Source organism: Jaculus jaculus, chromosome 1, assembly GCF_020740685.1.
Source record: "Jaculus jaculus isolate mJacJac1 chromosome 1, mJacJac1.mat.Y.cur, whole genome shotgun sequence".
Lineage (NCBI taxonomy): Eukaryota > Metazoa > Chordata > Mammalia > Rodentia > Dipodidae > Jaculus > Jaculus jaculus.
This window is the reverse complement of record NC_059102.1, coordinates 263,156,972-263,398,865: the sequence shown is the minus strand read 5'-3', so window position 1 is coordinate 263,398,865 and position 241,894 is coordinate 263,156,972. Positions and strand designations below refer to the sequence as shown.

Genomic DNA, 241,894 nt, shown 5'->3' with positions numbered 1-241,894 from the left:
CCATAATAAGCTTCAGATGCCCTCCATCATCATCTTATCAGACTCTCTTGGACCGAGCCCAAGGCTCCCTGCACATCACAAGCACTCGGGGCAAGACTCAAGGTGAGTCTTCTCTCAGAGAGGGCTCCAGGCAACCTCAGAGTAAACCTGTACTGGGTTCAGGGCAAAGTCAATGGGTGGCTTGGCTGACTGACAAAGCTGGGAACCAAGAGGAGATAGATGCTTGTGTTGATGGTTGTATCTGCCTGTCACTCTGCCAGACTGTAGTTACAACTGCCTTCTAGGTTAGTTGGGAACATTATAACCAATGAATAATCAAGGGCTCCGTGTCAGCACTACTACATGACTGAACCTCCTGCTACCAAGAGGTAGAGTCTCTATTCCCCCCACTGGGTATTGGCTAGTCCTATAACCTGCTTTATCCAGTTTAACATAAACTCCAGCACACCAATCCCAGCCTAGACCTTGTAGGAGAAGCATCTTGGGTTTTCAGCTAGGGCTGTGTAAGAAAAAGATAGATGAAAGGGCTGGAGAGAGTTGGCTTAGTGGTTAAAGCACTTGCCTGCAAAGCCAAAGGACCCAGGTTCAATTCCCCAGGGCCCATGTAAGCCAGATGCACAAGGTGGCACATGCGTCTAGAATTCCTTTGCAATGGCTGGAAGCCCAGGTGCACCCATTCTCTCTCTCTCAAATAAATAAATTAAAAAAATTTTTTAAAAATACAGCTAATGTGGGTGTGGTGGCATGCGCATTTAATCCCAGCACTCAGGAGGCAGAGATAGGAAGATCGCCATGAGTTTGAGGCCACCCTGAGACTCCATAGTGAATTCCAGGTCAGCCTGGGTTACAGCGAGACCCTGTCTTGAAAATCAAACAAACAAACAAAAAAATACAGCTAGGCTGGGCATGGTAGTACACGTCTTTTTTATATTTTTTTAATTTTTATTTATTTATTACAGTCAGAGAGAGAGAGAGAATGGGCGCACCAAGGCTTCTAGCCACTGCAAACAAACTCCAGATGCATGCACCACTATGAGCATCTGGCTTATATGGGAAATGGGGACTCGAATCTGGGTCCTTAGGCTTTGCAGGCATGCACCTTAACCACTAAGCAATCTCTGCAGCCCTAGTGCACATCTTCAATCCCAACATTTGGGATGCAGAGGTTGGAGGTTCCTGTGATTACATAGTAAATGCCAGGTCAGCCTGAGCTAGAGGGAGACCCTACCTCAGAAAACCAAGAATTTTTTTTTTTTTATTTTTGGCTGGAGAGATGGCTTAATAGTTAAGGCACTTGCCTGCAAAACCTAAAAATCCAAATTCAGTCCCCCCATATCTATGTAAAGCCAGATGTACAAAGTGGCGCATGCATCTGGAGTTTGTTTGCAGCAGCTAGAGCCCCTGGCACACCAATTCTCTCTGTCTCTCTCTCTCTACCTTAAAATAAAAAAGAAAATTTAAATCATTTTATTTTGATCACCCCCTCAGCCTTGACCAACTCAGGCCCCCTCCCTGTCCATTCCCTGCTCCTGTTTACTCGGTGTGGTGGTTTGATTCAGGTGTCCCCCATAAACTTAGGTGTTCTGAATACTAGGTTCCCAGCTGATGGATATTTGGGAATTAACGCCCCCTGGAGGGAGTGTATTGTTGGGGGCGGGCTTGCGGGCTTATGGGCTTTATAGCCAGTTTCCCCATGCCAGTGTTTGGCACACTCTCCTGTTGCTATGGTCCACCTTATATTGGCCAAGGGGTGATGTCCACCCTCTGCTCATGCCATCGTTTTCCCCTGCCATCGTGGAGCTTCCCCTCGAGCCTGTAAGCCAAAATAAAACTCTTTTTTCCCAGAAGCTGCTCTTGGTTGGGTGATTTCTACCAGCAATGCGAACCGGACTGCAACACTCCGGAACCCCTTAGTCATCCGCTGGCTGGCTTTGCTGTTCTCCTGAATACCCCTCCTCCCTTGGCTCTCAGTCCTTGCCCAGGGGACCCAACGCCTCTTGCCTTCCGTCTAGCCATGCCTGCTTTGCCTGCCCTTCCTCCCTTCTCTGCTCCAGGGTGGGGCTGAACTTGGGCTTCTCTTCTGCTTGGAGCTGCTTCCGCAGAGCCCTCCAGGTCTGGAAACTGCTCTAGAAAGGACATTTAGGAGAGGGTCCCTAGGAGCCACCCATCAAGGAAAGAAATTGGCTGTAGAAAGATAAAGTGACTTGTACAAGGTCACATGCTAACCAGTTATAGGCTCTGAGGCCTGAATGTTTCACTACAAATCCAGTGCCTCTCTCTGAACCCACCACCTTTCTGTATCTCCTCTCCTCTTTTCCTGTCTGTCTTGCGTATCTCTCAACTTCAACTTCTCTCTGGTCAGTCTTCATGCCTCTACATGCCTTTGGTTTCCCTTTCACATCTGACCTCTTAAGTACCCTCTGTTTCTTCATGGCTCAGTGGCAATGATTTGCTGTGATGACTGACTCTTATTAATTATGTATGGTCTGCTCAGGGATGGAAGCACAGAGGATGAAGGACAAGGCCAGGACAATCACCAAGCTCCTGTCACCAGCTTGCTTACCCTGAAGGCTGCAGTTTTATAAGGGGGAAGGGTGGAAAGCATGAATAAAAGTATTTAACATGCTCTGTGCTGGGCTCCGGGCTGACTCTTCACCAGCCTCTCTCATTTACTCTTCCCAAGGACCTGGCCCTCAAAGTATGACGATCTTCATTTTACTGTCAGAAATTTGAGACTCAGCGGAGTGACCAGGAGAGTCCCAAAAAGGAAAGGACAGAGGGAATCAAAAGATAATCCCTGGCCGAGCATGGTGGTGCACACCTTTAATCCCAGCATTTGAGAGGCAGAGGTAGGAGAATCGCCATGTGTATGAGGCCACCCAGAGAATACAAAGTGAATTCCAGGTCAGCCTGGGCTAGAGTGAGACCATACCTTGAAAAAAACAAAATAACAACAACAACAAAAGCCACAACCAAACAAGTAAAAAAGACAATCCCAATTGGCATGCCTTTAATCCCAACTCTCAGGAGGCAGAGGTAAAAGGATTGCAGCAAGTTCGAGGCCAGCCTAAGACTGCAAAATGAGTTCCAGGTCAGCCTGGGCTAGAGTGACATCCTGCCTCAGAAAAAAAATAAAAACTTAGGGCTGGAGAGATGGCTTAGCGGTTAAGCGCTTGCCTGTGAAGCCTAAGGACCCCAGTTCGAGGCTCGGTTCCCCAGGTCCCACGTTAGCCAGATGCACAAGGGGGCGCACGCGTCTGGAGTTCGTTTGCAGAGGCTGGAAGCCCTGGCGTGCCCATTCTCTCCCTCTCCCTCTATCTGTCTTTCTCTCTGTGTCTGTCGCTCTCAAATAAATAAATAAATAATTTTAAAAAAATAAAAATAAAAAAATAAAAAAAATAAAAACTTAAATAAATAAACAATCTCTGGGCCAGCACTAGGGAGGCAGCAGTAAAGGCATTTGCCTACAAAGCCTAACAACCTGAGTTCAATTCACTAATACCTACATAAAGCCAGATGCACAAGTGGCGCATGCATCTGGAGTTTGTTTTAAGCAGCTGGAGGCTCTGACATGCCCATTCTCTCAGTCTCTGTTTCTCTGTCTTCTTTTTTTGGGGGGCTTCAGTCTCTCTGTTTTTGAGGGGGTGGCTTGAAATAGGGTCTCGCTCTAGCCCAAGCTGGCTTGGAATTCACTATGTAGTCTCATGGTGGCCTCAAACTCATGGTAATCCTCCTACCTCTACCTCCCGAATGCTGGCATTAATGGCGTGCGCCACTACATCCGGCTTCTTCTCTTTTTGATTACACCTACGCAGGTACTATCAGTCAGTCTGAACATTTCGTTTTTTGGTGCTTCAATTCCTTTGATTTCTACCACAATCTGGGAGGCATGATTCCTTCCAATTTAGGAAACCAGTCAGTCAAGTCAAGCAATCATAGGTATTGACTGAGTTCATAGATAAAACAACAGGCCTGTATGGTGGCACTAAGAGGAGGACCCTACCTCGAAAAACAAGCAAGCAAACGAAAGATGAAACAACAAAAACAGGGGCTGCAGAGATGGCATAGTGAGTCAAGCGCTGTCCATACAAGCCTGAGGATCTGGGTTTGGAGCCCCAGCACCCATTAAAAGCTGGAGCTGCACACCCCTCAAGTGCTGTGAAAGTGGAGATAAATTTGCTAGGTAGATACTTCAGCTGAATCAAATCATTGAGCTCCAGGATCAGAAGGAAATCCTGTCTCAAAAACTAAAGTGGGGCTGGAGGGATGGCTTAGTGGTTAAGGTACTTGCCTGCAAAGCCAATGGACCCAGGTTCGATTCCTCATAACCCACATAAGCCAAATGCACAAGGGGGTGCATGCACCTGGAATTCATTTGCAGTGGCTAGAAGACCTGCAGTGTCGATTCTCTCTCCCTCTACCTATTTCTCTCCCTTTTTCTCTCTCTCAAATAAATTAAAAACAAAAACAAAAACAAAAACAAAAACAAAAAAACAAACAAAGTGAAAGCCCAGTGTGGTGGCTCATACCTTTAATCCCAGCACTCAGGAGGCAAAGGTAGGAGGATAGCCATGAAGCCACCCTGAGACTACATAGTGAATTCCAGGTCATCCTGAGCCTAGAATGAAACCCTACCTCGGAAAAGCAAAATAAATAAAGTGGACAGCTTAGCGGTTAAGGTGCTTGCCTGCAGAGCCAAAGGACTTAGGTTTGATTCCCCAGTACCCACATAAGCCAGTTGCACAGAGTGGCACATGCATCTGGAGTTCAATTGCAGTGGCTGGATGCCCTGGTGCACCCATTCTCTCTCTTTCTCTCCTTTTTTTTTTTTTTTTTTTTTGAGGTAGGGTTTTGCTGTGACCCAGAATGACCTGAAATTCTCTATGTAGACTCAGAGTAGCCTTGAACTAAAGGCAATCTTCCTACCTCTGCCTCCAAGTGCTGGGTTTAAAGGTGTGCACCACCATGCCCCGCTTGTTTTGGTTTTTTGAGGTAGGGTTTCACTCTAGCCCAGGCTGACCTGAAATTTACTAGGTAGTGTCAAGGTGGCCTCTAACTCAAGGTGATCCTCCTACCTCTGCCTCCCAAGTGCTGCAGTTAAAGATGTGTGCCACCAGGCTTGGCTCTTTTCTCTGTTTTCTTTCCACAGTTTTTCCAAGCACTCCACATGGATCTCTAGCCACATGGGTGCCTTTACTTGGCTCTGTACTTCCTTCAATAAATATAATAATTTAATTTAAAAAATAATAAAAATTTTAAAATGATAAAGCGTAAAGTGATTGAGGAAGACAACTAAGTCTACCTCGGGCCTCCACATACATTTCCAAACACACACACATGCCAAACATTAAAAAAAGAAAAGCAACAAACAATTACAGTAGATACAAGGCAAACTATTATTTTTCTCTCCTTTGTTTAATTTACTGAGATAGTGATTCATGTAGCTCAGGCAGAACCTGTTGGCTCTCCGGCTTTGCTCCTACACCCTAAGGGGAAGTGCAAATGTACGTCGCCATTCCCAGCTTCAATGTACTTTTAAAAAATACTTTACGGAAAATGTTGGTAAAAATTGAGAAAAAAGCCAGGCGCGGTGGTGCATGCCTTTAATCCCAGCACTTGGGAGGTAGAGGTAGGAGGATTGCCATGAGTTTGAGGCCACCCTGAGACTCCATAGTGAATTCCAGGTCAGCCTGGGTTAGAGTGAGACCCTACCAGTAAAAAAATAAAAAAATTGAGAAAAAAATTAAAAAATATATATTTTATATGTATTTATTTATTTATTGGCAGAGAAAGAAGGAGAGAAAGAGAGAGAGAGAAAGGGAATGGGTATGCCAGGGCCTCCAGCCACTGCAAACAAACTCCAGACTTGTGTGCCCCTTATGCATCTGCCTATGCCTAACGTGGGTCCTTTGGCTTTGTAGACAAACGCCTTAACTGCTAAGCCATCCCTCTAGGTCTCAATGTACTTTTGTATGAGGAATCATAGAAGAGCCCTTTGGCAGGAAAATGTTGAAATTTTATTTATTAGCCAGGAGTGGCAGGACATGCCTTTAATGCTAGCACTCAGGAGGTAGAGGTGGGAGGATCACTGTCAGTTCAAGGCCACCCTGAGACTCCATAGTGAATTCCAGGTCAGCCTGGCCTAGAGCGAGACCCTACCTCAAAAACCTAAACATTTTATATATACATGGGATAGAAAGCTAGTTCAGTGGTTAAAGGACCTAGATTCAAGTCCCCAATATCCAGGTAAAACCAAATGCACAAGATAGTGTGTGTGTCTGCAGTTCAGTTACAGTGGCAAGAGGCCTTGGCATGCCCATATTCTCTCTCTCTCTCCCTCTCTTTTGGTGAACCAATGAGTTTATTGGGGTTACTTATAGAACGGGGTGAGGGCTTCTTACAGAAGCACTACATGACTCAAATGCAGCCTCAACACTGGAAGTCTTCCATTCTGGATGACGACCTCCCTGTGGCTGCTTGTACTCACAGCAGCTGCATCACAGGAGGCCCACCTCAGCATAGGGGAGGGCTCACGGAAGCTGCATCTCGAGCTCTCTACATCACCTGAAGGCAGCTCCGTCAGGAGTGTCTCTCTAGCACACTCATTCAGAGAATCTGGAACACATTGCGCCATTTGCAGGCAGCTCTATCTGAGTCTCCTCTCTCTCTCTCTTAAATAAATAAATGGAAGCCAGGCATGGTGGCACACACCTTCAATCCCAGCACTTGGGAGGCAGAGGTAGGAGGATCTCCAAGAGTTCAAGGCCACCCTGAGACTACATAGTGAATTTCAGATCAGCCTGAGCTAGAGTGAGACCCTACCTCCAAAAACAAAACAAAACAACAAATAAAATTGTGCATTCTCTTTGTAAAAAACATTATTTACTTGTGTGTATGTGTGTGTGTGTGTGCTTATGTACCAGGGGCTCTTGCCATTGTAAAAGAATGCCACACCCATGTGCTACTTTTTGTTTGGATGCTGGGGAATTGAACCTGGGCCAGCTGGACTTGCAAGCAAGCACCTTTAACCGCAGAATGATCTCCCCAGCACAACGAGAAAATATTTGATTTGAATAAACAAATGATGAATAGGGATTAATCATGCACCGGATTAAGTCACAGAAGCAGAGAACTGAGCATTTGGGATTTAGCTCAGGGAGCTGTCACTTCTTCCTGGTCCCCTTGGCTTGGTTCCCCTGGTCCTTTGATTAAATAAAAGACTTGCTCTGAGGAAACCAGGCAACAGAGTGGGAGAAGTCCTTATGACATCACCCACTTTGTGTATGTTAGTGAAGATTGCTAAAGGTGAATGTCTTTTTTTTTTTTTTTTGGTAGGGTCTCACTCTGGTCCAGGCTGACCTGGAATTCACTACGTAGTCTCAGGGTAGCCTCAAACTCACAGCGATCCTCCTACCTCTGCCTCCCGAGTGCTGGGATTAAAGGCGTAAGCCACCACACCCGGCTAAAGGTAGAATTTCTGGATTAAATATTATTTGTTTTAAATATGGAACTGGGGCTGGAGAGATGGCTTAGTGGTTAAGCGCTTGCCTGTGAAGCCTAAGGACCCCGGTTCGAGGCTTGGTTCCCCGGGTCCCACGTTAGCCAGATGCACAAGGGGGTGCACGCGTCTGGAGTTCGTTTGCAGAGGCTGGAAGCCCTGGCGCGCCCATTCTCTCTCTCTCCCTCTATCTGTCTTTCTCTCTGTGTCTGTCTCTCTCAAATAAATAAATAAATAAATAAATAAATTAATTAATTAATTAATTAAAAAAATAATAAAATAAAATAAATATGGAACTGCCAAAATACTAATAACCAGAGTACTAATTATACTATCTGGAACAATTTCAAGAATGCCTCTGTCAGCTGAAAGTGGTGGTGCACACCTATTATCAATCCCATGAGCCAGGCATGGTGGAATATGCCTTGTCGCAGCACTCAGAAGGCAGAGGTAGAAGGATCACCATGAGTTCAAGATTAGACTGAAAATAAGTAAATAAAATCAGCAGAGTATGGTGGCACATGCCTTTAACCCCAACACTTGGGAGGCAGAGGTAGGAGGATTGCCATGAGTTCAAGGCCACTCTGAGACTACAGAGTGAATTACAGGTTAGCCCGGGCTAGGGTGAGACCTTATCTCAAAAAATAAAAAATAAAATAAAACCAATCCCAGCACTTAGGAGGCTGAGACTACCTTGAAACAGCCAAAAAATTAAAACAAGAGCTAAGATGGCTCAGTAGTTAAAGGTACTTGACTACAAAGCCTCCCAGCCTGGATTCAAGTCTCAAGCCATGCAAATAAGGGAACACAAAACCTGGCACAGGGCTGGAGAGATGGCTTAGCAGTTAGGGCACTTGCCTGCAAAGCCAAAGGACCCAGGTTTGATTTCCCCAGGACCCATGTACAAGGTGGCACATGTATCTGGAGTTCATTTGCAGCTGCTTGAGACTCTGGTGCACACATTTTCTCTATCTCTGTCTGCCACTCTCTCTCAAATAATTAAAAATTAAATATTTATTTATGAGAAAGAGAGAGAGAATGGGTATGCGAGGGCCTCTAGCCACTATAAATGAACTTTATTTTATTTTTAAAAATTTTATTTTTACTTATTTATTTGGGAGAGACATATACCAAAATAGGCAGGCAGAGAGAGAGAGAGAGAATGGGTGTGCCAGGGCCACCAGCCACTGAAAACAAACTCCAGATGTGTGCACCCCCTTGTGCATCTGGCTTATGTGGGTCCTGGGGAGTTGAACCTGGGTCCTTTGACTTTGCAGGCAAACGCCTTAACTGCTAAGCTATCTCTCCAGCCCTAAATGAACTTTAGATGCATGTGCCACCTTGTGCATCTGGCTTATGTGAGTCCTGGGGAATCAAACCTGGATCCTTAGGCTTCACAGGTACCTTAGCCACTAAGCCATCTCTCAGCCCTGAATAATTTTTTTTTAAACTAGCACAAACAACCAGACGTGGTAGCCCATGCCTTAAATCTCAGCACTAAGGAGGCCAAGGTAGGAGGATTGCTGTGAGTTCAAGACTACATAGTGAATTCTAGGTCAGCTTGGGCTAGAGTGAAACCCTACCTTGAAAAACAAACAAAAAAAAATGTAATTATTTCTTTGAGAGAGACAGACAGACAGAGTGAGTATGGTTATGCTAGAGCCTCTTGCCACTACAAATGAACTCCCGGTGCACGCACCACTTTGTGCATCTCTACGTGGGCACTGGGGAATTAAACCTGAGTTGCCAGGCCTTGCAAGCAAGTGCCTTTAACCATGGAGTCATCTCTCTACCCCAACTACAATTTTTTTCATTTTTATTTATTTATTTATTTATTTGAGAACAACAGACAGAGAGAGAAAGAAGCGGATATATATTGAGAAAGAATGGGCGCGCCAGGGCCTCCAGCCACTGCAAACGAACTCCAGACACTCGCGCCCCCTTGTGCATCTGGCTAACGTGGGACCTGGGGAATCGAGCCTCCAACCAGGGTCCTTAGGCTTCATAGGCAAGCACTTAACCACTAAGCCCTTTCTCCAGCCCCCAACTACAATTTTTTTAACTTTCTTTTTTGAGGTAGGGTCTTGCTCTAGTCCATGCTGACCTGGAATTTATTCTGTAGACTCAGGGTAGCCTTGAACTCATGACAATCCTCCTACCTCTGCCTCCTGAATGCTGGGATTAAAGGCGTGCACCACAATGCCCCACTCTCTTTTTATTTACTTGTTTACTTATTTTGGGTTTTGAGGTAGGATCTCACTTTAGCCCAGGCTGATCTGGAATTCACTATGTAGTCTCAAAGTGGCCTCAAACTCACAGCAATTCTCCTACCTCTGCCTCCCAACTGCTGGGATTAAAGGTGTGTGCCACCAAGCCTGACTTCCTTTTCTTATTTTAAATATGTTTTTTTTTAATTTTTTGGTTTATTTTTATTTATTTGGTAGTGAAGACAGAGAAAGAGGCAGATAGGGAGAGAAGAGAGAGAATGGGTGCAGCATTGCCTCTAGCCACTGCAAATGAACTCCAGACACATGCACCCCCTTGTGCATCTGGTTAACATGGGTTCTGGGGAATTGAGCCTCTAACCGGGGTCCTTAGGCTTCACAGGCAAGCGCTTAACCGCTAAGCCATCTCTCCAGCCCCTTTTTCTTTTAATTTTTAATTTATTTATTTGAGAGTGACAGACAGACAGAGGAAGAAGCTGATAAAGAATGGGCGCTCCAGGGCCTCCAGCCACAGCAAACGAACTCCAGACATGTGCGCCCCCCTGTGCATCTGGCTTACGTGAGTCCTGGGGAGTCAAGCCTCGAACCCGGGTCCTCAGGCTTCACAGGCAAGCCCTTAACCGCTAAGCCATCTCTCCAGCCCATGAAGAGACTTCTTAATGTTCCTGGGAATCAATGTAAACCAAAAAATGACCCAATAAGTGTCTCCCCAATGATACACAGTTAAATGTGAATTCTTTTCTTAAGGCATCTAGGTTTTGTATTTTACTCTGAAGACTTTGTCCTGCTCAGGATGATAAAAGTAGTCTTTACATTTGCTTCCTATGTGTTTAGTACTTTTGCATTAACATCTGTAGTTACAAAGAATTAATATTCCTGACTAGTTTGAAGTGAGGCAGGGTTTCCTGTCTTTTCATACTTGGATAGTCCTTTGTCCCATCGCCCTCTACTGACAGATCTCTTCATTATACTCCACTCCAGTTCTCACCTGCATGCCTACTCTCCACTCCAGTGGACTAGCTGGACCATTTCTTTTTTTTTTTTTTTTTTAATTTTTTATTTATTTATTTGAGAGCGACAGACACAGAGAAAAAGACAGATAGAGGGAGAGAGAGAATGGGCGCGCCAGGGCTTCCAGCCTCTGCAAACGAACTCCAGACGTGTGTGCCCCCTTGTGCATCTGGCTAACGTGGGACCTGGGGAACCGAGCCTCAAACCGGGGTCCTTAGGCTTCACAGGCAAGCGCTTAACCGCTAAGCCATCTCTCCAGCCCTGGACCATTTCTTTATGATCCATATGTCAAAAATCAGATGTAGGCTACAGCAGCTTCTGCCTCAGAGTTCGCAAGTCTGAACCTCAAGCCACTGAGCATCTTCCCATCTCTGAGCGGTCATCAGCCTGGAAAATAAATCTGCAGAAATGAACCCGTGTGTCACTGGCAACAACACTACTCCGCCTTCCATGCAGGGTGTGCTCCAGCAGAGTGGAGATGGAGTCCCCAGTCCCATTCCTATAGGGGCAGAGAAGTGCTGGCAGGACAGCCCTGGGGCCTCGAGCGTGAAGGGGAAGGAGGACTGTGCAGGAGCGTGTGGCACCCACAGGATGAAACTGACGGTGGTGATGAAGGATGGCCTGGCACCCAGATTTGAAGAAGGAACTCCGTGTGCCTCGAGCTCTTCTGAGGATCCACCTCTGACAGGATGTGAGCCAAATGATACTGATCTGGAGACTGATGAGGACCCTGAGTTGTACCCAGGGGAGGAGGATTCATGTGTATGGAGCAAGTGGGAACTGACACGTTCTGCAGGCCCGCTTGGATCACTTGAATGGTGCCCCGTGCCTCCTGAAGAGTTGACTAAGGCATTTGATTTCTGAAGAAATAACTCAGGAAACCAAGAAGCAAAGGAAGAACTGCACAAGAGGTAGGCACAGTGGCCCAGGCCCGTAAGCCGAGCTTCCAGGTCATCTGAGGTGGAAGTGTCACTTGCCTCCAGCAGTTTGAGTCAAACCTATCTTGAAGAACTAACCCTATATTTTAAAAGAACAATAAATTCCTAAATGTAAAAAAAAAAAAAATCATATGTACTACTCCCTACTTTTGTATTTAAGCACCACGTTCTCTTAGGAGAATCTTTCTCCTTTCCCCCCCCCTCTCTCCTTTAAAAGCTTTTTATTTATTTACTCAAGAGAAAGAGAAAGGACACACCAGGCCTCTTGCGGTTGCAAACCAATTCCAGATACATATGTCATTTTGTGCATCTGGCTTTATGTGGGTACTTAGGAATCAAACCTGGGTCAACGGGCTTTACATCAGGACCTTTAACTGCTGAGCTATCTCCCTAGACCCTCCCTATCCCCCCTCTTTTTTTGAACAGTGTCTTACTCTGTAGCTCTGATTGGCCTGGAACTCATGATGTAGCCCTAGGTTGACATTGAACTCTTAGTGGTCCTCTTGCCTCAGCTGTGGAGTGAGCTCCCAGAAGTCTTTTATAACATATGTTCCCTCACAGAGCAACTCTGCATTCATGAATGACAATATTCAGATACTATTCAAACACTAGAGCAAAATGATAACACACATATAAAGAAAGAGGGAGGGCTGGAGAAATGACTCAGAAGTTAAGGTGCTTGCCTGCAAAGCCTAATGACCCTGGTTCAATTCCCCATTACCCATGTAAAGCCAGAAGCACAAAGTGCATCTGGAGTTTGTTTGCAGCAGATGGTGGCCCTGGCGTGCCCATTCACTCTGCCTGTCTATCTTCTATCTCTCTCTATTTGCAAGTGAATGAATAGAAATTTAAAGAGAGAGAGAGAGAAGTTTTCATGTATCTCAGGCTGACCCTTGAACTCATTATAGATGTCCAAGAATGTTGTTAAACTTATAATCATCATGCCTCCATCACCTAAGGGCTGGGATTACAGGCTTGTGCCACTATACCATGTCTATGCAGTGCTGGAGATCAAACCCAGGGCCTTGGGCACACTAGCCAGTCACTCCACCAACTGAGCTACATCTCCAGAGCCCCCAGTGTATTTTTGCATGTGTGTGTGTGTTTGTGTGTGTGTGTATGTGTGTGATGTTTCTGTGTGGTTTAGACAAGCCTGTTTGGAGGCCGAGGAGAACATCAGGTGTCCTTTATTGCTCATCCATAGATTCCCTTGAGATAGAGTCTCTCTTTGAACCTGAGGCTGCAGTTTACATGTATCTCAGAGACTTTTTGATTTCTGTTTCCAACAAAACTGGGGCTACAAGTATGTGTGGCCATGCCCAGCCATTTACATAGGTGCTTGGAAACCAAGCTCAGGCAGTCTCAGGCCCTATGCTTGTGGTGGCAAACACTCTTAATGCTGAGCTATATGTCCCCATGCCACCCTCACCACAATTTTCTTAAACTTAACAAAAGCCTTGGTATCCTCCAGAGAACTGCTGAAATGGACAGAATTGACTAGCACCATGTCCTTCCTAACAATTGAATCTTTTTTTTTTTTTTTTTTTTTTTGGTTTTTCAAGGTAGGGTCTCACTCTGGCCCAGGCTGACCTGGAATTCACTATGTAGTCTCAGGGTGGCCTCAAACTCATGGTGATCCTCCTACCTCTGCCTCCCGAGTGCTGGGATTAAAGGCGTGTGCCACCACGCCCAGCGACAGGTGAGTCTTTTCTCCCTTAGACCTGCCCTGCCCTGCAGTTCTTGTGTTAGTCTTGTGTTTGCCAGATCCTGGTTTTCAAGAGCTCCACACTGAAAGGTTAATAGTCATCCCTGGAAACTAGAGGGAACTAAAGAGTTAATGACTATCCCTAAAACTAGCAGGCAATAAAGAAGTCACAGAGGCATGTGGCTTAGACAGGCTACTCCTATTGATAAACCTCCCTTAACTCAGAAAACCTTGAGGGAACAGAAACAGTCTAGTGGGATATCTTCCCCAGACAATTTGGCTACAAAAGCTTATTCTGAGCAAGAACACAAATAACTACAGTTTCTTATCTACAGCACCTGGTACAGTCTGTTTTTCTTAGGATCCTCTTTATAAACTTACCCCCTAGCCTGGCTCAGTGCTTCAGCCTTCATCCCACAGGAAGGCTACTGCCCCTCGCTGTTGCTCTCAATAAACAGTCTGTCTGTAGAGATCAAATCTGGTGTTCTCTTTTGCTTTTCTATTACACTTCCCTTACACACACATCCCTCCATATTATGAACTGAGCACCAAGGCCATTGTTGGTGGAGTGACAAGCAAAAGACAAAACCCTTGCCTTTCTGGAACACACATTCTGACAATGGAGAGAGAGCCAATGAACCATGTGATCAATAGTTAAATACAGAGAATAGTGGAAAGTGTTAAATCTGGTCATGGTAGCATAAACAATCTTGGCAGGAGAGGCAATGAAAGTTTGAAGTTAGCCGGGAGTGCATGGCAAGTATTGGGCCAGCTTGAGCTACATAGTGAGATACTGTCAAAAAGACAGAGAGCCAGCATGGTGGCATATGCCTTTAATCCCAGCACTTGGTAGGCAGAAGAAGGAGGATCACCATGAGTTCGAGGCAAGCCTGAGACTACATAGTGAATTCCAGGCCAGCCTGGGCTAGAGCAAGACCCTACCTCAGAAAAACAAAAACAAAAGAGAGAGAGAGAGACAGACAGACAGATAGACAGACAGAGAGCCAGGTATGGCGGTGTACACGTTTCATCCCAGCACTTGGGAGGCCGAGGTAGGAAGATCGCCATGAGTTCAAAGCCACTCTGAGACTATAGAGTGAATTTCAGGTCAGCCTGGGATACAGTGAGACCCTACCTTGAAAAAGAACAAAAAACAAAAACAGAATTTGGGCTTAGCCATTAAGGCATTTGCCTGCAAGACCAAAGGACCCAGGTTTGAATCTCCAGGAGCCAGATGCACAAGGGGGCATAGGCATCTGGAGTTTGTTTACAATGGCTAGAGGCCTTGGTGTACCCATTCTCAATCTCCCTCTTTCTCTGAAATAAATAAACAAAAATAAGATATTTTTTAAAACCAAAGAATTTATCATAATTGCTGGCAGGAGAGGGGCAAGGAAATAGGCTCAAAGATGGTGAGCAGGGCCGCAGATGTTTTGTCGTTCTTTTCTTCAGTTCTTCAGATCCCTCATCAGCCGCCCCTCGCCCTTGCTCCACAGTACAGTAACACACTATTGCAAGCTACGGAGCATATTCTGGGCTCTCCAAGGTCCTCACCTTCACACAGACATGCAGCTGTCTTCTCTGTTTTGTGGAGGCCCTTACCACAGTTAAGGTAGCTCTTAGCTAGCATGGGATAGAGTGAGATCTTACCTTGAAAAACAAAGCAAAACAAAAATAAACAAAAAAGGCTGTTTTTATTTTTTAAAAAAAGTTATTTAAATTGGGTGTGGTGATACATGCCTTTAATCCCAGCACTCAGGAGGCACAGGTAGGAGGATCACCATGAGTTCGAGGTCACTCTGAGACTCCATAGTGAATTCCAGGTCAACCTGAGGTAGAGCAAGACCTTACTTCGAAAAACCAAAAAAAAAAAAAAAAGTTATTTATTCATTTAAGAAACAAATAGAGGAGAGACTGGGTATGCCAGGGCCTCCTGTCAATTCATATGGAATCCAGACACACAAAACTACTCTGTGTGTCTGCATTTTTGTGGGTAGCAGGGAATCAAACCCAGGCTGGCAGACTTTGCAAGAAAGTGCCTTTAGCTGGGCATGGTGGCACTTGCCTTTAATCCCAGCACTTGGGAGGCAGAGGCAGGAGGACTGCTGTGAGTTTGAGGTCACCCTGAGACTACATAGTGAATTCTAGGTCAGGCTGGACTAGAGTGAGATCTTACCTTGTAAAAACCAAAAATAAATAAATAAATAAATAGTGCCTTTAACCACTGATCCATCTCCCCAGCCCTGAAAAATGGCTTTTTAAAAGTATTATATTTATTGGGCTTGAGAGATGGCTTAACAGTTAAGGCATTTGCCTGCAAAGCCAAAGAACCCAGGTTGGATTCCCAAGTACCCACATTACGCCAGATGCACAAGATGGCACATGCTTCTGGAGTTCCTTTGCAGCAGCTAGAGACCCTGGTGCACCCATTTTCTCTCTCTCTTTTTCCCTCTCTGTCAGCATCTCTCTCTCTCTCTCTCAATAAATAAAACTAAAATATTTTTAAAATAAAAAAAAAAATCCCAGCACTCGGGAGGCAGAGGTAGGAGGATTGCCGTGAGTTCTAGGCCACCCTGAGACTCCATAGTGAATTCAAGGTCATCCTGAGCTAGAGTGAGACCCTACCTCGAAAAACCAAAACAAAAAAAAACAAACAACAACAACAACAAAAAAAATATATATATATATATTATACTTATTTATTTGAGAGAAGATGGATGGTGGGAGAGAGAGAGGAAGATGTAGATAGATAGACAATGGGCACGCTAGGGCTTCCAGCTACTGCAAAAAAAACTCCAGACGCATGTGCCACCTTGTTCATCTGTCTTACATGGATTCCAGGGACTCGAACCTGGGTTCGTAAGGCTTCACAGGTAAGCATCTTATCCATTAAGCCATCTCCCCAGCCCTGAAAATGGCTTTGAGCAAAGTCTTTTCACTTTGTTTGTTGTTGCTTTGTTTTTTCAAGGCAGTGTCTCACGCTAACCCAAGCTTACCTGGAACTCACGTTGTAGTCCCAGACTAGCCTTGAACTCAGTGATCTTCCTACCGCTCTGCCTCCCAAGTGCTGGGATTAAAGGCACACTCCACTAAGCCTGGTTTATTTGTTTATTTTAAAGTTTACAGGTTTTATTAGATTACAGATAGAATTTATGGAAAAGAAGGAAGACAGAACTTATGCCTCAGAAGCATGAGCAGGGTTCCCAGAAATGGGGAAGCCCAGAACTTAAGAAAAGGAAAAATATGAAGAGTTCTTGCCCAGGGAAGCAAAAGGGGTTTTGAGAGGCCCATCTAGAAAGAAGGAAGGAGGAATACAGAGCTAGCTTCTGCCCATGAGAAGGCAAGAGTAGGGTAAAGCTTCACCTTATTTATTGAGACACTGTCTCTCACTGAACCTGCAAGAGCTCGCCATTGGATTAGCCTGGCTAGCACATATGTAATACAAGTTATACTGGGAAATTGTTATTTGTTTGTTGAGAGCTGACTCTGGGAACAGGGTAAACCCTCAAACCCCATCTCAGACCCAAGTATATTTATAACCCTAAGGTTGCAAACATTGTATGTGCCCTTGAGCACACCTGAAAGGTAAACCATTTTCCAGGGGGTCTGGTGTCCTCCTTCCCTGAATCTTAAGACTTGAGCAGAGGTCACTATTGTTTATATCATGGTATAATAATGTCTAGCCGGACATGGTGGCACACAGCTTTAATCCCAGCTCTCAGGAGCCAGAGGTAGCAGGACTGACATGAGTTTAAGGCCAGCCTGAGCCTATATAGTGAATTCCAAGTCAGTCTGGGCTAGAGTGAGACCCTACCTCCAAGAAAAAAAAAAAAAAAAAAAAAAGGCCTGGAGAGATGGCTTAGCAGTTAGGGCACTTGCCTGCAAAGCCAAAGGACTCAGGTTCAGTTCCCCAGGACCCACATAAGCCAGATGCACAAGGTGGTGCATGTGCCTGAAGTGTTTGCAGAGGCTGGAGGCCCTGGCCCACCCATTCTCTCTCTCTCTCTCTCTCTCTCTCTCTCTCTCTCTCTCTCTCTCTCTGCTTAAGAAAAGTGAGATAAAAGCAAAAGAGAAGCCAGGTGTGGTGGTGCACACCTTTAATCCCAGCACTCAGGAGACAGAGGTAGGAGAATCACTGTGAATTCAAGGCCACCCTGAGACTACAGAGTGAGTTCCAAGTCAGCCTGGGCTAGAGTGTGACCCTACTTGAAAAATGCAAAAAAAAAAAAAAAAAGGCAAAGAGAGCACCAATTCAATCACTATAGACTATTTTTATTATTTTTTTTAAATTTTTGAAGAATTTAGTCAGGTATGATGGTGTGCACCTTTATTTTTATTTATTTGACAGAGAGAAAGAGGGAGAGGGAGAGGGAGAGAAAGAAAGAGAGAGAGAGAGAGAATGGGCATGCCAGGGCCTCCAGCCACTGCAAACCAACTCCAGATGAATGAGCCCTATTGTGCATCTGGCTAACATGGGTCCTGGAGAATCACACCTGGGTCCTTTGGCTTTGCAGGCAAATGCCTTAACCGCTAAGCCATCCCTCCAGCCCCAGACAATTTATTGAGAGGAACAGTGAGGGGCAGCAGTCTTCCTGTGGGCTGAAGGCCGAAGCACTTGGCCAGGCTGGGTACAAGCTTATAAGGAAACTGGATCAGCTGCAGGTCCAAGAAAGTAGATAAGAACTACAGCTATTTATGTCTTTACTCAGAATAAGATTTCTTAGCAAAATTGTCTAGGTAGGATATCCCACCAGATGGTTTCTGTTCCCTCAGTTTTCTGAGCTAAGGGAAGTTTATCAATCAGGAGTAGAAAGGCCTGTCAAAGCCACATGCCTCTGAGGTTTCTTTATTGCCTGCTGGTCTTAGGAATAGTTATTAACTCTTTAGTTTCCTCTAGTTTTCAGGAAAGGCTATTAACACTTCAGTCTGGACTCTAGAAAGATTAAAAAAAAAGATTGTGGGGGGACTGGGGGTGAGTGGGGCATTTAGGGGAGGACTGCATGGGCCAGAATGAGCTCTTCTCTACTTTGTGCTTGGGAGGGCAGGAGGTCTCTTGCAGTCCTATAGAAGTTGGATGTTCAGGGGCTGGTATTTGGTGGCCATGAAGAACTCAGTGACTTGCTGTGTAGTGAAGGTGAGGATTTTGTCTTGGAGGAATTCAGTGAGGCATCTGAACATGCAAGGACCAAAAGAGAGGTGAACATTGTCATAATCAGGGGATTAAGTACATGTCACAGACAGGGTAGGTTTAACTTGAAGGGAATAGAGCTGTGAGATATTTTTGAACTTATAACAATAGGTGTCTTAGTTGGTCATAGAGAGATGTCAGGTCATTTATAGATAAACAATATTATTGGCCATGAAAAAGGCTAATATAGCCCAAAATATTATTGACTCTGGATTGGTTACATTACCTCTCCACAATCATTGTAGTCCATCATTGTAGTCTTAGTCACACAGGTGTGGATTTGGGGAGTTTTAGCTTTGAGTTTTCCATTTGCCAAACTTACATAGTAGGCTATTATCCCATGTCAATCTTTTTTTTGTTTTGTTTTTTGTTTTTTTGAGGTAGGGTCTCACTCTAGCCCAGGCTGACCTGGAATTTACTATGTAGTCTCAGGGTGGCCTCGAACTCATGGCGAACCTCCTACCTCTGCCTCCCTAGTGCTGGATTAAAGGCGTGTGCCACCATGCCCAGCTTCTAATGTCAATCTTATGAACAGGCAAGAAGGCAGCTCTTCAGGAGAGTGATAATTATCAGAGTCATTAGGAAAGAAACACCTAGATCATGTCAAATCTATTAGCCATTATGATCTGGTTATTATCCATGTGTGAGTTTTCTTGCATGTGACAGACATTTACAGGTAACATGAACATTATATTTACAATACAAAAAATAATATAGAAGATAGGTAAGGAAGAATTATTAACTTCGATGGAAAGTTAATTGGAATTTGTGGAAATATAAAGATTTGGTTTGGGTAAGGTAGGAAGTATAAGAGATTAGTATTGAAGCATTCAGGAGGCAGAGGTAGAAGGATCCCCGAAAGTTCGAGGCCACCCTGAGACTACATAGTGAATTCCTGGTCAGCCTGAGCTAGAGTGAGACCCTACTACAAAAAACCAAAAACATGAAAAATAACTTAATCTTTTTTTAAATTTAATAATTTTATTTTTATTTATTTATTTGACAAGAGAAAGAGGGGAAGAGAGAGAGAGAGAGAGAGAGAGAGAATGGGTGTGCCAGGGCCTCCAGCCACTGCATATGAACTCCAGATGCGAGCGCCCCCTTCTGCATCTGTCTAACGTGGGTCCTGGGTCCTTTGGCTTTGCAGCCAAACACCTTAACCGCTAAGCCATCCCTTCAGCCCTCAAATCTATTTTAGTAGATATAATTCCCATGATATCAGCACTGGTATAAAAACCTGAGTATGCATTGGTAAAGAAAAATGAAGTTATGAAATTTGCAGAAAAATGGATGGACCTGGAAAGGATTATACTAAGTGAGGTAACCCAGGCCCAGAAAGCCAAGCGCCACATGTTCTCTCTCATATGTGGATCCTAGCTACAGATGACTGGGCTTCTGCATGAGAATGAAAATACTTAGTAGCAGAGGCCAGTAAGGTAAAAAGGAGACATAAAGGGTAGAGAAAGGAAGGGATGAGGATACTTAATAGGTTGATGTTGCAGTCCGGTTCGCATTGCTGGTAGAAATCACCCAACCAAGAGCAGCTTCTGGGAAAAAGAGGTTTATTTGGCTTACAGGCTCGAGGGGAAGCTCCACGATGGCAGGGGAAAACGATGGCATGAGCAGAGGGTGGACATCACCCCCTGGCCAACAGAAGATGGACCATAGCAACAGGAGGGTGTGCCGAACACTGGCATGGGGAAACTGGCTTTAATACCCATAAGCCGGCCCCCAACAGTACACTCCCTCCAGGAGGCATTAATTCCCAAATCTCCATCAGCTGGGAACCTAGCATTCAGAACACCTAAGTTTATGGGGGACACCTGAATCAAACCACCACATTTGATATTGTATATATGTAATTACAATGATTGTAATGGGGAGGTAATATGATGGAGAATGGAATTTCAAATGGGAAAGTGTGGGGGTGGGGAGGGAGGGAATTACCATGGAATATATTTTATAATCATGGAAAATGTTAATAAAAATTAAAAAAAAAAAACCTGAGTATGATCCAGGCATGGTGGCACACGCTTTTAATTCCAGCACTCAAGAGGCAGAGGTAGGAGTATTGCCATGAGTTTGAGGCCACCCTGAGATTACACAGTGAATTCTAGGTCAGCCTGGGCTAGTGTGAAACCCTACCTCAAAAAGAATATATATTGCTGAGTATGGTCACACATGCCTTGAACCCACTGCTGACAGGGACAAAGACAGGAGAATCACTGGGCTTGCCAGTCAGTCTGACTAAAAAAGTGGCAGTTCCAGATTCTATGAGAGACTCAATCTCAAGGAAATAAAGTGGAGGAACAATAGAAGGGGATACTATACATGCTCCTTCGGCCTCTGCATGAGTGCACATCTATATACACAAGTGCATCTATACATACCACACACACCAAAACAGGTGGATTTTTAAGGATACTGTTTGCATTAAAAATTCAGAAGCTTTCCTAATTTACATTACACACCATTAATAATTGCATTAGTTATTGCTTTATTTTTGTTCTTCCTTGGCTGGGTACCCTGGAATCACTGAGAAGTTTGGTGTAAATATGGATCCATGGGGGCTCAAATCATCCTCTCATTTTTTTTTTTAATGAAATTTAAAATTTCTCCTAACATCCAACCTGTCTTCCTACTTGTCCTGAAATACTTGCTTTTAGAATAAATATTTTGAGTTCATCTAAAGAGGCAAAAGCATCTCTGAAAAGTTGTATATGTGGACAAAGAAAGGGCCAAAACCATCATGAAAAGATCAGAGAACAGCCCCACGGTGTATGGACAGAGGCATTGCATAGCAGAGGGTATTAGCAACTGAGTGAGGCAGGCCCTTTATGAGGACACTCCTACACACTCTTGGCTACAGCTAAACCATTTGGGGGAAAGCTAAACATGCCCAGCAGTATTCCAATTGTTATCTTTATGATTTAAGTGAGCTGTCAGCCACTTTGTCCATTTATTTATTTATTTATTTATTTATTTATTTATTTATTTATTTATTTATTTTCGAGATAGGGTCTCACTCTGGTCCAGGCTGACCTGGAATTAACTCTGTAGTCTCAGGGTGGCCTTGAACTCACGGTGATCCTCCTACCTCTGCCTCCCGAGTGCTGGGATTAAAGGCGTGCGCCTCCACGCCCGGCTCATTTTGACCTTTTAAACATGTGCTTCGTGAATTTGAGCTAAGAATGCCCAGGAATGTGTCTGACATCTTCTTGAATCATGTCCTTAAACTGACCATGCTTGGTAATGCACATCTTAAATTGAGCACACTTAGAATGTGCCCACACCAACAGTTTTCCTAGATGAATATGTATAAACTCTGAATAATAGGCTTATAGAATGTTGGCAAAATTCTATAATGTTTAGAGTTATACAAGCATTCTATTTATAATTATTCTTGAAATTTTCATATGTTATTTGGACCAGATACAGTTACATTTTTTGTTTTTTAAACATGATCCTGCCAGTAGCTTGCATCTGCCAGTCTCTACTTCCTAAAGTGGTGAAACAAATAGGGATTTTAATAAGTATAATGTAAAAGATAATATGAGTTGATTTATGAGGAAAAAAGTTATAAAGTATCTATAGCAGATAAGATACTTCTGTTCCATCATATTGCATCCCATTTCCACTATATTTTTTTTTAATTTTTATTTATTTATTTATTTGAGAGAGACAGACACAGAGAGAAAGACAGATAGAGAGAGAGAGAGAATGGGCACGCCAGGGCTTCCAGCCTCTGCAAACGAACTCCAGACGCGTGCACCCCCTTGTGCATCTGGCTAATGTGGGACCTGGGGAACCGAGCCTCGAACCGGGGTCCTTAGGCTTCACAGGCAAGCGATTAACCGCTAAGCCATCTCTCCAGCCCTCCACTATATTTTTTAATGTTACTCCTTTATTTAACAAATTTATTAAACATCTGTTATGTGGTAATCATGAAGCTAGACCCTTAAATAATAAATAAAGAGTCCTCCTATGAACAGACTACTCAGTGGACAGATTACAACATTTTACAAAAGGTGTAACTGGTGCTTAACAAAATAAATTTTTGAAATTTGGGGAGTCTCAGAAAAGGAGCCACCCTAAGTTATGACAGCGCACAGGAATTAACTAGGGCACTAAGAAAAAAACAGGATTATCATCCTAACGGGTTCATAAAGAAAACACTGCAAGGGGGAGGAACTGATGACAAATGCTAGCCTGAAAAATATGAGTGCTTTCATTTACAAAAATATCCTTTTTACCTGGGCGGATGTTTCTTTTTGCCCCTAGGAGTTTTCAGTAATCCCTCAGGACTAATTGGAAAGACTGGCACATCAGGCACACTTGGTGGGCTGCACGCATGTGGCATATCTGGCATATCAGGACACACATATACATCTCTGATTTTTCCATCCCTTTTCACTGGTTGTTCCACCTCAGACACAGCCTCTCCACCAGATGACGTTTTAGCTGAGATTTCTAGCTCAGCCTCAGGATCAAGATCCCCTTTCTTGTCATCATCATCAGGTGAACCATATTGAGAAATAGCACATTCCTCTACCTCTTGTTTAATTTTTAAAATGAGACCTTTATCACTGGATTTCCCTTCTTTACTTTAGAACCCTTCACACTGATCTTGCTTTTGCCATTATCATCAATAACAATAACTTCCTGAGGCTTCACGGTGGTGGGCTGCTTTCCAGTGTCAAGATTCTCTTCCAAAGCCTCATCTTCGCTGCTAACTTCCCATATTTTCGCTTCCTTTTTCTCAGGGCCAGACTCATCTTCAGAGTCTGAGTCAATTACCGCGCAGCTGGAAGGTCTCTTCAGTGCTTCCTTATCAGATGTAAATGACTCTTCACTGCTGCTTGAAGCCAAAGTAAGAATATAGCAATCATCATCATCTCCAGTGGTTGCCTGGCCAGACTGGCTGGGCTTTTCTTGGGACTTGTCCATGTCCGCCTCCTGCACCCCAGCTCCTCAACCGAAAACCCCTAACTTACACCATACCACATGTGGCTTTCATACAACCCTCCACACACCAGTTCCACTCAGCCCAAACCCCCCATTTCCACTATTTTATACTGCGCCATGCACGGTACAGTCCATACCATCACTGTCTGCAAAAGCATGAAAAATAAAAATTAATCTTGATTTTGTTAAACATTTAGTTTTATTTTCAGTAGTCAGAGTTTAACAGTAGGAAATATAGGTATAGCATAGTCTAATTTTTTTTTTAGGAGGATTGCCATGAGTTCGAGGCCACCCTGAGACTCCATAGTGAATTCCAGGTCAACCTGGGATAGAGTGAGACCCTACCTCATAAAAAAGAAAAAAATAATAAAGTTATTATATATACTTATATATAAATATATATACATACATATATATACATGTATATCTATCTATCTATATTTATATCTATATCTATCTATCTATATGGAGAATGAAAAAAAATTTTTTTGCTTTCCATATTTTATTTAAAAAAATACAGAATGGATCAAAAAGAATCATCAAGGATATAGGTGCCAGACACAGGCCAAGAGGGTAGCAAGCAAATGTATTTCAGCAACACGAGGAACTTCATCATGCCTTATTTTAAAGGCTATCCCTAACACAGCTAGCTCAGTTTTTCACTGACTGAGCTGCTACAACCCACAACCATTGCCCCACAAGGCAGCAGCTAAAGGACCCCATGTTCACAAAGGCTTTTCTTTACAGCAGTACTCTTGGCCAAAAGGACTGCCATATGGTTTCATTCACTGTCCAATGCAGACTACCTTCATGGTGTTGTGAAAACTGTTTTCATTCTGATTAAAATGTAGCCACTTGAGCACAAACCATATATTTTTATAATGATTGGTAAATAGTCTGACCCCAACCCCTTACATGCAACTGCAAAATAATAGGCTAGGGACTGAACATTGTGAACTTGCTACTGCTGGCTTTACCGACCATTTAATGAGTTAGTTAATTGTCACTAAATTTACATATTAAGGAAATTATATATAGAATACTGCAAAAATACAGTAAAAAGACTAAAGTTTGCCCCTTTCTGCTCAGGAAGTCCCTTCACTCCCAAGCTATTTCATAGTACCTTGTCCTTTCATCGTATAATGTTCTATAATAAACTACTGTTTCTCCTCTTTTTGATCTTCCTTTTGTTCACCAGTGCCAGAACTTCCAGACCCTTCTCGTTCAGAAGCCATCTTTTTACATGCCATTTCGAAGAGCTTCAATGATGCCTGCTGAAGGGATGATGCTGCCTGCCTAATGTTTTCTCCTGTTTCACTGTCTTTTTGAGCCAGGAGATCCCTCATTTTGGAAATCTCTTCTTCTAGCTTGTTGCACTCATCAGCAGGCAACTGGTCTTTGAATTCTTCCATCTTCGTCTCTGCGTCATGAATAATTCCTTCGGCCATATTAACTTGCTTCAACTCGTTCCTTCTTTCTTCGATCTTCTTCAGCATCCTTTTCTGCATTTTTAACCATATTTTCAATATCATCTTTGCTTAGTCCACCAGAAGACTGGATTACAATCTGTTGTTCATGTCCCGTGCCCTTATCTTCAGCAGAAACATGTACGATCCCATTGGCATCAATATCAAATGTAACTCCAATCTGAGGGACTCCACGAGGGGCTGGGGGAATTCCAGTCAAAGTAAACTGTCCAAGAAGTTTGTTGTCTCTAGCCATCTCTCTCTCACCCTGACACACTTTAATTTCTACTTGAGTCTGTCCATCAGCAGCAGTAGAAAATACCTGGCTCTTTTTGGTTGGAATAGTGGTGTTCCTGTTAATAAGCTTGGTAAACACACCTCCCAGAGTCTCAATACCCAGAGGCAGTGGAGTAACATCTAACAGCAGAACATCTGTGACATCACCAGCCAACACGCCTCCCTGAATGGCAGCTCCAATGGCTACTGCCTCATCAGGATTAACAGCTTTACTTGGTGCTCTGCCAAAAAGTTCTTGCACAGTCTGTTGAACCTTGGGCATCCTTGTCATACCACCAACAAGAATCACTTCTCCAATGTCACTCTTGCTGACTTCTGCATCTTGCATAGCTTTCTGACATGGAGCAATAGTCCTCTTGATTAAATCAGTAACAATACCTTCAAACTGAGATCTAGTCAGCTTATATTCAAATGCTTGGGTCCAGAAGCATCCATTGTAAGATAGGGCAAGTTGATATCAGTCTGTGCAGATGAGGAGAGTTCGCATTTAGCCTTCTCAGCAGCTTCCCGCACCCTCTGCAGGGCCATGTTGTCTTTGGTCAAATCCACCCCTGTCTCTGTCTTGAATTCTTTCACAATGTGCCGTAATAAGGCTTGGTCAAAGTCTTCACTGCCTAAGAAAGTGTCCCCATTTTTTGGATTTCACCTCAAACACACCTTTCTGAATTTCCAGGATAGAAATATCAAAAGTTCCACCACCTAAATCATACACAGCAATAATCTTATCTTCACATTTGTCTAGACCGTAGGCCAGAGCAGCAGCTGTGGGTTCATTAATAACCCCAAGTACATTCAGTCCAGATATTTGACCAGCATCCTTAGTGGCCTGTCTCTGTGAGTCACTGAAATAAGCAGGAACTGTTACCACAGCAAAAAATGTAATTTTCTGCAGTCTCCTTCATCTTCATCAACACAAATGCTCCAATCTGACTTGAGAATAGTTTTCCATGCATCGCCATTGGAGGCACGAACAATTTTAAATGGAACGTTCTTAGTGTCTTTCTGTACTTCAGGGTCATCATAACGGCGGCCAATGGGACGCTTAGTGGCATGGAATGTGTTATTTGGGTTGGTGACAGCCTGTCGCTTTGCTGGCATGCCAACAAGCCGTTCTCTATCTGCTGTAATGACAACAACGGAAGGGGTGGTTCTGGCACCTTCGGCATTCTCCAGCACCTTTGCTTGTTTGTCCTCCATAACTGCAACACAGGAGTTCGTAGTACCCAAGTCAATGCCAACCACTGCACTGCCATCCTGACTGCGGCACGACTGGCGCTTATCACGGCGGCGGGGAAGAGGGAGGACGAGGCGGCAGACAGGCTACGCAGGGCCCGAGCGGCGCGCGCGGCGGCGGTGGCGCTTCTCGAGAATGAAAAATTTTAAGTTAACCCATTTTACCACAGGCAACCCAGACCTTCAGTTTAAGTTCCACAATCTTTCTATATCATTTTATAACTCTTTTAAAATATTTATTTATTTATTTAACAGAGAAAGAGGGGGAGAGAGAGAGAGAGAATGGGCATGCCGGGGCCTCCAGCCACTGGAGCCAAACTCCAAAACCATGTGCCCTCTGTGCATCTGGCTAACGTGGGTCCTGAGGAATCGAACCTGGGTCCTTTGGCTTTGCAAGCAAATGCCTTAACCGCTAAGCCATACTTCCAGCCTATCATTTTTATATCTTTTAATAACATACTTTACAACAATCTTTTACCTTATGAAGTATTTTCTCATCCCAAAATACATCTCTTTCTATTAAAGCAGGTTTAGAATTCGGTATACAAATATATCTATATATATAATATATATTATATATATATATAATATTGGATAAGCACTCTGTCAAAAACATAAAGGTTAATTATTTTAAATATGTTGTAAGCCTGATTTTAATAATTTGACATCATTTTAAAATATATGAGCACCAGAATATTTAATGACCATAAGTATTGGAACAATTAATAACCATAAATTTAGACATACATAAGGACAGACTACAAGAAACATAGAACACATAGAACACATGACATGACATAGAACACATGACATGACATGGTTGTCAACATTAGACATGACACCATGAAACATGGAGAGACATCCTTTTAAGATTTTTGTCATGTTTTAAGCTGGTGAGGACTTAACCTTTTTTTTTTTTTTTTTTTTTAAGAGGTAAGATTTCACTCTAACTCAGGCTGACCTAGAATTTACTATGTAATCTCAAGGTAGTCTTGAACTCACAGCAATCCTCCTACCTCTGGCTTCCAAGTACTGGGATTAAAGGCGTTCACCACCATGCCCAACTGTGAGGGTTTAATCTTAACTGGGCAACAGCCAGTGGTTTGAATTTAAAGGTTTTGTTTTTTTTTTCTTTTGGTAGCTTGTAATGCAAAGAAGGGAAAAGAAAGGAAAAAAAGAAAAACCTAGAAGTTGTATAGTGATTTTAGCTTCTAGCAAGTAGAGAAAAATTAGATAAACAGAGTAAGTTAAAGAGGCCCAGTAAAGACGGGCGTTTAAGAGGGCAGGGTTTGTATTTGATTTAGTGAAATGGCTTGTATTTGGAGTGAGAGGCCCTAGCAAGTCACAACCAGATGGCAAAATTGTGTGAAAGAAGTAGAGTTTCAGAAGGGGCAGGATTTTCCAGGGCTTTTGGTGACAGAGGAGGATTTGGTAGGTAGAACAAGAGGTCTAAAGGGAAGGGCAGGAAAAAGAGGACAAAGAAGCCCTGAAGGTAAGGAACCTTGGACCATTCGCCATGTTTTCTCAGGAAGTTATCAAGATCAATAAGACTGTTAAAATCCGGGGGCTGGAGAGATGGTTCATTAGTTAAGGCGTTAGCCTGCAAAGCCAAAGGATCCCAGGTCGACTCTCCAGGACCCACATGAGCCAGATGCACAAAGAGGCACATACGTCTGGAGTTCGTTTGCAGTGGTGGAGGCCCTGGTGTGCCCATTCTCTCTCTCTCTCCCTCTTTCTCTCTCTCAAATAAGTAAATACAAAAATATTTTTAAAAGAATATTGAAATCAAAAGTACCAAATTTAGGCCAGTGGTAGCCATTATCTAAGGAATTTTGTGGTCATATTTGAACAGAGCTGAGTTGGCAGGCAGGTGCCCAAGAAGTTCGATTTTGTTTAAATTAGCCTTGGGACATGCCAATAGTGTGTGTTTTGGAACAGACAATTTAGAGCTTCCCTACCAGATTTGGGATACAGATGACATGCTCAGGCTGACCTGGAACTCACTCTGCAATCCCAGGCTGGCCTCAGACTCACAGTGATCCTCCCAGCTCAGCCTCCCTAGTGCCACACCTAGAGGTGTGGGCTACCTGGGTTTTATGTGGATCCTGTTTCTCAGGCTTTCTCCAGCCCTTATGCTTCCACAGGAAGTACTCTTAACCACGAAGCCATCTCTCCAGCCCTCCAAAGCAGTTCTTATTCCTTTTTATATCCTTAGGAAGAGGCCTTGTGAATCTTGGAAGTTTCAACAACCTTCCTGATACTTGTGAGGTGTTTCCTTCCTCCTGAGCCTTAAGGACCCTGTGTTTCAGTTTGGAACTTCCTAATTACCAGTCCTCCAGGATATAATGTTTGTTTCATTTTTTTCCCCCAAGGTAGGGTTTTACTTGAGCCTAGGCTAACCTGGAACTCATTTGGTAGCCCCAGGCTGGCCTTGAACTCATGTTAATCCTCCTATCTAAGCCTCCAGTGTAGTGTGGGGGTGGCAGGCTACTGCCAAATATTGATCCCTGGCTATCCTGAGAAGGCTCAATCTGTACCAAGGTCTAAGAGGCACAGAATCATTCCTCAGCCCCCAGAGAATTGACTCCAGAGGCGGAGTGTTCCTGTAAACAGTTAAAGGGCCACTCTTACCTGTGCTTCAGCATTGGGTTTGCCCATCCAGTCTGAATTTTCCTGGTAAGTAAGTGAAAGAAAGGGAGTCCTACTACAGCATCCTGGAGCATCTTAGTAAAGCTCTTGGACTCCTAGTACAGTACCTGTGGGGCAATGAAATAGAGAACTAGATCAAGTTGCTAAGGGATGACCAGGATGCCTCAGGGCCATAGCAGCAGTAGGAATTTTTATATCTGAAGCACAAAAGCTAGTCTTTGGCCGACCTCTTACCACCCTAACTCCCCATGACATTGGGGCATTTTGAACCTTAAGAGTCATCTATGGCTATCAGATAACTGCCTGGTACAATCTCAGGCCTTGCTCATGGAGGGACCCAATATAGTCGAAGGGTACGTCCTAATATATTTTTTATCGACAGCTTCCATAATTGTAAACAATGTCCCATGGTAATTTCCTCCCTCCCCCCTTTGAAACTCCATTCTCCATCATATCCCCTCCCCTTGTCAGTCATTCTCTCATTTATTTATTTATTTTGGTTTTTCAAGGTAGGGTTTCACTCTAGCCCAGGCTGACCTGAAATTCACTATGGAGTCTCAGGGTGGCCTCAAACTCATGGTGATCCCCCTACCTCTGCCTCCCGAGTGCTGGGATTAAAGGCGTGTGCCACCACGCCTGGCATAGTCTCTCTTTTATTTTGACGTCATGATCTTTTCCTCCTATTTTGATGGTCTTGTGTAGGTAGTGTCAGGCACTGTGAGGTTATGGATATCCAGGCCATTTTGTGTCTGGAGGAGCACTTTGTAAGGAATCCTACCCTTCCTTTGGCTCTTACATTCTTTCCACCACCTTTTCTGCAATGGACCCTGAGCCATGGAAGGTGTGATTGAGATAGTTCAGTGCTGAGCACTCCTCTGTCACTTCTCAGCACCATGGTGTCTTCTGAGTTATTCCAAGGTCACTGCCTAATATGTCCTAATCTTAACCCAGCTACATACCTCCCAGAAGAGGAAGGGCCCTTTCATTCTTGTGAAGTTGTGATGGAACTTCAGGCAGACAGGCCAGACCTTAGAGGTCAGTCACTAGACTACCCTGATCTAGAGTTAATACACAGGTGGAAGCTCATTTTTTCAGAAAGGGACAAGAAGAGCTGGGTACACTGTGGTAACTGAATAATATGAGGTGCTCAAGTCTGGTCGTCTTTCTGTCAATACTAGCAGAACTAATATACATATTAAAAGAACAGGTAGGCTGGAGAGATGGTTTACAGGTTAAGGTGCTTGCCTGAGAAGTCTAAGGACCTAGGTTCAATTCGTGGTACCCATAGAAGCCAGATGCACAAAGGGGCACATGCATCTGGAGTTCATTTGCAGTGGCTAGAGGACTTGCAGTGCCTGTTCTTTTTCTCTATCTGCCACTCTCAAATAAATAAATAACCCAGACGTGGTGGCACATGCCTTTAATCCCAGCTCTCGGGAGGCAGAGGTAGGAAGATTGCTGTGAGTTCAAGGCCCTCCTGAGACTACATAGTGAATTCCAGGTCAGCCTGGGCTACAGTAAAACCCTACCTTGAAAAAACTAAAAACAAAAACAAACAAAAATAAATAATATTTTCTTTAAGTACAGGTAGCAGGAGACAGTTGGCTTAGTAGTCTCTGCTCCTCAATAGGACATTTAGTATTTCTATGGATTCTGCTGTTCCTGGTACCCATCATAATAATGAGGCTAGTTCTTTGTTTTAGGCCCTGTATTCTAATCATATAACCTGATTTGTTTCCTCTCATGTAGAAACAAGAAGATACTTTGTGGTTTTGAATCAGTCTGAAAACCTCCCAAAGAGGGCCACCCGACTGTCATTATTGAGGCCCCTTTCCAACTAGAAGCACCCAGAGCAGTCATCATCCCATAGACTCAGGGGTGGGGGGGAGATGAGGGAGAAGTAGAGGGCTGATAGGCAGTTAGGGAGAGGAATTTGAGCCATGTGGAGGTAAAAGTGACCTTATCCTGCTAAGGGATGAGGAAAAAGCCCACAGAAAAGATGCTCTCCAGGGGTAGGGAGATGGCTAAGCAGTTGACGCTTGCTTGCAAAGTCTAATGACCTGAGTTCCATTCCCCAGTGCCCATGTAAAGTGCAGAGTGGTGCATGTATCTGGACTTCGTTGTAGCAGCTGGAGGCCTTGGCATGCCTATAGTCATACTCTCTCAATCACTCCCTCCTTGAAAATAAATAAAATAAAATCTTAAGGCTGGAGTGATGGCTTAGTGGTTAAGGCACTTGCCTACAAAGACTAAAGACCCAGGTTTGATTCTCCAGTGCCCATGTAAGCCAGATACACAAGGTGGCACATGTGTCTGGAGCTCATTTGTAGTGGCTAGAGGCCCTGGCATGCCCATTCTCTCTCTCTCTCTTAAAAAAGATATTAAGAATTATAAAAATAAAAATTTAGCCAGGCATGGTGGTGCACACCTTTAATCCTAGCACTCAGGCAGCAGTGGCAGGAGGATCACCATGAGTTCCAGGCTGGAGACTACATAGTGAATTCCAGATCAGCTTGGGCTAGAGTGAGACTCTACCTTGAAAACAAACAAAGCCAGACATGATGGTGCACACTTTTAATCTCAGCACTCGGGAGGTAGAGGTAGAAAGATCACAGCGAATCTGAGGTCACCCTGAGATTACATAGTGAATTCCATGTCAGCCTGGGCTAGATTGAGATCAAACCAAAAAAAATAAAAGGTTCTCCCCACCCTCAAAGTCCAAAACCAAGGCCATTAAGTTGAGGAACCATTTCTTACTTGCATGTGCCACCTTGTGCATCTGGCTTACTTGGGACCTGGAGAATAGAACCTGGGTTTTTTGGTTTTGCAGTCAAGCACCTTAACCTCTAAGCCATCTCTCCAGCCCACGTTTTTTTTTTTGCCCTGCCCCGCCCCGCCCTGCCCTTTTCTTTGGCCTTCTATGTATCCCAAACTGGCTTGGAACTCTCTAGGATGGTCTTGAACTTGCAGAGATCTTACTTTCTCTGCTTCCAGAGGGCTCAATTCATAGGTGTGCTCCACTATGCCCAGCTTCTGTGGTCAGCTTTAGAAAACCTACACGTTCTTTTCACAAAAACTTCAAAGATTAATATTAGACTCCAGGACTACCTGAACTGTTATAAAAGATTTTTATTTTTTATTTTTTTGGTTTTTCGATATAGGGTTTCACTGTAGCCCAGGCTGACCTGGAATACACTATGTAGTCTCAGGGTAGCCTCGAACTCACAGCGATCCTCGTACCTCTGCCTCCTAAATGCTGGGATTAAAGGCCTGCGCCACCACACACGGCCTGTTACAGATTTATTATGACCCTTGTTTTGCCAGATGCGTTTTCTATCTACATCTCTGGTCAGGTTGCCTTACTTTCTCGTAGGCACCGCAGACAAGTGCAACCACAGACGGAAAGAGACTGGTCCAGCAGGGGGCGCAGCACATCATGGGTGGGTCATTGCGAGCCGAGCGCAGCGTCAGGGGCGGGAACCACTGTAGCTCCGCCCCTTCCATTTGCGGCACCCTGTGATTGGAGGAAGGAGCTATCACTAGGCAGCGCCGTTGAGGTGGGAGGAAGAGGCCCTTGGAAGAAGGTGACGCTGAGGCGGCGCAGGTGTGAGGGACTGCAGCTCCTTGGTCGCCTTTCCCCTCATCGCTGCGGTGGATGGCGGCGGGATGGAGCGCGAGGGGGGCGGCGGCAGCGGGGGATCGGCGGGTCTCCTGCAGCAGATCCTCAGCCTGAAGCTCGTGCCGCGGGTGGGCAACGGGACCCTGTGCCCCAACTCTACTTCTCTCTGCTCCTTCCCAGGTACGGCCCCGCCCCGTCCGCGCCTGCGCCCCGCGCGCCGCCCGACCGGCCTCCTGCAGGCCGTTTCGGGCTCCGGAGTCCAGGAGCCTCTTCCCAGGGGTTCTTCCTGACTGGTCCCGCCGGCCACCCGCGGCACTGTGGGCGAGGCCCGAGCCGAGGCCGCCGGCCCACCCCGCGACGGCCCCTGGGAGTTTGCGAACGCTCGCGGCGGCTTCCGAGTCGCCCCCGGGTCGATTGAGGCGCCTGGCCTCTCCTGGCGGGCGGTCGGCTCGGGGTGTACCCTCCCTTTGTGTCTAGCGCCCGGGACCTGCCTGCCGGGCACTGGCACCCAGTCCAAACCCACCTCGTCCCGCTGCTCTTTCTAGGAATCCCTTTCTGAGACCTGTTGCCGGGTCTCCCACCCACACGACATCGCTTTTTGATTTATTTATTTGTCTCCTATCCGACCTTCGGCTGGGTCTGGTGGGAAGGTTTCAAAGTTGTAATACAACGTAGAACTGCCTGTCCCCCCCCCCCCCCGAAAACGCATAGTGGCTTTGTGAGGGGTTATTTGGGTTGGATCTTCTGTTTTGTTTTGTATATTTTCAAGGTAGGGTCTTAACTGTAGCCCACGCTGATCTGGAATTCACTATGGAGTCTCAGGGTGGCCTCGAACTCACAGTGACCCTCCTTCGTCTGCCTCCTGAGTGCTGGGATTAAAGGCGTGTGCCACCATGCCTGGCACTTGTGTGTTGGATCTGTAAAGGCAAGGCGACAGACCAGTGGTGACAAGGGGAAATTTGGGGTTCTCCAGCAAAGTTGGCAATCTTAGTACAGTGCGAGAACTGGGCCTGAGACCCTTCAAAGGGAAAGCAGATGAGATTGTTGACTAATCTTTTTTATTTATTTATTTATTTCAAATTTTTATTAGCATTTTCCATGATTGTAAAAAAACTCCATGTTAATACCCTCCCCCAATTTATTTATTTATTTTTGATGTTTCGAGATAGGTTCTCAACTCTGGCCCAGGCTAACCTGGAATTAACTATGTAGTTTTAGGATGGCCTTGAACTCACAGCAATCCTCCTACCTCTGCCTCCCAAGTGCTGGGATTAAAGGTGTGCGCCACCACGCCCAGCTCTGACTGTACTGTTAAATAAGGCACCTGTGATTTCTTATCCCCTGAGCAGCGACTATCAGGTGCTCTTCAGTGGACACCTGAGACGTGCTGCCTTGTAGACTCTGTTGTGGCAGATTAAGATGTTAGTTTGTAATCCTGCCCAAATGAGAAGCGGGAAGATGAACTTGTTTAAAAAGGCATCAGGATCACAAATTACAGTGATGAAAATATGTACAACGCTGGACACCCTCCAAACAATTAAGTGTTCATACTTTGCTAGGAACTAGGTTAGTTTGTTTTTGTTCCCTTGTTTATCCAGTTCTGTATTTGGGACATTTCCGAGCTTTACAAAAAGTTGAAAAACAGTAAAGCAAATATCCATATACTTAGGTTCGATGATAGAGCTGTGCATCGCTAAACAGTGGGGGTCCATTTAGGAAGTTGTGTGATCATGTACTTACATAAGTCTGGGGGGTATCCCTACTACACACCTGGAGTAGATTAGGTCATGAGACCAGAGTTGTGTATTTGTCATTGGGCAAAGCTTAACCTTTGGTTCTGAGGCTTTCTCTATTGCATGTACATGTGCATATACATCAGTGTAACTTCCCTGCATGTGTGTGTGTGTATATTGTTTTGATTTTTGAGGTAGGGTCTCACTCTAGCTCAGATTGACCTGGAATTCACTATGTAGTCTCAGAGTGGCCTTGAACTCACAGTGCTCTTATACCTCAGCCTCCCAAGTGCTGGCATGTGCCACCATTCCTGGCTTATTTTAATATTTGTGTTTTTTCTTTTTTTCTTTTTTGTTTTTTTGAGGTAGAGTCTCACTCTGGTCCAGGCTGACCTGGAATTAACTCTGTCATCTCAGGATGGCCTTGAACTCATGGCAATCTTCCTACCTCTGCCTCCCGAGTGCTGGGAATAAAGGCGTGCACCACCATGCCCGGCTGTTTTTGGTTTCTTGACATAGGGTCTCACTGAAGCCCAGACTGACCTGGAGTTCACTATGTAGTCTCAAGGTGGCCTTGAACTCATGGTTATCCTCCTACCTCTGCCTCCCAAGTGCTGGGTCTAAAGGCATACGCCACAATGCCCGGTTTATTTTTATTTTTTAAGACAGTCTCATTCTCATTCTAGTCCAGTCTGACTTGGAATTCACTCTAGCTTCACTGCCCTTGAACTCACAGAGATCTACCTCAACCTTCCAAGGGCTGGGATTAAAGGCCTGTGCCACCTGCATACCTCTGCCCCCTTCATTTTAACCTCTTGTGGAGCCTTTTCAAAGGAAGTTGCCGAAGGTCATGGCATTTTGCCTGATTCTTCAATCCTCAATGTGTATCTTACAAGCAGGGGTGATTTTGTTTTTCTTTCTTTTTTTTGGTTTTTCGAGGTAGAGTCTTGCCCAGGCTGGCCTGGAATTCACTATGTAGTCTCAGGGTGGCCTCGAACTCTTGGTGATCCTACTATCTTTACTTCCTTAGTGCTGGTATTAAAGGTGTATGCCACCACTCAGGGATAGCAGGGAAAATTTCTATTCTAATCATTTCTAAAGTATTTAACACTGATAGGTATTGTTATTTAATATAGAGATTTAATTAAATTTCTCTCAGGTGACCTAGCCCTGTAGGTGCATAAACCTGGACAAGGATTGCCCTGGACCTCAGGTTGATCAGAATGTGGTTGTAATCACATCCCCTCTCTGCCATGTCTCACCTTTAGTTGGAATACTGGGTATAATAGGTACATGAAGTTTAACACCTATTTGAGGTATCAGAGCCCTCTTTACATGAATTTTCAATGTCCTGAATCTGGCATCATTTCTATTTTAGTTCCATAGGTTACTTATAGATTATGCCAACTCATTACGCCCATTATGGCAGAATCATTACTGTAGAATATTCTGAGTCTAAGAAGCTTTGAATTGATTTTTTTTAAACCTACCTTTCCAATTTAGCCATTTAAGTTTCTGCCAAACCTTCCATTATTTTAAGTTGCTTAGATTCGTGTCTGTCTCTTTTTGTTTGTTTGAGACAAGGTCTTGCTTTGTAGCTGAGGCGGGCTTAGAATCTGAGGATCCTCCTGCTTCAGCCATCCAAGTGCATGCACCAATCACATCCTCCTCTTTTTTTTTTTTTAATCTTTTTTTGTTTAATTTATTTATTTGAGAGCGACAGACAGAGAGAAAGACGGGGGGGCGGGGGGGGGAATCCCAGACACATGCGCCCCCTTGTGCATCTGGCTAACGTGGGTCCTGGGGAATTGAGCCTTTAACTGAGGTCCTAAGGCGTCACAGGCAAGTGCTTAACCCATCTTTCCAGCCCCTCCTACTCTTACTGAACCCCTTCTTCCCAGTTAGTCCTCCTTCTTTATTCTTCTTTATTGATGTCTTTTTTTTTTTTTTTTTTTTTTTTTTTTGAGGTAGGTTCTCTCTCTAGCTTAGGCTGGCCTGGAACTCACAAAAATCCTCCTACTTTGGCCTCCCAAATGCTGGGATTAAAGGCATGAGCCATCATGTCCAGCTTCTGTGTGTGTGTGTGTTCCCGAGTTTAATTAGGGTTGCTTGTATGAGCATAGGTGGGGTTTATTTACCAGAGCACAGGTAATTTACTAGTGGCCACACCCCCTCTCCCAGCAGAAATAGAGTGGTATTTTACGTAAGTGTACTTTTTCCAGTTCTGGAGATCAGAAGCTCAAAATGGGTCTCACTAGGCTAAAACCAAGGTATTAGTTTATGGTCCTATCCTTTTTTTTCAAAGTCAGCAGCATATGAGCCAGGTGGCTCAGCACTTACTTGCAAAACCTCTTTAGCCAGGGTTCAATAGTAACATAAAACCAGATACACAAAGTGCCATATGTGTCTGGAGTTTGCAGCAGAACTGGTATGCCTATACTCACTCACTCACCTTCTTGCTCTTTTTTTCACAAAATATTTTAAAAAACAACAGAGGAGGTCTGGAGAGATGGCTTAACGGTTAAGCGCTTGCCTGTGAAGCTTAAGGACCCTGGTTTGACCCATGTTAGCCAGATACACAAGGGGGCGCACGTGTCTGGAGTTTGTTTGCAGTGGCTGGAGGCCCTGGCGCATCCATTCTCTCTATATATATCTGCCTCTTTCTCTCTCTCTCACTCTCAAATAAATAAGTAGAAATAAACAAAAAATGTATTAAAAAAAAAAACAGAGGAGCCAGCTGAGCGTGGTGGTACACACTTTTATTCCTAGCACTCAGGAGGCAGAGGTAGGAGGATCACCATGAGTTCAAGGCCACCCTGAGACTACATGGGGAATTGTAGGTCAGCCTGAGCTAGAGTAAGACCCTGCCTCAAAAAACAAAACAAAAACACTAAAAACAGAGTCAGTAGCATAACATCTAACCTTTCTGAGTGACTGCCTCCCTTTCCCACTTCTTTATGGTTGCATTCGGTTCACCTGGTGTGGGGGAGCTTTTCTCCTAGGGAGATACAGGCACACCTCTTCACCCCAAATAGGGCAAAGATGGCAGACCAAAGTAAGAGTACACCAATACCAGTGTGGTGAAACAATGAGTTTATGGGAGGGGAGTCACTTACAGAGCATAAAGGGAGGTTACTTATAGGAATGTGGGCCCCCCAAGCAGCCACTTTGATAGAGCTTCCCATGTCAGAATTACTCCTTGGATGTTCCTCCCTCAGTCTCAGGATGAGGGCTCAACATACAGAGAGCATCAGGACCCCAGAGGAGCCCACCACCGAGAAGTCTCATTCCACCCTGAATGACGACTTCATTGTGGCTGCTTCTAGAAGCTCCTTGTCCCTGTCCAGGAGTATGGTGGTTTTTTTTTTTTTTTTTTCAAGGTAAAGTCTTGCTCTAGCCCAGGCTGACCTAGAATTCACTATGTAGTCTCAGGGTGGCCACATGGCGATCCTCCTACCTTTGCCTCCCAAATGCTGGGATTAAAGGCATGCGCCACCACGCCGGGCTTGTTCAGGAGTATGGGACCACAGAGCGGCGCTTCAGTGGAGTTCACTATATCAGAATTACTTCTGCAGATACTCTCCCTTAGCCTCTGGGTGAGAGCTTACATACAGAGCATGGAGAATCCAAAGAAATCACCTTGGATGGAGCTCATTATATGGGGATTACCGTGGATGCTTCTCCTTCAGTCTTGGGGTGAGGGCTTACTTACACAGCATGGAGACTCCAGAGACACCATCTCATTGGAGCTCATTGTTCCTTGATCTTTTGTCCTCTATGTACTTTATCTCCCCGAGTCCACAAGACCTTGTGCATTTATTGTATACAGTTGGCCTAGGGGGTGCTGGAATCTCAGATGTGGGTCTGATGACCCCATGCATTCACTTGTGAGTTGACCTAGGTTTTTTTTTTTTTTTTCCAAGGTAGGGTCTCACTTTACCTCAGGCTGATCCGGAATTCACTGTGTAGTCTCAGGGTGGCCTCAAACTCATGACAATCCTCTTGCCTCTACCTCCTAAGTGCTGGGATTAATGGTGTGCACCACCATGCCTGGCCAGCCCCTAATTTTATAGAATCACATCTGCCAAAGGGGTTAGGGATGTAACTTAGTAAAGTGCCTTGTTAACATGCATGAAGTCCTGGGTTCAATCTGAACCTGCCTCAAGTTTGACCCTCAGTGTGTGGTGTTGCTCTGTGACTCACGTGGGGATGACAGATCCCCAGTACCACATAAAACCAGGCAAGGGGGCACATACCTGTAAACCTAGCACTCTGAGGGTAGAAGCAGGAGCATCAGTAATTCTGAGTCATTGGCTACTCAGGGAGTTCGAGGTTCAGGGAGTTCAGCCAAGGTTATAAGAGACACAGTCAAAACAGACAGGAAGAATCACATCAGTTGAGGGGTTGGAGAGAGTTTGGCTCAGTGGCCAAAGGGTCTTGTTTGCAAAGCCTGCCAGCCTGGGTTAAATTCTCCATCCAGCCACATAAGCTTTACACAAGGAGTGACCAAGAATCTGGCATTACATTGCAGTGGCAAGAGACCCTGGCACCCTTTCCCACAACACACACACATGCGTGTGCGCATGCCTAAATAAATAAAGATCAGTTTGAGCTGACTTTTTTGTTGTTGTTGTTTTTTGAGGTAGGGTCTCACTCTAGCACAGGCTGACCTGGAATGGCCTCAAACTCACATTGATCCTCCTACCTCTGTCTCCCCAGTGCTGGGGTTAAAGGCGTGCCACCACGCCCGGCTTTTGTGTCTGGAGGAGCACTTAGTAAGGAATCCTACCCTTTCTTTGGCTCTTACATTCTTTCTGCCACCTCTTCTGCAATGGACCCTGAGCCTTGGAGGTGTGATAGAGATATTGCAGTGCTGAGCACTCCTTTGTCATTTCTTCTCAGCATCATGTTGCCTTCTGAGTCATTCCAAGGTTACTGCCAACTGAAAAGAGAAGGTTCTCTAACCAAAAGTGAGAGTAGCATTAATATATGGGTATGAACATTAAAAGAAGTGCTTAGTGGGGAGTTTGGTGAGCATAGTATATGCATTTAGCCAGATACCAGCAAATGTTATACCCCTAGGGCTCATGACTACCTGTTACAGGTTTTCAGTGTCAGGGATGTATTCCCTCCTGTGGAGCAGGCCTCAAGTCCAATTAGAGTGGCTGTTTTCCCCCATAGCAGACATGCCACTATTGCGCCTGTTGGGTCCTTAACCTCTAAGCCAGCTCTCCAGCCCAACAAATAGTTTTAAAAAATTATTTTTTGAGAGAGAGGTAGATAGGGAGAGAATGGGCATGCCAGGGCCTTCAGCTACTGCAAACAAATTCCAGAAGCATGTGCCACCTTGTGCATCTGGCTTATGTGGGTCTGGGGGAATTGAATCTGGGCTCTTTGGCTTTGCAATCTAGCACCTTAACTGCTAAGCCATCCCTCCAGCCCCAAACAAATACTTTTGGCAGTATATTGAGCCAGGAAAATGAAAAGTATTATATGACGATCAATAAATAGCTATTAAATACATGGCAAATTTGGGATGTAGATTAAAGAGAAATCACTTGGTTTTTAAAGAAGTGTTTTATAGATCTGGGTTTATATTGCTTTTAAAGTCTTATCCATCTGAGAAGTACTCATCTAATATAATAAAGCTTTTTTTCCTCTCATACTTAAAGTGACTTAAGTGGTGCTATATAAAATTTGTCAGTCCTGAAGTAGCTAATGGATGTGGCTCAGGGCTGTCGGGGCACTGTGTACTTCTTCTCCAGAATTCAGGAAGGTGCTGACCTGCAGTGGCTTTACAGCTTTAGGGAAATTGAGTTGTGTATTAGTGGCCTTCCTTGGGGGTGTGGTGGAGGATGGGAGTGAGTAACTATTGGTGTTGTAGCCACACTGCTGTTACAAAATTCCACACTAGCCAGCCATGGTAGTGCACATCTTTAATCCCAGCACTGGAGAGACAGAAGTAAGAGGATTACCATGAGTTCAAGGCCACCCTGAGACTACATAGTAGTTCCCGGTCAACCTGGAGTAGAGCAAGATCCTACCTCAAAAAAATAAAAAATAAAAAATAAAAAATAAAAAATAAAAAAAAATTCCAGACTAGATAGTTTGAGTCCTAGTTTAAATAACAGTGATTTATTTTTTCAGTTTCTAGAGGTAGGTCTGGGGACCAGTGTGCCAGCATGCTCTAGTTGTGCTGAAGGTTCCCTTTCTGTTTTTCAGATAGATCGATGTCTTGTCACTGTGTTTTCACATGGCAGAGGAGGGTGGGATTGGGACACAGAAGAGAGAGAATGAATAAATGAATCTTTTTTTTTTGAGGTAGGCTTAGCTGTTTCTGGGTGGCCTCGAACTCATGGCGATCCACCTACCTCTGCCTCCCAAGTGCTGGGATTAAAGGCATGTGCCACCACAGTTTTTTTTTTTTTGTTTGTTTGTTTTTTTTAAGGAAGAGTCCCCCTCTAGTCCAGGCTGATCTGGAATTCACTATGTAATCAAAGGCTGACTTTGAACTCACAGTGATCCTCCTACCTCTGCCTCTTGAATGCCATAAAGGCTTGTGCCATCATGCCCTGTGAATCTTTCTCTTAAAACCAGAGTCCCATCAGATTTTAAATGAATTTTGGGGAACAAATTTGGCTGATAGCTATAGGGTGGTACCTATGTTCAAACCCACTTTTTTATTTTTTATTTTTGGTTCTTCAAGGTAGGATCTCCCTCTAGCCCAGGCTGGCCTGGAACTCATTATGGAGTCTCAGGGTGGCCTTGAACTCACAGGTGATCCTCCTACCTCTGTCTCCCTCCCAAGTGCTGGGATTAAAGGTGTGTGCCACCACACCTGCCTATAAACTTTTTTTAAAACAAGGGTTTTGTTTTGACTTGATTTAATTTTTTTGTGTGTGTGAGGTAGGGTCTTACTCTAGCCCAGGCTGATCAGGGTAGGGTTTCATTCTAGCCCAAAGTGGCCTGGAATTCACTATGCAGCCTCAGGCTGGTATCAAACTCAGGGTGATCTTACATCTCTGCCTCCTGAGTGTTGGGATTAAAGGTGTGCGCTGCCATACCCAGCCTTCGTGTGGCTATTTTGATTGTAATACCCTCCCATCACTCTCTTTTGCTCTCCACTCATACTCCTGAACTCCTTCCTCCCTCCAACCAGGCTTCCTCATATTTTTATGTCTTATTCATTCATTTGTTCATTTAGAGAGGGTGAGAGAATGGGCACTCCAAGGCCTCCAGCCACTGCAAACTCCAGATGCATGTGCCACCTTGTGCATCTGATTTACATGGGTCCTGGGGAATCGAACCTGGGTCCTTTTCCTTTTAGGCAAGTGCCTTAACCACTAAGCACACTCTCCAGCCATTTTATTTCTTTTTATGTTTTTTGCCTTCATCATCCAGATCGACATGTTGATGGGCCCAGTATTGTGCAGGTAACAGCAGGTGCTTTGAGGTCATGAAGGTACTGGCCACCTGATGTCCAGAATACAAAGCATTCCTTCCCATCCTCTGGCTCTCTTAATCCTTCTACCACCTTTTCCAGGAGGGTCCCCAAGTCTTGGCGAGTATGAGAGTGATGTCTTCTTTAATGCTCAGAGTTTAACTGTTACTGCTTCTCAGCACTTTGATGAGTTTTGTTTTTTGTGTGCGTGGTGAGTTTTTTGCGCATGTGTGCGTTCCTGTGTGCATGCGCATGCACGTGTGGCCTATACACATGTGTAGTTCCTTGCAGGGCCCCATGTGCTCTCCTGCGGCAGCAGGTGTTTTTGCTAGCAGTGGTCGGATTGAACACAGGTTGTTTCCATCCATTCCTTTACCATCAGTTTTGTTTTTTTTTCTTTCAAGGTAGGGTTTCACTCTAATCCAAGCTGACCTGGAATTCACTATGTACCCTCAGGGTGGCCTCGAATTCTCAGTGATCTTCCTACCTTTACCTTCTGAGTGCTGGGATTAAAGGCATGCACCACCACACCCGGCTTCTAGGCTTCTACCAGTTCTTGTTTGAGTCAGAGTCTGTACTGATCCTGCTCCATCATGGGACTAGTTACAGACATGGTGGCTTTGCCAGCTCTTTAACATGGGATCTGGCCATATCAAGCCCCCTCTGGGCCTTAGTGTGCACAGGAAGCATGCTTCATCACTGAGCCATCTCTGTAGTCTTTTCATGAGTTTTGAGTCTACTCAGTTGTCACTGTTGTGAAAAATCTACACACATGCACATACATGTATGTATGTGTGTGTGTGTATACACATATATATATATAATTTATTTTTATTTTATTATTTGAGAGGGAGGGAGGAAGGGAGAAAGAGAAAGAATGGGAATGGGTAGGCCAGGGCCTCTAGCCTCTGTAAACAAACTAGATACATGCACCACCTTGTGCATCTGGCTTATGTGGGAACTAAAGAATTGAACCTGAGTCTTTTGGCTTTGCAGGCAAGCGCCTTAACCACTAAACAGTCTGTCCAGCCCTATATGTATGTTTTAAATGTGTGTATGTGTGATATACATGATGCTTAGAGGCCAGATGTTGATTGACATCCAGCGTCTTCCTCTTCTGTTCTCTACTTTATTTACTGAGTCAGTCTCTTTCCTACTTGAACCTTAGAGCTCGCTGATTGAACTAGTCTAGATAGCCAGCTTGACCTGGGACACCGCCTGTCTCCACCTCCTTGAGTGCTTGAGTTATAGGCAGGTCACCATGCCCAACCTGCAGTGGATTTGGGAATCTGAATTCTGGTACTCAAACTTGTATTGTAAGTACTTTATCTACTGAACCATTTCCATAGTCCCCCCCACACACACATGTTTTTTTGTTGTTTGTTTTGTTTTGTTTTTTGAGGTAGGGTCTCATTCTTGCTCAGGCTGACCTGGAATTCACTATGTAGTCTCAAGGCAGTTCTCCTACTTCTGCCTCCCAAGTACTGGGATTAAAGGCATGCACCACCATGCCCGGCCCATAGTCCCTTATTTAAAAAATAATATTTAACTGAGAGAGAGGCAAAAAGAAAGAGAGAGAATAGTCACACCAGAGCATCTAGCCACTGCAAATGAACTCCAGATGCATGACATTGTGTATCTGGCTTACATGAGTATTGGGAATTGGAACCTGTGTCCTTAGGCTTCTTAGGCAGGTACCTTAACCACTGGAGCCATTTCTCCAGCCCCCCTTTTGCTTTTTTTTTTTTTCCCTTTGGTTTTTCAAGACAGGGTCTCACTCTGGTCCAGGCTGACCTGGAATTCACCATGTAGTCTCAGGGTGGCCTTGAACTCACGGCAATCCTCCTACCTCTGCCTTCCGAGTACTGGGCCCAACCCCTTTTGCTTTTTGAGACTGTGTATTATGTAGTCCACAGTGGCTTCAAACCAAGGTTGAACCTTCAAAGCCAAGGTTGACCTTGAATTGCTGATCCTCCTACCTCCACTTCTCAAGTGCTGGGATTAAAGGCTTGTACCACTAGGCTCAGCTAAAAGCTTTGTTGTTTTAACAAAGCAAAAAGTGAGTTATTGCCTGGTGTGGTGGTGCATGAGTCAGAGATAGGAGGATCGCTGTGAGTTTGAGACCACTACATTAAAAAAAAAAAAAAAATTTAAGGGCCATGACTGTTCCTGGTATTGATTGCATTTGTTACTTGTACAATGCAACTATAAACAGTTACATCAGACATAGACAGTCTATATAGTTAACAGATTTTCTGTGCAATGGCTCCATACAGGACAATGTATAACCCCCCAGAGTCTCTCTTCCAGTGAATAATGTCCTGTAGCTAGCTAGTCCCTACCTCCTAATGATGCAGGATTTGGGGTTCAGGAAGGGTCTCCTAAACTTGTGAACCCCAATTTTGGGTCCTTATCCTATTTTTAAAATTTCTATTTATTTTCTTAATTTTTTTTTTTTTTTTTTTTTTGGTTTTTCGAGGTAGGGTCTCACTCTAGCCCAGGCTGACCTGGAATTCACTATGGAGTCTCAGGGTGGCCTCGAACTTATGGCGATCCTCCTACCTCTGCCTCCCGAGTACTGGGATTAAAGGCGTGCGCCACCACGCCCGGCTTAATTTTTTTGTTTTGTTTGTTTTTCAAGGTAGGGTTTCTTTCTGGTCCAGGCTGACCTGGAATTCACTATATAGTTTCAGGGTGGTCTCAAACTCATGCAGATCCTCCTACCTCTGCTTCCTGAGTGCTGGGATTAAAAGCGTGTGCCACCATGCCCAGCTAAAATTTCTATTTATTTAATTGAGAGAGAGAGAGAGGTAATTGGTGCACCAGGGCCTCTAGCCACTGCAGATGAACTCCAGACACATGTGCCACCATGTGCATTTGGCTTATGTGGGTTCTGTGGAATTGAACCTGGGTCCTTAGGCTTCGCAAGCAAGTGCCTTAATTGCTAAGCCATCTCTTCAGCTCCCTTATCCTATTTTTAAAAAAAATTTATTTATTTTTTATTTTTATTTATGTATTTGAAAGTGACACACAGAGAGAGAGAAAATGGTCACCCCAAGGCATTTAGCCACTGCAAACGAACTCCAGACATGTGTACCCCCTTGAGCATCTGGCTAACGTGGGTCATGGGGAATTGAGCCTCGAACTGGGGTCCTTAGGCTTCACAGGAAGCTCTTAACTGCTAAGCCATCTCTCCAGCCCCCTTATCCTATTTTTTAATGAAAATATTGCTAAAATTAACTCAAGAAGGATAAATTTATTTATTTATTTTGATTTTTTTGAGGTAGGGTCTCACTGTAGTCCAGGCTGACCTAGAATTCACTATGGAGTCTCAGGGTGGCCTCAAACTTGCCATAGTCTTCTTACCTTTGCCTCCCGAGTGCTGGGATTAAAGGCGTGTGCCACCACGCCCAGCTTGTTTTATTATTTTTTTATTGACAACTTTCATGATTGTAATCAGTATCCCATGGTAATTCCCTCCTTCCCTTCACTTTCCCCTTTGAAACCCCATGTTCCGAGAAGGATACATTTTTATGAATTACTGAATTTTTTTGGGAGTAATCATAATTCATGAGGTTTATTTATAGGAAATTGGGGCAGTTCCATCAGGCTGGCCTCCAACTCACAGTGATCCTCCTACCTCTGCCTGTGCTGGGATTAAAGGCATACACCAACACACCTGGCTTAATTTAAGTTTTTGTGTTTTGTTTCTTCTTGTTTTGAGGCAGGGTCTTACTCTAGCCCAGGTTGATCTGGAACCTGCTTTGTAGTCCTATGCTGGCCTTGAGTTTACAGCAATCCTCCTATCTCTACCTCCTGTGTGCTGAGATTAAAGGTGTGTGCCACACGCCCAGCCATTTACAGTTATGGTAGTTCGAGGTGGAATCTCTCCCAACACTTCCTAGTTTAAGGGTAGAGTTAGCTTGTAAGGGACTGGCCCTTGTAGCTGGGAAGCTTTCAGAAGCAATACTAAACAAAGTGAGCCAGCATGGGCTCAAATATTTTTTTTTGGTTCATTTGTATTTATTAATGGGCATGCCAGGGTCTCCAGCCATTGCAAATGAATTCCAGATGCATTTGCTCCCTTGTGCATCTGGCTAATGTGGGTCCTGGGGAATCAAGCCTTGAACTGGGGTCCTTAGGCTTCATAGGCAAGTGCTTAACTGCTAAGCCATCTCTCCAGCCCTCAAAGAATTTTTGTATGTACAGGCTAAGGCCTGTGAGGAGTAGGCCTTTGTAGGCCATTTAAAACAATCACTGATAAACTAGTGTGCCACTGAATGGCTTTGCAAACAGAAATTTTGGGTGTGCTGGGTGTCCTTTGCAGGGGTTGCACTGGCAGTCAGTGATTCCAAATGTTTCCTTCTTCCCCTCACAGAGATGTGGTATGGTGTGTTCCTGTGGGCACTGGTGTCTTCTGTCTTCTTTCATGTCCCTGCTGGATTACTGGCCCTCTTCACTCTCAGACATCACAAATATGGTAGGTTCATGTCTGTAAGCATCCTGTTGATGGGCATCGTGGGACCAATTACTGCTGGAATCTTGACAAGTATGTTAGACATTAAAATACCAGTCAAACATTTTTTTAAATACTTTGATTATTTATTTATTTGCAGCTGGAGAGATGGCTTAATGATTAAGGCGCTTGCCTGCAAAGCCAAAGGACCTACGTTCAATTCACCAGAATCCATATAAGTCAGATGCACAAGTTGGCACATGGATCTGGAGTTCATTTGCAGCAGCTGGAGGCCCTAAATACCCATTCTCTCTTTCTCTCTCGAATAAATTAAAAAAATATTTATTTGCAAGCAGAGAAAGAGCGGGAAAATGGACACACCAGGGTCTCTAGTCGCTGCAGATGAACTCCATATACGTGCACCATTTTGTGCATCTGGCTTTATGTGGGTTCTGGGGAATTTAACCTGGGTTGTCAGGCTTTGTAGAAAAACACCTTAATCACTGAGCCATCTCTCCAGCCCCCAGTCAAACTTGGGTTTTTCGAACTCAAGGCACTCCTACTACCTCTGCCTCCCAAGTGCTGGGATTAAAGGTGTGTGCCACAATGCCTGGCCTTTAATTTTATTTATTTATTTAAGAGAGAGAGAGAGAAAGAGGCAGATAGAGAGAATGGGCATTCCAGGGCCTCTAGCCACTGCAAACAAACTCCAGGCTCATGCACCACCATGTGCACTTGGCTTCCATGGGTACTGGGGAATTGAACCTAGGTCATTAGGCATCACAGGCAAGTGCCTTAATCACTAAACCATCTCTAGCCCCCACTCAAACATTTTTAATGTGACTAGTCAGTTCATTTCAGGATTTTCTTTAGAAATTTATCTGCATGGAATGAATAGAGTATCTTTGAATTGTAAAACTTACTTTTAATGTATTAGGCGCTTTTTTTTAACCTTGAATCAAAAAAAACAAAATCTTTTCAAAATTCAAAACAAAGAAAGAAAAAGAAGAGGTTGCAAGGAGTATTGTCTAACCATAAAGTTACTCATAAGGGTACAAGGTCTGGGTGTGGTGGTACACACCTTTAATCTCAGCACCAAGGAGGCAAAGTTAGAAGGATCGCTGTGAGTTCGAGGCCAGTCTGGGACTACGTAGTGAATTCAGGTCAGCCTGGACCAGAGTAAACCCTACCTCAAATAAACCAAAGGAAGCCTGGTGTGGTGGCACATGCCTTTAGTCCCAGCAATTGGGAGGCAGAGGTAGGAGGGGTGCCATGAGTTTGAGGCCACCCTAAGACTACATAGTGAATTCCAGGTCAGCCTGAGCTAGAGCGAGACCCTACCTTTGAAAACCAGAAAAAATAAAAAATAAAGGTGCATGCAAAATCTGCAGATCTGGTTTCAGTTTCCCAGTACCTACTATGTGGTGTATAGATCTGGAGTTTTTTTGCAGCATCCAGAGGCCCTGGTGTGCCCATACACAGTCTTTCTATCTCAAGTAAATAAGTAATTTTTTTTTAATTATAAGGAAGCAACATAAAAATAAAAATTATAGGAGACTGGAAGATGGCTCAGTGTTAAAGGTGCTTGCTTGTAAACCCTGCTGGTCTGGGTTCAATTCCTAAGCTAGCCACCAAAAGATGTGCAAGTGTCAGTATTTGTTTGCAGCAGTAAAAGGCCCTGGCATGCATGCATACACACACATACACATACACACACATATTACACATATCTAAATAAATAAATAAAATAAAAAGTATAAATGATATTAATAGTTGTTATTTGCATTTTGGCAGTTAATGCCTTTTCAGTGTGGATAAGATAGATAGGGAGAGAGAGACAGTGGCCTGACTATGTCATTTTTTGGGGGGGGGTTCGAGGTAGGGCCTCACTCTGGCTCAGGCTGACCTGGAATTCACTATGTAGTCTCAAGGTGGCCTAGAACTCACGGCGATCCTCCTGCCTCTGCCTCCCGAGTGCTGGTATTAAAGGCATGTGCCACCACACCTGGCTGGTCTCACTTTCTATCAGTAACATAGGGATAATACCACTACCTTACATCCTTGTATGTTCTACACAAAGCACTTAGCATACTATCTGATACACAGTAATTCTGCATAAATATTTTGTGCATTTCTGATTGTAAGGCTCTAGAATAGAGTTTATTCCCTGTTGTAGTTACCTTCTGGTTGCTGGGATAATGCACTAGATCTAAAGCAGTGATGGGAGAAAAACAAAAAAAAATTTTTTTTTGAGGCAGGGGCTCACTGTAGTCCAGGCTGGCTGGGATTAAAGGTGTGCACCACCACACCTGGCTAGGAAGAAAGTTTTTTTCATTTTGGGTTACAGGCTCAAGGGACAGCTCCATGATGGCACGGGGGGGGGGGGGTGGTGGAGTACATGACATGAGCAGAGAATGGACATCACCTCTGCCATAGCAGGTGGAAACAGCAGCAGGAGAGTAAGCCGAGCTAACACTGGCAAGCTTTGTTAACATCAAGGTCCACCTCCAGCAACACACCTCCTCTAGCAAGGCTCTGCCTCCCAAATGCCACTAAGCTTGGGACTCAGCAGAACACATGAGTTTAAGGGGCGCCTGATCCAAACCACCACATTCCCTTCCCATTCATTGCTCTCTATTCCACATCATGCAGATCTCACAGTAAGGCCTAGAGCAAATTCTTTAAATTGAGAATGGAACCCATAGCCTTATGTATGCTAAGTATATGATCTACCACTGAATTATAACCCTAACCCTGTATAGACATTTGATTGAGATATTGCATATTAATGAGTCTCTGTGGCAACTCAGATTAATATCTGGATAGATACAGGTGTTTGGTTCTGTGGTCTGTGCATAGTGACTAGCATAAGGAAAACAGTGATTTGGAAATAGAATGGAACCTCTCAGTTTCTGTGTCCTTATGCCTTTGAATAGTTTTTTTTTTCAAGGTAGGGTCTCACTGTAGCCCAGGCTAACCTGGACTTCACTATGTAGTCTCAGAGTGGCCTTGAACTCATGGTGATCTGCCTCCCAAGTGTTGGGATTAAAGGCGTGTGCCACCACACCCAGCTTTTTTTTTTCTTTCAGTTTTTTTTTCCCAAGGTAGGGTCTTGCTCTAGCCCAGGCTGGCCTAGTTAGTATTCACTATGTAGTCTCAGGCTAGCCTTGAACTCATGGCGATCCACCCACCTCTGCCTCCTGAGTGCTGGGATTAAAGGTGTGTGAGAGCATGTCTGGCCTAACACTTGACTTTTAATGTAAAAATTTTAAACAGCCACATGGAGTGGCACACATCTTTAATCCCAGCATTCAGGAGGCTGAGGTAGGATGACCAGTGTAAATTGGAGGCCCGCCTGAGACTAGTGAATTTCAGGTCAGCCTGGGCTACAGTGAGACCTACCTCGAAACACCAAAAAAAAAAAAAAAAGAAAGAAAGAAAAAGAAAAAAGGAAAGAAAAAGGGAGGAACAGAAGGAAGGAAAACATTCTATTTACAGTAGAATACTTTAAGTGTTAAATATTCATGATTTTTTAACTTACTTTTTTTTTTTTAACACATTCCATTTTGAACAGGCGCAGCAATTGCTGGAGTCTACCGAGCAGCAGGGAAGGAAATGATACCCTTTGAAGCCCTCACCTTGGGCACTGGACAGACATTCTGTGTGTTGGTGGTCTCCTTTTTACGGGTTCTAGCTACTCTATAGCACACACTCTTGCTCTGAGTTTTTTGACTCTTCAAAAGGAATCCACACATGTTGGTGGCTTCTTAATTGTTCAGCTGGAACCACAGGGGGGATCAGGAATGTGAACGGCATCTCAGCCTTTGTTTCAGGCCACGCTTCCCGGATGAAGACCTGAAGACATCACTCTCAACCCAGGCACACAAGCTGTCCGTTTTCTTGGTACTTAGCTGAAGAAATTTTATGCGCACCTTCTTCACCTGAGCCAAGGCAAGGCAACAGCCTCTGGGCCTCTTGGCTAGAGTCCTTCATGCTGCAGTTTTCAGTATTCTTTGAAATACTGCATGTTTCACAAAAATGATAAAAGATGGAGGTTGATATCAAGTGAGCAGCCTATGTTTTACTAGCTTTTTAATTAATCTGATCTTAGTTGAAATTTAGCAGACTCTTCTTTTGCTCAGTTTTCATGACAGAAAAGCCAAGTTGGTGTTGGTTGGATAGAGCTTGGAGAACAAATTGGTGAAGTAGAACAGGAAAAATACTGAAGGGTGCCTCAAAGTAATGGCTTTAGTTCCACTGTTGCAGTACATAACTACTGAGAATGTGACATTTTATGAATATCTTTTTTTAAAAAAATATTAATTTTTAGATAACTATCTTGGCCTCTTTAATATATTTTAAGAGATGTGAATTTATATTTGATCAAAATAAGCTAGATAATTGAGACTTGCTATTTTGTCCAGGCTGGCCCCATACTCCTGGGCTCACATGATCCTCCTGCCACATAAGTTTCCAGAGTAGCTAGCACTGTAGGCATAATTCATCATGCCTGCTTAGGGCTCTTTTCCAAAGAATTTCTATGCCACCTTTTCCTATGACTCTTAATTCTATTAATTTTAGGTACTTTAATTGGAAACATACATTTTTGTAGGTTGAGTTTATCTTTTTTTTAATTAAAATATTTTTTTTATTATTGACAACTTCCATAGAGTTCATCTTTTTAAGCCAGATCAGTTAGGATACATTTTGGACATTCAGGCGCAAATGCTATACTTCAAACATTGTATTATAGTTTTCTTAGTGACTTGATTGATTTGAGAAACTGTGTGAGTACAGCTGAGACTAGACTAGTGGTGGCTGACCTCTTAGTCCTGATGTGTTTATTTAGTAGCAGCTCCTCAGTCCACTTTGCAGTATTTGAGCATCACCAACTCCCAGAAAGTGCCTAAAGTTCCTCTGTTAGATGTGTCCCCACTGTCTTTTCATTTTTTTTTTTAATGAGAGAGAATTAGCATACCATGGCCTCCAGCCACTGAAGTTGAACTCTAGAAATGTGTGCCACCTTGTGTGCACGTGCAACCTTCCTTGACCTTGTGTGTCTGGCTGATTTGGTGTCTGGGGAGTCAAACATAGGTCCTTAGACTTTGTAGGAAAGCGCCTTAGCCACTAAGCCATCTCTCTAGCCCTGCCTTTTCATTTTATTCAAGAGAATTTATATCCTTACAGAGAATTAAATATAAAAGTCTTTAAAATCTCAGTTTTAGCTATTTTACTTTTTGTTTTGCTGTGTAGCTTGCTTTCTCATTGAAAGGCCTGAAAACTGTGACCTTCAAAAGGGAAAAGATTATAAAAGTTAAATAGCTTGTATAACTTGAACTGTGTTGTATAGAATACAAAGTTCTTGTCATCTGTTTTCAGAGTAGCTGCTGATACTTAACACTCACATTTTCAAAGAAGACCTTTCTTTATGAGATTAAAAACTGTCAACCCATGAGGGCATGCATTTATCATAAAGCAGAGTGCTCTCTGGTTTCTGGCTAAAAATAGCTGAGAAGTCCAATTTGCCCAGGAATGTCTGGGGGAAAAAATTGCAAAGGGAGCACAAAAAAACTTGCTATTTCCTTTGGACTAATTAGGTTACTTATCAAAATTATAGTGCCATGTATTAGGTGAGAAGGACACTTTCAAATGTAGCTAAATGTCCTTTTCAGTTCTCCAGCAAGAGCTCAAATCTTTTAACAGAGTTTTAAAAATTCCAATTTCCAGTTCAAGGAGCTGTGATTTTGGAAAGTATCCCTTAGCTTGAGAAATTTGGAGCACTGAATCCTGCATTATGGTTTTGGTCATCTGTATAAGGATGCCTTTTATTATTTCACGGAAACATTCTTTTGAATATAACTTCACAAATTAAGCATGTAGGCCAGTAGTTGGTGGGCTTTCCCACTGACCGAATACTAACCTTAGAACATACTCACCCATGATGAAAATGACAGGCTTTTTTCTTTTTGTTTTTTATTTAGAATCGAGACACAAGAATGTAGACATTTTTGAAAGATGGTTTTTATGTTTCTTCTGTTTTGGTTCTCTGCGCTCTTAAAGAACTTCATTTATAAAATGAGTCTTCAAATGATTGAATATTTTATCCATCCCAGTATGTGAAGCATTCTTTTGTGAATAAATGTGCATACACTATATAGATTGAGCTTGTAGGTTGAGATGTTTTCAGGGAGAAACTTTGATACAGAATGTATTCCCCTTGGTCTTTCTGTCTTTATTTCTTGTCTCAAAGACATTTATTTATGGATGGCTTATGTTGAATATTTTACCTTATAGTTTGAGAGATTTTTTTTTTTTTTTTTTTTGAGGTAGGGTCTTGCTCTAGCATAGGCTCACCTGGAATTCACTATGTAGTCTCTGGGTGTCCTTGAACTCATGGTGATCCTTCTAGTTCTGCCTCTTCAGCACTGGAAATAAAATATACGCCACCACGCCAGACTAGTTTGAGAATTTTTGCCAACAATGTCTTTTATAGAGACATAAAGCCATCATTCCCAGAGTTGTTCCCACCTCTTTCAACTTTTTTTCCTAAGTGCCAAGAGGGATGTAGCCCCTAACCCTAAGAACTGATTTCTTGATTCCTTAACAGGGTTTTGGGGGTGAAAATTAAGTTCATATACAAAAGTGTAATGAATATTGTGTAGGAAAGATGTCTCTGTGCTATAAACTTTTTTTTTGCAGGAAGATACTAAGGAACTGTGTCCTGGACTGTGAAGCCCTGGTGCCATTAGCCATTCACATGCAGAAAGTCCTGTGAAATTGTGTTTCCTTCGTGTACCCCATGAGGCTGGTTATGATCTGGACCAGCTTAACGTTTTATATTAGGTTACTTCATTAGCTACTTTAGTCAATATGATCAAATCTTTGTATAATAGAAAGTTATTTAAATTTTATTTTTCTACTGACATTTCTAATGCTGGTGTAAATGTTTATCAATAAAGAATTACTTTTAAAATCTGCGAGTTAGAATTTTATTTTTTTAAGGTGCAAACATCCTTTATTTGTTCTAACAGTAGATGGATAAAGGAGGGAACACATCAGCAATCAATCACCACAGCCGCACTCTGAAAAGCTTCTTTTCTTTTTTTTTTTTAAATTTTTGTTTATTTATTTTCAAGCAGAGTGTGAGAAAGAAAGAATAGGCAAATGGGTATGCCAGGGCTGCCTCTACTATAGAGAGACTCCAGGTACATGTGCCACTTTGTGCATCTAGCTTTTCCTGGGCACTGGGGAATTGAACCTAGATTATCAGGCTTTGCAAGCAAGTGGCATCTTCTCAGCTCCAGAATTTTATTCTTTTAGCTTCTTTCTCTCTTTTTCTTTTTCTTTTTTCTTTTTTTTTTGTGGTAGTGTCTTGCTCTTCAGCTCAGGCTGACTTGGAATGAGTCTCAGGCTGGCCTAGAACTCAAAGTGATCTTCCCATCTTAGCCTCTCAAGTGCTGGGATGAAAGGTGTGTTCCACTATGCCCTGCAGAGAGAGAGAGAGAATGGGCGCCCCAGGGTCTCTAACCACTACAAATGAACTTCAGTTGCATGTGCCATCTTGAGCATCTGGATTTACTTGGGTCCTGGGGAATTAAACTTGGATTGTTAGGCTTTACAGGCAAGGACCCCATCTCTCCAGCCCATTTTTTTTTATAACTTTTTTTTTTCTTTTAATTTATTTGACAGAGAAAGGGAAAGAAAATGGACACGTCTGGGCCTCCAACCACTGCAAATAAACTCTAGATACATGCACCATCTTGTGCATCTGGTTTACATGGAATCGAACCAGGGTCCTGTGGCTTTGCAGGCAAACACCTTAACTGTTAAGCTATCCCTCCAGCCCGTTTGTTTCTTTTCTTTTCTTTCTTTCTTTTTTTTTGTTTTTTGAGGCAAGGTCTTGCTGTAGCCTAGGCTGACCTAGAATTCACTCTTTAGTCTCAGGGTGGCCTCGAACTCACAGCAGTCCTCCTACCTCTGCCTCCCAAGTGCTGGGGTTAAAGGCATGTGTCACCACACCCAGTTCCCATTTTGTTTCTTTTTAGTTGTTTGAGAAAATGTCTTGCTATGTAGCCCTGTAGCTCTCTACAAAGCCTAGATTGGCCTTGAATGTGCAGTAGTTCTGCCTCCTATGAGCTAGAGTCACAGTTAAACACCACCGTACTCAGCTCTGGAATTGTATTTCTTTTGTAGTTATGAGTTTGTTTTGGTTTGGGGTATGTAGTGGTTTGATTCAGGTGTACGCCATAACTTCTGACTGCTAGGTTTCCAGCTGATGGAGATTTGGAAATTAATGCCTCCTGCTCATGCCATTGTTTTTCCCCACCATGATGGATCTTCTCGAGCCTGTTAGCCAAAATAAACCTCTTCCCACAAGCAGCTCTTGGTTGGCTGATTTCTGCCAGCAATGTGAACCTGATTGCAACAGTACAGTTGGTACTGAGGAGTCGGATTGCTGCTAGACACCTGTGTGGCTTTGGTCTTTTGGAGTTGATTTTCAAGAGAAATGTGGAAGGATTTGAAACCTTGGCCCAAGAGACACCTTGCAGTGTGGTTAAGTACAGCTTGATGGACTATTCTGGTTAGAGCTGCAAGACCTGACTATAGTAAGAACTTTGGACTGTGAGGTTTGGCTTGTGAGGGTGAGAAAGAGCTTTGCTTGGACTGGACTAGAAGCAGTTTGTGTGAGAGGCTTGTTGTTATGCTTGTGTCCTGAGAATGGGTGTAGGGTTGCTCTGTGTAGAAACATACTGATGTGAGCAGAGGGATATGGCACGGAAAAAAAAAAAAAATCTTTGGGCCAAAATTTAGGCTTGTTCAGTTGTGATTATATGAGATTACAACCATTGAGACTGGGCCATCTGGCATGCATTGGGATGACAGAAACAAAACAAAAAACACAGAATCTTTTGAAAGAGCGGAGAATCCTGTTCTTCAAAGTCTTGTTTTATTCCCTCTTGGATTAACAAAATTGGCACTCCACATGGTATTATGGTATATAAGAAATGCAGGAAAGAGAGCATCATTAAGTTTGCAATGCAGTCTTGTGTTTTGGATACAGCCATGGGCAGTGTAAAACAGGATTGCCTGCATGGAGACCTGATGGAGCTGTGAGGATGAACTGTGGGTTGCAGTGGAGACCCAGTGGAAATGCCGGGATCATGAGATGGCTGGCAAGGAGAGCTACCAGCCCTGATGAAGTTTTCCAGGTTTGTGAGTAGCCTAGCTGGAGGGGTGGTATTGAAACTCCAGATACTTGTTGCTGGTTAGAATTACTGGGCTTGGAGATTTGTCACTGACTAGAGTTGTTGGACTTGGAGCTACAGAGTTTTATGTTTGCCCTATTTAAATCTTGTATTGGTTGAATATTTCTTTGCTATGCCCAATGCCATCTTTTGCAGTGTGAATTTTTATTCTGTGCCATTATGTTTTGGGTTGTTTTTTAATGACCCAGTTAAAATGCCTTGGGGGTGGGGGAGGATTGGAGGAATGCTTAGCTGTTAAGGCATTTGCCTGCAAAGCCAAAGGACCCAGGTTCGATTTCCCCAGGACCCACGTTAGCCAGATGCACAAGGGGGTGCATGCGTCTGGTGTTCATTTGCAGTGGCTGGGGTCTCTGGTGCACCCATTATCTCTCACTCCCTCTTTCTCTGTCAAATAAACAAACAAACAAACAAACAAACAAACCTTGGATTAGCCAGGTATGGTGATGCCTTTAAATCCTAGCACTCAGGAGGCAGAGATAGGAGGATCACCATGAGTTCAAGGCTACTGTGAGACTACAGTGTGAATATCAGGTCAGCCTGTGCTAGAGTGAGACCCTACTTCGGAAAGAAAAAAAACAACAACAACAACAAAAAAAACCCTTGGATTATGGGAATGTTTGAACATCATTAGGATTGATAAAAAAAAATGTGGGGACTTTGAAAGTTGGACTGAATCTGATCGCATTGCATTTTAGATCATGGATAACAGTTTAGCGGGGCCAGGGGCTGTATGTGGTGGTTTGATTCAGGTGTCCCCTTCCCCCATAAACGTAAGTGTTCTGAATGATAGGTTCCCAGTTGATAGAGATTTGGGAACTAGTGCCTCCTGGAGGGAGTGTATTGTTGGGGCAGGCTTATGGATTTTATAGCCAGTTTCCCTATGCCAGTGTTTGGCATGCTTTCCTGTTGCTATTGCCCACCTTATGTTGGCCAGGGGGTGATGTCCACCCTCTGCGTATGCCATCATTTTCCCCTGGCATCATGGAGCCTGTTTGCCAAAATAAACCTCTTTCTTCCCACAAGTTGCTCTTGCTTGGGTGATTTCTACTAGCATTGTGAACCTGACTGCAACAGGGTGTGTGTGTGTGTACATATGTGACTGACAGCATGTGAGCGAGTGCACACACCGGGGCATCTTGCCATTGCAAATGAATACTAGACATTTGCACAATATATATATATATATATTTTTGGTTTTCGAGGTAGGGTCTCACTGTAGCCCAGGCTGACCTGGAATTCACTGTGGAGTCTCAGGGTGGCCTCGAACTCATGGCAATCCTCCTACCTCTGCCTCCCAAGTGCTGGGATTAAAGACGTGCGCCACCACGCCTGGCATTGCACAACATTTTTTATGTTTGGCTTATGTGTGGGGAATCTTGGAAATTAAACCCAGGACAGCAAGCTTTGCAAACAATTTCCTTTTTTTTTTTAAAGTGAGAGAGAGAGAAAGAGAGAGAGAGAGAATTGGTACACCAGGGTCTCAAGCCACTGCAATCAAACTCCAGATACATGCACTCCCTTATGTGCATGTGTGACATTGCATGCTTGTGGCCTTGAACACAGTGGTGTCTGGCTTACGTGGGACCTGGAGACTCAAACATAAGTCCTTAGGCTTCACAGACAAGCACCTTAGCCGCTAGGCCATCTTTTCAGCCCCACAAAAGTTCCTTTAACTGGGGTGACGGAATGTTTTAAAATTGATTTGGCATTGATTGTACAAGCCTAAATGTGTAACAAGCTGAGCTGTGCAATCTCAGTAGATTTGATGATGCATCAGTTAAGTTTCTTTTTTTTTTTATCAAAATTTTCAAAATTTTTATTAGCATTTTCCATGATTATAAAAAATATCCCATGGTAATTCCCTCCCTACCCCCCCCCAACTTTCCCTCAGTTAAGTTTCTAAGTCTGTTTTGTTTAAAAGTTTGCTGGAAGCCATGTGTGGTGGTGCATGCCCTGAATCCTAGCACTCAGGAGGTAGAGGTAGGTGGGTCGCTGTGAGTTCAAGGCCACCCTGAGACTACTACTGGTACTACTGAATTCCAGGTCAGACTTGGTTAGAGAGTGCGATCCTACCTCGAAAAAACAAGAACAGCAAAAACAAAGAATACAAAAGTAAAAGTTTGTTTGAAATAGGGTTGGAGAGGTGGCTTAGTGGGTAAGGCACTTGCCCGCAAAGCCTAAGGACACAAGTTCAATTCCCCAGAACCCATGTAAGCCAGATGCACAAAGTGGGGCATGCATCTGGAATTAATTTATTTATTTCAAGGTAGGGTCTCACTCTAGCCCAGGCTGACCTGGAATTCACTATGGAGTCTCAGGGTGGCCTCAAACTCATGGCAATCCTCCTGCCTCTACCTCCCAAGTGCTGGGATTAAAGGCATGTGCCACCACGCCCGGCTAGATTTTCTCTTTTTAATAAATAATTTTTTTAAGGTTGTAGGAAACCAATAAAACTCTAAAAAATTTTTTTTCTTTTGCAGTTTTTCGAGGTATGGACTCACTCTATCCAGGCTGACCTGGAATTCACTATGTAGTCTCAGAGTGGCCTTGAACTCATGATTGTTCTCCTACCTCTGCCTCCCAGGTGCTGAGATTAAAGGTGTGAGCCAGCACACCAGGCTGAAATTTATTTTTGTTTTCTTTTGTTTTTTAGGTAGGGTCTCACTCTAGCCCAGGCTGACCTGGAGTTCACTTTGTATTCTCAGGGTGGCCTCAAACTTATGGTGATCCTCCTATCTCTGCCTCCTGAGTGCTGGGATTAAAAGTGTATGCCACCACGCCCAACTAATTTTTTTTATTACTTATTATTTTTTTTTCAATTTTTATTAACGTTTTTCATGATTATTAAAAAATCCCATGGTAATACCTTCCCTTCCCCCCCCAACTTTCCCCTTTGAAATTAATTTATTTGTTTTATTTGAGAGGAGGCTGGGAAAGAGGCAGATAGAGAATGGTTGTACCAGGGCCTTCAGCTGCTGTAAATGAACTCCAGATGTATGCACCACCTCATGCATCTGGCTTATGTGGGACCTGGGGAGTTAAATTTAGCAGGTGCCTTAACCGCTAAACCATCTCTCCAGCCCGTTCTTTTTTTTAATTTTAACTTTAATTTTTTTTTTTATTTGAGAGTTACAGACACAGAAAGAGGCAGAGAGAGAGGAGAATGGGCGCACCAGGGCTTCTAGCCACTGCAAACAAACTCCAGATGCGTGTGCCCCCTTGTGCATCTGGCTAACATGGATCCTGGGGAATCAAGCCTCAAACCAAGGTCCTTAGGCTTCACAGGCAAGTGCTTAACTGGTAAGTCATCTCTCCAGCCCTTTTTTTTTTTTTTTTTTTTTTTGACACATAAGAGCCATTACTTTATTTATTTTGTTTTTTTCAATGTAGATTTTCAATATAGCCCAGGCTGACCTGGAACTCAATTCTTTAGTCCCAGGCTGGTTTCAAACTCACAGTGATCCTCCTACCTCTGCCTCCCAAGTGCTGGAATTAAAGGTGTGAACCACCACACCTAACCTATTCACTTTTATTAATTAAGGAAAACTCACACAAAATATGCACGGTATTTTAAAATGCATTCTATGGTCTGTTAAGAAAACAGTAGGAGGACCCTTCAAGAGATATCCAAGAACTATAACATTCTAGTTCTTTCAACCTCATTAATGATGTTGTGTAAATTATAAGCAATTCAGTGCTTTGACATTCTGTATGTAGCTATGGGGTTTCACTTGTAAACAAATTATTTCATATATATTAAGAGTGGAGTTTCAATTTTTCAACCTTCTGTACTGTGTAAAAGGACTTCATGTATATCCTTTGGCTGTTCTGGGAGAGGAGGCATGACTGGATTGTAGGTCCCTCTCCACTATGGACTGTTAGGTGTCTAGTAAGTGTTAAGTCTTGAAAGTTCTCTCACAGTCCTTATATTTGTAGTGTTTCCCTCATGTACTGATTAAGACTCTGGTAAATGCTGTGCAATGTTAAAGGTTTTGATATTTTCTTTGTATGTACAGGGATTTTCTCATGCATTGAGTAAGGGTTGAACTACTATTGAAGGCTTTGCCTTTCTTCACACTGGTAGAGTTTTGCTCAAGTAAGAATCATCTAGTGCTGTTTAAGGCTTGAAGAAGCAACAAAACCTTTTCAACATTTTTACAGGTATAGTCTTAACCCAGTTTGAATTATTTGATGTCATTTAATCTGAGAACAATAGTAATGGGCTTGGCCACATTCCATACAACTACAGAATTTCTCTCCACTATGGATTCTGTGGTAGACATTAAAGATTGAGCAATTATTAAAGAATTTGCCACTCTTTACAAGCATGGGGTATCTTTCCAGTATGAATTTTCTGATGACGTTTAAGCTGAGAAGAACAGAAATATGCTTTGCCACACTCCAGACAGCTATAGGGTTTTGCTTCAGTATGAGTTTTCTGGTGTACAAGAAGGGTTGACCGATTATTAAAGGCTTTGTCACATGCTTGACAATGGTAGCGTCCCTCAACATGGATCTTCTGATGTCGTTTAAGATGGGAAGAACAGTAACAGGCTTTGCCACATTCCTCACATCTATAGGGTGTCTATCTAGTATGAAGCATCTGATGTTTATTAAGACATGAAGAATGACTAAAGTCTTTGCCACATTCTTTACATATATAGGGTCTCTCTCCAGTATGAATAATCTGATGATCATTAAGGCGTGAGTAATACTTAAAGCGCTTGCCACACTGGTTGCATCTATAGGGAAGTCCTTCCCAGTGAATTTTCAAATGTTGAATCAAGTGTACAGAACACTTAAAGGCATTGTCACATTCATTGCATTTGTATGGTTTCGGTCCAGTATGAATTTTTTCATGTGTGATAAGGTTTGGACAAGATCTGAAAGCTTTGCCACATAGTTTACATTTGTATGGTTTCTCCCCTGTATGAATTAAACGATGCTGGTTAAGGTTTGTGTTACTCCTGAAAGTTTTGCCACACTCTTCACATTTGTATGGATTATTTACTGTATGAAGTATACGATGTTGATTAAGTTTTGTGTTACTCCTGAAAGCTTTGTCACATTCCTGGCATTTGTACGTCTCTCTCCAGTGTGAATGAGATGATGTTCTGTAAGTTTTATAGACCTACTGAAGCCTTTGCCACACTCGTCACATTTGTATGGTCTCTCTCCTGTATGAATTAGATGGTGTTGTCTAAGGTTCCCATCAGTTTTGAAGCTTTTGCCACATTCTTCACATTTGTATGGTTTTGCTCCAGTATGAACCACTTGGTGTATACTTAAGACTGAGTGATATTTAAAATCTTTGCCACATTCTTTACATCTGTAGGGCTTATCTGCTTTATCAGCCTGCTGATGTTGGTTTGAGGATGAGTCACTGATAAAATCTTTTCTACATTCTTTATATTTGTAAGGCATCTCTTGAATATGGATGCCAACATTTTTGGATGCTTTTGGAGGTTGCAAGTCTGTTGCAGATTTGCTGTATTTGCCAAAGTTTGCATGACCGGGCTGTGGGCGGTGCCGGCGTCCGCTACCGTCACCGCCAACGGGTCCCAGCTGCACGCGGAACTTGTGTTCCTCCCGCCTCCACTTCCTCAGGGAATTCCTACCAACCCGCACCACCTCCAGCCCATTTTTTAAAATATATTTTATATTTATTTATTTATTTGAGTGAAGGAAAGAGAGGGAGAGAGGGAGAGAATGGGCACGCCAGGGCTTTTAGCTATTGCAAATGAATTCCAATTCCAGATACATGTGCCACCTTATGCATCTGGCTTACGTGGGTCCTGGGGAATCTAACCGAGGTCCTTTGGCTTCACAGGCAAGCACCTTAAGTGCTAAGCCATCTATCCAGTCCTTTAAAAATATATATATATATATATACATATATATATATATAATTGAGAGTGACAAAGAGGCAGAGAGAGAGTGAGAGAGAATGGATGCACCAGGGCCTCCAGCCACTGCAAATGAACTCCAGGTGCCTGAGCCACCTTGTGCATATGGCTTACGTGGGTACTGGGGAATCGAGCCTTGAACCAGGGTCCTTAGGCTTCACAAGCAAGCGTTTAAGGGCTGGAGAGATGGCTTAGAGGTTAAGGTGCTTGCCTGCAAAGCCTAAAGACCCAGGTTCAACTCCCCAGAACCTGCATAAGCCAGTTGCAGAAGTGGTACATGTGTCTGGAGTTTGGGTGTACTGGCTAGAGGCCCTGGTGTGCCTATTCTCTCTCCCTCTCTCTAATAAATAAAAATAATAAAGTATTACAAACATGTTTGTTGGACTGGAGAGATTGCTCAGTGATTGACAAATGACTTATTGTCGTATGGATGAACATGAAGGAAATCATGTATATGTCTGAATTCTAGAACATAATAGATCCTAGTTCACAGTAGTGAGGTTTATAAAGGTGTCTCTAATGCTGAATTAGTAAATACTGAACTGAGGCTTTTGGTAAGGTTTCTTTGAGTCTGCTGATAACTCATAACCTTGTTATGTCTGATCTTGGAAACTAAGTAGGGTTGGGACTAGTTAGTACTTAGATGGGAGACCACCTGGGAATGAATACTAAACACGGGGGCTGAAGAGGTGGCTTAGCAGTTGTTGCCAATCTTACAGACTTAGATTCAATTTCCCAGTACCACCTGTGTAAGCCAGATGTACATGGTGGCACATGCATCTGGAGTTTGCAGCGGCTACAGACCCTGGCGTGCCCCTTCTCTCTTGCCAGGACCTCCAGCCACTGCAAAGGAACTCCAGGCGCCTGCGCGTCCTTTTGTATCAGCCTCATGTGGGTCTTGGGCAATCAAACCTGGATCCTTTGGCTTTGCAGGCAAACGCCTTAACAGCTAAGACATCCCTCCAGCCCCCACTCCCCCACCACAGCCAGGCATGGTGGTGCACGCCTTTAATCCCAGCACTAGGGAGGCAGAGATCTCCATGAGTTCGAGACCACCCTGAAACTACATAGTGAATTCCAGTTCAGCCTGAACTAGAGTGAAACCCTACCTCGAAAAGCCAAAAAAAAATAGTGAGTAAGAGAATTTGGAAATACAAGATACAAACAATGGGAGAGAATTGTATTTCCACAGATGTGTAATTTTATTTAAAGGCGTTTATTCAATTAAGACAGCGCGAGAGGTTGAAGACTACAAGTTCCAGCATGCATCGCTTCCAGACGGTTCAGAATCCCACAGGGGCCAAGGGCGTGTCGCCGGAAGTGTCGTGATTTGACCACGTGGCGCTGTCTGCGCCTGTGCAGACACCACCAGGGCTACGCTAGCTGTTGCCGCTGTAGCTCTATGGTCTCTCTCGCTGGACCTTAGTTGTGGGTTAGCCGCTGTAGTCGTGTGCTTTGCGGGTCTCCCAAGCGGCAGCAACATGGAAGAATTCGACTCGGAAGACTTCTCCACCTCGGAGGAGGACGAGGACTACGTGCCGTCGGGTGAGCGATTCTGCTTGTGGCAAGAGGCGGATTGCCGCACACCACGCTTCGCGCGAGGCGCTGCCGGTCTCCCTGCACGGGCCTGGGCTCGGGGGCCCTGGGGGCGCGTGGGCTCGGGCCTCGCCGTCCTCGTGCCGGGTCGCTGCCCGCCTGGGCCCGAGGCGCGTGCGCGGCCCGCGCTGTGCAGATGTCCTCCGTGAGCCAGCTGCGGCCGCCGCCCCCTCGCAGCGCGGGAACCGGCCGGTGAACAAGGAGTCTCCGGGGACGCCTTCCGTCCTCCGGGACGACACCGCGGCTTCTCGAGTCTTCAGGAAGCCTACCGTAGCGTTCCAGGTTGTTCTCAGACCTGGCCTGAGGAAGTTGCTAGCTACCATCTCGTCCAAGACAGATCTGACCACTTTCTGGGCGCACAAGGGATCCATCCGGTTGTTAAAAAGTTTACAAGCTTATGATAATTTTTTTTTTTTTTTTGCTTTTTTGCAATGTCTACCCATTAATGCCTTTTCAGATCTAATTTATTTTTGCTAACCACAAACCTGAATGGGGCCAACATAAATCTTATTACCCAAACACCCCTTTCTTCCTCATTTTGTCTGTTCTGGTATGGTTGCTTTGGTGAAAAAACAGCCACGCCTCCTCCCCCAAATCCTTATTTTGTCCATCCAATCAAAAAGTTCCATGTTGTCCCTAGTAATCCCAGCATTTGGGAGGCTGGGATCACAGCAGATTAGAGGCCACTCTAGTCAGTATCGTGACTCCGTAGCAAGAACCTGGCCAAAAGATGAAAATAAAAACTTGTGTGTACGTGGAAAATTAATTTCATTTCTTGCTCTTTCATTGTGGACTACCCTTGCCTTTCACTAGGAATCTCCATAGTTTCTCCTACGTGCTTTCCTTGATTTCATTCTCATCTACCAACACTGTCTGCTCTGACCTTACTCCCAGAATTGAGGACCTCCCACATGCTAGGAACATACTTTACCTCTCAGCTACACTCCTAACTTCCCCGGGGAAGTTAGAAATGTAGTCTGTGATCATTTTTGCAGATTACTTTTGTTGTTTTTCGAGGTAGGGTCTCACTGTAGCCCAGGCTGACTTGGAATTCACTGTGTAGTTTCAGGGTGGCCTCAAACTCACAGTGATCCTCCTACCTCTGCCTCCCAAGGGCTGGGATTAAAGGCGTGTGCCACCACACCCAGCTTAGTTTACTTTTTTGCTGTTGACTTTTTTTCAAGGTAGGGTCTTTAGCCCAGCCTGACCTGGCACTCTGTAGTCCCAGGCTGACCACCTCCTGCCTCCTGAGAGCCAGCTGGGATTAAAGGAGTAGGCCACCAAAGACATGGTCTAGTTTACATCTTAATTGAAGTTATGCATTCATTTTAGTCCATGGAGGAAACTGCCTTCCACTTTTCCACTGTAATATTGCTAGTTTCTTTTAATCCATAAGTAGTCTCTTTCTAACAACACATGTTTCCAACACACACACACACACTTCAACCGTGCAGTCCACAACCCCTTAGCCCGTCATTGCAGATAGGCATTCAGTGTTTTCTTTCTTTTCTTTTTTTTGGTTTTTCGAGGTAGGGTCTCACTCTGGTGCAGGCTGACCTGGAATTAACTCTGTAGTCTCAGGGTGGCCTTGAACTCACGGTGATCCTCCTACCTCTGCCTCCTGAGTGCTGGGATTAAAGGCGTGTGCCACCACACCCGGCTGTCTGAGGAAAGACACATGGCAAAATCTTAGAGACCTCCATTATCTAAAAGCTGTTGTTTCCCTCAGACTCGCCTGTTTGGTTGATACAGAATTTGAGGTTGAAAATAATTTCCCATCAGAATTTTACAGGTGTTGCTTTGCTTTCTGGTTACCAGCGTTGCCATTTAGAAGTCTGCTTTGGGGACTGGAGATGTATGTAGCTCAGGTGCTTGCCTGGCCTGTTCAATGCCCTGGGTTTGGTCTTCAGTCCTTGGCACTGTAAAGGAAAAAGTGTTTATAGTATCTGTGTGCAGAAACTAACAGAATCTTCTCTTTGCTCCCATTGTCAGATACGTGGTATTTTTTTTCCTCAAGGTAGGGTCTCACTTTAGCTCAGGCTGACCTGGAATTCACTATGTAGTCTTAGGCTGGCCTTGACTTTATGGTGATCCTCCTACTTCTGCCTTCCGAGTGATGGGATTAAAGGCATGTGCCACCATGCCTGACTTGATATATATTTTGGCATAAGTCTGTTTTCAATCATTAAGCCTCTGGGAACATTTTCTGCCCTCTACTTTATTTTTTGAGAATGTCTTGTCTTTATTTTAATTTTATTTATTTGAGAGAGGAGGAGGGAGGGAGGGAAAGAAAGAGGCAGATAGAATGGGTGTGCCAGGAGGACCTTCAGCCACTGCAAACAAACATGGGTCCTGGGGAATCAAACCTGGGACCTTTGACTTCACAGGCAAACACCTTAACAGCTAAACCATCCATTCAGCCCCTTTTCTTTATTTTGAAGCTTCTAATTTTTATTTTTCCAAGTAGTGTCTCATGCTAGCCAAGGCTGACATGGAACTCACTCTGTAGCCTCGAACTCACAGCATCCTCCTATAGCCTCCCCAGTGCTGGGATTAAAGGTGTATGTCACCACACCTGGCTTAACCTCTTTGTTTTTTTACTTATTATTTTATTTTTTGGGTCTCAGTCTAGCTCAGGCTGACCTGGAATTCACTCTATAGTCTCAGGGTGGCCTCAAATTTATTGTAATCCTCCTACCTCCGCCTCCTAAATGCTGGGATTAAAGGCGTGCACCACCATGCCCGGCTGTTCTTTTTTTTTTTTTGTTTTTTTTTTTTTTGAGAGAGTATATGGACATGCCAGGGCCTTCTGCCACTGCAAATGAACTCCAGACATATGCACCACTTTGTGCATTTGGCATTATGTGGGTATTGGTGAATCAAATCCAGGTTGTGAAGCTTTGTTTTATTTGTTTACTTACTTTGTTTTTTTGAGGTGGTGGCCTCCAACTCATGGCGATCCTCCTACCCCTGACTCTGAAGTACTGGGATTAAAGGTTTGTGCTACCACGCTTGTCTTGGTTGTCAAGCTTTTAAGCAAGCACCTTTAACTGCTGAACTATCTCTCCAGCCACTTCTTTTTGTATGTGTGTGTGTGTGTTTGTTTTCAAGGTAGGGTCTCACTCGAGCCCAGGCTGACCTGAAACTCGTTTTGTGGTCTCATGCTAGCCTTGAACTCACATCAGTCTTCCCACCTCTGCCTCCAAGTGCTGGGATTGAAGGAGCATGTGCCACTATAACCTGGTATTTGTTCTTTGAATACTCCTTTTTTTTTTTTTTTTTTCGAGGTAAGGTCTCACTCTGGTCCAGGCTGACCTGGAATTAACTCTGTCATCTCAGGGTGGCCTCGAACTCATGGCGATCCCCCTTCCTCTGCCTCCCGAGTGCTGGGATTAAAGGCATGCGCCACCACGCCCGGCCTCCTTATTTTTTTAAAAGTAGTATCTTGCTCCTGTTTCATAAGGATATCAATAGCACTATTTTTTCCTGGGTGTATATAGTATTTGTGGTGGGTGTGGTATGTGTATGGTGTATGTTTTTTTTGTGTAATATGTACATACTGTGGAGAACATTTAGTGTCTTCTCCCATCCAAGGCCTGCCCCTGCTTCGCTTCCGAGATCAGATGATCAGGTTTGTTCAGGGTGATGGGGCCATAGACCACTTAGTGTCTTCTATTGCTTTTCTGCTTGTTTCCTTGAGACTAAGGCTCCCACTGTACCTAGGGCTACCATTTTGGTTAGACTGGCTGACCAGCAAACTCCATCAATTCTCTAGTCTGCTCCCCACAAGACTAGGGTTACAGGTGTGTGTGGACATTCCTAGCTGTTTACGTAGGTACTGGGGATCAAGCCTAGATGGTCTCAGGCCCTCATGCTTACATGGTGAGTGCTCTTATCCATCGAGCCATCTCCCCAAAGTTAAAGCTTCTGCTCTCTACCCAACCAGAATTTACTGTGCTGTTCTTTGGCAACCAGTGGTTTGCTTTAAAGCTACAGTGTTGCTTTTTTCAGAAAGTAATGGAAATGAAGTCAGAACAGTATAGCTCTTTGTGTCCAGATTCTTGTTCTGATCATGAAATGTTGTTTGAGATTCACCGAAGTTGTTTTGCTTATGTAGAATTTGTTTTATTGTGTTGCCGAGTAGTGGTTACCATGTGTATGTGCCAATGCTTATCCATCTCCCCCCCCCCCTTTTTTTTTTTTGGTTTGGTTTTCGAGGTAGGGTCTAACTGTATCTAGCTCAGGCTGACCTGAAATTCAGTATGTACTCTGGAACTCATGGTGATCCTCCTACCTCTGCCTTCTGAATGGAGGAACCATTTTCTTTTCTGCGTTCTTTGTGACTGCAGAAAAGGTGTTTTTTTTTTAATGTATAATTTTTTCATTGACAACTTTTGTCCTTACAATAAACGATGATAATTCCCCCCCCCCATTTCCCCCTTCATAATTACACTCTCCATCATATTCCGTCATTATGAGGGTCTTGTGAAGGTATTGCTGGCACTGCAAGGTCATGGATATCAAGGCCAATTTCTGTCTGGACAGTTGTATGTAAGGAGTGGTACCTTTCCTTTGGCTTTTACATTCTTTCCACCACCTCTTCTGCAACAGACCCTGAGCCTTGGAGGGTATGAGATGTTTTTGTGCTGGACGTTCCTCCCTCTTCTCAGCACTGTGTTGCCTTTTGGGTCATCCTAGTGGTCACTGCCATATGAAAAAAAGAAGCTTCTGTAATCAAAAGTGAGAGTAACATTAACATAGGAATGTGAACATTAAGTGTAGTGCTTACAGGGCAGTTTGGTGAGCATAATACATATATTTAACCAGACAAGAGCAGGTTTTATATCCCTAAGGCTCATACTCTCCCCTGCCATAGGCTTTTTTTGTTTGTTTGTTTGTTTTTTGAGGTAAGGTCTCACTCTAGCCCAGGCTGCCATAGGCTTTTGATTAGGTTTTCAGTACCAGGCATGTATTCCCTCCCATAGAGTGAGCCTCCAGTCCTAATTGGAGCAGTTGGTTTCCCCCAGAACAGACATGCACCTATGTACCCGTTTGGTCATTTGGCCTGTCTGGCCAAACTTGAGGCTTCCAGTGTCCACTGTTTTAAAAATGTGTTTATAAAATACTTAAACAGCTTTATGTGAGTGTGGGCTTTCACTTCTCTTGGCATAAAAATATTTTACCTAGAAATGGGTTGCTAGGTTAAATATGTATTTATTTGTGTGCATGTGTGTGGGGGGGGGGCAGGTTCTCTTACTGCTACAAACGAATTCCAGATGCATGTGCAACCTTGTATCCAGCTTTTTGTGGCAGAATTAAATGTGTACTGGCAGACTTTGCAAGCAAGTGCCTCTAATCACTGAGCCCTCTCCTTAGCCCTGGTTGTTAGGTGTATATTTAATTTTATAAGAAACAGCTAGGCTTTTCTATACTATCATTCCTGTTGATAATGAGAGTGATAGCTGCTCTTCATCATCCACAGAACATGAGTTGACAATTGTTTTTTTTTTTTTTTTTTTTTCCTTCTTCGAGGTAGGGTCTCACTCTAGCCCAGACTGACCTGGACTTCACTATGTAGTCTCAGGGTGGCCTTGAACTTATGCTGATCCTCCTACTTCTGCCTCCCAAGTGCTCCACTTCTGTAATGACTAATGTTTGACCCCACCCCCCTTATTTTTGGTATTTAGAGGTAGGGTCTCACTCTAGCTCAGGCTGACCTGGAATTCACTCATTTAGTCTCAGGGTGGCCTTGAACTCTCAGTGATCCTCCTACTTCTGCCTCCTGAGTGCTGGGATTAAAAGTCTGCGCCAACACGCCTGGCTTTTTTTCCTTCCATTTTGTGTATGTACATGTATATGGTGGATGTGTGGGCACACGTTCCATGATGTGCATATGGAAGTCCGAGGACAGGCTCAAACTATTGGTTCCACCTTGTTTGAGGCAGGGTCTTTCTTACTCTTTGCCACCAGGAAGGCCAGACCAGTTAGGCCATGAGCCTTGGGATTCCTGATTCTGTCCCCCATTGCTCTAGGCACATCTCCCCAGACCTGTTTTGCTTTTTAAAACATATTCTTTTGTGTGTGTGTGTTTTTGTTTTGCTCTTATTCTAGCACAGGCTGACCAGGAAATCTCTATGTAGTCTCAGGCTGGCCTCAAGCTCAGAGAAATCCTCCTACCTCTGCCTCCTGAGTGCTGGAATCAAAGGTGTGTGTCACCACTCCTGGCTTGAAACATTCTTGTGAAAAAATATATGTGTGTGTGTGTGTGTATTTTTTTTGTTTGTTTTGTTTTGTTTTTGGCTTGGCTTACTGTATTTGATAGTTCTGTTGTGGGAGAGGGTGGCATGGGAGAGAGAACCCGAGGATCCTTGCCTGCAGCAAGTTGTGGAAAGAAAAATCTTACATTTGATTTTGTATCAAGAAAGACCTGGCCGGGTATGGTGGCACACGTCTTTAATCCCAGCACTCGGGAGGCAGAGATAGGAGGATCACCATGAGTTCAAGGCCACCCTGAGACTACATAGTTAATTCCAGGTCAGCCTGGACAAGAGTGAGACCCTACCTTGAAAAACCAAAAAAAGGAAGAAAGAAAGAAAGACCTATTGAAGGGGCTGAGAAGATAGCTCAGTTGGTAAAGTGCTTGCCTTGAAAGTGTGAGGACCTGAGATTGGTTCCCAGAAGCCACATAGAAAATCTGGTTTTGGTGGCACACACCTGTAATCCCAGCACTGGGGAGGAGGAGAGAGGTAGATAGATCCCTTCATGTAGCTGGCTGGCAATTCTAGCCAAATTGGTGAGCTCCAGGCCAACAGAGACCCTATCTCGAAAAAGGTGATCACCCCTAAGGAATAAGCTGTCCTCCAGCTGCAACATGCATTTATACATACATGCACACATCCACCCATGAACACAGTCAAAGAAAGCCTTTGACAACATTATTATTGAAGAAAACAACATACTAGAACTGGGAAGATGGCCCACCAGTTAAAAGCAGTTGTTGGGCTGGAGAGATGGTGCAGCGGTTAAGGCACTTGCCTGCAAAGCCAAAGGACCCAGGTTCAATTCCCCAGGACCCATGTAAGGCAGATCCACAGAGGGGCACATGTGTCTGGGATTCATTTACAGTGGCTGAAGGCCCTGGCATGCCCATTCTCTCTCTCCCCTTCCCTCTCTCAAATAAATTTAAAAAAAAAGTATTTTAAAAAAAGCACTTGCTTGTAAAGCCTGCTGACCCAGGTTCATTTCCTCAGACACTCGTGTAACTTGAAACTCTTGCCTCAGATTAGTGAGCACTGGGATTGCAAGTATGTGCTACCATGCCAATACAAAACAGTATTTTTTTTTTTTTTTTTTTTTTTTTTTTTGAGGTAGGGTCTTGCTGTAGCCCTGACCTGGAGTTCAGCCATCCTCCCACCTGTGCCTCCCAAGTGCACCACCATACTCGGCTCAGTAACTTTTTTTTTTCAGGTCAATATTTTTTAGTAGTAGTTGGAGTTGTATTTTTTTCTCTTAAAAAGTATTAAAGAGGGGCTGGAGAGATGGCTTAGTGGTTAAGTGCTTGCCTGTGAAGCCTAAGGATCCCGGTTCAAGGCTCGGTTCCCCAGGTCCCACGTTAGCCAGATGCACAAGGGGGCACACGCATCTGGAGTTCGTTTACAGAGGCTGGAAGCCCTGGCGCGTCCATTCTCTCTCTCTCCCTCTATCTGTCTTTCTCTCTGTGTCTGTCGCTCTCAAATAAATAAATAAAAAAATTTTTAAAAAAGTATTAAAGAAATCACAGATTTTTATTGTTTTAATGTCGATTAGTCTCTAATCTCTTAATAGTCTAATAGTTTTTTTTAAATTATCTTATTTGTATAATTGATACAAAGACAGAATGGGCGCACCAGGGCCTCCAGCCAGTGCAAATGAGCTCCAGATGCATGCACTACCTTGTCCATCTGGCTTACATGGGTTCTGGGGAATCGAACCTGGGTCCTTAAGCTTCTCAGACAAGCACCTTTATCATCACTAAGTCATCTCTCCAGCCCCTTATAGTTATTCTTTAATTATTATTATTTTTAATGTTATGTTGGGGATTGAGTGCAGGGCTTTGTGCATGCTAGGTAAGAGTTTTGCCAATAAACTATATCCCCAGCCTAGTTAACTTTTTTTTTTTAGTTTGTTTTTTCAAGGTAGGGTTTCACTCTAGCCCAGGCTGACTTGGAATTCACTATGTAGTCCCAGGGTGGCCTCAAACTGTTGGTGATCCTCCTATTTCTGCCTCCAGAGTGCTGGGATTAAAAGCCTTCAGTACCACACCTGGCTCTTTATTTATTTATTTATTTATTTATTTATTTATTTATTTATTTTTTGAGGTAGGGTCTTACTCTAGCCCAGGCTGACCTGGAATTCACTATGTAGTCTGTAGTGCTGGGTTTAAAGGCATATGCCACTACACTCAGCTTCTGGCTCTTTAATCCCATCACTTGGGAGGCAGAGGTAGGAGGGTTGCCATGAGTTCAGGCTACCCTGAGACTACATAGTGAATTCCAGGTCAGCCTGAGCTAGAGCGAGACTCTACCTTGGAAAACAAAACAAAACAAAAAGTTTTAAAATTATCTTTCTTCTTTAAATTTCATTTTAATTTTATTTGACTTATTAGAGATAGAAAGGGGGAGAGAGAGAGATTGGGCGTGCCAGGGCTTCATCTACTACTGCAAATGTACTTCAGATGCTTGCGCCACCTTGTGTATCTGGCTTATGTGGGTCCTGGGTCATGGAACCTGGGTCCTTTGGCTTTGCAGGCAAATGCCTTAGCCACAATGGTAGTTTGAATATATTCAGTGCTTTATTAGTTTGTAGTTTGGATCCGCAGCCACCTGGCTGGAGGAGGTGTCACTTGGCAGATCTTAAGGTATGGTGGTTGATTTGAATTTCCAATCTAAAGATAGCAAAGTGCCTACTAGTTCTACCTGAAGTGTGCTATGTGGCTTTTGGCATCTTTCTTTCTCTGCTTGGTCCTTTAAGAAGGGTCCAATTTCTGCCATTATAGAACTTCCCCTGGATCTGTAAACTTTAATAAATCTCTTCCTCTATAATTTTGCCTGGTCTGGAAGTTCATCTCAGCGAACCTGAAGCTGTCTATGATAACAGCTAAGCCATCTCTCCAGCCCTCCAGTTAAATCTTTTTAAAGCTTAAGTACAGCTTTGTTATTTGGGAACTCTTATGGTGAGTCCTGTAACCTTTTGGTATATATTTTTTTCTTTTTTAAACAGGATCTCACTCTTGCCCAGGCTGACCTGAAACTTACTCTGTAACCCAAGCTGGCCTCAAATTTCACAGTGATACCTTAGTTTCACAAAGTGTGGGGATTCCTGACTTGAGCCATTACACCAGTTCCTACAGCCTCTAAATAAGAGAGATTCTTTTTTTTTTTTTTTTTTTTTTTAAAAGGTAGGTCTCACTCTAGCCCAGGCTGACCTGGCATTCATTTGGTAGTTCCAGGTTGGCCTTCTCACAGTGATCTTCTGCCTCCTGAGTGCTGGGATTAAAGGTGTGCACCACCATGTCCTGCCAGGACTTTCTCTTTAAGGGAAAAAAAAAATTTGAGAGAGAGAAAAAATTGGTTGTACCAGGGCCTCCAGGAACTGTAAGTGCTTGTGCCACCTTGTGCATCTGGATTTACGTAGGTACTGGGGAGTTGAAACTGAGTCCTTAGGTTTTGCAGGTAAGCACCTTAACCACTGAGGCATCTCTCCAGCCCCAAGACTTTTTTCTTAACTTTTTTTTTTTTTTGGGCTTTTTGAGGTAGGGTTTCACTGTAGTTCAGGCTGACCTGGAATTTAATATGTAGTCTCAGGGTGGCCTCAAACTCACCGCAATCCTCCTACCTCTGCCTCCCAAGTGCTGGGATTAAAGGCTTAACAAAAATGTTTTGATGTGAAAACCTTTGTTTCTCTTTGTCTGACCACTCTATAACATGATTTCAGGTGGTGAGTATAGTGAAGACGATGTCAATGAATTGGTGAAGGAAGATGAAGTGGATGGTGAAGAACAGACACAGAAAACCAAAGGGAAAAAAAGAAAGGCTCAGAGCATTCCAGCCAGGTGAGGCTGCCCTCAAGGGCCTTAGAATCTGGGACTGTTATCTGAATCCTCCTCATTGCTCACATTGGTCTCTTGGTACATATCACCAGGATGGGTATGTATGTATCTATCTATGTATCTATCTATCTGTCAATCAATCAATCAATCATCTATCTACCAGCAAAAGAGAATAAAAGTATGGGGGGGGGCAGGGCCTCTTGCTGCTGCAAACTAACTCCAGACACATATCATTTTGTGCAACTGGCTTTAAGTGGGTACTGGAGAATTGAACCTAGGCCAGCAGGCTTTGTAAACAAGTGCCATTAACCATTGAGCCATCTCTCTAGCCACCTCCTCTTCCCCCCTCCCCACATCATTTTTTGAGGAAGGGTCCCACCCTGTAGCCCAGGCTCACAGTGTCCTGCTTCACCTTCTCAAGTGTTGAGATTTGACATGAGCTACCATACCTGCCTTTATTGCCAGGGTTTCTAACCCATTTTTCTTTGAGGAAAGAATAATTTGCTGATACTGTAGAATGCTTGGTCTTGGTCAAGTCTTTAAAGAAATTTAGGCCGGGCGTCGTGACACATGCCTTTAATCCCAGCACTTGGGAGGTAGAGGTAAGAGGATTGCCATGAGTTCAAGGCTACCCTGAGACTACCAAGTGAATTCCAGTTTAGCCTGGGCTTCTGTGAGACTCTACCTCAAAAACAAACCAAAAAAAACCCCAGAAAACAAAGAAATTTAGATCTTAATTTAAAACAAACAACAAACAAAAACCTATTAGCTAAATTTTGCATGTCATTAAAACAAAATTATTATTATAAAATGTATATCCTGGGGCTGGAGAGATAGATGGCTTAGCAGTTAAGGCACTTGTCAGCAAGGCTAGAGGACCAGGTTCAGTTCCCTAGTACCCAGGTAAAGCCAGATGCACAAAGTGGCACATGCGCCTGGAGTTTGTTTGCAGTGGCTACAGGCTCTGGTTCATCCATTCTTTTTATGTCTCTATCTGCCTCTTGTGTGTCTGCTGGGATTAAAGGCATGCACACCACACCCAGCTAAATTAAAAAAAATTTTTTTTTCTGTTTTTTGATTTTTCGAGGTAGGACCTTGCTGTAGCTCAGGCTGACCTGGAATTCAGTCAATCTCAGCGTGGCCTCAAACTCATGGTGATCCACCTACCTTTGCCTCCAGAGTGCTGGGATTCAAGGCATGCGCTGCCACGCCCATCTTATTTTATTATTATTATTATTTGTTATTTTGTTTTTCAAGATAGGGTTTCACTCTAGCATAAACTGACCTGGAATTCACTATGTAGTTTCTGGGTGGCCTTGAACTCATGGCAATCCTCCTACCTCTACCTCCCAAGTGCTGGGATTAAAGGTTTGTACTACCATGCCTGGCCAAAGAAATTTTTTTTTAATGTTTTTGTTTATTTTTATTTATTTGAGAGCAACAGACAGAGAAAGAGGCAGAGAAACAGACAAAATGGGCTCACCAGGACCTCTAGCCACTGCAAACGAACTCCAGATGCATGAGCCACCTTGTGTATCTGGCTTACGTGGGTACTGGGGAGTTGAGCCTTGAACCAGGGTCCTTAGGCTTCACAAGCAAGCGTTTAACTGCTAAGCCATCTCCCTAGCCCAATATTTTTTTCCCCCCAAAGCTTTAAACTCACAGTGATCATCCTACCTCTGCCTCTGAGTGCTAGGATTTAATGTGTGTACCACCATACCCAGTTTAGAATACTGTTTTTGCAAAGATTGCTTATGTAGAAACTTTCTTTTTAATTTTTTTTTATTGACAACATCCATAATCTTGGGCAATAAACCATAACTCCCTCCCCTTCTTCCCTTTCCTCCCTCAAGGACATCTCTCCATCATATCCCCTCCCCCTCTCAATTTGTCTTTACTTTTGATGACATCATCTTTTCCTTCTATTATGAGGCTGTTGTGTAGGTAGTGCCAGACACTGCAAGGTCATGGATATCCAGGACATTTTGTATCTGGATGATTACATTGTAAGCAGTAATACCTTTCTTTTGGCTCTTATCGTGAGCCTTGGAAAGTGTGATAGAGACATCTTAGTCTGAACACCCCACTATCACTTCTAAGCCCTATGGTGACTTTTAAGTCTTCCCAGTGGTCACTGCCATCTGAAAAGAGAAGCTTATCTAACCACAAGTAAGAGGAGCATTAATATATGGGTAAGGACATTAAGAAAAGTATTTACAGGGCATTTTGGTAGTATAATATATGTGTTTAGCCAGACAGCAGCTGATGTTATTTCCCTAGAGCTCATGACCTCCCCCACCCTAGGCTTTTGACTAGGTTTTCAGTATCACACATGTATTCCCTCCTGTGGAGCAGGCCTCCAGTCCAATTAAAGAGTGGCTGGTTTTCCCCTAACCAACCACTATTGCCCCTGGCTGGCTAATCTTAAAGCTTACAATGTCCACTACTGTTTATCAGTGTTGATGACTTCTCTCTCCCATAGGGCAGCATGTAATGTAGCTTTTTCCAGGTTTCTGTCAGCTAGTCATAGGGAGGAGGTTTTTTAGCACCCCTTCAGTTTGATTTCTCAGTGATCTGCAGCCCAAGCATGTGAAATCTGCAGCAGTGGTGTGTTACCATCTAGTTTTTATGGGAAACCAAGAGCCTTGGCAATTGCCTGTAATGTTTAGGGGGCATTAAAGACCTCCTCAGCCAATAACTCACTGGAAGGTATCCCATCCCTGACACTGAGATTTTTCTAGTAACAATCTCTGGCTTCTGGTACGCCATTATCCAGGGAAGTAGGTTTCCATTTGGCTTATTCATAACATCTTAAATTTGATTCATCCTTTACTCATTCCCTTCCCCTGATCTCACTTAGGCCATTTGCACCCCCAGTAATATGTTCATCTACATACACACACACACACACACACACAGTACTTTCTCCTTGTGTAGACATTTTCTTAATGAAGTAGCTAGTCCTGTCAGGATACTCTTATTTATTATATTATATATATATAATATATAAGTATATACTATAATATATAATAATAAATATATGATATAATTATAATATATATTTATATATAATATTTATATATTATATATTATTTTGTATATACACTATATTACTCATACTAAGAACCTTTTTTTTTAATGAAAGAGAGAATTGACACACCAGGGCCTCCAACAACTCTAATCAAACTTCAGGTGCATGTGTCACCTTGTGTGTTTGGCTTACATGGGATCTGGGGAGTCAAACATGGATCCTTAGGCTTTGCAGGCAAGTGCCTTAAACTCTAAGCCATCCTTCCAGCCCTCAAAAGTATTTTTACTCATTTATTTGTAATTAGAAGAGAGAAGCCAGGCCTGGTGGTACACACCTTATTTATTTGTTTGTTTGTTTGTTTGTTTGTTTGTTTGATTTTTTGAGGTAGGGTTTCACTCTAGTACAGGCTGACCTGGAATTAGTCTCAGGGTGGCCTTGAACTCACTGTCATCTTCCTGCCTCTGCCTTACTAGTGCTGGGATTAAAGGTGTGCGCCACCACATCTGGCTAAACATCTTTAATCCTTGGGAGACAGAGATAGGAAGATCACCATGAATTTGAGGCCACTCGGAGACTGCATGGCTAATTCAGGTCATCCTGAGCTAGACGGAGACCCTATTTTGAAAACCAAAACCAAAAAAAAAGGAGCCGGGTATGGTGGCTCACGCCTTTAATCCCAGCACTGAGGAGGCAGAGGTAGGAGGATTGCCGTGAGTTCGAGGCCAGCCTGAGACTACACAGTGAAATCTAGGTCAGCCTGGGCCAGAGTGAGACCCTACCTTGAAAAACAAACCAACAAATAAGCAAACAAAAAAATAAATATGGAAGAGAGAAAGAGGTGAATGAGCATGCCAGAACCTCTTACCATTGCAATGAACTCCAGATGTATGTACCACTTCATTCATCTGGTTTTATGTGGATACTGGGGAATTGATCCTGGGGTGTCAGGCTTTGCAAGAAAGTACCTTTAACCAATGACCCATCTCGCCATCCCCCAATTTTAACAATAACTCTATTTATGTGCAGTGTGCACATGCCTGCATGCATGTCTGTATTTATGGGTGCATCAGAGTCTCTTGATAGCGCAGACAAATTCCAGATGCACAACATTTTGTATCTGGCTTTACGTGGTTGCTGGGGAATTAAACCTGAAGTCTACAGGGTTTGCAGTCAGGTGCTTTTAACCACTGAGCCATCTCCCCAGGCCCCTTAAAAATATATTTTTTTTCGAGGTAGGGTCTCACTCTAGCCCAGGCTGACCTGGAGTTCACTCTGTATTCTCAGGGTGGCCTTGAACTCATGGCAGTCCTCTGACCTCTGCCTCTCAAGTTCTGGGATTAAAGGTATGTGCCACTGCACCCGGCTTCCTTTAAATTTTTTTTAGAATATGAAATATCCGGAATTGGTTAGCAGTAGGAATTCATTTTGCATTGTCTGTTTTACCACTCCTTCTGGTGACTCTTGGTGATTAGGAAAAGAAAACAAAGTGGCCTCTTGTTAGACGATGAAGAGGAGGATGGCAAAGAAGAATCTGGAGGAAGTAGCAGTGAAAAAGAAGGTGAAGAAGAACAGGACAGAAGCATTGGGTCAGAGAATGCAAGGAAAAAGAAGGAAGATGAACTGTGGGCCAGCTTCCTCAATGATGTACGACCAAAGCCAAAAGTGTCCCCTGCTACTCAAGTTAAAGTAAGCTTAAAGATTTTATGCATGTGCCACCTTGTTCATCTGGCTTATGTGGGTACCAGGGAATCAAACTTGAGTCCTTCGACTTTGCAGGCAAGGGCCTTAACTACTAAGCCATCTCTCCAGCCCCTAGAGATTTGGTCTTGTGTTGTCTTTTTGTTTTGTTTTGTTTTCGAGGTAGCTCAAGCTGACCTGGAATTCACTATGTAGTCTCAGGATGGCCTTGAATTCATGGTAATCCTCTTACTCTGCCTCTTAAGTGCTGGGATTAAAGGCTTAACAAAAGTGTCTTTGTTTTGTTTGAGGCAAAGTCTCACTAATTTACACAGCTGGAACTCACATACAATGTAGATCTAGAACTTATGTCAGTCCTCCCACTTCAACCTCTGAGTGCTGGGACTAAAGGCATATGTCACTATGCCTGGCTTTTTTTTTTTAATTAAAAAAAAATATATTTATTTATGAGAGAGAGAGAGAATGGGTATGGGCATTCCAGTGCCTCTAGTTACTGCAAAAGAACTCTAGACTCATGTGCCACCTTGTACATCTGGCCTTATGTGGGTACTAGGGCATTGAATTTGGGTCCTTAGGCTTTGCACGCTAGTGCCTTAACCACTAAGTCATTTCTCCAGCCCGAAATATTTTTATTTATTTGCAAGCAGGGAGAGAATGAGAGTTAGCAAGCCAGGGCCCAGTGCTGCTGTAAATGAACTCCAGATGCATGCTACTTGGGTACTGGGGAATCAGACCCAGGCCAGAAGACTTTGTAAGCAAATACCTTCAACCCCTGAGCAGTCTCTCCAGCCCTTTTTCTTTTTAAATTTACCATCAGATTTGAATCTTACAGCAATAAACAAACTAGATGCTTCCTTTTTTTTTTTCCCCCAAGGTGGGTTAGTCCAGGCTGACCTGGAATTCACTCTGTATTCTCAGGGTGGCCTCAAACTCATGGCAGATCATCCTACCTCTGCCTCCCGAGTGCTGGGATTAAAGGTGTGTGTCACAATGCCCAGCCTAGATAACTTTTAAGTTAATGTAGTTATTTATTTGAGAAAGAAAGAGGCAGATAGAGAATGGGTGCACCAGGGCCTCTAGCCACTGCAAATGAACTCTAGACAAATGTGCTACCTTGCGCATCTGGCTTTACATGGATACTGGGGAATTGAACCTGGTCCTTTTGGCTTTGCCAGTAAGCACCTTAACTGCGAAGCCATCTCTCCAGTGCCTAGATGCCTTTTTTTTTTTTTTTTTTTTTTTTTTGGTTTTTCGAGGTAGGGTCTCACTCTGGGGGGGGAGGCAGAGAGAAAAAGAGAGTGGGCGCCCTAGGGGCCTCCAGCCACTGCATACAAACTCCAGATGCATGCACCCCCTTGTGCATCTGGCTTATGTGGGTCCTGGGGAATCAAACCGGAGTCCTTAGGCTTAGCAGGCAAATGCCTTAACTGCTGAGCCATTTCCCCAGTCCCCTAGATGCCTTTTGATAGTAACTTTAGATAAAAGCAAGATATTATTTTGGGCAGGAAAATTAGTTTTTCTGATCAAATAAATTTCCAGTAGGTATTGAACAGTTTAGAGGAGAAGCGTTAAAGAACAGCCATCAATAGCATTTTACATGGTTTTTCTGGGCTTAGACTTGGATGAAACTTATTCCATTTCTTGGTCTTTTCCTAGACGGGAGAGGAGACTGAAGAAACGAATTCAAGTAAATTGTTAGTCAAAGCAGAAGAACTAGAGAAACCTAAAGAAAAAGCAAAGGTCAAAATCACCAAGGTGTTTGATTTTGCTGGTGAAGAAGTGAGGTAAGAGGACCTTTGCCTACTTAGAAATTAGCATTTTAAACTAGATAGTGTTAGCCATCTATTCTCATTCCTACCTTCTTAATAGTTTGGAGAAGTACATGAATTTTGGAAGAATTTGTATTTCTACTTACTCATTGTTATGCTTTCTGACTTTGGGTAAATCATTATTCCCCTATTACTTTATGTGACTGAAATAGCCCTAGTGAGGTCTCTAAAATCAGGTAAGAATTAGAAATACTAGAAGTTTGGTTCCAATATAATTTTGTCACCTTAGAATTTAAAAAAAAAATTTATTTATTTGAGAGAGAGAGAGAGAGAGAGAGAGGTAAATAGAGAGAGAGAATGGGCATGGCAGGGCTTCCAGCCTCTGCAAATAAACTCCAGATGCATACACCACCTTGTGCATCTAATGTAGGTCCTGGGGAATCAAACCTAGGTCCTTTGGCTTTGAAGGCAAGTACCTTAATTCCTAAGCCATCTCTCCAGCCCTTTGCATGTTTGTTTTTTTTTTTTTAACCCTAATATTATTGTTTAAATTGGTTGATAGGGTTTGTTTACTATAGTTTAAAAAAAAAACAGTTTGGTTTAGAGGCACTTGACTAGTCTTTTGGCTATTTCAGATAAAAGTCATGTGTCTGGAAGTTTTACTCTCCTCTTTTATATAAATTTATAATGTGAAAATAGAAGTTCTATAATTTATAGCTAAATGAGAACAAATGAAATTCCAATCAATAACTATATAGGTGGTCACATTTTCCTTGAAAGTAACAAATTAGACCTAGATGCTGTGAAGATACATTTTCCTCTATGTTGCAATCCGCTTCACATTGCTGGTAGAAATCACCCAACCAAGGACAGCTTCTGGGAAAAAGATTTATTTTATAGGTTCGAGGGGAAGCTCCACAATGGCAGGGGTAAACAATGGCATGGGTAGAGGGTGGACATCACCCCCTGGCCAACATAAGGTAGACAATAGCAACAGGAGAGTGTGTCAAACACTGGCATGGGAAAACCGGCTACAACACCCATAAGCTCGCCCCCAACAATACACTCCCCCCAGAAGGCATAAATTCCCAATTATCCATCAGCTGGGAAACTACATTCAGAACACCTAAGTTTATGGGAGGACACCTGAATCAAACTACCACATTCTGCCCCAGCCCCCATAAACTGATAACCATACATGATGTAAAATGCGATGCATTCATCTAACTTTAAAAGTCCCATAGTTTTTACCAATTCCAATGATGTTCATACATCCCCATAGTCCAAGATCTTTTAACTGAGCCATAATATCAAAAAATAACCTCAAAAAACTCAATGGCACAGAATAAATATTCACACTGCAAAAGATGGCATATGGCATAGCAAAGAAGCATTCAACCAATACAAGATTTAAGACAACCAGAGCAAACATCAGACTGTGTAACTTCCAAGTCCAACAACTATAGCCAGTGACAAATCTCCAAGTCTGATAATTCTAACCAGCAACAGGTCTCTGGCATTCCAGTTCCACCCCTCCAGCTAAGCTACTCACAGACCTGTAAAACCTCATTGGGGCTGGCAGCTCTCCTTAGCAGCCATCTCATGGTCCCAGCATCTCCACTGGGTTTCCACTGCAATCCACGGTTCATCCTCGTGGCCCCATGGCCATTTCCAAAACACAAGACCGTGTTGTAAACTCAGTGACACTCTCTTTCCTGCATTTCTTATACTCCACAATACCAGGTAGGGTGCCAGTTTGTGAATCTAGGGGGGAATAAAAGCAGACTTTGAAGAACAGGACCCTTCTTGAGCACTCAGGCCCCTTCAAAAGAATCGACATTCTTCCTGATGGTCCAACGCAGGTCAGCTAGCCCAGTCTCAAAGGTTTTACTCTCTCAGTTGCAGCTGAATGGGCAAGAGTTCACCCAAAGATTTTTCTTTCTGTGCCATATCTCTCTGCTCACACCAGTTCATTTCTACGCAAAGCAACCCTGCACCTCAGGACATGGGCATAAGAATGCAAGCTTCTTACACAAACTGCTAGCCCAGTCTAAGCAAAGTTCTTTTCTCACCCTCATACGCCAAACTTCACAGTCCATAGTTCTTACTGCATTCAGGCCTTTCAACTCAGACCAGAATAGTCAGTCCTTCAAGCTGTACTTAAACAGCACTGCAAGGCATCTCTTAGGCCAAGGTTTCAAATCCTCCCACATTCCTCTTGAAAATCAGCTTTGAAGGCCAAAGCCACAGAGTCAGGTGTCTAACAGCAATCCCACTCCTCGGTACCACTTTACTGTTGCAGTCCGGTTCGCATTGTTGGTAGAAATCACCCAACCAAGAGCAGCTTGTTGGAAAAAGAGGTTTATTTTGGCTTATGGGCTCAAGGGGAAGCTCCACAATGGCAGGGGAAAACAATGGCATGAGCAGAGGGTGGACATCACTCCCTGGCCAACATAAGGTGGACAATAGCAACAGGAGAGTGTGTCAAACACTGGCATGGGGAAACTGGCTGTAACACCTATAAGCCTGCCCCCAACAATACACTCCTCTCCAGGAGGCATTAATTCCCAAATATCCATCAGCTGGGAAACTACATTCAGAACATCTAAGTTTATGGGGGACACCTGAATCAAACCATCACACCCTGTTGCTCTCAAAAATAGTACCTGTTAAGCTGGGCATGGTGGCACATCCCTGTAATCCCAGCACTTGGGAGGCAGAGGTAGGATTGCCATGAATTTGAGGCCAGCATGAGATTACATAGTGAATTTTAGGTCAGCCTGGACTAGAGTAAGACCCTACCTCAAATCCACCACCCCTCCCAAAGAAAAGTACCTGTTTTTTAGCAGCTTCAGTCTTCTCTCAATGTTCATGGATATTAGTTCTAGGACCCCCCTCCAGGGGATGCTGAAATCCTCAAATACTTAAGTCCCACATATGTCATACCATTTGCATATAACCTGTGCATAGCTGCTATAGACATCAAATCATGTCTAGATTATTTGCACTATCTGATACAGTATAAATGGTATGTAAGTATTTACATTGCTTAGGAAGTAGTGACAAGGGGAAGTCTGTACATGTTCTCTACATATGCATATTGTTTCTTGAATATTTTTTTTCCACAGTTGTGTGAATCCATGGATATAGAACCCATTGAAACAGAGGGTCACCTGTATTTTGTCCAGTGAAAATAAATTTTGGAAAATGGAATTTTTATAAACAGTATGGAGCAAAACTTACTGTTTGCTTGCTTGCTTTTTTTTGTTTTTTGTTTTCATTATAGCCTAAGCTGACTTGGGACTCATTCTATAGCCCTTGAAGTTTGACATTCCTCCTGTTTCATACTTCCTGGTGCTGAGACTACATGCATAAGCCACCATGCATGGCCAAACTCATTAATTTTAAAGAATTTTCTCTCAAAACATTTTTCTTTTGAGAAATATCCTACTTACAGAAATGTTGCGAGAATGGTGTTACAGTGTGCACACACACATACCTAACCTTATCATTGCGGGGCACTTCTGTATAGTGTCTTGTTGCTTAACTGTGTGTTCATTGTGTTTCATTACTTTGTTCTTTGGGTGTTTTTTTGTTTTTGTTTTTGTACTACATAGTTTCAGGATGGCCTTGAACTCAAAGCAGTCCTCCTACCCTTGCCTCCCAAGTGCTGGGATTAAAAGTGTGCACCACCATTGCCTGGCTCTGTTTTTTTTTTTTTTTTTAATATATTTTATTTTATTTTTTTGTTTATTTGAGAGAGAGAAAAAGAGGCAAAGAGATTGAGAGAGAGAATGGAGCCTCTAGCCACTGCAGATGAACTCCAGATGCTTGCACCACCTTTTGCATCCGTCTTAATATGATCCTAGGGAATTCAACCTGGGTTCTTTGGCTTTGCAGGCAAGCGTTTTTACCACTAAGCCAATCTCCAGTCCCCCCTTTTATTTTTTTATTTTTTGGTTTTTCGAGGTAGAGTCTCACTCTAGCCCAGGCTGACCTGGAATTCACTATGGAGTCTCAGGATGGCCTCGAACTCACGGCAATCCTCCTACCTCTGCCTCCCAAGTGCTTGGGATTAAAGGCATGTGCCACCATGCCCAGCAAGCCCCTCCTTTTAATTTAATTTATTTATTTGTTTATTTGAAAGAGGGTTGGAGGGAAGGCTTAGTGGTTAAGGCTCTAGCATGCAAAGCTTAAGGACCCAGGTTTGATTCCCCAGGGCCCACATAAGCCAGATGTACAAGGTGGTGCATAGTTCTGGGGTTCGTTTGCAGTGGCTGAAGGCCCTGGTGCACCCATTCTCTCTCTCTCTCTTTCTGCCTCTTTCTCTCTCAAATATAAATATAAATAAGATAAAATATTTATATGAGAGAGACAATGAGCACAACAGGGGCCTCTAGGCACTGCAAATGAACTCCAAACGTATGTGTCACCTTGTGCATTTGGCTTTACATGGTACTGGGGAATCCAATCTGGGTCCTTTTGCTTCACAGACAAGTGACTTAACCCCTAAGCCATCTTTCCAGCCCCCCCCCCCCTTTTTCTTTTTACTTGAGGTATGGTCTCACTCTAGTACAAGCTGACCTGGAATTCACTGTGTAGTCTTAGGCTCGTCAGTCCTATCTCTGCCTCCTGAGTGCTGGGATTAAAGGTGTGCACCACCACGCCAGCCTTGTTTTTTTTTGAGATAAGGCCCTGCAATGTGTCCATATTGGCCCAGAACTCATTATCTGTATAGTCCAGGCTGGTCTTGAACATGCAATTATTCTACCTTTGCCCCTGACTGTTGGGATTATAGGTTTATATACCACCAGGTTTAGCTGACTGTAGCACTTCATTCTTCAGTATTTTAGCACAAGTCTCCTGAAACAAGGACATTCTTCTTTCCAACAAATTATAACTTAAAAATTTTTTACATATGTATGTATTGCCTTTATAAATAAATGCCAAAAGCTTGTACCATTTTTCTCTTTTTTTTGTTTGTTTGTTTTCAAGGTAGGGTCTCAATGTTAGCCCAGGCTGACCTGGAACTCACTCTGTAGTTCTAGGTTAGCCTTATACTCACAACAGTCCTCCTACTTCTGCTTTCCCAGTGCTGAGATTAAAGGCATGCACTACCACACTTGGCTTACACCACATTTTTGCATCTGACTTACATAGGCACTTTAAGAATTGAATCCAGGAGGAGCAAGCAAGTGCCTTTAACAGCTGAATCATCTTCTCAGCCCAAAGTAACACATAATAATTCTTAGATCAGATCACTATATATGATTTTAAAACGTTAGTGTGCAGTCTGTGGAAATACCTCAGTGTTTGAGGCACTTGCTTGCAGAGCCTTCAAGCCCAAGTTCAATTCCTCACATCCTTGTAAAGCCAGATACAGAGTGACACAGGCATCTGGCATTCATTTGCAGTGGCAGGTGATCCTAACATACTCATACACATATGCACGTACTCACACACACACACATATACATACACAAATAAAATTTTTAAAGATTAGCTCTATTGGCTGGGCATGGTGGTGCATGCCTTTAATCCTATCCCTTGGGAGGCAGAGGTGGGAGGATCACTGTGAGTTTGAGGCTGTCTTGAGACTACATAGTGAGTTCCAGGTCAGTCTGGGCTAATGTGAAACCCTACCTCGAAAGAAAAAACAAATATTTGCTGCGTTGATCATTTATTTTTATTTTTTGGTTTTTATTTTTATTTATTTATTAGAGAGAGAATGGGCACATCAGGGCCTCCTGCCACTGCAAACGAACTCCAGATGCATGCGCCAACTTGTGCGTCTGGCTTAAATGGGTACTGGGGAATCAAGCCTTGAACCAGGGTCCTTAGGTTTCACAGGCAAGCACTTAACTGCTAAGCCATCTCTCCAGCCCCAGATCATTATGTTTTTTAAGTATATTTTATTTGTATTTATTTGACAGAAAGAGGGGGAGAGAGAATGTGCATACCAGGGCCTCCAGATGCATGTGCCACCTTGTGCATCTGGTTGGGTTCTGGGGAATCGAACCAGGGTCCTTTGGCTTTTCAGGCAAGCGTCTTCACTGCTAAGCCATCCCTCCAGCCCAATCATTACCATTTTTTATTTCTTTGGGTTTTTAAGGTTAGGGTCTCACACTCTAGCCTAGGCTGACTTGAAATTCACAGTATAGTCTCAGGGTGGCCTTGAACTCATGGTATTAAAGGCATGTGCCACCATGCCCGTATTCATTTTATTTATTTATTTGATAGAGGGAGAGAGAATGGGAGTGCCAGGGCCTCTAGCCACTGCAAAGGAACTCCAGACACATGTGCCCCCTTGTACATCTGGCTAATGTGGGTCTTGGGGAGTCAAACCTGGGTCTGCTACTACTACTACTACTACTGCTGCTGCTGCTACTGGTTTTTCAAGGGAGGGTCTCAGTCTAGCCCAGGCTGACCTGGAATTCACTCTGTAGTCTCAGGGTGGCCTTGAACTCATGGTGATCCTCCTATTTCTGCATCCCAAGTGCTGGGATTAAAGGCGTGTGCCATCATGCGTGCCTCAGATATTTTTCTTTTAAGAAACACACTTATTTATTTGAAAGAAAAAGAGAAAATGGGTGTGCCAAGGCCTCTAGCCACTGCAAACGAACTCCAGATGCTTGTGCTACCATGCGCATCTGGCTTAGGTGGGTACTGGGTAACCGACCCTCAGTCCTTAGGCTTTCCAGGCAAGTGCTTTAGCCACTGAGCTATCTATCCAGCCTGATCATTATTTTTGTAAAGCCCAATGGAAAGGAGTTTCTAGAAAATAACTTGAGGCCAGGCGTGATGGCGCATACCTTTAATTCCAGCACTTGGGAGGCAGAGGTAGGAGGATCACAGTGAGTTTGAGGCCACCCTGTGACTAGAGTGAATTCCAGGTCAGCCTGAGCTAGAGTGAAACCTTACCTCAAAAAACAAACAAACAAACAAACAACAACAACAAAAATGAGAAGATACATAAAATAAGCCCAAAATTTTAATGAAATTCAACAGATATAAAATTACACTTCAAAGCTGGGCGTGGAGGTGCATGCTTTTCATTCCAACACTTGGAAGGCAGAGGTAGGAGTACCACCATGAGTTCGAGGCCACCCTGAGACTTCATAGTGGATTCCAGGTCAGCCAGGGCTAGAGCAAAACCCTACCTTGTAAAACCAAAAAAAGAAGGTGGGGGGCCGTTGGTGGGTAGGGAAGAGAAAGAGAGGGAGGGAGGAAGGAAGGAAAGAAAGAAAAGGGTTGGGAAAGTTGCCTCACTTTTGCTCCTGAGTTGAGTCCCTATCACCATAAAACAAAACTCAATATAAACTCATTGTAGAGATATTTTTGTAGAAATTAAAATAGTAATTAATATTGACTTAAATATTTACAATCATATACATACATAGGTTGTCAATGTGTTGCCCTGGCAGACCTTGAACGTGGAATTCTCATTTCTTCTTCTGCTGAGTCCTGGTTTTACAGGCATGCATCAGCCCCTGCCTGGTATGGAAGTATAAATTTAAAAGCAATTTCATGTTCTCAATTTTTTACTCCCCCCCCCTTCCTCATGCCCACCCCTCAATTTTTTACTCTTAATTTTTAAAATTTTTTTACTCTTTTAAAAAGTTTTTTATAATGGACATGCCAAGGCCTCCAACTACTGCAAGTGAACGCCAGATGCATGTGCCACCTTGTACATTGGGCTTACGTGGGCCTGGGAATTACGTGGGCCTGGGGAATTGAACCTGGGTCCTTTGGCTTTGTAGGCAAGCACCCTAACTGCTAAGCTCCAGCCCGTTTTTGTTTTTTCTTTCTTTCTTTTGAGGTAGGGTCTCGCTGTAGCCCAGGCTGACCTAAAATTCACTATATAGTCTCAGGATGGCCTTGAACCCATGGCCATCCACCTACCTCTGCCTCCTAAGTGCTGGGATTAAAGGTATATGCTACCGTCCCTGACAAAAACTTTCTTAAGGAGTTAATTTATTCATTTATTTTTTATTTGCAAGCAGAGAGAGTGAATGAATGGGCATGCCAGGGCCTCCTGCTGCGGCAAACAAACTGCAGGTACATGTGCCAATTAGTTCATCTGGGTCTATGTGGCCACTGGGGAATCAAACCCTGGTCATCAAGGTTTGCTTGCAAGTAACTACTTTACCACTGAGCCATCTCTCCAGCCTCTTTTTTAAATTTATTTTTATTTTTTACTCTTTTAAAAGTATTTTAGCGCCTCTTATCCCAATACTAGGGAGGCAGAGGTAGGAAGATTGTCATCAGTTTAAGGCCAACCTAGATAAGAGCAATCTTCTATCTTTAAAAAAAAAAAAAAAAAAAAAAAAAAAATTTTTTTTTATTTATTTGCAAAAGACAGATTGTGACTATAGGTGCACCAGTGCCTCTTACCCATGGAAACAAGTTCTAAATGAATGTGCCACTTTAAACTTAGGACTTGATCCTGGGCCATTAGGCTTTGCAAGCACCTGCTGACCCACCTCTCCAGTCAATTTTTGTTTGTTTTTTTGAGGTAGGGTCTCACTCTCGCCCAAACTGACTTTGAACTCACTCTGTAATCCAGGGCTGACCTTGATTTCACAATGATCCTCCTACCTCAGCCTTTTGAGTGCTGGGATTAAAGGTGTGCAACACCATGTCCAATGGAGAGAGAGAGAATGGGCACACCAGGGCCTGTAGCTGCACACAGAACCCCAGACTCATGTGCTACTTTGTACATCTGGGTTCATGTGGGTACTGGCAAATTGAACTTGGGTCATTGGGATTTATGGACAAGCACCCTAGCTGCTGAACCATCTATCCAGCCTCAAATTTTTTACTCTTATCTCCGGTCCTTTATTTTATCATTTTATTTTTTATGTTTTTATTTTTTTGTTTTTCAAGGTAGGGTCTTAATCTAGCCCAGACTGACCTGGAATTCACTAAGTAGACTCAGGGTAGTCTCGAACTCATGGCAATCCTTCTACCTCTGCTTCTCGAGTGCTGGGATTAAAGGCATGTGCCACCACGCCCAGCTCATCAAGTTTTTTAAAAAATGTAAGTTATGTTTTAGTGGGGAAAACTAATTCTGGATGCATTTATTTCCTGTGTGTGAATATTCTTTTCATAGAAATGTACTTCACACTGCTGTGGAGGGCTGGGGACATGGCTCAGTGGGTGCAGTGCTTCTGCACAGCATGAGGACCTGAGATTGGATTGCTAGCACCCATGCATGCTCCTGAAATGCCGGTGCTGCGGAGGTGGAGACCAGAAAGCTGAATTCATTAAGTACTGGGGTCAGTGAGAGGCTCGAAAAAGGAAGGCGGAAGAAGAGTGATTGAGGAAGACACACTACACTGACTTCTGGCCTCCCCCATGTGCATACAAACATACATACTTGTACACAGTCCACACACACATGCACATACAAAAAACAGCAGCAAGCTAACCTTTAGCAGCCTCTTTATTAGAGGACCATAGTACACTGTTAGCATGTGGAATTTTCTATCTCTTTCTAGTGGTTGCTTTGGTTTAATACTCTGTTCAAGATAATTCTTTTGATTTTGAACTTGTTTTCTGTGTAAATACTATGGAAGTTTGGTGGATTTGTTCATTTGTTAGCCAAAACAGCTCTGTAAAGAGCTCACCATATGGTTTTAGCACTGTGTGACCAAAACCCAAACTCAGTATGTGAAGATCAGAGTCAAGTCAGTATGATGTTGATTGTTCTGCACTGTTTTTGGAATCCCTTTTGTTATCATGTTATTTACTGCTGTTGCTGCATTCAAAACTCTTGTGTTCATCATAGAAACATCCAATAAGGCTTGTTTGCAGATCTTGCTGGCTTGGGTTTGATTCCTGAGTACCTATGGAAAGCCATATGCACAAAGTGGTGCATGCTTCTGGAGTTTGTTTGCAGTGGCTGGAGACCCTGGCTTGCTCATTCTCATTTTCTCTCTCCTCACAAATAAAAATATTTGAAAAAAAAAGATTAATAATTTTTCTTTCTTAATTTAGTTACTAATTTCAAATTATTTGAAAAATCATACTTGGTTAACAAAATGATTGTAAAAATAAATTGTAAAGGTAAATGCTATTATTTTATTTTGGAGTTTTGACTGACCAAAAATAAAATATAATAATCATACAAGTTGTAATGAGTCTTACTGCACATGGTTGATACACAATTAATGTGATGCCTGACTCAACTTGAAAGTTTGACACTAGCTGTCTGTTTAGTGCAGTTATGCCAATGATCATGTCTTGAGTCATAATGATATGATCAGAGTGCTAAAGAGTTTTCTACCATTCACAATTTCTATACATCTTGTTTTGGCTCAATGACAGGTGGTTTTTGTTTTATTTAAATTTGTAGTTTCCATCAGTAACAGTTTAGAAACTTTTTTTCTTCTTCAAGATAGAGTCTCTCTCTAGCCCAGGCTGACCTATGTAGTCTCAGGATGGTCTTGATCTCATGGTGATCCTCCTACCTCTGCCTCCCGAGTGGTAGGATTAAAGGCGTGCACCACCACGCCCAGCTTAGCAACATATTTTGAGCTTTACATATTATTACTTATTATTACATGATATTACATATTATTCAACCTCTCATTTGTTCCAGTGGTGTCCTTTCTAGTTGTAGTTTTTGTGTACTCAAGATCTAGGCAGAGTATTGCTGTGAGTTGAGGCCAGCCTGAGAGTGAGTTCCTGGTCATTTTCACTAAGACCTTGCTTTGGGTTAGGGGGATAGAGTTCAGTGGCTGAGTCGTAGAATTCCTGCCTAACATGACGGAGGACATGAGTTCAGTTCCCCCTGGGGGTGGAGGGAAATCCAATTTGGTATCCAATTTGGTACTAATTTGGTCTTGTATTACAGAATGCACCTCAATTTAGATTCTTTTTTTTTTTTTTTTTTTTGGTTTTTCGAGGTAGGGTCTCACTCTGGCTCAGGCTGACCTGGAATTCACTATGTAGTCTCAGGGTGGCCTCGAACTCTCGTCTATCCTCCTACCTCTGCCTCCCAAGTACTGGGATTAAAGGCGTGCGCCACCACGCCCGGCTGGATTCTTTTTTTTTTTTTAAGGTTAAGTGTGGCTCACCCTTCCCCTAAAAAAAAATTTTTTTTTAAATTTATTTGTTTAAGAGAGAGAGGAAGAGGCAGAGAGACAGAATGAGTGTGCCAGGGCCTCAGCCACTGCAAACAAACTCCAGACACTTGTGTCACCCTGTGTATTTGGCTTATGTGGGTTCTCAGGGATTGAACCTGGGTCGTTAAGCTTCACAGGCAAGAGCTTTAACCACTAAGCCATCTCTCCAGACCCCCCCCCCCTTTTTTTTTTGAAGGCAAGCCCAACAGGCTGGCCTTTTTTGTTATGAGAGAGAAAGACAGTTGGCATGCCAAGGTCTCCAGTCACTGTAATGAGGTAGTCTTTCACTGTAGCCCAGGCTGACCTGGAAGTCACTATATAGTCTTGGGTTGGCCTTGAACTCAGTGGTAATCCTCCTACCTCTACCTCTGGGATCAAAGGTTTGCACAATCTCCCGTGGCTTCAATTTGGATTTATTTTCATGTTTCAGATTGATTGTGGTATATGAAAATACAAAAATCCTACATTGAGCTGTGCATAGTGGCACACACCTTTAATGTCAGCACTCAGGAGGCAGAGGTAGGAGGATTGCTGTGAGTTCAAGGCCACCCTGAGACTTCGTAGTGAATTCCACGTCAGCCTGGACTAGGGTGAAACCCTACCTTGAAAAACCAAATATTTAAAAAAAAATTTTTAATCCTATATTGATAATCAGGAAACCTAAAATTAGTGATAAATTAAATGCCATAGGCAACATCTGTTAGAATTCCCCATTTTCACAAGGCAGCCCTTCCTTGGTACTTAGTAATTTTGGGGATCCATCCAATAATTAATTATGATGTGGATTACTAATGTTTCCTGCCTCCAGAAATCATACTAGAGTTGTCCAGTAGGGCATAACAGAACACTGACAGTAAATCTTCAATGATTTAGAAATTTTATAAAAATAACATAAGGCTGGAGAGAGATGGCTTAGCAGTTAAGGCACTTGCCTGCAAAGCCAATGGGCCTCGTTTCATTTTCCCAGTACCCATGTAAGCTGGATGCACAGGTGGTACAGGTATCTGGAGTTCGTTTGCAGTGGCTAGAGGCATTTGTGTGTCCATTCTCTCTCTCTTAATTAAGTAAATATTAAAAAATAATGTAGACGCAAATGAGAAGAAACTACATTTAAAAACAAAACACTAAGCTGGGGGAGATGGTACTTGCTTGCAAAACTTGCCAGCCTGGGTTCAATTCCCCAGTATCCTTGTAAAGCCAATGCATAAAGTGGCACATGTGTTTGGAGTTCATTTGTAGCAGTAGGAGGTCCTGGTGCACCCTGGGGACAAATCTATTTTTTAAAATACTCAAATAAAAAGAAGCTTCATAACAATAATGTAGAAAGTTGGGCTAGAGAGATGGCTCAGCCTTTAAGGCACTTGCCTGCTATGCCTAAAGACCCAGGTTCAATTCACCAGTACCCATATAAGCCAGATTCACAAGGTAGCACATGCATCTGGAGTTTATTTGCAGTGGCTGGAGGTCCTGGTGTGCCCATTCACTCTGTTTTGCTCACTCTCTCAAGTAAGTATAAAATTAAAAAAAAAAAAAAAGTAAAGCGTATTAACATACCATGAAAAATCCAGGGTTAAAATTGTTTAGAAGGTGAGTCCATGTTTGGCTTGGCTTATTTCCTCATGCTATGTAGGAGATACAGCTTTGATGTTTTTTGTTCTCTGAGGTAGGGTCTCATTCTAGCTCAGGCTGACCTGGAATTCATTGTGTAGTCTTCAGGGTGGCCTCAAATTCAAGGTGATCCTCCTACCTCTGTCTCCTGAGTGTTGGGATTAAAGGCATGTGCCACCACACCTGGCTAGATCTAGCTTTTTGTTTTTAAAGTATTTTTATTTGTTTGCAAGCAGAGAGGTAGAATAGACACAGACAGGATTGGTGTGTCATGGCCTCCAGTTGCTACAAATGAACTCCAAATGCATGTACCACTTGGTGTATCTGGCTTTATATAAGTACTAAAGAATCAAACCTGGGTTGTTGGGCGTTGCAGGCAAGCACCTGAAACTGCTGAGCCATATCTCTAGCTCCATGTAGGGTATCCAGTAAGATTTATTTTTATTTATTTGTTTTTTAATTTTTATTTATTTATTTAACAGAGAACGAGAAAGAGTAAATGGGCACAACAGGGTCTCTAGCCACTGTAAATAAACTCCAGATGCATGTGCCCCTTGTTTATCTAGGTAACATGGGTCCTAGGGAATTGAACCAGGGCCCTTTGGCTTTGTAGGCAAATACCTTAACCACTAAGCCATCCCTCCAGCCCTTATTTTTGTATTTTGAGGTAGGGTCTTTCTCTAGTCCAGGCTGTTCTGGAATTCACTATGTAGTCTCATGGTGGCCTCACTCACAGTAATCCTCCTACCTCAGCCTCCTGAGTGCTGGGATTAAAGGTGTGCAGCACAACACCCAGGTTATACCCACAATTTTTTTTTTTTCCGAGGTAGGGTCTCACTCTAGCTCAGGCTGACCTGGAATTCACTATGTAGTCTCAAAGTGTCCTCGAACTCACGGCAATCCTATCTCTGCCTCCTGAGTGCTGGGATTAACAGCGTGTATCACCATGCCTGGCTTTATAAACCCACTTTTTTTTTTGTTTTGTTTTTCGAGGTAGTGTCTCACTCTAGCCCAGGCTGACCTGGAATTCACTATGTAGTCTCAGGGTGGCCTTGAACTCATGGCAATCCTCCTACCTCTGGCTCCCGAGTGCTGGGATTAAAGACATGAGCCACCACGTCCAGCTATACCCACAATTTTTTTGTTAAATTTTTATTTATTTATTTGAGAGCGACAGAGAGAGAATGGGCGCGCCAGGGCTTCCAACCTCTGCAAACGAACTCCAGATGCGTGTGCCCCCTTGTGCATCTGGCTAACGTGGGACCTGGGGAACCGAGCCTCGAACCGGGGTCCTTAGGCTTCACAGGCAAGCACTTAACCGCTAAACCATCTCTCTAGCCCCATATACCCACAATTTTTAATAAATATTTTATTTATTTGCAAGCAGAGAGAGAGAATAGGTGCGCCACGGCCTCTAGATGCTACAAATGAACTCCAGATACATATGCCACTGTGCATCTGGTTTTATGTGGATACTGGGGAATTGATCTCAGGTCTGTCAGGTTTGCAAAGCAAGCCTTAACCTCTGAGCCATCACTCCAGCCCTCAATTTATTTTATTTTTTTTTTTAAGGTAGAGTCTCACTCTATTGAGTGTTGAGATTAAAGGTGTTCGCCACCACGCCAGGCCTCTCTCTCTCTCTTTCTTTCTTTCTTTCTTTTGTTGATTCTTCAAGGTAGGGTCTCACTCTAGCTCAGGCAGATTTGGACTACCTGTGTAGTTTCAGGGTGGCCTTGAACTCACATGATCCTCCTACCTCTGCCTCCCAAGTGCTGGGATTAAAGGCGTGCACCACCACGCCTTTTATGCTGTGTGAATTATTTTTTATGCTGTGTGAATACGTGTTGAAGTGTGTAAGCACATGTGTTTGGAAGCTAGAGAACAACCTCCAGTGTCCACTTCTTTTGGGGGGGATGGGTCTCTCATTGTCCAGGAACTCATTTTTTATTTGAGAGAGAGTGAATATAGGTGTGCCAGAGCCTCTTCCTACTGCAAATGTAAACTCTAAATGTGTAATGCAACTTTGTGTATCTGGCTTAACATGGCTACTGGGGAATTGAAACAAGTGCTTTTAACTGCTCTGCGATCTCCCCAGTCCATGAGTGGCTTTTTTTTTTTTTTCTTGTTTTTTTGAGGTAGGGTCTCGCTGTAGCTCAGGCTGACCTGGAATTCACTATGTAGTCCTAGGATGGCCTCGAACTCATGGCAATCCTCCTACCTCTGCCTCCCAAGTGCTAGGATTAAAGGTGTGCGCCACCATGCCCAGCTCATGAGTGGCTTTTTTATGTGGGCTCTGGGGATTGAACACAGTCTTCATGCTTATAAGGGAAGTACTTTATTAATTAAGCTATCTTCTCAGTGCTCTCCCCCAATCCTTGTTTTTGGTTTTTTGAGGTAGGGTCTCACTCTACCCCAGGCTGACTTGAAATTCATTATGTAGTCTCAGGCTGGACTCAAACTCACGGTGATCCTTCTACCTCTGCCTCCCGAGTGCTGGGATTAAAGGCGTGTGCCACCACTCCCTGGCATCTCCACCCTCCCCTTTTTGATACAATCTAATTTAGCCAAGACCTTGAATTCACTGTGTAGCTGAGGGCAGCTGCTGTTTCCACCGTTTGTCAGCAGAGGGCAGCAAAATATATTGTCAAAAAGAACATACCTTGTCAAAAAGAACAGGGCCACCCTGAGACTAGTGAATTCGAGGTCAGCCTGAAATAATGTGAGATCTTACCTTAGAAGACAAAAACAAACAAAAAAAATAAAATGGGGAAAGCACCTTTACTATAAATTACACCTTGACACCCATTCATTTTATCTGTACTTCAAAGTTACACATGATATTTAAAAAAATTGTACAGTCAGAAATGTGTAACAATAAGTGAGTGTCATCTAACTGCTTTCTCGTAATGAGTAACTACAAAAAATAAAACCTCTTAATAGTTGGCAGGTCAGGCTGGAGGGATGGCTTAGTGGTTAATGCACTTGCCTGCAAAGCCAAAGGACCCAGGTTCAATTCCCCAGGACCTATGTAAGCCAGATGCACAAGGTGGTGCATATACTTGGAGTTCAGTTGCAGAAGCTAGAGGCTCTGATGTACTCATTTTTATCTGCCTCTTTCTCTCTCAAGTAAATAAAAATTTACCTTCTTGAGGAAAAAATAATTTAAAAAAAATTTTTGTTCATTTTTATTTATTTATTTGAGAGTGACAGAGACTTAAAGAGGCAGATAGAGAGAGAGAGAATGGGCGCACCAAGGCTTCAAGCCACTGCAAGTGAACTCCAGACGCGTGCGCCCCCTTGTGCATCTGGCTACTAATGTGGGTCCTGGAGAATTGAGCTTCGAACCAGGGTCCTTAGGCTTCACAGGCAAGCGTTTAACCACTAAGCCATCTTTCCAGTCCTTTTTTTTTTTTTTTTTTTTTTTGGTTTTTCAAGGTAAGGGTCTTTCTCTAGCCCAAACTGACCTGGAATTCACTATGTAGCACTAGGGTGGCCTTGAACTCATTGTGATCCTCCTACCTCTGCCTCCCAAGTGCTGGGATTAAAGGCGTGCTCCACCACACCTAGCTGAAAAAGGAACTTTCGTGAGGAACTTGGGAGATCTGAAGTTTAGTTGACGACCTAGATAAAATTTAGTGTATGGATTTGAGCATGGGTTTTAATTAGTTGATGTGATCAGTTTGTTTTTTCTTTTTGTATGAAGTTAAGGGGTTTATATGTTTAAGAAACATGATAGGTGACATCAAAATAAAAGAGAGACTGATTGAGATGGGGAGGGGATATGATAGAGAATGGAATTTCAAAGAGGAAAATGGGGGGAGGGAGGGCATTACCATGGGAGATTTTTTATAATCATGGAAAATGTTAATAAAAATTGAGAAGCAAAAAAAAAGAAACATGCTAGGGCTGGAGGGATGGCTTGCTGGTTAAAGCGCATACCTGTGAAGCCTAAGGACCTAGTTTTGATCCTCTAGGTCCCATGTAAGCCAGATGCCCATGATGGCGCTTGTGTCTAGAGTTTACCGGCAGTGGCTAGAGGCCCTGGTGCGCCCGTTCTCATGTATGCTCTCTTTCTCCCTCCCTCTCTGTCTCTAAAATAAATCCTTTTAAAAAATGTGAGGCTGGAGAGATGGTTTAGCAATCAAGGCATTTGCCTGCAAAACCAAAGGACCCAGGTTCAATTCTCCAGGACCCATGTAAGTGATCCTCTTACCTCTGTCTCCTGAGGGCTGGGATTAAAGGCGTGCACTACCATTCCCGGCTTTCTCTTAGATTTTGATTAGCCCTCCCTCCACTTTTCCTTTACTCAATCTCTTCCCCTGACCTCACTTGGGCATTTTTACCCCCATTAATCTATTCTTCTACTTACATATTTACAATACCATCCTAATAATTACTCCCTCCCTTCCTTTCTCTTTCCTTTATATCTCTTTTCTAGCTTACTGGCCTTTGCTACTGAGTTTTCTTCCTACTCACATAGAAGTCCAATCATCTGTAGCTAGGATCCACTTATGAGAGAGAACATGCAAAACTTGGCTTTCTGGGCCTGGGTTACTTCACTTAGTATAAACTTTTCCAGATTTCTATCCATTTTCCCGCAAATTTCATAACTTCATTTTTCTTTACCACTGAGTAGAATGCCATTGTATATATGTGCCATATCTTCATTATCCACTCAGCAGTTTAAGGACATCTAGGCTGGTTTCATTTCCCAGCTATTTTGAATTGAGTGGCAATAAACATGGTTGAGCAAGTATCTCTAAGGTAATGAAATGAGTCCTTAGGATATATGCCTAGGAGTGCTATAGCTGGGTCATATGGTAGATCAATCTCTAGCTGCTTTAGGAACCTCCACACTGTTTTCCACAATGGCTGGACCAGATTGCATTCCCACCAGCAGTGTACAGAAGGGTTCCTCTTTTTCCATATCCTCGCCAGCATTTATGGTCATTTGTTTTTATTATGGTAGCCAATCTTGACAGGAGTGAGATGGAATCTCAATGTAGTTTTAATCTGCATTTCCCTGATGACTAGGGATGTAGAACATTTTTTAGATGCTTATATGCCATCCATATTTCTTCTTTTGAGAACTCTCTATTTAGTTCCATAGCCCATTTTTTAATTAGGTTGTTTGATTTCTTATTATTTAATTTTTTGAGTTCTTTGTATATCCTAGATATTAATCCTCTATCAAATATATAGCTGGCAAAGATTTTTTCCCATTCTGTAAGTTGCCTCTTTGCTTTATTCACAGTGTCATTTGCTGTACAAAATCTTTGTAATTTAATGAAGTCCCAGTGGTTAATCTGTGGTTGTATTGCTTGAGCAATTGGGGTTGTATTCAGAAAGTCTTTGCCAAGACCAATATGTTGAAGGGTTTCCCCTACTTTTTCCTTTAGCAGTTTCAGAGTTTCAGGTCTGATATTAAGGTCTTTAATCCATTTGGACTTAACTCTTATGCATGGAGAGAGATAATTTATTTTCATCCTTCTACAGATACATATCCAGTTTTCCCAGCACCATTTGCTGAAAGGGCTGTCTTTTTTCTAGTGAGTATTTTTGGCATTTTTATCGAATATCAGGTGGCTATACTTACCCAGACTTACATCTGGGTTCTCTATTCTGTTCCATTGATCTACATATATATGGCCTCAAACTCATGGTGATCCTCTTACCGCTGCCTCCCAAGTGCTGGGATTATAGGCATGTGCCACTACGTCTGGCTTCCATTTTTATTTTTTTTTATTTATTTTTATTTTTTGATTTTTCGAGGTAGGGTTTCACTCTATCTCAGGCTGACTTGGAATTCACTGTGTAGTTTCAGGGTGGTCTCGAACTCATGGCGATCCTCCTACCTCTGCCTCCCAAGTGCTGGGATTAAAGGCGTGTGCCACCATGCCCGGCTTATTTTTTTTTTTTTTTTTAATGGTTATTTATTTGAGAGAGACAGCGAGAGTGGGCATGCTAGGGCCTACAGCCACTTTAGACAAACTCCAGAAGCATATACCTTTTGTGCATTTGGTTTATGTGGGTTCTGGGGAAATACACCGAGGTCCTTTGGCTTTGCAGGCAAGTGCCTTAACCACTAAGACATCTCTTCAGCCCCCGTTTTTATTTATTTTTTTAATGTTTTTATTTATGTGTAAGCAGAGAGAAGTAGAAGAGAGAGAATGGGAACACTTGGGCCTCCAGCCACTGTAAATGGTTCTCAGATGCATGTGCCATTTTGTGCATTAGGTTTTATGTGGGTACTGGGGAATTGAACTTGGGTAGTTAGGCTCTGTAGGCAAGTTCCTTAATTGGATGAGCCATCTCTCCAGCCCAATAGAGCAGTTTAAAAGTCTAGTGTCCTAGGACTCTGTATGGAGACTAAGATTTGGATGTGCATTTCAGTTATCTGTATAGCACTGTAAGAAATTAACCTAATATCAATAGCTTAAATAAAACAATCGTTATAATATCTCATAGTTCCAGGCATAGCTATGGTAAGCTAGAGTCTCTTGACAGTGGCTGGTGCTAGAGCTGTCTCAAAGATGCTCTCATTTCTTTTTTTTTTTTTTTAATGTATCTGTCCTGCTTTTTATTTTTTAAATAGTTTTATTTATTTGAGAGAGAGAGAGGTACAAAAATAAGCAGGTAGAAAGAGAGAATAAGTGCACCAGGGCCTCCAGCCACTGAAAATGAACTCCAGATAGGTGTGCCCCCTTGTCCATCTGGCTTATGTGGGTCCTGGGGAGTCACAGCTGGGTCCTTTGGCTTTGCAGGCATGTGCCTTAACCACTAAGCCTTATCTCCAGGCCCAGATGCTCTAATTTCTATGTCTATGTGATCGTCCTATATGTCTCTCCAGCACAGTGGTTGTAGGGTAGATTTCTTGTATGGTGGTTTGGAGTTCCAAAGGTGCTTTCTCAGAGAAGGAGCCAGGTGGGAGTTATATCACCTCCTATCAGTCAGCCTTAGAAATCAAAGGACCATTCTCACAGAACTCTGTTAAGCCAGGAACAAAGCCCCACTTAATTTCAAGGAGTAGGCTTCGTGTCTGGAAGAGCATGTAGGATGGAGAGTATGTGACAACCATTTTTGGAAAATCCCGTCTGTTGCAAGATGCTTACTAGGATTGCTGCATAACTTCTGGACAGTTTTTTTATCTCCACACCCCCTCCAACCCCAAGGCAAGGTTTCACTCTAGCCCAGGCTGACCTGGAACTCTCTCTTTAGTCCCAGGCTGACATTGAACTCACGGTGATCCTCCTATCTCTACCTCCGGAGTGCTGGGATTAAGGCATGGACCACCTTGCCTGGCATGGATAGTCTTGAATAAGTTAACGTAAACCCCTTCGATTTCAGTTTTAGTGCTCCTGAATTTAAATGTTTGCCACCTGTTGGTGCAGTAGTGCTGTGTATCTGTCCCAGACTCAGCAGTATATAACAAATAATAGCATTTGCTTGTTGCTGTGTGTCTTTGCATGACTGGGTATGGCTAATCTTACATTGGTTCTAAGCTTAACCCTATCTGTATGTATTATACACAGTATTGAGTTCAAGAATGTGGAGGTTATCCTGGAAGGTAGATAGATTTGAATTTTCTTGAAGACAGAATTTATAGACCTTACCTGTCATTCTTGGCCAGTCTTTTTATTGGTGACCAGGTTAAACATTCATAATACAATGATGGTAATTATTTTTCTTTTCAAATTTATTTTTATTAACAACTTCCATGATTATAAAAAATATGCCATGGTAATGCCCTCCATTCCCCCACCTTCCCCTTTGAAACTCCATTCTCCATCATATCCCCTCCCCCTCTCAATCAGTCTCTCTTTTATTTTGATGTCATGATCTTTTCCTCCTATTATGATGGTCTTATACAGGTAGTGTCAGGCACTGTGAAGTCATGGATATCCAGGCCATTTGTCTGGGGGGAGCATGTTGTAAGGAGTCCTACCCTTCCTTTGTCTCTTACATTCTTTCCGCCACCTCTTCTGCATTAGACCCTGAGCCTTGGAAGATGTGATAGAGATATTGCAGTATTGAGCACTCCTGTCACTTTCCAGCACCATGATGCCTTTTGAGTCATTCCAAGGTCACTGCCATCTGAAATCTCTATCAAAAGTGAGAGTAACATTACTATAAGGGTATGAACCTTAAGAGAAGTACTTACTGGGCAGTTTGATAGGCATAGTATATACATTTAGTCAGGCAGCAGCAGACGTTGCACCCCTAGGGTTCCTGACTACCCCTGTTTTAAGTTCAGTATCAGGGATGTATTCCCTCCCCTGGAGCGGGCCTTGAGTCCAGTTAGAGGGCAGTTGGTTTCCACCATGACAGATGTGCCACTATTGTACCCATTGGCTCATTTGGCCTGACTGGCCAAATATAAGGCTTGCAGTGTCCACTGTTGAGTATTTATTTATTTATTTGAGAGTGACAGAGAGAGAAAGAGGCAAATAGGTAGATAGAGAATGGGCACGCCAGGGCCTCTAGCCACTGCAAAGGAACTCCAGATGTGTGTGCCCCTTGTGCATCTGGCTAACGTGGGTCCTGGGGAATCGAGCCTCAAACCAAGGTCCTTAGGCTTGACAGGCAAGCACTTAACTGCTAAACCATCTCTCCAGCCCCACTGTTGAGTATCTTCACTGGTGATTTCTCTCTCTCCCATTGAACTACATGCAGAATGGCTTCTTCCAGCTTTCTGTCAGCTGGTCTGCATGGAGGAGGTTATCAGCTCAGTTCCAGCAGGATTTCTCAGTGGCCTTGCAACCCAAGTATGTGGAGTCTTCAACAATAGGGTCTTACCATCTATTCCTGGTGGGAAACCAAGGGCCTAGGCAATGGCCTATAATATTTTGGGGGCATCAGGGACCTCCCTGGCCAAAAACTCCCTGCAAGTTATCCCAATTGATGGTAATTTTTGGCTCTCTTACTGATAGATTGGAATTTAAGCAAAATTCCTCAGATGTTTTTGTTGCCTTGTCAAGCCCAAACAGACAGTAGATAATTCTTCTTTATCAGAAATTTCAAGCACTTTAAGGTTCTTTCCCCCCCGACCCTAACAGGTAGGGTTTCACTCTAGCCCAGGCTGACCTGGAATTCACTATGTAACCTCAGGGTGGCCTCAGACTGATGGCGATCCTCCTACCTCTTCCTCCCAAGGGATAGGATTAATGGTGTGTGCTACCACACCCGGCATTTTATTTTTTGGTTTATTTTTATTTTATTTTGTTTATTTATGAGAGAGAAAGAGGCTGATAGAAAGATAATGAGCATGCCAGGGCCTCCAACCACTGCAAATGATCTCCAGACGTATGAGCCACCTTGTACATCTGGCTTACATGGGTCCTGGGGAATTGAACTTGGGTCCTCTGGCTTCACAGGCAAGTGCCTTAACCACTAAGCCATCACCCAAGTCCCCCCCCCTTTTTTTGAGGTAGGGTTTCACTCTAGGTCAGGCTGACCTGAAATGCACTATTGGTCAGGGTGGCCTTGAACTCTTGGTGATCCTCCTACCTCAGCCTCCTCAGTTCTGGGATTAAAGGTGTGCACCACCATACCCGGCCTTAGAACACATAAGTTTTTGGGGACACCTGACTCCATCCACCATGGAGATTATCTGGCTAATCTACATGGGTCTTATGTAGTCACAAGGACCTGAAAAGTAGATGAATGGATAGAGGAGAGTCAGGAAGCGATGTGACAAGAGAAGCAGAGTTAAAGAAATGCTGTGGTGTTGTAGTTGAAGATGAACAGTGATGTGAATCAACGAACAAGGTCATCCTTAACAATATGAATAAGGCATCTGGAGTCCTTCCCTCCCAGCCTCCTGAAAGGACCACAGCTTGGTTCTGCCCCCACACCTCCATATTAGCTCAGTGAAACTCCTGTCAGATCTCTGAGTTGTAGAACAATAAGAAAACAATTGTGCCACATGGTTTATGATAATTTGTGATAGCAGCAATCATAAACTAACAGGGTGTGAGCTGGATGTGTGGATTTTATGATCAAAGATAATTCACTTATTAAGGTATTTCATTTATTTTGGGAAGTATAAAACCAAGGGAAGGACAATGGATGCACCCATATAGTCTGAGAGACCCTGTGATGTCCTGGAAGAAATGTGAGAAGGGATAGAGAGGAAAGAGAAGACAGTGTCGAGAACTTCTGCCATGAGGAGGGCAAGCGGGAGAGAGTCCATGTGGGAGTCGGGTCAGGAGGACGTAGCAGGACCTGGAAGTTGAGGAGAGATGAATGGCCAGCAAAGAGCTGGTTAATATTTTTGTTATTCCTCTTGTCAAATTGATGTCTTTTCCTTGGAACAGGGTGACTAAGGAAGTGGATGCTGCATCTAAAGAAGCCAAGTCCTTTTTGAAGCAAAATGAGAAAGAAAAACCACAGACTGAGGTTCCTTCAGCTGCACCTTCGCTCCCTGCTGGTTCAGGGTGAGTATTTGCGCTCAGTCCCAGGTGTACTTGGTACCCTGGAAACACTGTTCTCTGTGCAAGGACTGCAGATGTCATGATCCCTTTCCTGCTGTTCTCCCTCAGTTGAAGTATTTACCCAGATGAAAGATGCAAGAAACGCCGGGCGTGGTGGCGCACACCTTTAATCCCAGCACTCGGGAGGCAGAGGTAGGAGGATTGTCGTGAGTTCGAGGCCACCCTGAGACTCCATAGTGAATTCCAGGTCAGCCTGGGCTGGAGTAAGACCCTACCTTGAAAACCAAAAAAAAAAAAAAAAGATGCAAGAAGAAACATTAGCCATAGGTTGTTTGTTTAATGCCACACTGAAAGAAGTCCTGAGCTGTAGTACTGATCATAATGCTGAGCATGTCAGATACACACCTAAAAATTCTTGAGTGATAATATCAGTAGATCCTGAGAACATTTACTTATTTAGTTCTTTACTTATTATTCTTTTGTTTTGTTTTAGTTTTTCCGAGGTAGGACCTCAACTCTAGCCCAGGCTGACCTGGAACCTACAGTGTAGCCCAAGCTGGCCAATATTTCATGGTGGTTCTTCTACCTCAGTCTCCTGACTGCATGAACCATCATGCCTGACTCATCAGAACTTCTAATGAAGATTTGAATTGATTACTTTCTTCTGTGCCCATGACCTCAAAGGAACATGAAAAGGTCAAATAGGCACACTGCTGTGTATCTGTACTCTCAGGTGCTTGAGGGGTTGAGATAGGTGGATTGCTTAAGCCCAGTTTGAAGGCTACTTGGTCAAACCCTTTCTCAAAACAAAGGTATATGTATGAAAATGTCAAAAATGGGAAAATAGCCGGGCATGGTAGTGCATGCCTTTAATCCCAGCACTTGGGGAGGCAGAGGTAGGAGGATCACTGTGAGTCCATACCATCTGGAGACTACACAGTGAATTCCAGATCAACGTGGGCCAGAGTGAGAACCTATCTTGAAAAGACAAAAACTAAACAAAACAAAAGGGGAAAGGGAGAGAGGCAAGTCAAGTAGTTACTGCTATTGATGTGCTGGGAATTCTGACAGATTATGAAATACCTAGTGAGGGACTAGGGAATTGAGGTGTTCACCCTCCAGCTCCAGTCTGGCCTGAGCTCAGAGCTGCTTCCTCATCTCCCCTGCTCTCAGTGCTCAGGCTGCACATGCTTTGCATCATTATGCTGCTCTCAGCACATACCGTGCCACACCTGCTACCTAATGTATTTTAAAAAATCATTTAAAAAAAGAGGGGCAACTTCCATGAGTCTTCATCTATACTTGGGTGGGCTTTTCAGTGGTAACTAACCTACACCCATGCTCTATTAGTAACACCAATAAACTCATTGGTTCACCAGCAACAACAAAACATTTTAAAGATTATTTAAAGCATTCTTTTTTTTTCGAGGTAGGGTCTCACTCTAGCTTCGACTGACCTGGAATTCACTATGTAGTCTCATATACATATACATGGGTGGCCTCAAACTTATGGTGATCCTCCCGCCTTTTTTTTTGAGTCACTGTTTAGCCTTGGCTGATGATCTGGAACTTGTAGTAATCTTCCTACAGTAGGACTAGGATGTGCATCACCTCCTCCCCAGTGCTAGGTTGTGCATCACCATGACCTCCTTCTAATACAAAATATTGATCTGCTTATTCAAAATTCTTCTCCTCTGTCAGAGCCAAAGTCCCATGGTAGTTATACAAAAGTCTTCAAAGGTAAAGGATTTGACTGTATGCAGAAAAGAGGTCTGCAAATAGAAAATCTGAGTTGTCAAAGGCAAAGTTCTTGTTAATGTAGCTAGGACATGGACAGTCTCTCTAAATTGACAGCAGGACTCCTGCTAAGCCTAGACTTTGCAGGCGCAGTACAGACAAGGACCATTTTCAAGGCTTTGTTGAAAATAGTGCTAAGAAGAGTTTGAGGGCTGGAGAGATAGCTCAGCAGTTAAGGTGCTTACCTGCTGTTGCAGTCAGGTTCTCATTGCTGGCAGAAATCACCCAACCAAGAGCAGCTTGTGAGAGGAAAGGGTTTCTTTTGCCTTACAGACTGTAGGGGAAACTCCATGATGGCAGGGAAAACAATGGCATGAGCAGAGGGTGGACATCACTTCCTGGGCAACATCAGATGGACAATAGCAACAGGAGAGTGTGCTGAACACAAGAGAAAGCTGCCTGTAACACCCATAAGCCTGCCTCCAACAATATACTGCCTTCAGGCGGCTTTAATTCCCAAATTGCCATCAGCTGGGGACATAGCATTCAGAGCACCTAAGTTTATGGGGGACACCTAAATCAAACTTCCACATTCTGCTCCTGGCCCACCATAAACTGAACCATCCATGATGTAAAATGCAATGCAGGGCTGGAGAGATGGTTTAGCGGTTAAGTGCTTGCCTGTGAAGCCTAAGGACCCCGGTTCAAGGCTTGATTCCCCAGGACCCATGTTAGCCAGATGCACAAGGGGGCGCACGCGTCTGGAGTTCGTTTGCTGTGGCTGGAGGCCCTGGCGCGTCCATTCTCTCTCTCTCCTCTCTCTTTCGCCTCTTTCTCTGTGTGTATGTTGCTCTCAAGTAAATAAATAAAAATAAAAATAATTAAAAAAAAAAAGTAAAATGCAATGCATTTATCCCAACTTTAAAAGTCCCATAGTTTTTATCAATCCCAGATGATGTTCAAACATCCCCATAGTCCAAGGTCTTTTTTTTTAAATTATTATTGACAACTTCCATAATTATAGACAGTAAGCCATCATAAGTTCCTCCCCCCCTCGACTTTCCCCTTCTCAGCTCCACTCTCCATCATATCCTTCCCTCTCTCATTCAGTCTTTCTTTTTTTTTTTTTAATTTTTTTTGGCTTATTTTTATTTATTTATTTGAGAGTGACAGACAGACAAAGAGGCAGAGAAAGAGAGAATGGGCGTGCCAGGATTTCCAGCTACTGCAGATGAATTCCAGATGCATGCGTCCCCTTATGCATCTGGCTAACGTGGGTCCTGGGGAATCGAGCCTTGAACCAGGGTCCTTAGGCTTCACAGGCAAGCGCTTAACCACTAAGCCATCTCTCCAGCCCTCAGTCTTTCTTTTATTTTGATGTCATTATCTTTTCCTTCTATTACACTAGTCTTGTGTAGGTAGTGTCAGGCACTGCAAGGTCATGGGTATCCAGGCCATTTTGTATCTGGAAGAGTGCATTGTAAGGAGTCCTACCCTTCCTTTGTCTCTTACTTTGTTCTTGCCACCTCAGCCGCAATGGACCCTGGGCCTTGGAAAGTTTCAGTGCTGAGCACTGCTTTGTCACTTCTCAGCACTATGATGCCTTTTGAGTCATCCCAGAGGTCACTGCTATCTGAAAAGAGAAGCTTCTCTAACCAAAAGTAAGAATAGCATTAATATATGGGTGTGGTTCCCAGCCACCCTGGGGCCGCTGCACATCGATCTCCCAGGGGTGTCCAGGCAACTGCGGAGCACAGTCTTGAATGGCTAATTGGAGACTGTGTCAAAAGACAGAATGGGTTTATAAGCGTTTATGAAAGACCAGGAAGAGGTGCGGGTGGGTACAGGTCATAAGGGGATTGGTTAGTACAAAGGTCCCACTGATGCCTAATTACCATGTAGGGACTTTCTGGGTGAGCAGAGAAAGGGTCACATGGTCTAAGTAGTTGTGGGAAAAGGTATAGGGTACAGGTCGTAGGAGGATTGGCTGTGCAAAGGCTGCTGGCTGATACCTCATTAACATATAGGGACATTCTGGGCAAGTGGCAAAAAGTCAGGAGGCTCTGGGGAAAGGGAAACCTTAAGTCTTATCAACTTGTCCAGGCACCCCCGGGGGCAGGTTTGTGGGGGAGGGGTGGGTAGCGGCCTCCTACTGGACTTGAGGCAAGATTATTGGGTTCTAGGTCTGCTGCAGCCTCCAGGGTCCGGAGCCCTTAGTCATGCCTGAAAACTCAGGCCTGCTTAAACCTCCAGTGGCCCAGGGCCCTCAACCATGCTGACATATGAGCATGAACATTAAGAGAAGTATTTACTAAGCAGTTTGGTAAGCATGGTATATGCATTTAGCCAGACAACAGCAGATGCTACACCCCTAGGGCTCAAGGTGTCTTATATACAAAAAAAACAGATTGTAAGAGTAGGCCTGTCAAATGTCTGAATGAAAGGGCTTGGGGTTATACATGAAAATGGGGACACATTTAATTAAGGTACTCTATGCCTGAATTTCTTTTTGTTTTGGTTTTTCGAGGTAGGGTCTCACTCTAGCCCAGGGTGACCTGGAATTCACCATGGAGTCTCAAGGTGGCCTCAAACTCACGGTGATCCTCCTACCTCTGCCTCCCGAGTGCTGGGATTAAAGGTGTGCGCCACCACACCCGGCTCTATGCCTGAATTTCTGATAAATCCAGAGTGACCTGCAAGGTTTGGTCTCCTTTAAAAAATTGTTTCTCGTATTTATTTACAAGCAGAGAAGAAGAGAGAGAGAATGGGTGCACCAGGCTCTCCAACTGATGCAAACAAACTCCAGATGCATGTGCCACTTTATACATCTGGCTTTATAGTTATAATTATGCTTGAAAAGAGGCAGGGCCCAAGAAATGCAGCTGCTCTGGGTGTCAAAGTAGACTTATTTTATTAGTGCATATATTAGGATTCACAGCTCATTCCACATACTCATTATAGGAACTCTTTTCAAGTGAAGAATCTGTAGGATCATCTGATATCTCAAAAGAAAATAATACAGTAAAATATTTTTCCACAGACTTTTTTTGGGGGGGCAGGAGCTACTTCAGTTTATAGATACTGTGTAGCAGAAACACTTTATTTATTTTTCTTTTCTCTAAACAGATTTAAGTAATACAGGAAAACCAGAGCAGGAGAGTAAAACATCCTGTCCCACATCTTTTACTAACAAATAAGAACAGATTCAAAGGAGCAAATGTTTGTAACTGAAAATCCATTTCCTCCACATGTTTAAAATAGCACAGTGCTTAGGCTATAAAAAGTCAGTTTATGTTTTGGGAATGGAGTAAACCCTCTTTTAATTAGAAGCCTAAATGAGGCTACAAGAGAAACATTGCCTACATATGGTAGTAGAAAGCACAGTGCTGCTTAATGTGTCTGAATTCCCATGGTTTTATCATTCCAAGCTCTTGATCCACGTCATCCCCAGGCTGAATCCTCATTACCAGTACTGGTAGCTGTTTGCATCCTGCTTATACTAGCTGGTAGCTGGCTGCCAGGCTGTAACTCCACAGTTTGCTACTTACTTCCAACCCAACATTTATTCTTATTTCATTGGTCTCATCAACATTTAAAATCCTAGCCAGGCGTAGTGGCGTACACCTTTAATCCCAGCACTTGGTTTTTCAAGGTAAGGTTTTACTCTAGTCCAGGCTGACCTGGAATTCACTATGTTTTCTCAGGGTGGCCTCAAACTCACCGTGATCCCACTACCTCTGCCTCCCAAGTGCTGAGATTAAAGGCGTCCACCACCATGCCCAGCTTTCTTTAAATATTTTACTTATTTATTTACGAGAGAGAGGGAGGAGGTGGGAAGGAGGGAGAGAGGGACAGAGAGAGGCAGATAGAGAGAATGGGAGCACCAGGGCCACCAGCCACTGCAAATTAACTCCAGACATATGTGCTACCTTGTGCATCTGGCTTACAGTGGTACTGGGAATCAAGCCTGTGTTCTTAGGCTTCACAGGCAAGTGCCCTAATTGTTAAGCCAGCCCTCCTTTTATTTTCTTTCTTTTTTTTAAATTGTTTTTTCAAGGTAGGGTTTCACTCTAGCCCAGGCTGACCTGGAATTCACTACGGAGTCTCAGGGTGGCCTCAAGCTCACAGCAATCCTCCTACCTCTGCTTCCTGAGTGCTGGCATTAAAGGCCTGTATCACCATACCCAGCTTTTTTTTTTGAGGTAGGGTCTCTCTCTAGGCCAGATTAACTTGGAATTCACTATGTAGTATCAGGGTGGCCTTGAACTCACAACAATCCTCCTACCTCCGCCTCCTGAGTGCTGGGATTAAAGGCGTGTGCCATCACACCTGGGATCCTTTTATAGTTTTAAAAAATATTTTTCCTGGGCTGGAGAGATGGCTTAGCAGTTAAACGCTTGCCTGTGAAGCCTAAAGACCCCAGTTCAAGACTCGATTCCCCAGGACCCACGTTAGCCAGATACACAAGGGGGTGCACACACCTGGAGTTTAGTTGCAGTGGCTGGAGGCCCCGGTGTGCCCATTCTCTCTCTATCTGCTTCTTTCTTTGTCTGTCACTCTCAAATAAATAAATAAAAATGAACAAAAAAATTAAAAAATATTTTTCCTTGTTATTTGCAAGGTAAGGGAGGATGGGAGAGATGGCTCAGTGGTTAAAGATGTGTGCTTCTGAAGCTGACAGCTTGTGTTCATTTCCTCAGTACTTGTGTAAAGCCAAATGCACAAAGTGGTACATGCATCTAAAAAACAAGAATGACAAAATGCAACTCTCCTAAAGCTGTGTATAGTCCAATGGAAGAATGATGCTTAGAATTCAAAAAGCCCTGCATTCAATCTCTTCTGCCCTCAAAAAATAAATTATGCTAAAATACACCTTCATAAGTTTAGTAAGTACAACATAAATAGATTTGAATAAGGGAAATAATTCTTTAAAGATTTCCATATACATAGTTGAAATACTTTAAGACTATTAAAGGTGATTTCATTTCTTTTTTAAAATTTTTAAAATTTAATTTATTTATTTGAGAGAGGGAAAGAGGCAGAATGTGTATGTGTGTGTGTGTGAGAGAGAGAGAGAGAGAGAGAGAATGGATATGCCAGGGCTTCCAGCCACTGCAATCAAATTCCAGATGCATGCGCTGCCACCTTGTGCATCTGGCTTACATGGGTGTTGGGGTATCCCAAGGTCCTTTGGCTTTGCAGGCAAGCGCCTTAACCACTAAGCCATCTCTCTAGCCCCTCATTTTTTCTTCTTGGTATAGCGGTCCTGTGTGAGCCAAGCTAATAACTGAAGGAAATGTAAGTGGGAATTTTTTTTTTTTTTTTTTTTGAGGTAAGATCTCACTCTAGCTCAGGCTGACCTGGAATTTACTATGGAATCTCAGGGTGGCCTCGAACTCACAGAAGTCCTCCTACCTCTGCCTCCCAAGTGCTGGGATTGAAGTTGTATACCACCATGCCTGGCCCTTTTCTATTTCTTAAAATATTTTTTATTTATTTAAGGGAGAGAAAGAGAATATGGGTGCCAGGGCTTCTTGTTGCTGCAGATAAATTCCAGACACATGTGCGACTTTGTGCATATCAATACTAGAGAATTGAACCTGGGCTGCCAGGCTTTGCAATTAAGTGCTGTTTACTGCCAAGCCATTCCCACTGCCCCTCTAGAACTATTTTTGTTGGGCTGGAGAGATGGCTTACCAGTTAAGTGCTTGCCTGTGAAGCCTAAGGACCTTGGTTCGAGGCTCTCTTCCCCAGGACCCACATTAGCCAGATGCACAAGGGGTTGCATGTATCTGAAGTTCGTTTGCAATGGCTGGAGGCTCTGGCGCACCCATTCTCTCTCTCTTTCTATCTGCCTCTTTCTCTCTCTATCACTTTCAAATAATAAAAATGAAAAAAAAAAAACCCTCTTTTTGTTGAGTTCTTATAATTTCAATTGTGCCAGTTTTTCTTTGTATGAAAATTAGTTGGCTGGGTGTGGTGGCACATGCCTTTAATCCCAGCACTCCAGAGCCAGAGGTAGGAGTGGGTTCAAGGCCACACTGAGACTACATAGGGAATAGTTCAAAATCACCCTGAGACTACACAGGGAATTCCAGGTCAGCCTGGGCTAGAGCGAGATCCTTCCTTAGAAACACAAACAAACGTGGTGGCCCAAGCCTTTAATCCCAGCACTCGGGAAGCAGAGGTAGGAGGATTGCTATGAATTTGAGGCCACTCTGAGACTACATAGTGAATTCCAGGTCAACCTGCACCAGAGTGAGACCCGACCTCGAAAAACCAAAACCAAACAAAACTGCTTTAGATGCTTCTTGGGTGTGTGGAACAGACTCTTGAGTTATTACAGCCTTACAAAGCTTACTCAGTACAGTAGAAATTAATTTGTGAATAATGAGGTAAAGACTTAGATTTAAGGAGAATTATGATACTCTATGAATGAAGTGACAGTATCCTGGCCAACTTTTCTAATAGTGATCTAGGTCTAGTAGAGTAATTGCTCCACGGGCTTTATCATGTTTTAGTGTGCACTAGAGGGCAGAAGTCTCCCTGAAAAGATAATTTGTCTTTGGCAAGCTCTCAGAAACTTGAAGACTGAGTTTATGAGTACTGTACATTTTGCTTTGCCTCATTAAATTCATCTTTTGATTTTTTTTTCTTTGTTGTATTTCCAGATACATTTTATTTTTTTTTTCTTTCTCTCAATTTTTATTAACATTTTCTGTGTCCAGGTACATTTTAAATTAGAGCTTGTTTTCAACTTTTTTTACTTTAAAAATAAAATGTGATTTTTTTTCTCATATTTCTGTCTTTGTGATATAGGTTTTGTGTTTTTTTCTTTTTCTTTTTTGTAATTTTCATCACAGTCCCAAAGACATTCTTCTCAGAACTAGAAGAAAACTCCAACAATTCATATGGAAATGCAAAAGACCATACAAACCAAAGCAGTCCTAAGCAGAAAGAACACAACAGGAGGTGTCATACATCCTTGACCAAAAATCATACTATAGAGACATAGTGACAAAGACAGCATGATACTGGCGCAAAAACAGACACATAGACAAATGGAATAGAATAGAGGACTCAGAAATAAACCCACACAGTTAAGATCCTAATTTTCAACAAAGGCATCAAAAATATACACTGGTGAAAATCTCATTCAACAAGTGGTTCTAACAAAACTGGATATCCATCTGCAGAAGAATGAGGTTAGATACATATTGTCTCAAAAAACAAACAAAAATTGTTTTTTGTTGATTGATCTTTTTTTAATAAACGTTATACTGTTATATTACCTTTCCCCCATTCTACTGAGGGTCTTCCTGGGTGGGTTTATTGGTATTTATTGTGGGGTCCCAAATCCCTCAGTCTCTGAGGGGAGGGGCAGTTGCTACCTCAGGCTATTCCTACGTACTCTGAGGCTCTTACTCTGTCCATTCTTCCACAAAGTTCCCTGAGTCTTAGTGATCATATTAGAGATCTGATGTAGTCTATAGACTCTGGATCTCTGTTTTTTTTTTTTCTTAAATCCTCCTATCTCTGCCTCCCAAGTGCTTGGATTAAAGGTGTGTGCTTCCACACCCTGGTTCCTGAATCTTTGTTTTGATGAGGTTTGAACGACCACAATGTCTATCACTATCTCTCTGGAAGTGGTTTTCAGGCTAGCAGTGAGAACAGTACTTGTGTCACTACTTCCTCTGCAATGACTCCTGGGCCCCAGCAAATGTGGTAGAGGTGACCTGTCTCATGGTAGGTTGATGGATATCTATTCTTTAAAAGAAAAATTGTTAATTTTTATTTATTTATTTATTTGAGAGCCACAAAAACAGAAAGAAGAAGATAGAGAGAGAGTGGGTGTGCCGGGGCCTCCAGCCACTGCAAATGAACTCCAGATGCGTGTGGCCCCTTGTGCATCTGGCTAACATGGGTCCTGGGGAAGAGAGCCTCAAACCGGGATTCTTAGGCTTCACAGGCAAGCACTTAACTGCTAAGCCATCTCTTCAGCATCTATTCTTGATGTATCAATGTATTCTGGATCTCCCCAGTGTTCTCCACTATCTGTAAGATAAAACAGGTTCTCCAACTAAAAGTGAGAATAGGGCTGGAGGGTTGGAGAAATGGCTTAGTGTTTAAACGCTTGCCTGTGAAGCCTAAGGACCCCGGTTCAAGGCTTGATTCCCCAGGACCCATGTTAGCCAGATGCACAAGGGGGCGCACGCGTCTGGAGTTCGTTTGCAGTGGCTGGAGGTCCTGGCGCGTCCACTGTCCTCCTCTGTTTCTCTCTCTGTCTGTCGCTCTCAAATAAATAAAAATAAACAAAAAAGTTTTTTAAAAAAAGAGAAAAAAAAAGAGAATAGGGCTGGAGAGATGGCTCAGCGGTTGAGGCACTTGCCTGCAAAGTCTAAGGACTGGGTTTCACTTCCTCAGTCCCCATGTAAAGCCAGATGCACAAAGTGACACATACATCTGGAGTTTGTTTGCAGCAGGTTGAAGCCCTGCCATGCCCATTCTCTGTCTTTCTGCCTCTTTTCTTTCTCTCTGCTTACAAATAAATAAAAATATTTTTTTTTTAATGAGAGCAGCTTGGACTGAAGGGGATAAGCATAGTATTAGAGAGACTTATTGATGTGTATGTCTACTATTCTTAGCCAAAGAGCAATGGAGGTGCTCTCTGAAGTCTGTTGGTTTCCTGTTCTAGGAAGTCTAGCTTGGTTCTCGGTATTAGATATGCATTATTCCCCACTGAGTGGGTCTAATGTCTAATCTGAGAGCAGTTGGTTACCTGCACAGGCTGTGTGCCACTGTTGCACAGATATATACTTCTTTCCTGGCTAGTTGATTTAGTATCTGGCAGAACTTACTTACTCTATTGGCAACCATTATTCCTCAGCAGCTCCCATAGTACTTTCCAGTGCTATAAGGGCTAGCCTGGAGGGAACTGGCTTACCTCTCAGACCTAGTGTGGTCTATATCCTATGACTGCAGTCTGGGATGTCTTCAGCAATAGGTTATTACCTTTCAGCTCTGGCATGTAACCAACTGCATGGACAGTGGCCTACATTGCCAAAGCAAAAGAACTACAAGAATTAAGCACTAGAATAACAAAATGGTCCATCAATAAATGAGCTAATGAAATGAATAGTCACAATAAAAACACAAATGACCAACGCTCTTTGCTTTTAAGTGTTCAATTTTCTTAGCCATCAGAGAAATGCAAGTTAAAACCACTTTCAGATTCTATCTTGTCCACGTCAGAATGGCTGTTATCAAGAAAACATAATGCGAGTAGCATGGTGGCGCACGCCTTTAATCCCAGCATTCAGGAGGCAGAGGTAGAAGGATTACTAGGTGTTTGAGGTTAGCCTGGAGCTACAGAATGAGTTCTAGGCAACCCTGGGCTAGAGTTAGACACTACCTCAGTCCCCCACCCAAAAAAAGAAAACATAATGCTGGGGTGGGAGAAGGCTCAGTGGCTTAATTTGATGTGCTTCCTGACCTGGGTTTAGTTCCCCAGTACCCAAGTACAGCCAGATACACAAAGTACCAAATGCATTTGGAGTTTGTTTTCAGTGGCAAGAAGCCCTGGGACACCCATTCATTCTTTTTCTCAAATTAAAATTATTTATATATATATATAGAGAGAGAGAGAGAGCCAGGCATGGTGGCACATGAATTTAATCCTATTACTTGGGAGGCAGAGGTAGGAGGATCACCATAGTGATTTTCCCGGCAAATAATTTTTTTAATTTAGTTTTTTAATATACCATAATGAGCCGGGCTTGGTGGCGTTCGCCTTTAATCCTAGCACTCAGGAGGCAGAAGTAGGAGGATCACCGTGAGTTCAAGACCACCCTGAGCTACATAGTGAATTCCAGGTCAGCCTGAGCTAGAGTGAGACCCTACCTTGAAAATCCCCCACCCCCCAAAAATACCACAATGAAACCTAACTATCTGTATGTGTGTATATTAAAAAAAGTGATTAAGAGGTGGGATTAGAGGTGTGTGCCACCACACCTGGCTTGTTCTCACTTTTTTTTTTAACTAATTTATATGAATTTTAATTTATTTATTTGAGAGTGACAGACAGAGAGAGAGAGAGAGAGAAGTGAATTCCAGATGCATGTGCCACCTTGTGCATCTGGCTTATATGGGTCCTGGGGAATCAAGCTTCGAACCGGGGTCCTTAGGCTTCACCAGATAGCACTTAACAGCTAAGCCATCTCTTCAGCCCTCACATGTTTTAATGTCAGCGAAGAATGTCACTTATTCAAAGCATGACAATCAGTGATTCTTATGTTCTGATAATGGTTTGATAAAGGAATCATAATACTATTTTATGGATGGTTATACAGAAAGACATATTAGATAAGTGGTTTAATTTTAGTTAGGGAATTTTTGTTATAGAGAGGCTGAGCAGCTGTGTTCTGATTATTTTGGTCAGAGATTGAGAATCAGGCCAGTCTAAAGTACGTACTTACTATATTTAGTTATATTCGGTTACGTAGTCCTGGATTCTTGCCAAAATTCTGTTAGTCAAGCAAATCTGTGGTACATTTAAGATGAGATAATTTAAAGTTGAAAACTAGGATGATACTTCCTTGAGCAACTGTTCTTTAAAATAATTTGTGTGTGGGTGCACACATGTATGTGTGCACGCACGCCAGTACATCTTGCTGCTGCAAGTGATCACTGGACATTTGCACCACTTTTTACTCTCAGCTTGAGTGGGTTATTGGTAAATCCTCAGCCATGCAGCTTTATAGCTAAGCACCTTTGATAATTGAGCCATCTTTCCATCCCTAAATTCAAAATTTTTAAATATATTTTATTTGTTTATTTGAGAGAGCCTTCCTATGTGCTAACAACAAACACACAGAGGATGAAATCAGAGAATCAGTCCCATTCATAATTGCATCAAAAAAAATAAAGTACCATGAAATAAACCTAACCAAGGAAGTAAAGGATCTCTACAATGAAAACTTTAAAACACTCAAGTGAGAAATTGCAGAAGACACTAGAAAATGAAAAGACATCCCTCGTTCCTGGATTGGAAGAATCAAAATTGTGAAAATGGAAATCTTACCAAAAGCAATTTACACATTTAATGTAATCTCCATCAGAATTCCAACGGCATTCTTCAGGGAAATAGAAAAAACAGTCCAAAAATTAATTTGGAATCACAAAAACATCTTGAATATCTAAAACAATACTGAGCAACAAAAGTAAGGCTGGTGGTATCACCATACCTGATTTTAACCTATACTATAGAGTCATAGTAACAAAAACCACATGTTACTGGCACAAAAGCATACATGTAGATCAATGGAACAGAATAGAGGATCCAGATGTAAGTCCGGGTAGCTATAGCCACCCTGATATTCGATAAAAATGCCAAAAATACTCATTGGAGAAAAGATAGCAAATGGTGTTAGGAAAACTGGATATGTATCTGTAAGAAGGATGAACATAGATTCTTATCTCTCTCCATGCACAAGAATTAAGTCCAACTGGATTAAAGACCTTAACATCAGACTTGAAACTCTAAAACTGCTAGAAGAAAAAATAGGGGAAACCCTTCAACATATTGGTCTTGGCAAAGACTTTCTAAATATAACCCCAGCTGCTCAGGTAATAAAAGCACAGATTAACTGCTAGGACCTCATGAAATTACAAAGATTTTTCACGGCCAAGGACACTGAATAAAGCAAGGAGGCAACCTATAGAATGGGAGAAAATCTATGCCAGCTATACGTCTGATAGAGGATTAATATCTAGGGTATACAAAGAACTCAAAAAATTAAATAAGAAATCAAATAAGCCAATTAACAAATGGGCTATGGAACTAAATAGAGTTCTCAAAAGAAGAAATACGGATGGCATATAAGCATCTAAAAAATGTTCTAGGGATGGAGAGATGGCTTAGCGGTTAAGCACTTGCCTGTGAAGCCTAAGGATCCCGGTTTGAGGCTTAATTCCCCAGGACCCACATTAGCCAGATGCTTAAGAGGACACACGTGTCTGGAGTTTGTTTGCAGTGGCTGGAAGCCCTGGCATGCTCATTCTTTCTCTCTCTCTCTCTCTGCCTCTTTGTCTGTGTCGCTCTCAGGTAAATAAATAAAAGTAAACAAAAAAATTTTTTTTTAATGTTCTACATCCCTAGTCATCAGGGAAATGCATATTAAAACTATGTTGAGATTCCATCTCACTCCTGTCAGATTGGCTACCATCATGAAAACAAATGAACATAAATGCTGGTGAGGATGTGGAAAAAGAGGAACCCTTCTACACTTCTACACTGTATGCAATCTGGTCCAGCCATTGTGGAAGTCAATGTGGAGGTTCCTAAAACAGCTAAAGATAGATCTACCATATGACCCAGCTATAGCACTTCTAGGCATATATCCTAAGGACTCTTCTCATTACCTTAGAAATACTTGCTCAACCATGTTTATTGCTTCTCATTTCACAATAGCTGGGAAATGGAATCAGCCTAGATGTCCCTCAACTGCTGAGTGGATAATGAAGATATGGCACATATATACAATGGAGTTTACTCAGTGGTAAAGAAAAATGAAGTTATGAAGTTTGCAGGAAAATGGATGGATCGGGCTGGAGAGATGGATTAGTGGTTAAGTGCTTGCCTGTGAAGCCTAAGGACCCTGGTTTGAGGTTCGATTCTCCAGGACCCATGTTAGCCAGATGTACAAGGGGGCGCATGTGTCTGGAGTTCATTTGCAGTGGCTGGAGGCTCTGGTGTGCCCATTCTCTCTCTCTCTTTCTCTATCTGTCTCTTTCTCTCTCTCTCGCTCTCAAATAAATAAATAAAAATGAACAAAAAAAAAATGGATGGATCTGGAAAGGATTATACTGAGTGAGGTAACCCAGGCCCAGAAAGCCAAGCATCGCATGTTCTCTCTCATATATGGATTCTAGCTACAGATGACTGGACTTCTGTGTGAGCAGGAAGGAAACTCAGTAGCAAAGCCTAGTAAGCTAGAAAAGAGATATAGGGGGAAGAGAAAGGAAGGGAGGGGGCAACTTCATAGGATGGTATTGTATATGTGTAAGTAGAAGAATAGTTTAATGGGGCTGAAAAAACCCAAGTGAGGTCAGGGGAAGAGATTGAGTAAAGGAAAGGTGTTGGGGGGGGGGGTTAACCAATATCCAAGAGGATATAAATAAATCATATGGAAACCTTCTTTTTTGGACAATGGAACACTCAGGAGCCATAGATTGTTGCTAGAAAATTTTCAGTGCTGGGGATGGGATACCTTCCAGGGAGTTTTTGGCCAGGGAGGTCCCTGATGCCCCCAAAACATTATAGGCCATTGCCAAGGCCCTTGGTTTACCACCAGCAATAAGTGGTAAGACTGTATTGCTGAAGACTCCACATATTTGGGCTGCAAGGTCACTGAGAAACCCTGCTGGAACTGAGCTGATAAACTCCTCCATGTAGACCAGCCTACAGAAAGCTGGAAGAAGCCATTCTGCATGCAATTCAATGGGAGAGAGAAAAAATCATCAGTGAAGATACTCAGCAATGGACACTGCAAGCCTTATAATTGGCCAGCCAGGCCAAGTGAGCCAATGGGTGTAATAGTGGCATGTCTGTCATGGTGGAAACCAACTGCCTTCTAATTGGACTTCAGGCCCTCTCTGTGGAAGGGAATACATCCCTGATACTAAAAACTTAAAACAGTCATGAGCCCTAGGGTTGTAATGTCTGCTGCTGTCTGGCCAAATGTATATACTGTGCTTATCAAACTACCCAGTAAGTACTTCTCTTAGTATTCATAACCTTATATTAATGCTACTCTCACTTCTGGTAGAGAATCTTCTCTTTTCAGATGGCAGTGATTTTGGGATGACTCAGAAGGTATCATGGTGCTGAAAGAAGTGACAGGAGTGCTCAGTACTGCAATCAATATCTCTATCACACCTTCCAAGACTCAGAGTCTATTGTGGAAGAGGTGGCGGAAAGAATGTAAGAACCAAAGGAAGGGTAGGACTCCTTACAACATGCTCCCTCCAGACACAAAATGGCCTGGATATGCATGACTTCACAGTGCCTGACACTACCTACACAAGACCTTTATAGTAGGAGGCAAAGATCATGACATCTCATGACATCAAAATAAAAGAGAGACTGATTGTGATGGGGATGGGATATGATGGAGAATGGAGTTTCAAAGGGGAAAGTGCGGGGAGGGAGGGTATTACCATGGTATATTTTTTATAATCATGAAAGTTGTTACTTAAAAAATTTTTTGAAAAGAAAAAAAAAGACTTAAATATTTAGCCAGGGTCTGGAGAGATTGCTTAGTGGTTAGGCACTTGCTTTTGAAGCCTAAGATCTGTTTGAATCTCCAGTCCCACGTAAGCCAGATGCACAGTGAAGCAAGGGCACAATGTCACACATGCACACAGGGGCCCACGTAACGAGTTTGCTCACAGCGGCTGAAGCCCCTGGCACTCCCATTCTCTCTTTCTCTCAAAATAAATAAGTGGTAAAAAAATAAATAAATAAATAAATAAATAAATAAATGCATAACTCTTTGAGGCATAGTCTTACTAGGTAGCTTACGTTTGTCAAGAATTCTCTATGCAGCCCAGGCTTGCTTTGAACTAGCAATTCTGCCTCCACCTGATTGCTAGAGTTATAGAGTACTGAAATTATGATATGCATCACCATACCCAGCTATGAATAGTGATTTATTGACTATTATTTTTTTTTTTTGGTTTGTTTGGTTTTTTTTTGGTTTTTGTGAGGTAGGGTCTCAGTCTAGCCCATGCTGACCTGGAATTCACTATGTTATCTCAGGATAGCCTCCAACTCATGGGATCCTCCTACCTCTGCCTCCCAAGTGCTGGAATTAAAGGCATGTGTCACCACACCCTGCTAATGATTATGTTTGTTTGTTTTTTAGTTAATTTTTTTTTTTTTTTTTTTTTTTTTTTTTTAGTTTTTCAGAGGTAGGGTCTCAGTCTAGCCTAGGCTGACATGGAAGTCAGTCTGTAGTCTAAGGTTGGCCTCAAACTCACAGCAATTCTCCTACCTCTGCCTCCCAAGTGCTGGGTTTAAAGGCATGTGTTAGCTGATTGTCTTTTTTTATTTGTTTGTTTTTCTCAGGTAGGGTCTCACTCTAGCACAGGCTGACAAGGGGGCACATACGTCTGGAGTTCATTTGCAGTGGTTAGAGGCCCTGGCGCACCCATTCTCTCTCTCTCTCTCAAAAAGAAAAAAAATTTTTTTTAGTTGTTTTTGAGGTAGCGTCTCACTATAGCCCAGGCTGACCCGGAATTCACTCTGTATTCTCAGGGTGGCCTCGAACTCATGGTGGTCTTCCTACCTCTGCCTCCGGAGATTAAAGGTATGTGCCACCACATCCAGCTCTAAATAAAATATTTTTTAAAATAGTCATGAGTAGGGTCAAGAGCACCCCTCATTAACAGTACTTGTGCTAGTCCTGTTTTTGCTATCCAGCACTACATTTTAAAAAAGTAACATGTAAATTTTAGTTTATGGAGACTGAATTTTTATCCCTTCCCTTGTTTTGTAAAATTTTATTTTATTATCAGAAAAAAAGGGTGGGGAAGAATTGGCACATCAGGGCCTCCAGCCATTGCAATGGAACTCCAGATGCATGTGCCATCTTGTGTGCATGTACGACCTAGCGGGCTTGTGTCACTTTGTGCATCTGGCTTATTGGGGGCCTAGAGTGTGGAACATGAGTCCCTTAGGCTTCTCAGGCAAGCACCTTAACCACCAAGCCATCTCTCCAGCCCTGTTATCTCCTGTATATGTATCTTGTCTCTTTGGTCTTATCAGCAGAATGGTTTGGCTTCCATAGCTTATGTCCAGCAAGTAACTAAACCTGGAAACAGACTGTAATGTCTATTATGTGATTGGAATGACTCTTAACTTAATCATGCAATTGTTCAAGCATAGACATGTGGGAGTTCCTTACTCATTCCACAAGACTTATGTTGAAATTCCTGCTATTTCCTTTTTTTGGGGGGGGGGGTTTGACTTGTCCCCTTGTAGAAGTGTTTCCACAGTAATACATTTCACAATGTCATCCTTGCTGGAGTCTGCAGAAGTCCTGCAGTATGCCTGGAAGCCTTGTTTCCCAGTCAGGAAGCACATGGTATTCCCTTAGCCTTTCCTGTGCTTAACCTTGGGCTTCCTTGTGGCTAACAGGAAACCCATTCATTTATTTTCTTCTGGTTAGCATAGGTGCCAGGTTAAATTGTACTGGAAGGATTTTGTTGTGTAGTGTGCCCCATTATCAAAGTGTTCAGACTGTGATTAGTGACCATGAACAGAGTTGCTATTTGGAATAGATGGAGTAGATGTAGGATCATTATTGAGATGTGAGCTAAAACATCTGTCACTTACATAAATATCTTATTTATTGTTAAAGCAATTTATAATGAATATTTGTATCTTGCTTTAGTGTTCCTCATTTGTGGGGAGAGGCATAAACTTTTGATTTATTTTTATTTTTTATTTTTTTTGGTCATTTTGAGTTAGGGTAGCCCAGGTTGACCTGGAACTCATTCTGTAGTCGTAGACTGGCATCAAACTCACAGTGATCCTCCTCCTTTGCCTCCTGAGTGCTGGGATTAAAGGTATGTGGCATCACACCTGACTAAACTGTTGACTTTTTTGAGTGTTTATCCTGACTTTCATTTATAAACATTTTTTAAATTTTATTTTTTATTGATAACTTCCATAATTATAGGCAATAACCCATGGTAATTCCCTCCCTTCCCCACTTTCCCTTTTGCAACTCCACTCTCCATCATACCCCCTCCCCCTCTCAATCAGTCTCTCTCTCTCTTTTTTTTTTTTTTTTGGTGGTTTTTCAAGGTAGGTTCTCACTCTGGCCCAGGCTAACCTGGAATTCACTATGGAGTCTCAGGGTGGCCTCGAACTCATGGTGATCCTCCTATCTCTGCCTCCTGAGTGCTGGGATTAAGGACGTGCGCCACCACGCCCGGCTAGTCTCTCTCTTACTTTGATATCATCATCTTTTCCTCCTGTTATGATGATCTTGTGTAGGTAGTGTCAGGCACTGTGAGTTCATAGATATCCAGGCCATTTTGTGTCTGGAAGAGTATGTTGTAAGGAGTCCTACCCTTTCTTTGGTTCTTACATTCTTTCTGCCACCTCTTCTGCAGTGGACCCTGGGCCTTGGAAGGTGTGATAGAGATGTTTCAGTGTTAAACACTCCTCTGTCACTTCTTTTCAGCACTATGGTACCTTGTGAGCCATCTCAAGGTCACTGACATCTGAAAAGAGGTTCTCAACCAAAAGTGAGAGTAGCATTAATATATGGATATGAACCCGACATGGTGGTGCACACCTTTAGTCCCAGTACTTGGGAAGCAGAGGTAGAAGGATTTCCATGAGTTTGAGGCCATCCTGAGACTGCATAGTGAGTTCCAGGTCAGCCTCGGCTAAAGTGAGACCCTACCTCAAAAAACAAAAAACAAAACAAAGTATATATTTATATTTATGTCTATATATCTATATCTGTCTATCTAAACATTAAGAGAAGTGCTTCCTGGGCAGTTTGGTGAGCATAGTATATACATTTATGAACATTTTGAGTAGCTTTACATCTTTCCTTCTTTGCAACTAGATTGTTCTTGGACATAAGTGTCTTCTATAATTTTTTCTTATACTTCAGTTTCTTCTGGTCACGTTCTTATTTCTTTTTCCCTTTTTCCATTCTTTTCCTTTTCTTGGTTACCTCAGCCAGTAATCTTGTTATATAGACACTCATTGGAAATATTCAATATTAAATATTAAATATTTATATATATTAAATGTTCAATATTAAATATTCAATATTAAATATTCTTTGTAGGAGCAGTTTATAGGAGCCTTACCATTCAGTGAGGTTTTTTTTTTTTTTTCCAACATTTTTTATTTATTATTTGAGAGAGAGAAAGAAAGCAAGATAGAGAGAGAATGGGTGTATCAGGGCTTGCAGCCCTGAAAATGAACTTCAGATCCATGCACCACTTTGTACATCTGACTTATGTGGGTCCTTGGGAATGGAACCTGGGTCCTTTGGCTTTGTAGGCAAGTACCTTAACTGCTCAGCCATGTCTCCAGATTTTTTTTTTTTTTTTTTTTTGAGGTAGAGTCTCACTTTAGTCCTGGCTGTCCTGGAATTCACTATGTAGTCTCAGGGTACCCTTGTACTCACAGCAATCCTCCTACCTCTGCCTCCCAAGTGGTGGGATTAAAGGTGTGCGCCACCACGTCCGGCTTTGTTCAGTGACTTTTGACAATTGTATACATTCATGTACTACCTGAAATAAAGTATGTTTTTGCCAGCACTCCAGAAAGTTTTTTTATACTTTTCTATTTGTTTCTGCCTGTGTCTTCCATTCCTGGCATCTGCTGATTTTTATTATGCTAGATTCATTCTGCCTGTTCCAGAGCTTAATAGAAAACAAATCAAACATTGTATTGCCTGTTTGCTCCTGGCCTCTTTCATTCAACACTATATATTTTTTTAGATCTGGCCAGGTTGCTTTATATATTACTAATTCATTCCTTTTTATTTCTACTGTATAAATATAGCACACTTTATCCATATTCTTCTATCCTCTTGATGGGCTTATGGGTTATTTCTCAGTCATATACAAGGTGGGGTAGAGATGAGACAGTGTTTCATGTAACCCAGCTAGCCTTGAACTTGGTATGTAGCTGAAGCTAGCCTTGAACTCCTGGACCTCCTGTATCCATCTCCAAGTGCTGGGATTCCAGGCATATACCACCATACCTGGCCTTTCAATCTTTTTGGTTTTTTGAGGGTCTCACTCTAGCCAAGGCTGACCTAGAATTCATTGTGTAGTCTCAGGGTAGCCTCGAACTCACAGTGATCCTACTACCTCCACCTTCCAAGTGCTGGGATTTAAGGCATACGCTGCCATGCCCAGCCTTCAATCTTTAAGTTACACATTTTATTTCCGTTGGGTAAATAGTTAAGAATGGGCTTGCCAAGTCATAAAATAAAAATGTTTAATGTAACAAACTGCCAAACTGTTCTCTAAGATAGTTGTGCCATTTTATTTTCCTGTCACTGGCCCATGAGAGTTCTAATTGCTCCTTATTTTTGCCTGTATTTGATGTTGCTAGTCTTTTATTTTAGTAAGTATGAGATAGTACCTCTTGTAACTTTTTTTTTTTAGTTTTTTTTCAATTTTTATTAACATTTTCCATGATTATAAAATATATCCCATGGTAATTCCCTCCCTCCCCACCCCCACACTTTCCCATTTGAAATTCCATTCTCCATCATATTACCTCCCCATCCTGTAACTTTTTTAAATATTTTATTTATTTGTTTATTTGAGAGAGATGGAAAGAGGCAGGTAGAGCTGGGTGTGATGGTGCACACCTTTAATCCCAGCACTGCAGAGGGTAGAGTTAGGATCACTGTGAGTTCAAGGCCACCCTGAGACTACATAGTGTCAGCCTGGGCTAAAGCGAGACCCTACCTCAAGAAACCAACAACAACAAAAAGGCAGATAAAAAATGGATGCACCAGACCTCCTGCCACTGCAAGTGAGCTCTAGACACATGCACCACTTTGTGCATATGGCTTACGTGGATAGTAAAGGGATCCATGTCACACCTATTCTCTCTCTCAAATAAATACTTTTTTTTTTTTTAAAGAAAAGGATGAGTGGGATATTATTTTTATACATTTTAACATCTGCTTATAAAGGTGTAGAAACAAGTCATGATGTTATTTTCTTAAGTGTGGCTTAGGAAATATACCTTCTTTTCACTTAGCACATGTAACTGAGTAAACCCAGACCTAGTAATGAGCTTTTAGAGTAAGTAGAGAATGTGGGTAGATGAGAGCATTTGCTTCAACTGAATGTGTAAAGCAAATCATAATCGTTTTATCTCCAGGCAGAGCTGTTTAAGTCCCTAGCTTTGGAATAAGTATGACCTGCTCCCATGTCTGTTGACTCCTTTAAAATAGTGAGGTCATGAGCTTTTTTTATTTTTCTTACAGTTGGTAAGGTTGATTTTCCTTTTCAGCTAACGGTGTGCCTTTGGAATGTTGGAACTAGAATGTTTCTTGCTAAGACTTATTTTCTCCTAATTGACACATGTGTTATATGGTTCCTTCAGAATTAATCAGATTCTTGAAGGTTGTGTATATGAGAGAAAAAAAGAGATTTTCTAAATATGTGAGTGATAAGATTTCTTCCAAGAAGCAAAACAAGGAATGAGAAATTAAATGAAGTATGCCAGTAGTTGGGAAAAATGAACTAATTTCCAGATCTTAATCTTGACTGAGGCACAATTATAGTACTTACATTTTCTGTTAATTCTTTCATGAAGAGGATAGTTGATAACCAGAGCTTGATCTGCTTTTTTTTTTTAATTTCTGGTTCTGATTGGATTCTGAGCCATTTGCATGGAATTGTGTATTACTTCCTTAGAGAAAGGGAAAGTTTCACTGATCTGGATCCTTTAGTAGCCAGTTGACATTTCCGAAGGCTGGTTTGCAGTCTTGTAAACACAGGTGTGTCCATGTTGAGTTATTCATGAACAGATAAGAAAATCATGTACATCCAGATTGTGTTACCATTAGACTGATGAGTTATTTATTTGGGGATTCTTAGCGTTTTAGAAATTTTTTTTTTAATTTTTATTAACATTTTCCATGATTATAAAATATATCCCATGGTAATTCCCTCCCTCCCCACCCCCACACTTTCCCTTTGAAATTCCATTCTCCATCATATTACCTCCCCATTACAATCATTGTAATTACATATATACAATATCAACCTATTAAGTATCCTCCTCCCTTCCTTTCTCCACCCTTTATGTCTCCTTTTCAACTTACTGGCCTCTGCTACTAAGTATTTTCATTCTCACACAGAAGCCCAGTCATCTGTAGCTAGGATCCACATATGAGAGAGAACATGTGGCGCTTGGCTTTCTGGGCCTGGGTTACCTGACTTAGTATAATACTTTCCAGGTCCATCCATTTTTCTGCAAATTTCATAACTTCATTTTTCTTTACCGCTGAGTAGAACTCCATTGTATAAATGTACCACATCTTCATTATCCACTCATCTGTTGAGGGACATCTAGGCTGGTTCCATTTCCCAGCTATTATAAATTGAGCAGCAATAAACATGGTTGAGCATGTACTTCTAAAGAAATGAGATGAGTCCTTTGGATATATGCCTAGGAGTGCTATAGCTGGGTCATATGGTAGATCAATCTCTAGCTGCTTTAGGAACCTCCACACTGTTTTCCACAATGGCTGGACCAGATTGCATTCCCACCAGCAGTGCAGAAGGGTTCCTTTTTTTCCACATCCCCGCCAACATTTATGATCATTTGTTTTCATGATGGTGGCCAATCTGACAGGAGTGAGATGGAATCTCAATGTAGTTTTAATCTGCATTTCCCTGATGACTAGTGACGTAGAACATTTTTTTTAGATGCTTATATGCCATTCGTATTTCTTCCTTTGAGAACTCTCTATTTAGCTCCTTAGCCCATTTTTTGATTGGCTTGTTTGATTCCTTATTATTTAACTTTTTGAGTTCTTTGTATATCCTAGATATTAATCCTCTATCAGATATATAGCCTGCGAAGATTTTTTCCCATTCTGTAGGTTGCCTCTTTGCTTTTTTCACTGTGTCCTTTGCGGTGCAAAATCTTTGTAATTTCATGAGGTCCCAATGGTTAATCTGTGGTTTTATTGCCTGAGCAATTGGGGTTGTATTCAGAAAGTTTTTGCCAAGACCAATATGTTGAAGGGTTTCCCCTACTTTTTCCTCTAGCAGTTTCAAAGTTTCCGGTCTGATGTTAAGGTCTTTAATCCATTTGGACTTAATTCTTGTGCATGGCGAGAGAGAAGAATCTCTTTTCATCCTTCTGCAGATATTTATCCAGTTTTCAAAACACCATTTGCTGAAGAGGCTGTCTCTTCTCCAATGAGTATTTTTGGCATTTTTATCGAATATCAGGTGGCTATAGCTACTTGGGCTTACATCTGGGTCCTCTATTCTGTTCCACTGATCTACATGTCTGTTTTTGTGCCAGTACCATGCTGTTTTTGTTACTATGGCTCTGTAGTATAGGTTAAAATCAGGTATGGTGATACCACCAGCCTCTTTTTTGTTGCTCAGTATTATTTTAGATATTCGAGGTTTTTTGTGATTCCAAATGAATTTTTGGATTGTTTTTTCTATTTCCATGAAGAAAGCCTTTGGAATTTTGATAGGGATTGCATTAAATGTGTAGATTGCTTTAGGTAAGATTGCCGTTTTCACGATATTGATTCTTCCAATCCAGGAACAAGGGATGTTTCTCCACTTTCTAGTGTCTTCTGCAATTTCTCGCTTGAGTGTTTTAAAGTTCTCATTGTATAGATTCTTTACTTCCTTGGTTAGGTTTATTCCAAGGTATTTTATTTTTTTTGATGCAATTGTGAATGGGAGTGATTCTCTGATTTCATCCTCTGTGTGTTTGTTGTTAGCATATATGAAGGCTACTGATTTCTGTGTATTTATTTTGTATCCTGCTACATTGCTGTAGGTTTTGATCAGCTCTAACAGCTTGCTAGTAGAGTCTTTAGGGTCCTTTATGTATAGAATCATGTCATCTGCAAATAATGATAACTTGATTTCTTCCTTTCCAATTTGTATCCCTTTTATGTGTGTCTCTTGCCTTATTGCTATGGCTAAGACTTCCAAAACTATATTAAATAGAAGTGGGGACAGTGGACACCCTTGTCTTGTTCCTGATTTTAGTGGAAAAGCTTCCAGTTTTTCCCCATTTAGTAATATGTTGGCTGTAGGCTTGTCATAAATAGCCTTTATTATATTGAGATATGTTCCTTCTATTCCCAGTCTCTGTAGGACTTTTATCATGAAGGGATGTTGGATTTTGTCAAATGCTTTCTCTGCGTCTAATGAGATGATCATGTGATTTTTGTCCTTCAACCCGTTTATGTAATGTATTACATTTATAGATTTGCGTATGTTGAACCATCCCTGCATCTCTGGGATAAAGCCTACTTGGTCAGGGTGAATGATCTTTTTGATATACTCTTGTATTCTGTTTGCCAATATTTTGTTGAGAATTTTTGCATCTATGTTCATGAGGGAGATTGGTCTGTAATTTTCTTTTTTTGTTCTATCTTTGCCTGGTTTTGGTATCAGGGTGATGCTGGCCTCATAGAAGGAGTTTGGTAGGATTCCTTCTTTTTCTATTTCCTGGAAAAGCTTAAGAAGCAATGGTGTTAGCTCTTCCTTAAAAGTCTGGTAAAATTCAGCAGTGAATCCGTCCGGGCCTGGGCTTTTTTTAGTTGGGAGAGTATTGATAACTGTTCAGATCTCCATGTTTGTTATAGGTCTATTTAAGTGATTAATCTCATTTTGATTTAATTTAGGTAGGTCATATAGATCAAGGAAATCATCCATTTCTTTCAGATTTTCATACTTTGTGGAGTATATGCTTTTATAGTATGTACCTATGATTTTTTGAATTTCTCTGTCATCTGTTGTGATGTTACCTTGTTCATCTCTGATTTTATTAATTTGTGTCTCTTCTCTCTTTCTTTTGGTCAGATTTGCTAAGGGTTTATCAATCTTGTTTATCCTTTCAAAGAACCAACTCTTTGTTTCATTAATTCTTTGGATTGTTCTTTTTGTTTCTATTTCATTAATTTCTGCCCTAATCTTTATTATTTCTTCCCGTCTACTGATTTTTGGTTTGCCTTGTTCTTCTTTTTCCAAGGCTTGAAGGCGAAGCATTAGGTCGTTTACTTGCGACCTTTCTAATTTCTTAATATAGGCACTTAAGGCTATAAATTTACCTCTTAGAACTGCCTTCATTGTGTCCCAGAGATTTTGGTATGTTGTGTTCTCATTATCATTTGACTCTATAAATTTTTTGATTTCCTTTTTGATTTCTTCATTGACCCACTCATCATTTAGTAGTGTATTGTTTAGTTTCCATGATTTTGTGTATGCTCTATAGCCTTTCTTGCTACTGATTTGTAGTTTAATTCCATTGTGGTCAGATAGAATGCAAGGAATTATTTCAATTTTCCTGAATTTGTTAAGATTTGCTTTGTGTCCTAATATATGGTCTATTTTAGAGAATGTTCCATGTGCTACTGAAAAGAATGTATATTCTGCAGCCTTTGGATGAAATGTCCTGTATATATCTGTTAGGTCCATTCCTTCTATGACCTCATTTAGTCCAGATGCCTCTCTGTTTATTCTTTCCCTGGATGACCTGTCAATTGATGAGAGTGGGGTGTTAAAGTCACCCACCACCACTGTGTTTGGTGTTATCTGTGACCTTAGTTCTAATAGTGTTTGTTTGACGAATTTGGGAGCCCCCATGTTAGGTGCATATATGTTTAGGATTATAATGTCCTCCTGTTGGAGTGTGCCCTTAATCAATATAAAGTGACCTTCCTTATCTTTCTTGACTAACGTCGGACTAAAGTCTACCCTGTCTGATATTAGGATAGCAACCCCTGCTTGTTTTCTAGGCCCATTTGCTTGAAACACCGTCTTCCAACCTTTCACCCTAAGATAATGTCTATCCTTTGTAGAAAGGTGAGTTTCTTGGAGACAACAAATTGTAGGATCCTGCTTTTCTGCAAATCTATGTCTTTTCGTTGGGGCATTGAGACCGTTGATATTAAGAGATATTATTGAAAGGTGTGTATTTATGTTTGCCATTTTTTTGTGTGTGTGTGTTTCTGGTTCTACCTGTGCTCTCTTCTGTTAACTGGTATTTGAGTATAGCTTGTTTTTTCTAGGTTCCTTATATGTGTGCTTTTCCTTTTGTTCAGCATGGAGGATTCTATCAAGTATTTTCTGTAGAGCTGGTTTTGTCTTCAAATACTCCTTTAACCTGCTTTTGTCATGGAATGTCTTTATTTCTCCATCTATTTGAATGGATAACTTTGCAGGATAAAGTAACCTTGGTTGACAGTTGTTATCTTTCAGAACTTGGAATATATCACTCCAAGCCCTTCTGGCTTTAAAAGTTTGTGTTGAATAATCTGCTGTAATCCTGATGGGCTTGCTTTTGTAGGTAACTTGATTTTTCTCTCTAACTGCTTTCAATATTTTTTCTTCGGTGTGTGTGTTTGGAAGTTTGATTATAATATGGCGAGGAGAGGTTCTTTCTGGGTTTTGTCTGGCTGGGGTTCTAAAGGCTTCCTGTATCTGTATTGGCACCTCTTTCCCAATTTGGGGGAAATTTTCCTCTGATTTTGTTGAAGATGCCTACTATGCCTCTGGAGTGGAGTTCTTCTCCTTCTACTATGCCCTGAATTCTTATATTGGATCTTTTCATAGTGTCCCGAATATCTTGAAATTCCCACTCATACTTTTCTATAAGTTTGTCTTTCTCTTTGTTGGACTGCATTAGGTCTGCCACCTGGTCTTCTAGCTTAGATATTCTGTCCTCTCCCTCATCCATCCTACTGGTGAGATTTTCTACAGAGTTTTTTATTTCATTAACTGTGTTCTTCATTGCTAGTAATTCTGACTGGTTTTTCTTTATTATTTCTATTTCCCTATTTATGTCTTGTATTGCCTTCTTTATTTCATTAAATTGGTGTCCTGCCTCTTCTTTGATTCCTTTGATTTCCTCTTTGATTTCTTCTTTGATTGTTTTCATGTGTTCTTTGACCTGTTTGAACATATTTATAATTATTCTTTTGAACTCTTTCTCAGGCATTTCCTCTAACTCTTCTCACTGGAGGACATTTCTGATGCATTAATACTTTTAGGTGGATTTATATCGTCTTGCTTTTTAGTGTTTCTTGTGTTATAATGTATATATTTTTGCATCTTGGATTAAGCTAATGCTTGGATTTTCTAGCTAGCTGTGTATTCTTAGCTGTATCAATTGATTTGATGTAATATATTTTCAGGGTAGGACCTTAAGGTATTAGGTGTGGCTCTTAAGACTTTCAGAGTATCTACAAATATGTTCTTAGGGGTTGAGTTTCCCTGCTATGGGAGTATTCAAGCAGGCTGAGTGGAATAAAATACAGGTAGATTCTAAAATTTAACTAAACACTGTACACATTCAATCAAAAACAGCCCCGAGTATGTATGCAAGAGTAGTTATTATAATGACCAGATCCTCTATCAACAAAGAGGTTAAGATTTCTGGTCTGTTGAGGGATCCAAGTCAGCTTGTGACCAAGTGAGACCCTTCCCTGGTGCAATCCCAGTTACCTTGGGTGATTTTGGTCTCAGTCAAGTTGCTGCCTGGGTCGTCGGGCTGCTGTTCTGATTTCTGGAGCTGGGCACTTGCTTTTCCTACGGGGCAAACTGAGCCGCTGCTGCTGCCTCTGCTGCTGCTGTAGCTGCCACTGCTGGAGCCACTGCTGCTGCTGTGTCCACTGCCGCTGCTCCCCCTGAAGCTGCTGCTGCGGGATCTGCCGCTGCTGCTGCTCCTGGGTCTGCTGCTGCTGGGGCCGCTGGTACCGGTGCTGGAGCCGCTGATGTTGCTGCCGAACTCTGCTCCTGCTTGGGTCCCGTTGTCAGCCCAAGTTGGCGTGGCTGGGTCCCGGGCCTCTGCTCTGTTCGCTGGAGCTGGGTTCAGGCGGTGGGGGAGGGGAGGGAGCCGCGGCTGCTCTGGTTGTCTCGCTGTTCCACGTGTTCTTCTACCTCGCGGTCTGCTCCTCCGTTGCTCGCTGCCGCTCTCCCCTCACTTTTCCCGAGTTGCGGAGAGCACGGTGTGAGGGGAAAATCCCGCACCTGGCTTTTCCTGCGGCTCGAGCCGAGTCTGGCGGATTTCTGCTGCTCCGCTGCCGCGGCGGTTGGCCGAGCTGCCGGAGCCGCTTTTCCCGCCTGTGCAGGCTCTGGATGCTCTATAACTCTTCTACTTCTCCGCTGCCGCTTTAATTTCCTATACACCTCACTTTTTAGTAAAAGTGTGTATTTTGCTGAGTTTTTTGGTCTTTTTCCCCCCTAGGCTGCTTTGGCGTGGTACCTACGCCACCATCTTAACCGGAAGTCCCTCATACAAACCTTAGAAAATGTTTTATTTATTTATTTGAGAGAGAGAGAATGGGCATGCCAGGGCCTTCAGCCACTGCAAATGAACTCTAGGCAACTAAAAATTTGTTTTCTTTCTTTCTTTTCTTTTTCTTTTTTTCAGAGGTAGGGTCTAACTCTGGCCCAGGCTGACCAGGAATTAAGTATGACATCTCAGAGTGTTCATGAACTCTCAGCAGTCCTCCTACCTTTGCATCCTAAGTGCTGGGATTAAAGGTGTGCACCACTACACCCAGCTTACTTATTTATTTATTTGAAAGAGAGAGAGAGAATGAGAATGAGCATGCCAGGGTCTCCAGCCACTGCAAATGAACTCCAGATTCATGTGCCACCTTGTATATCTGTCTTATGTGGGTCCTGGGGAATCGAACTAGGGTCCTTTGGGTTTACAGGCAAGTGCCTTAACTGCTAAGCCATCTCTCCAGCCCCAGACTAAACTTTTTTATGTCTATTATTTTGTGCCTCTTCTGTTTTACAGTGGAGGGAAGGAATGTCTTTTTGAGTGGTACTGGCTCCTTTGGAAGTAGAGTATAATTATGTACTTTGGACTTGGACAGGCATGCCTGGTTCACTTTGAGGTTTTTTTTTTTTTTTTTAAATGCAAGAGAGAGAGAATATATTGGTATGCCAGGGCTTTCAGCCACTACAAATTTGAGACACATGCACCCCCTAATGGCATGTGTGACCTTGCACCCTGTGTCACTTTGTGTGTCTGGCTTATGTGGAATCTGGAGAGTTGAGTATTAGACCTTAGGCTTCACAGGCAAGTGCCTTAACTGCTGAGCCATTTCTCTAACCCTACTTTGAGTTTTGCTTGATTCTTTTAGCTGTAAAATAGAAATCATAGAGCTGTTTTAAGGATGAAATAAGGTAGACTGTCTTTTTTTAATTAATTTTTATTTATTTATCTGAGGGAGAGAGGGAGAGGCAGACAGAGAGAGAGAGAGAGAGAATGGGCATTCCAGGGCCTACAGCCACTGCAAAAAACCTCCAGATACATGCTACCTTGTGCATCTGGCTTACACGGGTCCTGGGGAATCGAACTTGGGTCCTTTGGGTTTGCAAGTAAGTACCTTAACCACAAAGCAATCTCTCCAGCCCAAGAGAGAGTATCTTCATGCACATTCTGGTCCAAAGGAGCTCAATAAGAATAACTTTTTTTTGCTGGGCATACTGGTACAAGCTTGCAATTTAAGAATGTAGCGGGTGAAGGATCAGGAGTTCAAGGTCATCCTTGGCTACATAGTAAATTCCAAGCTTGGACTACATGAGAATGTCTCAAAAAAACAAAAAACACAAAAGAGCTGGACGTGGTGGTACATGCCTTTAATCCCAGAGCTTGGGAGGCAGAGGTAGGAGGATTGCTCCGAGTTCGAGGCCAGCCTGAGACTACATAGTGAATTCCAGGTCAGCCTGGACTAGAGTGAGACCCTACCTCAAAAAAATATATTTCTCCCCTTTTCCTGTTCTTTCCTTTTCATTTTGAATATTTATTTATTTGAAAGAGAGAGAGAGAATGAGCACACTAGGGTCTCCAACCACTGCAGATGAACTCTAGACACATGTGCCACCTGGTGCATCTGGCTTACATGGGTACTGGGGACTCAAACTGGGGTCCTTAAGCTTCACAGGCAAGCACCGTAACTGCTAAGCCATCTTTCCACTCCCGTTTTCCATTTTAAATAACAAGGTTGAACCAGGCATGGTGGTTCATGCCTTTAATCCCAGCACTTGGGAGACCAAGGTAGGAGGATTGCCATGAGTTCAAGGCCACCCTAAGAGTACAGAGTGAATTCCAGGTCAGCCTAGGCTATAGCAAGACCCTATTCCCCCCCCCAAAAAAAATAAAAAATTAAAAATAAATAAATAAATAAATAACAAGGTTGACTAGACAAGTTCATGTTGGAACAAGAAAATAGGGATTAGATTTAACAAATATATGAAATTTAAAGCTATGAAAAGCACACAGAGAACTAATGTTTTCATGTTTTTCCTACTGAATTAAACTTTTGAGTTGGAGGAGACTACTTACTCTCTGTGGTAGTTTGAATGTGAAGCGTCTTTCATAGCCTCAAGTGTTTATAATTAATCCTCTACTTCGTCCCAGTCTGGTAGGAACTTTAGGAGGGGGAGCCTTGCTGAAGGTGTGTCACTAGAGATTGATTAGTCCAGCGCACTGGGAGTTCAGAGCCAGCTCACCCCCGCTGCTCTTTCTGCTGTAGATGTGTGATGGAGTCAGCTGCTTCTGCCCTGATGAAGCTTCCATTCAAAAGTAGAAGCCTGTGGGCTGGAGAGATGGCTTAGCGGTTAAGTGCTTGCCTGTGAAGCCTAAGGACCCCGGTTCGAGGCTCGGTTCCCCAGATCCCACGTTAGCCAGATGCACAAGGGGGCGCACGCGTCTGGAGTTCGTTTGCAGAGGCTGGAAGCCCTGGCGCGCCCATTCTCTCTCTCTCTCCCTCTATCTGTCTTTCTCTCTGTGTCTGTCGCTCTCAAATAAATAAATAAAAATTAAAAAAAAAAAAAAAAGTAGAAGCCTGACAAATCTTTTCCTCCGCTAAGCTGCTTTTGGTCAGCTGTTTTTTCCCAGCAATGAGAACATAATTACAACACCCCCTGACAGATGTTTCATTTTCTTTCCTGTGCTCATCCTAATTCATAACACAATAGATGAAAAGGACTCAGAAACAGTGATGCTTGGGCTGGTGAGACACCTCAGTGGATAAAGCACTTGCGTGCAGGCATGAGTACCTAAATTTAGGTGGCCCAGAAGCTGCATAACAGCCAGACTTTAATCAGGTGTGGTGGCGCACGCCTTTAATCCCAGCACTCAGAGGTAGGAGGATCACCTTGAGTTAGAGGCCACCCTGTGACTGCATAGTGAATTTCAGCCTGGGCTAGAGCGAGACCCTACCTTGAAAAACCACATATACACTAAAGTAATTAATTAATTAAAAGCCAAGTGGTATAGTGAAGGTCTGTAATCATAGGTGAGTGTGGTGAGAAGTTATGCAGAGACAGAATTACTACCTGGAAGCTTGCAAGGCTAGCTAGCTTGGCATTCAGAGCAGTGGAATGAGAAACAAGGGTTCTGGGGAATCGAACTTGGCTCCTTTGGGACCCTTGCCTCAAACAAGGTGGAAGGTGAGGACTGACATCTGAAGTTGTCTTCTTAACTTCCCACACATGCACCATGATAAACATGCCCATACTCAGAAACATGAATATATGTACACATACATATATTTAGAAAGTGGGTCTAGAGAGATGGCTTAGCAGTTAAGGCACTTGCCTACAAAGCCAAAGGACCTCAGTTCAATTCTACAGGACCCACATAAGCCAGCTGCACAACATTGGGGCACCTGCATCTGGAGTTCCTTTGCAGTGGCTGGAGGCCCTGGCGTGCCCATTCTCTCTCTCTGTCTCTCTCTCACTCACTCACTCTGCCTCTTTCCCTCTCTCAAATAAATAAATAAAAATAAAATATTTTAAAAAGAATGACAACATAAAGAAACGGGTTCTTTCAGGGATGTTAAGCAGTACTAATGTTTTTATGTATTAAAACCTGTGACCGATCTGGAAGATGGTTTAACAGTTAAGGCACTTGCCTGTGAAGCCCACAGACCCATATTTGACTGTTCAGATTCCACATAAGCCAGTTGCACAAAGATGAGGCAAGCACAAGGTTTCACGTACCCACTAGATGGCACAAGCTTCTTGAGTTCAGTTGTAGTGGCTGAGTCCCTGGTGCGCCAGTTCTCTCTAAATATATATTTTTTTCTTCAAATTTTTATTAACAACTTCCATGATTATAAAATATATCCCATGGTAATACCCTCCCTCCTCCCACTTACCCTTTGAAACTCCATTCTTCATCATACCCCTCCCCATCTCAATAAGTCTCTCTTTTATTTGATGATCTTTTCCTCCTCTTATGATGGTCTTCTGTAGGTAGTGTCAGGTACTGTGAGGTCATGGATATCCAGGCCATTTTGTGTCTGGGGAAAGCATGTTGTAAGGGGTCCTACCCTTCCTTTGGGTCTTACATTCTTTCTGCCACTTCTTCCACTTTTATATATATTTATATTTATATATATTTTAAGCCTGTGACCCTGCAATGACCCCTTTAGCTACTACTCACTCTCTCCAGAGTATCTCATGTTCCTCTGTAATAAACTCTTGCATCTTTTTTTTCCCCTAAGGGAGGGTCTCACTGTATCCCAGGCTGGCCTGGTACTTACGGCAATCCTCTTGCCTCTGTCTTCCAAGTGCTGGGATTAAAGGTATGCACCACCATGCTTGGCCTTCTACTAATCTTCTATACTAAAAAATAAAATGTGCTGGGTGTGTTAGCACACGCCTTTAATCTCAATACTTAAGTCTCAGGGTGGCCTAGACTACATACTGAATTCCATCAGCCTGAGCTGGAGTGAGACTCTACCTCAAAAATAAATAAATAAAACAAGGGCTGGAAAGATGGCTTAGAGGTTAAGCGCTTGGCTGTGAGACCTAAGGACTCCGGTTCAAGGCTCAGTTCCCCAAGACCCAACATTAGCCAGAGGCACAAGGGGGCACACACGTCTGGAGTTTGTTTGCAGTGGCTGGAGGCCCTGGTGCACCCATTATCTCTCTGTCTCTCTGTCACTCTCAACTAAATAAATAAAAATTAAAAAAAATAAACAAGACAAAATGTGGCTCTGGGAAGATGGCTCAGCTGTTAAAGGCACTTGTTTGCAAAGCCTGCTGGGTTCAATCCCCCAGCCACCTATGTAAAGTCTGATCCAAAAAGTGGCATAAGCATTTGGCATGGCAAGAGGCTTGGCACACACATGTGCATATGTGACAAACAACCCTGAGAACCTGTATTTAGAAGACAGCCTGAATTAGCAGAATAAGTATTTGTCAACTATAGATAATGTTTAACCAGAGGACTTTTCAATATGGACATTCTAGTCTGCTTGCTTGTGTTTCATTGCTAGGGATTGAACTCAAGAGCTTCGTGCATTGATAGGTATGTGCTCACCATTGAGCTATATCCCTTTAATTTTTATATGTGTATATGTGTGCATATATATACACACACACACACACATATATAGGGCAGATAGAGAATGGGTGTACCAGGGCCTCTAGCTACCTGCAAACAAACTCCAGACACATGCACCACCTTGTACATATGGCTTACATGGGTTCTGGGGAGTGAACCTGGGTCCTTAGGCTTCACAGGCAAGCACCTTAACTGCTAAGCCATCTCTCTAGCTCTAGTCCCCCCCCCCTTTTTTTTTTTGTTTGGTTTTTCAAGATAGGGTCTCACTCTAGTCCATGCTAGGCCTTTAATTCATCATGTAGTCTCAGGTTGGCTTCGAACTCATGGCGATTCTCCTACCTCTGCCTCCTGATTAAAGGCGTGCGCCACCACGTCCAGCTACCCCCTGTTTTTTGAAACAAGTTCTCACTCTAGCCCAGGTAGACATGGAAGTCACTCTGTAACCCTAAGCTGGCCTTGAACTCAGAGCAGTCTTCTTACCTCAGCCTCCCAAGTGCTGGAATTGAAGGTGCGTGCCACCATGCCTGGCTGTTTGCCTGCTTTTGAAACTGGACTCAAACTTGCTTGGTAGCCAAAATGACCCTGAGCTCCTGATCCTCTGCCTCCACCTTCCAAGTATTGAGATTGTGGTTTTATACCACCATGCTGACTGGGCCATCTATCTAGGTAGCTTGTTAGACTGTAGCCAGCAGGGGATGTTATAGATCAGGCTTTATCAGATACCAGTTCCATTTCTTTTTTCTTTTTCAATAATTTTTGTTTATTTATTTGAGAGATACAGACAAAGAGGTAGATAGATAGAGAATTGTTGCACCAGGGCCTCCAGCCATTGCAGACAAACTCCAGACATATGTGCCACCTTGTACATCTGGCTTACGTGGGTCCTGGGGAATCGAGCCTCAAACCAGGATCCTTAGGCTTCACAGGCAAGCCCTTCACCGCTAAGCTCTCTCTCCAGCCCACCAGTTCCATTCTGAAAAGAGAAGATTCTCTAACACAAAGTGAGAGTAGGATTAATATATGGACATGAACATTAAGAGAAATGCTTACTGGGCAGTTTGGTGAGCATAGTATATACATTTAGCCAGATAGCAGCAGACATTATACCCCTAGGGCTCATGACTATCCCTGTTGTAGGTTTTTAGTGTCAGGGATGGATTCTCTCCCATGGAGCAGGCCTCCAGTTAAATTAGAAGGTGGTTGGTTTCCCCCATAACAGACTATTACACCCGTTGATTCATTTGGCCTGGCTGGCCAAATATAAGGTTTGCAGTGTCCACTGTTTTTGTCTTCATTGCTGATTTCTCTCTCTCCCATTGAACTGCATACAGCATGGCTTTTTCCAGCTTTCTGTCAGCTGGTCTACATGGAGGAGGTTTTCAGCTCAGCTCCAGAAGGATTTCTCAGTGCCCTTGCAGCCCAAGTATGTGGAGTCTTCAGCAATAGGGTCTTACCATCTATTCCTGGTGGGAAACCAAGAGCCTCAGCAATGGCCTGTAATGTTTTGGGAGTATCAGGGACCTCCCTGGCCAACAGCTCTCTGGAAGGTATTCCATCCCTGGCACTGAAAACTTTCTACCAACAATCTATGGCTCCTGTGTGTTTTGTTGTCCAAAAAAGTAGGTTTCCATATGAACTATTTATATCCTCTTAGATGAAAATTTTTTGTTTATTTATTTATTTGAGAGTGAGTGAGTAAGTGCGCGTGCGAGAGAGAGACTGGGGGAGAGAGAGAGGAAGAATGGGCCCACTAGGGTTCCTAGCCACTGCAAACAAGCTCCAGATGTATGTGCCACCTTATGTATCTGGCTTATGTGGGACCTGGGGAATCAAGCCTTGAACCAGGGTCCTTAGGCTTCACAGGCAAGTGCTTAACCGCTAAGCCATCTTTCCAGCCCTCCTCTTAGATTTTGATTAGCCCTCCCTCTACCTTTCCTTTACTTAATCTCCTCCCCTGACCTCACTTAGGCCTTTTCACCCCCATTAATCTGTTCTTCTACCTACATGTATACAACACCATCCTATTAAGCCCCACTCCCTCCCTTTCTATTCCCTTTATATCTCCTTTCTAGCTTTCTGGCCTCTGCTACTGAGTTTTCTTCCTACTCACACAAAAGTCCATCATTTGTATCATTTGTAGCTAGGATCCACATATGAGAGGAAACATGCGACGTTTGGCTTTCTGAGCCTTTCCAGATCCATCCATTTTTTTGCAAATTTCATAACTTCATTTTTCTTTACTGCTGAGTAGAACGCCATTGTATAAATGTGCCACATTTTCATTATCCCCTCATCATCAATTGAGGGACATTTAGGCTAGTTCCATTTCCTATCTATTGTTAATAGAGTGGCAATAAACATGGTTGAGCAAGTATCTCTAAAGTAGTGAGCCGAGTCCTTAGGATATATGCCTAGGAGTGCTATAGCTGGGTTATATGGTAGATCTATTTTTAGCTGTCTTAGGAACCTTCACACTGATTTCCACAATGGCTGGAGCAGATTGCATTCCCATTTACAGTGTAGAAGGGCCTCTTTTTCCTCATTGTTGCCAGCATTTATGGTAGACAATCTAACAGGAGTGAGATTATAATCTCAACGTAGTTTTAATCTACATTTTGCTGATGACTAGGGATGTAGAACATATTTTTGATTTTTTGAGGTAGGGTCTCACTCTAATCCAGGCTGACTTGGAGTTTACTATGTAGTTTCAGGGTGGCCTGAGTAACTCATGGCAGTCCTCCTACCTCTGCCTCCCTGAGTGCTGGGATTAAAAGTGTGAGCCACCATACCTGTTTTTTTGTTTTTTGTTTTGTTGTTGTTATTTTTAGAGGTAGGATCTTGCTCTAGCCCAGGCTGACCTGGAGTTCACTCTGTAGTCTCAGGCTGACTTCAAACTCACAGTGATTCTCCTATCTCTCTCTTCTGAGTGCTGGAACTAGAGGCTTGCCACACCATACCTGGTTTACCTTGTTTTGAATCCTATATAATAGATAATTAGAAACAGGAGATGACCCAGAACTGTCCCACCTGACTAATGCCACCCATTTGTGTAGCTCTTATGATGTATGAAATGACATGTTTACGATTCAACAGAAGCATGTCAGGGAACCAGTGACTTCACTGAGCTCTCGGATTTTCCAAATTTCTTGTATATAAGGGAATTATAGTCAAGATAGGCAGTTTTTCTTGTTTGTCTTAGGCAAGCTTTCCAGCCCATGCCATAGTTGCACACACTGAAGAATAGGAGAAGGAAGAGGTCAAAGAAATAACAAAGTTCTCAGAACAAATACAAGGAAACCAGAGGAAACAGACATTGAGAAATTCCAAAAGAAACCAGACAAGTAGAGAACTTGTTCATGAGTTCACAGTTATTTTTTACAGTGTATTTATGGAGGGTACAGGTGCCTAGGCAGTTCCATTGTGTATTGTAAAAACAAAATTGTTTTCATAGTTGTAGCCTTTTTGTTTTGTTTTGTTTTGTTTTGTTTTTGTTTTTGTTTTTCAAGGTAGGATCTCACTTTAGTCCAGGCTGACCAGGAATTCACTGTGTTATCTCAGGCTGGCCTTGAACTCAAGGCAATCACCTACCTCTACCTCCCAAGTGCTGGGATTGAAGGCATGTACCACCACGCCTGGCAGTTGTAGCCTTTTATTTTATTTTTAAATTTTATTTATTTGAGAGAGGAAAAGAGGCAGAAAGTCAGAGAGAGAGAGAGAGAAAGAGAGAGAGAGAGAGAGAAAGAATGGGCACACCAGGGCCTCCAGCCACTGCAAACAAACTCTAGACGCATGCACCACCTTGTGCATCTGGCTTACGTGGGACCTGGAGAATCCAGCCGAGGTCATTTGGCTTTGCAGATAAATGCTTTAACTGCTTAGCCATCTCTCCAGCCCAATCATACCTTTTAAAAGGTTATCCCTTTTTATGTTTTTGTAATATCTGACCTAACATTCAGTTTTCAAATGGGATATATAGTTCTAGCTGTATCTCTTGTCCCAAAGCAGCAAATTCTTTAATAATGCTAACATTGCTATTCTATACTAGCACCAGGGAGGCATTTATAGAGACATGGATCCATAGCTTGAACCCAGCTGTTCACCTTGGACAGTTTGCATCTAGTGGGCAGGGTCAAGTATTATAAGTGTATGCAAGGCCCTTTTTATATAAGGAGTTTGTAAGCCCCAGGACAGTGGGAATCCAGTGTGCTTGGTTTGTTTACTTCTGATTCAACACCTAGAGCAGTATTATGTTAACCTTGGGCACTCAAGGGGCAGGGGAGTTTGCTCAGTGGATGTTGTAGTCAGAGAGGCATTGCTGGCACAAAGTACCCAACCAAAAGCAGCTTGTGGAAGAAAAGGGTTTATTTTGGCTTAAAGATTCTAGGGGAAGTTCCATGATGACAGGGGGAAACATGACATGAGCAGAGGCTGGACATCACCTCCTGGCCAACATCAGGTTGACAACAGCAATAGGAAAGTGTGCCAAACACTGGCACAGGGAAGCTGGCTATAACACCCATAAGCCTGCCTCCAACAAAACGCCTCAGTGAAAGCTCCAATTCCTAAATTGCCACCAGCTGGGGACCTAGCATTCAGAACACAGTCCAAACCACCACAGTGGATAAAGTACTTGCCATGCAAGCATGAAGATAAGTGCAAACCTCACCACCCACAAAAATATCAGGTATTGGTTTGTTGTTGTTATTGTTGGTTTTGGTTTTTTTGCTGGGATTAAAGGCATGCACCACCTCACCCAGCTCTCAGGTATTGTTTTTTGAGACAGTGTTGCTTGGTGTATTGCTCAGTTTGGTCTCAAACTCATAGAGTAACCAACCAGTCATCTGCTGCAGCTTCCCAAGTAGCTGGAAGAACAGTTGTTCCCCACTGCTGGCTCAGGATGGTCCAAGTGGTAAATGATAGAAACCCAGATGACTCATCCAGCCGCAGTACTGTTTTCTCTCAGCGCTTCATTTTCAGCTTAATTGGAGATAATCCCTTAGCATTGTGGCTATGAGATTTGAATCAACAGCACCACAAATAAAACATCAAAAACACTGGCACTCAGGAGAACCTGCTGTGGTGGAATAGACAGCCAAGTTCATTGCTGTTGGGTTGTTATTCTTCTGTTAGGAACTCAGATTTGCTTAGGACTGTTAACCCTGGGAAAAAGACAGGAGAATCTAATGGAAAGTGAGTACTAGTGACTAGTTCTGGTAGAGGTGATGGGTTACTTACAGGTGTTATCTACACTGATATTTCAGGAAAGACTGGGTGTATGATTTGGCAAACTGAAGGCATGTGTGTTTTGTGCTTTTTATCTCTCTTTTTGCTCTTCAGGAGTCTTGGGTGGAGTGACAGTGCACAGATTGACTAAAATTCAACACTTAATGCATAGCATATTTGTCTTCACAATGCTGTGCTATTTTGGAACCATGTGTGAATTATTCCCTGTTAATAAGAGCCTAGCTTTTTTTTCCCCCCTACTGGTGAAAAGAAGTTTATGGGCACATCAGTTGAATCAACAGCTCTGAAATTGTGTTCTCGACCTCTTTTCACTCTTCAGAGTTGAGTGAGTTTTAACTATTATTTATAGTACATGATATTAAAAGTTGAGAAAATTCAAAATATTCAGCAATTTTTTGCTTGTTTTATTTGTGTGTGTGTATGCTTATTTGTATGCATATTGATGTATGCATACATATGTGTACATGTGGGGGCCAGAGGACAACCTCGGGTTTTATTCTTGAGTATGGCATCCACCATTTTTAGAGACAGGGTCTCTCATTGGACTGCTATTTCCACCTCCCTAATGCTGAGATTTACAGGTACATACCATTATAGCCAGCATTTACATAGGTATTAGGCATTGGACTCAGGTCGTCATAAGTGCAAGGCAAATATATTACTGACTGAGCCATCTCCCCAGCTTTGTTTCTGGAAACAAGGTCTTACTGTGTAGCTCTGGATGGCCTGAAATTTGCTATAGACCAGGCTGGCTTCAACTGTGGTAGTCCTCTTACCTATATCTCCCTAGTGCTGGGATTACAGGTGTGAGCCATCATGTACAGCTTGCATTCACTTTAAAATGACAGTAATGCCAGGTTTGGTGGCGCATGCCTGTAATCACAGCACTTGGGAGGCAGAGGTAGGAGGATCGCTGTGAGTTCGAGGCCATCCTGAGACTACATAGCGAATTCTAGGTTAGCCTGGGCCAGAGTGAGACCCTACCTCGAAACACCAAAATAAATAAATAAAATAAAATGACAGTAATAAACCCATTCGACATGACATAATATGACTATATAAATGTTTTTTCTTATTTTTCTCTTTTTAAATTAAAAAAAAAATTATTTATTTGCAAGCAGAGAGAGAAGAGAGACAGATAGGGAGAGAATGGGCATGCTAGGGCCCCTAGTCACTGTAAATGAACTCCAGGTGCGTGTGCCCCTTGTGCATCTGGCTTACGTGGGTCCTGGAGAATCGAACCTGGGTCCTTTGGCTTTGCAGGCAAACACCTTAACTGCTAAGCCATCTCTCCAACCCTGTTTTTTTTTGTTTTTTTTTTTTTTGATTTTTCAAGGTGTAGGGTCTCACTGTATAGCCCAGGCTGACCTGGAACTCTGTAGTCTCAGGCTGGCCTTGAATTCACAGTGATCCTCCTCCTATCTTTGCTGGGATTAAAGACATGTGCCACCATGTCTGGCTTAAAACGACTATATTTTTAAAAATTAGTAGAGTAAGATTGTGGTTTTGTAAATCTCTTTAATATCTGGCTTAATACAACATAGCTGGACTTTTATATCTGGATCTCCATGTGATGTTTTGACAGACTGCTAATGTGGATAGGTAGTTAATAGCATTTTGCTGTTCCACAATAAAATGTGTACAGTGATAGTTTCTTAAATTTAGTTGTAATTTGGAAACTAAACTATGTCAATAAACTTTATAGTTTCATTAAAATAGTTTGGTTTCTAAATGAACTTTTTGCCAATATGCATGATTTATAACATCATGCATTAGTTATTTGGAAAATACTCATTCTCTGGATTATGCACATCTTCTAATGTTGACTAACTTCATTAGATAGTTTCAGCAAGTCACTTTCATTAATGTCACTGCCAATACCATCAGAAAAGTCTTTAAAGTACTGGGAAGCTGTCCAGCTCATAGTGGTATATACACATTTTCCAAATTCTAAAGTTTAGAGTTTATCATTGGCAACTAATACTGTCAGTCGTTCTCCTTGAAGTGACAGACACTTTGTTCATTTTTGAGAAATGACATGTTTGTCAAGTACCCAAGCATGAATAACTGCAGTTTGTCTGCCAGTCATTCTCTGAAGTAAACATGGTGTTCCATTTCCCAGGCGGGTAATTTCACTTACTGCCTGGTGCATGGATGCTTTCCAGGAGGCACTGCTCTTGGCAGAAGTACTTTATGATTAACTTCCCATTTACAAAAGAAGTATTTAAAAGATAGCTACTTAGTAGCTAAGATGTAGCCAGGTATGTTGGCTCATACCTGCAGTTCCAGCAGTAGAAAGACTGAAGTAGGAAAATCATCATGAGTTGAGTCCAGCCTGGGTTACAGAGTGAGTTCCAGAACAGAACCAAGGCTTAATTAATTATCTGATTTTTTTTTTTTAGAGTTTCAGTTCATTACAAATTCAAAATCAAATTATACCTTAAATGTATAAATATGTGTTTTATTAAGCTTTTACCCACCCCCCTTTTTGTTTTGGTTTTTCGAGGTAGGGTCTCTAGGTGGCCTTGAACTCACAGCAATCCTCCTACCTCTGATTCCTAAATGCTGGGATTCAAGGTGTGTGCCACCATGCCCGGTACCTCTTCTTTTTTTACAAAAATAAATGTCTTAGGATAATTTTATTTTAAGTTAACTTAATAGGTTATATCAGAAAAACTTGTAAAATGATAAGGAAAGTTCCCATATGTGTTAACCTAGCTTCCTCTAATGTTAGCATCTAACATGACCATGGTACACTTGTCAAAATTAGGAGATTAGCATTAGAACACAACTGTTAACCAGACTCTACACTTTGATTTCCCCAGTTTTCCCATAAATGTTCTTTGGCTGTCCTAAGGATCCAGCCCAGGACCTCTTGCCTATAGGCTGCAAGTTTAGATGGTACTCTTTTCTTTTTTCTTTTCTTACCTATACTTAAAAATGAATAAATTTGGAAGTGGTTATAGTGGCACATGCCTTTACTCCCAGGACTGGGGAGGCAGAGGTAGGAGGATCACCATGAGTTCAAGGCCACCCTGAGACTACATGGGGAATTCCAGTTCAGCCTGGGCTGGAGCAAAATCCTACCTCAAAAAAGGGTGGGGAGCAGCTGGAGGAATGGCTTAGCAGTTAAGGCATTTGCCTGTAAAGCCAAAGGATCCAGGTTCGATTCCTCAGGATCCACGTTAGCCAGATGCACAAGGGGCACATGCATTTGCAGTAGTCAGAGGTCCTGGCACGCCCATTCTCTTTTTCTCTCTCCCCCTCTTTCTCTGCCAAGTAAATAAAGCTGAAGTATTTTTTTTTTCATTAATGTTTGTGTATTGGTGGGGGAGTGGTCAGAAGACAGCCTCAGGTGTCAGTCCTCCCCTTGCACGTGTGTCAAGCTGAGTCTCTGTTACTCACTGTGGAGTATACTAGGCCCTTGAGCTCCCGGGTATTCTGCTGTTTCCACCTCCCATCTCACCGCAGTAGTGCTGGGATTACCAATGCATGGAACCAGGCCCACTTTCCATGGGTTCTGAGGATCGAAACTCAGATCCTCATGCTTGCACAGCAAGCATTTTTGCCCAGTGAGCCATCTCTGCAGCCCTCAAGAGTGGATCATAAAGGCAATTGCTTTTTGTCGTAGGTTGTTCCTTGCCTCCCCCAAATCTAATGGACTCTTTGCCACCTATCAGGTCATGATGGCAATAATGGCTTAGCACTCTATTTCTTCATCAAGACATAAAAGAATAATAGTAATAGTTACTTAGTGAGCACCTACTGAGGCTTCCTAATGTTCATCATCTAATCTTAGGGAACATTTTATCTCCTTCTACACATTAAGAAGCAAATTTACAGGTTGATTAACTTGCCCAATATCATAAGTCACTGTAAAGAGGGTGTAAGAGAAAAGTGAAAGAGAACACCAGACTTGGTCTGTACAGACAAACTGTTTATGGAGAGGTACAGTGAGGGGCAGCCGCCTTTTTGTGGGATGAAGGCTGAAGCACTGAGCTAGGCTGGGGTTCAAGCTTATAAGGAGAGGATCCTAAGAAAAACAGACTGTACCAGGTGCAGTAGATAAGGAACTTGTAGCTGTTTGTGTCCTTCTTCAGAATAGGCTTCTTAAGTCAGAATTGTCTAAGGGAGGATACCCCAGATGGTTTCTGTACCTTCAAGTCCTTCTAGCTAAGGGGAGTACATCAGTCAGGGGAGATGCCAGGCTTATCTGAGGCTGAATGCCTCTGATGTTTATTTAAGGCCTTCTTGTCTTAGGGATAGTTATTAGCTCTTTAGTTCCCTCTAGTTTTCAGGGAAACCTATTAACCTTTTCAGTCACAAAGAACCCAGATTCTCTTTCTCAAGCAAACAAACAACAAAACCAAAAGGAATTGCAAAACCAAAATATAAAAACAGCCCAACCTAAACCACTTGTACTGATCACAGAAGGGAAAGGTGTTGGTGCTGTCATCCTAAGGTGAGTGCCTATTGTGAAATAAAGTAAGTGAGTACTTATGTGACATTCTACCATGGCTATTCTTGGCTTGGGAAGAAAAAAAACTTCAAATTTAAGATGACCTAAGACTAAGAAAGAGAATGGGCATGCTAGGACCTTCAGCCATTGCAAAGGAACTCCAGATGCATGCACTACCATGTGCACCTGGCTATCGTGGGTTCTGGGGAGTTGAACCAGGGTCCTTAGACTTCCCAGTCAAATGCCTTAACCTCCAAGCCATCTCTCAACCCTATTTTAGATTTCACCTGTAGTGACGGCTATTGTTTTCATTTAAACTTTATTTCTCCTTGGATTAGCAGTAGTTTATATAACCTTTTCTACTTTTTTATTTTGGTATGTTTTTCTTTGTTGTTGTTTTGTTTTGTTTTTGGGGGGGGAGGGGAGTTTGAGATAAGGTCTCACTCTATTCCATCTAGACCTGGAATTCACTATGTTGTCTCAGGGTAGACTTAAACGCACAGTGATCCTCCTACCTCTGCCTCCAGAGTGCTAGGATTAAAGGTGTGCACCACCACCCCCAGCCCTTCTCTACTTTTTCTTAACTTTCACTTCATATATTCTGGCAGTCACTTTAATAGTAATATTCAGAGAGCTTGTATTTTTTTCTTTACATATAAGGTATCTCATGGTATGTTACTAAAGTTTATCCAGTTACCTTTCTTTATAAACATTTGGGTCATTTCTTATCTTCTGTTATTACATAAACCTGCAATGAATATCTTATGCTACATATTTTTGTGGTTTCTGGCAAAGATTTCAGTGTGATTTGAGATTATCCTCTACTTATGTTGTGGCCAATTAAATTCTGCAGTAGTTTTAAGATAATAACACTTTTTATTTAAAGAGCTTGCAGTACATAATTATTCACTAGGGAAATGCAAATTAAACCACAAAGACACTACATTACTTTATGCCCACCAGGGATGACTATAATAAGTTTATTAAAAAATGAGCCAGGAATGGTGGCACATACCTGTAATCTCAACTTTAGGGAGGCATGGGATTGTGAGTTTGAGGACAGCATGGAACACATAGGCCCTTGCTTTTAAACAAAAAAGGGGGTGCCAGGGAATGGCACAGTGGTTAAAGATACTTGTTTACAAAACATGTTGGCCCTGTGTTCAACCCCCCAGCACCCATGTAAAGCCAGAATTAGTGTTCATTTGCAACAGAGAGAGACACACATATACATGTAGGTATGCACACACATACCTATACAGACAGACAGATAGACAAAGTCCTTTTTTTTTTTTTTTAGGAGGAAAATAGGCATTGGCCAGGATGTGGAGATATTTGAAATCCTTATGCATTGCTAATGAGATACAAAATGGCATAGTCACTTTAGGAAAAAATTTGGCAGTTCTTCAAACAAATAAACATAGAGTTGCTATATGGCCCAACAGTTTCACTTATAGATATACACCCATGAGAAATGCAAATATGTCCACATAAAAACTTGGCACACAAATGTGTCAGAAAGTGGAAACGCCCAATCAATCATCAACTGATGGGTGGGTAAACAGAATGTTACATGTTCATGTGTTGAACATTATTCATCCATAAGAAGGAATGAAGTAATACTTAACAATGTAGGAATAGAAGTGAACTTCCTCAACCTAATAAGGAACACTTTACAAATCTACAACCAACATCATAACTTAATGATGAAAAGATGGGCCAGGATATCCACTCATGCTGTTTCTTTTTGTTTGTTTTGTTTTGGTTTTTCAGGTAGGGTCTTGCTCTAGCCCAGGCTGACCTGAAATTCACTATGTAGTCTCAGGCTGGTCTCGAACTCACAGCAATCTTCTTACCTCTGCCTCTTAAGTGCTAGGATTAAAGGCGTGCACCACCATGCCTGGCCCCACTCATGCTGTTTCTATTCTGCTTTATTGGCTGAAGAGAAAGCTCAGCAGTTAAAGACATTTGCTTGCAAAGCCTGCTTGGCTGGATTGGATTTCCAACTCACGTGAAACCAGTTATTTATTTAGATTATGCTGGAGATCAAGCCAAGGGCCTCACAGATGTTAGGAGCTGCACTGATTTATTGCACTAATTTAACATGGTTTTTGTTTTGTTTCCTTTTCTTTTTCTTTTCTTTCTTTTTTTTTTGAGGTAGGGTCTCATTCTACCCCAGGCTGACTTGGCACTCACTGTGTAGTTTCAGGCTGGCCTAGAACTCACAGCAATCCTCCTACCTCTGCCTCCCCAGTGCTGGGATTAAAGGCGTGTGCCAACACGCCTGGTTATTTATTTATTTATTTATGAGATAGTGAGTCAGAGAGAAAGAAAGAAAGAATAGGGATGCCAGGGCCTCCAACCACTACAAACGAGCTCCAGATGCATGCACCACATTGTGCATCAGGCTTATGTGGGTCCTGGGGAATGAACCTGGGTCCTTTGGCTTTGCAGGCAAGCGCCTTAACCACTGAGCCATCCCTCCAGCCCTAACCTTATTTTTATCAGTTTTGTTTGCTTTTTAGTTTTTTTCTTTTTTTCTCTCTGAGACAGGGTTTTAATGTATCTGAGGCTAGATTGGAACTTACTGTGATAGTCTAGGACCTTGAACTTTCTTCCACCTTCCCAGTGATGTGGTTATAGGCATGTATAACTGTGCCTAGTTTATGCCTTGCTGGGACTCAAACCGAGGGCTGCATGCTACTGACTGAGCTATACCCCCAGTACCCCTTTTTGCATATTTTGCATACAAAGTCTTGTTATGTTACTTAGAATAGGCTTCAAACTTTCAGCAATCCTCCACCTCCCAAGTGCTGGGATAACAGGTATGTACCATCACACCAGGTGTGTGTGTGTGTGTATGCATGAGAGAGAGAGAGAGAGAGATTTTGTATTATGTTCTATCAATATTAGTTAAGAAATATTGCCAGGTATGATGATGGCACACACCTAGCACTCAGGAGGCAGAGGCATAAAGATTACCATAAATTTGAGGCTAGCCTGGGCTATGTAGTGAGACACTGTTTCAAAAAAAAAAAAAAACAACCTAACTAAATAAGTATAAATAGTACCATCTTGTCAATTCACTTGAACTCTCAGAATGCATTGTGGCTCAGTTATTTGCTGTAAATGGAAGGCTAGATAAGACCACGTGCATTTTCCCAAGGAGCGCTAAACCATCTTTAGGGTATGATGGAAATGTGCTACTGACTGACAAGGGTTCCAAGCCTTTATTAGGCAGTGCAGTACTGACTCAGAGAGCGAGGCTCAGTTATTTCTAGAGTTTGGGTGGCATATCAGTCTCTTTCAAGGAATGTTTACTTACTTACTTACTTTATTTTTTTATTCAAATCTTTAGAGCTATCTTGGAAAGTCTATGCATGTCCAGTGTAGACTAAGAACTTAGTTCTTTCCTTCATCCTCTCTCTCCATTCGGCACTATGAAAAGTTGAGAACTCAACCCTAGAGAACTTTGGCAAATTACCATCCCTAGTCCTTGGGCTGTTTCATTACCACCACCTTTATCTTCTGTGTCACAATCACACAGCCCTTATGTTTATGAAACTAATATGTACTAGTAAGCATTGAGTATGAAGCCTGGTGAAGGCCTTAGGGGGATGTCATGAGTGCTGAATGTTGACATTTGAGACATTGCTCCACAGTGCTCACAGTGCCTTCTAGTTGTGTTATTTTTCTTGGATAGGGAGCCTTCAGACATCAAGAAAAGACCTTGAGCTGGCCGTGGTGGTGCACGCCTTTAATCCCAGCTCTCGAGAGGCAGTGGTAGGAGGATCGCCTTGAGTTTGAGGCCACCCTGAGACTACATAGTGAATTCCAAGTCAGCTTGAGCTAGAATAAGATCCTACCTTGGGAAAAAAAGAAAAGAAAAGAGAAAAAGAAAAAGACAAGACCTTGAGCTGGATGTGATGGTGCATGCCTTTAATCTCAGTACTTTGGAGGCAGAGATAGGAGGATCACCATGAATTTGAGGCCAGCCTGGGCCTACAGAGTGAATTCTAGGTCAGCCTGGGCTAGAGTGAGATCCTACCTTGAAACAAAATACACACACACACACACACACACACACACACACACACACACAGAGAGAGAGAGAGAGAGAGAGAGAGGGAGGGAGGGAGGGAGACGGAGGGAGGGAGGGAGAGGGAGGGAGGGAGGGAGGGAGGGAGGGAGGGTGGAGAGAGAGGAAAGAGATCTTTATTCTTTGTTGTAACCTAATGTAGGCATTGAGCACATGACAGGTTTTGCATCTAATGCAAGACCAAATAACACATGCCTTGAAAAACTGAACATTTTCCAAGATTTTAAAGTTATTCCAGGGCTGGAGAGATTAGCAGTTAAGGAACTTGCTGTCAAAGACTAAAGACTCAGGTTTGAGTCCCCAGTTACCCATGTAAACCAGATGCACAAAGTGGCACATGCATCCGGAGTTGGTTTGCAGTGGTGAGAGACCCTTGTGCTCCCATTCTCTGTCAGTCAGTCTCTCTCTCTCTAATAAATAAATGAAAATAAAATATTAGTAAAGTTATTCCATTTCTTTTTTATAATATATTTATTTATTTGCAAGGAGAGTGAGTATGAGCACACCAGGGCCTTCTGCCATTGCACACAAACTCCAGATGCATGTGCTACTTTGTTCATTTGGCTTTATGTGTGACTGGGGAATCAAACCCAGGCAGTCAGGCATATCAAGCAAGCACTTTAACCATTGGGCCACCTCAATTCCATTTCTTATGATCCAGCTTCCATGCTTAACCAATCACTGTAGGAAGAGAAGTGTTCTAAATTTCTCAAGACTAAAGTGTTGCAGCTTTGGAGGATGTTCTTTTTACATGGTGTTGCTTCTGGGCTTACCTAAGGGCCATTATTCCCTTCCTAAAGATGTATTTGGAGTAGTTCACTTTTCTTCTTCTCCCCCACTATGTGAACATACTTCTGTAGAACACTTGAATACGAGGCATCATATGGCTGTCCAGTCATGCCCATTCTCTCTCTGTCTGCCTCACTCTCTCAAACAAATAAATAAAAAAAAATATTTTTTAAAAAAGGGCTGGAGCCGGGTGTGGTGGCGCATGCCTTTAATTCCAGCCCTTGGGAGGCAGAGGTAGGAGGGGATCTCCATGAGTTCAAGGCCACCCTGAGACTATAGAGTTAATTTCAGGTCAGCCTAGACCAGAGTGAGACCCTACCTTGAAAAACCAAAATAAATAAATAAATAAGTAAGTAAGTAAGTAAGTAAGTAGAAAAAGAAAAACCAAAAAAAAATAAATAAATAAAAAAGGGCTGGAGAGCCAGCCATGGTAGCATATGCCTTTAATCCCAGCACTCGGGAGGCAGGGGTAGGAGATCACCGTGAGTTCAAGGCCACCCTGAGACTACATAGAGAATTCCAGGTCAGCCTGAGCTAAAATGAGACCCTACCTCAGGGGGAAAAAAAAAGTGGCTGGAGAGATTGCTTAGCGGTTAAGGCATTTGCCTGCAAAGCCAAAGGACCCAGGTTCAATTCCCCAGGATCAATGTAAACCAGATGCACAAGGTGGCACATGAGTCTGGAGTTCTGCAATGACTGGAGACCCTGGCATGCCCATTCTCTCTCTTACTTTGTATCTGCCTCTTTCTCTGTTGTGCTCTCTTCGATAAATAAATTAATTAATTAAAGTTTTTAAAAAAGAAGAAGCTGGGTATGGTGGTACATGCCTTTAATCCCAGCACTCAGGAGGCAGAGATAGGAGGATCATGGTGAATTTGAGTTCACCCTGAGACTACATAGTGAATCCCAGGTCAGCTTGGGCCAGAGTGAGACCCTACCTTGAAATCCCCCCTACCCCCCCAAAATAAATAAATAATTGAGCTAATAATGGTCAAGTTTTAAACTCCCTCCCAAGCTTCCCTGTGTGCTCTGGGGCTGTGTCCCCCTAGTGACTATGGGAATTGCCCATGCTGTTTTGTCATGTACATGTATTTGTTCTAAAGTTATTTTCCATTTGGAAATAGTTCAATTAGTGTTTGTTCCTTGTCTGCATGATGTGGTTGGAACAGCACCTGTTTGTGCTGAATAAAACCTGAAGTCAGGACCAACATTAGCCAGATGCACAAGGGGGCACATGCCCATTCTCTCTCTCTGCCCCCTTTCTCTGTCAAATAAATTAATTAACTAAATAAAATACTTTAAAAACATGAGGTCAAGCCGGGCGTGGTGGTGCACACCTTTATTCCCAGCAATTGGGAGACAGAGGTAGGTGGATCACCATGAGTTCAAGGCCACCCTAAGATTACATAGTGAATTCCAGGTCAGCCTGGGCCAGAATGAGACCCTACCTTGAAAAAACAAAAAGCAAACAAACAAACAAAAATGAGGTCAGGGCTGGAGAGATGGCTTTGCGGGTAAGGCACTTTCCTGCAAAGCCAAACGACCCAGGTTTGATTCTCCAGGACTAATGTAAGCCTGATGCACAGGTGGTACATGCATCTGAAGTTCATTTGCAGCGGCTGGAGGCCCTGGCACGCCCATTCTGTCTCTATATTTGCCTACTTCTCTCTCGCTTGCTCTCAAATAAAAATAAAAGTATAGAACTGGACTTGGTGGTACATACCTTTAATCCCAGCACTTGGGAGGCAAAGGTAGGGGGATTGCCATGAGTTTGGGCCACCCTGAGACTCCATAGTGAGTTCCAGGTCAGCCTGGGCTAGAGTGAGACACTACCTCGACAAACCAAAAATTAAAAATAAAAATAAAAAGTATATTGAGAAAAAACAGGAGGTCAGAGGTTGGACAAATGGCATAGTCAGTAAAGCGTTTGCCATGCAAGTATGAGGACTTGAGTATAGATCCTTGGAACCCATGTACAAAGCTCGGCATGTCGGTGCATGGGGAGATGGAGGCAGAGACATCCCTGGGACTCCATAGCTAGTCCAGCCAAAATTAGTGAGCTTTAGGTTCAGTGAGAGACTGTCTCAAAGTACAAAGTAGAATCTAATTGAGAAAGACAGCCAAAGTTGACACATACACGCACATGCACCTGCACATATATGAACACACCACACACATAAAAATGAAATCAACACATTGAGCATGAGGTGTTGGACTAAGTCAGCCTTTTCAAAGGAGCCACTATGAGACATGAGAAAATATCTTGTTCTCTAAACAGCTAAAAGGTGAAAGGGTTCTTAGTGCTATTTTGTTTGTTTATTTGAGGCAGGGTCTCACACTAGCCCAGGCTGAACTGTGTACTTCCAGCTAGACTTGAGCTCACAGCAGTCCTCCTACCTGGGCCTCCCGAGTGCTGGGACTAAAGCTGTGTGCCACCTCACCTGGCTTGGATGGTTCTTTATCCTATGTGTCACAGAATGTTTAGTAGCATCATAGCTTCTACCCACTAGATGCCCATAATACCCCTTTCCCAATCACAAACAGTGTTAGGTGTGTCCTGAAGTACAGTTGACCAAGGCTGAGAATGACTGCCCTTCCTTGTCTCCCAAAAGTGGGATGATAGTTCCTAACTCTTTAAAAAAAAAAAATCCAAGCAGATCATATTCTTGAATATTTAGGAAACAAGGCAAATTATTAACAAAATAAATCCATTGATGTACAAAAAGTGATGGACCCTAGTTTGTTTTGCCCTAAGATACACAAAGGTTCCTAACTTCCAACCGTCCATCTAACCATAAAATACTTTTTTTTTCCTTTTCCCAGTAGCCTAGAGAAATTATGGTATTCTGCTTTTTGCTTTTTGCTTTCTTTCTTTCCTTCTTTCTTTCTTTCCTTCTTTCTTTCTCTCTCTCTCTTTCTTTCTTTCTTTCTTTTTTTGTGGCAGTTTGCTTTGCTTTATGGAGTGGGTGGCCCTTGCCGTCCTGGTTACAGAGAGCTGATAAACAGAGAAAACACAAGAAGTCATTTGGCTTTAGGCCCAAACTGAGGGCTGGAGGAAAGGTGGATTTCAGTGCTTGAGAGAGGGTCAGTAGCCACTCTTTGTTGTGCAAACCAGGGCTCTCCATTTCTGTTGGCCAGAATCTTCATCTTGGCCCAGGTGACCCTTGTGAGTCCTCACAGACTTCAGATGCAGCCACCCTCCCCACAGCCTCCTCAGCAGTCCACGTCCTAGCTGAGAATCCACATGCAGATGGGCTGAGGGGAATGTGGACTACTTGGCATGCTCACTGAGAGAAGAATACACAATTGGTCATTCATGCTGGTATGAGTGTATCTGCAGTGTACACCCATAGGCTCATGTTTTGAATACTTGGGCCCCAACTGATGGCCCTACTTTGAAAAGCTCTGGGCCCAGATAGTAGAAATAAGTCACTAGCAGTGGGCCTTTTGGCTTTGTGTCTGTTTCCCAATCCACAATGATGTGAACAGCCTTTCCCACACTCCCTCTGTCACAGACTCTGCTATGCCATGCCTTGCTGGCCACAGTGGAGTAAAGTCCTCTGAAACCATGAGTCCAAATAAACCCTTCCCACCCCTAAATGGTTTGGTCACAGCTACACAGAAACAACAAATACAAAAGCAATTGCTGACTTAAAGTTTTAAAGTAGCCAGAGTGAATGAGAAAACTCGAAAAGCTCACAAGCACCTCAAACATTAGGAAATCCAGAAAAGCTTAATGCAATATATTTAGGTTAGTCAGTGTTGGCACATCTTTAAAGTACTTTTCACTTCTCTCCATGTTTTGGCTTTGGACCTTTGATGGCCTCTGCAGGACAATGGTCTTATGGCGTCCCTTTTCTGTAGAGAGAATCTGGAGACAGCCACTTACAGAAGAAGATCCAGTTGGAGGCTGCAGGGAGAACTGGCTTCCTGTGTCCCTTGTTCAGGTCTACCTGAGAGCCAGCCTTATGAAAACACCTAAGCATGTGGATAGTGTATCCAGCCTATAGAGTGCGATCCAGCAGTTAAGAGGGCTAGGGGAGCCGGGCGTGGTGGCGCACGTCTTTAATCCCAGCACTTGGGAGGCAGAGGTAGGAGGATCGCCGAGAGTTCGAGGCCACCCTGAGACTACATAGTGAATTCCAGGTCAGCCTGAGCCAGAGTGAGACCCTACCTCGAAAACCAAAAAAAAAACTAAAACAAAACAAAACAAAAAAAACCAACAACAACAAAAAAAAAGAGGGCTAGGGGAAATGTCCTGATGTGGAAAAGTGCTCATGACATCTTGAGTAGGACAATGATGTCTATATTCTGCTTTTTTCGATAGAGAGTGCAGGTGTGTGATAGAGTGGAACCAGGCAGAACTCCTATCTCTGCCCTTGGCTTTGGCTATCACTGGGATGGAAAGTGATGAGCCAGCAATAACTTCCCTTCTACCTGTTCCCATTGTTCCAACTTAACAAGCTTTATGGTCTTTCTGTTAATGAGTCAGCTGGTAGAGAAAATGAGCTGCCTCTGCCAAGGTGAATGAAGCTAAGATTGCAGTTGTATACACAAAGGTTATTCTGACTTATCCTTCAAGTAAGGAAGGGTACCAGTGGAAATGGAAGTGCCAACAAGGATTTGTCAGTATACTGAGTAGCAGCTTTTCAAAATAAATATGGGAATACTTAAGATAGTACCATTTACACCTTAATAGTGAACATAAGCTCTGAAGTTAACAGAGTTGTGAGTCCTCTAGCTCAGCAGACACTATGACTGGGTCCTGGCAGTTAAAGCCATCTGTGGTATGGCCTGTGACATTCAGGTAATATGTTGCATTTTTGAAGCACTTAACACTGGATGCTCTATGATGCAAATATGAGGAATAAATAAATGCTACTGTAGTATTAGAAGAGGAAGAGTCCACAGAGATCCACTTCTTTTTTAGTAAAATGAAACTCAGAGAGGCCCAGGTCCAAAATAGAATCAGAAGATCTAAATCTTTTTATTTATTTATTTACTAACTTGAGAGAGAGAGAATGGGCATGCCAGGGCCTCTTGCTACTGCAAACGAACTCCAGACATGTGCTCTACCATGTGCATCTGGCTTACATGGGTCCTGGGGAATCGAGCCTAGGTGCCTTAACTGCTAAGCCATTTCTCCAGCCCAAGATTTAAATCTTTTCCTCCAGCCAGGGTTATTTTTCACAGAGCCATACTGCCTCCTTACTTGGGTTTTAGAGAAAAGCAATAAACTGCACATGGAAAGAGAATCTTAGAAACAGGGGTTGCCGTGCAAGCACAGGGACCCAAGTTTGGTTCCCTGGTACCCACCCGTAATCATAGTGGCTGCGAAGGCAGAGACTGGATCCTAGGGGCTTTCTGGCTCGCTAGTCCAGCTGAATCCATTAGTCCTAGGTTCAGCATGAGACTTTGTCTCAAAAAATAAGATGGAGGGCTAGAGAGATGGCTTAGCACTTAGGTGCTTGCCTGAGAAGCCTAAGGACCCATGTTTGACTGTACAGATCCCAGGTAAGCCAGTTGCACAAAGGTGAGGCAAATGCAAGGTCACACATGCCCACTAGTTGGCACAAGTGTCTGGAGTTCAATTGCAGTGGCTGAGATCCTGGCATGCCAATTTTCTCTCTCCCCCTCTGTCTCTCTGTCTTTAAAACAATAACAATAAAAAAAAATTTTAAATAAGATGGAGAGGGCTGGAGAGATGGCTTAGTGGTTAAGCACTTGCCTGTGAAGCCGAAGGACCTTGGTTCGAGGCTCGATTTCCCAGGACTCATGTTAGCCAGATGCACAAGGGGACGCACGTGTCTGGAGTTCATTTGCAGTGGCTGAAAGCCCTGGCGCACCCATTTTCTCTCTCTCTCCCCCTCTTTCTCTCTCTGTCACTCTCAAATAAACAAACAACAAAAAAATAAGATGGAGAGCAATTGAGGAAAATACTCATTGTTGATCTTTGACCTTGACATGGTATACTTACACACAAGCATGCACACCACACACACATAACCTATACACAAGCAGAAGGGAGAGAGGGAAGGAAATGACAAATTAGGAAGGGGACGGGATCTCTGCAGAAATGCTTAAGCTAGAGCTGTGGAGCAGTGAAAAGTGTTGGTGTTGGTGGGTCACTCCTCCTAGCCCCAGTATTGTGCTAAAACCTGCTATGTGTAGAAATACCAAGGAAGGCCAGGCATGGTAGCGCACGCCCTTAATCCCGGCACTCGGGAGGTAGAGGTAGGAGGATCGCCGTGAGTTTGAGGCCATCCTGAGACTACATAGTGAATTCCAGGTAAACCTGGACCAAAGTGAGACCCTACTGCAAAAAAAAAAAAAAAGGAAAGAAAGACAGATAGACAGACCAAGGAAGGACTGAGGACTGGAGAGATGGCTTAGCAGTTAAGGCACTTGCCTGCAAAGCCAAAGGATCCTAGTTCAATTCTCTAGGACCCACATTAGCCAGATGTACAAGGGTGCACACAAATCTGGAGATCATTTGAAGTGGCTTGAAGCCCTAATGTGCCCATTCTCTCCCTCTGCCTTTCTGTCACCAATTAATTATATATATAATTTTTTAATTTATATATATTTTTTAAATTTTTATTAGCATTTTCCATGATTATAAAAAAATATCCCATGGTAATTCCCTCCCTCTCCCCCCCACTTTCCCTTTGAAATTCCATTTTCCATCATTTTACCTCCCATCTCAATCATTGTAAAATATACATATTTTTAAAAGACCAAGGAAGCTTTTGCTAGGTGTAATTGTCAAAACAATGCTTAGTACACCCACTGAGCACAATGCCCCCCACTGAGAGGTTCACCTTAGAATTGTGCTTTAAACTCTGCTGCTCCAGCCAGACTTTCATTTTTGGAGAGGAACATTTGACTTTCTCTTGACAGGATAATGATTGCCTAGTCTTTCATAGTTTTTCTTTTCAGGGGAAATGCCAAGCCCAACATTACAAAAGAAAGCCTGAAAAAAGATTTTGAAAAGAAAAGAAAAAAAGAAAGCCTGCCTGAATGTTACAGCAAAACCACTTGGACTTTCATAGGGCTATTAATAATAGTCTTGAATCCTATTTTGGAACAGAAGCCCAGGGTCAAGAGCTGCCCTCCCTCAGGAATCATAGTTGATGGTATATGTCGTAGGTGGATGAGCAGGTGATACTTGTCTAATTTACAGCTATTAACATTTACATAAAATTCATTTAAAAACTGGTGCCTTGTCAGTAAAACCCAGTGAGGTAGCATAGCATCATTAGAACATAATTAACTGAAAGAAGTAGTAAAAAAAAAAAAAAAAAAAATTAAAAGTGCTCTAGGGGCTAGAGAGACGGCTTAGTGGTTAAGGTGCTTGCCTGCAAAGCCGAAAGACCCAGGTTTGACTCCCCAGAACCCACATAAGCCAGATGTGCAAGGTGATGCATGCATACAGGTGCACATGTGCACAAGATGGCACACGTGTCTGAAGTTTGTTTGCAATGGCTAAGGCCCTGGCGTGCAATTCTCTCTGTGTATCACTCTTGCTCTCTGGCTCTTATAATAAAAATGTGAAGAAAAAAAAAGTGTTCTGGCAGTAGAAGCTCAGTGATATCCATTAATGCCTTTGGGCCAAATGTAACACTATCCTGAGAAAAGAATAGTCATCAGGAAAATGTTTTCTTTCCTTCCACATCAGGAAACGCTCACAATGGAGTCTACTTCTCTACTCTGCATTTTGAGATGTACAGGAAACCACTAGCCATTACCAGCTGAGGTTTTCCTGCTGATAAATTAACCCAGAGGCCACAGTGACCTGTCCTGTTAATGAAGAATCTGGTCCTTGCATTGACCTTGTCCTTAAAAGCTTTCTGGAAAGCTGAAACAACAGTGCCCTGATTTATGAATTAACTCTTTCTTCATCATTAAGTGAGAGTCAGAAGGCAAGAAAACCTAGGTGACAGAAATGGACAGAGACTTCTAAATGTCCTAAATCTGTCTGAATTTTAACTCCATTTGCCCTGGGTGGTAGAAATGGGGCATTTAACTTTTCCTCATATTCCACAGCCATACTAAGACTGGCTTTTCTTTTGTTTTTTGCTGCTGTTGTTTGTTTGTTGTTTGCTTGATGATCAAACCTAGGCCTTAAGGATGTGATGGCCAGTATTCTACCACTGAGCTACGGTGGTACAGTCTCAGCCCAAACTTGGATTTTTTTTTATTTTTATTTTTATTTTTTGGTTTTTTGAGGTAAGGTCTCACTCTGGTCCAGGCTGACCTGGAATTAACTCTGTAGTCTCAGGGTGGTCTTGAACTCACGGCGATCCTCCTACCCCTGCCTCCCGAGTGCTGGGATTAAAGGCATGCGCCACCACGCCTGGCAGATTTTTGGTGGTGGTGTTTGTTTTTAATTTATGTTCCTTTTACTCCAAAGTAGTAATATTTTATTGAAAGATTTCTCCACCCATTACTTTGACAAGAAACTACTTTGAAGGCCAGGTATGGTGGTGCACACCTTTAATCCCAGCACTTAGGAGGCAGAGGTTGGTGGATCATCGCGAGTTCAAGGACAGCCTGAGACAACACAGTGAATTCCAGGTCAGCCTGGACCAGAGTGAAACCCTACCTTGAAAAAAACAAAAAAGAAAGAGGCAGAGTTAGGAGGTATCACCTTGACATGTAACTTCGTGGGTTTTTTAATTGAGGAAACAGCATCTTTGAAATGTGCAAGAGTCATTTGTATTACCATTCTTGAAAGCTTTCCATTCACTGTGCTTTAAAAAGCTGCGTGGCCATGATTAAGTTGGCTTCATTCCAGAAATGGTCTAACATACACAAGCAATGAATGTACTTTTGAGCATACTTCCCCCATACCTCTCATCCTGCTCCAGTATCTCCTGCACCAGTGACTCAGAGAAGGAAGAATAGTGGGACTATCCATCTTAGAAGCTGACAAAAGATCACGGGCTTCAAAGAAGATGCAAGAATAGGGAGGGGTAAGAGATGGGTGGGTTTGGGGGATGCTCAGGGTTGGGGTGAGCACCTTAAAGATCTCATGTACTGACTGGGCTTCTGGTGACAATTACGAGATGCCAGATGCCGGAGCACCCTGTGACTGACAGGTAGATGCATGCTCATTCATTCATTCTCTCTCTCAAATTAATAAACTTTGGGGGGTGGGTGCAAGGTAGGGTCTCTCTGTAGCCTAGGCTGGCCTGGAATTCACTATACCACCACACCCGGTTCATTTGTGGTCTGCTTCAGTGATGAGGTGTTGGGGGCTTCTGGGGCTCTGGCTCTCTCATTTGATAGGAGTTGATTTTTCTCTGTGTTGATCTCCTTCGCCCTTGTGATAGTATCCAGTTCATCAGGAAAACAGCACCCTTGCTTGTTTCGCCAATGTTTCTTACTTTCAGCCAGGGCCCTTTATTCTCAGGGTGCCCTCGAACTAACTGCGATCCTCCTACCTCTGCCTCCCAAGTGCTGGAATTAAAGGCATGTGCCACCACTCTGGCTTTTTTTTTTTAGGTAGGGTCTTACTATCTATTCTAGGCTGACCTGGAATTCACACTGTGGTCCCAGGCTGGTCTTGAGCTCACGTGATCCACCTACCTCCTCTGCCTCCCAAGTGCTAGGACCAGATTTGTGTGCTACCATGCCTTGCGTGCGCGCGCGCGCACGCGCGCGCGCGTGTGTGTGTGTGTGTTTAAAGTTCATTTTTCTTTGTTTTGTTTTTTGTTTTTCGAGGTAGGGTCTCACTCTAGCCCAGGCTGATCTGGAATTCACTATGTAGTCTCAGGGTAGCCTCAAACTCACGGTGATCCTCCTACCTCTGCCTCCCGAGTGCTGGGATTAAAGGCGTGCGCCACCACGCCTGGCTAAAGTTTATTTTTTAAAAACATTTATTTGAGAGAAAGAGGGAGAGAGAGAATGGATATGCCAGGGCCTCTAGCCATAACAAATGAACTCCAGACACATGTGCTACCTTGTGCATTTGGATTACATGGGGAATCGAACCTGAGTCCTTAGGCTTTGCATTTAAGCACCTTAATTGCAAAGCCATCTCTCCAGCCACTGTCCCCCTTTGTTTAAATATGAGTTATATTTTGTTTTGTTTTTTGCTGACATACTATGAGGCAAAACAAAATTGACACTATACAAAGTAACTGTATAAGATATTGTTCACATCATCTTCATCAGACTTATAGTACTGTGTTTCTTTTTAAGCCTTCTTTTTTTTGTTCGTTTGTTTTTACCTTCACCAGGTAGGGTTTCACTCTAGTTCACACTGACCTGGAATTCACTATGTAGTCTCAGGGTGGCTCAAACTCACAGTGATCCTGCTACCTCTGCCTCCTACACCCGGCTTTAAGCCTTCTTTTGACAGTTAAACTCGGGTAGTATGAAGGAGTGAGACATTCTGTCTTGAATGGACTTTTCTTCCTCCTTTGCTGAGGGAACCCTCCCCCAGCCTCCACACTCCCTCCAGTTCTGGCTTCTGCTTGGGAGCACAACACTAGTTACCCTGGTACCTGGTGAGCCAGCAGCCTGTTTGTGGGGCTTGCACCTCAGGGAAGAACAGATGTCCCCAAAAGCACTTGGGGCTGCAGGATTAGCTGGATAGGTGAAATTGTTGTGTATCCTCAGTTTCCTCATGCCTTTTCACCCTTGCTGTAACAAACTGGTTTTATTGGAATTAATTATAAGAGGCAAGAAAAAAGGAAAAGTTTGGAGGTCTGCAGTGGATAAGAAACTACAAGGAAGTGTGGCAGGTCCTGGACACATGAAGGGGAACTAGCCATTCTGGGCCTTTCCAGAGGACTGAGTTAACTGATATCCCAGTGCCTTTGTTCCACACAGGCATTTGCAGAACTTTAATAATTCGTAAAGCACCCAGCCTTTCTTGAATTAAATTAGTATTCCCAGCCACTGGAGGAGAATTTGTGAGGGGTGATTTTTCCAGGATGGGGCCAGCATACACTGCAGATGAATTAGGAAAGCAGCCCAGAAGCCTTGGCATCTTCCTGCCACCTCCAACCACCATAACTTCCTTCCTTATTTTTAATCAGTTTGTGGGGGAGAATGAGAAAAGCACTGGGCTGCATTAATAACCAGAATGTGGTATGAAGGGTTTTAAATACTTCCTTTCTTGTGGCTTTTTTTTTTTTTTTTTTTTCACTCTCTCTACAAAATAAAAAATAAAGCCTCACCACCTTCTGGTTAGATGACAGTCCCGGCAGCATTTCAGGACCTCCCTTCCTGATTCTTATGTGACCGAGTCATGTCCCTTCATAGCCATTTCCTGTGATTAACTGTTTTTTTAGCACAGCATTGCATATTATCTGAAGGGAGGCAGCGATCAAAGCTTTTTTTTACCTTTTTTTTGTGGGGGCAGGGAGACAAGGTCTCTTATAGGCCAGGCTGGCCTCAAACTTCATATGCAACCAAGGATGACCTTGACTTTCTGATCCTCCTTCCTTTACCTCCTGTGTGTTGGGATAACAGGCCTGCAGCACCACAGCCAGCTGATGTAGTGTTTACCCCAGCACTTCTCTCATTCTAGGCAAGCAGTTTACCAACTCATCAAATCCTGTTTTCGTGTTTAAAAATTTTATTTACTTATTTATTTGAGAGCAAGAATGGCCATACCAGGGCCTGCTGCCACCGCATATGATATCCAAACCCACGGACTGCTTTATGTGCATAGCTTTATGTGGATACTGGGAAATCAGACCCTGGTGGGCAGGCTTTGCAAGAAAGTACCTTTAACTTCTGAGCCATCTCTCAGCCCCTGTTCTTTGTCTTTTTAAAACTTAGCTTGTGCTTTGGTTCTACATTGGTCGAGATGAAGAATTTTCTGTTTATATTTTTGTTTATTTATTTAGGTGATTTGTTGTTGCTATTCTTTGTTTTTCAAGATAGGGTCTCATTCTAGCCCAGGCTGACCTGGAATTCACTATGTAGTCTCAGAATGGCCTCGAACTCTTAGCAATCCTCTTACCTTTGCCTCCCAAGTGCTGGGATTAGAGGCATGCGCCACCACACCAGCCTTATTTAGATTTTTAAGGCAGGGACTTACAATGTAGCTCTGACTAACCTGGAACTTGCCATATAGACCAGGCTAGGCTCAAGCTTATGGCAATCCTGCCTTTGTTTCTTGAGTGCTGGACTTACAAATGTGCACCACCCAACCCAGCTTTAGAATTTACTTATAAGAGCAAATAAGTTAGCAAAGAAATACTGTTCCATTTTTTATTTAAATTTGTTACATTACTACTCATTTCCTTTTTTATTTTTTATTTTACTTATTTATTTGAGAGTGACAGACAGAGGGAGAAAGAGGAAGAGGAAGAGACAGAGAGAAAATGGGTATGCCAGGGCCTCCACCCGCTGCACACGAACTCCAGACATGTGTGCCCCCTTGTACATCTGGCTAACATAGGTCCTGGGGAATCAAGCCTTGAACCGAGGTCCTTAGGCTTGGCTTCACAGGCAAGCGTTTAACCACTAAGTAATCTCCACAGCCAAACTACTCATTTCCTTTTATTTTGATCCAGGAGCCATGTAGATACCCCCCTGCTCATCAAGAAGTATTAAGAAAATGAATAGGCGAATCAGGCATGGTGGTACATGCCTTTAATCCTAGCACTTGGGAGGCAGAGGTAAAAGGATCACCATGAGGCCACCCTGAGACTATGTATTGAATTTTAGGTCAGCCTGGGCCAGAGTGAGACCCTATCTCAAAAAAACTAAAAAAAGAAAATGAATAGGCAAGTGTTATAGTTACCTTCTTGTTGCTGGGACAAAACAACAACCAGAAGTAGGTTATGAGAGGAAAGTGTTTATTTCAGGTTTACAGTTTCGGAGGTAAACTTCATCATGGTGGGGGAAGCTGGTGTGCTTCATCCACAGCGGAGAGCAGTCAGTCAGAGCTCAAGCTATTGGACTCCACCCCAAGGTGTGCCCCTGGTAACACACTGTCTCCAGCAGGGCTCTACCTCCCAAAGACTTTACCAGTTGGGGACTAAGCAGAAAGCCCAAACATTAACACCTGAGGCTATGGGTATATTTACATTCAAACCACCACAAAAAGCCACAGACAGGAAATATTTACTGTGGCTATCTGATATGTGGGTACAGATATATATGTATATATAACTTGACTCAGTAAGATGATCCAGGTTTTAAAATGACACATGAAAATAAACACATGAAAAACATATATGTGCGTCATGAAGAGACATCAAGAAAATGAAAATAATAATAAATCTTTTTATTTTTTATTTTATTTTTTTGAGAGTGACAGACAGAGGGAGAAAGAGGCAGAGGAAGAGACAGAGAGAATGGGTATGCCAGGGTCTCCAGCCACTGCAAACAAACTCCAGACATGTGTGCCCCCTTGTACATCTGGCTAATGTGGGTCCTGGGGAATCAAGCCTTGAACTGGGGTCCTTAGGCTTGGCTTCACAGGCAAAAAGTTAAAATGGAAGAGACAGACAACTCCAAATATCAGCCAGACTCTTAATACATTGCTGATGGGAATATAATTGTGAGAGTTCATGACTTGGAGAAGTGTCAAACATACACCTACTGTATAACTCAGCAATTTTAGTTCTGTTTTCATTCAATAGAAATGAAAACATTTGTGTACAAAAAAAGCTTCCATACTTTATGTTTTAGTCATGACAATGTAAAGCTGCAGACGTCCCAGGTGTCCAGGGATTGGAGGGTAAATACAGTGTGGCAACGACAAGAAGCAAACTACTAATACACATAGCATGCCCAAGTCCAGAAGTATTCTGCTGCATGAAAGAAGACAGGTGCAGTAGAGTAAGTACTTCAGTATTCTATATGTACTGCAAAACAAGGCAGAACTCTTATGCTAGTAATCCAAATAGCGATTGTGGAATATGAAGTGAAGCAGAGAACTCCCCAGGGTGGAAATGTTCCATACTTGATTGCTGGAATGAAGTACACAGAAGTGTGCATTTGCTAAAATGGATATAAATAAAGGAAAATAAAAAAAAAATGTAGGATGGGGATGGAGAGGTGGCTTAGTGGTTAAAGCATTTGCCTGCAAAGCCAAAGGACCCGGTTCAACTCTCCAGGCCCACATAAGCCAGATGCACATGGTGGTGCATGCATCTGGAGTTCATTTACAGTGGCTGGAAGCCCTGGCATGCCCATTCTCTCTCTTCCCCTTTCTCTCTCTCAAATAAATAAATAAAATATATTTTAATGGAGGTGGGGACTAAGGATGTAGCTCAGTTGGTAGGGTGCATGCTTCTGGAGTTTGTTTGCAGCGGCTGAAGGTCCTGGTCTGCCCATTCTCTCTCTTCTTCTCTCTCTCTATCTGTCTCTCTCTCTCTCTCTCTCTCTCTTAAAAAAAAAAAGAAAAGAAAAAAGAAGAGAGAAAAAGAAAAGAAAATATATTAAAAAAAAACTAATTGGATCACAGTATCACATAAACACAGCATGGTGATACATACCTGTAATCTGTAACTTCAGCACTTAGGAGGTAGAGGCAGGAGTATCAGAAGTTCAAGGTCATCCTGGGCTGCATGAGTCACTGTGTCAAAAAACAAAACAAAGGACTGAAGAGTTAGCTCAGTGTTTAAAGCACTTGCCTGTAAAGCCTAATGACCTGGGTTCAATTCTCCAGCACCCACATAAAACCAGATACACCCTCCCCCATTTGTGTTCTTGCTCTTGCTCTCACTTTTGCTGTGCTTGCAAATAAAATTTTAAAAAGTATTTGAAGTCACATGTGGTGGCACACACCTTTAATCCCAGCACATGGGAGGCAGAGGTAGGTGGGTTGCCTTGAGTTCAAGGCTACCCTGAGACTACATCATGAATTCCAGGTCAGCCTGGACTATAGTGAAACCCTACCTTGAAGAACAAAACAAAACAAGAAATTAAATTATAAAGAATCCAGTGATAGCTCATCCTTCTCCCCACTATCAATCCATGGATGTTGGTAGGTAGTATAAACTGCTGGGCCTCTGTGGAGCAATGGAAGTACTGCAAAAGCAGACAGTACCACTTCTTTGATTTTTATGTATTTTGTTTTGAGCCAAAACCTCACTGTGTAGTCTAGGCTGGCTTTGAGTTCTCAATCTTTTTGCCTTGGCCTCCTAGGTACTGGTATTACAGGAGTGAACTTCACGACAGTAGCCATTTTTCTTTTCGATTTTATTTATTTATTTACTATTTTTTTAATTGAAGACGTCCATAATTATAAACAATATCCATGGTAATTCCCTCCCTCCTCCCACTTTCCCCTTTGAAGCCTCACTCTCCATCATATCCCCCCCCCTCAATCAGTCTCTCTTTTATTGTGATATCATGATCTCTTCCTCCTATTATGATGGTCTTGGGTAGGTAGTGTCAGGCACTATGAAGGCATGGATATTAAGGCCATTTTGTGTCGGAGGAGCACGTTGTAAGGAGTCCTACCCTTCCTTTGGCTCTTACATTCTTTTTACCACCAAGTTTTCCCCAGTGGACCCTTGGAGCCTTGGAAGGTATGATAGAGATATTGCAGTGCTGAGCACTTCTCAGCACCATGGTGCCTTCTGAGTCATCCCAAGGTCACTGCCATCTGAAAAGAGAAGCTTCTCTAACCAAAAGTGAGAATAGCATTAATATATGGGTATGAACATTCAGATAAGTGCTTACTGAGCATTTTGGTGAGCATAGTATATACATTTAGCCAGACAGCAGCAGATGTTACAACCCCAGGGCTCATAACTACCCCTGTTGTAGGTTTTCAGTATCAGGGATGTATTCCCTCCCATGGGATGGGCTTCCAGTCCAATTAGATAGCAGTGGGTTTCCCCTATAACTGACATGCTACTATTGCCCCCATTGGCTCATTTGGCCTGGCTGGCCAAATTTAAGGCTTGCATTGTCCACTGTTGAGTATCTTCACTGGTGATTTCTCTTTCTCCCATTGAACTGCATGTAGCATAGTTTTTTCCAGCTGTCAGCTGGTCTACATGGGGGTTTTCAGCTCAGCTCCAGCAGGATTTCTCATTGACCTTGCAGCCCAAGTATGTGGAGTCTTCAGCAGTAGGATCTTACCATCTATTCCTGGTGGGAAGCCAAGGGCCTCGGCAATGGCCTGTAATGTTTTGGGGGCATTAGGAACCTCCTTGGCCAACAACTCACTGGAAGGTATCTCATCCCTGGCACTGAAAATTTTCTAGTAACAATCGATAGCTTCTGAGTATGCCATTGTCCAAAAAAGTAGGTTTCTATATGACTTATTTATATCCTCTTCAATTTTGATAAGCCCTCCCTCTATATTTCCTTTACTTAATCTCTTCCCCTGACCTCACTTAGGCCTTTCCATCCCCCATTCATCTGTTCTTCTACTTACATATGTACAATACCATCCCTTTAAGTCCCCCCTCCCTTTCTGTTCCCTTTATATCTCCTTTCTAGCTTACTGAACAATGGACATTTTTCCCCCAAACTCCTGGCCATCATCAAGGCTTAATGCCTCTGCACCGCAAGTAGAACTGTGCCCGCAGCAGAGAAGGGCCATCCTGAGCCGCTGTGCACTAAGTCCCATTGCCCATTGAAGTAACCCCGGTGAATAAGGACCACTTTGTGCTTTAATAGCTGGAGTGTGCTTCATTTTGTCATAAGGCTAGGGCTGTTTGGCTGAGAGACAGCCTCCAGAATAATAGCAAAATTGTGCTACATGGACTCAGTGTCCCTGAGGATGGACAGTGAAACGTGATACTTGAGGTGAGTGAGATGAGTGTCATGAAAGGTGTAAACTCTTCATATTCTAGGTAACAGATTATAGAATCTACTGAGAAATATTATTCTACTTTTCACTTTAAAAAAAATTTATTTATTTATTTATTTGAGAGAGAGCGAGACAGAGGAAGAGGCATATAGAGAGAATGGGTGCACCAGGACCTCTAGCCACTGCAAATGAAGTCTAACCTTGTACATCTGGCTTACATGGGTCCTGGGGAATTGAACATGGGTACTTAGGCTTCGGGACAAGCGCTTTAATCACTAAGCCATCTCTCCAGCCCGTACTTGCTTTTTAAAAGAATATTTATTGGGGCTGGAGAGATGGCTTAGCAGTTAAGTGCTTGCCTGTGAAGCCTAAGGACCCCAGTTCGAGGCTCGGTTCCCCAGGTCCCATGTTAGTCAGATGCACAGGGGGCGCACGCGTCTGGAGTTCGTTTGCAGAGGCTGGAAGCCCTGGCGCGCCCATTCTCTCTCTCTCTCCCTCTATCTGTCTTTCTTTCTGTGTTTGTCGCTCTCAAGTAAATAAATTTAAAAAAAAAAGTTAAAAAAAAAAAAGAATATTTATTGGGCTGGAGAGATGGTTTAGCAGTTAAGCGTTTGCCTGTGAAGCCTAAGGACCCTGGTTCGTGGCTCAATTCCCTGGGACCCACTTAAGCCAGATGTACATGCATCTGGAGTTTGTTTGCAGTGGCTTGAGGCCCTGGTGTGCCCATTCTCTCCCTTCCTCTCTCCCTCTCTCTCTCTCTTGCTCTCAAATAAATAAATAAAAATAAACAAAAAAATTTTTTTTAAAGAATATATATATATTTTTTCTGTGTGTGTATACACATGCACCAGGATCTCTTGCAGCTGCAAATGAATGCGTGATGTTTGCACCACATTTTGCAGCTGGTTCTACGTGGGTTAAATGGAATCAAACCCAGTTTGACAGGTTTGGCAAGCAAGTGCCTTTGACTACTGAGCTTTTATTCTTTATTTCAGCCGTATACTCAAGGGGAGCTCATTTCATCAATGTTTCCAATAGAGAAAGCAATAAGTTGAATGATTTTTGCTTAAAGAGAGTCAAAACCAGATGTAGAAGACAAGACTCTCCATTCTAGCTTCTGCTGTATCTTAAATTTGTACATTTTTTGTTTTGTTTTGTTTTGTTTTGTTTTTCTCAGTGTGGCCCAGGATGACCTAGAATTAACTATGTAGTCTCAGGGTGGCCTTGAACTCACGTCAGTCCTTCCACCTCTGCCTCCCAAGTGCTGGGATTAAAGAAAGGCATGTGCTACCATGCCCAGCTCATTCATTGTTTTTTTTTTGTTGTTGTTTTTTGTGGGTTTTTTTTTTTTTTTTTTTTTGAGGTAGGGTCTCACTCTAGCCCAGGCTCATGTGGAATTCACTATGGCGTCTCAGGGTGGCCTTGAACTCACAGCAATCCTCCTACCTCTTGTCTCCCCAGTGGGATTAAAGGCATGTGCCACCACACCCAGCTCATTCTTTTTTTTTTTTTGGTAGCCACTTGGCAGCGTTTATAAACATCAAAATCATTGTTTTTTAACACTAACCTCATACTTACCTAATAACTAGGTCCACTTGACCCTGTTGAGTCTGCAGCTTTGGCTGAATTCTTGGTTATCCCATTGAGCTTACCTTGACCAAAATATTTGGATGATTACTAAGGTAATAATGTATCTTCACCACAGACATCAGGAACTTGCTCTAAAATGATGGCTGTCTCTAGTGAATTGTAGGTCCCTGGATCTCAGCTCCTAGAGTCTTACTCAGGGTAAGGAAGGGGCTCTAAAGCTTTTTTGTTTGTTTGTTTAATAAAATATATTTTTAAAGATTTGTTTATTTATATTTATTTATTAGAGATACAGAGAGAGATGGTGAAAATGGGTATTTCAGGACCTCTAGCCACTGCAAATGAACTCCAGACACATATGCTACCATGTGCATATGGTTTACATGGGACCTGGAGAATTGAACCTGGGTCCTTAGGTTTCACAGGCATGTGCCTTAGCTACTAAGCCATCTCTACAGCCCCTTGTTTTGTTTTTTGAGGTAGGTCTTGCTCTAATCCAGGCTAACCTGGAATTCACTATGTAGTTTCAGGGTGGCCTCTAACTCATGGCAATCCTTCTACCTCTACCTCCTGAGTGCCACCACACCCAGCCTAAAGTTTGCATTCTTTTTTTTAAGTTTTATTAGAAACAGAGAGAGGGCGAAAGAGAGAATGGGCATGCCATGGCCTCCAGCCACTACAAACAAGCTCCATACGTAAGCACCACCTTGTGCATATGTGGCTTATGTGGGTCCTAGAGAATCAAACTTGGGCCCTTTTGCTTTGCAGATAAGCATCTTAACCTCTAAACCATCTCTGCAGCCCCTTCTTCATCTTTTGTATGTGGACGAGGGTGCTGGAGACTAACCCCAGGGCCCCAGACATGCTACATCTCAATCTTCCTCATCTTTTTTGTTTGTTTGTTTTGCTTTTTCAGGTAGGGTCTCCCTCTAGCCTAGGCTGACCTGGAATTCCCTATGTAGTCTCAGGGTAGACTCGAACTCACTCTTCCTGCCTCTGCCTCCCGAGTGCTGGGACTAAAGGCGTGTGCCACCATGCTCTGCTTGTCTTCATCTTTTTATGGTCAAAGGAACCATTAAGGTTAATTCAAATTGATTATTAGCGATTTTTCTAACTCAAAATTACATAGATACATAATTTGAAAAGTGAAAATATACTACATCAGTCACCTGACCCAGTTCTGGTTCCTACTTTCCAGAGGTAGTCACTTAATTAAAAATTTTTAAGCTTCTCCCTTTCATTCTGTCTTGTCCATATTTGAAAATAATCTGCTTGTGTACTGCTATTTCTTTCTTGTCTTACAAATTTTTACATTCTCTGTTGTTAGGAAGCACAATTTGGCTAGAGCTATAACTCACTGGTAGGGTATATTCAGTGTGCAAGAGACCCAGGATTCAATCCTCAGTACCCCAAAACAAAGGAGCAGCAGCACCATTTCTGTTTATGAAGAGGAGGTTTTACATACTTGTGCCAACTCCTACTCCTCAGTATCCTACTTCTCTTTTCATTCATTCATTCATTTCATTCATTGTTTTTCTTTTCATATATTTGTTTTATTTATTTATTTATTTTTTTTTTTTTTTTGAGGTAGGGTTTCAGTCTAGCTCAGTCTCAGGCTGGCCTTGAGCTCAAGATGATCCTCCTACTTCTGCCTTCCAAGTACTGGGATTTAAGGCGTGCACCACTATGCATGGCTCATGTATTTTTTTTTCATTTGTTAGTTGGCTTTCCTTGTTGCTTCACAAATTTTTTCCATATTCCCATCAAAGCTATAAGATACCTTTGAGGGGCTGGAGAGATGGCATAGTGATTAAGGTGCTTGCCTGCAAAGCCTAAAGATCCAGGTTTGAGTCCCCAACTCCCACGTAAGCCAGGTGCACATAGTGGTGCGTGCATCTGGAGTTCGTTTGCAGTGGCTAGAGGCCCTGGCACGCCCATCCCTTCTCTTTCTCTCTCAAATAAATAAAAATAGAAAATATGTTTTAAAAAGTCCCTTTGAAAACTGTTTTCTAATATATTTTATATTTTGCTGCATTCTACGATCTGTGTGTGTTGGGAGGGTTGAGATGAAAGCCAGGGCCTCACAATTGATAGGCAGTTATTCTAGCATTGGAGGTATTGAGCCATACCAACTTGTACATTCTGTAATCTGTCAGTTCCATCTTTTGATTCTCTCATCCCTTCTAGAAGCTTCCATCCCTCTGCTTTATTCTTCACTCTTTACTCTTGGCTTGCTGTGCCAATGTTGGTCTAGTATTGCCTTTTATTCCTCTGTATGGACCTTTCTCATTTCCTTGTATCCTGTAACTTCCAGGTTCATTCCCACTTTTTTTATATTTTAAAATTTTATTTATATATTTGAGAAAGAGAAAGAGGCAGAGAGAGAGGGAGAGAATGGGTGCTCCAGGGCCTCCAGCCCCTGAAAATGAACTCCAGATGCATGCACCCCCTTGTGCATCTGGCTTATGTGGGTCCTGGAGAATCGAATCGGGATCCTTTGGTTTTGCAGGCAAGCGCTTTAAACTCTAAGCCATCTCTCCAGCTCCCACCCCCCCAGTTTGTTGTGTGTGTTGTGTGTGTGTGTAATGATTCTTTCTGTCTTCACTTTTTCTAGTGCTTTTGTTGGTTATATATAGCACTGCAGGTAGAAAGGCTTCCCTCACCAAAATGGTCAGAAGATTGCTCTCCTGCCGGCCTTCCAGCTTCCATGGTACTGTTGAGAAGTCTGAAACCATTTGGAAGTCTTGGATCTTTTAATGTGACCTCCTTCCCTTCCTTTCTTTGGAAGTTGTTTTCCTGAGCCAGGGTTTTGCTATGTACCCAGGATGACCTCAGGCTCCTGGCAATTCTGAGTCAACCTCCCAAGTGTTGGTATTACAGGCAGGAGCCAACAGGCCAGTTTGTTGAAAAAGTTTTTCAGATCTTATCTCCAAGGTTCTTATCTGGCACCAAGATACCCAGTATAAGAAATACCAGTTCCAGCCGGGTGTGGTGGCGCACGCCTTTAATCCCAGCACTTGGGAGGCAGAGGTAGGAGGATCGCCATGAGTTCGAGGCCACCCTGAGACTCCATAGTGAATTCCAGGTCAGCCTGGGCTACAGTGAGACCCTACCTCGAAAAATCAAAAAAAAAAAAAAAATACCAGTTCCCTTTTATATCTTTTTCTAGCTGCTAATAGCTGCCTTCCTGTTCCACTGAACACAGCCCAGATCCCCATAGAAAGAGAATACTTGTGTCTGCATACTTCTCTGACCTTGGCAGGGCTAAATGTGACAGCTGGAGAGATTGGTCAGCTTTTCTGCAGTTCATCTTGTTGCCTGTAGCCATTCTGTACACCTGAATAACTCTTTGTGACAGATTCTGACAAAAAAGTGTTGACTTGGCTAAGTACTGAATTAGCTAATTGCTCCAATTACATACATCCAGTGCAAGGTTTCAGCTCCTAGGCTGGATCTATACAGTACTCCTGGTTCATAATGTTGTATCCTATGACTTTAAAAAGTAGTGCATGCATCTGAAGTTTGTTTGCAGTGGCTGGAGGCCCTGGTGCACCCATTCTCTCTTTTTCTCTCTCTCCCCCTCTTTCTCTCTTAACGAAAAACAAACAAACAACAACAAAAAACAGTACCACCACTTCTAGGCTGGGGTTTTGCAGCTCATGAGGCTCTGTGACCTGTCCGTAGCAACACACCCACCAACCCCCCAATACATGTGTATACAATAGGCTCCCAAAACCAAACAAAAAAGCCTAGCTGGGTTATAGCCAATGACAAAGGGGGGAAAAATGCCAGACACAAGGAAGTACTTTTTAAAAATATTTTTATTTATTTATTTGCAAGCACAGGGAGAAGGAGAGAATGGGTGCACCAGGGCCTCCAGCTACTACAAATGAACTGATGCATGTGTCACTTTGTGAATCTGGCTTCATGTGGGTACTAGGGAATTGAACTCCATTAAGTTTTACAGGCAAGTGCCTTAATTGCTGAGCCATCTCTCCAGCCCAAGGAAGTCTTTTGGTTGATTTCCTGACCTGGTTGTTAGTTTCCTTTTCACATAAAATGAATCTAAATCTCTTTTACTTCCTACAAATTGTTGTTTTCATGGGTGGGAGCTAGGGAGTAAGGATTCAGCATTCCTTATTTATATGTCAATTAAGATACCCTAGCTTCTACACTTCAGATTACAGTTAATGACAAGATTGTAGAGCATTCTACAGGCCCTCAGGTGATGTTACCCAGGCCAGCCTAGGACAAATTCTAGGCTACTGACAAATATTCAAGAATGTCATCTATTTTAATATAAAATGCTTTTCTTCTGCTTGCTCTAAAGTCCACAGTTTCTCTGTAGAAACCTAGCTAAGGAAGGATAGCAACTAAGACACCAACCAGTAATGAGAATCAGTTATGGGAATTTATTTATGATGTACACAGTTGGTAGCATTTTAAGATTCCTACATTCTTCTTATTTATTTAAGTGACAGAGAGGCAGATAGAGAGCCAGTGGGTATTCCAGGGCCTCTAGTCACTGCAAACAAACTTCAGACATATGCATTGCCTTGTCTCATTGGGGGGTAGGGTTTTGTAGTAAGGTGACAGAGCACTTGACTTGTGTGCATGGATTTGATCCCCAGCTCTTTTAAAAAGAGGAAGAGGGTGTTAGAGTGATGACTCAGCAGTTAAGGCACTTGCCTGCAAAGCTTAAGGACAGGGTTTGATTCCCCTGTATCCACATACAGCCAGATGCACAAGGTGGTACTTGCTTCTGGAGTTTGTTTGCAGTGGCTGGAAGCTCTGATGCACCCATTCCTTCTTTCTCTCTATCTGCCCCCACTCTCTCGCAAATAAATAAAGTATTTAAAAAAGAGAGAGGGATTGGGGATTTAGCTCAGTAGATGAGCGCTTGCATAGCAAAGCACAAGACCTTGGGTTTAGTCTTCTACACCAGAAAAAAAAAAATCACAAAAAGACCAAAAAAGGGGGGGGGGCTGGACAGATGGCTTAGTGGTTATGGAGTTCATTTGCAGTAGCTAGAGGCCTTGCTATGCCCATTCTCTCTATCTGTCCTCCCCACCACCACCACCATTGGGTTTCCCTCTAGCTCAGGCTGACCTGGAATTCACTGTATAGTTTCAGAGTGGCCTGAAACTCGTGGTAATCCTCCTACCTCTGCCTCCCAAGTACTGGGACTAAAAGGTAGGTGCCACCATGCCTGGCTGTATTTTATATATTTATATGTGTGTGTGTGTGTGTATGTGTGTGTGTGTGTATCTTATTTATTTATTTATTTATTTGAGGGAGGCAGATAGAGAATGGGTGTGCCAGAGCCTCTAGCCACCACAAACAAACTCCAGGTGCATGTGCATCTGGCTTTACATGGATACTGGGGAGTCAAACTTAGGTCCTTAGGTTTAGCAGGCAGGTGCCTTAATTGCTTAAGCTATCTCTTCAGCCCTCTCTATCTGCCTTTCTTTTATCTCTCCTTCCACTTGCAAATAAATAAATATTTAAAAGAGAGAGAGAAAGTGGTGGCGCATGTCTTTAATCCCAGGCAGAGGTAGGAGGATCACATGAGTTCAAGGCCACCCTGAGACTACATAATGAATTCCGGGTCAGCCTGGGCCAGAATGAGATCCTACCTCAAAAAAAAAAAAAAAATAAAAAAAATAAAAGAGAGAAGCTGGGCGTGGTGGCGCATGTCTTCAATCTCAGCACTCGGGAGGCAGAGTTGGGTGGATCGCCGTGAGTTTGAGGCCACCCTGAAACTATATAGTTAATTCCATGTCAGCCTGGACCAAAGTGAGACCCTACATCGAAAAACCAAAAATAAGCCGGGTGTGGTGGCACACGCCTTTAATCCCACCACTTGGGAGGCAGAGGTAGGAGGATCACCATTAGTTCGAGGCCATCCTGAGACTACATAGTGAATTCCAGGTCAGCCTGAGCTACAGCGAGACCCTGCCTCAAAAAAAGAAAAAAGAAAAACCAAAAATAAAAATAAATAAATAAATAAAAGAGAGAGAGAGAGAGAGAGAGAGATTGGTTCTTACCCTTGTGAAGTTTCCATTCTAGCAGGGAAATAGTATGCACTAAACACAATAAGCAGACAATTCAGTTACTGCTTTGTTCACTGTTCTGTTCTGTGTGTTAAACAAATTGCCTCTCTTTTTTTCCTAAATAATAAGTTACCCATAACTCCACTGAGAAGGACCTTCAGTGGAATGGGGGCATATAAGAGTATAACTGACTAGAGCTTCACAACCTTTACTGAAGTGTCCTGGAGAAAGGTGTGGGGAAGACCATGTGGTCCCTCAGAGCTCATGGACTGAGAATTATGGCCAATTCTACCAAGTATAGAACTGCCTCTATGGGTTCTCTTCCTGTCATTTTCCACAGCTCTTTGATGTCCCTCCAAATCATCATAGGAGCGTACCATGATGGATAGATACAAGAAGGTTCAAGTTGCTAAATCTGGACACTATGTCTGAGGACTGAGACAGTGTTAGGAATTGAACACAGAACCCTCCTGTAAGCTAGTTCAGAGCGCTAGCATTGAGTTACACCCCTCACCCCTTTAATTTTCAGATGGCACAGCCCACCATTGAACCGCGCCCTCTGCCCATCTTTAACTAGATGACTACTGGACCTGCTGTACTTGAAGCCTTCCTTATCTTAGTAACCTAGTTCTTACTTCTTTTGGAGGGGGTGAGGTAGGGTCTCACTGTAGCACAGGCTGACCAGGAATTCACTATGTAGTCTTAGGGTAGCCTCGAACTCACAGCAATCCTCTTACCTCTGCTTCCTCAGTGCTGGGATTAAAGGCATGTACCACCATGCCCCGCTATGTAAAATGTTTTTTTTTTTTAATATTTTATTTTTATTTATTTGAAAGAGAGAGAGATAGGCCGGTAGAGAAAGAGAGAATGGGTATGCCGGGGCCTCCAGCTGCTGCAGATGAACTCCAGATGAGTGTGGATCCTGGGAAATTGAACCTGTGTCTTTTGGCTTTGCAGGCTAGTGCCTTAATCACTAAGCCATCATTCCAGCCCCGTAAAATGTTTTTAATACACAGTGCTTTAAATAAAGAACTTTTACTGCTTGAAAACAGAATATAACCCGATGGAAATAATATGATCAGCATGCTATTTGTTCATATAGTAAAGTTCATAAGTAATTAAAATAATAACTAAGTTGGTAATTAAAATAATAACTAAGTTGGACGTTGTGGGACCTTCAAGAGGCAGAGGTAGGAGGATTACTGTTAGTTCACTGTTAGCCTGGGACTACATAGTGAATTCCAGGTCAGCCTTGAAAAACCAAGAAACAACAACAATAAAAAAAAAAAATGAAGAAGTAGGAACTAGGTTAACTAAGATGTGAAAGGTTTCAAGTGGAGCAGGTCCAGTAGGCAGCTAGCTAGAGATGGGCAGTTGGTGCGGTTGGGGAATAGAAGGTTAAAGTGGGGTGGGGGGGGCTCTGGGCTAAAGATAGGGTGTATGGTGGCACATGCCTTTAATCCCAGCATTTGGGAGGCAGAAGGAAGTGGACCACCATGATCTCAAGGCCACCCTGAGACTACACAGTGAATTCTGGGTCATCCTGGTCCAGAGTGAGACCCTACCTTAAAGAAAAAAAACAAAAAAATGATGGTGCCAGGCATGGTAGTGCATGCCTTTAGTCCCAGCACTTGGGAGGCAGAGGTAGGAGGATTGCTGTGAGTTCGAGGCCACCCTGAGAGTACATAGTGAATTCCAGGTCAGCCTGAGCTAGAGTGAGACCCTACCTCGGAAAACCAAAAAAAAAAAAAAAAAAAAAAAAAGAAATGAGGCATTTAGGGGGCAAAGGGACATAAATAGCACTTAAGCCTTGGGGCTGATGACATCACCCAGAGAGTTGATGTGAAAAGGTCCAAAAATTCCCAGATGCCTTCAAAGAAACAGAAATTAACAGTCAGATCCACTTGCAGGCTGTTCTACAGGGAGGAGACTGTTCTAAATGAAAAGGATTAACTTTTCTTGGTTCGAAATTTCTCAAATTCAAGTTGGGGGTGAGATTGATTAAAATACACCTTGCTGCCAGAGATGACTTGCCTTTAGAAAGAAAGAGAGCAAGCAACTCCAAAATCATAGGTTCATTACTTTTTGACTAACGATGGCAATTTAAATTTGTGTGTGTGTGTATGGATTTTAGAGTGCATCTTTTTTTTTTTTTGTTTTGTTTTTCAAGGTAGGGTCTCATTCTAGCCCAGGCTGACCTGGAATTCACTGTGTAGTCTCAGGGTGTCCTAGAACTCACTTGGATCCTCTTACCTCTGCCTCCTAAGTGCTGGGGTTAAAGGCGTGCACCACCACACCCGGTTTAGAGTGCATCTTTTCAAGAACACATGAAGACAATAGTGGGGATGACTGGGAACATTTATTTTCTGCTATGTGCCAAGCATGGTGCTATGAACATTCATAAGCATCACACATATTACCTCTTTCTGTACTTACCTAGCTAGTTACTCCTTTTGGCAGATTTCTTCCTCTCCTTCTGATCTCAGACACCTCTCTGCAGCCTTCCCAGTCTCATCTCACACTTCTGCTCAGCAGCATTTCCTGTGGGCCCTTTTCCCAGAAAGTAACTGCTTATTTGCATATCTGCCTCTTTAAGGGAATTAAATAAGGGGAAGAAAACGGTGTCTCTGTCTCCAGTGGCCAACAAAGAGTCTGGCACACTGAAGGCATTTCATAGATAAGGGCTTATAGTGCCTGCTTTATCTCTGGTTTAATTATCACACTGCAAGGTGGTTATTAGTACCTCATTTTACTAATTGCTTGAGATTTGGAGAAATTAACTTGCCCAGAGTAAAAATAAATAAATATGTAGTGATTAAGCAGCAGAGGCAAATTTTACACTGACTGCAAAGCCTTTGCACTCTGAGTGTTTTACAAATAGAGTCACTTCAACCCTAGCACCTGTGAGGCTGAGATAGGAAGATCACCCTGAGGACAGCCTGAGACTAGAGAGTTCCAGATCACTTTGGCTAGAGTGAGAAACTGCCTTAAAAAAAAAAAAAAAATAGCCAGGGGTGGTGGCAAAGGCCTTTAATCTCAGCACTTGGGAGACAGAGATAGGAGGATCACTGCGAGTTCAAGGCCACCCTGAGACCACATAGTGAATTCCATCCAGGTCAGCCTGAACTAAAGTGAGACTCTACCTCCAAGAAGCAAAATAAATAAACACATAAATAAATAAATAAAATTTAAAAATAAAATAGGGACTGAAGGGATGGCTTAGCGGTTAAGGCACTTGCCTGCAAAGACAAAGGACCCAGGTTTGATTCCCCAGGACCCACGTAAGCCAGATGCACAAGGGGCTGCATGCATATCGAGTTTGTTTGCAGTGGCCAGAGGCCCTGACATGCCATTCTCTCTCCTTGCCTGTTTCTTTCTGTCTCTCAAATAAATAAATAAAATAAAATTGAAAATAAATTAAAATAAAATAGAGGGGAAGGAATTATCATGCTTTTTGTTTGTTTGTTTTGGTTTTAGAGGTAAGGTTTCACTCTAGTCCAAGCTAACCTGAAATTCACTATGTAGTCTTAGGCTGGCCTCAAACTTATGGTGATCCTCTTACCTTTGCCTCCCAAGGGCTGGGATTAAAGGCATGTGCCATCATGCCCGGCTTATCATGTTTTATTGTTTATAATTTTGGAACTTTTCAACAAAAAAATTTGAAAAAATAAAGAAAATTTATATAAAAAATAAAACACTGGGGAGGGGGGGAGGCAGAGGTAGGAGGATTGCTGTGAGTTCAAGGCCACCCTGAGACTAAATAGTGAATTCCAGATCAGCCTGGACTAGAGTGAAACCCTACCTCAAAAAAACAAAAATAAATCAATCAATAAAATTAAAAAATAAAACACATGGGATACAACGGAAAAATAAAATAAAACACAAACAGATCCAAGCTAGGTGTTGTCACTGCCAATCCCAGTCCCACAGAAGCTGAGATAGGAGGATCTCCATGAATAAGAGGCCGCCTGGGCTACAGACTGTGTTCCAGATCAGCCTGGACTAGAATGAGACCCTCCCTCAAAACAAACAACAACAACAACAAAAGGATGCAAAAGAGTATTGGAGGGCTGGGGAGGTGGCTCTGTTCATGAAGTGCTTGCTCTGCAAGTATGAGGCCTTGAGTTCAGATGTTCAGCACCCATGTAAATGCCAGGTGGGCATAGCAGCCTGCTTATAATTCTGCTCTAAGGAGGCTGAGGTGGAAATCCTTGGGATAGATTAGCTAGCCAGACTAGCCAGAATGGTAAGTTCTGGGCTCAATTGTCTCAATAAATAAGGCAAAGAGTATGGGAGGAAGATACTCAAAATCAACCTCTGGCCTTTACCACACATGTGCATACATCTGCCTCCATGAGTGTGCCCCCCCCCCACATACCCATGTAAAACAGTAGACTTGAGTTCCAATACCCAGCACCCACAAAGAAAAACAAAACAAAACTGGGCTCAAAGTGTACACCTAAGATCCCAGCCCTGGGTAGGCACAGACAGGAAAATCCCTGGGGCTTCTGGCCACCTTCTAGCTAAATCATTAGCTTCAGGTTAGTGAGAGACAGTGACTCAAAAAAATAAGGTGGGGCTGGAGAGATGGCTTAGCGGTTAAGCACTTGCCTGTGAAGCCTAAGGACCCCGGTTCGAGGCTTGGTTCCCCAGGTCCCACGTTAGCCAGATGCACAAGGGGGCGCACGCGTCTGGAGTTCGTTTGCAGAGGCTGGAAGCCCTGGCGTGCCCATTCTCTCTCTCTCCCTCTATCTGTCTTTCTCTCTGTGTCTGTCGCTCTCAAATAAATAAATAAAAAATGAATGAACAAAAAAAAAATTTTAAAAAAAAAGAAAAAAAATAAGGTGGAAGGAGGTGGGGAAATGGCTTAGCTATTGAAGGCACTTGCTTGCAAAGACTGTCATTCTGGATTCAATTCCCCAGCCACCCACATGAAGCTGATGGGCTTTTTTTTTTTTTTTTTTTTTCAGCAGGGAGAGACCCTGACACAGCCATACACACACATATATAAAAATGCTTAAATAGTTTAAAAATAAAACTGGCATGGCGGTACATGCCTTTGATCCCAGCACTTGGAAGGTAGGAGGTAGAAGGATCACTGTGAGTTCAAAATCACCTTGAGACTACATTGTGAATTCCAGTTCAGCCTGGGCTAGAGTGAGACCCTATCCAGAAAAAAAACAAAAAATAAATAAAAACAAGGTGAAGGACTGGACATGATGGTACACGCCTTTAACCCTAGCACTGGAAAGGCAGAGGTAGGAGGATCACTGTGAGTTCAAGGCCAGCCTGAGATTACAGAGTGAATTTCAGGTCAGTCTAGGCTACAGTGAGACCCTACCTCGAAAAACCAAAAATAAATAAATAATAATAAGATGGAGAACAATTGAGGAAGACACCCAAAGTTTACCTCTGGTCTCCACATACACACATATACAAAACATGCATCCACCCATACAGACATACATAAAATATTGGAGGTACCTGGGATTTTATTATATAAGCAATTCTCAGGCAATCCACTATTCTTGCTTACAGTCTAGATTTCTGGTCCCTCTGGCTTAAGAAGTTTATATATGACCTTCAACATGGAAAACAAATTAATGTTCCTTTTTTTTTTCAAGGTAGGGTCTCACTGTAGCCTAGGATGGCCTTGAACTAACAATGATCTTCCTACCTGTGCCTCCTGAGCACTGGGATTGAAGGTGTGTGCCAACATGTTCAGCTGGAAAACAAATTAGAAAAGCTTAAATGGGTTTTTGTATTATATTACATATATATATATATATATATATATGCATATATATATATATATGCATATATATATTTGTATATAGTTTATTTGCAAGCAGAGATAAGAGACACAGAAAGGTTGGGTGCATCAGGGCCTTCAGCCAGTGCAAACGAACTCCAGATGCATGTGCCACTTTGTGTATCTTGCCTTATGTGGGTACTGGGGGATCGAACCTGGGTTGTTAGGCTTTGCAGGCAGGTTCCTTAACCACTGAATCATCTCTCCAGCCCCTTAAGTGTATTTTCTTTTTAATGTTTTATTGATGTCTTCCATGATTGTAAGCAATATCCCATGGTAATTTCCTCCCTCCTCCCACTTTCCCCTTTGAAACGCCACTATCCATCATATCCCCTCCCCCTCTCCATCAGTCTCCCTTTTATTTGATGTCATCATCTTTTCCTCCTATTATGATGGTCTTGTGTAGGTAGTGGCAGGCACTGTGAGGATATCCAGGCCATTTTGTGTCTGGAGGAGCACTTTGTAAGGAATCCTACCCTTCCTTTGGCTCTTACATTCTTTCCACCACCTCTTCCCCAATGGACCCTGAGCCTTGGAAGGTGTGAAAGAGATATTGCAGTGCTGAGCACTCCTCTGTCACTTCTCAGCACCATGGTGTCTTCTGAGTCATTCCAAGGTCACTGCCATCTGAAAAGAGAAGGTTCTCTAACCAAAAGTGAGAGTAGCATTAATATATGGGTATGAACAGTAAGAGAAGTGCTTCCTGGGCAGTTTGGTGAGCATCTTACGGGTGTTTTTTATTTGAGTGTATAATAGATGCCTACCAAGAAATCTATTGCTAAACTGGGAGTGGTGGCGCACGCCTTTAATCCCAGCACTCGGAGGCAGAGGTAGGGGGATCACAGGAGTTTGAGGCCACCCTGAGACTCCATAGTGAATTCCAGGTCAGCCTGGGCTAGAGTGAAACCCTACCTGGCAAAACCAAAAAAGAGAAACAAAGAAAGAAGGAAAGAAAGAAAAGAAATGTATTGCTTATATGTGTTTATGTACAATTTACTCTTAGGGATTAAAAATACTAGCGAGGAGCCGGGCGGCATGGTGGTGCATGCCGTTAGTCCCAGTAGGAGGCTGAGGTAGGATTGTTGTGAGTTGGAAGCCAGCCTGGGGCTACAGAGTGAATTCCACATCTTGCTTGGGCTTTAGTGAGACCCTGCCTCTAACACCCTCCCCAAAATTAGCTGGGTCTAGGCATAGTATCACATGCGTTTAATTCCAGCACTCAGGAGGCTGACATGGGAGGACTGCCATGAGTGAGTTCTAGGTCAGCCTAGGCTACAAAAACAAACAAAAAAGGAAAAAAAAGTTAGCTGGGGTCCAGGAAGGTGGCTCAGCAATCCAGTGCAAATTTTAAGACCTGAGGAAGCCTGAGAGACCATTCAAGTTTAATCCCAGGTCCCACATAAACAGCTGGGGTTAGTCATGCAGAGCTGTAACCACAGTCCCATAGGGGAGCAGAGATCTGAGGATCACTGGAGTGCATTAAAAAACCAGCAGACATTGGGATCAGTAAGAGAGAGACTGGCTCAAAGAAGAAAGAGTGGAAAGCAATGGAGCAGGTTACCCAGTGATGTTCCACTGGGCCAGTGCAGGTGAGAACCCCTCCGTGGCAGGGGAATGCATGGGGTGCCACATAGGCACCTTGCATGTGTACACAAGGAAAAATACGTTAGCTGACAAACAGGTTTGTTGCGGCAGAGAATACACCCGTGACTTCAAAGAACTGGAAGAGTAGTGACTGCTTGTGGGTATGAGGGCTTTTAGGAGGGATGACAAAGTAATCTAGAAGGTACGATCAACAAGGGCGCATGCGTCTGGAGTTCATTTGCAGCAGCTGCAGGCCCTGGTGCGCCCGTCCTCTCTGTGTCTCTATCTCTCTCTAATTAAAAAAAAAAAAAAATTAGAGCTGGGTGTGGTGGCCTACGCCTTTTAATCCCAGCACTCAGGAGGCAGAAGTAGGAGGATCGCCATGAGTTCAAGGCCGCCCTGAGACTACATAGTGAATTTCAGGTCAGCCTGGGCAAGACTCTACCTTAAAAAAAAATTAAAATGTGACCAAGACCATGGAATTGTATACTTTTGAATGGGGGAACTTTTTACTATGTGACTTAGCTCAGTAAAATTATTTTAAAGTATTCTCTGAAAATAAGAATTGATTGGTCTTGGGCTGGAGAGATGGCGTAGTGGTTAAGCGCTTGCCTGTGAAGCCTAAGGACCCCGGTTCGAGGCTCAATTCCCCAGGACCCACGTTAGCCAGATGCACAAGGGGGCGCACGCATCTGGAGTTCGTTTGCAGTGGCTGGAAGCCCTGGCGCGCCCATTCTCTCTCTCCCTCTCTATCTGCCTCTTTCTCTCTCTGTCACTCTCAAATAAATAAATAAAAAATCTTTAAAAAAAAAAAAAGAATTGATTGGTCTTTGGGTTTTCCAGCATTCCTTAACACAAATGCATTTAATAGCTTATATTGGAATGGTTCCATTATCTTCATTGCTAGAGGAAAACTGTCTTTCATGTGATTGAGGTTCTGGTTTGGGTTTGGTTCTGACTTTTGCTTGAGTGCCCCAGCTTTGAGTTGTATCGTTCCGATGAGACAGAGGCTTGATGCCGCCTTCTTGTAGCTGGGCCATGAGAACATTAAACATGCTCATTCACACAGTCCTGTAGTTACTAGTCCAGTCTCATGGTGACAGGAAGAGCAGCATAAAGCCACTGGTCTCCCAGGAGTGGGTTAGTCACAGCCTCGCTTAGGCTACACTAGTGACTTTTGAGTGAGGAGCCACAGGTCAGAGGCTTCACTAAGCAGGGAAAGTGAAGGCAAGTTTCCCAGAGCACAAGGCGGATACACATGGGTAGAGAGAGAACTGAAACATCTGTTTGCTTTTCTTTAGTTGATCACATTTGAATTTGTGGGGGGGACAGGGGACAATTGTGTAGAGGTCAGAGAACAACCTTGGAGTATCTACCCTCACTCTCCACCTTGTTTGAGACAGGGCCTCTCTTGTTTGCCTCTGCAAATGTCACCCTAACTGTTCTTCCAGTTTACTCTTGTCTCTGCTCCCCATTGCCATTAGATATTACTTGCATCCAACTTTATATGGAGTATCCAGCTTACACAGTAAGCACTTTTAATCCACTCTCTTTGGCCCCACACTTGAATTTTTTGTTACTACTAGTAGTATTCTTTTAGTCTGTGTCTGACAGGTTCAGCTCGCTATTTCAGCAGGCTGACTTGGAAAGCAGTGAGAGCTAACACCTTTGTTAGATGTTTGACTAATACCCATAGTCTCACAGTTTTTATTGTGACACATTTTGAGCCATGGTCACATGGTCACATGCTTTGAGGGGGTCCAGAATGCAGAGAGATGAAATATATTCAAGTATTTGTCCACCACTCAGACGGAGTAACAGGAACCTTGGAGAGTAGTCTACATTTCTATATGAAAAAGTTGCTTTAGCAATTATTGGTTGGCAAACTAAGGAACTGAGATTCTACTTACCATTTTATTTTTGGTTCAGAGCTGGGAATTCTTTTTTGGTGGTCAGTGATGCAATGAGTAAAAGTCTCCCATTTGTTAAGGCAAAATCATGCTGTGGTTGACAGATGGCCCAGCTGTGGCTAGCATCTAGGAAAACCATTTCCTGCATGCAATAAGAGGTCAGTTTTCTGCTTTTAATACCAAGCTACGTGGGAACAGATATTTCTTTGTTGAAATCCATTGCATTTCCTTAGCAAAGTGACATTGTTAGGCACCAACTTAGGTTAGCTCCCTTCCTATGATCACTCATGTGTACTTCTTTGCTCCCAAAAGCTTCTTATAAATCCTGGGTTCTCCAGGTTGCCATGACAAGGGGAAAGCTATCTGGGCATGGTGGCACATGCCTTTAATCCCAGCACTCGGGAGGTAGAGGTAGGAGGATCTCTGAATTCGAGGCCACCCTGAGACTCCATAGTGAATTCCAGGTCAGCCTGGGCTAGAGTGAGACCCCCACCTCAAAAAACCAAAGAAAAGGGGCGGGGACAGGGGAGCTGCTGCTGTATCTGGCTTTTTGAGGAGAGGTGAAGTGTCCCTGGAGGGAGAAAGGGTGGTTGGGTGGGTGAGCCTCATTAAGTTTCCCATGGGAGTCAGCAGGGCTATGGTCTCTATGAGACTAAAAACACTACCCTGGCAACAGAGTGAACAGGCAGTGGTGCAGATACTGCCAAGAAGGGCATTTGGGAGTAGGGCCACAGCAGGCTGACGGGGACTGAGAATGACCTTTACCCGTGGGGCTCATGTAATGAAAGGACCATAAAGCAGACTCCTCTCAGACATAACACTGAGGTGTCAGGAACTATAGCTGGGTCCAGCATCATATCCTTCTCATTTGAGATCTCATGCGCTTACTTAGTAGCAGTGAAAAGTATGGGAAGGAGAGGGAATAATTTCTGCAAAATGTATGTGCCAGCTCATTTGAGTTTCATTTAAAGCCATGTGCTTAATGTGCCTACCCATTTCTAAAAAGGGGCAAACATGACCCACTTCAAATGAGATTTCTATGATGTAAAACTAAAAGAATTCTTTCTGGTCTGACTGAGGATATCCCCATGTCATGACTTAAAACGTGACCTCAATCTAAGAGGTGCCCAGGAATTTAAAATTTATTTTATGTTGATAACCTTTTATTTTATTTTGTTTTGTTTGTTTTTATTTATTTATTTGAGAGCAACAGAGAGAGACAGAGAAAGAGGCAGAGAGAGAGAGAGAGAGAGAGAGAGAGAGAGAGAGAATGGGCACGCCAGGGCTTCCAGCCACTGCAAATGAACTCCAGATGCATGCGCCCCCTTGTGCATCTGGCTAACGTGGGACCTGGGGAGTCAAGCCTCAAACCGGGGTCCTTAGGCTTCACAGGCAAGCACTTAACCACTAAGCCATCTCTTCAGCTCCTCCCACCCCCCCTTTTTTTTTTAAAGCTTTTAAAGATGTAATCTCATATAACCTTGGCTGCCCTCAAAATTCCTGTGTAGTGGAGGATGATCTTGAACTTCTGATCCTCCTGCTTCTACCTCCCAAGTGCTGGGATTACCATGTACCACCACACTCAGCTTTTGTGTGTGCATATGCTTATGAAGAGAGACTTGTGTGTGCTTGTGCACGTGTAAAGACACTTGTGGGCTGGAGAAATGGTTTAGCTGTTAAGGCATTTGCCTGCAAAGTCTAAGGACCCATGTTCAACTCTCCAGATCCCACTTAAGCCAGACACACAGGTGATGCAAGTGCACAAGGTGCACACATCAGGAGTTCAGTTGCAATGGCTGGAAGCCCTGGTGCACAAGTTCTCTCTCTCTCTCTCTTACAAAAAGAGAGACTTGGATGTGCATGTGCTCATGAAGAGAGCCTTGTGTGTGCGTGTGCTCATGAAGAAAGAGAGACTTGGTGGAGGGAGTGCTGAAAGCCAGAGGAAAAAGCAAGAACACTGTGGTTTAGAATGTGTGCCAAATACTCAGTCAGCAGTTAGCCAAACAGCCAATCATTGAGACATATTAATCATTTTTGCTTCTCAACCTGATTAGAGAGATGTGCTGCCTGATCAGCCTGCTGATGGGATAATTATGTGAGGGTATGTATATGGCTCTGATCCTAAGAGCACCACAGAACTGACTACATAGGCTTATTAGAGACAGAGGAGAAAGCCAGACACCTTTCTCCTTGAGAAAGGTCATTGCCTTTTAAATGCCACCTCCTGATTTTGCCTGGGCTTCCCTTGGCCTCTGTGGTTGTAATTGGTTGGAAGCCCATATGGAACTAGTATCTGGAAAATGAGCTGTGTCTTCCTCCACTGAGCTCCCAGAATTGTACATGATTGGTTTTCTTCAAAACTGTATTTAATAATTCCTTTAAAATTTCATCTCAGAAGTATAAATGGTCTGTTTGTGTTGGTCTTAAATTATTGTCCCCAGCTGTATCTGATGCTACACAGTAAGGCAACAGCATTTTCACCTCAGGGACAAAAATTTCCTACCCAGGTTTAATCCTAGTTCCATTAAACTGAACATTTCCACCTCACAGGAGCCCCACCGCTGCCACCCTTGCTGCTGGGGAACAGTTGATGCTCTGCACTGCATGCCATGAGTCCTTCGCCTTGGGAATGGTCTGGAAAGGAAACTACTTGAGCACAGGCCACAGGGCACCAGGATTATCTCTTTCCCAGGGAACAAGTGAAACCACATTAGGGTGGGACACAAGAAGGGAAATTGGGAAGTCTCATTTCCTAGAGATCTGGGACCAGGCCTAAGGGTTTTCCTTGCCATTGGCTTCATTCCTTTAACCCTCACAGGAACCAGGCCCTGGGTTTTGAGGGAACTGTTCACTATCTAAGTCTGTTCTTCCATGTTAGTGCAAGGGCCCTGTCCTTACCACTGTACAACCTAGAACTCTGCTGGTGATCCCATAATCCTTTGCCTTTTCTTCTTTTGTTTGTGTGGGGAGGTTATATGTATGTATATATGATCTTGTGTGTGTATGTAGGTCAGGTATCTTTTGACCTTTTTGGGTTTTTTCTGCTTGTGTTTGGTATGGTATGTGTGTGTGATGCTGTACTTGGTACGTGCGTGTGTATGGTTCCATGTGGCACCCCACGTGCTCACCTGCAGCAGGACTGTACTCACTTGAAGTGGCCAGAGCAAGAACATCAGGTGTCCCCATTTTGTCACATCACTTTTTGTCTTTGTTTTGGTTTTTGTTGTTGTTGTTATTGTTGTTTTTAATTTTGGTTTGCTTTTTTGTTTGTTTTGTTTTGTTTTTCCAAAGTAGGGTCTCACTCTAGTCCAGGCTGACCTGGAATTCACTATGTAGTCTCAGGCTGGCCTTGAACTCACGGCAGTCCTCCTACCTCTGCCTCCCAAGTGCTGGGATTAAAGGCTTGCTCCACCATGCCTGACTTTGTTTTAATTTGAGAGAGAATAGGCTCACTAGGACCTATTGCTGCCACAAACAAACTACAGATGCATGCACCACTTTGTGCATCTGGCTTTACATGGTGTTGCAATCAGGTTCATGTTGCTGGCAGAAAACACCTGACCAAGAGCAGCTTCTGGGAAAAAGAGTTTATTTTGGCTTACAGACTAGAGAGAAAGCTCCATGATGGCAGGGAAAACAATGACATGAGCAGTGCCATTGTTGAACAATGATGAACAGTGGACAAAGCCTCCTGGCCAGCATCAGGTGACAATAGTAACAGAAGAGTGTGCCAAACATTGATGAGGAAGCTGACTATAATACCCATAAGCCTGCCCCCAACAATACACTGCCTCCAGGAAGCTTTAATTCCCAAATTGCCATCAGCTGGAGATGTTACATTCAGAGCACCTAAGTTTATGGGGGATACCTGAATCAAACCACCACATATGGATACTGGAGAATCGAACCAGGTTGGCAGGCTTTTCAAGAAAAAACAAATCAAGCCATCTCCTTAACCCTCCTTATCTCATCTTATTTGAGCCAGTCTCTTACTGATCCCAGAGTTTACCAGGGTTTTTGTTTTTGTTCTGTTATTACTGGTTTTGTGAGCTCTGGCAAGATTTTCAGGTCTCTGCTCCCCTGTAGGATTGGAGTTACAGATAATTCAGGTGATCTTTCAGGCTTCCTCAGGTCCTCAGGCTTGCAAAGGAAGTGCTTAGCCTTCTCTCTTAGTCCTCCACCTTATTTTTGAGACAGGGTCTCACTGAACCTGGACCTCACCATTCAGCTAAACTAGCTGGCCAGCAAGCTCCAGGAATCCCCTGTTTCCATCTGCATGACTTTTTTGTCAAGGTAGGGTCTCACCTTAGCCCAGGCTGACCCCAAATTCACAGCAACCCTCCTATCTCTGACTCTGAGTGCTATGATTAAAGGTGTGTGGCACCATGCCCAGCCTGCCTGACTTTTTATATGGGTTCTAAGGACCAAACTCAGATCTTCCTACTTGCACAGCAAATACCTTAGCGATTGAGCCATCTTCTCAGCCCTCCTTTGCCTTTTCTGTTCTTACTACTGTCTCATGTGTGGAAGACTTTCTCACAGCTAGAGCTTTATTGTCCTCTGTAGGTTGTCTGTATGTTTGTACTCCAAATAAGTTCCTTTATTATTCATTCATTCCAGTATTTCTTTAGCCATGGCCAGGTTGAGACACCAGAAATAAGAAGCAGTCAGAACTTCCTGAACACCTGAGAACATTATCATTAACATTACAAGTTAATTATAAGGAAGAAATATACCTTTACAAATAGAACTCTTGCAGTCACTCACTTACCATGGAAACCATACTTAGCATTTCTAGTATGTGCTGACCTGATGCTTTGTGCCTGCTGAGTATGTTGCAGTAACAAGTATCTCATTTGAATACTCAGCAAAAATGTTTAACCTGGATATGTCAACAAGAAACAGATGAATCCGGTGAGCAACAATCTTATCAGACAATCAAAGCAGACTCTTAAAAATCAAACCAGGGGCTGGAGAGATGGCTTAGTGGTTAAGCACTTGCCTGTGAAGCCTAAGGACCCCTGTTTGAGGCTCAATTCCCCAGGACCCACGTAAGCCAGATGCACAAGGTAGCGCATGTATCTGGTGTTTGTTTGCAGTGGCTGGAGGCCCTGGTGTACCCAAACTCTCTCTCTCTCTGCTTCTTTCTCTGTTGCTCTCAAATAAATAAATAAATAATAAACAAACAAAGAAAAAAATCAAACCAGGTGTGGTGCTGTATACCTTTAATGCGAGCACTCAGGAGTCAGAGGTAGGAGGAGTGCTGTGAGTTCAAGGCCAGCCTGAAGTTACATAGTGAATTCCTGGTCAGTGTGGGCTAGAACAAGAGACCCCTACCTCGGGGAGGAGGGGGATCAATAATTACACCAAAGGTGAAAAGGCACTAAACTGTGCAAGATTAAAAGTTTCAAAGGTTGGGGGTAGGGAGGGAGGGAATTACCATGGGATATATTTTATAATCATGGAAAATGTTAATAAAAATTATAAATAAATAAATAAAAAACATGCCAAAAAAAAAGTTTCAAAGGTGCCAAATGTGGTGGCACATACCTTTAATCCCAGCACTTGGGAGGTACAGGTAAGAGGATTGCCATGAGTTCGAGGCCACCCTGAGATTACATAGCAAATTTCAGGTCAGCCTAGGCTTGAGTGAGACCCTGCCTCAAAAGTATTTAGAGGTAGAGTGACATAGTGTTTGCAAGTTACTTAAAAATAGCTCAATATTCTATTCCCACCTAAATGACTTTTTTTTCCTACCTAAATTAATATATATAGAAAGAAAAGCACATAGAATTGGGCATGGTGGTGGATGCTTTTAATCCCAGCACTCGGGAGGCAGAGATAGGAGGATTGCTGTGAGTTCAAGGCCACCATGAGACTACAGAGTGAATTCCAGGTCACCCTGGGCTAGATTGGGACCCTGCCCCACTCCACCCTCCCCCCAAAAAAAAGAAAGAAAAAAGAAAAAGCATGTGACACAATGTATTAAATCTAAATAATGCACATTCAGATAATGATGATTCTGCATTTTTAACTTATTTTTTTGAAGTAGAGTCTCACTCTAGCCCAGGCTGTCCTGGAATTTACTACATCTCAGGGTGGCCTCAAACTCAGGGTACTCCTCCTCCCTCAGCTTTCTGAGTGCTGGATTTGTTTGGTTTTGGTTTTATTTTTTAAGGTAGTGTGGTGGTTTGAATAGAATAGATGGAGGTTGATATTGTATATATGTAAGTACAATGATTGAGATGGGGAGGTAATATGATGGAGAATGGAATTTCAAAGGGGAAAGTGTCAGGGGGGGAAGGGAGGGAATTACCATGGAATATTTTTTTATGATCATGGAAAATGCTAATAAAAATTAAAAAATATAGATGGCCCCCAGTATATTCAGTTGTTTGTTTATAGTTTGCATCTGCAGACACCTGGCTGGAGGCAGTGTCACTGGGTGGATCTTAAGGTGTGGTGGCAATCTAAACATATGCCAAGTGTACCTAGGTGGAGTTCCTGAAGTGTGCTGTGCTGTGTGGCTTTTGGCTTGTACTTCTCTCTCTCTGCTTGGGCCTGTGAAGGCAGGCCAGCTTCTTCTGCCATTATGGAACTTCCCCTGGATCTGTAAGCTTCACTAAATCCCTTCTTGCATAACTGTGCCTGGTCTGGAAGTTCATCTCAGTGAACCTGAATCTGTCTGTTACAGGTAGTTTTGAGGCAGGGTCTTGCTCTAGCCCAGGCTGACCTGGAACTCACTATGTTGTCTTAGGGGAGCCTCAAACTCTCAGCGATCCTTCTACCTCTTGCCTCCCAAGTGCTGGGATTAAAGGCATGCACTACTACACTCTGTATTTTTAGGTTTTTTTGTCAGCTTGACATTTTCAAAGTAGAAAGTTTGGGAAATTTTCTTACTAGATCACACCTAAGACACTTATTAACACTGGTATACCTGCTTCTATAATTATCATTATTATAAATGATTGTTCAGGAAGCCTTTTGACTGGCTATGTGGTGGTTCAATTCTAAGAAATCTAGGAAAGATTTTTTTTTTTTTTTGCTTTTAAAATAGTTTACTTCTTTTTATTTTCTCTGAATGATAAAGGATGAGTTAAGCATCCAAATCAGTGTCTAGAGAAAGAAATTCACATTTTCCCAAGTAGCTTTATTGATATATAATTTTCCATACCATACAATTCACCCACTTAACGACTACAGCTAAGTCACTTTTAGTGATTCACAAAGTTGTACATCTGCCACCACAGTTTTAGAATCAGTGTCTGGAAAATGAGCTGTGTCTTCCAACAGAACTTCCCACACAATCCTTCTAGTGGAAGATTTCATTGCTCCAAAAAGAAATCCTACACCCCTTAGCTGTCATATTAAGCAGCTTTCAGTTGCTGTGACAAAATACCTTAGAAAAATCTTTTTTAAAAAAAAAGGTGGAAAGGTTTATTTCTGCCCATGGTTTAAGTCTGTGGTAAGCAGACCTGTGATACTAGCAGAAAGATATGGTGAAGCAAGTTGCTTACCTCATGGTAGTCTGAAAGAAGAAAGAGCAAAAAAAGGAAGGATCCAAGGATGAGACATGCTCTTCAAAGGCATGCTCCCAAGTCAGATGTGGTGGCATACCTCTGTGATCCTAGCATTTGAGGGTCCCACAGGAGGATCATGAATTTGAGTTCTAGGTATATAACAAGACTCTCAAAAAAAAAAAAAAAAAAAAAGGTAAGCCGGGCGTGGTGGCACACGCCTTTAATCCTAGCATTCGGGAGGCAGAGGTAGGAGGATCGTGAGAGTTCGAGGCCACCCTGAGACTACATAGTTAATTCCAGGTCAGCCTGAGCCAGATCGAGACCCTACCTCGAAAAAACAAAAAAAAAAAAAAAAAAAAAAAAAAAAAAAAAAAAGGTTAAAACAAAGGTGGAGGAGGATACTTTCACTGAACCTCTTCCTCCAGCTAGGCCCCAGTTCCCTTCCTAATAGCCTAAAGCTCATTCAGCTATAAATGGATTAGTCCATTGATTAGGTTAGTGCCCTCATGATCTAACCACCAGCTGGGAAGCCTTCAACATAGGAATTTTTTTTTAAAGGTTTATTTTTATTTATTTATTAGAGAGAGAGAGAATGGGCGCCCAGGGTCTCCAGCCACAAACTCAGATGCATGTGCCGGTTTATGTATCTGGTTTACATGGGTCCTGGGGAATTGAACCTGGATCCTTAGGCTTCACAGGCACGCACCTTAACTGCTAAGCCATCTCTCCAGCCCAACATAGGAGCTTTTGGTAGAACACTTCTTCCATAGCATACCAATTGCCACTGTCAGCTCTGCAACATCTTTTGTTCCCCTCTATTCTGGAAACTTTTTTTTTTTTTTTTTTTTTTGCGTGTGTATGGTATGGTATGTGGGCACACGTGTGTAGGTGTGGATGTACATGGGTGTAGAGGCCAGAGGTCTGTCAGGTTTTCTTTCTTATTTTTTGAGTCAGGGTCTTTTGCAGAACCTAGAGTTCACTGATTGGGCTACATTAGCCCTAGGGATCCTCCTGTCTCCACATCCCCAGCCCTAAGATCACAGATACTTGCCCCATGCCTATCTTTTACATGTATGATGGACATCCAAACTCAAGTCCTCATGCTTGTGTGGAAAGTGCTTTATCCACTGACCCATCTCCATACCCCTTCTTTTTTATAGTTAAATAATGTTTCTCTGTGTATTATGTTTTTGAACCAAACATCACAGATACCTTATGCACCCAGGAATACATACAAAGGGGCCTAATGCTTTCCTAATGCTTGTCAGTGAGACTGAGGGGAATAAAGGAAGGTAAAGTGGGGTATACATGATCAAAATGTAATATACATGGATGAACATGTCAAAACAAACTTAAAATGTGGGATGGAGAGCTGGCTTAGCAGTTAAGGTGCTTGCCTGCGAAGCCTAAGGACCCAGATTCTATTCCCTAGAACCCACATAAGCCACATGCACATGGTGGTCCATGAGTCTGGAGTCTGTTTGCAGTGCCTAGAGGCCCTGGCATGCCCATTTTCTCCCTCCCCTTCCTCTCTAATAAATAAATATATTTTTTTTAATTTAGAAAGTAACAGTAGCTGGATGTGGTGGTGCACACCTTTAATCCCAGCACTTGGGAGGCAGAGGTAGGAAGATCACCATAAACTCAAGGCCAGCCTGGACTACATAGTGAATTCCAGGTCAGCCTGAGCTAGAGTGAGACCCTACCCCAAAAACAAAAAAAGTGCTAGCTGGGTCTGTTGGCCCTCGCCTTCAATCCAGGTCAAGCACCTTCAACAGCTGAGCTGTCACACCAGCGATTTAGTTAGTGATTTATACAGGTGGGTAGTAAAATCCGCCCATAGATTTGGATTTCACTTTACATGTTACAATTTCTGCTAAATCCAGGGAAGGTTTGAAAGAGAACAGCAATTGAGATGGGGGGGGGGATATGATGGAGAATGGAATTTCAAAGGAGAAAGGGGGGGAAGGGTATTACCATGGGATATATTTTATAATCATAGAAGATGTTAATAAAAATTGAGAAAAAATAAAAGGTAATAGGGGCTGGAGCAGTGGTTCAGTGATTAAGGCACTTGCCTGCAAAGACTAACAACCTTGGTTTGATTCCCCAGTACCCACATAAAGCCAGATGCATAAACTAGTGCATGCTGGAGTTCATTTGCAGTGGCTAGAGACCCTGGTGTGCCCACTCTCTTCCTCTGCCTTTACTTGCAAATAAATAAATAAAATATTTTTAAAAGATATTGGGGTGTTCTGCCCGACAAAAGAAAGGAAGGAAGGAAGGAGAGAGAGAACAACAGCTCCAAGTAGAGGCACTCAGCAAAGAAGTCTCATCTTGAGCTTTCTTCCTATATCTGGGAGGGTGCCTTCTTTGTTTGCTCTGGAAAATAGTTTATGTGTGAGCTACAAAAAGGTCCACTCCTCCCTGGTAAGCAGATGACAGATACTAAGGAAACTATGAGCCACTGCCAAGGAATCTTAGTTCAGATGATTTGGATCTTAGTTCTGCCTGTTTTGTTTGAGATGAGAGGCATAGCTCTGAACCATGCTGTGTGTGCTACAGTTCTGAAGAAAGGTCACAGTGCTTCCATACGCATGCCCATCCCTGCAGGTCCACTTTTGAATTACTCTGATCAATGCCAGAGTAATGTTGAGTCTTTTTGTTATGAGAAAAAAGAATGTTTGGGCAAGTCTGCTATTAAATCACAGGAACTTAGTAGATTTAAAAAAGTAGCAATTTTGTACCATGAGCGAGGCTTTGTGCCTCACATGGGTGAGACAGGAATGAATAAGACATGGACCTTGCATGCAGTGGGCCCCAGGCAGTGGCGTTCCCCCCACCTTGCACCAGGAAGGGAGGTTCGCTGTCTGTCCCCCAACACTAATAGAAATTGCAATGTAGAAGCAACTCCAAGGTTTTCTGTCCTCTAAACTCTGTCATTAGGCTGTAGCTCTGAGTGCTGCTCTCAGGTCTACCACCAGGAACTGTGACAGGCTTTATTCCCTTATAGTGAAGTTGGTAAACTCCTGTATAAATAAGAAGTTGAATCAAATAGGCCTTCTACTGATATGTCACCATCTTTGCTAATTTTGCCCTGGAAGATTGTTCCAAAGAGTAAAACTGTTATCTTTGTTGGATGGATTTAAAAAATGACTGAAGGAACTTGACTCAAAAGTTCTCTTCAGCCAGGTGTGGTAGCCTTTAATCCCAGCACTTAGGAGCCAGAGGTTGGAGAATCACCATAAGTTTGAGGCCACCCTGAGACTGCATAGTGAATTCCAGGTCAGACTGGGCTAGGGTGAAACACTACCTCAGAAACCCCCCCACCAAAAAAAATAATAATAATAAATTGGGCTGGAGGAATGGCTTAGCTATTAAGGCATTTGCCTACAAAGCCAAAGGACCCAGGTTCAATTCCCCAGGACCCATGTTAGCCAGATGCACAAGGGGGCTCATGTGTCTGGAGTTTGTTTGCAGTGGCTGGATGCTCTGGCACGTCCATTCTTTCTCTTTCTGTCTCTCAAATAAATAAAAATAAACATATTTAAAAATTTTTGCTTATTTTTATTTATTTATTTGAGAGTGACAGACAAAGAGAGACAGGCAGATAGAGAGAGAGAGAGAGAATGGGTACTCCAGGGCCTCCAGCCACTGCAAACAAATTCCAGATGTGTGAGCCCCTTTGTGCATCTGGCTAATGTGGGTCCTGGGGAATCAAGCCTCAAACCAGGGGCCTCAGGCTTCACAGGCAAGCGCTTAACTGCTAAGCCATCTCTCCAGCCCAATAAACATAGGTTTAAAAAATTCATGCTGGGCATGGTTGGTGCATGCTTTTAATCCCAGCACTTGGGAGGCAGAGAGAGGTAGGAGGATCACTGTGACTTTGAGGCCATCCTCAGACTACATAGTGAATTCCAAGTCAGCCTGAGCTAGAGTGAGACCCTGTCTCAAAAACAAACAAACAAAAAGACAAATAAGTTCTAAGAAATTTTCATTGTAAGCATGAACTCAGAAACAAAAAGGTCAACCTTTGCCTTTTGTCTCATTTACTTTTCTGAGTCTGAGTCACTGTGGCTTTCTGGGGCAAGGTCTTGGTTGGTGTCATGCATTAAAATAGGTCATTGGGCTAGGCTTGGTGAGAAAAGTGTCAAAGAAAATTATTGAGAAATAGTCAACTGACCAAATTCTTTAAGAAAAAAAGCTTGCTAGAGTCTGTTTCTACCATTGTGAACTATACTCAGCCATGCTCTCTTATGTCATGGGAGTTGGCTGGTTAGAGCTTCCATACAAAAATTTTGTCTTCTTTCTCTCTCTCTCTCTCTCTCTGCCTCTTTCTCTGTCTGTTGCTCTCAAATAAATAAGTAAAAATAAACAAAAATAATAAAATTAATTTTTTAAAAAGGGCTGGAGAGATGGCTTAGTGGTTGAGCGCTTGCCTGTGAAGCCTAAGGACCCCAGTTTGAGGTTTGATTCCCCAGGACCCACATTAGCCAGATGCACAGGGGGGCACACGCATTTGGAGTTCCTTTGCAGGGCTGGAAGCCCTGTCTCTGCCTCTATCTCTGTCTGTCACTCTCAAATAAATAAATAAAAATAAACAAAAAATTTTTTAAATACTGTCTTCACATCTCATCTACAGTATTAAGGCTGACAGCAGATTTTATGTGTGTGTGTGTATGTAGATCCATTCATATATTACTCAGAAGATAGTTGGAAACATCTTTTTATTTCATGTATTTATTGGAGGGAGGGAGGGAGGGAGGGAGGGAGGGAGGGAGGGAGGGAGGGAGAGAGAGAGAGAGAGAGAGAGAAAGAAAGAGAGAAAGAAAGAGACAGATAGAAAGAATAGGCATGCCAGGGCCTCCAGCCACTGCAAATGAACTCCAGATGCATGTCCCACCTTGTGCCTCTGGCTTACATGGGTCCTGGGGAATCGAACCTGAGTCCTTAGGCTTCGCAGGCAAATGCTTTAACTGCTAAGCCAGTTCTCCAGCCCTGAAAACTTCTTGATAATAATGTTCTGTACTCGGTATGATATTGTGGATATAATCTGAGAGTGATGTGGTGAGTTTCTTTAAACTTTGACTTGGTGGGTGATGATTCTCTTGAGTGAAGTACTGTTGTTCTGGGAGTGGTCTGTCAAAGCAGACATTCTGGCAGTACTGTTCCCTGATGGCTGAGGAGGCTCAGTGGTTCTGTTGATCAAGATTCTCCAAGGGAATTCTGATATGCTACTTCCACAGTTCTGAAGTCTGCACAGATGCAAAAAGCCTGGAAGAAAGCAGTGCTGATTTGTTTCCTTCTAGTAGCTGCAGTCCTCAAGAAGGGCACCATGCAGCTTCGGGGCTCTTTGCGGTGCTCTGTCCCAGCCAGCAGACCCTGCCAGATGACCCATGTAACCTGCCTCAGCTTTCTGAGATTGATGCGCATCCACAGCAGAGATAGGAACAAAGTCGTGGTAAACCTCATTCCTGGAAGCTATGATAGAACGACACCAGGATTATGGCACTACAGCCCCTATGAAGATGGAAGTGATATGGTGAGGCACCTCTCGTGTTTTGGCTGCTACCCTCAATGCATCACTCACTTAATTCAGCCCCAATTGAAGGCAGGTGTTTTTGCTTCAGAGACTATCAAGTCATAAACTGTGTTTATGACCCAGCGAAAACAGAGCTGAAAGCTGTCTCCAAAAGCCAAGTATACATGTGGCATTCTGTTTGTGTTTAGTGGTAAGCAGGGGAAAGGGAGAACATGGCCCTTTTCTTTTTCTGGAAACCTCCTTACTGCTGTGGAGAATATACCATTTTCCTGTAGATGTCTCAAAGAGGTCTGTGAAGAAAAAAGATGGCATAATGTTTTTCCTAAATACCTTAGTTTCCCCTCAAAGTAAAACTTCACGTAGGGATTTAGAGTAGGAAGTTTATCTGGGAAGTGAGCATAAGAAGCAAGTGTGGCCAGGCGTGGTGGCACATGCCTGTAGTCCCAGCACTCGGGAGGCAGAGGTAGGAGGATTATTGTAAATTCAAGGCTAGCCTGAGACTACAGAAGAAGTTCCAGGTCAGCCTGGGCTAGAGTGAAATCCTACCTTGAAGAAAACAAAAACAAGCAAAAAGGAAACAAAAGGGGCTGGAGAGGGCTGGAGAGATGACTTAGCAGCTAAGGCGTTTGTCTGCAAAGCCAAAGGAGCTTGGTTCCATTCCCCAGGACCTACATAAGCCAGATGGACAAGGGGGTACATGCATCTGGAGCTCGTTTGCAGTGGCTGGAGGCCCTGGTGTGCCCATTCTCTCCCCCTCTCACTGCCTCTTTCTCAAATAAATAAAAATAAAGTTTAAAAAGGGGGGGGGATTGCCGGAGAGATGGCTTAGTGGTTAAGGTACTTGTCTGCGAAACCCAAGGACCCAGATTTAATTCTCCAGGTTCCACATAAGCCAGATGCACATTGTATTGCATGCATCTGGTGTTCATTTGCAGTGGCTTGAGGCCCTGATGTGCCCGTTCCCTCTTTCCCCCTCCATCTGTCTCCCTCTGTCTCTAATAGATAAATAAAATGTTTAAAAAAAAAAAAAAGGCAAAAGTGAGGAATGGGAGGAGTAAGTCAAGACATGAGGAAAAGCTTTCAAAGTCACTGGACCCCAGTCCTACGAGATTTTGTGAGAAACATCCAGCCTTCCAGAATTGCAGGAGGCTGGGCCATTTAGTCACCAGCCCTGTCCCCTGTGAGAGTAGCCCTAATGATGTGAACCCCACCAAAATGTCGTACAGCCCATGCTTATCCCAAACAGATAGTCCGAGGAAGCCCTGCAGCCAGAACAGGAGCACCCCAGATGTGTGCTTCTGGTGGGGCTTGCAGACAGTGGACCTCAGCTTCCCAGCGCTGTCTGTGCAGCTGCAGTAAGTCCCCAGCATCTGCTGCAAAAAAGCCAAAGCTACCATATAAAAAGCAGAGGGCTGGAGAGATTGCTCAGTGGTTAGGGTGCTTGCTTGCAAAGCCTGATGGCTTGGGTTCAATTTCTAGTACCCACATAAAGCCAGATGCACAAAGTAGCATGTGCATCTGGAGTTAAGAGTTCATTTGCCATGGCAGGAAGTCCTAGTATGCCAATCCCCCTTAAAAATAAATTTATAAAAAGAAAGAAAAAATAGGTTGTTTTGATTTTTCGAGGTAGGGTCTCACTCTAGCCCAGGCTGATCTCGAATTCACTATGTAGTCTCAAGGTGGTTTCAAACTCTCGGTGATCCACCTACCTCTGCCCTTTGAGTACTGGGATTAAAGGCATGTGCCACCATGCCCAGCTAAGAAATACTAAAAAAAATAAAATAAAAGCAGGGTGCAATAGAAACACATCTGGGGCAGCTAGTCCAGAAATTGGAAAAACTCAGCAAATACTACCTGGAGAAAGTAGTTTCTAAGATAAGACAATACTAGGTGAAAAGGGGTCAAGTAGGTGAACTGCAGGCGGAGAACTGTATGTTTATAGCATATATTACAAGGGTAGATGTGGTAAGAGAAGATCAAGGAGGACTTTGTAAATTAAAGGGTGGAAGCAGCATTTAAACAGAAATAATTGATTTGATTTGTATGCCAGTAGATGTCAGAGTGGGGCCATTGGCTGAGGAGAGAGTCAGACCACGGGAAGAACATAATAAAAAGAAGCAGGGCAGCAGCTATGAAGGTGAAAAGTGAAAGGAGACATTGATTTGCATATCGCCATTCATGCATGAAGAATGTGTATGGGGGGGGTAAATTGTGTAGCAATGAGTTTTCTGGACAAGACTGTCCAGAAGATATGAATTTAAAGCTTGTAAAGAGAATTTGCAGTTGTCTTCAGCAAGGCAAATAGCTGTGAGGAAAGCCACTAGCAGCTTCTCGTCTTGGAGACAAGAGTGTGCTGCAGTCCCCAGAGCTCACTGGTCCTGGATCTGTGTTTTCTGTTGTTTGACCTTGATTGTATAGTTTAACCTTTCTGAACTCTGTTTATTTGTCCAACTCATGGCAAAGATGATGATACCTGCATAGCCTAGTCTGTTCTTAAGCCCAGTATGTGGTGGGGTGTGAACTTGACAGCTGATGTCCTCTGGCCCACTGTTAATAGAATGAGAATGTTTGGGGCACTTGTCTGGCCTCAAGTCTTGTGTAGTGTGGACACATCCTATTGGCCTACCCCAAGGACAGATACCCAACATTCCATGGGTTTCAGAATGTGCTAGGTCATCTCAAATATGATCCCCTTCAACTCTGAGCCCTCTGGTCATCTGTATCAAGCTGTAATGCAAGTCAAGTGACTCCTGAAAGTACTTGGAATATGAGCATTGTGATGATAGCTCATAGGTTGTTTTTTGTTTGTTTGTTTGGTTGGTTGGTTTTTCGAGGTAGGGTCTCACTCTGGTCCAGGCTGACCTGGAATTAACTCTGTCATCTCAGGGTGGCCTTGAACTCATGGCAATCCTCCTACCTCTGCCTCCCGAGTGCTGGGATTAAAGGCGTGCGCCACCACGCCCGGCTCAATAGCTCATAGTTTTAAATGGTTGAAGTCTCTTGCATATCTCTATGAGGCAAAAAAACAACTTCCAATTTCTTACATATTGGTAGGTATGTTTCATTTTTTAAAAAAAAGTAGCTGGGCCATGTGGTTCACACCTATAATCCCAGCACTTGGGAGGCTGACATAAGAGGATCACAATGGGTTCAAGGCCAGCCTGGGCTAGAGCAAACCCTGCCTTGGGGTTGGAGGGGACCATGTTCCTTCTGAAGTTTCTTCCTCTCATACCTCCTTATGAACTAGCTGCCTTCTGTTTTTCTTATTTTATCTCATTCATGTAACACTGACTAGAAACATCTGACCTGCCAAGACTTGAATTTGGACATATGGGTTTCTCCCACAGCCTGTGATAGCATCACCAGTGAGTAGAGCACAGGCTGTATATTCTCTGCTTTCAGGGTGAGGAATGTTCTCCAACTCCGGGGGAAACCAGGCCCCAACTCAGAAGAGTTGAAAGGGAACTGCCTTTAAAAGGCCCATTTACGATGCTGTGACTTCTTGCTCATCAGTGCTCAGAACTGCTTCTTACTGCTACTCCTAAACTCAGAGTCCCCTGCGGCTTCAGAGTACAAACTATGTCAGTGATTCAAGGTGGCCAACACTCATGGCACCTTGACACTACACTGGATATTGTTTTAACCCTGTGCATGGACCCCACAGTCCATGAGTAAGCAAGCATTCACCAGAGATTAGGAAACCAGGGCACATGTACTTGAATAACTAGCCTCCAGTCATTCACGCACAGTTGGAATTGGAACTTGTTCATGTGACTCCAAAGCCTTGCCTGAGCCCCATCACTCTCCTCCCTCCCTCCCGGCAAGCAGAGACCTGCCACACAGAGCACACAGAGGTCTGAAGGGGTGAGGGCTTCTGTCAGCCCTGCCCCTAAGCGGTCATGTTAGGCAGAAATTGTGTTAGAATTCTGCTCTAGAAGGCGGGGGAGGTGGCTCAGCTGTTAAAGGCAATTGCAAAGCCTGCCTGCCTACATTTGATTTCCCAGTACCCATGTAAAGCCAGATGCACAAAGTAGTGTATGGAGCTGCAGGAGGCCCATAGTGTACCCATTCTATCTGTCTATATCTCAAATAAATAAAAATACTTAAAAAATTCTGCTCTAGGGCTAGAGGAATGGCTCAGTGGATAAAGTGCCTGCTACATGAGCATCAGTATCTCAATTTGGATCCCCAAAACCCACATGAAGCTGGTTGCTGTTGTGGCATCTGTTATGTCAACACCCGAAGATGAGAAGGGAAGTGGAGAAAGGAGGGTCCACAACACATTCGTAGGTCAGCTAGCCTGGCAAATGGAGCAGTAAACAAGAGGCCTGTCTCAAACCGGCAGAGGACAAGGACCAACACCTGGAGGTTGTCCTCCGACCGCTACACACACAGTAGCATGCATGCAGCCACACTCACATATACGTATGCACATGCCATACATACAAACATCAAAAATACATAACTAAGTAGAATTCTGCTCTACCTATAGTTTCTTCACACAAGGAAGAAAATGCCCTAATTACAACCTTATGCCCATCCAAAAAAAAAGAAATGTTAATCAAAATATCATTGCTAACTGGGCGTGGTGGTGCACACCTTTAATCCCAGCATTTGGGAGGCAGAGATAGGGGAGATCACTGTAAATTTGACGCCACCCTGAGAATACATAGTGAATTCCAGGTAAGCCTGGGCTAGAGTGAGACTACTGCACCTTGAAAACCAAAACCAAACAAACAAAAAGATCATTGTTAACCGGGCCTGGTGGTGCACATCTTTAATCCCAGCACTCAGGAGACAGAGGTAGGTGAATCACTGTGAGTTCAAGACCACCCTGAGTCTACTTAAGTGAATTCCAGATTAAGGAAAGAAAGATTATAGAGTTTTTACATTTGTTGTTCTTTTTTCTTAGGGTAAAAAGATCAAGTGGCATGAGCAGCCTTTTGGGGAAAATTGGAGCCAAGAAGCAGAAAATGAGCACCCTTGAGAAATCTAAATTGGATTGGGAAAGCTTCAAGGAGGAAGAAGGGATTGGTGAAGAACTAGCCATCCATAACCGAGGGAAAGAGGGGTAAGAGGAAATAGATTATATTTCTTTGTCCTCAGAACTCTGAATGAGTCATTGTACCCCAACTGAAGCAAGCAGGAACTTCTCATGATGAAACAAGCATTCTGAGTGTTTCCCCAGATATATCAGCAAAGCTCTGTTCTGAGGTGGGGCAGATCTCATTGAGAGGAAGCTTCTGGGTAAATGGAAGGAGGGCATGTGAGCATCACTGTGGTGGTGAAGTGCAGCTCCAGTGAACCGTAAGTCAGTGGCCTAGACACAGGGTTGGCTCCGGCTCACAGTAGCAGCCTTGGCCTCATCTGAATCAGTTGGCCTTCTGAGAAGCCAGAATAGTTCAAATACTTCAAAATCAAAGCCAGGAATGACTAGAAATTGTCATATTATCAAAAGGTGGTTTTTATGTTTATTTGTAGTGTTAAAATTTTATTTATTTAAGAGAGAGAGTGTGTGTGCGTATGTGTGTGAATGGGCATACCAGAGCCTCTCACTGCTGCAAACAAACTCCAGACACATGCACCACCTTTTCTGTCTGGCTTTTATTTGTATACTAGGGAATTGAACCCTGACCAGCAGGCTTTGCAAGTGAGCACCTTTAACCACTGAACCATCTCCCCAGTCCTTATTTTCCTTTTGTGTCTGTGTCATTGTGACATGTACCCAAGGGTAGGGCCTCACCCTTAGCTATCGCCTGTATGATGTGCCAGTCTCTCAGACAGCATCCCAGGCCACCACTGTACTCTTTCCTTTTCACTTTGGATATCCTTAGAAGATATCCATAACCATTCATTTATAAAAAGGATCCATTTTTGCCATTTTCTTCCTTTTTTTTTTCAGTGTTGAGGGCCATGAGAGAGAGTCTCAAATTTATGGCAATCCTTCTGTCTCAGCCTCATAAGTGCTAGGTTTACAGCCACTGTACCCAGCTCTCATGGTGCTTTTTCTTTTTTCTTTTTTTTTTTTAATTTTTATTTATTTATTGGTTTTTTGAGGTAGGGTCTCATGGTCGCTCAGGCTGACCTGGAATTCACTATGTAGTCTCAGGGTTGCCTCAAACTCACAGTGATCTTCCTACCTCTGCCTCCCAAGTGCTGGGATTAAAGGCATGCGCCAGCATACCTGGCTTTTTTTTTTTTAGAGGCAGAGAGAGAGAGAGAGAGAGAGAGAGAGAGAGAATGGGTGCACCAGGGCCTCCAGCCACTGCAAACAAACTCCAGACGCATGTGCCACCATTTGCAACTGGCCTACATGGGACCTGGAGAATCAAACCAAGGTCCTTAGGCTTCACAGGCATGTGCCTTAAGAGCTAAGCCATCTCTCTAGCCCATACCTGGCTTTTTTATTTTTACTTATTTGAGAGAGAAAAAAAGTGGCAGAGAGAGAAAAAGAGAAAGAAGAAGAGACAGAGAATGGGTGTGTCAGGGCATCCAGCCACTGCAAACAAACTCCAGATACATGCACCACCTTGTACATCTGGCTTATTTGGGTCCTGGGGAATCGAGCCTGGGTCCGTAGACTTTACAATCAAATGTCTTAACCGCTGAGCCATCTTTCCATTCTAAAAGTTCACATTACTAAGTGTTTATCATTCAGGTTATTACTATCCTAAATTGTAATAAAGAAAAGTGAGGTAGCTGGAGAGATGGCTGAGTGATTAAGATGCATGCCTGCAAAGCCAAAGGACTCAGGTTCGATTCCCCAGGACCCATGCAACCCAGATGTACAAGGTGGCCCATGCATCTGGAGTTCTCTGTATGTATTTGCCTCTCTCTCAAGTAAATAAATAAATAAATATTTTAAAAAGAAAGAAAGAAAAGTGAGAGACTTAGTTTCATATCTTTCTTTTGTATTTTTTATGGGGGGAGTGGGGAGAATTAGTGCACCAGGGCCTCATCAAACTCCAGACATGGTGCCATCTTGTGCACATGTGCAACCTTCCACATTTGCATCACCTTGTGCATCTGGCTTACAAGGGATCTGGAGAGTAAAGCATGGGACATAAAGGGAAGAGAAAGGAAGGGAGGAGGGTACTTAATAGGTTGATATTGTATATATGTAAGTACAATGATTGTGATGGGGAGGTAATATGATGGAGAATGGAATTTCAAAGGAGAAAGTGTGTGGGGGAGGGAGGGAATTAACATGGGATTTTTTTATAATCATGGAAAATGCTAATAAAAATTAAAAAAAAAAAAACATGGGTTCTTAGGCTTCTCAGGCAAGTGCCTTAACTGCTAAGCCATCTCTCCAGCCTTCATCTTTTTTTTTTTTTTTTTTGAGGTAGAGTCTCACTATAGCCCAGGTTGACCTGAAATTCACTATGTAGTCTCAGACTGGCCTCAAACCCACAGAGATTGCCTATCTGTGCCACCTGAGAACTAGTATTAAAGGCATGGGCCACCATGTCCAGTTTAAGAATTCATATTTCTTTTCTTTTTTTAATTTTTATTTATTTATTTGAGAGTAACAGACCTAGAGAGAAAGAGGCAGAGAGAGAGAGAGAATGGGACCCTACCTCGAAAAAATAAAAAGAAGGGTGGAGAGATGGCTTAATGGTTGAGGTGCATGTCTGTGAAACCTAAGGACCTGGTTTGGTTCTCCAGGTCCCACGTAAGCCAGATGCACATGGTGGTGCATGTGTCTGGAGTTCATTTGCAGTGACTGGAGGCCCTGGTGTGCCCATTCTCACTCTCTTGCTCTCTCCCTTTTTCTGTCTCTAATAAATAAATAAAAACAAAAATAAAATCTTTAAAAAAATAAATAAAAAGAAAAAATATTTGTTTTCATTAACAAGAAGAAAGCATAAAGTGAGAAAACTGAGTTTCTGTGACAAAACTGACAAAAGGAACTAAAGGAAGGACGGGCTTGATTGAGGGGTATAGTTCCTCATGAGGATAGGGAGAGGCGTGGAGGGAGAGGTGTGGAAGTAGGTGTATGATATAGCTGGCTGCATTCACCCACTGTCAGGAAGCATAGAGCAGTGAGTGCTGGTGCTTAACTAGCCTTTTCCCTTTTTTTCTTTTTTTTAATTTAACTTTTGTTAACATTTTCCATGATTATAAAAAAAACTCTCATGGTAATACCCTTGTTTCCCCCAAACTTTCCCCTTTGACATTCCATTCTCCATCATATTACCTCCCCATCTCAATCATTGTACTTACATATATACAATACCAACCTATTAAGTACCCTCCTCCCTTCCTTTCTCCTCCCTTTATATCTCCTTTTTAACTTACTGGCCTCTGCTACTATTTTCCTTCTCACGCAGAAGCCCAATCATCTGTAGCTAGGATCCACATATGAGGGAGAACATGTGGCACTTGGCTTTCTGGGCCTGGGTTACCTCACTTAGTATAATTCTTTCCAGGTCCTTCCATTTTTTCTGCAAATTTCATAACTTCATTTTTCTTTACCACTGAATAGAACTCTATTGTATAAATGTGCCACATCTTCATTATCCACTCATCAGTTGAGGGACATCTAGGCTGGTTCCATTTCCCAGCTATTATAAATTGAGCAGCAATAAACATGGTTGAGCCCTTTTTTTCTTTTAAAGAATTAGGTTTTTTAAAATATTTTATTTTGGGCTGGAGAGATGGCTTAGCAGTTGAGCCTGTGAAGCCTAAGGACCCCAGTTCAAGGCTCGATTCCCCAGGACCCAAGTTAGCCAGATGCACAAGGGGGCGCACGTGTCTGGAGTTCATTTGCGGTGGCTGGAAGCCCTGACTCACCCATTCTCTCTCTCTCTGTCTGCCTGTTTCTCTGTCTGTCACTCTTAAACAAATAAATAAAAATTAATAATTAAAAAATATATTTAATTTAATTTATTTATGTGAGAGAGAGATAGTATCAGCATACCAGGGCCTCTAGCCACTGCAAATGAATTCCAGATGCATGTGCCACCTTGTACGTGTGGGTACTGGGGAATCGAACCTGGGTCCCTTGGCTTTGCTGTCAAGCTCCTTAACTGCTGAGCCCTGATAAAGAGTTTTGAGGCAAGGTCTCATAATGAAGGCTTACCTGGCCTAGAATTCATTCATCTGGAAGGTAATAGTCTTTAAATACCTCTCAGGGTTGTTGTGGAAAGTAAAGTAGGAGGGAAAATGGCCAGTGTGTTTATATACTAGTTCTGAGGTGCCCTGTTAGCACAGTAGGCAGCATGTCAGTTTCATAATAGGAGTTTCTTCCCTCCCCTGCAACCCCAACTTTTCATTAGTAACCACACCAAGACTTAGGCCTGCTGGAAAACTAGGTGATCTATGCCAATAGTCCCTAGCAATCCCTCAGTAATGTTTTCCACATTAGATGGAAGTAAAGCTTGGAGGCATCTCTACTGTGATTTCCCTAACTCTTCCATGAGTTCTAGGCTACCCTGAAAAACTCACTAGTATAAAGTTGGGCATGGTAGTGCACACTTCGAAGCCTTTAATTGCAGCAGAGGTAGATTGATTGCTGTGAGTTCAAAGCCAGCATGGAATTACAGAGTGAGTTCCAGGTCAGCCTGAGCTAGCGTGAGATTCTACCTCCAAAAAAGAAAAACAAAAAATCAAAAGAGGGAACTGAGAAGATAGCTCAGCAGTTAAGAACATTTGCTGCACAAGCATGAGGCCATAAGGCTGAGTTTGATTCCCAGCACCCACATAGACAGCAGCTGGGTGTGGCCACATAGGTGTCTATAACCTCAGTTCTTTGAGGACCAGAGACTAGAGAATCACTAGGGCTTGCTGACAGGATGGGGGATTGAGGGAGAGATCAAAACAGAGCTGGGCATGGTGGTGACCCATACCTTTAATCTCAGTACCCTGCCTTGAAAAACCAAAAAGGAAGGAAGGAAACAAGGAAACAATAGTCGTTCATACTAAAAGCAAATCTCCTTTAGACTAAGGCTTTCCTGAATCTGGGGTGCAGCATTCTACTTCAGATAGAAGCAGAACCACACTGCAGCTTTGAAAGACCAATAAATTGGAACTTCAAGTATAAAATACTTCACTTTTTTACAGGCCAAATAAATATTGTGTTACCCAACCATTTTTTTGTTGTTGTTTTTTAAGGGTCTCACTTTAGCCCAGGCTGACCTGGCACTCATTCTCCTCCTACCTCTGCCTCCCAAGTGCTGGGATTAAAGGTTTGTGACACCACACCCTTCTTGACAGCCACAGTTTTCTACTGGTGACTCAAAATAAGAGGCCCAAACATGGTGGCACCCACCTGTCAGGAGGCTGAAGCAGAGGGCCACGTTGGCATCACAGCAAGACCCTGTGTCACAATAGGAAAGAGGCTTCCCCTGCCTCACGCTTTCCACTGAGCTCTAGACTTCGACCTCAGCTCATTAGTTGACTTATTAGACTTAACTTAACCATTTGACTTATTAGACTTAACTCTAGAACCAAATTCATACCTTCCCCGCTCCCTCAGACTTCTTAGAAAGTACCACTGTTGTCCATCCACTGCCAGAAGAAAAACTTAGGCATTGCCTTTGCTTCTCTTCTCCTTCACATCCTATAAGTCCAGTCCATGCTTTTGTCACAAAAGATTTCATCCTGTCCTGCCTTGCCCGGCCCCACTACCACCCTGCAGACACTGCACTGCTCACTCCTGCCTCACCACCTGTCCATCCATTTTCCAGCCAGTCTCTGAAATTGTATAAAGTACAGTCTGTTTTTCTTCTCCCTGCTGTAAGCCCTCCAGTAGCAGTTCCAATCGATGTGAAACTCCTTACTCGGGCTGGCCAGCCCCTGTCAAGCCTTTCCTGCCCACTTCTGTGGTCTTCTCCCCCTGCTTGATACGGCCCAGCCGCCCTGCCCCTCCCTCCCTAGTGCCCCTCCCCTAGAAGGCTTTGGCTTGTCAGACACCTCACTCTAGAGTAGCTGTACTGCCTAAATCACATCATCTTGTTTGCTTTCCTCTAATTGATTTCAACATGTTTTGTTCATTTGCAGTAAGCCCTTCCCAGGATAGGGCTTTGTCCCAGTTGTGTCAATAGCACTTAGAACAGCCTCCAACCTGAAGCAGGTGCCACTCCGTTAGTGTCTAAGCATGCATGTTTAACAGATAGTGTTGGCTTGTTTGTCAGTCTGATGGGATTAGAACTAGCCACCCAGAAAAGTCAGGCATAATGCATCAGAATGATGGCTCCATGCAGGCATCCTTTTCAGTCAGCAGAATGGTTGAAGTGCCTGTCCCAGAGACAGTATCTTCCCAGCAAGGATCGTTACTTTTGTTCTCAGCCTCAGCCCCCACCCACCCAGACCCAGTCCCCATGCAGCATTCCACAAGTGACAGCAGACTGCATTCAGGTGTTGAACAGGGCTGCCTCCAGCTGTAGATCACACAGGTTTCCTGGTGGTGGTCAGCAGTGGCAGCTTCTAACAAGGCAAGACAGAGGCCCTGGCGAGAGGATCGCCGCATAGTGAAGATAAGCACAGGCCTGGCTTCGCTGCTGCTGTCTGCCCAGTTAAACTGAAGGTCTTGGAGAGATGACTGGAAACCAGGTATTTTATGAATTGGATAGCGTTGGCAGAAGGTAATTTTTTTTCTCTGAAGAATTGATTTCCAAGAGTCCCTTTCCAGACCAGCACAGCCTTGAGGTGGTATGAAAAGGAAGCAGTGGGGAAGAAATAATTGCAATAACTGGCCTCTCTGTCTGGCCCTCAAGATATTTTATGCAAATTAGGTCCTGGAGATGGTGAGATACCAGTGCAGTATTGGCAGTTTGCTGCTTCCAGTTGTGTTCTCGGGACAGAAAAGTCCATATCCCATTTCAGCTGTCCCAGAGCTGTAGTATTCTAGCCTCAGAGTTTTTCCATTGCCATTGCTTTGTGGTGTTGGTAAGTGAGTGTACTGTCTGGGTTGTGTTGGCTGACTTCACTGTGCTCTGGCCTTGGAGTGGCCTTCATAGACACAGGCTGCCCTGTGTCTCCTTTGTGTTTACTTTTCCTTACATGGTGTAGACTCTTGGGGTTCAGCCACAGGAGGATCACTTAACAGAGCATTTGGAGGGTTGGCACCCTCTGACCTCTTGGAGAATGATTTCCCAGAGAGAATGTGCTGATATCTTCCCTCATCCTCTTCTTCCATTTCTTCTTCCCTCCCCAATGTTCTGGGTTTCAGGAAAATCAAAGGAGAAAAGTAATTTGGGTTGAAAGAGCCGTAAGATATCACAGCCTGTTGTATGTTACCTGGTTCTGAAAGGAAAAACTTCCCATAAGTTCTTTTTGGTTTTTTTGAAGCAGAGCTTCAGTGTAGCTCAGGCTGATCTAGAATTCATGATGATCCTCCTACCTCAGCCTCCCAAGTGCTGGAACTATCGGCATGTGAGCCTCCACACCTGATCCCACAGGCTCTTTTTTTGTGGGGGGGGGGGAGGGCTGGGAGGAGTTGGGTTTCAAGGTAGGATCTCCTTCTACCCAGGCTGAACTGGAACTCACTATGTAGTCTTAGGTTGTCCTTGAACTCACAGCAATCCTCTTACCTCTGCCTCCCAAGTGCTGGGATTAAAGATATGTGCCACCATGCCCATCCCCATAGGCTCTTGGTGTTATTAACATATTAACATATGTTGTTAATGAAAAGATGAAAAGATCTACTTCTTAAGTGGAACATAAAAGACCATCGTAGGGGCTAGATGGTTCAGCAGTTCAAGCCCTTGCTTTGAAAGTCTATAGTAGCCCGGGATTGATTCCCTGCTACCTATGTAAAACCAGATGCACAAGGTGACACATGTATCTGAAATTAGCTTTGGCAGGAAGCCCTGATGTGCTCATTCTCTCTGTGCTTATGAATAAATTAAATAAATAAATAAATAAAATTTTTTTCTTGGTTTTCTGAGGTAGGGCCTCACTCTGGCCCAGGCTGACCTGGAATTAACTATGTAGTCTCAGGGTGGCCTTGAACTCATGGTGATCCTCCTACCTATGCCTCCTGAGTGCTGGGATTAGAGGCGTGAGCCACCATGCCTGGCTTTAAATATTTTTATTTTTATTTACTTATTTGAGAGAGGGAGAGAGAGTGAAAGAGGCAGAGAGAAATGGGTGCATCAGGGCCTCTAGACACTGCAAATGAACTCCAGACACATGCACCACCTTGTGCATCTGGCTTACGTGGGTCCTGGGGAGTTAAAGCTGGGTCCTTTGGCTTTGCAGGCAAGCGCCTTAACCACTAAGCTGTTTCTCCAGCCCAAGTAAATTATTTTTTTTAAAGGACCATAGTAGCAGTAAAGCATGGCCCACCTCTACCTAGGCTTCCCTAGGTAGGCCAGGCTCAATGAGGCTGAGTCCCCTGGCAGCCTGGACAAAGGTAAGAAAAGCACCAAGACAAAATGAACCAGAACCATGATTCCCATTGCGCTTGTCAGCCAGCATGTCTGTTCTGCAGCTGTGGCCCAATTAAAGTGCCGGAATACTCCTGAGATCCAGCTGAAGTAGGTGAGCACTCAGGTGGCCTTCGAAGCAGACTTTCCAAGCATCCCTTTTTCTCTCTAAAGCATTTGCTCTCTTGGTCTCTTCCAGTTGACCCAGGTTCCAGGACTTAGAAATGAAGAGCAATAACCAAGACCCCAGAGTAAACCACATAACTAGTGAGGTGTGACAGTACACACCTTTAATCTCATCACTTGGAAGACTGAGGTAGGATTGCCATGAGTTTTAGGCTAGCCTGGAGCTACAGAATGAGTTCCAGGTCAGTCTGTGCTACAGTGAGCACCTACCTCATAAAATAAAAAAATCACATAATTATTTTTTAGTTTTGATTGTTTACAAAGCACTCTCACAGTGTTTCATTACACCCACAGAAGTACATTTTAATTTTTATTCCTGCTTCACAGAGAAGAAAAATACACATTGATGGCTAATCTCTGATTGTCATTTTGACAGGATTTAGAATTACCATGGAAACAAGTCTCCGGTCATATCTATGAGGGAGTTTCTAGATTAGATTAGTTGAGGTTGAAGAACCCACCTGATTGTAGGTAGCACCTTCGCATGGGCTTGGTTCCTAGACTGTATAAAAAGGAGAGCTGAGCTGGAGGGATGGCTTAGAGATTAAGGCACTTGCCTGTGAGGCCTAAGGACCCAGGTTCAAATTCTCCAATACGCATGTAAGCCAGATGCACAAAGTGGTGCATGCTTCTGGAGTTTGTTTGCAGTGGCTAAAGGCCCTAGTGTGCCTATTCTCTCTCTCTCTTTGCAAAACAAGCAGCATTCATCCTTCTCTTCCTCTCTACTGACATGACAATGTAATGTCAGTTTCCTGCTCTTCACCTGCTTTCTCCATCATGATGGACACTTCTAGAAGCTGTAAGCCAAAATAAACCCATTTCTCCCATAAGCTGCTGCTTTCTGGTCATGAATTTTGTTCCATCAATGAGAGAGAGAGAAAGAGGGAGGAGGGAGGAGGGAGGGAGAAAAAGGGAAAGAGGGAGGGGGGGAGGGAGAGCATGAATGTGAATGAATGGTGGAAATACCTCACCCAGAAGCACAGAGTAAACACTAAAGTCACCATTCTCATCCTCAGAAGAAGGTTGGTGTATGGTCAGCTCTTGGCAGTAAAGTAAGGTTGTCACAAAGATCCTGTTGGCAGCTGCCACTGGGCTGTGAATGGGAATAGTTGCCAGACCTGCCTTGGTGACCTTTGTCTAGGTTCCCCTTGAGGATTCAGTTGCATCCTGCTCATGTGCCCCTGTTGATGCCTGAGGCTTCTCTTGGCTTCAGCTCTGTCTATTTAGCATCTGTCCTGGGCTTTGTTTTTGGTAGTCAGAGTCAGCTGGACCCACACAGCTTTTGTGAAACCTGCAAGCCTTCGTTTAGGCTGATGTTCTTTAAAGGGAGGTTGGGAAGAACTATACCTGTTCGCAGCCATCTTCTTGTGGTCTCCTGGCCGGTAGCATGCTCTGGCGCTCTTGCTGAAACACCCCTGGGTGATGCCTGCATCGCACTGATCTCTCTTGCTGGCTTCTCCAAGAGGCTCAGCACTGCCATTAAGACCCTGTCTCCCACGCAGAAAGCCCTGGCTTGTTGCAGTGGGATGAAGCCCCACTTGAGACCCCCGGGTTGCTGGTGATAGGGGAGATGAGTTGGTGGTTTGTGTGTCCACACTTTACCATCCCAGCCTCCCCATTCCCTCTAGTTATCAAAAGAATCTACAAAGCCAAAGCCAGGTGTGGTGGTGCACGCCTTTAATCCTAGCACTCGGGAGGCAGAGGCAGGAAGATCTCTGTGAGTTCGAGACTACCCTGAGACGACATAGTGAATTCCAGGTCAGCCTGGGCTAGAGTGAGACCTTACCTCAAAACAAAACAAAAAAACTACAACGTCTGATGCTTTCCCTCTGCCAGGGAATCTGAAATTCAAATTAAACTGGGCATCCTTTATTTTACATGCTAAGTCTGACAACTCTGACCTGCACGCACCCTCTGTGTGTTTGCCGCCATTCTGGCCTCCTTGATGGGTCTCACATAGCTGCTTAGTTCCTGATCCCAACCAGTTGGGGGTTACTAGTTGTTGACAACACACATCCCAACTTGGGCCATCTGTTATACTCCAGGACTCTGATGGAAGCTGGCTTCCTAAAGTGATGGTGACCGCATTAGCTACCACTTTGTTGAGCACTTGCTTTATACCAAGCATTATGTATATACTATTCCACTTTATCCCAACAACAGCTCTTCAGGGAGGATTTATCTTTTTTTTTGGTTTTTTGAGGTAGGGTCTCACTCTAGCCCAGGCTGACCTGGAATTCACTATGGAGTTTCAGGGTGGCTTCGAACTCACGGCAATCCTCCCAGCTCTGCCTCCCGAGTACTGGGATTAAAGGCGTGTGCCACCACACACGGCCTTTTTTTTTTTTTTAATGTACTTTTGTTGTTTTTCGAGGTAGGGTCTCACTCTAGCCCAGGCTGACCTGGAATTTACTATGTAGTCTCAGGGCAGCCTCAAACTTACAGTGACCCACCTACCTCTGCCTTCCAAGTGCTCGGATTAAAGGCGAGTGCCACCATGCCTGGCTTATTTTTCTTTTAATTTGATTCTTGGGGTGGGAGAAGAGATTTGCTTTTTTGTTTTGGCTTTTGTTGTTGTTTTTTAAGACAGAGTCTCACACTGTAGCCCAGGCTGGTCTCCAACTCTTGCCAGTCATCTTGACTCAGCTTCCAAGAATGCTGGGTCTTTAGATATATGACACCATAATACCCTGCTCTTTGTTCCTTTATTTTCTTTTTCTTTTGTTTATCAGGAAACAGAATTGTTAAGTTTTTGTGGCTTGCCTAGAGTCAACAGCCAGTAAGTGACAGGATTCACACTTAGCACCCTCAGGACTCAGAGCTTCTGGTTTCTAGTCAGTCCTCAATGTAGGATTAGTAGCCACAGGCTTGACTGATGGGCTGCACTTCACAGGATGCTGCTGTCAGGGAAGGCATGAACTCAGCAAAGAACACAGGCTCCTGAACCTGGCAACACCCTCACCATGAATGTAATAACCTTGTAATGACAGATGCACATTTTCCACAGTGCAACAAAAGAAAAATTAGTGTAGAGATTCAATTATGTCTCCCATTTTCAATGGCAATTTTACTCTCACAGTAGATTAATTAGTAGCAGAGATCTCCTCCCCCCAGGCAAAACCCAGCTCACTTTATGACAAGAAGGTGCATTAAAATGCAGCTGTGTCTCATTAAGCAGCCAGCCTCACTCCTGGCCAGCATGCCTGCCTACTTAAGGCCTGGCCTCTCTCCCACCCTGCATGGAAAGACTGAGGGAGACTCTGCTGACCTTGGCCCTAGCCTCCCAAAGGGATCCTGAAGTGGACTGTGGGTGCAGAGTTGTTTGAGCTCACTATATAGAGGAGTTTAGGACAGGGCTTCTCCTGTCGTTCCTACAGAAGCAGCCTGGCTGTAAACTGGGTGGAAGGTACCAAGGAGGGCAGAGCAGGACGTGAGGCTGGAAGGAGCTAAAGGAAAATAAATAGGGAGACTTCAGCTCCCTTCTCACAGCAACCCTGGGTGGTGTTTCAAATGCATTTTGTCTATTTATTTGCAAGCAGAGTGAAATGGAGAGAATGAGCACTCAAGGGCCTCTAGCCACTGCAAACAAAATCAAGATGCATGTGCCACCTTATACGTTTGGCTTTATGTGGACACTGGGGAATCAAACTCAGGTTGTTAGACTTTGCAGGCAAGCCCCTTAACTGCTAAGCCATCTCTCCAGCCCTTCTTCCATTTTCAAATGGACCCTTTTGTGTTTTGAGGTAAGCAAAGAACATAGCTTTCTGTTGCAGTAGTAAGTCCAGGAAATATGGCATCTTGTTGCTGTGGAGAAAAATTGAAGCTCAGAGAGGTCCAGTCCTTGACCAGCATTGCTCAGCTGATGTCTAACCAAGCTAGGGATTGAGCTAAACTGGCATTATTTCTCCTTCCCTTAACATAACAAAATAGAATGTTCTCCTGCCTCTAATATGCTTCCCTTTGATAAGTTGTTACCTGTTCTTTCCAGTTGAGTTTCATTCACATCAGAGCCAGAATTGTCCTTGTGTAGACCAAATGGGAGTGATTTGGGTGAGTGACAGAGTCCAGAGTGGTCATTCTGGATACCAGAGTGGTCTATCTGCTTCTGTTTGCTGTGGTCTGCTTTACCTCTGGAGTGGGGAACAGTGCCTGGGAGTTCTTTCTTCTTACTGGATCCCACTGACACTTTTTTCATCTTCTTCCAGGTACATTGAACGCAAAGCTTTTCTAGAACGGGTGGACCACAGGCAGTTTGAAATTGAACGAGATCTCAGGCTGAGCAAAATGAAACCTTGATGTTCTGGAGAGAATCAGTAGCAGTTTAATCCTGTCAACAATGTGAGCTGTTTGGGTGTCTATTTCCAATATTCTTCCTCCTGTTTTCCAGCAAGGCCTTTTTTCTATATTGAAGTTTCATTTATGTATCTTACTCTCATGGCTTCATTTTACTTTTGAACATTTGTCCTTCATTACAATAAACAAATAAAAGCTGGAGCTCTGTGAGGCTGGTGAAAACAGAGTCACTCACCTCCCTCTGCTCTGGGGCAGAGTCCGACCCGGGCCCAGCCAGCACATCTCAGATCTGTGTGTGCGAGGTGAATTTGGTGGGCTCACAATGCTGTCTGAAGTCAGCCCTGCCCTGGAGACTCAATAGTAGGAAGCTCATGGGGGTGATCTGATGCCAAGTCCCTGGTCATTTGTTCTCATTTGCCTCGACTTCTCTCCTTTTAAAAGTGTATCAGTGCAAATCACAGCTGTGTGCCTTGGCTCTGCCTGCCTTGGTCACAGTCTGGTCCTCAGATAGGCTTCTCGATCTGTTCCCTGAATTTGGTGAAAGACACAGTTCTCCAGAAATGTCAGTTCCTTTTATTGATGTGTCTTTCTGTTGTTTTGTTGTTGTTTATTTATTATTTTTAAATACTTAATTTATTTATTTGAGAAAGAGAGAGAGAATGGGCACACCAGGACCTCTAGCCACTGCAAACCAACTCCAGACACATGCACCACCTTGTGCATTTGGCTTATGTGGGTCCTGGGGAATCAAACTCTGGTCCTTTGGCTTTGAAGGCAGTCGCCTTAACCACTAAGCCATTTCTCCAGCCCTATTTATTTTATTTATTTGCAGAGGGTTTTCCAAGATAGGGTCTTGCTCTAGCCTGGAACTCACTCTGTAGCTCCAAGTTGGCCTTGAACTCACTTCAGTCCTCCCACCTCTGCCTCCCAAGTGCTGGGATCAAAGGCATGCACCATGCATAGCTATTATTTATTTATTTATTTTTGGTTTTTCAAAGTTGGGTCTTGCTCCAGCCCAGGCTGACCTGAAATTCACTATGTAGACTGCAGCAGGTTTGTTGCTCACTTCTGACTCCATGAGCTGACCTGAAAGGAGGGGAACAGTGCATGCATGTTTGTATGTGTGTGTGCATATATAGGGGAGTGTATGTGCATTGTGCACTCATGCATGTGGAAGCCAGGGGTCAACAATGGGTATCTTCTTATTACTCTTGACCTTATTTTGTTGAGACAGTATCTCTCACTGAATCTGGAGCTCACCAATTCAGCTAGACTAGTAAACCCCAAGGATCCTGTCTCTGCCTCCCCAGTGCTGGGCTTATAGGTGCATGCCACTGTGCCCAGAATTTATATGGGTGCTGGGTATTATGTTGAACTCAGGTCCTTATTGCTTGCACAAGCAAGCACTTTACCTGCTCAGACATCTCCCCAGCCCCTCTGTGCTTCCTTACCTGCCCACAAATCTTTTGTTCCTTTTTACAGTGTTGGCCACTTGTCAGGGAATATGTAGCTGTTTGTCCCATACCTGTCACAGAAGATCTCCTTCCCAGTGTCCTACACTTAGCCTGTCATTTGCCATTTCTCTCTTGATCTACATGGAACTTCTTAAAGACTATTTTACAGAATACACTTGGACTTGTTAGTGGAACACTTCCCTTAGCTGACAAAGGGCATGTACATGTAGGAACACATGTACCAATGTGTGTCAGTTCTCAGTGAGACGTAAAGTGGCCTCAAGCAGACCTGGGTCATCTCTGGGTCATCACACTACCCTGGCTACAGGGAAGGCTAGAGAAGTATGTGTGTAGCATTTCCAGCCTCTTCTGTGGAAGTCAAGCTGGGAGGGAGGAAATCAGGACTAAGTGACAGGTCAGCCCACCAGTGTACCCAGCACACTCAGTCTTTCTCATAAACAAAACAACTTTCCTCCCATTTTCCCTTTAAAACTGTCCCAGGGAGCAGATAGGTATGAAATGAAAGATTAGCCTGGGTTGGCAATTGCTGAAGTTAGGAGAGGACTGCATTTAATCTATTGTGCTCTTCTATATTGTTATATGGATGTTGAGTCTTTCTTTTTGCTTCTCTGTGTGTCTGTGTCTGTAGTCTGAATGTTTGTATGTGTGTGGGTGCATGTGTTTATGAAAGTACGCATGCATGTGGAAGTCAAAGGTCAACACCAGGTATCTTCCTCAGTCACTCTCCATCTTTATCTTTTTTGTTTGTTTGTTTGTTTTTGTTTTTCGAGATAGGGTCTCTGGCTCAGGATGACCTGGAATTCACTATGGAGTCTCAGGGTGACCTCAGACTCATGGTGATCTCCTAACTCTGCCTCCCAAGTACTGGGATTAAAGGTGTGTGCCACCACACGCCCAGCCATCTTTATCTTTTTTTTGTTTTGTTTTTTTGATGCATGTGCCACCATGTGTATCTGGCTTACGTGGGACCTGGAGAATTGAACCTGGGTCCTTAGGCTTTGCAGGCAAATGCCTTAACTGCTAAGCCATCTCTCCACTCCTATACTTTACACTTTTTTTCCCTCAATTTTTATTAACATTTTCCATGATTATAAAAAATAACCCATGGTAATACCCTCCCTCCCCCCCTCTTTCCCCTTTGAAATTCCATTCTCCATCATATCCACTCCCCATCTCAATCAGTCTCTCTTTTATTTTGATGTCATGATCTTTTCCTCCCCTTATGATGATCTTGTGTAGGTAGTGTCAGGCACTATGAGGGCATGGATATCCAGGCCATTTTACGTCTGGAGGGAGCATGTTGTAAGGAGTCCTACCCTTCCTTTGGCTCTTATATTCTCTCCGCCACCTCTTCTGCATTAGACCCTGAGCCTTGGAAGGTGTGATCGAGATGTTACTCAGTACTCCAGTCACTTCTTTCCATCACCATGATACCTTCTGAGTCGTCTCAAGGTCACTGCCATCTGAAAAGAGAAGATTCTCTACCCAAAGTGAGAGTAGCATTAATATAAGGGTATAAATATTAAGAGAAGTACTTACTGGGCAGTTTGATAAGCATAGTGTATACATTTATCCAGACATCAGCAGACCTTACACCCCTAGGACTCATGACTACCCCTGTTTTAAGTTTTCAGTATCAGGGATGTATTCCCTCCCATGGAGCGGGCCTCCAGTCCAATTGGAGGGCAGTTGGTTTCCACCATGATAGACATGCACCCATTGGCTCATTTGGCCTAGCTGGCAAATTATAGGATTTGCAATGTCCACTGTTGAGTATCTTTACTGGTGGTATTTCTTTCTCCTTGGTTTTTGTTGTTGTTTTTCAAGGTAGGATCTCACTCTAGCCCACTATGTAATCTCAGGGTGGCCTCAAACTCTCAGCGATCCTCCTGCCTCTGTCTACCGAGTGCTAAGATTAAAGGCATGTGCTGCCACACCCAGCTCCATCTTAGTTTTGAGGTCAGCACTGAGCATCTTCCTCAGTCAATCCCAATCTTGTTTTTCTTAGATGGCCTCTCTTACTGAACCCACAGTTTACCAATTCCATTTGATTAGCACTTTACCTAATGAGCCATATCTCCAGCCCCTAGATTTGAATTTTGCATAATAAAACACTTTTTTGTTTGTTTGTTTGTGGTAGGGTCTTGCTCTAGCCCAGGCTGACCTGGAATTTACTCTGTAGTCTCAAGGTAGCCTTGAACTCACAGCAGTCCTCCTACCTCTGCCTCCCAAGTGCCGGGATTAGTGTGTACCACCATGCCTGGCCCTAGAACACTTTTGAAAGTTGTCCACAGAGGTAGCATTGTGTGCTCTGTAAGGAAAGACATTGAATTGCTACAAGCTGGGTCAGAAGAGCATGGGCAGCCTCCCAGGGCCCAGCCTCCCACCCTATAGGCCTGGCAACAGTAGGAATATAAGAGAAGGAGTACCTATTTAGGGAGGCAGATTCTCTCTGCCTCCTAAGATCCTGTGTCTGTTTTTAACAATGCATGAAACTATGCTCTGTAGTCAATGTTGTCTTATCTTCCCAGACCTTGAAGCACCTTACATGACCCCATTCTTACTATGAAGAATCATATTTAAGGAACAGAAGAACTGCCAGACAGACAGACAGACAGATGGGCTCCATCAGATGAGCATTAACAGCTGTTACTCTCTAAATAAGTAGCTGAGTCTCATAGGTGTAAACCAGGAGCCAGGAGCCTTCTCTGCTCTGTCTGGCCTCTCCCCCTGTGGGCAAGTGCTATGACTTCAGGATGGAGTGCCACGTAGGGGACATCCATGATGGCATCTGAGACAGACATGGACCACCCTTGGACCTTCCTGTTGGTCTTCTGTGTTTCTGATGACCACACCAGTGCACTTGGTGGAACCTACCTTTACAGCTACATTGTTACCTGTCCCAAACTCCTACCTCTCTCTCAAAGGACTGGGCCATAGGCTAGAGAGATGGCTCAGTAGTTAAAAGTGCTTGCTTGTAAAGCCTGACAGCCCAGTTCAAATTCTCAGTACCTATGTAAAGTCAGATAGATGCACAAGGTGGCACATGAATCCGGAGTTTGTTTGCAGTGGCAAGAGGCCCTGGTGTGCCCATTCTTCCTCTTCCTCTCTCCCTCTTCCCCCTTCTCCCTCTTCTTTCTCTGTTCTCATGTAAATAAAAATATTTATCAAAAAAAGACAGGGCCACTTTGACAAACACCTGTTCTTTCTCACTGGGCCCATTCAGGTCTGTCTGGGGGAGGTGGGACTAATGTCCCACCCTCTGGGAGGTGTAGATCAGTGGCAGAGGTCCTAGGTTCATGGGTTCAGTCCCTTGTACTGCCAAAAAATAAGTCACTTTTTCTATCCAATTCTTGTTTGAACATGTACTCATCAGATACAGAATTTGCAAGAACAGGAGAAAAATTCTCTTACTATTTTCAGACAGAGTCTCACTCTAGTCCTAGGCTGACCTGGAACTCACTCTGTAGCCTAGACTGACCTTAAGCTCATAGCGATCCTCCTGCCTCAGCCTGAGATAATAGGCATGGGCCCAGCATAATGAATAATAATTTATCTAGGTCTTTACATCAAATTTAGTGAAAACTAGCTCCCATAGGAAGTGACGTCCCTTTATCCAGGAATCTGGAATTGTAAGAAAATATTTGTGGGAAGAATGATTCCAAGCTCAGGAGCAGTTTGACACCATCTGCGGGTACAGTACTGGCCTTTACTACAGCCCCAAGACTATCAGTCTTTCCAAGGACACTTCTCAGCTAGTCCTGTGGAGACCAGAAGCTCCTTAGGAGTTGAGTTCTCTGGCTGCCCTGACCATTAGTTCGTTGTTTTCTCCCTGTCCCAGATGGATGTTCCAGAGCATCTGTGACTTTCTAATTACTGGGGAAAAAAATGCCCTAAAACAGTATGAGGTCAGGTAATAAGATGTGCCTCTTTCTATGCTCAGCTCACCTATTTCCTGGGGAACAAAGTGCTCTAATTAGGAACTTTGCATAAGGCCACTAGTGGCTACCAGGAACACTTTAAAAACCAAACCTTGAATCAGGAGGAGGTGCTGAACTAAGACCGTGGCAGACTCTTAGCCAAGAGCTTGTCTTCATGAGAGCTATACTGCACAACATGGTAGAGCTGAGTGGCTGTCACTACAGAAGACAGGAACAGAATGATGATGCCAGGACCAAGAAGGCCACATGGTGGACTCCCCAGGTGCTCTGCTGCCTCATGGCCCCAATAGACAGCATGGTTTGCGAGACAGGGTATGCAGTATGGGTTGGGTGGAGATGTGCTTGGCTAATATAGTCTGACAGAGCGAGGCATGGTGGAATGGACTGGAACACTGCGAAGAGCACAGTTTTCTGTCTTTTGGTAACAATCCTCCTCAGAGCTGCCTTTTGTAATTTTATAATTCCCAGAGCCCACACAGGAAGTGGTTTGAAGATGGTAGGTTCCTATCATTGTCAACAAATGATGGGTGGTCCCCCACTGCACGATTACTTAGAGCTACTAGTACCACATACTCACACACACACTCGTGCGTGTGCACACATACACACACTCAGGTGTTCAACATTTTTTCAGATGGAAACTTGCCTTAGGTCACTAGGGAAACCAACCAGAGGCCACATATCTATCACACCAGTGCAGGGCACAATTGAAGGGATAAGATGAAAGCTTCTTGGTGCCTTCTGGCCATTGCAGCTACAATGAGTGGTTCCTGCTGGGAAGGGAAGACTCAAGTGTCAGAGGACAGAGGAACCTCAACATGCAGAGGCACCTGCAGTTGAAAGGAATGGCAATTGGCACACCAAAATCAAGGACACACAACCCCAAGTCCTGCTTCACTGTGGCCACGTCTGATCACTGTATGCAAGAGAGGTGTGCTGCCAAGAAACCCTTCAGACACCTTTGGCCTAGGTTCACAAGGGCTAGTGGCCAGGCATCACATCCAAGCTCTGCTCCATGACTAAGTTTCTGTGCCAAGCAGTGTGGGAGTGCTGTCTCCAAGGCATGAGGGGAGTGGGGACGAGAGCCACATGGGTGAGGGAGGTGTCAGGCTGAGAAACTAAGAAGAGCTTTGTGAGGTCAAACATGCTGGAGTTTCCCTCCTGCCTGTGACCTTCTTGCTCTGATCCAGCTAAGTCCCTCAGCCCTCTGAGACTCAGATTCCTCATCTTGAAAAGGTGGCTAAGAATGGTTATTGGACCAGGCGTGGTGGCTCACGCCTTTAATCCCAGCACTTGGGAGGCAAAGGTATGAGGATTGCTGTGAGTTCGAAGCCAGCCTGAGACTACGTAGTGAATTCCAGGTCAGCCTGGGCTAGAGCGAGACCCTACCTCAAAAAAAGAAAAGAAAAGAAAAGAAAAAGAATGATTATCAGTGGGGTTGTGGATGAGAGTGCTTGCTTAAGTATGAAAATCAAAGTTCAGCCAGGCGTGGTAGCTCACGCCTTTAATACCAACACTCAGGAGGCAGGGGTAGGAGGATCACTGTGAGTTTGAGGCTGATCTGGGACTACATAATGCATTCCAGGTCATCCTGGACTACAGTGAGACCCTACCTCCAACAACCAAAAAGAAAGAAAAGAAGTTGGACGTGGTGGAACATGCCTTTAATCCCAGCACTTGGGAGGCAGAGGTAGGAGGATCGCCATGGGTTCAAGGACACCCTAAGAATACGTAGTGAATTCCAGATTAGCCTGGGCCAGAGTGGCACCCGACCCTACCTCAAAAAAATAAAAAATAAAAAAATAAAAACACAAGTAAAAGAAAAGAGCCATAGTCCAGTCCCCAGCACCCATATAAAAGGTTGGGCATGGTGACTGATGCTTTTATAATCCCATCCCTGAGGGGAGGCGTCTAATTGAAAAAAGGGAGCTCCAGTGGGTGAGCAATAGAGGAGGGCACCTGACATCCTGCACATGGGCCATGCACATACCAAAAAAACGGTCATTAGTGCTGCTGGGCCTACCTCACAATAGTCTATTCAGTAAAACACACTATGCAAGCACTAAGTTACTATAATTAAACTGCACCTGGTTCCTCCTTCCCCAAGAAAGCCTAGCTCAGGGGACTATACATTAGCACTACTATGAAGAGCACTTGAGCAATGTGTAACGAAGCTGGAGCTGGCTGGCCCTTGACACATGTCTCCTTCTGTGTTTACATCCCAGACAAGCCTCAGCGTGTACACGGGAGACACGCTTATTGGTAATCATAAACAAATCTAGGAAACCACTGTAGTAGAGGAAAAAGTTCTCTATCCTCAGGGTCTGCAGCTGAGTCTAAGAATTGAACTGAAATATGACAAATTAACAAGTGAAAAAGAAGAAAAACGAAGGCATGCAGGTTTTAGGTGTTTTATTTACATGTGTATGTTCATGGAATTCCTCATAAGAAATAAGAGGATGCAGAAAAAGTACTTAGAGCTGAGCATTTATGTACTGAACTGGATAAAGGAGAGTAAATTGTAAGAATATGTCAAGGCAAAGGGACATGAACTATGGAGTTGGGTGGAGAAATTGCTAGAAGGATAAGAATTAATCTAACAAGTTTGTTCTGTACAGATTTCACTCAGTCATGACTTATCATTCTGAGTAATAATAGTGGCTGTGTCCAAGCTGGGCTTGGTGGTACACACCTTTAATCTCAGCACTGGGAGGCAGAGGTAGGAGGATCACTGTGAGTTGAGGCCAGCCTGGGTCTGCATAGTGAGTTCTAAGTCAACCTGGGCTACAGTGAGACCCTACCTGAAGAAAAATATCAGAAAGGGCTGGACATGGTGGTACATACCAGCACTTGGGTGGCAGAGGTAGGAGGTAGGAAGATCACCATGAGTTCAAGGCCACCCTAAAACTACATAGTGAATTCCAGTTCAGCCTGGACTAGAATGAAACCCTACCTCACAAAAAAAAGAAAAGGAAAGAAAGAAAGAGAAAAGAAAAATATCGAAAGGGAAAAAGGGGCAGAGTTCAGTGTGGTGGAACATGCCTATAATTTCAGCACTCAGGGAATTAAAGAGAGGGAGAGGAGGGTAGAGTCAAGTGGCTTGAACTCAAAATAGTAGGTCAAAATGGAATATTCTAGAGTAGTTTCTTCTAAATTCTACCCCCCCGTGTCCCCCAACAAAATAGATCTGTAGTGAAGCAGACACTTAGTGACACATGATTGAGTAGCACAGTGAACTATCTGGGGCCCTACGTACATCAACATAGATGAAACTTGTATAAAACACTGATGCACAAACGAATTCATAAGAGACCTAAATCCAATCCCAGTTTGAAACTACACAAACACAGTGGCATTGGTGTCCTGTACTAAATGACAAGGTGCTATATATTTCAAATAGTTAGTAGTGGGCTAGAGTAGTTCACTGATACAGCACTTGCCCAGCATGCCTGCCTGAGGCCCTGAGTTCAGTCTCTTTAAGTGAATGGATGGATGGATGGATGAACAAGTGATTAGGTTTTTAAAGATATTCTTATTTATTTATTTGCAGGCAGAGAGAGAGAGACAGACAGAGAGAGAATGGACACATCAGAGCCTCCAGCTATTGCAAGTTCAGATGTATGTGCCACTTTGTGCATCTGGCTTTACGTTGGCACTGGGGAATTAAACTTGGGTTGTTAGGCTCTGCGGTCAAATGCCTTAATCTTTGAGCCATCTCTCCAGCCCAACCACAAATGGTTAGTTTATTTTTTTGTTTTTTTGTTTGAAATAGGCAGGGTATGGTGGTGCATGTCTTTAATTCCAGCACTCAGGAAGCAGAGGTAGGAAGATCACTGTGAGTTTGAGGCCACCCTGAGACTACATAGTGAATTCCAGGTCAGCCTGGGCTAGAGTGAGACCCTACTTCGGCAGGGGTGGGGGTGGGCAGAGGATCTCATATATCCTGTTTGATATGCAGCTAAGGATAACCTTGAATTTTCCTTTTTTTCTCAATTTTTATTAGCATTCCATGATTATAAAAAATCTCCCATGGTAATACTCTCCCTCCCCCCACTTTCCCCTTTGAAATTCCATTCTCCATTATATCCCCTCCCCACCTCAATCAGTCTCTCTTTTATATTGATGTCATCATCTTTTCCTCCTCTTATGATGGTCTTGTTCAGGTAGTGTCAGGCACTATGAGGTCATGGATATCCAGGCCATTTTATGTCTGGAGGGATGAATTTTCAATCCTCCTGTCTCTACCTTCTAAGCATTGAGATTATAGGCATGTGTGGTTTCACAGGTATTTCTTATGTTACTCATCATGTCAACTTAACCAACCTGTTTCAGCCTGTCTCCTTCCTAGGTTCCAAGGGAAGGCCAGTTCAAGGATGGAGATGAGCTTGTTGGCTAGTCGAGCTTTCAGACATTCCTCGTGATTCCCCATAAGTGGCTCCTGGAGCATTTCCCAGGGAAAGTTTTGACACAGGTGACCAGTTGCCTCCCACTCTCTCTTAAAAGCACCTTGGGGGCTAGAGAGATGGCTTAGCAGTTAAGGCACTTGCTGTGAAGCCTAAGGACCCAGGTTCTATTCCCCAGTACCCATGTAAACCAGATGCACATAGTAGCACATGCATCTGGAGTTTGCAGTGGCTAGAAGCCCTGGCACGTGTGCGTGCGCTCTCTCTGTCATATATATCTGCCTCTTTCTCCCCTCTCAAACAAATAAAATGTTTTATTAATTTATTAAAATACTTTATTTTTATTTACTTATTTGAGAGAGGAAGAACGGGCGCGCCAAGACATCCAGCCACTGCAAATGAACTCCAAACACATGCACCACCTTGTGCATCTGGCTTATATAGGTCCTGAGGAATTGAATCTGGGTCCTTTGGCTTTGTAGGCAAGAGCCTTAACCACTAAGCCATCTCTTCAGCCCAATAAAATATTTTTAAAAAGCAGTTTAGGGCCGGTTATGGTGGCACACTCACTCCTTTAATCCCAATACTCTGGAGGCAGAGGTAGGAGGATCACTGTGAGTTCAAGGCCAGACTGAGACTAACACTAGAGTGAGACCCTGTGTGGAAAAAAAAAAAAACAAAAAGAAAAGCAGCTTTGGGGAGCTGAGGGGCCTTGGCTGGCCTATGTTCCCCTTCCCAGCACAGCAGTATGTTGGGATTGTTCCTTCTAGTTGATGATGTGTCAAGTTGCCTCTCTCACTGACATCCCTGGCAGATGCAGAGACAGGTCAAAACAGCCCCTTTGTTAGAAAGATGCTGTGGCAGGCCTCCACTTGTTAGATGCAAAAGTGGTGGTTCCCGGCAAGCTTCAGATTTGAAGAGAACGAATCACAGTCAGTGTCCAAATTTTCTAGAAGTTATGTATGGAATAGGTTGTCTTCAAACTCTGCCCGGCATTCTGAGCCATCCCAGGATCCCTGGGCACTATTGCAAAGGCTTGTTTTGTCTTTAAGATGAGAGTGGTATTTTCAAAAGGGAAAAGGGAGAAGGGATGTAATGGCTAATCTCTGGATGTCATTTTGAAAGGGTGTAGAATCAACATGAGAACAAATCTCTTGTTATGTTGTTAGAGATTTTCTAGATTAAATTAATTGAGGTGAGAAAGATCCATTCTGACTGTGGGAAGTCCCTTCCCATGGGCTGGGATACAGGAGAGAGAGAGGGAGGGAGAGAGAGAGAAGGATCACTAGCATTCATTGCTCTTTGCTCCTCACTGTGGACTGAATGCCACTGGCTCCAGCCACCAGGCCTTCCAAGCCATGATGGACTGTAATCTGAGACGGTCACCTGAAATAAACCCTTTCTCATATAAAGTGATTTGTGTCAGGTTTTTGTCTCAGCAACAAGAAAGTAACTCGATACAGAAAAGAACAGAACTTCAAATAATACCCTTTGTGATATAACAAAATAATGTTTGGGGGCTAGAGAGATGGCTCAGCAGTTAAATGTGCTTGTTTGCAAAGCCTGACCACCTGGGTTCGATTCCCCAGTACCCACGTAAAGCCAGATGCGCAAAGTGGTGCATGCATCTGGAGTCTGTTTAGTGGCTGGTATGCTCAGACACATTCTGTCTGCCCCCCCCCCCCCAATCTCTCTCTGTTTCAATTTTTTTTTTTCCGAGGTACGATCTACCTCTAGCCCAGGCTGACCTGGAATTTACTATGTAGTCTCAGGGTGGCCTTGAATTCACAGTGACCCTCCTACCTCTGCCTCCCATCCGGCTTAAATAAAATATTTGTTAAAAAAATAATAATATTTGACTATCATGAAACAAGAGCTTCCAAACCCTTGGAATTTGCTGGTTTTTATATGCTAATGACTTTGGTCCAGCTTGAGAGAACCCATATGATCAGAAGGTTAGAACTGTCAGCCCCAGCTTGATCCCTAGGAAGGGAAAGGTCCTCTCCTCTGATCCAGTTTAGTCACCCATGACTAATGATTTAATCAGTTATAACAGAGTCATTAAACCTCAGTCAGAACTCCTACTAAAGAGCAAGATTCCAGGAGGTTGGTAAACACACACATAACATGTTAGGAGGGTGCTGCTCCTCTAAGTGTTTGGGGACAGGCTCCTGTGCTGGGGTCCTTCTACATCTCACTTTTTTGTTTAGTTTACATATTAGATAATAACTTTATCAGTAAGTATTCAGTTTTCCTGAGCCTGTGAATTGTTCTAACAAATTATGAGTGATGGGGAAGGGGCTATGGAAACTCCCAAGTTTTGTTTGGTTTGGTTTGGTTTTTTCATGGTAGGATCTCACTCTAGCCCAGGCTGACCTGGAATTTACTCTGTATTCTCAGTGTGGCCTTGAACTCTCACTGATCCTCCTACATCTGCCTCCCGAGTGCTCTGATTAAAGGCGTGCGCCACCATGCCAGGCTGAGAACTCCCAAGCTTATAGACAGGTGGCTGTCAGTAGCCTGGGCACCCCACTTGTGACTAGCATCTGGGACAGTTTTTAGGGGCTGAGCACTTATCATGTGGGTAGTGTCAGAACTGAATCAGGTTGTTGGCCATCTAGTTGGTTTTGGAAAACTGGTTGGTGTGAAGGAAAACCACGTACACACAATACACTTTTTTTTTGTTGTTTTGTTTTATTTTTGTTTTTTGGGTAGGGTCTTTCTCTAGCCCAGGCTGACCTGGAATTCACTGCGTAGTCTCAGGGTGGCCTTGAACTCACGGCAATCCTCCTATCTCTGCCTCCCAAGTGCTGGGATTAAAGGCGTGTGCCACCATGCCCAGCTTAACTTTTTCTTTTTTCAGTTTTATTTTTATTTCAGACCAAGAGGGGGTGAGAGAGAGGAGAGAGAATGGGTACACCAGGGCCTCTAGCCACTATAAACAAACTTCAAATGCATGTGCTACCTTGTGCGTCTGGCCTACGTGGGACCTGGAGAATCAAACTTGAGACCTTAGCACAGGCACACACCTTAATGGCTAAGTCATCTCTCCAGCCCACACCTCACTTTTTAAAAAATTATTTTGTTTATTTATTGAGAGAGAGAGAACGGGTATAACAGAGCCTCTAACCTGAACAAAGAAAAAAAGCTCCAGACACATTTGCCACCTTGTACATCTGGCTTTATGTGGGTACTGGGAAATGGGACCTGGGTCCTTTGGCTTTTTAGGCAAGCACCTTAACCACTAAGTCATCTCTCTAGCTCTCACTTTTTTTTCGGGGGTGGGGGTTTCAAGGTAGGGTTTTGCTCTAGCCTAGGCCGGCCTGGAATTCACTGTGTAGTCTCAGGGTGGCCTCAAACTCACAGTGATCCTTCTACTTCTGCCTCCTAAGTACTGGGATTAAAGGCATACGCCACCACGCCTGGCTTCTGTCTGTCTGTCTGTCTGTCTGTCTGTCTGTCTGTCTGTCTATCTATCTATCTATCTATAATGCAAACACAAAGAGAAAAACAGAGAGAGAAAGAGACAGAGAATGGGTGTTCCAGGGCCTCTAGCCACTGCAAACCCCAGATGTATGCATCATTTGGTGCATCTAGCATTACTTGGGTACTGGGGAATCAAACGTAGGCTGTCAGGCATTGCAAACAAACATCTTAACCACTGAGCCATCTCCTAGCTGACACCTCACTTTTATCTTACTCTTCCCTTAAGTCCAGACAGCATCCACATGCAAATTGAGGGGCTTTTTGATAATGATCATATGGACATGTTGGGGCACGCACTTAATCCTAGCACTCGTGAGGCAGAGGTATGAGTTTGAGGCCACCTTGGGACTACATCATAGTGAATTCCAGGTTAGCCTGGGCTAGAACAAGACCCTACCTTGAAACACCTGCCCCCTGCAAAATTATTCCATCCGCCCCTTCATTTTATAGATGCAGAAATGAGATCAGGAGAGGCAGAGGCCTTGAACTCACAGCAATCCTCCTACCTCGGCCTCCTGAGTGCTAGGATTAAAGGTGTGTGCCACAACTCCTGGCCCAAAGATCTACCTTCTTTTTAATTTAATTTATTTATTTACATATTTGAGAGAGAAAGAGAGAGGATGGGTGTGCTAGGGCCTGCAGCCTCTGCAGTCAAACTCCAGGTGCATGTGCCACTTTGTACATCAGGCTTACATGGGTACTGGGGAATTGAACCTGGGTCAGTAGGCTTTGCAGGCAATTGCCTTAACTGCTAAGCTATCTCTCTAGCCCAATACCCTATTTTAAAAATATATTTTATTTATTTATTTGAGAGGAAGAGAAAGACACAGGGAGCAGAGAGAGAGAGAGAGAGAGAGAGAATGGCTTCTAGCCACTGTAAATGAACTCCAGATGCATGTGTCACTTTATGCTTCTGGCTTACTTGAGTCCTGGGGAATTGTACCAAGGTCCTTTGGCTTTGCAAGTAAGTGCCTTAACCAACCGCTAAGCCATCTCTCCAGCCCCCAATACCCTATTTTTAAAATAATAAAAAGAAAACAATAGCAAGGGATCTGGGTTTGATTTCCTAGTTTCCTAGTACCCACATAAAACCATATGCACAAGGTAGCACATGTGTCTGGAGTAATGGCTAAAAGTCCTGGCGTGCTCTGTCTGTCTGTCTGTCTCCCTCCCTCCCTGCCTCTTTCTTTCATAAGTAAGTAAATAATAAATAAATCAAATATTTCAAAAAGTAGGGTCTTAGTATGTTGCCCTTGCTAGCCACGAATTACTGGATTGAAACCATACTTCAGCCTCCTAAGTAGTTGAGATTATTCATGCTCTGTGGCACCACACCCAGTTTAGAAATTTACAGCTATACTGTGTAACCTTGTGATTCTTAGGCACAGCTGGCCTATATTTGAGAATTACTGCCTATGCCTTATGACCTTTTTACCTGTTTAAAAAAAATGTCTTAAAGCCTCCAGCTCTGTATTTGGGGAAATTACCTCTTCTTTTATTCTTGCCACTTCAAATAATTCAAATTCCTACATTCTTGCCACACCAACAGAACCCTAATGAGTGAGCCTGCCTTAGTTCCCTCCCTGCATCTGCTGAGACTCACCTGCACAAACTCTCTCCTTCCCTAAGTCTTGGAGGCCCAGCAAAGAGCTCAGCTGAACCTCCTTAAACTGGTCAGGAACTTGGAGGTACAGCTGAAGTTGGGCCTGGGAAGCAGATGAGGAATTCAAGCTACAAAATCCATCCAAGTCGCAACAAACAAGCTGAAGAGGAAAGGCTCTACTGTCAGTTTGGCAACAGATGGTTAAGACCAATGTGTACACACCACACTTTAAGTGTGTCCTGGGGTATCAAGCTTGGGTCATTTGGCTTTGCAGGCAAACACTGTAACTACTGAATCATCTCTTCCACCCTAGATTACTTGTATAGGTGGAATTCTCCTGTTGGGAAAAAAATATACACTTTCAAGTCTTTGAAATAAAATGTCCAGTTTCCTCTCAAAAAGAACTGTCTCTCCAACAGAGCAGATGTGATTCTTGCTGCTTTTGTCAACCATCTGATAAGAAAAACTCTGTCTTCTTGTCTCTGAGTGGAGAGTCAGTGCTTTGGGTGAGAACTACTTGAACTACAAGGGGGAAAGCTATTCCAGACTGGACTATACAGTTTTGAGTTCCAGAACCTTCTGCTGTACTAGCCTAGGTCATTGCTTTCAATAGGCAGGGACTTCTCACAAGCCTGATTTTATAGCCCTTGTCCAGGTTACACCCCAGAGCATGGAAAGCCAGGTTTTGACCAGCTTTGCCCATGGGACTCTGCTTTTCTAAACCTCAGTGTGCTTTTCCCACCTGTTGATGGGGCTCAGGCTGCTGGACTTTGGAAGGGGAGCCACTCTCCACACTGGATTTTCCCCTACAACTCTGCAGTCTTCAAGCTAAAAGGCTGCCTCCTCCTGGAAGCCTCTGCCAATCCTGGCAGGCTGAAAGAGTACCCAATTCTCCTTCCTCCTTCAGAGTCTATCTCCATGTGTCTTAACCTGAGCCTGGCATTCACAGGATTGTCACTCCAATGTGACAGGATGCCCTCATAAATCATTACTTGGTCCTACTCAAGAGGTCTGTTTTGGAAAATGTGTAACTTTTTCTAGAATATTCTGCCAGGCATTCCTGTGATCAAACATTGAACCCAGGAGTTGAAGAAATGGTTCAGTGGGTAAAGCAATTTCCATGCAGATATGAGGACCTGGGTTCACTCACCAGCACTTGCATGGCATACCTGTAACCCCAGAGCTCAGGAGGTAGAGACAAGCCAATCTGGGCAAGCTGGCAGTGAAACCAGCCAGATCAGTGACATGCCCTATCTCAGTAAATAAGGTAGAGAGCGATTGAGAAAGACAGCATCAACCGCTGGCAAATGCACACCACACACTTGCACAAGCAAAAAGTTTTAAATATTTTTATTTTATTAGACTTATGAAAGAGAAAATTGGCACACCAGGGCCTCTAGCAGTTGAACTCCAGATGCATGTGCCGTCTTGTGCGTATTCATCATCTTGGGTGTCTGGCTTATGTTGGTTTTGGGGAGTCAAACCTGGGTCCTTAGGCTTCACAAGTAAGTTCCTTAACCTCTAAGCCATCTCTTCAGCCCCCCCCCTTTTTTTTTTGAGGTAGGGCCTCACTCTAGCTCAGGCTGATCTGGAATTCAATATGTAGTCTTAGGGTGGTCTCGAACTCACAGCGATCCTCCTACCGCTGCCTCCCAAGTGCTGGGATTAAAGACGTGCACCACCACACCTGGCTCCAAAAAATATTTTTAAAAACAACATTGAAAGTGAGGCGTGGTGGCGCACGTCTTTAATCTCAGCACTCGGGGCAGCTGAGGTAGGAGGATTGCAGTGAGTTCCTGAGGCTACAGAGTGAGTTCAAAGTCAGCCTGGACTATGATGAGACCCTGCCTCAAAACAAAACACCATTGAGTTTAAGGACATTACATATGAAAAACTTGACCAAGATTATGCAAGGGAATTTGGAACAGCCTTCACCATCCTTAGTAGTCTCCTCTCTACTCAGCTCACCAATATGGGGCATTCTTCCAGACTATAAGAAGCAGAAAGCTCAGGGCCCCTCAGGGGTGTGTAAGAATGGAGAAATGGAGTCAAACATCTATTCCGACAATGTTGGCGTTCAACCAGGTGCTTCCAGGGTCCAGGTGTCCACCAACCCATATTCCTTACATCCAGTGCATTCCACTGAAGCAGATGCTATGTGTTTGAACCAGGGCTGCTGCATCCTATGCCATCCCAAGTACAATAGGAATGGGCCCTTTGCAGTTGTGAGATGGATGCTCAGCCAACTTAGGAGTCTCCATTTACAGATGAGGAAGAAAACACCCTTTTTAAAAATATTTTTTTATTTTTATTTATTTATCTGAGAGAGGGAGGGAGGGAGAGAGAGAGAATGGGCATGTCAGGGCCTCTAGTCACTGCAAAGGAATTCCAGACACATGTGCCACCTTGTGCATCTGGCTTACATGGGTCCTGGGGAGTTGAACTTGAGTCCTTTGGCTTTTCAGGCAAACACCTTAACTGCTAAGCCATCTCTCCAGCCCAGAAAACACACTTTTTAAAAAAATTTTTATTTATTTGAGAGCGACAGACACAGAGAGAAAGACAGATAGAGGGAGGGAGAGAGAATGGGCGCGCCAGGGCTTCCAGCCTCTGCAAACGAACTCCAGATGCGTGCGCCCTGTTGTGCATCTGGCTAACGTGGGACCTGGGGAACCGAGCCTCGAACCAGGGTCCTTAGGCTTCACAGGCAAGTGCTTAACCGCTAAGCCATGTCTCCAGCCCGAAAGCACCCTTTTATAAAAAAATGTTTTATCTATTTTTTTTGAGAGAGGCAGAGAGAGAGAGAACGAGAATGTGTGTGCCAGTGCCTGTAGCCACTGCAAACGAGCTCCAGAATATGTACCACCTTATGCATCTGGTTATGTGAAGGACTCGAACCTGTGTCCTTAGGCTTTGCAGACAAGTGCCTTAACCACTAAGCCATCTCTCCAGTCCCAGAAAATACCCTTTTGAGAGTATAAATCTCATGTAGAAATTCACACAGTGGCACCAGAATCCAGGCCAGCCCTTCGCCACTAGAGTTCAGAGCCGACACGCATCCTGGGTTTTTGCCAACGTGCAGACCTTGCTCCCCACAATGAGTTCCTTCCTGTTTTCACAAAGATCAGTCTCATTCCCAGGAAACAGCAAGATTTTCCCAGTGCATCCCCACTCCCTCCCAGGCAGACCCTTGGCCTTGGGCAAAAATCACAGAGTCTCTGCTGGAGGTGCCTGATGATCTGCCCGCAGTGAGAACATGAGACTGACTCTGGGGACTCACTCACACTGGTGACCCCAATGTGGCAGCTGCTATTTTGGGCTCTTTAATTATTTAGAGAATGTATACTATTCGGCCCATTGGCTTCATCTCTGGATTCAGAAACATAGTGCCCTGGGGATTGTTTCCACTGGATAGTGAAATTCCACTTGTCACAGTCGCTGGAGATGAGAGCCTTCTCCTGGAAGTGGCTTTGGTCACTGGGTGTTTGCAAACATCCTAGAAGACCAGGAGGCCAGCAGCCAGCATTCTGGGAGCTTGGGATGTGCCCTAGCTCAACTGTCCACTGAAGGGGACCTCTTACATCTCTTGCCTGGTTAGGGTTGTGGGGGGAATTGCCATGTTGGGTCCACATTGTTGTTCAATGCTTGGCTGTACTCTTTGTTTTTGTTTTCAGTTTTTTCAAGGTTGGGTCTCACTGTAGCCCAGGCTGACCTGGAAGTCACTGTGTAGTCTCAGGGTGGCCTTGAACTCACTCACAGCAATCCTCCTACCTCTGTCTCCCAAGTGCTGGGATTAAAGGCGTGTACTACCACGCCCCGCTTGGTTGTACTCTTACCTAAGTAGGCCTCAGAAGGTCTGCAGGACCCAGGACAACTTGCAGTTCCTAAAACTCAGTAATTGCAGCTGCGTGTGATGGCGCATGCCTTTAATCCTAGCACTTGGAAGGCAGAGGTAGGAGGAGGATCATTGTGAGTTTGAGGCCAGCCTGAGACTACATAGTGAATTACAGGCCTGCCTGGACTAGAGCGAGACCCTACTTCAAACCTGAAAAAAAAAAAAAAAACGGGCATAGCGGCTCACGCCTTTAATTCCAGCACTTGGGAGGCAGAGATAGGTAAGTAGGATTGCTGAGAGTTCAAGGCCACCCTGAGACTACATAGTTAATTCCAGGGATAACCTGCCTCAAAAAAATAAAAAGTAAATAAATTCTAAAAATTCAGAAACTGCATTTTCCCTTAAAACTTGTTCAAAATTATCTGGGTGTGATGGTACATGACTATAATCCCAGCACTTGGGAGGTTGAGGTAGGAGGATCAGAAGTAACACAGTAAGTTAGATGCTATCCTGGAGAAACAAGACCTTGGCTCAAAAAAAAAGGAGAAAGGCTGGGGAAATGGCTCAGTTGATAAAGTACTTGCCCTGCAAGTATGAGTACTTGAATTCAGAACCCATGCAAAAGGCAGATGATATGACAGACATCAATAATCCCAGCTTGGGCTGGAGAGATGGTTTAGTGGTTAAGCTCTGGCCTGTGAAGCCTAAGGACCCCGGTTCAAGGCTCGATTCCCTAAGACACATGTTAGCCAGATGCACAAGGGGGTGCACGCATCTGGAGTTCACTTGCAGTGGCTGGAGGCTCTGGCACGTCCATGCTCTCTTTCTCTCTTTCAGCCTCATTCTCTGTCCCTCTCAAATAAATAAATAAAATAAAAAAATAATAATCCCAGCTTGTCTATGTCAAAAAGGGAGGTTGACACAGGAGAATCTCCTAGAAGCACAAGAGCCAGCTAGCCTGGCAAGTGCAATAGTAAACAAGAGAGAAACTGACTCAAACATGGTGGAAGATGAGGACCAACACCTGAAGTTGTCTTCTGACTTCCACATGAGTGCCATGTGTGCACATACTGACACTCATATGTGAATACACGCGCATGTGTGCGCACACACGAAACCTTACAGTTGATAACATGATGCTAAGTGAAATAAGCAAAGGACAACAAAAGTAATGCATGGCTGCACTTACACAGGTTACCTAGAGTAGGCAAATTCAAACAGACAGTAAGAGCTGAAGCAAGGAAGGAGTTGTTTAACAAGTTCAGAGCTTCTGTTTAGGATGATGAAAATGGACAGTGGTGATGGCTACAAATATTATGAATGTATTTAATGTCACTAAAGTGTATGTTTTTTTATTTTATTTTATTTTTATTTATTTATTTATTTATTTTTGGCTTTTTGAGGTAGGGTCTCACTCTAACCCAGGCTGACCTGGAATTCACTTTGGAGTTTCAGGGTGCCCTCAAAGTCAAGGTAATCATCCTATCTTTGCCTCCCAAGTGCTGGGATTAAAGGCATGCACCACCACACCCAGCTTAATTTTTTTTTTAATTACTTATTTGAGAGTGACAGACAGAGAGAGGCAGATAGAGATAGAGACAGAGATAGAGATAGAGAATGGGCACTCCAGGAACTCCAGACACGTGCGCCCCCTTGTGCATCTGGCTAACGTGGGTCCTGGGGAGCTGAGCCTTGAACTGGGGTCCTTAGGCTTCATAGGCAAGTGTTTAACCACTAAGCTATCTCTCCAGCCCTGAAGTGTATGTTTAACAATGGTTAAATGATGAGCCGGGCATGGTGGTGCATGCCTTTAATCCCAGTACTCTGGGAGGCTGGGGTAAGAGAATTGCCATGAGTTCAAGGCCACCCTGGGACTACATGGTGAATTCCAGGTCAGCCTGAGCTAGAAAAGCCCCCCCCCCCAAAAAAAAAGTTGTTGGAATAAAGGGGTCTTCATTGTGCCACTCAGGTTGCTCAGCATGGTCTGCAACTGGAACTGGCTCTCTGAATGGAACTTAGATGTGATACTGGGACTTGGTCCTATTTCTAAGGACAGCCAGGGCAATACCTTAGCCTTCTTGAGGTCATCTGAACATAGTTCCTACATTTGTCTTTATCCTAATCTCTGTAAACTATGATTTACCTTTGAAGACAAAAGGCACTTTGTACATGTGATTAAAGGTTTTGAGATGGAGGGGATTTCCTGGACTATTCAGAGTTCAGTAGAATCACAAGGTGCTAATAATAAAGGGGAGGCAAGAGGGTCAGAGTCAGCGAAGGAGATGTGATGATGGAAGTGGTGTGGGTCAGCCACGTCTGTAATCCAAGCATTTAGGAGGTGGAGACAGGAGGATCCAACCTTCAAGACCAGCTTCAGAGATGAAGAAAAAGAAGAAGAGAAGTGGGGTGGGGGGAAGAGGGCTGGAGAGGCGGCTAAGTGATTAAGGTGCTTGCCTGCAAAGCCAGTACCCAAGTAAGGTAGATGCACAAGGTGGTGCATGCATCCTGAGTTGGTTTGCGGTGGCTAGAGGCCCTGATGTGCCTAATCTGTCCCTCCCCTCCCCCCTCGCTCTCCCTTTCACATAAATAAATAAATAATTTTTAAAAAGAAAGAAAGAAAGGACTTTCCCTTGGAACTCCAAAAGAACGGTAGCCCTCATTGCACAGGTAGAGTGTCTGACCTTCAGAACTGTAAAGTAAAGAACTTGAGCCAGGGGTGCAATCTGTAAAGTGCTTAGCATGCAAGAAGACCTGGGCCAGCAGTCATAGTGCTGGGGAGGCAAACACGTAGAGATCCCTGGGGCTCACTGGTCTAGGTGGATTGGGGAGCTCCAAACCAAAGAGAGCCCTTGCCTCAGAGGAGGTTTTAGGATGTTCCTTAGGATGACACCAGAGGTTGTCCTCTGGTCTCCACATGCACAAACATGCATGGGCATACATGTGCACCCACATACACAGGAACACATACACACACACACACACACACACACTTCAAAAAAGTTGAAACCAGGCTTGATGACTTACACTTAAAGCAGCATTGTGAATTTGAAGCCAGTCTGGGCTGCATAGTGAGACCTTGTCTCAAAAGAAAAAAATATAAGAGGCTGGAGAGAAGGCTCTGTGGATAAAGTGCTCTGGGCTCAAGCTGAAGTCCCTGAATTAGAACCCCAGGCCCCATGGAAAAAGCTGGGGGTCTTAGCAGGTGTCCATAGACATGTAGATATGGCTGGCGAGATGGGAGGCAGAGCTGGGTGGGTGGTGCCTGCTTTAAATCCCAGCACTGATTCTCAGCCAGCAAGAAATGCAAAGCAAACTAGATTCCTAGATTAGGGGCTTCTTTCCCTTCCCATGTTTCCATAGTTTTTTGTTTGTTTTTGTTTTTTGTTTTTTCACATTTTACTGGGACTGGAGAGATGGTTTAGCAGTTGAGGTGCTTGCCTGTGAAGCCTAAGGACCCAAGGTTGATGACCAGTAAGTGGCTGGAGGTCCTGGCGTGCCTATTCTCTATCTGCCTCTTCCTCTCTCTCAAATAAATAAAATACTTAAAAATAGCTGGGTGTGGTGGCATACATCTTTAATCCTAGTACTTAGGAGGCAGAAGTAAGAGGATCACCATGAGTTCGAGGCCACCCTGATAATACATAGTGAATTCCAGGTCAGCCTGGGCTAGAGCAAGACCTTACATCAACCCTCCCCCCCCCCAAAAAAAAGAAGGAAAAAGAAAAATCAACACTAATGTATATGTTGGTTTTTTAAAAATATTAATTTATTTATTTGAGAGAAAGAAGGGGAGAGGAGGAGGGAGAGAATGGGCACACCAGGGCCTCCAGCCACTGCAAACGAACCCCAGAGGCATGTGCCATCTTGTGCATCTGGCTTACATGGGTCCTGGGAATCAAACCTAGGTCCTTTGGCTTTGCAGGCAAATGCCTTAATAGCTAAGCCATCTCTCCAGCCCTATATGTTGGTTTTTCAAGATAGAGAGAGAATAGGCATACCAGGATTTTTTGCCACTCCAAATGAACTCCAGATGCATGTGCCATCTTTACAGATTTGGCTTTACATGGATACTAGGGAATTGAACCTAGACCATTAGGCTTTGCAGGCAAGCACCTGTGACTACTGAGAAATATCTCCATCCCCTCTATTTTTTTTTTTTACCTGTTTCATCGTGATACCAGAACTGAACCTCAAGGCCCAGCCTGCCCTACTGGTAGGTTCCTCATCCTTTTCACTAAACTGACAGTACCAGTTACTTTCTCATTGTTTGGACAAAATACCCAACCAAAAGCAGCTCATGGACAGTAGGGTTATATTTCAGTTTACAGCTTCAAGCAGTCATCTATTTTGGCAGGGAAAGCATGGCAGGAACAGACAGTTGGTGTCTTATCTCCACACCAGCAGGAAGGAAGAAGACAGCTAAAAGAATAGGAAACCAGGCTGGCCTATAATCCCTAAAGTCCCACCCCCAGGACAAACTTCCTCTAGTAAGGCTCCCCCTCTAAAATGTTCCATAGACTCCCCAGACAGTGTCACTGAGGATCAAAAATTTACATGCATGAGTCTGTGGGGGACATTCCACATCCAAACCACAACACTGACCCTCCTTTCTGTGCCACTCTGACTGACTTTCCTGGGAGGGGAATTCATTCACACTATAGAGAAAGATAGGACCTGTGGCTCCATTCCTCTCTCTTTCTCTCTCTCTCTCTTTTTTTTTTTTTTTTTTTTTTTTTTTGAGGTAGGGTTCACTCTAGCACAGGCTGACCTGGAATTCACTCTGTAGTCTCAAGCTGGCCTCAAACTCACAGCAATCCTCTACCTCTGCCTCCCAAGTGCTGGGAAAATGTATGTAACTTAAGGTTGTTAAATAAATAAATAAATAAATAAATAAATAAATAAAATAAATTTGTAAATATGTAACTTAAGGTTGTTAAATAAATAAATAAATAAATAAATAAATAAATAAAATAAATTCTGGTTCCCAAATGAAAGTGCTCCCAATGGCAAAAGAAAGAACAATTACAACAAGTGTGTGTGTGTATGCATATAACACACTTATATAGAATAGTATTGGATTATAATCTAAACTGCAAACTATTTCTGGTCCACATGCTATAGATAAATGATTGAATAAATGCGCATGCAGAAGCAGGTAGTTTAAACTTTGGTTTTTTCAGGGTAGGGTCTCACTGTAGCTCAGGCTGACCTGGAATTCACTATGGAGTCTCAGGGTGGCCTTGAACTCTCAGCAATCCTCCTACCTCTGCCTCCCAAGTGCTGAGATTAAAGGTGTGCACCACTGTGCTGGGCAGTTTAAACTTTTAAGTTAAATTTTAATTTATTTATTTGAGAGAGGGTGAGAGAAAGAGGCAGAGAATGAGAGAGATTGGGTGTTCCAGGACCTTTGCAGGCAACTGCTAAGCCATCTCTCCAGCCCAGAAGCAGGTAGTTTAAACAGCTATTCTGCCCTTAAGGGGGTAGAGCACAACTCCCCATACCTCAACTGTGGGCTGTACACACTGACTTCCTTTCAAAAGGTAAAGTGTGATAAGGAAAAAGAGGTTTGCAGTGGTGGAACCGGACAAACACTGCCTCAGCCAGAAGACCAAGGTCCATGTTGATGTGAGCCATGTTGATGGCATGTACCCTTGGTATGATGTAATGAGAATGGCATTTTACCTCTGGTAAATGACCCCACTGTAAGCACAAGAACGTGAGACAAATCCCAAGTGAGGGACATTCTATAAACTCCCTGACCAGTACAACTGGTCATCAAAAACAAGGAATGTGAGCCGGGCGTGGTGGCGCACGCCTTTAATGCCAGCACTCGGGATGCAGAGGTAGGAGGATCGACCTGAGTTTGAGGCCACCCTGAAACTATATTGTTAATGCCTGGTCAGCCTGGACCAGAGTGAGACCTTACCTCGAAAAACAAAACAAAAACAAACAACAACAACAAAAAGTATGTGAAGAAAATGCCAAAGAGATATGGGTCCTGGGTGACATCCCAGAACAGGAAAAGGACATAGGGGAAACATAGGGAAAAGTGTGGACTGGTTATTAAGGATGTGCACTATAGGTTCACTCCTGGTGACAAAAGTACCATGCTAATGTAAGATTGTCACACTTTGTTTGGCAAAACTCTCCAAAGATTCGGTACATTCTCTTAAACCAGAGGCTCCTGGGCCACAGAGGTCCTTGGTTATCCTGGGCGGAAGTCGCTGCCTCCTAGCCTAGTCCCTCTAGGCAGTGCAAAGCCCAGGGGATAGAGGTGTCTGGGTGTGAGGCTAGTTCACATTCCTGTCCATCTTAGGGCCTGGAGCAATCAACCCCTCCTCCCTGGGGTCCGCAGGGGGCTTCTTTGGGTGCGGGCCCTGGTCAGCTCTCAAGGACCCTCGCCGGCTCTGGCAGCCCAGCTGCTTCTGGTCTGGACGGTGGGCTGGTCGTGATGCACCCCCTCCCCCAGAGGCTGTTCTCCGAAGGATTGCGTGAGTCATTCTTCCGTCATTTGCCTGCAGGGCTGGGTGAGGGGCGCTCAGCCGGCCTCTAGGGGATACCGGACAGTCAAATTCCCCAGGGGGTTCTTCTAGGTGCCCCACACCCCACATGCGAGGCCCCGATCCCTGTTCCAACAAGTGAGGACTCCACCAAACAGGGATCTGCTAGAGTCCTCTGCCTGTGCTAAGTGCCAGTTTGGAGGCGAGGACTTTTACCTCGGTTGCCCCTCTCCCTGGTCCCCACCTCCCTGTGCCGAGGGTGAGCAAAGAGTCTTCCTTCACTCCGCACCCCGCCCCGGAGTGGGCACCTAGCACAGGACCGAAGGCGCGCCGTGCCGGACCCAGCAGTGAAAGCCGAAGCGAGGGCCGGCCGGGCGGCTTGGCTGGGGCGAGCCGGGAGGGGCGGGGCCCCGAGACCGCGGGCGCGTGTGGCCCGGAGCCCAGGCGCCAGGCTGAGCTGCTGCTCCCGGCCCCGAAGCCCGGGTGCCAGCTGGACGCGGGCGGGTGGGCACGGGCAGGGCCACGTGCCAGACACACACAGAGTGCCCTTTGAGAAGGTGGCAGCTGTCGACCCGTACCCCTCCTCTGGTTGTCGTGGCCTTATCTGCCCCCTCTAGCAATACCTTGTCCAG

At 43.3% G+C, this 241,894-nt stretch overlaps 2 protein-coding genes, 1 non-coding gene and 1 pseudogene across 4 annotated transcripts; 3 read left to right on the top strand and 1 right to left on the bottom strand.

The window, feature by feature from the left end:
- Positions 1-24,514: 24,514 nt before the first annotated feature.
- Positions 24,515-32,679, bottom strand: LOC101616629 (annotated as a pseudogene).
- Positions 32,680-32,746: 67 nt separating this feature from the next.
- Positions 32,747-53,397, top strand: Tmem170a (transmembrane protein 170A). Of its 2 annotated transcripts, none has more exons than XM_004659609.2 (3): positions 32,747-32,974; positions 46,347-46,517; positions 49,999-53,397. In XM_004659609.2, the coding sequence occupies exons 1-3, from the start codon at positions 32,842-32,844 to the stop codon at positions 50,127-50,129; spliced, it is 435 nt and encodes a 144-aa protein (XP_004659666.1). In that variant the 5' UTR covers positions 32,747-32,841; the 3' UTR covers positions 50,130-53,397. The 2 variants fall into 2 exon arrangements, with proteins under 2 accessions (XP_004659666.1, XP_004659667.1); XM_004659610.2 differs by having other exon boundaries at positions 32,756-32,974; positions 46,347-46,448.
- LOC123457921 lies at positions 44,128-44,245 on the top strand. The gene has a single exon (XR_006635272.1).
- Positions 53,398-62,940: 9,543 nt separating the features above from the next.
- Cfdp1 (craniofacial development protein 1) lies at positions 62,941-216,226 on the top strand. The gene is made up of 7 exons (XM_004659615.2): positions 62,941-63,141; positions 73,165-73,282; positions 77,783-77,996; positions 79,665-79,792; positions 102,831-102,950; positions 203,080-203,238; positions 215,932-216,226. Exons 1-7 carry the CDS (start codon positions 63,078-63,080, stop codon positions 216,020-216,022), a joined length of 894 nt encoding a protein of 297 aa, XP_004659672.1. The 5' UTR covers positions 62,941-63,077; the 3' UTR covers positions 216,023-216,226.
- Positions 216,227-241,894: the final 25,668 nt, after the last annotated feature.

What these genes read in the sequence shown, in the direction of transcription:
- Tmem170a (XM_004659609.2), top strand. Translation starts at nt 32,842, where the DNA reads ATGGAGCGCGAGGGGGGCGGCGGCAGCGGGGGATCGGCGGGTCTCCTG. An exon ending in TTCTCTCTGCTCCTTCCCAG is followed by an intron (nt 32,975 to 46,346) that starts GTACGGCCCCGC and finishes TTCCCCTCACAG; the next exon opens with AGATGTGGTATGGTGTGTTC. An exon ending in TACTGCTGGAATCTTGACAA is followed by an intron (nt 46,518 to 49,998) that starts GTATGTTAGACA and finishes CATTTTGAACAG; the next exon opens with GCGCAGCAATTGCTGGAGTC.
- Cfdp1 (XM_004659615.2), top strand. Translation starts at nt 63,078, where the DNA reads ATGGAAGAATTCGACTCGGAAGACTTCTCCACCTCGGAGGAGGACGAG. An exon ending in CCCCTGCTACTCAAGTTAAA is followed by an intron (nt 77,997 to 79,664) that starts GTAAGCTTAAAG and finishes GTCTTTTCCTAG; the next exon opens with ACGGGAGAGGAGACTGAAGA. An exon ending in TCGCTCCCTGCTGGTTCAGG is followed by an intron (nt 102,951 to 203,079) that starts GTGAGTATTTGC and finishes CTTTTTTCTTAG; the next exon opens with GGTAAAAAGATCAAGTGGCA.